At 36.1% G+C, this 248,211-nt stretch overlaps 5 protein-coding genes, 1 long non-coding RNA gene and 1 pseudogene across 18 annotated transcripts; 5 read left to right on the top strand and 2 right to left on the bottom strand.

Moving 5' to 3' along the window:
• Positions 1 to 1,576: 1,576 nt before the first annotated feature.
• Positions 1,577 to 4,497, top strand: LOC131530487 (uncharacterized). 4 transcript variants are annotated; one of them, XR_009268404.1, is made up of 11 exons: positions 1,577 to 1,699; positions 1,942 to 2,032; positions 2,192 to 2,347; positions 2,487 to 2,532; positions 2,706 to 2,723; positions 2,805 to 2,883; positions 2,976 to 3,072; positions 3,157 to 3,202; positions 3,308 to 3,406; positions 3,491 to 3,570; positions 3,785 to 4,497. It is a non-coding gene; the product is annotated as an uncharacterized LOC131530487 (long non-coding RNA). The 4 variants fall into 4 exon arrangements; XR_009268401.1 differs by lacking the exon at positions 1,577 to 1,699 and having other exon boundaries at positions 1,734 to 2,032; XR_009268403.1 differs by lacking the exon at positions 1,577 to 1,699 and having other exon boundaries at positions 1,734 to 2,032; positions 3,480 to 3,570.
• A 4,402-nt stretch (positions 4,498 to 8,899) lies between these two features.
• LOC131530478 (sialoadhesin-like) lies at positions 8,900 to 18,874 on the top strand (annotated as a pseudogene).
• Positions 18,875 to 33,703: 14,829 nt separating this feature from the next.
• Positions 33,704 to 45,234, bottom strand: LOC131530476 (Fc receptor-like protein 2). Of its 3 annotated transcripts, none has more exons than XR_009268398.1 (9): positions 45,204 to 45,234; positions 44,616 to 44,651; positions 40,971 to 41,447; positions 40,633 to 40,803; positions 39,487 to 39,768; positions 34,958 to 35,200; positions 34,752 to 34,865; positions 34,310 to 34,405; positions 33,704 to 33,960 (listed from the first exon to the last, which is right to left on the bottom strand). XR_009268398.1 is itself a non-coding variant. In XM_058760763.1 (9 exons), exons 1-9 carry the CDS (start codon positions 45,232 to 45,234, stop codon positions 34,371 to 34,373), a joined length of 1,317 nt encoding a protein of 438 aa, XP_058616746.1. In that variant the 3' UTR covers positions 33,704 to 34,370. The 3 variants fall into 3 exon arrangements, 2 of the variants coding, with proteins under 2 accessions (XP_058616746.1, XP_058616745.1); XM_058760763.1 differs by having other exon boundaries at positions 33,704 to 34,405; positions 40,971 to 41,102; positions 41,175 to 41,447; XM_058760762.1 differs by having other exon boundaries at positions 33,704 to 34,405.
• Positions 45,235 to 65,843: 20,609 nt separating this feature from the next.
• On the top strand, positions 65,844 to 74,734 carry LOC131530473 (leukocyte immunoglobulin-like receptor subfamily A member 3). Its single transcript, XM_058760754.1, is given in 14 exon segments — positions 65,844 to 65,880; positions 66,409 to 66,444; positions 66,902 to 67,174; positions 67,247 to 67,378; positions 67,558 to 67,728; positions 69,771 to 69,827; positions 69,830 to 70,048; positions 70,431 to 70,670; positions 70,748 to 70,861; positions 72,829 to 72,930; positions 73,255 to 73,311; positions 73,435 to 73,530; positions 73,888 to 73,947; positions 74,092 to 74,734. Coding segments are annotated over 14 exon segments (1,629 nt in total). The 5' UTR covers positions 65,844 to 65,849; the 3' UTR covers positions 74,133 to 74,734.
• An 8,554-nt stretch (positions 74,735 to 83,288) lies between these two features.
• terf2ip (telomeric repeat binding factor 2, interacting protein) lies at positions 83,289 to 88,217 on the top strand. 2 transcript variants are annotated; one of them, XM_058760810.1, is made up of 4 exons: positions 83,289 to 83,408; positions 84,289 to 85,207; positions 85,294 to 85,415; positions 86,983 to 88,216. In XM_058760810.1, the coding sequence occupies exons 2-4, from the start codon at positions 84,301 to 84,303 to the stop codon at positions 87,565 to 87,567; spliced, it is 1,614 nt and encodes a 537-aa protein (XP_058616793.1). In that variant the 5' UTR covers positions 83,289 to 83,408; positions 84,289 to 84,300; the 3' UTR covers positions 87,568 to 88,216. The 2 variants fall into 2 exon arrangements, with proteins under 2 accessions (XP_058616793.1, XP_058616792.1); XM_058760809.1 differs by lacking the exon at positions 83,289 to 83,408 and adding an exon at positions 83,478 to 83,691 and having other exon boundaries at positions 86,983 to 88,217.
• A 902-nt stretch (positions 88,218 to 89,119) lies between these two features.
• On the top strand, positions 89,120 to 222,776 carry LOC131531454 (E3 ubiquitin-protein ligase RNF123). 5 transcript variants are annotated; one of them, XM_058762226.1, is made up of 40 exons: positions 89,121 to 89,246; positions 89,894 to 89,979; positions 90,061 to 90,148; positions 93,969 to 94,048; positions 95,696 to 95,790; positions 96,285 to 96,339; positions 96,680 to 96,765; positions 98,025 to 98,111; positions 98,346 to 98,413; positions 98,552 to 98,677; positions 100,075 to 100,189; positions 100,308 to 100,412; positions 100,495 to 100,620; positions 100,711 to 100,803; positions 101,287 to 101,362; positions 102,931 to 103,046; positions 103,216 to 103,315; positions 103,398 to 103,459; positions 104,856 to 104,927; positions 105,514 to 105,634; positions 107,207 to 107,308; positions 114,411 to 114,511; positions 117,435 to 117,627; positions 118,435 to 118,530; positions 118,630 to 118,775; positions 125,649 to 125,732; positions 125,871 to 125,978; positions 127,442 to 127,619; positions 127,730 to 127,804; positions 130,078 to 130,165; positions 131,084 to 131,171; positions 131,938 to 132,022; positions 138,252 to 138,391; positions 142,486 to 142,674; positions 145,516 to 145,591; positions 147,123 to 147,207; positions 186,207 to 186,334; positions 201,293 to 201,387; positions 218,804 to 218,889; positions 220,216 to 222,776. In XM_058762226.1, the coding sequence occupies exons 2-40, from the start codon at positions 89,901 to 89,903 to the stop codon at positions 220,313 to 220,315; spliced, it is 3,993 nt and encodes a 1,330-aa protein (XP_058618209.1). In that variant the 5' UTR covers positions 89,121 to 89,246; positions 89,894 to 89,900; the 3' UTR covers positions 220,316 to 222,776. The 5 variants fall into 5 exon arrangements, with proteins under 5 accessions (XP_058618212.1, XP_058618213.1, XP_058618209.1 ...); XM_058762227.1 differs by having other exon boundaries at positions 89,132 to 89,246; positions 89,897 to 89,979; XM_058762228.1 differs by lacking the exon at positions 118,435 to 118,530 and having other exon boundaries at positions 220,216 to 222,768.
• amigo3 (adhesion molecule with Ig-like domain 3) lies at positions 160,102 to 175,490 on the bottom strand. Of its 3 annotated transcripts, XM_058762234.1 has the most exons (3): positions 174,417 to 175,488; positions 172,791 to 174,197; positions 160,102 to 163,784 (listed from the first exon to the last, which is right to left on the bottom strand). In XM_058762234.1, exons 2-3 carry the CDS (start codon positions 174,087 to 174,089, stop codon positions 163,707 to 163,709), a joined length of 1,377 nt encoding a protein of 458 aa, XP_058618217.1. In that variant the 5' UTR covers positions 174,090 to 174,197; positions 174,417 to 175,488; the 3' UTR covers positions 160,102 to 163,706. The 3 variants fall into 3 exon arrangements, with proteins under 3 accessions (XP_058618217.1, XP_058618215.1, XP_058618216.1); XM_058762232.1 differs by lacking the exon at positions 160,102 to 163,784 and having other exon boundaries at positions 171,530 to 174,197; positions 174,417 to 175,490; XM_058762233.1 differs by lacking the exon at positions 160,102 to 163,784 and having other exon boundaries at positions 171,530 to 174,192; positions 174,417 to 175,490.
• Positions 222,777 to 248,211: the final 25,435 nt, after the last annotated feature.

Here is a 248,211-nt window from a genome sequence, read left to right as displayed (position 1 = left end):
TTTTTTTCATTGCTTCACAAAATTTCTTATATAAATATACAAAAAAGAACCATACGAAGAGTGTTGGATTCTATTGTCGTTATTGCTGCTGAAAGGAAGATAAATATTTTATTTGAATTGTAAAGTTAATTGTAGCCAGGAAATAAGGCCCCAGCTTTAACATAGCAAGTATCGTTACTGGGGTTACAATTACATTAATATATTTGAGGTAAGCATATTCTGTAATTATTGCTCTTTTATTCCTATCTCTCCCTCCATTAATATTCAAAGACCCTACTCTTAAAATATCCATGAGAAGATATAAGAAGAGAAAAGAAAGAGACAGGAAAAGAAGAAAGCATTGCAAAGACACTCTTGCATCTCATTTCACAAGATTAGTTTGATTTACGTTTAACTGGGGTTTTCCCCTTTCTAAGTTTTGTAAGAATCTTCTTTAATCGAAACCTTTTTCGTTTACTCAGATTCTCTTCTCTTACCCTCCTATAGAACTGAGGATTCAAATCTCTTTACATCTGGAAAAAAATTCTTGACATCAGCAACCTTTCCAAATGTCTCATCCAAAGAGTAAACCTGATCACAACCTACCTGGGATATATCTGAAAAATCAGATAAAACACCATCCTCATCATCAACCTCATTCATCTCATCCTCACCTAATTTTCGTACCTTTTCTTTAGGTTCACATGAATTTACATTCTTGACATCACCTTGATTTTAAATTTTTCCAGAATCCGTTAATTCACATTCCCTGCTTGACAAGGTATTTTGTCCGGGACAAGCGTATGTTGCACTGAGTCGTGTGAGAACCCTCGATGGACTAATAATTAATAACTTCAAAGAGTCTGCCGTATATTGTAATTAGAAAATTTACTCTGCTATGAAAAACATGGTCCGACTTACTTTAGAAAATCACAGTGTCATAAAGACACCTGATAGGTTTACATAATGTACAGAGTCTTCGAACTCATGTTCAAGATATTCAAGTTCACGGACAGCTAATGAATGCAGATTGTATCTGTTTAACTGAAACTTGGCTAAAAGTTGAAGATGATGTGCAGATACCAGGATTTGTTTTTAAGAACAATCCGAGAGCTGAGTGTTATGACCAGAGCACTCCACTTTTCACTGATTTAAAATGACAAAGAGGTGGTGGAGTCGGAGTATTCTGTTGTGAAGGCATTCATTTTAACGCCATAAATCCAGAACCTTGCAACTTGGAATGTCTATACTTTGCAGTTCCACATATAAGTTTGAATATAGCTTTGCTGTGCAGGCCTAATTCATATCCACTTGACATGTTTCGACAAAATATGTTGCATGTTATTGATGAGCTCGGGAAACATTCAGGCAAGAAACTAATTATGGGAGACTTCAATGAGGACATCTGGACATCATCTACAGTTGGAACCTTAATGGAATTACATGGATACCGTCATCATGTGCAACATCCTACAACTGAAATAGGAACGCTGATAGACCATGTCTGTGTTAAAGATGCAGAAAACGTTTCAGTCGAAATCGTGCAAACCTATTACAGTTACCATTAGGCAGTACTGATACAGGCAGGCAGGGAATGATTGTGACGTACTGAAATGTTTATAACTGCATTCTCTTTTCTTTTCGGTACCCTTACTGTGCAATGTTCATTCTGAGATTCCAATGGGCATACAACTGGAGAACAAGTATATAACTTGAGACGGTATGTTCTTAAGACTATCTATATCTAAATAACTCTTATAATAATCCATCAGTTAAATCATCAGTTGAATCTGTACAGATGTTGCATGTTATCAATGAAGGTCTATCTGAAGGCAATCTGTTTTATTTTTGCAACACACTGAAATGAGAATTGCATCACTGTATTGTCTGTTCTGTTTTTGTGTCCATACCATGTGAACACTATCCTGAGATTCCAAGATTCACAGAGTCCTGTCATTCCAGCCTCAAATTCAAACCAGTCATCGTCGTTCACAATTCTACATCTCCCATAATTGCTTTTCTTTCTTGAGCTAATAAGTTTTATCCAGCCAAGGTAATTGTAGTATTTAATTTGTATTCAGCTTTATATGCTTAGATTATTTTTAAATTCTGTTTAATTTTCCTTACTTTTAAGAGATTTTTCTAGTTTTTAATTGACATCAAGTACAGTACATTACATTACTAAAGTATTTTGTTATTAATCTAATTTCAGTCATATCCTTAGCCATCCAAACAATACTGGATGCTTCCCAACATCGTAGGAAACATCCAAAAAGACTGCCTGCATCCATCCATCCAGTTGTCTCCTAATATCACAAATAAGTTAATATAACAACATAATAGTCAAGATTTACTAAAATACACAAAGGTAAGTTGACTCGGATGTGCCTGGTTACATAAAGATTTTCTGTTTGAAGTATAGTAAACTGTGTTAAAGGCATTGTTAAATTAATTATCTACATGCAAGTAACCACAAACACTTTCACCTACTAACAATATATTTTCAGGTTTATGCATCAAAACTCAATATCTACTGCCCCTTGCTCTCAAAAGGTGAGTGTGGAGACAGTGTCTACATTAATTGCTTTTACAACTTTTACAAAATAAAAACATTTTGCAACTAATGTTCCATGAATCTATTTTCATATTTCTGCAATACTCTACACTTGTAACTTCCTCCTTATCTATTATGATTCTCCGCTCCATGAACTGTTTTTAAAAAGAAGCACACAACCGATAAAAAGGTAACGCTTATTTCATAATTTCTGCAAAACTTCAACACTCTTCTTAAAGCATTAATTAATGTATTAACTATACACTTTCAGACTTGACACAATTTGGTATCCACTGGTGTTATTCTAAGATCCACAAACTCCTATAGAAATATCATCTACTGACAAAAAGGTAAGCTAAGAGTGTCTGCATTAATCACAAAATGTTTTTGTTTATTCCTTCACTTTTATCAAGCAGTTAATGTTCCATGAATGTATTTTCAGATTTCTGCAATATGCTACACTTGTGACTTCCTCATCCATTATATGATTCTCTGCTCCACAAAGCATTTTTATAAAGAAGCACACAACCAATAAAAAGGTAAATTGAATTGTGTAATGTCTGCAAAACTGTAAGTGACTCATTTTTCAAGCACTGTTTCACCTACTAACAATACATTTTCAGGTTTGTGCATCAAAACTCAATATCTACTGTCCACTACTCTCAAAAAGTGAGTGTAGAGACAGTTTCTACATTAGTTGCAAAATGTTTTTGTTTAATCCTTCAATTTTATCAAGCAGTTCATGTTCAATGATTTTTTTTTTTTTTTTTTCAGATTTCTGAAATGCCCTGAAGTCATAATGTCCTCCATATTCCCATATTGGCATTCTTTGCTCCATGAACTCCTATAAAGAAGCACACATCTGATATAAAGGTAAATTTAATAGTTAGCTTAACTTTTCAGACTTGATATGCTTCCCTTCAAGGATTAATTAACCCATGAACAGTACAATTTCAGATTTGTGCAACAACTCTGTAACTCCAGTCATAATCAGAGCTCCACAAACTACTGTGCAAATGTCAAATGCTGACAAAACAGTAAGCTAATAGTATATTCATTTGTTACAAACTGTTTAGTTAATTTTTGAATTTCATCAAGCAGTTGACACTTCATGCTTGCCCTTCTCAACTGTATTCAAGCTCACAACTTGTAAAAAAAGGCAGAATAAAATATCCTATATGCTAATTAATCAGAAGTTGATACTAATTTGATGACTTTAATTCATTGACTTTCTGCTTCTCTTTCTTACAGTGAAGACAAAACCATTGTCAACTATCAATTCAGAAATTGTCCCAACAAAACTTTTTAAACTGATGCAGGCAGTCAATAGTCAAATTTATGTCACAAATGAATACATAATCACAAAAGTAAAACAATTATATATAAAATATTGGATGGATGGCTTGTATTAAATTTTTGCCTATGTACAGTAAATTTAGATATGTGCCAGCCAAAGGAGGATGGCCTGCCCCTGCTGAGTCTGATCCTCTCAAGGTTTCTCCCTATACCACTCTGTCCATACTGCTCTCCTCTTCACTAATTTAGGGAATTTTTCCTTGCCACTGCCACCTTCTGGCTTGCTTACTGGGGTATTAAGGCACAATATTTTCAATGTAAACTGATTAAAGTCATTGTAAGGAATTTAGTAAATGAATTAAATGTACTTTTGTCCTTGCTGCCATGCACTTCCATTTACTGTCAATGTCCAGTTTGTTGAATTGACCTACATTAGAAATTCTATGTAGTATGTTAGTTTTGTTACCCACACAATTTGGATTCTTAAAAAAAAAAAATAGACCTCATCTGTGAGAGCACAATACTTATCACACTGTGTCATAGATGATACATGATAATGGACAAAAATCATTTAAAAGTAATTCATTTAACATACTATTATTCAAAATCTAAATGTACATTTTTATCTTTGCTTTCAGTTTATTGATTGTCGTACCATTAAACCTAGAATTGGGGGGAAATGGTTAAAATATTTATATTTAGTGTACACAACAGAATTAAAACATTGTGTATGACTTAAATGGTGATCCCACTTGAGTTTCTTGTGTGAAATTGAAAGTTATACTCAGTGTTACTCTGATACATGTAACAGACAAAAATTAAATGGTTTGCTAAAGTGTACAATGGCAGTAGCTGACCAACTGAATACACATTGGTATGTTTGTTTAAAACGATCAATTTAACAACAAAAATCATAAAGCATTTGCTGTATTGCTGCACAGATGAAGACACTTTACACGTTTTACTGTAATGTCACCCCACACAAGAATCAAACCTGTGACAGCACAGTTCTTATCACACTGTGCCACATGAAGTGTAGTTGCAGAATTATACGTGGGAAGGAACCCAGAATGAACAGAAGTTCAAATGAAAATGAACACAGCATGGATAAAAGCATTTATTTCTAATCCAGGAGCAATACAGATTTGTACAGTGCTGGTCTGGATAACAAATGAATCAAAACATCACAACATTACACACAATTTTATAAAGCTGCACCACACAGGATTTGAACCCACAACCTCCTGGTCACACACCTGTTACCAATCCTGTTGTGCCACTGGGGAGAGGAGTGTGCACACAGATGCTGAAGTTCAGAAGTTGAACTGAGAATCAAATCAAAGTACTTATTTGTACTTAACTGCACTGTCATATTTTTAATAGACTGAGATGAGATCATTCTTGGAAAGGCATAATTCTTGGAAAGGCATAATGCCTGCAACAGAAGCAACTTCTACGTCATTTGTTGCCACATTACCTTTTGTGGTCTGGGCATGCGTCACACTGAGTGGCAAACCCACAACATTTAACATGCTGGATCCGTTGTGTGACACATTGAGCTAGTCACTCATACTTGTTCACCAGCTTACTGAAGAGAGGTGTCATTGTGAGAATGAGCTCACAAAAGCGTGATTTAGCATTTTAGATTAGCATGCTAAGCTAAATTAATACTAATGTAGCTTACAGTTAATCTGATAGCTGAAGAGCCACATTAGAACAAATGGTAACCGGTTAGCAGAGGTGGACAGTAACAAAGTACATTTACTTGAGTACTGCACTTAAGTACACTTTTTGAGTATCTGTACTTTACTTGAGTATTATTTTTTCTGGAAACTTGCTACTTCAACTTCACTACATTTGAAAGACAAATGTCATACTTTTTACTCTATATAAGAGTATAGATTACTCTTACTTTATATCAAGATTCCCAGTTAGAAAGTCGTTTTATGTAGCATTTTTTAGAGTGTGTGCATTTTCAGATTCACTGAATCCTTTTTTTCTTACAGTATTTCTAAGCCTGCAGTTTTCCGCCTCGCTTTGAATGGATATTTGGCCGATTTGTTACGCAAATCTGGCAACCTCAGCACCTACTAACGTCTGCGCTACTGCGCAGCTAAAAGTGGTCTAAAAAGGCAAATAAGGTAATAAAAGATAATAATAGTGTGGTGTGATCATCTGTGTGTTCACCACATTGATTTTAAAGAGACAACTGTATGTGATGCCTTACGTAGGCCGAGCGTTACGATTAAAGATTATAGAAGATAAATGATCGGCATACGGTACATAAAAATTACCTACACCTTGATCTACTTGACAAAGAAAATGTATGGTTTTTATTCTGTGTGAACTCGCATGTGTATGTGTTAACTCATTAAAGCTCTTTTGAAAATGAACAATATTTTTACTATAGTAACTAGTTTAACTACGGTATTTGCAGTGAAATCACAGTATCCACAAATTTACTATTCTCTCACTATTGTAACCATAATTATGCTATTTGTAGTAAAACTACAGTAACCACAAGTTTAATATAGTTTCAATATAGTAACTATAGTTTAATATTTGTAGTTAAACTATGGCAATAAAAATGGTAGGCTAATATATCCGTCAAAAATTGCTGCTATTACCATATACAAAAAACCTTACTAATCAGGCCTACTGGTAAATTGCTGCTAAAAACTGGTCAAAGAAGTATATAAATCTGAACATTATTTTATTGTCAAAACATTCCACATAAATATATTTTTTTGCAAACAAATTATCAATAAGTAGGTTAAATGATCACACAGGTCAAAATGTTTTCACTTTTTTACAACTTTGGAATCTAAACTGGGAATCAATAACAATTGAAATCAATAAGCAGAAGCATAATCAGAATGGATCAAGTTTAAACAATACCTAAGCCTAGACACATGTTGTGAAGCTCATTTACTTCTGAGCATTTTATGAACACTGATCAGTTGATGGCAAAATTCAAAAAGACGGTTCTTTGGTGCAACAATGGCCATACTGAGAGAGTATGTTCCAGTTTTCTGAAAAGACTAAAGATTTGTTTTCTTTTCAATGTTTGCCTAAAATGAACCATATCATAGCCTTCAAAATCTCTTTGCAACTTTTAAACAAGTATTAAAATGAGTTCAATGTAGCTGTAGGAGTGTTAAATAAAAAATAAAGATGATTATCTTCATCCATTTCTATTGGTTTGGTAACATAAAAGTTCTTAATTCAAAAGATAATAACAAGCCAATCAGTGTATTCAGTAGGATGCATTAGTGGCATAAGGTATTGTAAATATACAACAATGTGACAATAAAACAATGCATTTACTTTTTACTTTTGATACTTAAGTACTTTTAAAAGCATGTACTTTCATACTTTTACTTAAGTAAAAACCTGTCTTTACAACTTTTACTTGTAGTGGAGGAGTATTTGACCAGTAGTATCTGTACTTTCACTCAAGTAATGAAGTTGTGTACATTGTCCGCCTCTGCTGGTTAGCATGCTAAACAATCAGCATGCTAAACTAACTAGCATAAATCAACAAGCACATGTACGGCCTATTTCGGAGAGGTATTTCTCAGGAACGGTAGTGAATATCAAAAATCTGTTCAGTCATTTCTGTGTGGCTCGGTCCAAAGATCGTATGATCAGATTTTGGACAAAATTTAACAAAATTTGTAGGAAGAGTAGCAATAAAACAGTTTTTCATTTACTTCAATATGGCTGACAGGTACATTCATGGAAAATAACAAATGAGACATCGTCAGAATTGGCATAACCCAGGAAACGAAACGACATAAAAATGACACATTTTGGACAATGTTTTCAAAAGTTATAAGTTTTTTTGAAAGAATCGTTATATCTCTGGAATACTAGGTGGCGCTGTCTTCAAACATCCGAGGTACCTCCAGGTCATGGTGTTGATTATCCCTACTCATTATTGTGCACATATGTCAAATGGTTCAAAAGATATTGCAATTTATGACAAATTTCTAAATGGCGGACACGTGGTTCAGCCAATCCTGGCATGACATCCTCTGATTCGGCATGACTCAAGGAATCCATAGACACATAGATTATAATATTCTGACTGACTGTTCAAAAGTTCTAAACGAAAATGTGAATTTTTGGTATCTCACGACCCATAGGTGGCACTGTTCCCAACTTTGGCATGGACCCTCAGATCATGGTGTTGATGAAGCATACCAAGTTTTGTTTCGATTGATCAAAGTTTGGCCGAGATACAGCCTCTGAACCCATTTTGGGTCAACTTTGTCAAGTTCACAACATCATAACTTTTGAAAAAAGATAAATAAAATAAATCAGTTCAGTCATGTCTGGGCAGCTCAGTCCAAAGATCATTTGAGCAAATTTTCAGAAGAATTGGATCAATTTTGAAGGAGTAGTAGCAAAAAGACCGAATACTGTACTTTTCAAAATGGCCGCTACTGTAATGGGTGGAGTCTTAATGTAAGCTATTGATTGTGATCAGCATGATGAGAGTACTCAGGTGTACTAAGTTTCATTTTTCTAGAATTAGGGGTTCAGGAGTTATTACCATTTCAATGTTGAATTTTTGAACTGGTGGTGGCGCTATAGAGTTAGTTCTAGAGACCCCAAAGTTGGTCAGATCACTAGTCATGACCATGACTTCAAGTCTGCCAAATTTCATCATTTTCCAATGTTCCCTTCATAGAGTTGCCATAGACTCCCATTGGACTAAAATAAAGAAAACATACAGATACAATAGGGGCTACAGCCCATTCTGGGCTTGGCCCCTAATTACAATAAACAGCCACCAAAATATTGTTATATTTCTCTTGTTCATTGAACACACCAGAATACAACTTTTCATAGCATATAAATCCTGTTCAATTTAATACTGAATGGGTCACGACAACATTTCTGTAGAAAACTTGCATGTTATTCAGAGTGACATTTTGTGAAAACATGTTACAAGATTATCATCATTATCAAAAGATCTGACTGATCAACATTATTCTGAAGATCTTACTGGAGATTTCAGGAAGTCTTGAGTCTTCAACACAGTCTGTGTCTTGAACTGTCTGTCATCATTCAGTCAGTATGGAGCTCAGTCAACTTCCTCTTGTGTTCTGTGAGTATTATTTTCTCTAAATGTATTTCAGTGGAATTGCTATTATATTATATAAATGATCAAGTGTTTTAGTGTTTCTAGATTTATGTATTTTCTTGCTGCTCTCAGAGTTTCAGACCCAGCTCTAGTCCATGATATCTGAGTGAAGGATGAGTTTGAGAGGAAGTGTGCAGTTAGTGCTGTTTGTGAAAGAGAAATGCACTCTGTTGTGTTGTAGATCAGTGTTTGTTCAGTCAGTCAGTTTTGTGATGTGTAATGCTGTTGAATCAGTTCTGTTGGTTTGTTTTGCAGTTATTGTCGCTGTTGTCGTAATATTCACTAGTACACAGTTAGTAAGAGTTTGTCTTTATTCTTCTGCTCGTGATCAGACTGTTTCCTTCAAGTTCCCAAAACAGTTCTCTGCTGTGACCAAATCTATAAAATACCAGTCAGATGTTTTCATGTTTATCTAGACACACATACAGTCCCTACACAATATCTTAATATTTGTTTTGTTCATCTTTATAATTATCAGCTCAATGTTCAAATTGTAATGAGTTTTTCTTCTTTGTATCTTTAGTGCTGATTTCAAACATCTACTCTCAACATACTGAAGGTGAGTCAATTTAATTCATATATTTTCATCATATATTTTCATATGAGTGATTCTGCAGTAACTGTTATAAACCAACTGAGAGTTGAGAGATTACTTACATTTCATTATGATTATAAATGCAAGTTGAATCATTCATGTGATAATTCTGAGGTGTGACAAGAAACACACACACACACACACACACACACACACACACACACAAAAACATCAGTCTATCAAGAATAGCTGATATATTTCTTACATTCTCTGTGAAATCAAAACAGTGAGAGGCGGGATCTTGTTGAAAAACTCATGTTTCTAAATTCCCAATGATTGTATATTGACAGATCTTTTATAAATGACTATAACAGCTATAGAGAACAACACTTCAGTCTCGTCTGATTTAGCGTGTGTTTTACAGTCAAGTAACTGTGTTCATGCAGTAAAAGCAGCACATTATTTTTATTGTGAATTGTTGTCATTGTACAGAAAGACCAAAACCCACAGTGACCATCAAACCTGCTCAACATGTATTCAGAGGAGAGACAGTCACTCTCAGATGTGACATATATGCTGAAGGAGTCTCTAGCTGGCAGTACAGCTGGTATAAAGACAGTTCAGGCAATGTTTTCAGTGAACTACAGGAACACACATTCAGTTCTGTTACTGAGTCTGACGCAGGTAAATACTCCTGTTATGGAGCAGAGAGAGAAGGATCACGAACATCACGCCGCAGTGATGAAGTTACACTGACAGTATCAGGTGAGTTTGATCATCTCTTCACATACACACACAAGTTTATCATGTTATTAATGAGTGATTTCTCAGCTTCAGATCCCAGAGCAGTTTTAAGTGTTTCTCCACAGACGTGGTTGACTGAAGGAGATCCAGTGACTCTGATCTGTGAGGTTAGCGGCTCCTCTACAGGCTGGACATTCAGCTGGTTCACTGATACTGGTTCATCAGGTAAGATATAATGTGCTTCATGTAGTAACATCTGAATAAACTGGTTTCATAAAAGAAATAGAGATTTAAAAATATTTAATCAATCTGAATACTCAATTTATAATGTATAAGACTCATGTAAAATGTCTGCTCATTTCTTTATTTTCATTTTCACTTTATACAGACTACAGCAGTCGTTATGATCTGCTCTCAGACAGCAGCAGAGGAGCAGGAGGAAACTACACTGTCAGTTCTGCTGCTCTAAATCACACAGGAGTTTATGTGTGCAGAGCAGAGAGAGGAGAACCAGCCTATAGCATATGGTACAGCGACACACAGTTAATATGGGTCACTGGTGAGTTCAAACTGAACAGAATGAGTGAGACACTCTGGAAATTTTCTTTGATCTTTTTAGATCTTGAAGTGTCTTTAGTGTTTTTATCCTGTCATAATATACGGCTACTTTTTAATGGTGTGAATGGAGAAAGATGCTTCTGCTGTCAGGTGTAGTTACTGCATCTACTAGCAGGTCCTAAATAAACCAAACTAACCAGCAACACCTTGATTCCTGGTTTAGCTGCAAAACTGTAAAACATTTCATTCTAATGGTGGAAAATTGTCATGAAAAACTTAAAGGGGTGGTTTACTGCTTTTTTTCTTTGCTTTATTGTGTTTATGGGGTGCAATATAACATGTTTTCGTGTTTCGTTTGTTAAAAAACGCCTTATTTTTCATATATTTCACCTTTTATTGTAAGCCGCTTTCTCCTCTGTCATTTGAACGACCGGTTGACTTCCTGATTCTGTGAAACCACTCCCTCAGAAACAGGCAATGAGCTCAGATTGGTTAGTTGGGCCGGTGTGTTGTGATTGGCTAAACTGCGTACTGCACATTACCTTCACGTGCGACAGCTGCATGTGCTGCGGTCAAATGTAAATAATGGTGTCAATATTGCCGTATCAGTTTGAGCCAGAATCAGACCCAGAAAGCAGTAATGAAGAGAGTCAAGCAGAACTTCCGCAAGCACGGCTCTTACAAAACGTTTCTGAATGAAGTTTGCTGTTGTGATTACATATAATTTTTTGAAGTTTGTACACGTTTGTCTTATACACACAAAATAGCATCGAACTAACTGGCCACTAACCAAACAGCGTTGGCTTGTGTTTACGTTCTTGATCAAATCGAAAAATTACGTCATAAAGTATACATGGAAAATACATTTACAAAATTAGTACATAATTACAAATTCGGGTCCAAAATGTTTGTACGCGTTTGTCATAGACACACGAAATAGCAATTAACTAACTGGCTAAAGCCAGCGTTGGCATTTGTTTACGTCTTTGATAAAACTAAAACATTGCATCTGAATTTATACATGCAAATACATTTAAAATTATGAAATCTTACTTACAGGTTGTGGCTCTACAACTGCTGCCTCTGTTTTTAAAGTTGGAACTGCTCCATGTTTTAGTAATAGTTTCTGTGTGAATCCATTGAACTCATGTAGATTCTGGAAGCTGTATTCCGTAAAAAGCACAGCACAGAGAGCTGAATTAGGATTGTAATTGTCAGGAACATAATCAAACACAAATTTTAACCATTGTTGACGAACTACAGCGTCCGTAGGAAGCCCGAACACAGAAGACCTGACAGCTGGGTGAAAATAACACCGTTTCGACGGCATGGCTACAACTCTCCACTATAACTCTTCCTCTTCGACACAGCCGCAGAACATGGCCTTGCCCCCTCTTTGGCATGTTCCGGAGGGAGGGGTTGATGCAAATTTATGGGTTTTTTACTTATGCAACCCTGATTTTTAAAAGACGATATCTCCGCTTACGTTGAACTTTCAGCGCAGCAACTTTGCAGATACTGTTCATGCACCAACAGCAACATTACACACTATTTAAAATGAAAAAAGTGAAATCGCAGTAAACCACCCCTTTAAATAGAACTCTTAAATAATCAAATAGGTGTATGTAATATAACATTTAATAAAGTGTTTTCATTATGAAATGTATTTGTAATATTTATGTCATTCAACACATCATCTTGATTCTAGGAGGCACTTTTCCAAAAACACAGGACACTCCATCAATGTGCACAAATTTTATACGATGGACCATATAAACACTTAACAATCATTTTACAGTTTGATTATTTGAATACTATTTGATTCACTCTGTACAGGCAAAGAAGAACTGAGTTGAGTCTGGTTTCTTCCAGGTTTTTTTTTTTTCTCCAATAGTAACAGCTTATGGAGGTTTTTGTTGGTTGTCACTGCTGTCTTTAGTTTGATTGCTGATGGCATAATGACAAATATATTAAGGTGTAACTTTGTTTATGAAGTTTTAAATAGAAATACTCAGTGTTGACTTATGGATTTTCAGTTATTAGAACTTAAATTGTTTCAAAGCAGCTTTTCAGAAAAATATTAAAGTTGAGTAAAGTGTTATATCAATAAAACTGTCTTGATTGATTTCTAAACTGTAGCTGTAATTGTCTTCTCAGGTGTTTCTCCTCCAGTCTCTCTGATCGTCAGACCCAGCAGAACTCAACACTTCACATCTGACTCTCTCTCTGAGCTGTGAGGACCAGAGTAACTCTACTGGATGGACAGTGAGAAAATACACAGACAGCTGGGGGCTGGAATATTGTTCATCATTACGTCGAAGATCACAAACAGGATCTACATGTACAATCAGAGACACCATCACACATGACACTGGAGTGTACTGGTGTGAGTCTGAATCTGGAGAGAAATATCATCCTGTTAATATCACTGTAAACCGTGAGTCTGTGTTTCTGTATTTATTCACTTCACAAAAGCCCTCATTTCATGTTTTGTATTTAAATAGCTGGATTGTGATCTCAGTTTAATCACACCAATCATATTCCTGAATGACAACAAATCTGCTAGACTATTAAACCTGTGACTATTAAACATTGCTCAACCTTTGTCAAGGAAAATAAAAATCTATATCCAGATTCATGCAGCTCTTAGCTGTGTCCGAAACCACTCCCATCCACTATATAGTGCACTATATCGGGTGTCAGCCATTTTGTAGTGTTGTCCGAATTCTGAGTGAACGACTTCATTCCCTACATTCGTTCACTACTTTTTACCCACAATGCATTCTAATTTCTCGCTGAAGCACTATTTCCCACAATCCAATGCAGAGAACCAACGAGCTGTTAGAGAGAGCGGGAGCGAGCGAGTTTGAATGAGAGATGCCGTTTAATTTACAAAAATGATGACGTTTAAAAATGTTCGTTGGTAGCGTATTCATTCTGATGTCAAATTAACGGTCGCCTGAGGGCGCTCTACGGCGTCATCTTATTTGAGTGCAAAAACACTGCTCGGGAGAGTTTCAAGATACTACAAACAATAAATACATAAAATTATTAACATGTGCTAATGTGAGTTTATTTTTGTTGACAACATTTTAATAGTAGCCTATTTAATGATTGACCATATAAGTGTAATGAGGCACACCAAGTACTCACATTCACTATTCTTGACTACGCCACTCCGATTTTATTTGGGTGGGAGATCCCAGACCATGTGAAAGGTTTTCCCCACACGGCTATTCAATTAAATGCATATCCTTAAGGCAAAATTACTATAAACACAGTTTCAAATTTTATTTTCCAAGTCATCAAGTAGTTTCACTTCAAAACTGGCTCGATTTACTCATGCAAGATGGAAATGCAAATAACGGCAGAGGGTAATATCACTCTCAAAGATGATAAAAGATGAAATTAACACCAAAAAAATTAATTAATACAATAAACCCAAAAACAAACTTCAATTTTCATAACTCAAAGCATGAAATGCCAAACCACAGCATACATGTGAGTGATGGTGAATATACTTCCTCCCTATATATATAGTTACAATGCATAAAGCTGCCAGTAATGGCCTAGTTGGCATGTAGAATAGACAGACCAGACAATAAACAATAGGCATGGGCCAACAACCAAAATGAAAATAAGCAAAACTAACAACTCACAAAAAATATAATTTCCAAGGCAGGGAAAACGGTGATCAATTGAGCTGGACCAAACAACTCTAAAGAAAAGAAAACAACATTAAACAAAACAATTTGTTAACCCATGTTATACAGTCCCACATTTTCAATCAGGGCAACTAATTTAATTTCAGTTTAGTGTGTACAAAGGGTATTCTAATCATTACACAATGAACGGCCTACTGTAGATCAACGATCACGTGCAGTATGCTGTGCTACTCGTTCAGCGTCAGCCACTCATCCAGCCCAAGATACCCAGCATGAGAATAAGACATCTACAATTGACTTCTCTACAAAAGAAAGTGCTACAAATTTCATACAATAAAAAGTTTCACTTTAACAATGAACCGATCGTTAACACTCACGTGAAATATGCAGTGTCGGTCATTCAATTGTAAATGTTTATAAATATTTACTAATCATTATTACCTTCATGAGCAGTCATTTTGATGGCAAAAAGTGTCGCAAATGACCAGAATTCACCCTATTTTCTCATCTTTACAAATCATTTATTAATCATTCGTTCATGTTTTTGCAGCACCCAATCTAAAGTGGAGACCATTCATCGTTTGTAAATTTTTATAACATTTACTAATTTTTTTGTATCTTTATTGGCACTGGACTTTTTGCTACTGTAACAACGTTTGTGTAGAGGGTGGTTAGTTAAGTTTAGTTAAATGCTTGGTAAAGACATGTCATGTCTTTGGGTGCGTAATTTGGGTGCAAAACATGTTTTATTACCTCAAGACTTATATTAGCATACTAAAAGTTGAAAGCGCTCCGAGCCACGGAAGAGATATTGTTTCTCGAGCGCTTTCTGTGAGTGCGATTCGAGACGGAGTGAAACACAGATGCGTTTCGTCCATTCTTTCAGCTTTTCCTTATTAATTTTGCAGTGTTCAAGTAAATGCTTGATTGTTTTGTGTGTATTTAACAGCTGCATCTGTTGAAGAGCAAGGAACTGTAATCTGATATTAATCTGTCGTGATGGTGAGAGAACTTCAGCTTCATCCTGGATTCTCTCAGTATCTCAGTTCAGACTGAACATGATTACTTACTGTAAAAGTCATGTTTTGAGAGAGACTCCTTTTGCCATCTCACAGTTGTTAAAGTCAACATGAACCAGCATCACAACTCTTTTTACTTCTGAGTGAAACAAGATATTCAACGAAAAAACATGTAGAGAAGAACTTGATTTGATCCACCAGGAATTAATTGGATTGTGTAAAAAAAAAAAAAAGAAAAATTGTTATATACGTAGTTTATTTTTTTCTGCTTTACCATCATAATTAGGGGTGTGCGATGTTGATAAAAAAGGTTATATCTCTATTTCCTGGGTGACCAAGTTGTGTATACAAGGTGTCGTATTGGACATACTAGATTAACTCATGAACATTTATTGATTGACAAAGAAGCACCAAAATGTCAATATCGCGGGACTCACTTGACAGTGAAACATGTGCTTTTGGTCTGTGCTCAATATTTAATGTCATGAGACGAAGGTTATTATCAGGACAAACTCTTAAGGACTTGTTTTAGATTATGGACCCAGAAAAACTTTCATAATTTATTTCAAAAGTAATTGTATGTACAAAACTTTGTAATTGCTTTATTTAATTTTTGTATTTTGTATCGTGTACTACTGTATTGTTATAATGTCACGGATGATATAAAGGATCCACGTGCAAAGGCAGTCAGTCAAAAACAGTCTTTAATGAAAACGCAAAACAAGGCAGTCTGTCGTACAATGACACAGAACTGGATGAGAACAAAACACAACTGAAGAAGGTCAGGCTCAGAGGACTCCCAACTTGGAGAGAGCTCGTGGGACTGGGCTCACTGGAAGCAGCAACAGGACACCGAGAAAACTTAGATGAACACAGCAAGACAAGACATGGTAAGACTCCTGACGGTATCCTGACATGAAGGGCAAAACAAGAGCATAAGCATGACACACACAATAATCCGACAGAGAGCCGCAAGCACAGCCACTGGAAATAGAGGCAATAATTAGAGCAGAGTGGAAACAGGTGTCACCGCCAAGCAGCGCGAGCGCTGATTGTGATGACAAACAGGTGGAGAAGAGAGCTAGAACGAGCATGGGCGTGCCTGAGTGTGTGAGTGTAAGATTGTGTAAGTATGTATGTATTTATGTGAGAGAGAGAGACAGAGAAGCAAACCCAGCTCATGACATATAATCTGTGTTTGCCATGAAACAGCCTGTGAAGCTGATGACAATAAACTTAAATCAATTCGAGCTCTATTTCCTGGGATTTTGTTGATAATTAGACAATATTTTGCTGAGTGTATGTTTGTGCTGGTACTGTGTCTGGTTTAGGTCTGTCATGGACAGCTGACTGTGATGGTTAGTTCACAGCAGTGACAGAAATGAACTTTTCCGTTTAAGGGAGATATTTGTCCCTTCATGCTTCATGAGTCAGTGAAAGTGTGGACTCTCGAGGCATGTTTTTGTTAGATTTTTCCAAACTGAGTGACATACGTATGGATAGGCATTTAAAAAAAATATTGTATTCGAATATTTGGGCTCATAAATTAATATTTGAATATTAGTTTATTTAAATTACGTTTAACGAGAAAGACATTATTTTTTAATTATCAAGTTTTTGTCACCATTTCTGAATAAGCTTATAATTAGGCATTATACACAGCCGTGCTCTACAACAACGTTATGTTATATCTCAAGGTTTTCTTTAGTTGAAAACGTGTAAATAACAACAACAAAAAAAAACAACCTTACTACAACTACAACAGTAAAGAATGTACAAACACTCGAGTCGGCCTGTGTTTATTGTGTTTATATTTTTTACATGTTGGTGTTAGTTTTTTTTTTAACATTGTTTAGGTACGATTTTAAAAACAAGGCTCATTTTGTCAAAACAATACACACACACAGACACGGGTATCAGAACATCTAAGATCTTTTGCAAAACAAAGCACTTCATTCAAAACTTTACAATAATTTAACAAAACCCAGTGTTGGTACACACATGGTTCATGCAGTCAGATTGTGTTTGAACCACTAGACACTCAGACACAGTCTTAAAGACTTGTAACATTTCTATTTTTTTATTTTATTTTTTATTTTTTTTTTGATATTGTTAAAGTACATGGATATACTGACCGAACACAACACATGAGACAAGTACTGCACATTCATGAAAATATTTATTTCTCACCACATTCTAAAATCCTTCATCATTGCAATTAGGCTGCATTTTGCACTGAAAATCAGAACATATTCAAAATACAATATAGTACATAAACTTTTGTGGAGATGGGGAAAAAACACCTTAGCATCATCTCTTTGTATAGCTGGATATGGCCACTTCATCCACATCAGTCAATGTCCTCCCTCGTAAGACAGCAAGGGAAGAATTTTCTCGAATGGTGAATCCATTCTTACACAGACTCTGCATCTATTAGGTCACAGGACTCCTCCAAAGCTTGAATGAGGAGAATAACATAGAGTCGGAGATCATAAAACTTCCACTGCCATGCAGAAGGGAAAAAGGAAAGGAAGGGAGAGTGTTGTGGGAGATGCTGGAATAATGGAACCAGATACCTAGTCTGTCCAATACTTAGGGTGAATCCCATTTCTCTGTCTTACCCCTTCCCCTACGTCTTACCCCTAGCCCTTGTCCCTCGAAACCGAGTGGTAAGCGCTAGGGGTGAAAACATACCCCTATGAAATGACACACCACTTGGTTACGGTTACGTCGTCATACACCGTCGCTAGCTGGTTGCTACGTCATCAGAGCCGACAAGTGTTGATCACGAACTTTGGATCGTTTTACAAACTTGTTAAAACTGTAGACATGCATGGAGTTCATTCAAGGCTAGTCTGCGGGACTGTTGTGCAAATCAGCAATGTAACGTTAGCGTCGCAAACTAGCGATTTTTTTAAAAACGTTTCAATTAAGAACATGGTTGCAAATATATATGTACAGGACTGTCTAGAGCACAAAACAAGACTGTCGTAATTTTTAAATAAATTATTTAAGCCGAAAATACTTGATTGTTGCCGGTTGCGCAGTGTGTTCTGGGTACCCCTCGGTTTCAAGTAAGCTCGCGAAAATGCTTGGTTTTAAGGGGTACCTACCCCTTCCCCTTAGCCCTACCCCTCGATCAAAACGAGAATTGGGATAGCCCTTACTCTCACGTGAACGCGCAAAACTAAGGGGAAGGGGTAAGACAGAGAAATGGGATTCACCCTTAGTCTGTCTAAACACGTGAGTATGTGATCTGTGTTGTAAGGAGCTATTTTGGCATGCCCCATTCTGCGTGATTGCAGCATATATTGTCATGTTGGTAACACTTTATTTTGATGGTCCCTTTTGAACATTCTGTTGACACTAAGTAATGTTGCAACTACATGTCAACTAACTCTCATAAGAGTATTAGTAGACTGTCTGCTTCATATCTGCTAACTCTTTATTGTGATGGTCTCCCAACAAACACTCTACTATAAGTATAACTTTGACTATAAGTAACTTTGCAAGAACGTGTCAACTTAATCTAACCCTAACCCTACCAGTCAACTAACACACTACTAACACTCTAATGAGAGTTAGTAGAAATGTAGGCGCAATGTTACTTATAGTCAACAGAATGTGTTAAAGGGACAATCAAAATAAAGTGAAATATCTCTGTGGCCAAAGATGTTTCTCCCTATTCCTCTTCCTCTTCCTGCAACACTGCCTTTCATTTCTGTTGAAGACAAAAATTCACCTGTTGCCTTTTTATAGTGCTTACACCTTGATTCTTGAGTTTACAGTTAAGCACCTAAGTGTCTGCACACCTGATGGCCGTGTTTGATCAATTGGTTCATATGCGTAGTATTTTGGAGAGATGTGCCTTAAAATGACAAAGAAGTGACATCGTGTTAGATTTCTGTGTCTAATGTAGAGAAGTGTGTTTAGTGTCTTGAAAAACAATGTGTGTAGTGTTTCGCAAAAAGTGTGAGGCTGAGAATGTGCAAATTTGGGATGAGGTTTTGCTCTTTGAGTGTCAAGTTTCACTAAATGTGTGTTGTTTTTCATTTTAGTGTGTAAGCAATTGTAAAAAAAAAGAAAAAAAACTGTAAGAAAAACAATAATATCCCCATGCTCGGGTGAAAGTTGGCTCCTCAGTCTGATAACAATAAAGGTTCTTGCACACTGAGTCCGAAATTTTCGCAGGCATTTTTTTCAGTTTTTTTGGATTTGTCATATTTTTTTATCAAAATGCTTGCTACAGTTGTGAAAATGCAGAAAATCGAACCTGATCTGAATGTTTTGTGTAAACATGATTGAAACAACATCAGGTCATATTTATTTTTTAACGTGCGAAAATTTGGGACTCAGTGTGCAATAACCTTAAGAATGACACAAAGATAACCGTGTGCTAAGCAAAGTTTCTTACAGCGCTTTGTGTTTTCTGTTTATAGGAAGCATGTTTCTCAAGATTATTTCGGTATCAGATAAGTTCTCTTCTCAGCTCACTCGGTCCATCAATGCAGTCGTGAATGCACTGATGGACAGCTGTCTTTCCTCAGTCGACTGGTGTTTGCATTTCACATGATTTCTCATCGTGGTGCTGATAGTATGATAAATACAGAGTTCTGGCATGAAACTCTAGATGGCGCTAATTCAATCTGACCTAATGACATCATTATCACATGGCACAGCTGATTGGTTCTCTCCTGTATCTGTAGCCAATGAGCTCATTGCTCAACCTTCAAATATATGACTAGTGCTTACTTTAGCACTTTGCAGTGTGCTTTAAAAACAGCCAAATCAGCATCTAAGATAAGTGAATGCTCTTCTAATCCATATCACTGTGTATATTGTGTGGTCTGCCTAATTGAATTAAAAAATGAGCAACCATAATCAAACTAAGTTTCATGTTAGCAGTTTGCATTGTATGCAGGAGCGAAATATTAAGCATATTAGCAGCAGCAATTTGCATCTGTGTTCATACAGCTGGAGCAAAACACAGTTTAGAGCATATGTAATCGCTGAAGACACGCCGATAGTAACAGACACGAACACGTTAAATGAAATAAGAATGTTTGTGTATGCATTTCTACTGGGGTTCGCTGTATACATTGGCATTATCTCAATGTTCATGTTCGTTATTTCTAAGGTGCATGTTTTCATTGTGATGAGTGTGTGGTTGATTTCAGCTGCACACAACATCAGAAGCAGCGTTTATCGCAGTCATATCAAAGATAGTGTTGTGGGAGAAGGGAAATAAGAGTTATCACTGAAGATCACTATCTACGGCTGTTGTAGTCCAGAGTGAAATGCATTATGGGTAGTATAGTTTGGAGAAATGTGTTTGTGTGACATGTGCTCTCGCTGTGCTGTGTAGTTCAGAAAACGGAGAAAAAACATTTATATTCTGCTTTTATTTCAGTTCATTCAGGTCAGTCCACCCAGGGGTTTTTGTGCACTGCAACTTTGACAACTTGTATCTGCACCAGAGAGTAAAATGAGAGTAAATGGTAACTTTGTCCGTCTCATCATTGCACAAACATGAATTAACGAGCTGTTACGCTGTCGCTGGGACTGATGAAGGACTGATGGAGTGGAGAACGTAGCAGTTATCAAATTGTTAAATTATGATGTTTCTTCAGGTGGATGCTGGCATCTTATCTGTCGGATTGCAACGTATATCAATTTTGTTAATTAACATTACACATAGTGCTCATCTAATTAGAGTTAAGCCAGTCGGCACGGTAGCCCAGGCTCACATAGTCATAGGCCACTAGTGTTACACACATAGATAGTAATACATGCGGTTCACATGGCTCTTCGGAGCAGCAGTAGTACATATGTCTTGGTGATAGATCTGATTGTTGGGGGGTGTTTTCTTCTTGTTTTGGCTTGTATTGTCCCCTCTATGTCTCCTGCTTTGATGGGGGGTTATTTCATGTATGTTATATTTTCAGCAGCAGTATTTCTTACATGCTCACAGCAGCATGTTGTGGATCTCGGCACTTGCTCTGCCGCAGCAGCAGCATAGCAGATCTATTCCGCCAAGACCAAATACATTAACATTGTCGTGTACATTACCATGCAAATCACTCCGAGAGTTGTCACGATAGAACTTAATTTCACTGATTAATTTGATCAAAAGTAATTCCATTTTGTCAGATCATTTGTAAGATCATTTTGATCAAAGTAATTACAAACTTCATGAAGCAGACGGCGACATTTTGAGATCAGATACTTACGTGCTGCTGTCTTCTGTATCTTTTGAAGAGGTTTGGTTCAGAGGTGTAAAGAGTACCTGAAAACCATACTTGAGTAAAAGTACAGATACCTTACAGTGAAAATTACTCCACTACACGTTACAAGTCACCAATTCCAAAACAACTTGAGTAAAAGTCTTAGAGTATCTGATTTTAACAGTATTTAATATTTTACTTATACTAAATATAGGCTCAAAGATGCACTAGTCAAAGAGACATGCCAGTCAAAAACTGTAATGTTGTGGAGAAGCTGGGTAAAACAGGCAGAGGCAAGGATCTATGTGCAGGGATTTAATGGAAAAACTATAACAAACAATAAGCCAAAAACCAAAGGGAACAAAGAACACAATGACGGGCAAACAGACAACCATTACATTCAACAACTCACAGAGAACTATAAAAACACTAGGGCTATATACTGTATACAGGAGGCTAACAAGCTGAACGAGACAAGATACAAACTGACTACAAACACCATGGGAGACAGGAAGTGACATACAAGTCCAAGACAAGGCACAGAGAACATGTAACATAAACAAGAAAGAGCTGATTTGTGAGGAGAGTAATCACGTTTATTATCTAAAACCAAAATAAAACTGAACATCTCTAAATTGCAAAAATAAATAAATAATAATAATAAAATAATAATAATAAAATAAAAATGAAAAAAATAAAATAAATTAAAAAGTCGAAGTCTTCTTGCACTGGATGTGCTGGTTTCGGCCTCATTGCCAGCTGCAGTCATGTCCTAAAACACCTGTGATTCACAACTACTTGCTAAGGAGCTCGCATTCACGTAAAGTAGCCTTGTTGACAAGTTTGTGTGAGCAAGGGGCAAAACGCACAAGATGTAGTACTTTCAGTGCCCTGTAGTTGGCGATATCACATCTTTTGTAGCAGAAATAAACTGCTGCAGAAAAGCTAGGTGCCATGCTAAATGTGGTGTAACTGCAACACTCAGTTCAAATGTAGTGGAGTAAAGAGTACAGATACTCATTCAAAAATGTAGTGAAGTAGAGAGTAAAAGTTGCTAATATCTTTGATACTCAGTAAAACTACAAAGTATCTGAAAATATACTCAAGTAGAGTAATTAGTTACATTTACTCCATTACTTTACACCTCTGGTTTGGTTGTACATGCTGGAAGTGCAGCCAGAAGAGCATTGACAAGATGACGAGATCCTGGATGAGGCGTTGTGCTGCATGTTCAGTTCGGAAGAGGCTGATCTTCCTGATTTTGTTCAGTGTAAACCTGCTTGAGTGCTGTCTTTGCAAAGTGGTCTTTGAAGGTCAGCTGGTCATCAAAGATTAACCCAAGATTTCTGGCTGATCTGGTTGGGATGATTATTGATGATTTTAGCTGGATGGTGAAGTTGTGCTGTATTGTTGGAGTGGCTGGAGAGACGAGAAGCTCTGTCTTCTCTAGATTGAGTTGTAGATGAAGGGTTTTCATGCCGAAATGTCCATCATGGAGTCTGAGATTTGTGTAGCTACTGTGGGGTCAACTGGTTGAAATTAAAAGTAGAGCTGTGTGTCTTTAGCATAGCAATGTTACTAATCGCTATCGTAAAGCAGTTCAGTCCTAATATAAGGCTCAGTATAGCAATGCATGCAGCTTCTGTGATGTTTGTTTGCTTCACAAATTATAACAACATGAATCCACACTGTAATCTATAAGCATGTACATTCCTCATTTCTTAATGTAAGTCTTCTCTTACTGCAGTCAATCAGGTTTTCATGTCAATTATTTTGCACTTTGGAACAAAATGTTTTTTCTTTTTTACAATTAGTATGCAGTTAAAAAGAAAACTATCAAATTTTAAACAGTTTTTGAGCTTGCATTTTTGTATCCACAGCCCAAGAATTAACATCCTGTGGTTCTGACTGGAGGGTGACAATGCTGCATAGTGTTCACATGGTGAGAACCGCTGCTTTTTTGGTGGCATTGATGGTTTGTGAACGCTACTGAACAGGAACACGTGTCAAATGCTGAACAGAGCTGTGAAACACCAGAATAGCATTAATAGTTCTGAGAAATATTAAAAAGTTATTTGTTAAATGTATGTGTTTTATGTATGTATTAAATTATGTTTTGTTTTTATGTTTGTGATATTTGGCTTTTATAATGAATAGTGTTTAAGCAACTGAGAAAAATTGTAATAAGAATAGACATGCCCATCCCTTATGGAAGCATATGTGTAGCAAAATTCAATTTGCAATGTAATATGCAAAATAGCAATGCAATATGTAAAATGGCAATGTATTTCTGTATTTCAATGTACATTTTCCCATTCATGTGTGCAACATTTAGTGCAAAATGAAAATTAAATTATATACCGTATTGTCCCGAATATAAGACGACCCTGATTATCAGACGACCCCCCTTTTTCCAGATGTACCTGTTGGAAAAAGGCTTTTTGAAAACCAAATCTTGTTTTTTTTTTTTTCTCTCTCTGTAAAACACATTTATTCATAAATTATTTTCATATTGCATATTTTTCCAATTCTAATTTTTGTTTTGAAATACTGGTAAAATGTACCAACAATGACATTGGAACATTTTGATATACCATTGAAATAACAGGTAGCCCAACTGAATTAAATAACAATTGGGCTATCCATCTCATAGCCTACCAAAATGTCATTATCAGTAGAAGTGAAATCTTATTGTAGTCTTCAAATCTGGGTACTGTCTTATGTTTTAAAATCACTTACAGAGGAAGTTTGGTCCCATCAGGCTAACATGACAGTCACGTGGGTGTATTATTGACGTCAAAGTCTAGACCCTGAATATAAGACGAACGCGTTTTTTTCAGATGTATGTCCAAGTAAAAAACATCGTTTTATATTTGGGTCAATACGGTAATTTAAATTTGCCATTTTCTACACTAGTTTTAATATGCAAATTATAAACATATTTTAAAGCTTTATAAGTTGCAAAATGAAAATGTATTACCCAAATTGATTAGATATGTTTAACATGTCCAAGCAAAAACTGTAGCAAATTTATCATTTAAATGCTGTTTTTCCTAAATGCATTTATACTTAGGGGTAGGACACTTGGGTTTGCATTTTCATCGTGAGACCGCCTGATAGTTGTAGCAAAATTCAAGAGTAGCCCCAGAGTGCACCCTGGAAGATGGGGCGGGGCGACACATTAAGGTGGGGCGACACGTTTTGCTCCGCCCACCTTCAATTTCATTGGTTTATAATACAGCAGAGCTTATTGGTGTAGACCCAAGCATGCGCATTCCTTGGTGTACAATTTTGTATTTAATTTGGGCATATTATATAAATATTATGTGCTAACTCTAGAATCATAGGCCTATCTTAATTATTATCTGTTTAATAACCATGGTAATTTTAGTCAGATGAAGTCATTGTTTACAAATAAACTCTTGATGAAAGCACCTCCAGATTCTTCAGGCCAGCACTTCATTCATATTTCCTTGAGGATCGGCAGGCCGCGGATCAGCACTAAATTGGGATTTCATACGCAAATTATGATAATTTAGTGTAGGCTATTTTAGACGCGCGATAGGTCAATATTCACCATTAACCAAACGCTTTTCACCTGCCTCAACATCTCTCACCGTTTACACTCGGATTGATGCACAGAAGCAAACAGACAGTGCTATTCTACACTTATTTACTGCCTTACCTTATTTTATTTCTCTTTTATTTTTAATCCGTAAAATAGCGCGTGTTCCGTGGCACCTGAACAGCAGATAGTTCCTCAGGAGCAGGGGCTCAAATGTAAAAAAAAAAAAAAGATTGGATGCATTAATATTTTACATTTTTGCAATAAGTCACTTATGGTCATCAAGCCTGTGTTTATTTGATCAAAATTTGAATATACTTTAAAATACATTTTATGTAATGCTGATTTATTAGCAATTTTGGGAACCTGTCATACTTTTTTCAGGATTCTTTGATGAATAAAAAGTTAAATAAGAACAGCATTAATTTAAAATATAACTTTTGTAACAATATACACTACCGTTCAAAAGCTTGCGGTCAGTATTTTTATTTTTTTAAGAAATTAGTTTTTTTTTCAGCAAGGATTTGTTAAATTGATAGAAACAGTGAAGATTGATATTGTTATAAAACATCTCTATTTTGAATAAATGCTGTTCTTTTAACTTTTTATTTATCAGTGAAAACCAAAAAAAGTGTCACAGGTTCCAAAATAAATAAGTAAAATTAAAATAAAAAGCAAAACATTAAGCAGCACAACTGTTTCCTGTTGATAATAAATCAGAATATTAGAATGATTTCTGAAGGATCATGCACTGAAGACTGGAGTAATGTTGATGAAAATTCAGCTTTGAATCTCAGAAATACATGATATTTTAAAGTATATAAAAATAGAAAGACATTCTTTTAAATTGTAATATTTCACAATATTACAGTTTTTCTGTATTTTTGATCAAATAAATGCAGGCTTAATGAACATAAGACACTTTCATAATGCTGCATAATTATCAAAAATGGTAATATAATAAAGTCCTTTATTCACCTTTTTGCCAGCCTACACTTCACATAATAGGCCTGTAGGTGGCACTTGGGCTTAAATAACTATGATAGTTTCATCAAATAGTAAACGGTGTAGAATATCATACATAAATATAAGTGAATTGAATAGTCCGATTACCATTATTGCGACTTTTGTTTTGTGCAGTGCTTTTGTAGTCATTCAGCATCTATTTTCTCAGCGATGTAATTTGATTTATAAAATGAGACAAACTGCAGATCCAGATCGCTCCACAAATAAACTCGTCTTTATTCGTTTTTAACAGCAGAATTAATATTTTTCCATTTCTGGACAAATATACATATAAACCGCAGTGCCGTGCTGCTCATATTTATCATGCAGAAAAATGCCCCTCCCCGCGCACAAAACGGGTTGCCTGTGGATGAGAGTCCAAAACAAGGACTGGTGGGAGATTGTCCTGCTCCACTTCACAGTTGCTGAGTGAAAGGAGAGTTTTATAATGACAGGACACGCATTTATACAACATTTTATTCAAAAGAATGACCCGCTCGTTCTGCACGTCATATGTCATTACGCTATTTCTACATCATTGCACATGCGCAGTCGTTTCAGTTTCGGTTTTCAATCCGATCGAGTGTTTACACGCACTCTCAATCGGATTAGAAAAGGAATAAACCACCCCCTTCAATCCGATCAAAATTTCATTCCGATCGAGCTCAATCGGATCGATTAAGGTGTTTACATGCAGCCTTTTCAGTCTGACTGAGCCGTTAATCCGATTACAAACTGATTATTTGGTTGCATGTAAACGTAGCCATTGTGTGTCATAATTCAGTTCAGTTCTTATCAAATGGTGTCAGTGCAGTCAAGTCAGTAATATTGCTGAATATTAGGTGTCTTCAACCAAGCAAGACAAAAGGCAACAGTGACAAGGAACCCAAACAAGACCCGGCTCAGTCAGGAAACAGTCTCGTCTGGCCAAACGAATGAACATTGTGTGATTATTCCAGGCTGCATCAGAAGTCAGATTGTGGATTGATATCATTCAAAATATTTCATCCAATTTCTTCTGCATGAAGTAATATCACGCCAGCAGGTGAAGCTGGTAAAAAGGGTCTGTGCAGAGGGCTTGTCTGGTTCTCGTAGTCTTTGCTGAGGATCTGTGCTGGGGCCATCAATGAGGTCTTCACAGGGATCTGTCATCTATCTGATATGGTCTCCGCTGACAGTCAGGGATGTGTTGAGGTCGTTCCTGGGTGCAGGTCCACCGTCTGGTCTGGATACCGACTGGATCAGCTGATTACTGTAACCTAAGGATAAGGGTGAGATACAGGTGCTGGTCATATAATTAGAATATCATCAAAAAGTTGATTTATTTCACTAATTCCATTCAAAAAGTGAAATTTGTATATTATATTCATTCATTACACACAGACTGATATATTTCAAATGTTTCTTTTAATTTTGATGATTAGAGCTTACAGCTCATGAAAGTCAAAAATCAGTATCTCAAAATATTAGAATATTACTTAAGACCGATACAAAAAAAGGATTTTTAGAAATCTTGGCCAACTGAAAAGTATGAAAATGAAAAGTATGAGCATGTACAGCACTCAATACTTAGTTGTGGCACTGCTCAGGTGTTATGAGAGCCCAGGTTGCTCTAATAGTGGCCTTCAGCTCATCTGCATTGTTGGGTCTGGTGTCTCTCATCTTCCTCTTGACAATACCCCATAGATTCTCTGTGGGATTCAGGTCAGGCGAGTTTTCTGGCCAATCAAGCACAGTAACACTATGGTCATTGAACCAGCTTTTGGTACCTTTGGCAGTGTGGGCAGGTGCCAAGTCCTGCTGGAAAATGAAATCAGCATCTCCATAAAGCTTGTCAACAGGAGGAAGCATGAAGTGCTCTAAAATTTCCTGGTAGATGGCTGCGTTGACTGTGGACTTCAGAAAACACAGTGGACCAACACCAGCAGATGACATGGCAGCCCAAATCATCACTGACTGTGGAAACTTCACACTGGACTTCAAGCAACATGGATTCTGTGCCTCTCCACTCTTCCTTCAGAATCTGGGACCTTGATTTCCAAATGAAATGTAAAATTTACTTTCATCTGAAAAGAGGACTTTGGACCACTGAGCAACAGTCCAGTTCTTTTTCTCCACAGCCCAGTTAAGATGCTTCTGACATTGTCTCTGGTTCAGAAGTGGCTTGGTAGCCCTTTTCCTGAAGACGTCTGAGCGTGGTGACTCTTGATGCACTGACTCCAGCTTCAATTCTCTCCTTGTGAAGCTCTCCCAAGTGTTTGAATCGGCTTTGCTTGACTGTATTCTCAAGCTTGCGGTCATCCCTGTTGCTTGTGCACCTTTTCCTACCCAAATTCTTCCTTCCAGTCAACTTTGCATTTAATATGCTTTCATACAGCACTCTGTAAACAGCCACACATTTCAGTAATGACCCTCTGTGACTTACTCTCTTTGTGGAGGGTGTCAATGTTCATCTTCTGGATCATTGCCAAGTCAGCAGTCTTCTCCATTATTGTGGTTTCAAAGAACAAGAGATACCCGGAATTTATACTGTAGGGATGGTCATTTATTCAAACTCAAATGTAAATATTCTAATATTTTGAGATAGTGATTTTTGACTTTCATGAGCTGTAAGCTCTAATCATCAAAATTAAAAGAAATAAACATTTGAAATATATCAGTCTGTGTGTAATGAATGAATATAATATACAAGTTTCACTTTTTGAATGGAATTAGTGAAATAAATCAACTTTTTGATGATATTCTAATTATATGACCAGCACCTGTATAAGCAACTAATATAAGCATTGATGTCATTCTTCTTACAAATTAACAAGTACATTAGATATTATGGGAAGTGTTACTGCTTACACTAATTGGTGCAGCATAAAGATCCTTTAAGGGATTTGAATTATAGAAATGTGATAGTGTGTCATGTGTATGGAAGGTTAAAGAGATGGTCTTTTAAACTCACAGAGTGTGTCTGCCTCCTGAAGTCCACCCTTCAGCTGGAGCCACCTCTTCATAGTCCCCTTGACCTCCATTTCAGCAGCATTAGCTTGAAAGTTTTTCCAAATTGCAGCCTTGAAATATGTATAAATATATATTGTAAGGTAATTATTAAATCTTAAGCATTAGTTTTTTACAATCATTAGGACCAGACCCAGAATTTGCACCTTATATGTTTGATGAATGTTCATGCAGCAGCTCAGAATTTCTGTAAAAAAGAATAAATGTCAGATTACATATATAGTGTTCAGATTAAACTTTTAAATTTGTTTGCTCATAATAATCCCCACCACAGTAAAATAAGTATGATTTTAATCACATCATAAGGCATATCTATGCTTCAAAAGTTTTTATTCACTCTAAAAACTGAACCTGCTCAAGTGCAGCAGACAGATTAGGCCTCCATTCAAGAACAAAAGATGATGCACTTACATTTTACAGCTCTCTCTTATGTATCTATAATGTTTTTCTCTGTCAGAGCTTCCCACACGGCAGTGTTACCACAAAATAAATATTATTATTAAATTCAGATTGCACATTGAATTGTCTTAGCAGGTGTAATGCTACAACAGCGTGTTCAGTTTGATTCACAAACAATGACTCATTTGAATGGTTAAGTGAATTAAATCAGACAGAGTCACTCGTATAGATGTTTATGGCGCCACCAGCGCAGTCCGACTCCTTAAATAGCAATCACTCGTTAAAAAAGACGAATCGAATGAATTCAAGCAAACAAAATAGAATTTAACTCATTAAAATTTAATTACCTGACATTATCGTGCACTGGATACAGCTTTTTTATATTAAAAAATTACATATTGTTTTCCTAAAGAGACCGCGCCTAACAGATAGGCCTACACATCAACACTCAATATATCCGGGGACCTAATGATTTTTCTGACGCTTTCCTACTAACAGAAACCATCTAAACACTCTTCGTGGCATTTAAACATCAAACAACACTAGATTGAGCATTAAATAAATTAAATAACTTTACAGGAGGCTCAGGAGGAGGACAGACACCTGGGAGGGGGCCGGCTGACAGAGACCAGGGAGGTGACAAAGGAGGGAGGAGACAGGAGGGATCCGGAGCAGGAGGAGCCCAGCAGGACCCAGGCCACAGCCATGATAGCCCACGGTGGAGCCGACGGAGGGAGGAGGCTGAGACGGAGAGCCGAAGAGCAAGGGCGACAGGGAGGATCCGGGGGTCCTAGGCGGAGCAGATGGTGCCGGCGGCCGACGCAGAGGCGTGGATACGAGAGGCCGCGGTGGAGCCGAAGCGACAGAGGAGAGAGGAGGAGCCGAGGGGATGAGGGGATGAAGGAGCCTGACGGAGCCGGAGGGACGAGGCGAAGCCGGAGGAGTGGAGTCCCGAGGTGCAGAATGGTCGACGCCAGACCAAGGCGGAGCCGGAGGGACGAGGGAGCCCGGCGGAGCTAGTGGACTACCGGGCCACGGTGGAGAGGAGGGAGCTAGGAGCCATGGTGGAGCCGATGGGTCAATGGGCCGAGGCGGAGTCCGGGCCTCGGAGGCTGGAGGCGGAGTCGAGGGAAACTCCGACCACGGCAACGCTGGAGAATGGTAGTCCCGCCGAGCTCGCACCGCATAGATGGTGGGCTGAGGGCGAGCAGAGGGGCTGCCAGATGACAGCGGTGGAGGAGGCAGGAGTGGGTGTGAGTGTGGGCATTTGAAAGCTTCCAGACCTCCAGGGCAGACCTCAGGAACAGGAGCCAACACTGGAGGGTAAATTGATTGCGCTGGTGCCTCCATGTCCTGCGATTTAGCTTCGACTCTCCGCACAAACTATTGGATGCAGGTTTAACGTTTAGACATTTTTATATGCTTGAACTGTTTTAGTATATCTATAGATTAGGCAAGTCGTGATGATTTGAGAAGGCTAAATTCCGCTGGCCGCTTGGTCGTTACTTTATGAAAGAAGAGACGGGCTCGAGTCGGACTCGGGCCGGTAATTTTGATGAGCTGTCGGACACGGGCCGGGCTAGGGCCTGAGCGTCTCAGGCCAGGGCCGGGCTAGGGCTTAAATTTGAGGCCCTTGCAGGGCTCTAACGGACACTGGGGGACGCTTACACGGAGCAGGCACAGGAGGGCGCTTTGGAAGCGCAGGCTCTGGAGGACGCCTACGGGGAGCAGGCACAGGAGCTTTCCGACCCTCGTGGTGGCACAATCCACGCGCCATACTCGGCTCACCCTCAGCCACGGTGCAGGGGGCGGAGCTCCTCTCCGCGCTCACACAGTCCGTGGTGATCTCTCCCAAGGTGGGCGTTGTTGCCGGCTCACGCACCTTGACTGACGTCATTAGTGGCTCCGGCTCCGCAGCGATCCTCAGCTCTGACGCTCCGTGCGGCGATGGTTCATCGGTCGCGGTGGGCTCTGACTCTCCGTCAGCGGTGGGCTCAGGCATGCGCTCCGCGTAGCGGGGAGATGGTGGGCTGGGCACTGGGTCGAGAGTGGCACTGGCGAGATTCTCCTGGGAACAGGCGGGGAACAGAGATCTGTTTCTCACCAGTGTCCACTCCACAAAGGTGGGGAAATTCGCTCGAGGGCCATCCTCGGATGACGGCGCTCTGTACGCGATGTTCAAACTGGCGTCGTAGAACGCACAGAGCGCGTCCTCCGGGTAGGTGGTGAGGCTTGCGAGGACCAGAAACAGTCTGGCGTGGCCCTCGAGCGATCTCTCCCCCTGCTCCAGCAGGAGGAGGAGATATTCCGGGTGAAGGAGGGGGTCCATAGGGAACACAACGGAAAGAAACACATTTGGAAAAAACGGTAAACAAAACAGAGGGTACAAACGGAGGTTTTTTTTTTTTTTTTTTTAGGTCGGTTTTTCTGTCACGCTCCAAGGGAACAAGGAAGCAAGGAACGAGGAGACACGGAGAATTCACAGAACGAGTCTTTAATAATCCAACAGGGAGTGTAGGAGACACGGGAAACACAAGGAATGACATTAAGAACCGACAAACACTAACTGAATGGACAAGAGCTTAAATACACAGGACAATCAGAGAGGAACAAGACACACCTGGAATAAATTAAACAATCAAAGGGAGACAGAAACTGGGTCACAGGGAACACATGGGGAGCAAAACACACACAAGACAGTCCACAACCCTGACACCTCGAGAGCCCACACTTTCACTGACTACGTTTACATGGACATCAGTAATCTAATTATTTACCTTATTCTGAATAAGACAATATTATGATTGAGGTGTTTACATGAGTTGCTTTTAGAACAATCCTTTCATGTTCCCGTTTTACATGTTATAGTACATAGATAGATTAATGGCACACGTCGTTATGTCACCACACCACACCATCCGACGTCCCTCCAGAATTTTCATCGTGATGATGCTATATAAAGGTTTGGGTGTTTAATTTTTAATTTTATGAAAGCTTCAAGTGCAGTTAATTATTTGTACGTGCATACAGACGACGGCGGTGTTAGCCGTCAAACGGTTGAACGCTGCCGTGTGTGTGTCCTGTCGCAAAATGCGGCGAAAAGTCCTACACGACGGTAACAATGTGATTAAGGTGTCTACATGTCTGTACTGCACTTCAATAATGCGACTAAAATAGGAATACTCCACATGTCTTAATTCGATTTGTGTTTAGTTCGATTATGACTTTAGCTGGATTAAGGTAATCAAAAATCGCTGTTTACATGGTAAACTCTTAATCGGAGTATTGTCTTAATCGTATTAAAATCGGAGTATTGATGTCCATGTAAACATATTCATTGTTACCGTCGTGCAGGACTTTTCGCCGCATTTTGCGACAGGACACACACAAGGCAGCTTTCAACCGTTTGACGGCAAATAAAAGAGCTTCAACACCGCCGTCGTCTGTATGCACGTACAAATAATTAACTGCACTTGAAGCGTTCATAAAATTAAAAATGAAACCCTCAAAACTGTATATGGCATCATAACGAAGATGAACTATATGTTTATACATGAAATTCTGGAGGAGACGTCGGATGGCGTCGCGTGGTGACGTAATGACGCATGCCATTAATCTATCTATGTACTATAACATGTAAAACGGGAACATGAAAGGATTATTCTAAAAGCAACTCATGTAAACACCTTAATCATAATATTGTCTTATTCAGAATAAGGTAAATAATTAGATTACTGATGTCCATGTAAACGTAGTCACTAATGAAGCATGAAGGGACAAATATCACCCTTAAATAGAAAAGTTCATTTCTGTCACTGCTGTGAACCAATCATCACACAAAATATGAGCCAGCTGTCCATGACAGGCCTAAACCAGACACAGTACCAGCACAAACATACACTCAGCAAAATATTGTCTAATTATCATCAACAAAATCCCAAGAAATAGAGCTTGATTTGATTTAAGTTTATTAACTTAATTTATTAAGTTTCATGGCAAACAAAGATTATAACAATACAGTAGTACAAAATACAAAAAATAAAAGCAATTATAAAACAATTTTGTATATAAATAAAATATTCTTTAAATTTACTTTTGAAAGAAATTGTAAAGGTTTTTCTGGGTCCATCTTTTAAAACAAGTCCTTAAGAGTTTGTCCTGATAATAACCTTCGTCTCATGACATTAAATATTGAGCACAGACCAAAAGCACATGTTTCACCGTCAAGTGAGTCCCGCTATATTGACATTTTGGTGCTTCTTCAGCAATCAATAAATGTTCATGAGTTAATCTAGTATGTCCAATACGACACCTTGTATACACAACTTGCTCACCCAGGACATAGAGATATAACCTTTTTTATCAATATTGCACACCCCTAATTATGATGGTAAAGCAGAAAAAAATAAACTATGTATATAACAAAATTTCTGATTGATCAAATCAAGTTCTTCTCTACACGTTTTCTCGTTGAATATCTTGTTTCACTCAGAAGTCAAAAGAGTTGAGATGCTGGTTCATGATGACTTTAAAAACTGTGAGATGGCAAAAGGAGTCTCTCTCAAAACGTGACTTTTACAGTAAGTAATCATGTTCAGTCTGAACTGAGATACTGAGAGAATCCAGGATGAAGCTGAAGTTTTCTCACCATCACGACAGATTAATATCAGATTACAGTTTCTTGCTCTTCAACAGATGCAACTGTTAAATACACACAAAACAATCAAGCAATTACTTGAACAGCCATGTATGCTTTTTTTTCACTATATGTTTATTGTTTCTATGAACTACCTACTATCATCTTTTAACTATATTTAAACCAATTTGACTAGAAAAGATAAAACAAAAAAACTCATGTCTTTTATCAGTGAAAAAAGAAGTGTATTTATAGAGTAAAAGATAAAGAGGAGGAGTGAGACTGATTTAATTGAACTGATTTGTATTACAAACCTTACAAACCCAAAGCATGACAAGCTACACAGTATTAATGATAATGATGACGTATTTGGAGTTTAACTGAATATAATATAATAAATCAGACATTTACCTCTCATCCTGCAGCATTTGAAAATCAGCACGACTGTCACTAGCAGATATGGAGAAACTGCCAGAACAGAACTGAGTGTGTGGAGGACAGAGATCTGAGATCCTGAATGAGACGCTGAAGAAGAGACACACAAACACTTTATCAAGCTCCATATCTGAACTAGAACATAAGAAGAAATAAACCAGCTCAGTTTCATTGACTCTCACCTGTGACTGAGATCCAGCTCTTGGGTGACTCTCCTCTCTCTCGGTGTTTGCAGGAGTAGAAACCCTCGTGTGACTTTGAGACAGTAGAGATGATCATCTCTGTAGTTTGACTCTGGATGAGTGACCCATCTTTATAGAAATCAGCTCTGAGGTTTGGTGAGGTTTTATTTTGATATAAACAGCGTAGAGTCAGAGTTTCTCCTTCAGTCACAGGATGAACAGGACTCTCCAGAATCACACCAACTACAGAAACAGAGCAAACATCAACTGACAAATAGTACGATTATAGTAAGAATGAATCAACAATGTGGAGACAACAACAACAATACTACTACTACTAATAATAATAATGTATTTTATTTAGAGGTGCCTCAAAACACTCAAGGACACTTTAATGACAATCATAAATTACAACACAGCAATACAATCAAAGCAACATCTATTTGTGGGGCATATAATAACAGTCTCTGTAATGTGAATGTGAAGTAATAGGAAAAGAGTACCCCCCTCCCCCCGCATGTTTTATTTTATTTTAGATAGTTCATTTTGATGGTTATGTATTCTAAATTCATGATGGGTTTAATATATAGAATCTGAGTTAAAAGCATTTTTGGTGCAAATGCATAAAATTGCTTCATCTGTTGTGATTAATGCTTAACAAAGCAGGTTGTTCTAGCGATCTAACTGTAGAGGGCGCTAGCAGAAGAAATGTGCAAGCGAGGATGAGGAACAAAGAAATAAGGCTGTGTGAAGTGATTGAACAGACTTAGAGTTGTGTGTGTGCTGCGAATAAGCGCTTCTGTGATGTATGCAGATAAAAGGAAACAAGATTAAAAACGAACCCATCAAACAACGCACGCCTGGAACTTCATTTATTTCGGCATGCAACATATTCAACATTAAGATAATCCATAAATTAAAATTAACAAGGAAAAACTCGTTTAAAAAGATGAGTTTTAAGATGTGATTTAAAGGTAAGAAGACATTCACTTTCACATTGTTGTGTAAAAGAGGATCAGAGACGAGGAGCAGCTGAATGCTCTGAACCTCACAGCGGTGAAATAAACAGGAGGAAGTACAAGAGAAACAGATGAGGAAGATCTTCTTACGGAACAAAACTAACTGGGAATATACTGCAAAATATAATGTGATATATTACATAATATATTTCCATATATTGGAAACTAGTGCTTATATTTTTCAATATACAGCAATGTATACACTGACAATATATGGCTATATATTGATATATACAAATATATTTAGAAATGAAGACAAAGATAAATCTAATGTTTATAGCAGGGTTTCTGCAGGATTTTTAAGCTCAAATTTAAGACTTTTTAAGACCTTTTTAAGACCTGCACAAATAAAATTAATACCATATGAGCAGGGTAGGGCAATGTCTATGGTAAACTATTAAACTGTAAAATGACTGTAAAAAGCATGATTTACAGTTCAGATATAAGTGTTCAAGAAAACAAAACGTTTTATAAAATGATACACTTCACATTTCAGCCTTTAAACCATTTTTTAAGAAAATGGATGAGTCAAAAATATTAATTACATTAATTTAAACAAGTATTAGCAATAAATTATTATATTAATTAAATAACATACAAACACATTTTACTGTTTAGATTTTTACAATGAATTATCTTCTTATTGACCTACCAGTTCACATTTACAGCTCTGCGTGTTTGCAAGGTAAAAACATGGGTCGATTTTCACATTGGTCTGAACAAAAAACCTAATGTTCCTGCAATACTGGAGGCTGCAGTTCTAGGACCCTATTTTTGGGACAGCTATCTACTCCAACAGAGGAGACCTGATTCAAACATTAAACAAACAAACAGATGCAAAGACTAGATCCATGGAAACTATTCATTTTTTTATCTCTCCATCTTATTTTTAATGTAAGAGCTAGCGTGAACCATTTGAGGGGGAGTCAGCAATCTCCATTTAGCCTTTTTAGCTGTGCAAAACAGTTCATTGTGATGCTGGCTGTTGTAAATTAGTATTTGTATTCAAATTATTTTACATTTATTGAAGTACTAATAATCACACCAATTTGTACCGCAAGTGTTTTACCATTTACTGCACTTTAAGTTTGTCATACATCAGACGTGAAGCGCTGCGGCTAATGAACTGAAGTCTCTTACAGACACAAGTCTTTCTTTCCAAGAAAACTGAATTTAAAACCAGAATATATAGAATATATTGAAATAAATTAGGTTAAATATTTCAAGAGGGTTACCAACGGGTATGTTTAGGGTTAGGAGTTGGTTAGGACAATAATTAAGTGTATACAATTAAACAACTACATAATTCCTTAAAAAATAATAATATACAGAATTGAATAGCAAATGCTATAAAATAGTATGAGCCACTAATATTTGGTCATTTAGCAGATGCTTTTATCCAAAGCGACTTATAAATGAGGACAATGGAAGCAATCAAAATCAACAAAAGAGCAATGATATGCAAGTGCTATAACAAGTCTCAGTTAGCTTAATGCAGTACACATAGCAAGGTTTTTTTTTTTTTTTTAAAGAATAGAATTAGAATAGAGAGTGCTAGAGTTAGAGGGTCAAATAAAGATGGAAGAGATGAGTCTTTAGCCGATTCTTGAAGATGGCTAAGTACTCAGCTGCTGGGATTGAGTTGGGCAGGTCATTCCACCAGGAAGGAACAGTTAATGTAAAAGTCTGTGAAAGTGATTTTGTGCCTCTTTGGGATGGTACAATAAAGCGACGTTCACTTGCAGAACGTAAGCTTCTAGAGGCACATAAGTCTGAAGTAATGAATTTAGGTAAAGGGGTGCAGAGCCAGTGGTCGTAGCTATTGGTAGCCAGTGCAAATTGATAAACAGAGGTGTGATGTTCTTCATTCTTTCTTACATTATTTTTGGCTCATTAAAAATTAATCTTGCTGCATGTTCTGGATTAATTGTAAAGGTTTGATAGAACTGGCTGGAAGACCTGACATAATACATACATACAAAAAATAAATAAATAAAATAATTTAAAAATATATATATATATATATATATATATAGGGTCCTAGAAATCCGGTTCTGAAACTACAGCCTCTGGTATTGCATGAATACACTACTCACAACAACAGCCTTATTGAACACGCACATTCATTCTCTGCCAGCAGGAGGCCCTTTCGAACGGTTTCCGCGGTAACAGCAGAACACAAAGCAGCACCGGACTTTGAAACGTGCTGCGCTCATATTTATTTATAGCTTTTTGAAGTTTAATTGTCACATTAAGCTGCATCGTGATTCTGGTCTGTACCCAAATTTAAGACCTCTTGAAATCATAATTAAGACTTTCTTGTACAATTTAAGACTTTTTAAGGACCCGCGGAAACCCTGTATAGTGTTTGAGTCTTTACTTTATTGTGTATATTCTGGGGGCTCGAGAAACAGTATCTCTTCCGCGGCTCGGAACGCTTTCAACTCGGTTTTTTTTCAGTAAGAGCAAGAGGAATATTCTGTTTAATGATACACAATAGTATACTAATATAAGTCTTGAGGTAATAAAACATGTTTTGCACCCAAATTACGATGTGTGACATGTCTTTACCAAGCATTTAACTACACTTAACTAACTTTACACAAACGTTGTTACAGTCGCTAAAAGTCCAGTGCCAATAAAGATACTAAAAAATGTGTAAATGTTTATAAACATTTCCAAATGATGAATAGTCTCCATGATGAATAGAAAATCGCCTTTAAAGTTGTCAAAATGAAGTTCTTAGCAATGCATATTACTAATCAAAAATGAAGTCTTTATACATTTACAGTAAGAAATTTACAAAATATCTTCATGGAACATGATCTTTACTTAATATCATAATGATTTTTGGCATAACATTTTTTTTTTGTCATTTTGACCCATACAATGTATTTTTGGCTATTGCTACAAATATACCCCAGCGACTTAAGTTTTGTGGTCCAGGGTCACATATATGAACTTTATAGACTGTGATTATGTATAATTATAATATATGTATAATTTCTGTTCAAATCATTTGTAGATTTTTAAAACGCATTGAAAGTTTAATGACATTTGTAAACATTAACTAATGATCAGTTAAGCATTATATAATGTTTGTTAATGATTTATTAATGAAAGTTATTATAAAGTGTTAATCAATACAACAACAACAACAATAATAATAATAATACATTTTCTCATGGGGTGATTTATGAATTGATTTATAAATTGGATTAATAAAATATGTAAACAAATAAACATTTATTTGTTTACATGACATGTCAGTAAATGACCAACAAGATCTGCATGAATCTGGATATGGATATGTATTTTATTTTTATTTTTTTATGACAAAGGTCAAAGTTTGAGCAATGCTTTAATAGTCACAGGTTTAATAGTCTAGCAGATTTGTTGTCATTCAGGAATACGATTAGTGTTAAACTGAGATCACAATCCAGCTATTTAAATACAAAACATGAAATGAGGGCTTTTGTGAAGTGAATAAATACAGAAACACAGACTCACGGTTTACAGTGATATTAACAGGATGATATTTCTCTCCAGATTCAGACTCACACCAGTACACTCCAGTGTCATGTGTGATGGTGTCTCTGATTGTACATGTAGATCCTGTTTGTGATCTTCGACGTAATGATGAACAATATTCCAGCCCCCAGCTGTCTGTGTATTTTCTCACTGTCCATCCAGTAGAGTTACTCTGGTCCTCACAGCTCAGAGAGAGAGAGTCAGATGTGAAGTGTTGAGTTCTGTTGGGTCTGACGATCAGAGAGACTGGAGGAGAAACACCTGAGAAGACAATTACAGCTACAGTTTAGAAATCAATCAAGACAGTTTTATTGATAAAACACTTCACACAACAATTACATGCATCTTTTCAGAAAATATTACAGTTCTAATATCTGATATCTAATATCACTGAGTATTTCTATTTAAAACTTCATAAACAAAAATGCACCTTAAAATATTTGTCACTATGCCATCAGCAATCAAACCAAAGACAGCTGTGACAACCAACAAAAACCTCCATAAACTGTTACTTTTGGAGAAAAAAAACCTTGGGAGAAACCAGACTCAACTCAGGGGTCAGTTCTTCTTTGCCTGTACAGTGTGAATCGAATAGTATTCAAATAATCAAACTGTAAAATGATTGTTAAGTGTTTATATGGTCCGTTGTATAAAATTTGTGCACATTGATGGAGTGTCCGGTGTTGTTGGAAAAGTGCCTCCTAGAATCAAGATGATGTGTTGAATGACATAAATATTACAAATACATTTCATAATGAAAACACTTTATGTGCTTTACATACACCTATTTGATTATTTCCCTAAAGTCCACTTATGTAACAGTTTTGTGCCACAAGAGTTCTATTTTAGTTTTTCATAACAATTTTCCACCATTAGAATTTAACGTTTACATTTTTGCAGCGAACCCAGGAATCAAGGTTTTGCTGGTTAGTTTGGTTTATTTAGGCCCTGCTAGTAGATGCAGTAACTACACCTGACAGCAGAAGCATCTTTCTCCATTCACACCATTAAAAAGTAGCTGTATATTATGAAATTATAAATTATAAAATTTAAAGACACTTTAAGATCTAAAAAGATCAAAGAAAATTTCCAGTGTCTCATTCATTCTGTTCAGTCTGAACTCACCAGTGACCCATATTAACTGTGTGTCGCTGTACCATGTGCTATAGGCTGGTTCTCCTCTCTTTGCTCTGCACAAATAAACTCCTGTGTGATTTAGAGCAGCAGAACTGACAGTGTAGTTTCCTCCAGCTCCTCTGCTGCTGTCTGAGAGCAGCTCAAAATGACATCTGCTGTCTGTATAAAGTGAAAATGAAAATGAAAATAAAGAAATGAGCAAACATTTTACATGAGTATTATAAATTATAAATTGAGCATTCAGATTGATTAAATATTTTTAATCTCTATTTATTTTATGAAACCAGTTTATTCAGATGTTATACAGGAAGCACACTATATCTTACCTGATAAGACAGTTACAGTGAACCAGCCGAATGTCCAGCCTGTAGAGGAGCCGCTAACCTCACAGATCAGAGTCACTGGATCTCCTTCAGTCAACCACGTCTGTGGAGAAACACTTAAAACTGCTCTGGGATCTGAAGATGAGAAATCACTCATTAATAACATGATAAACTTGTGTGTGTGTGTGAAGAGATGATCAAACTCACCTGATACTGTCAGTGTAACTTCATCACTGCGGCGTGATGTTCGTGATCCTTCTCTCTCTGCTCCATAACAGGAGTATTTACCTGCGTCAGACTCAGTAACAGAACTGAATGTGTGTTCCTGTCGTTCACTGAAAACATAGCCTGAACTGTCTTTATACCAGCTGTACTGCCAGCTAGTGACTCCTTCAGCATATATGTCACATCTGAGAGTGACTGTCTCTCCTCTGAATACACGTTGAGCAGGTTTGATGGTCACTGTGGGTTTTGGTGTTTCTGTACAATGACAACAATTCACAATAAAAATAATGTGCTGCTTTTACTGCATGAACACAGTTACTTGACTGTAAAACACACGCTAAATCAGACGAGACTGAAGTGTTGTTCTCTATAGCTGTTATAATCATTTATAATGTCTAACAGCTATAAATATGTAATATATATATATATATATATATGTCTTATAAAGTTTGAAACAAGATGGCGGCGCGGTCAGACGCAGCGGCTTCTCCGGGTCCCAAAGACGGTGCTTTTATGTCTTTTAATGTCGTCTGTGTGTCTCCAAACAATGTCAATTTACCGCTAATTCATCGGGAGATCACTCCGGGATACATCTATGATCGCCAAAGCCTTTTGGATATCGACAACACATACAAACACAAACTCTCGCTGGCGGCTACTGAGAAGCTACGAGGCCTTTGTTTACTGCTGGAGCCGGACCTCGAGACCGCGGCGTGAGAGAGGACGGAAGCGCAGTAAGCGTGGAGGTATACGAGCTAGGCTAAGGGCTAACCCCACAAGACCGGCTCTTCCAACACTCATGCTCTCAAACGTTCGCTCTCTGGAAAACAAACTGGACTTAATTCAACTCAGTCGGTCTACACAGCATGAGGCAAGGGATTGTTGTGTGTCTGTTTTCACTGAAACATGGCTAAACTACAACATCCTGGACTCCGCCATTCAGCTGCACGGGCTAACCTGCTACCGAGCGGACAGAGATTCATCACTGTCTGGTAAGACTCGCGGGGGTGACTTGTGTGTGTACGTCAACAAAAAATGGTGTAACAATGCTGTGGTAGTGACAAAATACTGTTCGTCGCTGGTGGAGTTTATGTTTGTGAAGTGTAGACCGTTCTTCCATTGTTATTGTCGCGGTCTACATTCCACACCCCCGTGTGCAAACGCTAAGGACGCGCTTCGTGAACTGTACAGTGCCATCAGCGAACAACAAACAAATAACCCCAACGGCTTTTTCATCATAGCCGGTGACTTCAACCACGCAAACTTAAAGACAGTTTTGCCAAAGTTCTACCAACATGTGAACTTTGCAACAAGGGTAAATAACACACTGGACTTTGTTTACACAACAGAAAAGAACGCATACAAAGCCGAACCCCGCCCCCACCTCGGGTACTCGGACCACATCTCTGTTATGCTAATCCCAGCATACAGACCACTTCTCAAACTTGCCAAACCGGTTCTAAAGCAGATCACGGTATGGCCAGAAAATGCTACCTCAACACTGCAGGACTGCTTCCAGGACACAGACTGGAACATGTTTAAAGAGGCGGCCACCTACAACAACCACACAGACCCGCAGGAGTACACTGAAACTGTGACTGCTTACATCCAAAAGTGCACTGATGATGTGACAGTCACCAAGACACATGACCACACGCGCCAACCAGAAGCCATGGATGACAGCAGAGGTTAGTGGGCTACTCAAGACCAGAGATGAAGCTTTCAGATCAGGAGATAAAGCAGCCCTCAAAACAGCAAGAGCCAATCTGTCCCGCAGAATCAAAAATGCAAAACGGCCTTATGCTCAAAAAATCAACAATCACTTCACAGACAGCAGAGACACACGGAGTCTGTGGCAAGCTATTCAGACCATCACAGACTACAAGCCCCTGCCACAGGCCTGTGATGATGACACATCCCTCCCAGATACACTCAACCACTTTTATTCATGGTTTGAAATGCAAATGACACACCTGCACAAAAACTGCCCACACCTCCCAACGACCAGGCGCTCTGTCTGTCTCCAGCCGACATAAGGAAGACCCTATCTAGGATCAACCCACGCAAGGCTGCGGGTCCTGAAAACATACCTGGATGTGTACTGAAAGACTGTGCTGTACAGCTGACAGATGTCCTAACAGATATCTTCAACACCTCGCTGAGCCAGGCAGTCGTCCCCACATGTCTCAAATCCACAACAATCATACCGGTACCAAAGAAATCACCTGTGTCCTGTCTAAATGACTACCGTCCCATAGCACTGACTCCAATCATGATGAAGTGCTTTGAGAGGTTAGTCATGCACAACATCAAAACCAGTCTCCCCAACACACTCGACCCGCTCCAGTTTGCATACCGTCCAAACCGCTCTACGGACGATGCAATTTCCTCCACCCTCCACCTGGCTCTTACCCACCTAGAAAACAAAGACTCTTATGTTAGAATGCTGTTCATTGACTTCAGCTCAGCATTCAACACAATAATCCCACAACAGCTCATAAATAAACTAAACCTGCTGGGCCTTAACAACTCCCTCTGTAATTGGATTCTGGACTTTCTAACTGGAAGACCTCAGTCAGTCCGTGTCGGCCACAACACCTCGAGCACTACCACACTGAGCACAGGTGCCCCACAAGGCTGTGTGCTCAGCCCGCTGCTCTTCACGCTGCTGACCAACGACTGCACTGCCAAGTCCAGCTCCAACCACATCATCAAGTTCGCTGATGACACAACAGTGGTAGGTCTCATCAGCAACAACGATGAAATGCACTACAGAGAGGAAGTGGCACAGCTGGCGAAATGGTGTGGCACTAACAACCTGTCCCTCAATGTGTGTATACAAATCCCACAAAAAGACTCAGTAATATATGTATGTTTACATGCTCATGCACTACAAATCATCCTGCGCTGTTCCCCAGCCATCTGCTGACTCACAATGTTTCTCTTTGCACATGTACAGTATTTATCTGAAGTATTCATATAGTTTGTATAGTTTGTATTTTTTAGTTTATGTATAGGTAAAACATTTTTTATATATAGTATATTTATAGTCAAAATCTATCAGTAGGATAGTTGTGTATAGGTTTATATTGTTTTACTTCATTGCTGTATGCCTGTATTTATGTAGCACTGTGGTCCTGTGGGGCATGACATTTCGTTCCACTGTATGCCCCCACATGTAGCGGAATGACAATAAAGCTCAACTTGACTTGACTTATAAAAGATCTGTCAAAATACAATCATTGGGAATTTATAAACATGAGTTGTGAAAGTATTTTAACAAGTTTACCAACAGAAGATCTCTCACTGTTTCGATTTTGATTTCACAGAGAATGTAAGAAATATTTCTGCTGTTACTGTAGATTTGATGAAAATGTGATGTTACTCATATGTGATGAAAATATATATATTAAATTGACTCACCTTCAGTATGTTGAGAGTAGATGTTTGAAATCAGCACTAAAACACAAGAAGAAAAACTCATTACAATTTGAACAATGAGCTGATAATTATAAAGATGAACAAATATTAAGATATTGTGTAGGGACTGTATGTGTGTCTAGATAAACATGAAAACATCTGACTGGTATTTTATAGATTTGGTCACAGCAGAGAACTGTTTTGGGAACTTGAAGGAAACAGTCTGATCACGAGCAGAAGAATAAAGACAAACTCTTACTAACTGTGTACTAGTGAATATTACGACAACAGCGACAATAACTGCAAAACAAACCAACAGAACTGATTCAACAGCATTACACATCACAAAACTGACTGACTGAACAAACACTGATCTACAACACAACAGAGTGCATTTCTCTTTCACAAACAGCACTAACTGCACACTTCCTCTCAAACTCATCCTTCACTCAGATATCATGGACTAGAGCTGGGTCTGAAACTCTGAGAGCAGTAAGAAAATACATAAATCTAGAAACACTAAAACACTTGATCATTTATATAATATAATAGCAATTCCACTGAAATAAATTTAGAGAAAACAATACTCACAGAACACAAGAGGAAGTTGACAGAGCTCCATACTGACTGAATGATGACAGACAGTTAAAGACACAGACTGAGTTAAAAACTCAAGACTTCCTGAAATCTCCAGTCAGATCTTCAAAATAATGCTGATCAGTCAGATCTTTTGATAATGTTGATAATCATGTAATGTGTTTTCACAAAATGTTATACTGACTAACATGCAAGTTTTCTACAGAAATGTTGTCGTGACCCATTCAGTAATACATTGAACAGGATTTATGTGCTCTTATGAAAAGTTGTATTCTGGTGTGTTCAATGAACAAGGGAAATGGAACAATATTTTGGCGGCTTTTTATTGTAATTGTGGTAATGATATTGTATGATAACTGTATTATGATAAAATATTTTATATATAAAATAAAGTTACAATAAAGTGTACAACTGCTGCTCTTCCCCCAATGGTTAGTGAGGTGGATCTGAAACTGAACAAACCAAACCACAACTATGAGCTCACATCTATCTTTAATGAGTCCTCTGGAGGTGAGCGAGAACCCAAATGCAGCTTTTATTAACCTTTTGAGCGGTACGGTCCTACATGTGGGATTTAGAACATTCGGTGATGTTGCATCCCTGCTAAAAAACAATAGAAGCCCAATAGAAAACATCACAGAAATTCTAATGGTTTCCATTAAAATACCATTATAAACCATTAGCTTTTTCGTTGGCTGGCGCTGAGCCAGAGAGAGACGTGCACTGCGATTGTCATATTATCACAACTATGCAGTGTTCTTAACCGCATAATGCATATTTTAGGTTTCAGACATTTAAATACACATAAGTACTAGTAAAACAATGCATTTAGAGCTTGTAAAATACACACAGATTTCTATGGAAGCAACAATAACAATCCATTCAAATTTAATTTGCCGATGTGTTTTATTCATATCAGATAAACAGTGTAACTCCCAGATAGCAAAATTTGTCTGTTCCACCTCTGGGCCACAACCTTGCTTAACTTCTGGCCCAATTCTGGCTTGGTCCCCGGCCCAAAACTGGCCCACACACTGAAAACCGACTCAAACAATCTCCTCTGGCCCAGATGCGGCCCACACCCTGTAAAATGACTCTTATTTATTGACGTGGCCCAGACACTTGAACAGTGAGTCAGGCTTTTACAGCCGTTACTTCCTCGTTCTCAAGAAAGATGGAGGGCTCAGGTCAATTCTGGATCTCAGGCATCTGAACTGCTCACTCATGAAACGGCCGTTCAAGATGCTGATTTTGAAACAGATCCTCAAGCAAGTATGCCCCGGGGACTGGTTTCTGTCTGTGGATCTGAAAAACGCTTACTTTCATATCCAAATAGCCCCAGACAGTTCAGCAGCTAGTGCCGTCATTCAAAAAAAAAATAAAACCCTGGGTGGATTTTTATCATTATAGGATGGATGTGTACACACACTTCCAACACAATTTTGAGCTGCTCTTAGGAATGGAGTTAAACTTTTTAAGCTAACTAGTGCCTTCATCACCAATTTCAACCTAGACCTACTCCAAGTTTTCAAAGTAAAAAAAAAAATTGCATAAGGATGTAATGTTAATACAAGTTAATACTCTTAGAAACAATAAAAATTATTGGAGACATTGAAGACATTTATATGTTTAAATGTGCGTAAAATTCAGTTCTGTTCAATCTGTTCAGAGATATTTATACATATTTGCTCAATCATAAACATGAATGTCACGTAGCATCACATTTATCATGCCACATACTAGCATTGTAGTAATTAGATCGTATTTTATTGTAATAAAGATATAAACAAAAGGTATAAATATTACAGCAAAACTATAGTTTATAATTATAATTGTGAACAATTATCCCAATTTCTAAGAACAAGCAAACTACAACAGATGTCTAAAACCTTGACCAGTTTTAAGCAGTTTTCAAATCTAAAGATTAGACTCACATAGAGGTATTTATAGCAATGTAATATTTTAGAGCTGAAAATAGCTATAGTACTTAACTTACCTTTTTGCAGCTTAAGTATTCCTCTTGAGAACTGTGCCCGCCGAAATCTCCTCAGGATTAACCGCCAAATCTTTCTCTCAGCGGCGGAGTTCCTTCATTCTAGCAGCAGCCGCCGGAGACAAAACCAGCTCGGGCCGAAGGTAGATACACACAACTACACCGAGTGTGGACCTGCCGCACGCACAACATCACTTCATAGCAGCAATCAAAAATTAAGAAATTATTTTGTATTTATCCCAATCAATAAACAACTGTTCATACCTGTAGACGCTAAAATAGTAGCTGCCATCTGTTGGCTAATTTCAGCTATTGCCTCCAGGCTTGCGTCGATGGAAATATTGTTGGGGACATCAGGGAATTCTGAGAGTATTACCTCACCAATCTAAAAGTAATAACAGAAAAGGGTGTTATATCATATAGAACATTTATCCTTACTGTCTGAATGAGTTTGTTCATTTGTGTTAAAAATATTTCTATACCTTCATAACAAAAATCCCACAACTACTTCCATCCTGCTGGTTTGTGTGGCTAATTTTCACTGGGCGCCATCTGATATTGCACCAATCTTTTCTGTCCAGAATGTTGTGGCGCATTTGGAAGAACCTCCTAAAAACAATTGCAAACATTTTCAGCATCTATATGTATAGCTTGATTAAATGCAATAAACAATGGAATTTAGAAGTACCTAAATCTTTTGCCTGCTGTCTTAGACTGTTCTTCCTCATTTGAACCAAAAGAGTCTATAACTGATACTTCTTTTGAAGCAGCATTTAGAAACTGAAAGTGAAAAATATATAAAACCAACATTACAATATATTATACTGTAAAAACTGGCACCCTGTAATGATACCTTATGACACACATTATTTTATGTAATCCTTATAATAATCCAGATGTAGCCAGATATACTCAGATTAATACAAGGTGTAGAGAAATATATATGGAAAGTGATTGAAAGACATTGAAAGAATTTAACAGGCAAACCATTTTTCTTTAATAATTATAATAACTATTATATTGCTGTCACGCGATAAAGAGACAGGATTCAGTAGCGGATGCAAAACAAACAGTTTATTGATTATCCCCAAAGACACACAAGCAGGGAGTCAGTGATAATCCTCGCTGATGAGCAGAGAAGTCTCTGTAGCGCAGGGATGCAATGGGCAGCTCACCGAGGACGGAATCCCAGGAAAGGATTGTGAAGACGAACCCGAAAGCCAGACACTGGAGCCACAGAGTGAGCGGGAGCGCGAGGACAAACATCAAGGATCTGACAAAACAGACGAGGTTAGCACATCTGATATAGCCCCGCCAACGAGCCACACCTGGGAATGATTAGCCCGTGGCGGTAATCAGACACACCCACTCCCACACACACACACACACACACACAGCACAGATGAGACCGTGATTCCATGAACCGTGACAGTACCCCTCCTACTAAGAGCGTCTCCTGGCGCTCTCCGCAGACCTTACCTGTTGATTGTAATCATCAATAAGTGAGTGATCCAATATGTCCCTGGCAGGAACCCAACTTCTCGCCTCCGGACCGTAACCCTCCCAGTCCACCAAGTACTGGAATCTGCGTCCCCTCCGTCTTGAGTCCAGAATACGATTCACCGATTAGGTAGGTTCCCCATCTACGAGACGCGGCGGTGGGGGAACCGGAGTAGGCGGATTAAGTCGTGAATGAAAGACTGGTTTAATTTTGGAAACATGGAAGACGGAATTAATTCTCCGGTGAAGCCGGAGGAAGTTTGAGGCGGACTGCCACTGGACTAAGAATCTTAGTGACAGAAAACGGGCCAATAAATTTAGGAGCAAGTTTATTACATACGGGGCGAAGCGGAATGTTCTTAATAGAAAGCCATACTCTTTGACCTACGATGTAGACGGGAGGCCTTGACCGGTGGCGATCGGCCTTGGCCTTGGTGCGTGCTCCCACCCGGAGAAGAGTCTCACAGGCTCTTTTCCAGGTGCGGCGACACCTCTGGACGAAGGCGTGAGCAGAGGGGACAGCGACTTCAGACTCCAGACTGGGAAAAATAGGTGGCTGGTAACCTAAGCTACATTCAAAAGGCTAGAGGCCCGTAGACGACACTGGTAACGAGTTATGAGCGTACTCAACCCACGAGAGTTGTTGACTCCAGGAAGTGGGATTCTGTGTGACTAAACACCGCAACACCCTCTCAAGATCCTGGTTAGCCCGCTCAGTCTGACCGTTGGTCTGAGGGTGAAACCCCAAAGACAGACTAACACTCGCCCCCAGCAAACGACAAAACTCTCTCCAAAATCTGGATACGAATTGGGGCCCCCTGTCAGAGACCACGTCTACCTGGAGGCCATGAATACGAAAGACGTGATCTATAAGGGTAACCACTGTCTCCTTGGCAGAGGGTAATTTGGGCAAGGGGATGAAATGAGCTGCCTTCGAGAACCGGTCCGCTACGGTCAAAACAACCGTATTGCCCTGGGAGGGGGGAAGGACAGTGACGAAATCGAGTGCGATGTGGGACCAGGGTCTTGAAGGGACCGACAGCGGTTGGAGTAGCCCCTCTGGTGGACGATTGGAAGTCTTACCCCGAGCACAGACTGAACAGGTCAAGACAAAATCCCGGACGTCGCGTGCCTTCTCTGGGTCCATGCGTGTTCCCTCGGACGAGATGATGTAACCCAAAAACGGAACCGACTGTGCATGAAACGTGCACTTCTCCACCTTGACAAAAAGCCCATTCTCGAGCAGCCTTTGGAGCACTCGTCTGACGTGCTGAACATGTTCCTGGAGAGAAGAAGAAAAAATCAATATGTCATCCAGGTAGACATATATGAACTGATCGACCATGTCTCTCAGCACGTCATTAACGAGCGCCTGGAAAACCGCAGGGGAGTTGGATAGCCCGAACGGCATGACAAGATATTCAAAATGCCCCCTGGGGGTATTAAAAGCGGTTTTCCATTCATCTCCCTCTTTTATGCGGACCAAATGATAAGCGTTGCGTAAGTCCAATTTAGTAAAAAGGGAGGCTCCCTGCAACCGCTCAAAAGCTGAAGATATCAATGGCAAAGGATAAGTATTCTTTACCGTGATGTTGTTCAAGCCTCGGTAGACAATGCAAGGTCGCAAGGAGCCATCCTTCTTCCCCACAAAAAAGAACACCGCCCCAGCTGGAGAAGAAGGGCGAATGAACCCGGCTGCCAGAGAATCAGAAATATATTTCTCCATGGCCCCCCTCTCTGGAACAGAAAGTGAGTATAACCTGCCCTTAGGCGGAGACGTACCTGGAACTAGGTCTACAGCACAGTCATAGGGACGGTGTGGAGGAAGAGAAGCAGCCCTGGACTTACTGAACACCTCCTTCAGGTCGTGGTACTCTGCGGGCACGTTTGACAGGTTCACCGCCTCATCCTGCAATGGAGAACAAGACACAGCGGAACATGCAGACACAAGACAAGAAGCATAACATGACTCGCTCCATGCGGACACAGAGTTCAGGCCCCAATCGACCCTGGGACTGTGTTTGGTGAGCCACGGATGGCCCAACACAACTGGTGCTAGGGGTGAGTCTGTGAGAAAAAAAAATAATCCTTTCAGTGTGATTGCCAGACGTGATGAGGGTAATGGGAGTGGTGGAGTGCGTAACAGATAATGGGAATCTGAAGGTGTTTGGCAAAAGAAAAATCCCAAAAAATTACCTTCAGCCCCTTTTACTGGACACTCGGCGAGAAAATGTCCAGCAGCTCCGCAGTAAATACATAGACCACACCTCCTGCGATGTTCTCTCTCCTCCCGGGAAAGCCGAGCTCTCCCCAGCTGCATGGGTTCGCCTCCTGGCGGATGACTGATCGCATCATCGGAGTTAGTAGGAGAATATTCGAAAAACGCGACGTCTCGCAGGTGACGACCTCGCTGACCACCTTGCTGAAGGCGAGAGTCCACGCGCAGTGCCAGATCTATGAGTCCGTCCAAATCAGGAGGTAACTCCAGCATGAATATTTCTCTTTGGATGCGATCAGCCAACCCATGCCGGAACATGTCCCACTGCGCCTCCTCGTTCCACTTACTCTCTGCTGCTAGAGTCCGAAATTCAATCGAATAACAGGAGACGGTCCTCTCTCCTTGCTGGAGGTCAGCTAATCGCCGAGCTGCCTCGCGGCCCGTCGCCGTGCGATCGAAGACTCTTCTCATCTCCTCCCGGAGGGCGTGGAACGAGGAACAACAGGGATGTTGGTTCTCCCACACCGCTGTTCCCCACAACGCTGCTTCCCCTGTCAGCAATGTCAACACCAAAGCCACCTTGGTCTCCTCCGTAGCAAACGTCAGAGGCTGGAGGGAAAAGAACATAGAGCATTTAGTTAGAAAGGCTCTGCAGAGATTTGGCTCGCCTCCGTACATCTCTGGCATGGGTAGTCGGGGTTCACGCTGACGAGCGATGTCTGCTGGAATCAGGGGAACAGGCGGTGGGGGTGGTGCAGCGGGTGCTCTTAAAAGTTGCAACTGGGTGGTGAGCTCGGACACCTGCGCTGCTACCGCTTGCACGGCACGCCCGGTAGCTACCATTTGCTCGTCCTGGCGATCCATATGAGCGTTGTTAGAGGTAAAAAGACCTTGCAGTTCTGAAACCTCCGCTGAATCCATAGTAGTGTTTGGTCAGATCCTTCTGTCACGCGATAAAGAGACAGGATTCAGTAGCGGATGCAAAACAAACAGTTTATTGATTATCCCCAAAGACACACAAGCAGGGAGTCAATGATAATCCTCGCTGATGAGCAGAGAAGTCTCTGTAGCGCAGGGATGCAATGGGCAGCTCACCGAGGACGAAATCCCAGGAAAGGATTGTGAAGACGAACCCGAAAGCCAGACACTGGAGCCACGGAGTGAGCGGGAGCGCGAGGACAAACATCAAGGATCTGACAAAACAGACGAGGTTAGCACATCTGATATAGCCCCACCAACGAGCCACACCTGGGAATGATTAGCCCGTGGCGGTAATCAGACACACCCACTCCCACACACACACACACACACACACACACAGCACAGATGAGACACAGCAATACACATTTAACTTTTTCAAAAACATTTACACAAAATATTAAAAATACATAATGTTCAAACATTAAGTTTTTTCATGCTAAAATTGTTGAAATGTACTAATGAAAAAGGGAAGCCTGTTATCAGGATGAAATTATTGTACTAACTACAACACTTACCACCAAGGTCCAGTGGGTTCCATGTACATTAAGTGCCCCAACTGCTGCATCATAATCATTCAATTTCAACTGTGCAAAAAAGTAATAAATGCAATTTAAACACAACATGTTATTTAATAAAAAGATATGAATAAATTAGGCAAATTCATTACCTTTGACATTAAATGTCTCTTTATGACCTCATCTTTTGCATTCATTATTACACCAGTTGTGTAATGATTAATGATCAGTACTTTTTTGCTGCCTCATGTCGAGTTTTCACCATCCAGAGGTAGTATTCAATGGTCTATATACAGTATAGCGGGTGAAACAAAAATTAATTAATACAATTAATAATAATAATTCATCAAGCCAACCTAATAAAAGTGAAATTAAAAGGGTTATTTAAAGATCTAAATTGGTAAATAATGAAAAATTTATATCTCAATAAATAATTTATCATATACATAATTTTTATATTACAGTATGACAACAAATGCCTTTTGAAAATATGTATGTTGCATTGTCTGCTGCTTAATATATTATTAAAATGACTACTGAAACTCAAACTAAATGATTCTCACTGCATATTACAACTTGAAATCATTCCAGTAAAAAAATGAAAACCTAAGGAAAGAATGATATGAGGTCTTTAAAGAATATTATAATGAATAGTGTTGTTGAGTTTCAATTTTGTACTGATTTGTACAATAGTATTTGCACAGAACATTTACATTGTTAAAGTAGTACCAAACAATACTATACATACATGTACATAGATGCATATGAATAACATGATTGTTATGATTGATGTTCATTATTTAACAAGTATTTTACTTAAAACATCTTACCTCTCCACATAACCATTGTTGAGGACAAAGTGTTTTGAAGTCTGTAACTCTTAAAACCATAGGGTTGTCTTCTTGACTCAAAGGCAGTGCAGCAATGACAGCTTCTTCGATGTCCGTCTCCCAGAGAGCAAGTGTCTAGAAGACAGTTTTATTTACATATATATATATATATATATATATATATATATATATATATATATATATATATATTGTTTTTTTTTTTTTTTTTCATTTATTTATTTATTTTTTTTCCCTGACAAGATAAAAAGATGACCTTTTCCTGGGGATCTTTGATTGCAGCTGTTTCTGACCATGTCTTTAGCTGCTTGGTGTTATGCAACTGTTGTACATCCTCCTTCCATATATCACATGCCATTGTTTGAATGCCTGTTGTAGAGGCTTTGACATCAGTGTCAGGTATGCCATTTCTATCAGAAGCGGAATTGTTTCTCCTTTTGTCTGCCTTTTTGTTTTTTTTTGTTTTTTGGGGACAGGCATGGTTACAGGGACACTATAATACTTGGACTTTCGGGGAGCAGTTACCCTTTTTGCCCACTGCTCTTCAGTTAGGTCTGTGGCTTCATTTTTTCTTTTAGCTTTTGAACGTTTGGATCCAGCCAACAGACCATGTCCAATTATGTGTTCACGGTAGCGTCCTTGTAAAGAAGAATGAAGTCTGCAGATAAAATCTGCTGGTCTCATTTTTCTTCTTCTTTGTAAGATGGAATTTTTCAAAATGCCAAACCAACATTCCACATGGCTATTTGTATCCCTGGTTTTGGCTTCTACCGTTGGTTCAGGTGGTTTTGTTGAGTCAGTGGCATACTTTGCCATGTTTCCAAGGAAAATGCCACTCCATAGTGGGAAAAGACCCAAGTAGTGCCCTGTGAGGAGATTGATAATCCCTTCACATTTGTACCCATTGTCATCCACACTGCTAGTCCTCTTTTCTTTTTCCAATACATCCATGGACTCCTACATGACTTTGAGAAACTCCAAGGTGAACTGGGATCGTCCAATGATTGTGTTTTTGGACATTTGAATATCATCTTCTGCAGGGATGCTTGCCTTGAGGAAAATGTCATCCTCAACATCTAAAGCAATTTGCTTTATGTAATTGTTGAGTTTGACAACTGCAGCTTCCACAGTTGGTTTATTTTTTTCAGCCAAAAAGACAAAGCACATCTGCAAAAAGATTGCCTTAGCCTGCTGAAGAGTTATGCTATTTTGCAAAAGTGCAAAGCAGAACACAGCAAAGTTGTGCAATCCTTTGTCTGTTGTATGTTTTCTGGCTGCATTCGAAAAGGTTTTTACCATGTGTGCAGCACAGATATGCATAACAGTGAACCTCATTACATCCTTCCGTTGAAGTTGGAAATGACAGATTTTGTGTGCCCTATCTAAGAACGTATCAACATTTTCTTTGTTGAACGATACGAGAACACTTTGGATCAGTGCCCAACTAAAATCTGTCTCAATGCGATGTACTTGGTCAGAGGTCAATTTGCTGACACTGTGCACAAATTTCAGCAGCCAGCTTGAAATATTTGGCACATTGTGTTCATTTGTCAACATCTCTGTTACTGGAAGAGGCGGTTTGTTTGAACCATCTCCTGGGAGAACAAGAGCATAATACAGCACTTTCTTAGCTTGATTTGGTATTTTGCTCACTATTCCTCCAGTCGCATCCAGATAGAGGGATGTGTTGTGATTGTCCTTCAGGTGTGACAGAAGGATTTCCATTCCCTGTTCTGTGTACATTTGCACCGCAAAAGGATCAACTTGCAAATGCTGCATGTACCCAGGGAAGTTGAAAAATCCTGTGTCACACTCTTTGAGTATTTTCTGAGTTATCATTAGTTCCATGACAACATTATCATGGAACCGGAGGCTCTTTTTAAATTCTGAGGATATGGTTTTTAGAACATTTTTTGTGAGGCATTTTGAAATGTTTCCAGCTATGAGCTCTGCAGTTGGAGTGGAACTCAGTTTTCTGTAGTAGAAATTTGAAATTCCATTTTTTAATGCCTTGACTATTTTGCCTCTGCGTGTGTAACTTGCCTACGAAATTTTAGTTCTTCTTTTGCATATCTGACACGCCCAAATTGGGTGACACAGAAGGTAATTTTTCTGTTGTGTTGTGGTGGCTCATTACAGGTAAATGCATATTTGGCCTTGCAATCAGAGAATGTGCACACAGCCTTTAACTTCATATATGGTCCATGTTTCCGACTGTGAAGACATCTAACTCTCTGGTATTTAAATGCAATTGGACACGATGGTTTTATTTTCTTGAACTGTTTGTAAATTATGTGAGTCCAAGGAGTTCTGAGTTTTAGTTGTCCTTCTTTAGGTGCTATTTTTCTCCAGTCTTTACTCGTGATGTGAATTTTGAATTTCTTTTTACCTGTTGTTGTTGGTCTACACTGGCTTTCTTTGTTTTGTTCTGTATTGTCTGGTACGTCCCTGGTGTCACCCTCATGCTCTACAAAGTCTTCATATGGATGAATTTCTTCAAAGCAGCAATCATGCTCATTGATTTCCTCAGCCATGTCATTGAATAGACAATCATGATCTGATTCTGTATTGTCTTCCTCATTCTTATCCAGGTGGTCAGTAAGTTAAAAAAAAAATTCGGAAACACGTAAAAACAGTTGACCGCACATTTTTTCGGTTACTGTGCCATACAACTGAAAGCCACTTTCGGTATTTAAGTGTGTCACTTCCAAAAAACTTTTTGGGCAACCTCACTCCATATGATGGAATTCCATGGTATCCTTTTCTCTAGATTAATCTCAGACTTTAAAAACTTTTCAACTAGTCTTTCAACCCCTCCACATTCACTCCAAAGGTCTGGAGCACCATGTTTTAGACCTATTTTTTTGCATGGTTTTACCATGCTGGTCTATATACCATGCTGATTAATCTAGCATGATATTTCTGAAAACAAACGTGCAGGATTTACTGTAATGAGGTATTCAGCAAGAATTGTTGTGATAGCCTGGGGTAAAAATATGAATAAAGCACGAAAAGCTGAAGCAATATGCCAATGTAATAACCATGCAGTCGCTCTATTCCACGTGTGATGGATCCCTGTGTCCTCTGAGGGAATTAATGCATGAAAAGAATTTGGTCTTTTTATTTTTAAAATTTGTTTTTTTTGTTTTTGTTTTTTAATGTGGAAAAATTGGTTAGCACTTCAGTAGCTGTGACATTTTTTATTTGTATTTTTTTGCATTTTGCACTTTGATGGTGGCCATTAAGAGTCACTGTCCTCTTTTGAAGTGCTGAACTACTGCCGGCATCGTTTTAATGTCATTATATTTAAAAAAAATATATATTATTGAAGCTTTTTTTTATCTAGTTGCAAATATTTATTTATAAAAAAGCCAATAGGATCAACTTAATTTATGCATATATTTTCAGAAAACAATAGCCTACATCAGTGCATTTGCACATAGGACAAAATGTTGAGCACAATTATTTCAATGCACCAGCAATTGATCATCATCATCATCTTCTTCTTCCTCTTGTACATTTTGATCTTTGCACCTTTTGCTTATTTATCGTGGCCTTAAAGAGTCGCTATATAGGCTATGTGTGTGTGTGTGTGTGTGTGGGTTAATTTTATTTTAACCTTCTATAATACAAAAAAAATATATAATTTAACTTCATGGTTCTTATAATGTCTTTATAATGATATGTATTTTTAAACATCTGTATAGAGTATATACATATATTGTTGTTTATTTAAATTATATTATTAGTTTTCAATATTATATTATTCCGTTTTTCTTTTCTTGATAATTATTATCCTGCAATGTATCTATAAAATTATAGTCTATAAATCCAGTCTCTATATCTTTAAAATATCTTTTTATTTATTTAACTATTTTCTTTCTTTTTTCTTCATCCTCTCCCTTTTTTATGTATTCACATTTCCTTGCTTTGCAGCCTGAAAAGAAGATTGACACTGTTTTTGTTTTGTTTATTCACTGTTTATTAAATTTATAACATCCAAGTGAAAGATATAGAACCAACTTGTCAGGAAAAAAAAAAAAACAATCACAAAGTTAGAAAAAATTTTTTTTTTTTTTACTTTTAATTACAGCTTTTAGTTTGTTGGGATATGCCTCTACGTCTATTTCAATATTTGCCCACTCTTCTTTGCAGAATTGCTCAGTTCAATTTAATTTTATGGTGACCATTTGTGGACTGCAGCCGTAAAATCATTCACAGATTTTCAATGGGATTTAAATCCTGTGTGATCAGTTTTGCTGTGTGCTTTTGGTCATTGTCATGTTGGATGGTAAATGAAATGTGAAATGTGACAGTTTTCACAGATCAGAATAGTGATGTTAGTGACCCAGGGAAGGGTCAGCTGACCCGTACTTACCTCAGAAAGTTTTCACAGATCAGAATAGTGATGTACATGACTCAGAGGAGGGTCAGCTGAACCAAATTTGTATATCTTTGAAAATATATTTTTACATTTTAAACACATTTAAAAAAAAAACATACAAAAAATGTAAAAAGAAAAATTGCTATATTTCCTTAAATAACATATATTTACCAAATATAAATATATAATAATAAATATATATTAAATATATAATATATAATTAATATATTTTTAAATTAAATTTTTGTATATTTTTGAAAATGTATTTTAAATACAGCATTTAAAAGCATTTGACAGTCCAACAAAATGCATTTTCTTGCCCCTGAAAAACCCATTCAGAAATATACTTTGGTATGTAAAGGTTGAAACTAAATATATTTATTTTATTAACAAAATATTTTTCATTGAGCTTCCTTGTTTGCAACATATATGTTTTTGGCTAAAAAAAATATAGACTAGGGTGAATTTGGGTAATCTGGGACACCTAAACTCCAGTGTGTTTATTTCCTGTTCTAATCAAATTTAGTCAACAGGACTTTTACTGTAGGTGTGTTCGACTTCATGCGGCGCCATGAAAACCGATCGGCGGCTGACTTGAAGCAGTGCATGCCGGTTAGAAAATTTGTCCGACTTGGGCCGTTTCTCAAACGGAAGGCTGCATCCTCCGGAGGTCACATTTGTAGGCTGCATACGTCATCAAGCCTGGTTTATTTCAGTTAACTAAGCATTACATTTGCGAGTCAAAAGCATATTACAACAATTTACACTTAACTAAGAATAATGGTCAAATTTATAACCATTAATATACTAAAATAAGATCTTCTTTGTGACGTATGCAGCCTACAAATGCGACCTCCGGAGGAGAAACGGCCTTGAACCAGTTCGCAAATACTCATGCATGGACTTTTAATGGTACAATTCACTTTTCATGCCGTTTTCATCTTATACATCATGTTTATAATGATGATTACAACTTTACTGTATTCCCTTTCTGGTTATTTCATTCATATTATTTATATAGGTGTTGTTTATAGGTTTATTTTGGTATTTCCTCTTCATACAGACCCTTTACAGTATTCAGCAGCACCTGAAATAAATATTGTTAAAAAACAACTCATATGTCAATCTGACAAAAGTTTTCATTTAATGTGGTCATAATAGTGTCCAACTTTACCTACTTGTGGTTAATAAACTGTTAACAATTTAAGCTGCACCTTCAACAGGACAACATTCTGGTTACTTTCATGGAGTTGGTATAAATCAAAACAGGAAGCCAACAGAATCAGGCTTTTCTTTAAATGAAAAATAATGGTGTTTTGTCTAAAATGTTAAAAAAAAAAAAAAAAAAAGGTATACCAGATATACCTATCTGGGAATAAGTTTATTATTAGATTAGTTTTATTATTTTGTAATTGCAGAAACACCCATGTAATTTATCAGACTGCTGAAGTTGTACATCCTGACATATGTTTATTTGATCTGTCTTCCAAAACTCTAGATATGCCTAAATATTTGACCTTAATTGACAGACTGCTGTAGCTATACACACCCCTTAAAGTTTGTTTAAACAAACTTAAATAAGTAAAACACTATGGCAATCACTGCTAATTGAAAGTTGAACCAAATTGGAAGTTGACCTAAAAGAGTAATTTCCTTAATTGGTAACTCTTAGTAATAATGAATAGAACAGGTGTGGGCTGTGGCCCCATGGTTCCTTTGGCTATATAAAGAATGTGCATTACCCTGTGCAATACCAAACAAAATGGATAATGTTATAATTCATGTGAAAGACATCAAAGGTAATATTGTTGCACTAACAGTTACCAAGGCAATTGCTGAAAGGATGAAAAGTGGTGAGTAAACTGCAGAACTGTGCAATAAGTCACCAATGATTTGAGCAAGTCTTCTAATAACTCTTTGCTTCTCCAGATCAAAAATTCCTTTCCTCTATCATGGAGAAAGTCACAGCCATAGAAACAAAACAAGGTACACATTTACTTGAGAGCACAATTACTTTTTATTATACAAGCACAAATATTTTTAAGTGACTGACCACATTTACAGCCTTACCTCTCCAAACAGCCCTCATCAGTTGCCTAGCTTCTACTGAAAATATCCCCCAATCTCCCATTACCTCCACTGGGTCCCCTGTACCCTTAAATCTCTGTGTTGTGAAACAGCCACCACCATCAACCAGCCAGTGCCATCTAACTACCACCAGGGTGCCTGTTCCACTTACCCCCAGTGCCAATGCCCCAGTGTCTGCCACTCCGCAACCAAGTGCAGCGAGTGGAAACCCTTCACAAGCCATTCAAACGTCATCCACCTCCATCCAGTCAGACAGTCATGAATCACAACAAGGTACTGCCTCCAAGGGTGTAAGGAAGATATGCTGTGTTAAATGGCGTTTTGTTTTCTTTTTTGTGGCATTTATATTTATGCCCTCTCTTCCCACAGAAATAGATCACAAAATAACATTATTACTACTGGACCTTACAAGAACTCATCAGCAACTGTACTTCAGAAACAAACCAGCTTTCTATTGAAAACTACAGAGGGCATTCTCACAGAAGGGGTACAACCTGTCAACAGAAAAAATTAGAAAAAAGTTAGCAAACATGTTAACAACTTACAAAAGAGTAAAGGACGGACGCCGTGCAACTGGGGAGGGGAAGAATGCCTGGGAGTACTATACAGTAAGTGTACGATGGAGTTGTTTTACATGACATGGGACATTTTCACTGTACACTGACATGCCTTTTTTCCCTATAGCAAATGGATGAGTTATTTGGGTCATCAGGGATTGGAACTGCACCACCTGGCACAATTTACTCTACACCTTTGTTTTGTGATGACTCATCCAAAACTAATCCAACAGCTTCATCTCTTCACCCTCAAGACCGGCCAGCAGGTGCTGCTGTGGATGAACAGCCTGGAACCTCAGCAATCCGAAACCCAACCAATCTCACCAACATGCAGAGACAAACACAATCCTCTCAGTTTCTGGAGGCATATGAAGTGCATGCAGAAAGAAGGACTACTGTGCTCGAGTCCCTGGTGAGGCCTGACTTTGAGAGATGGCGGCGACTAAAGGAGAGGCGTAGGTGCTCTTTTGAAAGGAAGCTGTTGACCAGCATGGGAACAATCGTGGAAGAGCTAAAAAAAATAAGCAAACAACAAGAGCAAATTATAAACTTGCTACAAAACCAACCTCAATAAAATGTCTTAAAGAAATAAACTTTGTATTTTGACTTTCTCTAAAGTGTCTATTGCAAATCTATTCCTTCCACAATTTTAACTGTGGGACTTTTGTTATGACTAAAAGCATCCAAGATAAAATTGTTATATTGTAGCATCTTCAAAGTTGCCACCCTTGACTAGAATTTACAAAATTGTTCCCTGGGCATTTGATCATCCAGTTGTTTTGAGGTAAACCGTATTGAAGGAATTCCCATCCATTCAGGGCTCTTATTGGCTGATTTTCTTTGCTTGCTTCATTATTTAGTCCAAGTCATCAATTTCAAATAGATTTTTAACTGAAATTTTAGTTTTCTAGTAATCAAAGTTGATATGTTGGAACAATTATATTTTTGATTAAAGTAAATTCAAACATTTAAGCATACAAAAAATGCTTTACTAAGTTTCAGTTCATGTAAAGGCTAATTTCTCAGTTTTTGGTGTGTTAGATCTGGTCACAAATGATGTCTCTATAATTGCTTGCAGTAGTGTTGTGGGGTTGCTGGGGAGGTGGTTCATCGTCATCACTATCATCTACTACAAAAACTTGGTCACCCGGCTCTAAACAAAGATTATGTAAAATGCAACATGCTGAGACTGCTGAAGTGATATCTGAAATGCTTTTTGGATTTTAGAATGCCAAATGCATGCTCAATGACCACACGAGCAGCACTGAGCTTCCTGTTAAAGCGCCGTTGCCTAGCTGTTAAATGGCCGTTGTCTCTATAAGGCCTCATAAGTTGAGGCAACAGAGGGTAGGCTGAATCCCCAATAATATGCATTCCCTGTGGAACAAGGGAATGAGGATCTTCTTCAAGAACACGTCCAACCTCTGCTAGCATCATGCCAACTCCCAGGGTGACTCACACTGATGTGACAAAAGCGCCGCTGACTGTCACAAAACCCAGTTAAATTTACTGAATAGAACTGTTTCCTATTCAAGTAGGCTAGGGGATTGTCACAATGGGGTCTCATTATAGGAATGTGACACCCATCCACTGCACATACAGTGTTGGGGAAGCCTGCTGCGTCAAACTCTAGCTTAGATGTCTGCAGCTTTTGGCCTCTGGGCCAGGAAATTTTGTGGGCCATGTGTGTATTAACAAGTGAACAAAAGTCATGGAGATGTTTGGAAATTGTGGATTTTGATGTATTGAATCTATCTGCCACGCCTCGATATGACTCCTGATTGGCCAATGTCCAAAGGCAGGCAAGAACACTGTTTGTGAGTGGCAGTTTGGTCTGTTGTACATTCATGTAATAAGGACCGAGGGTGGTAATGACATCCTGCAAGTTAAGAAATAGGTTATTGAGACAACTTGCTAATAATTTTAAAAGTTAAATGGCTTTATATTGTGTAGTACACACTTCCACCTGTTCCTTGGAAAGCCTGAAATGACCTTTAAATTCTGAGGGACTGTAGAGGGGGACCACATGCTCCACAAAATGCAGAATTTTCGGAACCATTCTAAGTAACAGAAAGAGGAATATACTCACTGAATACATGTAACTGAAGACATGTGTAGTATCAATGTTTCTGTTGAACTGGGATTGTAGTCAAATATTTAGGGTTTACAGGAGTGTTAAGAATTGTTTTTACTCCATTATTATCTCTTTGTGTAAACAGAATATAATTAATATAATTAATGTGTTTTAGTTTTTTTTCTTTCAAACATTTTTTTGTTGTCCCACATCATCAAATATGATTGAGAATGTGGGACAGCATGCTTTGGGTAATCTGGGACAGTCTTCAAATGGGGAAATATGCATTTAGGGACTTTATAAATCTAAAGACAAGGGCTAATATATGCCATAATGAGAAATGGGTGTTAATTCTGGAGGTTATAACATTAGCACAAGTTTACAGTAGGTAGCAGCTAGAGAGATGCTCCAGAGACGGAATCTGGGAAACATATTCCAATAGCAAGCAAAGGTATCAGGATGAAGTAAACCGTTAATTTCATTTCCCAAATTCCCAGTTAGTTTAGTATATCCAACGGGTCAAATCACTGAGCAGGAGGGGGATCTGCGCCCAGGCCAGTTCACAATGTTCTGTTCACAAACGCACGCACCCCCCACCCACACACCCACACACCCACACACCCACCTACCCACACACACACACACACACACACACACACACACACACACACACAGTCATTAAATCAGCTAAAATATGAAAATATCCATGGCCTTTAATTAACTCAATGAAATGTATTACAAAATGCAATGGCACCACAGCGTCAGGAAAAGAGATGGCAACAGAAAGAGCGAGGAAGAGAGAGAGAGAGAGAGAGAGAGAGGAAATAAGAGAAATACGAAGAAGCTAAATGAGAGTAGAATGAAGGGAGCTATTGGTGATATTGTGTTTGGCATGCATAAAGTATGGCAAATATAGGCTTTTTTTAGGCCTAATACATATGTCCCAGATTATAAAGTGACCTGTCCCAGATTATCAAATTCAGGCAGAATTGTTTTGGGGGGCACAAAAACACTTAATAGGTGTGGCATGTCTCCTCTGGGCATAATATATACATTATTTATTCTGGTGTGGTTAGAAAACATCTTAGGGATTTCAGAAAAGTCTAATGTGTTGATCTAATGTGTTAGATAGATATCGAAACAAATCGCAGAAGTCAAAATTGCAAAAAATGTCCCGAATTCACCCTATATATTTTTAGCATTATGGCCCATTATTCAATAGTGCCATATAACATTGTTATACAAGGAAAGGGGCCAGAGCAAAGAGAAACACTGCCACGAGATAAAATGTGATTGTGAAAGTTAAACGATAGCTAAAACAAAAATGTTTTATTCGTCTGCGTGTTTATTGGCAGTAGACGTAAACCTCGATTTCGGCCCAGAGGACACTGTCATATGAATTCACAAATCATGGAGAATGTCATACAGTATTATTTGCATGTCTATGACTATGACAGCGCACTGCGTATTTATAGCAAAAATAAATCTGAATATCGAACCGCAAACTATCTTTACTGCGGTCTTTCAGCCGAGATCTGCCCAGAGAGAAAAAGCCGTCTGTCAGCCAGAAGTGTTTTTGTAGAGTCGGCGCGGCTCTGGCCCATTATCTTCTCACCGACGTTGAGACTGAGGCGACAGTGCCGCATTTCAGCCAGAATCAGCCTGAGTGTGCTTGCTATCTGGGTCTCAACTGTCAAATACCGCTACAACTTGAATGGATGCTACTGATGCTACCTCTAATTAATTGGATATACAGCCATACATGCAAGTTCGTTATTTAATTGTAGACGCGCGGCAAACGCACTCAACGCGAGTCAGCGCTGCAGTGACCCGGGTCTCCATTCACCCTAGAACCGTCCCTGCCTAGAATCTGTATATCTAACATCACAGACATTCAAAAAGACAAACTAAGAACTTGACCTCTCAACATATTGCTGCGTCCCAATCCGCCTACTTATACTATGCCCTAAAAGTATGTACTCTTTTTGTGAAGAAAAAGTACGTACTTTGAGTATGTAGCAGAATAGTAGGCAGGCTTTGGGACATACTACTTCGTCGTAGCTGCATCTTTAACGGACGCTCTGTTGCTTAGTTACGTGCATCCTGTAACTGTTTAAACTGCCCTGTCAATCATCTTGTCACAGTTAACATCATCCACATTTCGTTTAATTTGATTTCCTTCCGTATTGGAGAGAAATAAAGAAGCACATCGTGGGTCTTTTATGCCGAGAACTCTGCTCATGTGTTGCATAATGATGCATTTCAAAGTTAATGACCAAACGTATCATTATAAAAGTTCACAGTGTTGCTGCAGATGAAATATAACGTGGATAACATGAAATAAATATTTTTTCATCAGGTTAGATATTGATTATTTATCACTCCCTTTCTCTACCTGTCCGTCGGTCGCACATATCCACCATGTTTGTAGTTGTTTAATCACTTTTTATGCGTGTTTGTAGTTCTGATCGAATCCTCGTCCACAGCGCAATGTGTTGTGGGCAATATTAGCCGTTAGAGTGCGCATCCATCTGCACTTCGAATTCTAACCAGAAGTAGTAGACCATCCAGGAATCTTTGGCATACTTTTTTAAACATAATATGATTTGGGACATACTATTTCTATTTTCGAATACTATTTAGTATGGATAGTATGCGAATTGGGACGCAGCAATAGTTATTATAGTGCTAGGGGCGGGGGCCAGGCTCGGTGGCTCCATTGCGTCATCGAGCCACTGTTTTAGCCCCACCCAATAAATCCTGAACACAGAATTGGTGAAAAACACAATTCAGTACCACATAGTTCAGAGTCTTTGTAATGTGTTTCAGCAATACATTTCTAACATTTGTAATGTGTTTAGAAACAATTCTCAGAATTTAGTTTACACAGACTTTAAAACTATATTCATCGCGGGGTATTTAGTGAAAATACAATTGAAACGTCATATATGTAAGTGTCAATGCATTTAAGAAAAATAAAAGACATTTAAATCATCATGATTGCACATAATTTCATCTCACAATGAAAATGGAAACCCAAGTGTCCTACTCCTAAGTCTAAATGCATTTAGGAAAAACGGCATTTAAATGATAATTTTGCTACAGTTTTTGCTTGGACATGTTAAACATATCTAATCAATTTGGGTAATACATTTTCATTTTGCAACTTATAAAGCTTTAAAATATGTTTTTAATATGCAGATTAAAACTAGTGTAGAAAATGACAAATTTAAATTATATAATTGAATTTTCATTTTACACTAAATGTTGCACATATGTATGTGAAAATGTAAATTTAAATACAGAAATAAATTGCCATTTTGCATATTACATTGCAAATTGAATTTTCTACACACATGCTTCCATACTGTAACACATGAGGTACATTTGTGTGTCTTTAATCTGTCACTATGTTTCTAAAGATCTGACCACAAGTTTCAGGAAGTCTTGAGTCTTTAACTGTCTGTCATCATTCAGTCAGTATGGAGCTCAGTCAACTTCCTCTTGTGTTCTGTGAGTATTATTTTCTCTAAATGTATTTCAGTGGAATTGCTATTATATTATATAAATGATCAAGTGTTTTAGTGTTTCTAGATTTATGTATTTTCTTACTGCTCTCAGAGTTTCAGACCCAGCTCTAGTCCATGATATCTGAGTGAAGGATGAGTTTGAGAGGAAGTGTGCAGTTAGTGCTGTTTGTGAAAGAGAAATGCACTCTGTTGTGTTGTAGATCAGTGTTTGTTCAGTTAGTCAGTTTTGTGATGTGTAATGCTGTTGAATCAGTTCTGTTGGTTTGTTTTGCAGTTATTGTCGCTGTTGTCGTAATATTCACTAGTACACAGTTAGTAAGAGTTTGTCTTTATTCTTCTGCTCGTGATCAGACTGTTTCCTTCAAGTTCCCAAAACAGTTCTCTGCTGTGACCAAATCTATAAAATACCAGTCAGATGTTTTCATGTTTATCTAGACACATATACAGTCCCTACACAATATCTTAATATTTGTTCATCTTTATAAGTTATGAGTTTCTCTTTGTGTTTTAGTGCTGATTTCAAACATCTACTCTCAACATACTGAAGGTGAGTCTCAATTTGATTCATATATTTTCATCACATATGAGTGATTCTACAGTAACTGTTACAAACCAACTGAGAGTTGAGAAATTACTTACATTTTACTGATTATAAATGCACCCTTTTAACAAGTTGAATTATTCATGTGACAATTCTGAGGTGTGACAAGAAACACAACATATATCAGTCTCTCAAAAACAGCAGAAATATATATGTCTTACATTCTCTGTGAAATCAAAATCGAAACAGTGAGAGATCTTCTGTTGGTAAACTTATTGAAAAACTCATGTTTCTAAATTCCCAATGATTGTATATTGACAGATCTTTTATAAATGACTATAACAGCTATAGAGAACAACACTTCAGTCTCGTCTGATTTAGCGTGTGTTTTACAGTCAAGTAACTGTGTTCATGCAGTAAAAGCAGCACATTATTTTTATTGTGAATTGTTGTCATTGTACAGAAACACCAAAACCCACAGTAACCATCAAACCTGATCAACATGTATTCAGAGGAGAGACAGTCACTCTCAGATGTGACATATATGCTGAAGGAGTCTCTAGCTGGCAGTACAGCTGGTATAAAGACAGTTCAGGCAATGTTTTCAGTGAACTACAGGAACACACATTCAGTTCTGTTACTGAGTCTGACGCAGGTAAATACTTCTGTTATGGAGCAGAGAGAGAAGGATCACGAACATCACGCAGCAGTGATGAAGTTACACTGACAGTATCAGGTGAGTTTGATCATCTCTTCACACACACACACAAGTTTATCATGTTATTAATGAGTGATTTCTCAGCTTCAGATCCCAGAGCAGTTTTAAGTGTTTCTCCACAGACGTGGTTGACTGAAGGAGATCCAGTGACTCTGATCTGTGAGGTTAACGGCTCCTCTACAGGCTGGACATTCAGCTGGTTCACTGATACTGGTTCATCAGGTAAGATATAATGTGCTTCAGTAACATCTGAATAAACTGGTTTCATAAAAATATTATATAGATTAATAATATTTAATCAATCTGAATACTCTGATTATATCAATAAAGGTCATTTATAAGACTCATGTAAAAATGTCTTCTCATTTCTTGAGGTAACTGCACTTTTTCACTTTATACAGACTACAGCAGTTGTTATGAGCTGCTCTCAGACAGCAGCAGAGGAGCTGGAGGAAACTACACTGTCAGTTCTGCTGCTCTAAATCACACAGGAGTTTATGTGTGCAGAGCAAAGAGAGGAGAACCAGCCTATAAAACACAGTACAGCAACACACAGTTAATATGTGTCACTGGTGAGTTCAGACTGAACAGAATGGATGAGATACTCTGAAATTTTCTTTGATCTTTTTAGAGCTTGATGTGTCTTGAAATTTTATCCTGTCATAATATACAGCTACTTTTTAATGGTGTGAATGGAGAAATATGCTTCTGCTGTCAGGTGTAGTTCATCACAAGCAGGGCCTAAATAGACCAACCTTACCGTAACCTTAATCCTCTCCGCGTCAGGAGGCGCATAAGGCCTGGACATTTTCTTTCCACTGCTTCCTGTCTTTGGCTGCTTGTCTGGCTCTTTCCCACGAAGGACACCCCTCTCCATCTCTTTCCTTTTCAGCAGTTCTATGCCATGTTGTTTTTGGCCGTCCTTTTCTTCTCCTTCCTTCTGGCCTCCAACCCAAGGCAATAGCACAGTCACTAGTTGGATGTTTCCTCAGAACATGTCCGATCCAGGTCCATCTTCTCCTCCTCACTTCATCTCACACTCTCTCAGTCTCAGCCAATTCCAGCACCCTCTCGTTGGTGACATGTTGTTGCCAGCGAATCCTGAGGATTCTTCTGAGGCACTTATTCTGGAAGGTATCCAGTTTTTTCTCCTCCCCTTTAGTCAGCTTCCAAGTTTCACACCCGTACAGTAGTGTAGATAATACCAAGGTCTTGAACAATGTCACCTTGGTCTTCCTGCCAATGTCTCTGGCATAAAATACTTTGGCCAGTTTGTGAAAAGCTGCACTGGCCAGAGCTATTCTCCTCTGTATGTCAACTGTGCCACCTCCGTCATGGGTCACGTTTGCACCTAGGTATGTGAAGCGCTCCACCTCCTCCACATCATTCTGCCTTACTCGCAGTGCATCTTCCTCCTTACTGTTCAACTTCATCAGCTTGCACTTCTGGACGTTCAGTTTGAGTCCTACCCTTCCTGCATTTTCTTCCAATCTTGTGGTCTTCATCTGCAGCTGGTTGAATGTCGGTGATAGTAGGGCTATGTCATCGGTGAAGTCTAGGTCCTCAAGTGCTGTGGTGAAGTTTCATCTTATGCCTGTCGTCTTGTTCTCCGCTGTCTGCCTCATGACGTGCAACAGCCTTGCTTGACTCCGGTGATCACTGGACACCATTCAGTTTTCTCTCCTTCGTCTATCACTGCGCACTGAAAGTCTTCGTATAGTGCTTTGACTCTAGCGATCAGTTTGCTTGGTATGCCATATTTCTTCATAATCATCCACAGGCTTCATCTGTCAATGGAATCAAATGCCTTTTCAAAGTCCACAAAGTGAACGTACAATATGATGTTCCACTCGTTGGCTTGTTCCGGGATGAAGATCTGATCAACAGTGCTCCTTCCTGCCCGAAATCCAGCTTGCTTTTTCTGGAGGCATCCATCAGCCCAATCCTGAATTCTTCTGATCAAAATCTTCCCAAGCACTTTGCTGGCTATCGGTAAGAGGGTCACCCCTCTCCAATTCCCGCAGTCTTGTAGGTTTCCTTTCTTTGGGATCTTGAAGATCAGTCCCTGTTTCCATTGGTCCACTGTTCCCTGTTTCCGTACTCTTTCCAGATACGGTCTGAAATTTGTTTCAGTTCTTTACAAGAGCCATCCAGATCTGCCTTAATCATCTCTACTGTGACTCGGTCTGTCTAAATACACCAAACTAACCAGAAAAACCTTGATTCCTGGGTTAGCTGCGAAAATGTTCAATTCTAATGGATGAAAATTGTCAAGAAAAACTAAAATATAACTTAACACAACTGGATTTCAGGGAGAATAATCTAAAGTTTATAATCTGACCTATTTAATAAATATGTTTTTTGTTGGTTGTCAGTTTGTTTGCTTGCTGATGGCATAATAACAAATATTTTAAGGTATACTTTTGTTTATGAAATTTTAAATAGAAATAATCAGTGATGACTTATGGATTGTGGACAGTGATGGATTTTCAGATATTAGAACTTGAATATTTTTCTGAAAATCTGCTTTGAAACAATGTAAGTTGAGTAAAGTGTTATATCAATAAAACTGTCTTGATTGATTTCTAAACTGTAGCTGTAATTGTCTTCTCAGGTGTTTCTCCTCCAGTCTCTCTGATCGTCAGACCCAACAGAACTCAACACTTCACATCTGACTCTCTCTGAGCTGTGAGGACCAGAGTAACTCTACTGGATGGACAGTGAGAAGATACACAGACAGCCGGCGGCTGGAAGATTGTTCATCATTACGTCGAGGATCACAAACAGGATCTACATGTACAATCAGAGACACCATCACACATGACACTGGAGTGTACTGGTGTGAGTCTGAATCTGGAGAGAACTATCATCCTGTTAATATCACTGTACACCGTGAGTCTGTGTTTCTGTATTTATTAATTTCACAAAACCCTAATTTCTTCATGTTTCAGATTTAAATAGTCAGATTGTGATCTCAATTCAGTCATCCACACAATCTTATTCCTAAATGACAATCTGTTAGACTATTAAACCATTGCTCAACCTTTGACTTCTGTCATAAAAAAAGAAAAAAAAAACATTTATTAAAAAAATTAAAAATTATTATTATTTATCCAGAATCGTGCCGCCCCTCGCAGAAAATGTATTATTATAATAATAATAATTATTATTATTATTTATTATTGTTGTTGTTGTTGTTGTTGTCACCACATTGCTGATTCATTCTTACTATAATCATACTATTTGTCAGTTGATGTTTGCTCTGTTTCTGTAGTTGATGTGATTCTGGAGAGTCCTGTTCATCCTGTGACTGAAGGAGAAACTCTGACTCTACGCTGTTTAGATCGACACACAACTCCACCAAACCTCAGAGCTGATTTCTATAAAGATGGGTCACTCATCCAGAATCAAACTACAGAGATGATCATCTCTACTGTCTCAAAGTCACACGAGGGTTTCTACTCCTGCAAACACCGAGAGAGAGAGTCACCCAAGAGCTGGATCTCAGTCACAGGTGAGACTATAAACACTATTGAAATGCTTCTGTATATTATACAGCACTAATATGACTGTAAAATGCATTCATCTCAGCTTCTGATGGCCTTGGTCTCGATCCTGTGATAGTTGGAGTGACTGCTGGACTGATCGTCATATTTTTGATCATTGTCTTCTTGGTCCTGCTGTGGCGCTACAGAAACAACAAAGGTTCATCTTCTGCCATATTAAAATTCAAAGACACTTTTGCAGACTCTGTTCCAGGCACGTGCAGAGGGGAAGCGGTGGGTGCTTGAGCACCTGCCCCTTTTCCCCTTGATGCCCAAATTGCCTTTTGTCAAGGCAATTATTTTTTATTTTTGGTAATTAAACACCCTTTGTGAAGGCCTGCCCAATCTAACTATTAGTAAAATTACTTAATAATAATTTAGCCTTTCACCTGACGATCTCCTCCGGGACGATTTCTCACATTCAGACACCTTTAGTAATTTAGGCCACTACCAGGATACCTTCAATAACGTCCTCGGCTGCCGGTAAGCGGAGTTCACAGCGGAGCGGTTTGCTTGTAAAAAACTTATATTATTGAAATATTATTATTTTATGAGATCATGCACAGCTGTTGTTTATATTGCTGGGTGTAGACTGTGGAAGCAAGGTTAGCTGAAGCAAAGGGCTACAATATTTTTGTTCAATGTTTTCCTAATGACAATTTTATGATTGGTTTATAAAGGCTACTACGAACACCCTTTTCCCATTTTTATCACAGAATAATTCAGGAAATATATTATATAGTTTTTCTATACTAAATGATATGTCAATCTGTACTGCATTTTTCATATAGTTTATTTATTTATTACCTGGAAAAACACACAAACCATATATTTTCGCAATCGTGTGTTTATTGTCTTCACGTTTCATCAGTAAAAACGTTTCTGCTCAGCTACAGCGATAGCTGAATGCAGTGCATTTGTCCATATTAAGGATTTCCTGCAGGTCATAAGTTTCTGCGCGAGAGCGCCCTCTGGCTTTGAGTATGAATGAAACATGCACTGCACAAGAGTGTTCAGCTCTCCTGATATTCACATCTCCTCGTTTTGGATACGAATAAAATGTCAGGTCATGTCTCTTTTAATTTAAATCTAGATTTAAATCTAGAAACCTCTATGAAAACAACTGCTCGAACCTGAATAAAGTGCGGGGGACGAATTTACATTTTATTAAAAATAATATTAAATATTACAAATGCAGCTAAGGTAGTTCTACACACAGCAATATAAACAAAGGTGCTTGTTTTCTTTCGTTCTTGCTGTTTAATTAAAAAGCGCGTCAAGGTGTCTTGTCTTTTATGTTATCTGACTAAAAACTATTCATACTTTGAACTATTATTATTACAGTATTTATTTTTTTAAAACGTAGAGTGCCTTAAAAATAATTATCGCAACACTGGTAAAACAGGCTTATACTGATGATCTCGTCCTCCAAATTATACTTATCAATCCTGTTTTTATAATCATTATCATTAAAAAAAAAAAAGAGAAGAAATTCAGAACAGGATTAGAATATAATTCTATTTTAAATAAAACAGGAATATTTTTTTTCTACTACAACAACAAAGTGTTTACAACAGCAAAACCACCATACCCTGTGAACTCAACAACAACAACAACAATACTAATAATACTATCATTCCAGAGTAATTAAGAGGTGCAAAAAATGTCTTTAACATTTAAACTTAAAATGGTCTTTTCTGTTCTGTTTTAATTTCTTTTTCAAACCTGCATCATGGCATTTGCTGCTGTATCAATATAGAAGCATCAATTTCGATACACATATCAGCGAGGAGCACAGCCCTATTAAAAGCCGTGTTCCATGTGCCCCTTTTATACTTCGAGCACCTGACCCTCCAAAGGTCCCTGCACGACCCTGCTCTGTTCCTAAAGCTGTGACCTGTTGACCTACAACAGCCTATGCTGGTTATCTGATCTTAGCCGGTCTAAAACTTGTATGTTGACTGATTTTGAAGGGTTTTTGGGTAGTTTTCTGCTGGGCAGGTACTACTCCAAATTAGCCATTTATATATGCATAAAGGAGATTAAGGTCAGTTTTTTTTTTTGTTTTGTTTTTTTGACCCCTTCATTCCCTCAATATATTTTCATGCACATGTTATGTTTGTCTAGGTGGAGGATCTCAGTCTCTCTCTCGTGTCAGTCAACATCAGAACAGCAGTCAGACATCAGAGCAGAACCAGAGTGAAGCGGGGAATAAAACACTCATGTCTGGTCAGTCTTTACACGTTAATCATAAATAAATAACAATACATCTTTACAAGCTGAGATTGAAGATACTTAGAAATTACTTCCAACTAACAAGACAGATATATATTCCCCTCTTCTAAAGTGTAATATGATATTTGTGTAACTGACATTTATATTTCAGTTAGATGTAGTTCAGTTGTATTTCATTATCAAAATATTTCAGTTGTAATTTATAATGTTAATAGCATATTACATATTTTGCTGAGTTTAGCTTTAAGTCAGTGTCAACATGAAAACAATATTTTTTTCTGTGGGCTTAAATTCATAAGATGCATTACTTTATTACAGGAACTGCTCATATTTATGATTCAGTTGATGCAACAATTAATAAAGACATAAGCACAGGTAACTAATGATATTACAGAAGGTAATTATGTCATGTTGATAATTTACTAAGGCAATAGTTATTTTCTACATGATCAAATTCATCTTTGTTTTCCATTTTACTGTGATATTTTCTCTTTTCAGTCACTGTAGATATTGTAAGTGGACTTACTGAAGTCACCTATGCTGAGATTGAACTCAAATCTACAGAGAAACAGAAGAAAAACAAAGAAAACAAAGGTGAACTGAAACAAAAGTTGATGCTCGTATGGTTTTATGATCATGACACTAGTGTTCAGCAGAGCTAAAGACCTCTGGGAGGAAAAGCCCCTTTGATTTTAATTTCTCCCTCAACACTAAATAGCAACAAACACCACCAGCTTTCTCCTAAACACTCGTTCTGAAATCAGTCTGATCCATAAAGTTCACTGCATGCAAATTACATTACGTTGATTTTGAGGTAATTTGGTCAAATTGTTTTAGAATAAATTATTATATTCTCTCTGTAGAAGCTTTAGAGATTGTATGAATGTAAAATGAATATTAGACACACAGTAAACAATAGTATTAACAATATTAACTCTTGGCATCTTTTAGGGAAAAGCAGTGAAAGTTCTGACACTGTTTACTCTAAACTGAACCTGGAGACCCATCAAGGTGAGAATCAAAGTAAAAACACATTCACAAGGAGCCACTGAAAACTGCATCTAGAAGCATCCTTAAGAATCTAAGGATAAAATGAAATATTCAAAAATTAAAATGTGCATTTTAGCATTTTTAACTCATTTACACATTTTTCAGCTGCTGGATCTAGTGATGTGACGTATGCTCAGATTAAATAAATGGCTGGAGGAGAAGCTTTCAATCCCAGGACGCTGATGAGTTTAGGCTGAGAAGTGCTGGAGAATGACCAGATCATCAATTCTTTATCATCTTTGTGATTCTGAACACTTCATGGCAATAGATTTATCAGTATTTAATGTCAGTGATTATCTTTTTAGCTCTGTTCTGTATTCTTAAAGGTATGACACATCATTACGTGGGAGAGAAAGACTGCTGACTGTAAAGCCTTTTTTACTGTTGTAAAAGTTTTGGTTCCTCTTTTGTTCTTCTTGATCTTAAATGTATTTGTAGCAGGGGTTTTATGGAAAAATCAGGGAATTTTAAAATTGTGATTTCCATGTCTGGAAAAATCATGGAAATGTTCTAGGTTGGAAAAAGTCATGTTATAAATGTATATAGTGAATGTTGAATTTTCTAGCTATTTTCAGCTCTAAAATATATCATTGCTATAAATACCTCTATGTGAGTCTAATCTTTAGATTTGAAAACTGCTTAAAACCGGTCAAAGGTTTTAGACATCTGTTGTAGTTTGCTTGTTCTTAGAAATTGGGATAATTGTTCACAATTATAATTATAAACTATAGTTTTGCTTTAATATTTATACCTTTTGTTTATATCTTTATTACAATAAAATACGATCTAATTACTATAATGCTAGTATGTGGCATGATAAATGTGATGCTACGTGATGTTTATGGTTGAGCAAATATGTATAAATATCTCTGAACAGATTGAACAGAACTGAATTTTACGCACATCTAAACACATAAATGTCTTCAATGTCTCCCATAATTTTTATTGTTTGTAAGAGTATGAACTTGCCAATATCCTTATGCAATTTTTTTTTTACTTGGAAAACTTGGAGTAGGTCTAGGTTGAAATTGGTGATGAAGGCACTAGTTAGCTTAAAAAGTTTAACTTTTTAACTAGCAGCTCAAAATTGTGTTGGAAGTGTGTGTACACATCCATCCTTTAATGATAAAAATCCACCCAGTGTTTTTTTTTTTTGAATGACGCCACTAGCTGCTGAACTGTCTGGGGCTATTTGGATATGAAAGTAAGCGTTTTTCAGATCCACAGACAGAAACCAGTCCCCGGGGCATACTTGCTTGAGGATCTGTTTCAAAATCAGCATCTTGAACGGCCGTTTCATGAGTGAGCAGTTCAGATGCCTGAGATCCAGAATTGACCTGAGCCCTGCATCTTTCTTGGGAACGAGGAAGTAACAGCTGTAAAAGCTTGACTCACTGTTCACTAGAGGAACCGATTCCACGGCAACTTTTGCCAACAGTGTTTGCACTTCGGACTGGAGAACATGAGCATTGTTGTCGAGTACTGAAGTCTGATTGATACCTCTGAAGCTAGGTGGCCTGCGAGCGAACTGAAGCGAGTAGCCTCATTCCATGGTTTTTAGAACCCAACTTGACACATCTGGGATTGCTTTCCAAGCCTGAAGCCGGATGGCAAGTGGTCTGAGTTTTTCGAGTGGCAGTTTGCCGCACAGGGCGAGGAACTGACATTTGTGGTAATGAGGAGAAGAAAATGCTCTTTTGAGTATGTGTGTCTGCTATCAAAGCAGTAGTTTACTTGGGTGCGCACTGAATGGCTTCCATCGCTCAGAGTTAAGCAGAGGGATGGAGAGCGAGCACAAGACTTCATCAAGGGAGTTCCAGCCTCAGCGAGAACTGACCCTCTCCTCTTCCTCTCGGCGTTTGGATCAGGACAGCTTCTGAGGCTCTGGGTCCAACGTTACTCTGGGGTGGGGACCTTGACACCTAGGAAATGGGTAGCGTTTCGCCATCCAGGGGTTCTACTGAAGCCCATGCTCAGACTTATGGTGGGGCTGAGGTGGTGCTGGCTTGGCAGGCTGTTGAGCTTTCTAGTGAATTGAAACAGCCACTGCAGCAGGAAGTGACACATTGCCTGCAAAGGCTTCTTTGCTGCTGTAAACCACTCCGCAAAACCATCCACAATAGGGGCAAACAGTCCCTTGGGAGAGACTGGCGAGTCTAGGAAGGTGACCTTGTCAGCGTCCCTGATCTCAAATTTAGCAAATTGAAGGCATCAGAACTCTGGTCTGGTGCGGAGAAGTTTGGCCTGAAACTCTTGGAGCACCACCATCGTGTGCAGCACTACCCAGCCTGGCCAGCCACTGAATAAGCCCTGTTCGCTGGGGCTGAGGTTGTCCTGCAGGGCTTAGTTGGGTGCGCTGCATGGACTTTTAACCCCAGTGCTGATGGAGGGCACAGATGTGCAGCGACTGAGCTGAGCTTGCTATAACCTTGTTCTTCAGCACCGTCAACAGTGGTAAGAACAGCAGAAGTGGAGGGGTTAACGTGCCGAATAGGGGGCGCACAATGTCCTGGTGAAATCCTCATGAACTGCCGAAAGGAGCGGGGCGGGCCCCTGGCGTCCCTTCAGGTATCACTGGTCAAGGAGGGCTCTTCCAGAGCTGGCCAAGTCAGGCCGAGATCCTCTACAGTGTGGCTCTTTGCCGGAACACACCCTCTCTTCTGCATCTGAAGCAGTCAATGACATGGTGTTATCCACGACAGCTTCCTCCTCAGACCAAAGGAAACCAATGCGCTCGCAGCCAGCGATGGGCATTGATCCTCATTTTTGAAGAACACAGGCGAGTCAAAGCATTGCTGGGAGAGTGAAGCACGCGGGACCTGTGCCGGCGTGAGTTCACTCGGGCCCGGTGTTTTAGCCCCGCTGCTCCGATGTTTCTTCCCTCTAGGGGAGAGAGGAAAGGGGAGAGCAGGCCAGGGAGGACTGCCTTTTGTGGAAGAAGGTGATCCACAAGCGAAGAAAGGTGAGACTCATGTTCTCGTAGTGAGAACATTCCGTCCCGGTGAGTGCAACCTCTGCGTGGGCTCTGCCCAGACAGGCAACACATTTACCATGCTCATCTGCACAACGGCACAACATTTACAACATCACTGTAGAAATTTGCTCCAGATGGCCTTAGGGGAAGGCGTCAGGCTTCTTCCGCTGCTGGGGCTTCTTCTCACGGCGGTGAGCAGGCTTAGCTTCTTTCTTCTTCTTCTTCGCAGAGTCAGCAAGGAGATGATCTTCGTTGCTAAAGGAGAAAAATTCTGATGAAATGGTGCTTAGAGCAGACTGATATCGCAGTCGGTTCCCCCCCTTTTGGCGGGATGAAGTGCCATTGGTTCGTGCAGTTACACGAACATGAACAAATCAGCTTTCAGCATCAGAGTAAACAGGAGTTTCCCCGTAAGTGTGTTAATGCAATGGGAGAGACTGTTCGAAAGGTTAAACCAGTGGTGTGATTTCCTGTTTGTCAAGTGACCAATCCAGTGGAAGACTTTACTCATGAAAAGATCTTTATGTAATGTGTGTTTTTATGAAGGTTTTTAACATATACACATTATCTACATTATTTGTTATTCATTATATATACATTTATTTTAAACAAGATGCTAGTAGAAATTATCATAATATAAAATATGTAAGAAAACCCAACCTTTATCCGTCAGGTGTGTGTTTATATTTAGTTAATCTGTGGAAAAGCACAGGTTGTGTTGGCATGACTTTGTCCAAACTTTTCACACCTCTGTATACTGAAAGACAACAGGAAACCATCATTTGGTGTTTATGTTTAATCTAAAATGCAAAATGTGGGAAAATGTACCTGTGCTTGACTAAGCTCCTGACATTCTTCTAGTGGCATGAAGTTTAACAGCGGTAAGTCTACATCTTGAAATTTTGAGCTTTCTCCAGAATAACTACATACTGAGGTTGATCGCCATGCTAACATTTTTACAGATGGAGCCGCAGTATTGTATGTTTAAAATGCAACAGTGTTAAATGAAAGGAACTCACCTATGACAAAAATGATTAAATCATTCATCAGACCAGTCAGGATAAGAATCCACCGTGGATTCTCTTAACCCTTGTGCGTTCTTCAGGGTCTTTTTGACCCGCAAATGAAGTTTGCTAAATTTAAAAAAAATGTTCTCTTTTTCCAAATGGCATGAGACTTTGTACGGTCGTCAACACTTTCCAGATCTACAAATAAAAAATAAAATTGGAATGATTTCTTGATTTTATGTTAGTGTGAAAAAAAAAGTTACACTCTAGAGACCCCAGGCAACAAAATGTAATTTTTTAACAAAATATATATATTTTTAAAACAAATGTAATTTTACTCTGTTTATTAATGTTTTTACTCCACATTTCTGTAGTTTTTGGAAGACTTATGAGATATTTTAAATTTATATAAATAAATTAAAATACATTTTTATATAGGTTTTTATACAAAAAACAGCTTTTTATGTAAAATTCACTTCATAAAAGACCCACATTTCTAACTTTCATTCATGGGGATAACATGGATCATTTCACATGGTTTAGTGTAAAATGTTTGCCCATATTTTGGAAATTACAGTTTCAAAAGTAAAAAATTATCATTTTTACCACTAGATGGCTGCAGAGCTCCACTATTTACTATTTGCTATTTGACCAACTGAAAGATATCTTTTCACAAGTTTTTTCAGTTGGATTCATATCTACATATTGTGAAATCACAATTATAACAATAAAAATGATTTTTGTCAAAGTTTTGCATTTTAGAACTGAAAAAATCAAATTTTCAATAATGTTACATTATGATTTGAATCAAACCTCAACAAGATGTTACAAAGAGAAAGGTTGGAGTCTTTAGAGTTTATCATTTATTTCAATCATCTGTTTTCATATAATTTTAAGTGTGTGTGTGCGTGTGTGTGTGCGTTCGTGTGCATTGTTGATGTGTCAGTGTCACCAATTTATTTTTGTGGTGGTTCTGCATTTTGGATTATTTTATTTGACAAATTATAAGAAAGCAGTTTTTATGGTCTCACAAATTTATTCGTGTGTGTGTGTGTGTGTGTGGCGCATTGTCGATGTGTCAGTGTCACCAATTTATTTTTGTGGTGGTTTTGCATTTTGGATTATTTTATTTGAAGAGACCCGCATAGAAAATGGACAAAATTCATCCTCAAAATCAGAAACAACACAGAACACACATGGACAGAAATGAAGTGTCACACTTCCAATATTGCAAAATGATCATGCTGTGAACACACATACAGTCACACACACAAACACAGAGGAATAAATTTGTGAGACTAAAAAAAACTGCTCTTTTATAATTTGTCAAATAAAATAATCCGAAATGCAGAGCCACCACAAAAATAAATTGGTGATACAGACACATCGACAATGCACGCACACGCAATCACCCCCCCCGCCCCACACACACACACACACACACTTTGAAAATTATATGAAACACAGATGATTGAAATAAATGATGAACTCTAAAGACTCCAACCTTTCTCTTTGTAACATCTTGTTCAGGTTTGATTCGAATCATAATGTAACATTATTGAAAATTTTTTTTTCAGTTCTAAAATGCAAAACTTTGACAAAAATCATTTTTATTGTTATAATTGTGATTTCACAATATGTAGATATGAATCCAACTGAAAAAACTTGTGAAAAGATATCTTTCAGTTGGTCAAATAGCAAATAGTAAATAGTGGAGCTCTGCAGCCATCTAGTGGTAAAATGATAATTTTACTTTTGAAACTGCAATTTCAAAATATGGACAAAATTTTACACTAAACCATGTCAAATGATCCATGTTATCCCCATGAATGAAAGTTAGAAATGTGGGTCTTTTATTAAGTGAAATTTACATAAAAGCTGTTTTTGTATAAAAACCTATATAAAATATATTTTTTAATTTATTTATATAAATTTAAAAAATATCATAAATCCTCCAAAAACTACACAAATGTGGAGTAAAACATTAATAAACAGAGTAAAATTACATTGGTTTAAAAAAAACCCAACTATCTTGCTACAAAATTACGTTTTGTTGCCTGGGGTCTCCAGAGACCCCAAAGACCATAAGTGCACAACCCAAAATGAAGACCGCACAAGGGTTAAATATACTTCACTATTGTATGATTCTGACTCTCATGTGTTGATTCTGTAACTGATTCATTCAGGATCAAGACGCTGAGAGGATCAAAATGCTGAAATTCACAAGCAAGTCACATAACTATTCCTTCAACAGTTCGTTCATTTGAAATCAATTCAAAAGCAATAATTTATTCAGAAATAAAACACCACTCTGAGGTACAACAACTAATTCTTTGTTCAGAACTATTTTTACTAATTAATTTAGACAAATAGACAGCTTATCCTGTCTAAAAACATACTGATAAAAAACAAAATGTATAACCTGAATGCACTGTAAGTCGCTTTGGATAAAAGCCTCTGCTAAATGCATAAATGTAAATGTAAATGTAAAATGCAATTACTCCATATAACTTATTTTTTTATTGTTTTATGTCGGCCAGAATGCTCAGGATCCTCCCACTACGTCATAATACTTTAAATACACTTCAGGCAAGTGATTCATCTTAACATTTACAACAGTGAGAGAAAGAGAGAACTGCCACTAAATCAGGGAATTTCTTGTTTCTATTATTATTTATTTATTTTTTAAGTTCTTACTCTTTCTTTCAAGCTGCCTTAAGGATGTTACTGGAAACCGTATCATTTTTATGTCATTTTGGTAGCAGTTAAATGAAAAACAGACAGAGCTGCGACAGAGCACCGTAGAAACAACAAATGCAGAATGTGTAGGATGTTATTTTTAGGAAGGCTTTGATCAATTCATTAAATCCAGGAATTCTCAAGGAAGATGTGAAAGGCGACATCTCTCTCAAACTCAAGAATCTTCAATATAATGTAAGTCTGAAAACTTCTGAGCATAGATTCGCTTTAGTTATGCTTCGTCCCTATACATCTCTTCCAGGGACACCTCTTCCTTCTTAAGTGACATTTTGTCATTTCAGACATTTAAATTTCAGCTTCATATTGTTTATTTAATGTTAAGATATTATTTACATTGATGCACCATGAAAAACAGGTATGCTTTAATGAATTCTGAGTCAAAAACTGTACATGGACGCAGATGGATTGAGACTGCTTAGATGTTTGATTGGTTATTTGTTTTCGTTAGCTAGCAGTTATAGCTAATATAACGCCTTAAAAATCTCTTAATTCCATTAGATAAAATGTATATATGTATGTATATATATATATATATATATATATAATGAAAAATATGAATATTTCATATTATATATGTATAATATGTTTTAGCAGTGTTTTTTGAGGTCAGATTTCCTCAAGTTCACAAATGTGTCCTTTGTGTAAGCAAGCGTACTTCACATTAATATATGAACATGAACTAGAACATGTACAAGATATTTTGTTTGATATAATGTTTTGCATGAAAATTGCTTTTGCTACATTTCTTAAAAACCGACAGCACTTGATTTGATATAATGATACATAATGCAAAGACACATTTTTATTAAAACTAGTGTCCAGATTCTTGCATATGTAGGAATTTATGCTAAACTAAAATATTATTTAATGCCTTTCATATCGACATTTATATGTCATGAATTTAAATATATTTGTAATCATACATTTTTAATGAAGTTGCAACTTAGTGCATTTAAAATAATATTAACTCATAAACCTTAGTTTACAGCTTTAGTAGGCTATGCTAGTCAAAATTAAAAGTCACAAAAGTACCTCTTTAAGTACATCTGTGACCCTTTTTTAAATATTCTTTTAAGACTTAAAATACACTACAAATGCAAATTCAATAGAATTAAGTACATGCCATATGAGATCCATTTATTGATTCGTTATTCATTTGTTTTACAGTGGCTGCTTCATCTGTGTTTTCCTGCAGCTGATTAACAGAGGTGAGCCTCACAGGTAAATGTCAAAGGTAAAGTACTTTTTTCTGTTTTTAAACATTCTTTCTTGCTTTCAGCATCTCTCGAGCTGACTATTGAGGGTGCTGTTGGAGGCTCTGTTGTCTTGCCTTGCTCTTTCACTGTCAATGAGCTTGAAAGTGAAAACATAACCGTACATTGGAGATACAACGACAGCCTAAATGTATATGACGTATTTAAAAACAGAGGAGTAATATCCAAACAAAACCAAGCATACAAGAACAGAGCTGAAACATTTCCGGCCCAGTGTGTGAGTGGCAACTTCACACTGATACTCAACGATCTTACATCTGCTGATTCAGGGATCTACTACTATAATAATATGTGTAAAGATTCATTAAATTTGTTATTAAAAAGACAGTATGAATGCCGAAATGGTGTATTTGTGCCAATGTCTAACTCACTTAAATTATACCTTTTATAAGGAAGTCATGTTTAATTTTCTCATTTGTTTTTCATTTTTATTTTAGTAGCAAAATCAACAGAGGACAAAGGAAACCAATCAATGGAAGAAAAGAAAAACCAAGGGCCACAAACAAGATGATTGTGATACTTTATATTCAGTTCTGTATTTGAGTGATGATATTGTATAACGCAATATTTTAGCATGTGCAGTGTTTTATGAGAATTTGCTTCAGCAGCTAAGTTTTTTCGTTTTTTTCGAATTATGTTGTTTGTTTCATAACTCTAAATTGATTAAAGAAACAAATCCTCACACAGTTATTATATTTTATAATTAAAGAAACAAATCTTCACACTGTCCAAACACCACAATATTTATTAATTATAGTCAGCGACATTTACTGTTGCTTGACTCAATATATGCAGTAGTATTAAAAATATAATTAACGTCACTGGTCTGATGGCAAAATTGATTATTAATTGTTTATTCATTAATAATTATAAAGATACTGCAACTGGTGATGCAAATGTTTTGTGAAATATGAAATATGATTCTGTTGACGAAAGGACTATTATAATATCCATGATAATATGCCGCACTACAGCAAGACTGCGAGTGTTATATATTAATTTTACGCAACAGTTCAATAATCAAGTATTTAACATTGTACTAATGTTTCAAACAAATATTTGCCTGCTTTGTATGTTTCCTTTCTGTTAATGAAAATAATAATTAAAAAAAAATACCTCTACATAACAACAACAATAATAATAAATATCGTTCTTATGATAAATAAAAAAATAGGTTGATAAAAATCGTTTGGTTTGTTTGGCACCTTTACTTTCACTCTTACAGTTTTCCCGCGCTGAGAAAGTGAGTATTTCCTTATCCGTCTTTTCCCAACATAAAAGTCCCGGCGCGCGCTCTCACAGGCGTCTCTTCCAGCAGACTCTAACGCAGAGACTCTTATTTTGAAATATTGTTTCTCATGTCTCACTCACAGCTCAGAGGATCTTCGGACGCGCTGCTAAACACAGGTAGTTTATATTTCCTTTCGTCAATATTTAGTTTCTCGACATGTAGCGACTTCATACAGTTAGCCCTTTGTATGTATCGATGTTGTTTGCTGCAAAGCGGATAAGCAGAGAAACTCTGTGACACGCACATTTCAAGTGCAATTCATAGTAATTTAGTAGATTCGCGCGTGCAAACAATTATTTGAATACACTGAGTTATGGCTATAGTTAAGTTTTACTTTATTAAAAATTCACGTGTTTTTAAGTAAGCGTAATGTCGGGTAATAAAAACAACGAGTCAAAGGTCTATCTATCTATCTATCTATCTATCTATCTATCTATCTATCTATCTATCTATCTGTTCAAAATATGAAACCAAGTTGCTTCTGTAAACAAATGCTAGAACTAGTTTGACTTTTCTTAGTGTAGTTCATCACATTAACTATGAACGTGATCCACCAACTTGTCAACCAGAAATCTTCACAAATACTGTAGTAATTTATTGTAAATACTAGTGTTTTTGAACCATACTATAGTAAAGTGTATTATACTGTATATATTATAGTATTTACAACACTTATGCTACAGCATACTGTAGTTTTAACTATAGTGAACTGATAAACTGTAATAAATACTGTAGTATACTTTAGTTTTTACTATAGTGTATTGTAGTATACTATAATATACCATAGAAAGCTTAGTACAGTTTTGTCGTAAAGTAATTTGTTTGTTATATTACCACAGCAACTATAGAATTACTGTAGTATGGTAAAAAACACTATAGTATTTTTCATGTGGGTATAGTCCTAATTTTGAATAATATATTTATTGTTTTATCATTTCCAACCAAATGAATGTCTTTAAGCTTTGATATGAAAACAACGTTCTCGTTTATCCCCAGATAACCTTCACCATGTCAAAGGAGGAGGTCCCTGATATTTCTCCTGTCTTATTCCTGGACGAAAGTGGACAATCAATGCGCTTCTATGTGAGGCCCGGTCCAACTAAAACACAACTTTATTCTCTGGTAACTAACGGAGGAGGTACTTTGTGTCGCAATCAAGAGCCAGGAGCCATTTTGCTGATCGATCCCGGGGACGCGACTACTGTGACGTCGAGCGCCGGACAAAAGTACATCTCTACAAAATACATCAGTGATTGTGTAGAGCAGAACCAGCAGTTGAATCTGGATGACTATGTGATTAGCGTGGGACCGTCTGTCCAGACGAGGATGGCAACCCGTCATCAGAGCAATGGGCGGTTGGGTTACTCGCCTGAAGACGACGCGGCCATCTTGAAGTTTATGGAAAAGCGTCAACATGAAGCCAAAGGCAACCTGGTTTGGAAAGAGATGGAGAAGCGGCACGTGACCAACCACAGCTGGCAGTCCATGAGGAATCGGTTTCTAAAGCACCTCCAGGATAGACTCGTGAAGAAAAGTCCCACGAAAAGAAAACCGCTTTGTTTTACGCAAAGCCCGTTGCGTAAGAAGAATGTCACCGAGAACGCAGAACCTGAGACTGATACCTTACAAAACTCTCCTCAAAAGTCCGTCGTTGTGCCGGATTCATCTGAAACGCAAATAGCCACAGAAAACGGTGTGTGTCTGGCGACTGTGAGGACCGACCCTCAGCCTTCTCCAGAGGGAGCCAGCTCTCCTCTAGACGTGGCTGATGCTGCAGGAGAGCCGCCGCAGGCCTCGAGCCACGACAGTCAGGACGAGTCTCCTGTCCCGGTCCAAGAACAAGAAACACCAGAGCCTGAGATGTCCAAAAGACCTAGATTAGATGAAGGATGTAATGGACAAGATGTTCCAGATGGTAATGTTGTTCATGGTTTTATTCATTGTGTTGTTCCTCAACTATTTCTGTCTGTAAACCTTCTCCACTTTTTTTTAAAAATTCAGGATCAAAGGAACTTTCAACTCCCAACAAAACACGACAAACTGTCTGCAAAACCGCCACGCCTGAATCTAGGAAACTTGGGATTCTTGCAAAAGCTGCAAGAGAATTTGAGGACTCAGATGTGGTAAGACTGAATAACATCAACCCTGACTAGATGTGTTGGGTCAATGACATGACACTCATTTATTGTGTGGACCTATTTATTTAAAAGTTCAAATACAGTTCAAATTTAATATTGCTCTGATGATAGATTTTACAGTAATTTAGGAATTTAATTTGTGTGTTTATATTTATACTTTTAAAATGCTATATATATATATATATATATATATATATATATATATATATATATATATATATATATATATATAAAAATATAGTGTGGCCAAAACCAATAAAAGAAGTAATTATTTCATAAAGAGAACCCTTGAAAACTCTGAAAATATCATAGGATTTGACCTTTTCTATGAGTCATAGTTAATTAGGTTTGTAAAATGTAATGTGGTACAACCTCACTGAGAAAGATGGTATTTATGAAATAATTAATAAAAAAAAAAATTATATTTTAAAATCTTTTTGAAAGCAATTATTAAGATGCATATTTTAGAAAAAAATAAAAATCATATGATTTTTTTTTTTTACCTGACGGTTGCACAACATGACTTCTTTAGAGTCTAGAGCAGTGGTTTTCAAACCCTGGGTCACGTCGCGAGACTTAAAAAATGTGTCGCCAGGATGATTTTAGGAAAACGTATGTAACCAAGTTCAAGACTCAGGAAAGAAGCAACTAAATAACATAAACAACAAAACGAAAGTAACCGGCGGCCGACTCGGGTCAGAATCAAATGTGTATTTGTGTTTGCGCTCTGTTTTTGCAGTGTTTTACATTGTAGCAAATCAGAGACATATCTGTTGATTTCTATAACGCAGTGGCCAATCAGAGGAGCTTTAGTGAGTCATTAAGGAAGCGCACTTTGTGCGCTTTCTTTGCTGTATATAGCCTATTCTCTCTTTAGTTTTTCATGCTGCTAAGAGAACCAATGTGGCGTACTTACAACAAACTTTCGGAAGTGACATCCGCATATTCTCTCGAAATCGCAATGACATTGTGATAATCATAACTATGAACTGGACAAAATATGATATGTCAGAATAGATGTGCATGAAGGCAAAGCACCTTAACTAGTTTCAGAAGCACCGACAGTGATTTGATTTTGTAACAGAGCATCCTTCCGGAGCTCTACGGTGGGACTCGAGATCAGTCTGTAGTGCAGTTGTCTTTCCTTCCTTCCTCCTTTTATTCTTTCTTTCTTTCTAATATATATAATATATGGGTCGCATCAATTTGAAAGAAAAAAATAGGGTCTCTCTGAAAAAAGTTTGAAAACCACTGGTCTAAACTAAAACATTTCTTGAAAATAGTATGAAAGTTTTTCAAAATCATATGAAACCAACTTGAATACATTTCTAAGATCTTCACATGTTTTTAACTAGATGTTAGTTTTCCATTTCATGGACTTTATGTCATTGACCCATTTGTTTTTAACTTAACTCTCCATTCGTTTTATAACTTAATCCTCCAAAATACATTTGTAAATGGATAGTTGTCGGGCATTTCAGCTTAGAAAACCATTGCCTTAGTTAAAAAGTCTCCCAAAATGCACTTCGCTGACTTGAATGTGTTTCCACAGATGGATGAAAGTGAAGAAGGCGAGGATCCATTTGAAGCACCAATCGCCAAGCCGTCAGATGCACAAGAAAGTTCAGCATCACCTGCAACATTAACTAAGGACCCAGAAACTCGAGCTGAGCTTAACCAAAACGGCCAGCAGGAAGCACCAGAAGCTCTTTGTCCCTCACCAGCACCTGAGGAAGAGCGTCCAGGTCCTAGTTCCACAGCTGTCCCTACGTCTTCATCCCACGTCTTCATCCTTGACTCCGAGTCACAGGACAAACGCGACAGCCAAACGAGAGGAACTCCAGAGGAAACTCCCTCCAAAGACTTGGTAGAACATGTCGAGAACTTGATGGAAAAGACCAAGAAAGATCTGGTCGAGGTGACCAAGGCCCTGTGGAAAGCCAGTGGTGACTTAAAAAGAGCTCAGGCGTATCTGTTAGATGGCTACGACCATGAGATTCACGGGCCTGTCTGGACCCATCTGGACGATGAGATCCTCCTGTTGGCTGATCCGTATGAACTTGAGCAGCTTCAATCCAAATATGGACAGGAGGAAGTGACCAGGAGAAGAGATTTCCTCACGGCTGGCATTAACTGAGAGGATTTGTTTGGTTCAATGGGTGTTTTCTGAAACCAGCAGCTCAACTAGACACAACTAGTTACCGTTTTCACACAATTTTGTATTCCTAGTTTGGTAAAATTCAGATTTATGTTGATACATTTCTAAAATAATTTTGCTAATCAGTACATTGATAAATGTGTATTAAAGTATTTTTCTAACTAATGGCGTATCACTGTGTCAAACACAATATTATCGAATGAGTGTTGCTTGGCATATTCACATTTACCACACACTTCTAAATGTCTTACACTTATAAATATTATTATAATTACTACAGGCTAAATCCATACCTTAAATATAACTTACAGAATTTTTAGATGTGAAAAAGATACTTTTAAACCTTAGTTTTTGCCAAATCTACGTTCGGCGATGTTTTGCAGGCAAAATCCAGTCAGTTTAATGGGAATCCAATCCACATGCTTTTTCCTTCACAGATTTTGCAAGCTGCTTGGTTATAACTGAATTTTGTTGAATGTATTTCATATACAGCTGCTACACTATTGACAATATATGAACCTTTTTGCCGGCGGAGTTTCGCTATTAATGCAGGTTTATTGCAGTTATGACACTTTAATATCTGAAGCGGTCAATTCTTATCATTCTAAAGTTTTAGATATGACCAAATGTCACAAGTTTCCATAACATTATATTGTGTATTTTAAATTAAATGTTTTTTTTTAAGGACTGAGGCGCAAATTATTAATGTCTACAATGTTTCTGAAGAGTCACGTGACAACTGTTACTTTTCTCAGCGCAGTTCACGGTGAACCAATCACTGCCTGGAACTATTGCCTAATTTAATCAAATGCAGAGTGAACAGATTAATATTAATAGATTTAACTCGATATAATTTCGTTTGAGGATTCGGCTTTTAGGCCTCTAGCGTCCTCTATAGAAATAAACACATAGGACAAAGTTATGCGAAAACATTTGCCGCCCAGTGGTCTTTTGTGGATTTTATGGTTCGCATTCGTTCATGTCTAAACGAATTTTGTCCTAAAACTCGCTCCATAGCCGTGAATCGTATGCTTTAAAAGAATTGGGCGGCACTTTTGCTTGCTAACAACTGTTTCTTACTAGTCACACAACTAAATTCCTGCAGAGGGCTCTTCATGGCTCATAATGCCGCTTCCCCTATTGAATCGTATTCAAATCTTTTTGTGTTTAAGGAGAATTTTGTTTATTGAATTGTATAAATATTTTAATCGGTTGATTCCAAATAGTGACACTTAACGTATAAATACAGATCCGCTTGGGCAAATGCTAAATGATGTTGTAAATTAAACGTCTCTGATTGGTCCATCCAAAAAAGCGATGAGAAAAGTCACATAAAACACGCCGTCTTCGAAATACTCGAAACAGCATTTAATTTACACATAAATAACGACATTAGAGAATATAAATGATGCTGAGATAAAAACAGATAGAGACAAGATAAAATTAGAAAATTAATATATAAACCCATCGTAACTGACCAATGAGAGACACCCTCCGGGCCACCAAGCCCCGCCCATTTTATCACACCAGTTCATTCACTGCCGTCCTACCGCTTTATTGTATTTCTATGCTTAAAGGCAGTGACTATAGACACATTTAAAGAGGAGAGCCCAACAACAAAATCTGCTGATCACAGATAAAAACAACACACCAAATCAGTGAGTACTGCAGGAGAAATTAACGGAACAATGAGCGTGAACGTCGCTTTATCTGTGATTGTTATATTTAAGGTGTTATCATAGCAGCTCTGGCTGTCATATGTGTTCAACACGGAGGCTGAAACACATTAAAAATTGTTATTCTTGCACATATGCTGGGCATTTTAAACCCCCGACAGTCATTAAATGATATTTTAAGTGGTTATAAACACATACATAATGTTGTTCATGCCGTTAAGCCGTTATGTTAGCGGAATAGTGGCTAAAGACAGTATGTTTATATTGTGTGTATGTTTGTATATGTTTGCTCAGACAGCAGTATGTAAACATTGAAACTACAAGTTATTTGCAGGTTTCATTGTTGTTTGAGACTGTTGTCAAAATAATTTCCAGTCTGCATTTTATTTATCTGTATTGCTATTAGACTAGTGACAACTTGAACTCCGAGTCCGTTAAAATATAAATAACCATCTCAAAAAACAGGCCTACCCTTAATATTTTTGGATTACTATGTTTTTGACACATTACTATGGTAGTGTCATCATGTAAATATCATGGCTTATAAATATGTTAAACATTTAGCCCTGTATTTGTAGCACTGTAACACTGTATCCTTTGAAGAAATGTATAATATAATTAATATCTAGTAGCAGTATGAGCTCAAAGGGTGGCACTGCCCTGTCCCGACGCAACTATCGCTTGGCATCCGACACAGACAAACCCAAAGTCACAGGTATGTCCTTATGAAGATGCTTTATTGAAGTAAACCCACTGCAAATGGAGTAATCATCAAATCTACATTAATTTTTTTTAGGTATTGTCAATGAGAAGTTATTGAGCGACTATCTGCATCATGTGTTTCCTGCCTCCAGTAAGCAGGGACCCGCATCAGCTGCGTACAGGTGAGTCGATTACCCACAATCCCTCCTTGTTTTGGGTCTTTTGCTTTGATCTATAGTTGATCTGTAGTGTTTATAATTTGTATGTACACATATTTCTTTGTTGGGGGGATTTTGCTTTGTATACACAAACATACACATCCCAGGTGAAAAACAAGTGCACTTCCATAACGTACTTAAAGTGCTCTATTTTCGCGTGCTAATTTTGTACTTAATATACTAAAAATTATTCTTTAGTATAAACTTAAGATCATCTAAGTGTACTCAACTGTGCTGTTTTGAGACACCGTGAATATGAACTAAAATGCACTTTTAACATACTATCTTTGTATTTAAAAAATTTATTTTTAAAGCACATGCACACACTACTGGTCAAAAGTTAATTGAAATAATTAAGATTTCTTAATGTTTTTGAAAGAAGTCTCTTCTGCTCACCAAGGCTGCATTTATTTGATCACAGTACAGTAAAACAGCAATGCTGTAAAATATTACAATTTACAATTTTTTTTTTCATGTGAATGTATAGTAAAACATAATTTATTCCTGTGATCAAAGCTGAATTTTCAGCATCATTACTCCAGTCTTCAGTGTCACATGATCCTTCAGAAGTAATTCTGATATGCTGCTCACTTATTCTCAAATATTATTGATGCTCAATTATTAGTAATGGCTCTTATTATTGTCAATGTTGAAATTATCACTATTTTCATGATAACTGTGATGATTTGTTTCCCCCCCTCAGGATTATTTAAGTTCAAAAGAACAGTATTTATTTGAAAATTTAATTAAATTTAATTATATTATTTATTTATTTACGTTTTTTAAATCTTACTTGAATGGTAGTGTATCACAGTTTCCACAAAAACAACAACAAAAAGTTCGCAAAACTGTTTTTCACAGCAAATTTGTTTTGATTATATGTGTAGTTAATATGTTGTAATTGTATATTTTGTGGTTTTTTTGTATATTTAGTTTTATTTAATGTTTTATTTAATAATCTTGTAATATTAATAACCGTTTTAGATCATTAGACATCAAATCCTCTGTAAATATTGGTTGCAAATTAAATTTTAAGCTCTCTCACATTTCAAGTCGTTTTAAGTGATTGCAAATGATGGTGTGTGAATGATTGAGTTGATTATGGTTTTTCCTCCATATATATCGACCATTTTGACCCATTTATGCAGAATTTAAATATTTAAAATGTCAGTTTATTAGTATTTTAGTGCTGTTATCCTTAAGTAGAGTCTTTTAACGTCACCTCTGTGTTCTTGTTTTAAATATACCTGACAATGGTATGAACTATCGTTACACCAAATGACATTTTAGTGGGTATCTTCTATAAATCACGGTAGAAATGTGCGATAATCGTTATGTTCTGCTTACAGGAAATACATTTAAACACAGGACACATTCTTACAATCAATCAATAAAATAAATTAATAAATAAAGCTGTCTTAAACTGTGAATTATTTTTTCATCTGAATGTTTTTGAAGCATGATTTGCTTCATGTTAATCAGGTGCAGCTGGTTATAAGAGGAGGGGCTTCTTATTCTAGAGAGCATCTGATTGGACAGAAATCTGTGCAGTGCAGGATGAGTCATCAGTATTTTTTACTCTGTTGAAGTATAACTTGATGATTGTGAAGAAATTAAGTTTGCTGCATTAGTGGTGTGTTGATGTGTTGTTAAGAGTGGAAGCTGCTGGTGTCGTTAGCCTCGTCCCGCTCTTGATCCCAGCCAGTGTCTGGTTACTGGAGCTGATCTATACATAGAGCATGATGGGACATGAGAGAAAGCTGACACTCACAGAGCAACATATCATCTCTAATGCTGGATTTCATGTCAGGCGTCATGATGGGCATCTGTCAGCACCGTATAAAACTAAACATCATTTATTCACAGATATTTTGCTTTATTTGACATTTGAATTCCAATTCCCATGTTTTCAATGTATTAATTACTTTATCAGGGTTCCCGCAGGTCCTTAAAAAGTCTTAAATTTACTTTATCAAATTTAAGGTCATAAAAAGTTTTAAATTGTACAAGAAAGTCTTAATTATGATTTAAAGAGGTCTTAAATTTGGGTACAGACCAGAATCGCAATACAGCTTAATGTGACGATTAAACTTCAAAAGGCTATGAATAAATATGAGTGCTGCAAGTTTCAAATTCCGGTGCTGCCCTGCTTTATGTACAGCGTTACCGGGGAAACAGTTCGAAAGCACCTCCTGCTGGCAGAGAATGAATGTGCGTGTTCAATAAGGCTGTTGTTGTGAGTAGGGTATTCCTGCAATACCGGAGGCTGTAGTTTCAGAACTGGATTTCTGAATTTTGTTTTTTAATTATTTTATTTTATTTATTTATTTTTTGTATGTATGTATTATGTCAGGTCTTCCAGCCAGTTCTATCAAACCTTTATAATTAATCCAGAACGCGGCAGCAAGACTAATTTTTAATGAGCCAAAAAGAAAGTAAGAGAGAATGAAGAACGTCACACCTCTCTCTATTCTAATTCTATTCTTTAAAAAAAAAAAAAAAAACTTGTCCCTTTTAGACACTAGCTTTTCTAATCTTTTTGTATTCTGTTTTCTTTTTATTTATTATACAATTAACAAAAGCAAAAAAAGGCCTCTAACACTAGCTTGCTCTATTCTTTTTCTATTCTATGTTTTCTTTTTATTTATTATATAATTAAAAAAAAAAAAATCTCTTGCTACGTGTACTGCGTTAGGCTAAATGAGACTTGTTATAGCACTTGCATATCATTGCTCTTTTGTTGATTTTGATTGCTTCCATTGTCCTCATTTATAAGTCGCTTTGGATAAAAGCATCTGCTAAATGACTAAATATTAGTGGCTCATACTATTTTGTAGCACTTGCTATTAAATTCTGTATATTATTATTTTTAAGGAATTATGTAGTTATTTAATTTTATACACTTAATTATTGTCCTAACAAACTCCTAACCCTAAACATACCCGTTGGTAACCCTCTTGAAATATTTAACCTAATTTATTTCAATATATTCAGTATATTCTGGTTTAAAATTCAGTTTTCTTGGAAAGAAGACATCTTCACATCTGATGTGCTGTTTGTTTGCATCTGTTTGTTTGATGTTTGAATCAGGTCTCCTCTGTTGGAATAGATGGTGCTGTCCCAAAAAATAGGGTCCTATGCAGTCATAGAACTGCAGCCTCCAGTATTGCAGGAACATTGGGTTGTTTTTGTTCAGACCAATGCAAAACTTGACCCATGTTTTTACCCTGCAAACACGCAGAGCTGTAAATGTGAACTGGTGGATTGATAAGGAGATAATTCATTATAAAAATATAAACAGTAAAATGTGTTTTTATGTTATTTAATTAATATAAAAATGTATTGATAATTGTTTAAATTAATAGAATAATTAATACTTTTGACTCATCCATTTTCTTAAAAAATGGTTTAAAGGCTGAAATGTGAAGAGTTTTTATGAAAAAACTCTTTGTTTTATGAAAACTTCTATCTGAACTGTAAATCATGCTTTTTACATTCATTTTACAGTTTACCATAGACATTGCCCTACCCTGCTCATATGGTATTCATTTTATTTGTGCAGGTCTTAAAAAAAGTCTTAAATTTGAGCTTAAAAATCTTGCAGCAACCCTGTTTATAAATTAAATGCGTTTTTTTTTTTTTCCTCTCATATTTCTAGTTAGATCAATCAGTCTAGTCTCTTCAGTGTGTGAGCTGACAAGCGGCGCTTCTCTGTTATGATGTTGTGATACGCGAGCGGTCATGTGCGGATCAGTTGAACCGGTGTCGTGTCTCGTCCCTGTAGAAAAACCCTGACGTTCCAGGATCTCGGAGCTCATCTGGAGAAGCTGCTGGCTGAAGATAATGTCACTGAGGAGAGCAGAGGTCAGACAGACACCGCTGGGCATCTCACAAATTACTGGAAAATGAAATGTATTTGCTGAAAAAAAAAAAAAAGTTATTTTATATAATATTTATTCATAATTCATCAATTATTATTGAAATCTACCCTCGCATATTTGTTTACTCATTCATTTATTTATGTGCTTATTTATGTTTATTTATTGATTTGATTATAGTGATGTTTTCAGCCATTTAATTTATTTCATATATGTGACCTCGGACCACAAAACCAGTCATAAGGATCCATTTTAAATAAATAAGCTTTCCATTGATGTATGGTTTGTTAGGATTAGGGCTGAACGATTTTAGAAAATAATCTAATTTTTTTTAACAATATTGCGATAGCGATTTAATACGCAATTATTTTTTTAAAGCTCTTTATGTTCTGTATTATTCAACAAAGACAAGCAGTAAATCATTGTATAGTATGAACAACAAAATATTAGATAGATTAAACATAAATGTTATTTTCTGTAGGCCAGGCCTATATGTTATGACGAAATTAGGTGATGCATGAATTGATATGAATGACTTTTTTAACAACTACAATCACAGTAGTATATTGACTGATTTGTTGAACTTCCAGCCTTGTAAGCATGTTAATAATTATGACAACATAAAGCACTGACAAATAAGCCTGGTTTAAACATTATTATAAAAGTCAGTAACAAATTACACAAACTAAAGTAGATTGCAGAAATATAAAAACAAATCTTGCTTTACTATACTCAATATTTAGGTAATAAATTACTTATAAAAAGTCACTGTAATAAACATAAAGTAAACTTTAGACTGACTTTAAATAAATAAATAAGAGATATATATAGCCTATATTATCTTAAGTTCGAAGTCTTAAAGAAATGCACCCTAACACTGTTTCTGCTCGATTAGTTTCCATGTGCTGTTTTGAAGTAGGCTACGTTCATGTATACGCTTTCAAACAATTGAATGCCCAATCGCGTTTTGACGGGGGTCCACCAGTAAAAATCGCATGCCGGGGGGTAAAATACACCTTTTTTTTGGAGGGGTTCCCCAGGTAAGAGTCACATTTCAGGGGCTAAATATCACGTTTTTGGAGGCAAACCGCGGACTTGGCAACACTGTAGCGTGCCAACTTGATGCTTCCTCTGAAGACTGCTTAGATGTGTTCGACTTGAAGCAGCGCTGCTAGACCGGTTGGTGTGTGTCATCAAAATGCAATTAATCATTCAGCCCTAGTTAGGATCGGACAATATTTGGCTGAGATACAACTATTTGAAAATATGGAATCTGAGGGTGCAAAAAAATCAAAATATTGAGAAAATCGCCTTTAAAGCTGTCCAAATGAAGTTCTTAGCAATGCATATTACTAATCAAAAATAAAGTTTTTATATATTTACAGTAGGAAATTTACAAAATATATTCATGGAACATGATATTTACTTAATGCCCTAATGATTTTTGGCATAAAAGAAAAATTAATAATTTTGACCCATACAGTGTATGTTTAGCTATTGCTACAAATATACCCCAGCGACTTAAGACTGGTTTTGTGCTCCAGGGTCACATATAATACTGTGTTTCCAATATATTCATTAATATATATTGAAATATTAATTTATTTGAAATTTCATGTCTTTTTCTATACAGATCAGATAGAAGGCTGCCTTGGACCTTCAACTGTTGTCCTGGATCACAGCAGTGGGTTTGAAGGGCTGTTATTTGTTGACGATGACCTTTTGGGGGTGAGCATTTGACATTATATAAATTTATTTTTAAATGTATTTTATTTAAATATTATTTATTTATATTTTATAAAATAAAATAAATTAATAAATACATTTAATAAAATTTAGTTAAATAAAATTGTATTTTATTTGAAAGAAAATTTAAAATAAATTATTTTATTTAAAATATATAAAATGCAATAACTTATTTAAAATAAAATAAAAAAAACTAATATTTAATTTTATTTAATTTGATTAATTGTACAACTGGCAGGTAAACTTCGAATTTAGTTCTGCTTTAAAATAATTCAAATTCAGGTCAGTTCACTATTAAATTGACTGGATGGTGAGAAGTCAATTTAATCAATCTGCATGATGAATCGTACACAATAACACCAGGAAAGTGTTTTATGAAATAATCGGGGCTAATTTTCACTGTGACTGTTGTGACAGGTGTGTTTTTTACTATTAAATGTGTTCCATTTTGTTCTTCCTCTCTTTTTGGATTGAAGGTCATCGGCCACAGTAACTTCAGCTCCATCAGAGCCACCACATGTGTTTACAAAGGTAACGTTTCAATAACTAAACTGTACCTTATAGTGAAGTGCAAATTAGTGCTGTCAAATGATTAATTGCATCCAAAATAAGTTTTTGTTTACATAATATATTTATGTGTTCTGTGTTTATTTATTATTTATTATTATGCATGTGTATGTATTTATATATACATAAGTATACACAGCACACACACGTATATTATGTAAACAAAAACTTTTATTTTGGATGCGATTAATCGTTTGACAGCACTAGTGCAAATTCTATGGTGTTCTTTGAAGTAAATGCAACCTAAATTACTACACTATGGTACCACTGCAGTACTGTTTTTAATTGTTTTTATTGGTTTTAGGGAAATGGGTCTATGAAGTTCTCATCTCATCTCAAGGCCTAATGCAAATCGGATGGTGCACATTGAACTGCAGATTCAACCAAGAGGTACAAGCCAGTAACTTCACAATTTAGAGGTCAATTCTGGAGTGCAGGGCCCGGTTGCATAAAGCACCTTAAGTGTAATTTTCCCTTAAGATCGCCCTTAAGTTTCCCTTACAATTAAGGGCGTTGCATAAAATATACCTTAAATGACACTTAAGGGTTTCTTTAGGTGAAACGTCATAAACCCTTAGAATTTCTCTTAAGTGTCCCTTAAAGCCCATTAAGTGTTGCATAAAGCCCCTTAACTGTCATTTTCCTAAGTATAACGTAAGGTATGGAAAATGTCACCTTAAATGTTACGCAGCGAGCAGATTCAATCCTAAAGTCTTCTACAAGACACAATCGGCCGCTTTATAACAGATTTAGGCATTTATTCACATTAATCAAATTACATACAACTAATAGCTCAAACGTGAGTGCGTCATGTAAGAACACATATATTTTATTCCTGTATTTTCCTACATATTACCTGGGAGATGACTTGGAAAAACACACATACAAAATATATTTTCGCAATCGTGTGTTTATTGTGTTTACATTTCTGCTTTTAGCTTAGCTGCAGCGATCGCTGCTGTATTCCATCATAAGATACTTCTATGTGTCCGGATTGGACTTTCAGCTCGACAGTGCCCTCCGGTTTCGAGTATGAATGAAACATACACTGCATAGGAGTGTTTAGCGCTTCATAATGTTCACATCACCTCGTTTTGGATACGAATAAAATGACTATCTTGTCCCTTTGCATTTAAATATAGATTTTTTCACATTAGTCCCTGAAAATGTTATGTTTCTGTGAAAACTTACACCACTATCTGCATTAACAAATAACGTGTCCATGGCAACAGTAGATTTTTTTAACGGCAAAACCTGGGTCGCTGTTGTGAAATACTTAACGGTTTCCCTTAACTAAGGGAATGGTTTAAGTGATTGTATGCAACACCCTCAAGTCATTCCCTTAGGTAAGGGGAAATCACACCTTAAGTGTCATACTTAAGGGAAAAACTTAAGGTGCTTTATGCAACCGGGCCCAGAGCCGTACAAATTGCATATTCACTCTAATAGTTAGCTAGGTCTCATGGGAAGCTGTCCAAGCCACAGAAATCACGTAGATTAATCTAGATTAGATGACGACTGTTCGTTCTGCTCTCAATCCTTTTTAAATCTCAGGTTTGACTTTGGTTTGTTATATAACAACTGAAATTGGTTTGTTCAAGTCGATTACTGACAGATACGATGTGCTTTGGTTCTGTGTTTGTGTTCAGGAAGGGGTCGGGGACACGCCGGACTCGTACGCTTACGACGGAAACAGAGTTCGCAAATGGAACGTGACAACCACCAACTACGGCAAGGTGAAAACGCAGCGCTTCGCACATTCAGGCTCAGTTTTATTTGACATTGACAGTTAAGTCGTAGTTTGTTTGTTTAAAGTCTCAGGCTGTGACGTAACATTCTTATAAAACACAATTCTGATTGGATGAGCCACATTTTTATGAAAGCATTATAAACCACTCAAGTCCATACGTAATAGTTTATTTTAACATGAAGCCTCTCATTATTGATTCTTTTCATTTCTTTTGCTTTAGTCCTGGGCTGCTGGTGATATCGTCAGCTGTTTGATAGATTTGGATGAGGGAAACATTACGTTCTGTCTGTAAGTATAGTTTTATTATCGGATGTACGTTATAGTTTGGTATGAAAGCATGAGAAACTGATGTAAGATTCGAATTAGTAGACATTAACGGAAATATCTGTAAACTGGTGTTAATAGCAGTATTTTTTTCTTTTTCAGTAATGGACAGTCTCTCGGTGTTGCGTTCAGCAATATTAAGACGGGGCCAGGCGTCGCATATTTCCCTGCAATCAGCCTTTCCTTCAAAGAATCTGTAGCCTTCAATTTCGGCAGCCGTCCTCTCAGATATCCTTAGCATTTTTATGCGTATACATACAGATTTTATGTAATGTGTATAATATACATTTTAATTTATTATAAAATGTACTATCATAAATTCATTAATTAGGTAGTAATTAGACGTACATATATTATACATTAGTTTTATTTATATTATTTATAAATAGTATTTATTATTTACATATTTATATATATATTATGCATACACACACACGCTTAATATTATTTAGGATTTTCAAGTACTTGCATTTAATTATATATTTTTATGTATGAATAATGTTATATGTTATATAGTATATTATAATAACTAATATATTGCATTTAATAAGACTTCCAAATACAGCAAAAACTCTCTCTCTCTCTCTCTCTCTATATATATATATATATATATATATATACACACATACAGTATATATAGTATAAAATAATGTAATTGCCTAATGTTTCCAAATACAGCTTGGAAACATTAGAAAAAAAAAATATATATATATATATATATATATATATATATATATATATATATATATATATATATATATATATATATATATATATATATATATATTAGGACTTCAGAATAAAAGAATATGTATATTTTAAATTTGTAATATTTCATTGTTTTATTTATTAATAATATAATTTAATATATTTATTATAAATACATTATATATGTTGATATAATAATACTTGTATTGAATAGTATTATATTTATTTCAAGTAAAACTTGATAACTCATTTATAAGACATTTGAATAAAAGTATACATATTTAAATTATACCATTTAAGTGATCTATTTTAATAATATAATCCAGTTTATTTTTAGAAATACATGATATATTTTTACATTTCATATAATATGTTTATTAAGTAGTAATGTAATATTCAATACAACTTGAAACTTGAAAATATATTTATAAGACGCCTGAATAAAAGTAGATACATATTTAAATTGTAACAAATTTAATTGTCATATACGGTAACACTTTAGTATAGGGATAAATTTTCACTTATTGCTTATTAGCATACCTGTTATTAAAATATTGGCTGTTTATTAGTACTTATAAAGCACATATTCTGCATGACCATATTCTACATCCCTAATCCTGCTCAATACCCACACTTAACGACTATCTTACTAACTATTAATAAGCAGCAAAATAGGATTTTATTGAGGCAAGAGTTATAGTTAATGGTTTGTTAACTGCGAGAATTGGACCTTAAAATAAAGCGTGACCAACATATTTATTAATAATATAATGTAATATATTTATTGGACATGCCAAAAAATATTTACACATTTAACATAATTCATGTTTTTAGGTATACCTACCATAAAAAACAAAACATGTGAAACCATAGACCAACCACAAACCCCTAAAACCCTTAACTCATCTGTTCCTCACGTATCCTGTGGAAGGTTACCTTCCTCTTCAAAGCCCACCAACCACTGACCTCATCAAAGCCAACAGGCTTCTGGGATACCTCAAGACAGTCCTGTCCACCTCCATCGACACACAGGTGCCTACAAAGACCTCATGCTGACTGTACAGTGTTCGCTTCAGAATAGAAGACAATGCAGTGTGGTGTATCAATATTTAAACTGATTGAGAAGTCGTTTGATTTTGTTTTTCGTCAGGAGGAAAAGCTTGTGGAGAGAGACAGCGGAACCTGGCAGATTCAAGGAGATCCCACCATCCTGGTCACCCTTGCACATATATTCAACCACTTTGCACCTCTCATGGTAAATCACTCAGAGTTTCTGTAAAACCATTGTCGTTGTTCCATAAACCATTTTATTTATGGCTAATGTGTTTGTTTGCTAGTGTAAAGTGTATTTAGTGGAGGATGTGCTGATGAACTTCCTGTTGAGTATATTGGAGGGTGGAGGATCTGTCGAAGAGCATCCACTTATACAACAGCTGCTGGACCTTTTCTGGCTTCTCATGGAGGTAAAATTCAATTGAAAGGCGTTTTCTGGATTGAGATTTGAGAAAATGTGTTTCGTTCTTCTGAGACTGGAATCTTTTCTCCTCCTGAAGGAGCACGAGGTGAGCGAGTGTCTGAAACAGCTGATGATGTCTCTGCTGAGAGCGTATCGTTTCTCTCCTATCATCCCTGATCTGGGCTTTCAGGTGAGAAGTCCAGTGATTGCTCTCATGCAAATCCATTTTTCAAGCTGTTGTAATGTAATGTTGAGGTTTATTGGTGCTGAGAACGATAGAACCGCTGACAGGAAGGAAAAAGGAAAACATTCTTTCCGAGGAGCCTAAAGGAGCATGCTGGGAACTCATACTTCAAAGCGTGTTCACGCATAGCATTTGTGTCTAATCGGAGGCAGAGAGGTGTTGATGTCCTCCTGGCCCATTGATGTTCATGGCAATTATCAGCAGGGACATGGGCTGTGTGCCCATCCCACTTGAAATAAATGTCTTGTTAAAATTAAAATGACTGAGGCACTTTGTTTCGAGCTTGCTGTAATTTGTTTGATGAGTTTGTTTGATGTCCACGGTGGTGAGAGGGAACTGGCAACATGTTGATCCAAATTATTACTGTGGCAGCCAGTGCTTAACAGATGGAAGCTTTACTGAAACCTGTTTTCTTTCTCTGTCCTCTAGATTCATTACCTTCGTCTGACCACAGCGATACTCCGGCATGAGAAGTCCAGGAAGTACCTGCTCAGCAATGTTCTATATCCTCTTAGTTATAACTTTCATAAGACACTTTACCTTTTGAAAATCACTTCAGAAAGGTAGAAATAAGAAATATATGCTTATTAAGAATACATTGTGGCCATTGCCTACTGAACTTCACTGTAGATCACATAGATGGATAGATAGATTAAATGAAATACAGTAGATGTTTCATACACATAAATTATGGACCTGTTCCAGTAAATTTGACAATCAGAGTGTGTCCAAGTACTTTATTATCTTTATTGTTATGAATAATAAATCTATTTATTTATTATGAAAATTTTGTAGGTAAGTAGATGGGTAGATATTTAGGTAGATGTAGGTAGGTAGACATTTTTAGTAGGTAGCTAGATTACAGATAGATAAATAGGTATCTATGTTGATAGGTAGATGGCAATATGTGTCTTTAGCTAGGTAGATGGATAGATATGTTGAAAGGTAGGTAGGTCAATAGATGATGGTATATATTTAGATAGATGGACATATATGTTTGCAGGTAGGTCGATATGTCATTAGATTATGGTATGCATTTAGATAGATAGATAGATAGGTCAATAGATTATGGTATATATATAGTTAGATAGATAAATAGGTCAATAGATGATGGTATATATTTAGATAGATGGACATATATGTTTGCAGGTAGGTCGATATGTCATTAGATTATGGTATGCATTTAGATAGATAGATAGGTCAATAGATTATGGTATATATATAGTTAGATAGATAAATAGGTCAATAGATGATGGTATATATTTAGATAGATGGACATATATGTTTGCAGGTAGGTCGATATGTCATTAGATTATGGTATACATTTAGATAGATAGATAGATAGATAGATAGATAGATAGATTATGGTATATATTTAGGGAGATGGATAGATAGGTCAATAGATTATGGTATATATTTAGGTAGATGATAGATATGTTGATAGCTAGGTAGATGGGTTAATAGATTATGGTGTATATTTAGGTAGATGGATAGACATGGTGATAGGTAGGTGTCAATAGATTTTGGTATATATTTAGGTAGATGGATAGATATGTTGCTAGGTAGGTAGATAGGGCAATAGATTATGGTGTATATTTAGGTAGTTGGATAGATATGTTGGTAGATTTATTTATTTTTTTAGATGGATTGATGGATATATATGTGATGTTGAGATTTAGGTGGTTGTATCAATATTTAGGTAGTTAGATTTATGAAAACATAGCTGGATATTTAGTAGATGGGTATATGAATATTTAGGTAAGTAGTTACAGTATGGGCATATAAGTAGTTAGATACATTTATGGATTTATTACAAAATATATAAAGTCTATACAAAATTTGAAAAAATACATAAAATAAAAAAATATATATAGATAGACATATATAAGTTTTGCACAACATATATTCAACAGTTGGTTACTACTTGAACTAGAAGCCAAATTTTGTCGTACAAGCATTTGATTAACTTCCCAGTAGTTTTCTCTGGTTTTGAGGAAGAACTGCCTAAACAGACAAGTTAGATGCATCGATCTTGGAGATTTGTATGTGTTTCGGTCCTTAACAGCATCACATTTGATGTGCTCCGGTCTGTGGTCTTCTTCTACATCAAGACCCCTCTGAGAGTGAAGGAGGCAGGACTGGAGGAGCTCATCCCGACCACCTGGTGGCCGACACGCTTCGACAAAGAGGTCAGAAACATCCGGACACACGGGCATGAATATGAATAGCATTATACACACAGGCTTCACAAAAGCTGAAACCTGAAATGATCTCGTCAATCAAACACTAATCTGAACTGAGCCCTGGTTGAAGCGACAGATGAATAATTCTCCGCTGTCTCTCCTGACGCGTGTCCAGGGCAAAGATGAGAGGGACACACGCGAGGAGACGGCCGAGGAGAGGCTGAGACGGCGAGCGTACGAGCGCGGCTGTCACAGACTGAAAAAGAGGATTGAGGGTATGTCACACACACAACATCAGATCTGCAAGCATATCTGTCACTGTGACACTCAGCTGAACCCATGTGTGTGTGTGTGTAGTTGTGGAGGAGCTGCAGGTTCAGATCCTGAGGTTAATGCTGAACAACAAAGACAAGGGAACGGTATGTTGATGCTTGTTTTCCACATGTCTGCTCGCACAGCTATGTTATATTTTATTATATTTATAAAATGTATAATACGGGAATGTCCGAGAATGACCCATTTAGAAAGGAAGACCCAGTCTGACCTACATGAAGGGACAGTGTTGTTATCATGAACTAAAACTATTATCATAGAATCATTTTGATAAGTTGAAATAAAGCTGAAAAAAAAAAAAATATTAGAGGAAAAAATTACATTTAAAAACTTAGAAATTAGTGCCTTTGGAAACTAACTTAAAATAAAGTACTATAATTACTAAAACTAAAACTGAAAAAAAAAAAAAAAAATTATAGCTAAATAGAGATCTTCTGAAAAAAATATATAACAGAAATAGAAAATATTCAGAAATATTCATAGAAATAATTATAAAAAACAAAATCTTATAAAAATCACAAAATCACTAAAGCTAAAATGAAACTGAAAACTGATAATATAAAATAAATGCTTATTCAAGATATTAAGAATTTCAACAGTATATAACACTGAAATTGGTGAAACCACAAAACTAGAAATATCTAGTTATTAAATTATTCTGGTTTATATAATAATTATTATTATATGAATTTTCTTCATAATATCTACTACCCTAAAACCTTTTTGGGATTTTTACATTTCAACTATGTTGTTTGGCCCAAATAATAATAATAATAATTATTATTATTATTATTATTATTATTTGTTTTTTTAAATGTATTTAATATTTTTTTATTTTATTTTTTTTTAATTAGTGATACATTTTTATTTATTATATTTGGGAGTTCACCATAAAAATAGCCTATATAACTAGTGCTACAGTGTATGTCTTCAAAAGCCATATAATGGTTTTGCGTGATTAACAGAATTTAAAGGGTTAGTTCACCCAAAAATAAAAATTCTGTCATTAATTACTCACCCTCGTGTCGTTCCAAACCCATAAGACCTTCATTTATCTTCAGAACACAAATTTCTGGGGTACTCTCCAAAATGGCAGAAGACGGTAACTCGGGGAGAAGAACTGCTGAATAAATTATGTTATTATTGTTTTCTTTGCGCACAAAAAGTATTCTCGCTGCTTTGTAAATTACGGTAGAACCCCTGATTTCACATGGACTATTTTACCGATGTCCTCACTACGTTTTTGTGCATTGTTCATGGTAATATCCTTGCTGTCTATGGAGGGTCAGAGAGATCTCGGATTCCATCAAAAATATCTGAATTTGTGTTCTGAAGATGAACAAAGGTAATTAATGACAGAATTTTCATTTTTGGGTGAACTATCCCTTTAACTGAGACTCCACAAATGATTGCCATCTACAGAAAGATTAATATTCAGTTACAACCTGTGTGCTGTATTTACCCGTGTCTCTCTTTTCACAGGGTGAAGCTTCTCGATACATTTTCCTGAACAAATTCCGCAAGTTCCTTCAAGAGAACGCCAGCAATAGAGGGGTAGGGCACACAGGACAGCTTTGGCCTCCTTCATACCTTGCAATTACTGTATATATGTTCCATATCTGCATAGTATCTAGATATTCTGTATCAGGATTTCATATTCTTTTACATGTGATAAATAGATCATAAGATCACAGTCTATTTCTGCAAAAGCAGAAGTAAAAGCTACAAACCCGCCACAGCATTTGGTAAGATTTAAAGAGCTCTTGCCACAGAAGGTCTTCCAATCAATGCTGCAAACAGGAAATTTCAGAAATATGTTACTTAATGTGTTTTGATGACTGTTACATCTGCCTTTTTTTTTTTTTATTAGTTCCCGTATCATATAAATTGGCAAACTGTGCTGACATAAAGGATGTAAAGACAAAAGAAGCTTGAGGATTTTATAATTCTCAATGCACGCGTTTTGGCACTGAATCTGATGTTCCCCATTTAAACTTCACAGCAGTAAATGAATATGACCATTTTCTGTAACAGGATTGTTATTGATGGGATTGTTTCAGTTAATTTGTAGTGATCAGGCTTTTTATTGGAGGGCTTGATGTTTGTCTCATGCTTCATTTGATGTGATTTGTGTGTTCAGAACCCCACAGTGTTGTGTCCTCCTGAGTACATGGTGTGTTTCTTACACCGGCTCATCACGGCCATCAGGAGCTACTGGGATGAAGGCAAGAGAAAAAGCCCAGGATCCATCAGCAGTGAAGGTACACATTTCTCATCTCATTATATATATATATATATATATATATATATATATATATATATATATATATATATATATATATGCAGTATCACACACAGAAGTGAGTACATCCCTCACATTTTTGTAAATATTTTATTATATCTTTTCATGTGATAACACTGAAGAAATGACACTTTGCTACAATGTAAAGTAGTGAGTGTACAGCTTGTATAACAGTGTAAATTTGCTGTCCCCTCAAAATAACTCAACCCACAGCCATTAATGTCTAAACCGCTGGCCACAAAAGTGAGTACACCCCTAAGTAAAAATGTCCACTTGTCTTTGTACTCCTCACCTGGTTGCCACCACACACGCTTGACACCATCTGAACCAAATAAGTTTATCTTGGTCTCATCAGACCACAGGACATGGTTCCAGTAATCCTTGCCCTTAGTCTGCTTGTCTTCAGCAAACTGTTTGTGGGCTTTCTTGAGCATCATCTTTAGAAGAGGCGTCCTTCTGGGACGACAGCCATGCAGACCAATTTGATGCAGTGTGCGCCGTATGGTCTGAGCACTGACAGGCTGACCCCCCCCACCCCTTCAACCTCTGCAGCAATTCTGGCAGCACTCATTACGTCTATTTCCCAAACACAACCTCTGGATGTGACGCTGAGCACGTGCGCTCAACTTCTTTGGTCGACCATGGCGAGGACTGTTCTGAGTGGAACCTGTCCTGTTAAACCGCTGTATGGTCTTGGCCACCGTGTTGCAGCTCAGTTTCAGGGTCTTGGCAATCTTCTTATAGCCTACGCCATCTTTATGTAGAGCAACAATTCTTTTTTTCAGATCCTCAGAGAGTTCTTTTCCATGAATAACCAATAAAAATTAATAAAATAAAAGGCTTTTACTTCAAGCACCGACTTTCAAAAACAACCTGTTTAACACAAAATATGTTTCTTCAAAAAAAATTCCACTATGTAATATTACAAATATTTTAAGGGAATAAAGTAAAAATATATTACAAACTTGCAACAGAAATTAAAAATCTTCCCCCGGAAAATAACTGAATAAGTTGAAGCACAAATTCAAATAATTTTAAGTTGCAGAAATTAAAACTCAAATAAAAACAAATTAAACCTAAATGGTTATATTTAAAAATATTATATAAAAAAAAAAAAATACATATAATTTAAGTCATTCAAAATGACTAAAAATGTAATTAAAAATGAAAAATAACAGCTAATTCAAAATGTTAATAAAACCCAAAAATACTAAAATAACTCTGCTTATTTATTTATTAGTGAGAACATCATTTAACATTTTTGATTATTATATCTGTGAAGACAAATTATAAAAAAAGGGTTCATAAAATAAAACACAATGAAAATATTAAATTGAATATTAAGAATATTTTTGTTAAATAAAAATAGATCTGAAATATAATAAAATACAAATAACAATAAAATAAAATATACAAATAAAAACCTGAAGTAAATGAATGTTAGAAATGTTGCCTTGGCAGTTAACCTAAAGTTAAGGCACTGCAATTATAATTGAATGTCATGTCATTGACCCATTTGTGTTCCCGTCAGACGCGTACGTCCCCCCTCAGCTGTTCTACAACGGGAAGGTGGATTACTTTGACCTTCAGCGCCTGGGAGGACTTCTCTCGCATCTGAAGAAAACGCTCAAAGGTTAGTAAAAAACACATGTAAAGTGCGTTTCAGAGTTTGGTCAAATAATATCCCAGCGTGCAGCTGCTCTAGACACCACCAGAGGGAGCAGAAGGTCAATTTGTTTTGAGTGTTACTCATACTGACAGCGGATACAATCCAGTCGGTTAAAACCTCTGAAGAAAAGAAATAAAGCTTTCCTGTATCAGGTTTGACAACAGCAAAAATACTTTTGTTTTTCTTGTTCATTTTGTTTATTTTCAGAAGCTCGCTTTAATGCTCGCAGACGTAATATTTGTTTTCTGCAGTTTTTTTTTAATCTTCCTAGACGTAAACAGAGCACTCTCATATTGATGTGCCTGTTATGCTCGTTTTGTTTGGTAACTCTTGAAATTTCACTATTGATCTTTTCAAAGCTGCCAGACGAATGGTTTAGATCGATCAACCTCCCAAATTAGTTTTAAATTGAGAGAGAATACGTAGTACACTTCCTGCAGGGTGTTTTCTTTTTCTTTTCTTTTTTTTTAGTTTCCGACTTCATTATTAACCTCAAAAACGTTGGTGGTCGTTACTTTGATTTGTGGCATCATTAAAATTTCTGAAATGATGGGATGAGATGGAAGCTGGCGGCATTCAGAAAGACTGGGATGCAGATGGATATTGATTTCCCTCAAGGCAGCAGTACATGCCGCAAAAATATTGACGAACAGCAGGGAACACGCTAAGAGTGAGAGAGAGAGGGAAGGAGGATGAAGGAAGTGCTTGAGAGTTGTGCCTTTGATGTAATGATATGTTTTTTTGTGGTTTGCGTTAGTTGATTTTGTTTGTCTGAGGTGTTTGTCAGGACTTTGCCAGGATTGACTGCAATTTCTGTGGTGAAGTTCAAATTTGTATATGGCCCAAAAAACATGAAGATCTCAATTTAGGTGTCAGAGAGCATGATGCTTGAACATAATAATTTACATTAAATATAGCATAGAAATGTTTAATGAATAGCAACATTTAATATAATCATATATAATATGAGAATTTGGGTAATCTTCAAGACTTCAAGACAAGGTAATCTCCAAAATTAAGATTTTTTTTAATGAAACCTGAGAGGTTTCTGTGCCTCAACTGAAAATTGTTTGTGGATTAAGCCATTCGATTCTTGTTTGTGGATTAAGCCATTCGATTCATATGGATTTGTTTTATGACGTCTTATTGGTTTTTGGCTCTCTTACTTTTAATTGGACCTGCAAGGTTTCATTCAAAATATCTTAATTTGTGTTTCGAAGAGTAAGCAAAGAAACCGAAGTAAATGATGATAGATTTATATTTTTGGGTGAACTTTCCCTTTAATTTAAATGAACCATCTAAACAAACCAATTTACAAAAATGAATTGGACTTTGGTTGATTTATTGTTGCAATTCGCACAGATATAAAGCTGTATCTGCAATACAATATTACATAAATCAGTAAAGTAGTGATCTTTGATGCTAATTTTCCAGAAAATGATATGAATCTGAGTCACATTTGCATCATTTCACAATCCCATTTCCCCATAGTATAGTTATCAATAAAAGTTTCAAAATAGTAAAAGAAATCTGACCTTTGACATACAATTTTCAATGTAATATGATTTGAGGCTCCCGTAATTTGGTGTATTATACTGGTGTATTATTCACATTATGAATCAGCCTGGTCCTATTCACCCATTGTGATTAAAATAAAAGGCATCTTCGACAATAGTGTTTGTATACGCTTGTTTCCATTAACAGGGAGCGGCGAGGCACGTCTTGTCATGTGTCACAACTCTGCTGTACCCAAGTTTGAATTTCATTAATTCTCACTCCATCTCCATTTCTTTTGTCTCCTAAAACACCCATCTTCCACCGGCGTTCCCGTTCTTTGGACTCGTTTGATTAAAAGCTGGTAATTACATTGCTCCTGTTCCTGCATGGTTTCCCCGCTGATTCTGCAGGAACGTCGTATTCTCCCTCTGGCGCCTGATTGAACTCTTTTGAGGCTTTGAGGAAACAATCAAAGCCATCCGAGAGTAAAACAAGACGGAAAGGATGAGTGAAGAATGGGATATACTCGTTGTATCCGTATTTTTTACTGTGTCTGTCAGCGACAGTGACTGTTGGTTTTTATCCGTTTATTTTGATTTTGTGTACAAAAAATTGAATCTTGTCATCTGGAATTTATCTTGACAATATTGATTTGCGTTTAGCAGCTGCTGCGGGCTTTTCCTCCTTGACATATATTACATAATTTGTCTTTTTTAATATTTATTGTTGATTTTGGCCATCAGACCTTGCAGTGTTTTTTTCCCACTCAATATGAAGCAGCCAGATCCACCATCTGCTCCTCATCTTATTCAGCACAGATTTTTTTAAAAGTGTTTTTTTAAGTAATGTTTTATTATTTATGCTTTATTAGTTGTTCTCACTGTAGAGTGCTGCATACATACAATATTGTGTTACTCCCTAAAAAGTAATTGCATTGGTTACTTTTTATGGAAAGTACTACTTCTGTTACTTTTGCATTACTTTTTCTTATTTGGCCTTGGCTTGCTTATTTTTGCTTATTTATATTAGTAAAAAAAGTTCTGGTGTTACTTGTTTGAAAACGCAACTCGGATATTTTCTTGTAAATTAAAAAGTAACGAGTTGCTTTACTAGTTATTTGAAATAAGTAATCTGATTACTTAACTCACGTTACTTGTAATGTGTTACCCCCAACACTGATAAATGTGTCCCAAAACCCAGAAACATATTTTGAACTTCTGGTTCCAACGTCCCAAAGTCAGTGGATGGGTTTTTGGTTAAATTGCGTGAAATAATGTCTGTGTTGAACACAAGATTAACATATTTTCACGCTTTATTTTGCAATATAACATGCAGTAATAAAAGCCCACTAAGAGATTTTTATATAAGCTTTTATTTGTCGCAGGTACAAAAAATGCGTACAGTACATGTATATTATTCTGGTGATAAAATTTTCATTGCGTACAGTACGCCGACTCTTACGTGCATGTACAAAAACCAAAGTATACTTTGGGCTTTAGGGTTCGTTTACACTAGAGCTGGGTAAAAAATATGGATTTCTCGATTTTATTCGATTCTCATTTTTACAAAATTATATTGATTCTTAAATCCCAAGAATCGATTAATCTAGTCTGTTTTCAGTTAACGAACATAATACCTCCTATCCAATAAATCACAATAAGCTTTGTGCTTTGTTACTTTTTATATTAAACAAGTTCTCATATTTCAAATTCTGTCCATTTTATTACAGTTTTCAAACAATAAATGCTGTTTTGGTGCTGTTTAATGTGGAGTGACAGATCGGTGTAGCGTCTCAGTTCAAGCACCAACGCAAAGCGCACATGAATTGATCATCGCTTATGCTTTAATAACTGTTTCAGCATGAAATAAACATGAATGAACGTCTGAAGGTACTGTATGGTAAAAGAAACAGAACAACTTACCGAAATCTGTATCCTGTCTCATGTAATCGCTCAATCAGTGTTTCAACCACACAAAGACATCAGTATAAAATCTTGTAAACAATATCATGTAATGTCAGATTTACCTCAGGAAAAAAATAAATAAGTAAAAATAATATTTGGTGACGATAAACCCGTTATTCAGCAAGAAAAAAAATAACTTTAGAAAGGAGCATTTTGCTAAATATATGCACCAAATCCATCAAGTTTTTTTGACAGCCACCATTCAAATGTTTAGATATATAAAAAAAAATAATAATAAATAAATAAAAAAACAATTGTAGTAGAAACACAATTATGTAATAGTAAATTTAGTATTGTAACTTCATAATTTATATAAAAATATCATTGAATTATATAAAAGTTTAATTGAGTGTAATTTAAGTCTTTGTATACAAATCAGTTCATTTTAACCTTAAATATTATAGTAACGTAGTACCAACTGACTCTCATCTATATTTTACAGCATTAGTTGAGACTTTTTTTTTTCCTTGAGAAAATTTGCCACATACTGTACCTAATATATTGAAAACAATTGATATTGAATTGAAATCGCAATCAAATCGCAAGCTTGTGAATCAAAATTTATTTGAATTGTGAAATTGGTGTCGAAACCCAGCCCTAGTTTACACAAGTGATGTACTAAAAATGGAAACGTTTTTACTTTGCGTTTTTGAAAAGTTTTGCATTGAGCCGAACGTTGTCACAACGATCCCCTTTCACACGGATTCACGAAAACAGCTAAAAACACTATTATCAATGCCAGGCCAGTAGATGGCGATGTTACTTTGTAAAGAAACGCTATGTCCATACGCAACATACCTATAGACTGAACACGTAATACACATACTCATTACGTCACTGATTTCACAAATTTGCGATTTTGTATTTTACACAGAGACGATAACGGTATCGGTTTCAAATACTTACACTTTGAAACATGATTTCAAAAGTTTGTGTTTTCAAGCCCTCCAAAATGCAAAATGAATTGCCAAAATGCATAAAACATTTACCGTTTTTAGTTGAAACGGTGTCACGTAAACACTGATAGACGTAGCCGTATCTAGAATCCAGACAATTATAGTCACTTGTAAGTGGACCAAAAGTAGCAACAACCCAGAACACCTTTACTTTTACCATCGACATTTACTTTCATCAATATCATCATCTCTTGGCTGTATAATGATTGCGCTTATTGATTGTGCAGTATTGATTTAGGTCAAGTTTAAAAGTAATTTCTGTCAGCTTTAAAATGATGATGATCATAATAATAATAATAATAAAATCCCACTGGCCAATTTGACATTTCTCCAGCAGATTTTTATTGAACTACACTAAAGCTCTTTCAACTTTTAACCCCAACCTTCACTAACCAGCATCAATTTGAGGTAAAACCGTGGTGCGCTTTCTCTGAACCTTTCTCCATAATGACTGCATCTAATGGCTTCATCAAGGTCATTACACGGCAAATCCTGATATTTTTACCCGTAGCATTCAAGTGGCAGCTGTACTCGGACCCGAGCCAGTTTATTTCCCTCACCAGCTGATTTTGGCACACTTGCCAAGTTGCTTACGGAGAATCGTGACTAAGTGCTCAAGTGACTCTTATTAACGTCGTCTGTGACTGGCTGGTGTACTTTCTGTTCCCAGTTTTGGCGGTGCAATATCTGTCAGATTTATAGACGTGACACTTTTGATGTTTACGGAGTCTGAGATTTATCAACGTCAACTGACAGACGGCCAGAGGTCATTCCCATAGGTGTAATGAAGACGCTATATCAGCCTGACACCAAATTAATGAAACCATATCTCTCGGGTCATCCACTCTGTCAGACTTCATCATCTACTTGGTCTTAGATTATGATTTTGTTTGAGATGTCGTAAAATAAATTATTAGATTTACTTATCAGGTTGTTTAGTGATCTCGATAATTGCATAATCATGTTCGCCTTATTTGCTGTAGCTCAGTTTACTCTAGGGAAAGGAAATTATAAAAGATTCAAGATTTTTGTTTGTCACATACAAGATATATAAATATACAACAAGCTGTGAAACGTAGGTCTAGCATACTTGGTAGACTGTGCAATAAAAGATAGAATACAAAGAAATGAATAGAATTCTCTTTTAAAAATAAATAAATTATTATTTTAAATATATTTATTGTTTATATTACATAACATTTACTAAAATAACATTAATTTTAAAATAACGTTATATAGTGTACATATATTATATAAATAATTAAAATAAATTATATAAAATACAAAATTAATATTATTTTAAATGATGTAATACTATAAAATACATTTTAAAATTACTTGAAATGCAATTATAATTTATATTGAAGTTAAATTAAATTAAGTTGAACATGCAATAAGTTAAAAATAGTAAAAAAATAAAATTAAAATAAAATAAAATTAAAATGTGTAAATTATTTTAAATTAATTCTAATTACATTTTACATTAATTAATAATAAATTAATTATAGACATTTAATATATCATTATATATGTATTATATATAATATAAATACATTTAAATATAAAATAATACATTTTTATTTTGTAAAATCTGCTCAAGGTGGTGAACATTCAATAAATGATAAAATAAATGTTAAATGATAAATAAATTATTCTAAATCTAATTATTATAATTCATCATTGCACTTGAATAATTTGTGTGTGTGTGTGAAATTAAAATTATTTTAAATTAATATAATTTATTTAAACAAGTATATTATATAATAAAATAATTTTATTATAAATATTTAATATAACATTTGTACATTTTTTTTTAAATACAGTTATACGGTCTTTTTGGTTGTTGTTGTTGTTGTTGTAAAGTGCTCAAAGCGATAAACATCCAGTTAATATTTTCTTGGAAAGTATAAAGTGAATTTATTTTTTTTTGTTTTAAAAATGGAAAAACAGAGAGTAACAATAGCGCCTATATTCACTCTTGGATGCATTAGGCCACTTTTACAATTTACTTCTTTTGGTGCAGTTTTGGGTTACTTTTCCCCCTAAACACAGAGATCTTCTTTAGACTTACTATAAGCTCACAGGGCAAAGGGTCACTTCAGTGCTTAACTTGCACCTTACAATAACAATTAATCAATGTGCATATACTGTACAACACTCGCTCAACTCTCAAGGCTGAGATTTACCCTTTTCTCTCTCTTTCTGTTCTTCCCGTGAATTACTTCCAAACTGCTTTTACTGCCCCATTTTTCTCACATTTACGCTTCTATTGGACAGCCGGCCTTGGGTAGCCTTGAAAATGTAGACCTTTGGAGTGAAGTGGAGCCCATATCTCTCCTAAAGCAGTTGTTATAAGCCCTCTGACGACTTGAAGCCAAGATTTTTTTTATTGCTCTTCTGTCCAGAAGAAGACAAATGTGCATTAATAAATAATAGACTGAAGTGTTCATAAAAACCTGTGAGCTTGTCGTCCTCTGAGATGACTTATAGAGTGTTGAAATCTGAGCCATATTCACTCCCAAAAGCCTTTTTTTTTGGTTTATTTTATAAAAGAAATCCAAATTCTACTCTTTCTACTGGCTAAATGAGTTAGTGTGGTGTTGTTTTGCATATTAAAGTTGCTAGTTTGACTGTTTTATTATATTTTAGATGACCTGGCCGCGAAGGCCAACATCATCATAGACCCGGCGGAGATCCAGGCCACATCCATGGACGATTTGGATGAAGATGAGGAGACTGGAGCTGCACAGGTACATTAATGCTGCCAATAATCATTTTCACAACATATTTGAAGTCATTATTATATGTAATTGTGGGGATAGATGACTATAAAAACATGTTAGTGGAGTATTCTGGGTTTAATACAAATTGAGCTATGTCTCTTCTGCTCATCAAGGCTGCAGAAAAAAATCTGTAATATTTTGAAATATTAGTACAATTTAAAATGACTGTTCTGTATTTGAATATATGTTAAAATGTCATTTATTCCTGTAATTTAAAGCTGAATTTTCAGCATCGTTACTCCAGTGTTCAGAGTCACATGATCCTTCAGAAATCATTCTAATATGCTGATTTATTGTAAATATTGGAAACATTTATGCTACTTAACATTTTATGCTCTTTTTATTTTTGTATAATTTAAATATAGGATCATTATATAATATCGTATAATATGTAATATAGGATCGATATTTTATACAATTTTAAAATATATATTATTACTTTGAATGTTATATTTTTATAATACCATGCATATTTCTATAGCACAACTAAACACAACTACAGTTGACCAGTATATGTATGTAATATGTTGTAAAAATAAGTTACATTTTATTTATGTATTTATTTATTTATTGTAAAGGTAAATTAGATATAAACAGGGCCTAATACTAACTTTTTACCACACCTGCCAATGGCCGGTGACGTGATCAAATTTACCGGCCAAAATATTTTTTTACCGGCCATGAAACTCTTTTTGCAAAAACAGGCAGTCATTACTACTACAATGACTAAACATATTTACAATGTTTTTAATTTGTCCTTTACTTTACTTACAAGAAAAATACAAACAGATTTATCGAATTATCTTTTTCAAAATGGCAAACAGAGCAGGCCATCGTGTTACGCCTGTTTCACACATACTCAGTTTGCAGTGCAAATGTGGTGCGTATTTGTTCCACACCCATGTTAACGGATTAGAGCAGGGCTATTCAATTAGCTTCATTTGAGGGTCATATAGAACTGAAAATTTAAAGGGGGCCAAGGAGGTGGGGTCGTCCAGATCTCTTTCTGGGGGGACCTATAAAATTTTAAATTAAATTTAAATCTAAAATATATAAAAGGTTAACATTAGTGCTTTCTGTCAATCGATAAAAAAAAAATCACAAAATAAACTTTTTTTTTGTCATTAATCATGATTAATCGCATATTTATATTGTCACATTGAACCTCCAAATAAATGTAGAAACAACATAAAGATAGTATATTTTAAATATGTTTTTAACGGCATAATTTTATTAAGTAGCCTATTATTAATGAAGTATTGATACCAAAACTGCTACTGCATGGTGTCTCTATTAAATGCATTTTCCCTCAAATTTACCTATTAATTATAGCCATTCAACATTACAGTATAATTGAAAGCCATTATTTTTAACATTTAATAGGCTCTGGAATATTAAGTGATTTTAAAACAATCTTCACATAAACTATAAATTGCATATGCATAAGATATACAGATTAATCTTTATTAATCAGCGACTAGAGCAGTTGAGTGATTTCTCTTTTTCTTTTTTTCCTTGATTTACATCAATGACAGACTTCAGCAGGTTTTACTTTAAACTTTACTTTCAGCAGGTCTCTTTAAAACCTGATGCACATGACGCAGATCTAACACGCATCCGATTTTCTCCAAGCTCTTTGCGGTCATTTAAGGCTTTATAACTCATTTAAGACTACGTTTACGAGGTAACTCGCCAAAACCACGTATTTTGACATAATTGTGTGTGTGTTTTCGTCCGTTGAAGCGCAGCTGGTGCGCTGTGTACTGCGGCTCGGTGTATGTGTACAGATGAACGTAGCCTACTTCACTGCACCGTTTGGCCGGCGTTACCCCAGGTATGTGTCGCCACATACTCGAGTTTTGAAGAATAAAGAAGGGAAAAGTTAATCTTCCAAAGTGAAGCAGCAACATCTTCTCAAGTAAAAGTTATTAGAACCGTGTCTAGGGACAAGCTGGCTATCACACTGCTCTGACCTTATCAGCCCGTTTGTATCATATTATTTGATTCGCTCTTGTTGCTTATGACAGAACAGCTAACCAATCATGAGCTCATCTTGGGAAAATATTATTTTATTCGCTTACGTCAGAAACAGTGAATCCCTTTTAAACCTGGCTGTTGTTCTCACTACATTGCATTGTTATATTTCACAAAGGTTTTACCCGCTAACTGGCGACTGACACTGTTACATTTACTCGCCAACGCCGATTTTTAGTCGCATTTGGCGCTTGGCGAGTATTAATTTTAGGCCCTGGATATATATATATATATATATATATATATAATATACTGTTAGTATTAATATTTAAACATTGTCTTATATTATTTATATTGAAATCGAATAATAATATAATACAAACTACTATTAATTTTATACATATAGAATTGCTAATTTTATTAATTGTATATTTTATGTGAATTTTATTATATTACTGTCATTTTTATATTTTTATAATACTTTAATATGTAAATAGCTGAATGCGAAATGTAAAAAACAAAACAATAGTTACTAACCTTTTTTTGTGTACATTCATTTAGTTATTACCTTGTTGCCATGGCAACATAATGCCTAAAACCCTGAAGTGACCCTTAAAAAAACTGACGAGAAGAACTTTCTAGTTCAAATAAAACAAATTGTAACAGAATAATTCTTCTTAAGTGCTTTCATAAAATTACGAGCTTCACATTTCTTTTACATTCTCCAAAAACTGGCCCCATTTACTTCCAATATGTGGTCCCATTTAGTTCCATTAGAAGTGACCTGATTTTGGCTGAATCTCATCGGGTCGTCCGGTGTCGAGCGCTTTGTTTAGTGGAGCTGGTCTAGTTTTGTTGGTGAGGAGGACGTTATGCTGAATGTCATGCAGCTGAAGATGAATGCTGTTGTGTGCAGAGACCGTCTGGCGCTGTGGCCATGGGTGGCGCTTTGGCCCGTCCCAGCTGGTTGAGTTCCCCGACGCTGGGCAGAGCCAACCGCTTCCTGAGCACCGCCGCCGTCAGCCTCATGACCCCTCGACGACCCCTCGCCCCGCCGGAGAAGGTGAAGGTCCGGACCCTTGCCGTGGAGCAGAGAACCGAAGAAGACAGTATGTTCAGCAGCTAACTTAGTTTTGCTGCTATTTTTAAATAATAATAATATTTTATATATATATATATATATATATATATATATATATATATATATTTCCCAGATTCCCAACACCACAAAAAAGTAATTTTGTTATTCATTATATTTTGCCCCCAGTTTGTTCCCAGTAAAATATCTAAATATCCATATTATCTGAAAACAAATCTTAATAAATTAGTTTGAAGCAAAATTTAGATATTAAGACATATCAGAGAGCGTGTCTTAAAACTAGTTTTTCTTATACAGCTAGCAAATTTTATTTTTAGCATAAATTGAACAAAATTGGGAATTTTATTCCTTTAAACAAGGAAGAAAATGCATATCATATGAAAGCAATATTATAGATATAGTATAAAATAATATTTTACTTCTCAGTTTATTCTCAATTTATTTGAAAGAAAATTCAAGATATTAAGTCTTTTAGAGAACGTCTTCTTGAATCAAGTTTGTTTCTTATGCTATTGGCAAATCGTTTTTTTTTTTTTTTTTCTTGTTCAAAATTTTTGTGCTTTAAATGATGTAAAAAATGCAAATCGTGGGAAAAAAATTAATACCTTGAAGATATATTTAATGCAAATAATTGTTTTACTTCTCATGTAAATTTATTACGATTTGTTTTCAAATAAATATATTAAATTAAATTTAAAATAAAATGTATGCAATTCAATATATAGTCAGAGAACATGAATGTTCCATCTCCAGTACAATATCTTTATATCTTAAGCAAATATGTGTTGTTTTAAGGATGTTTTGATATTTTTTACAGGACAGCATGACTTCAAAAAGCATGTTTGCAGTACATTACAATCTCAATCCACAGCTTCACAGGAAATCAGATGGAAACCAATTAGCTTAGCAATGAGTATCTCAAACAAGAAACACAAATTAATCTGTAACTGAACTCAAGAGGCATATGACGTGATTTTAACCTCTTTTCTTTCTCCCCCTCTGCCGTCTCCAGTCGAGGGAAGCCATGGTAACGATGGGCTGTTGCTGGGGCGACCGTTCGAAGAGCCTGACCAGCCAATCACAGAGAAGTCACTGCTGGAGATTCTGGACGGGGTTGTGATGATGTACAATCTGAGCGTTCATCAGCAGCTCAGCAAGGTACGGCTCTGAGAGACCTGCGGGACATGGGCCTGAGGTCCACGCTGCGTTACTGACGTCTGACCATGCTCTGCCTTCATGGCATTCAAAAGGGTTTGAGAGCATCACACATCAGTCACGTCTGAAGGTGAAAGTCTGTATATGAGGTTTAGGGCTTCATTATATAGTGCACTTCAAAATGCATTACATCTATCCTAATTGGGCGAAATTTTTTTGCTTATGTTTCACCTAATAATCAAAGGGAAAAAGGTATTTATTAATGCAAAATAATAAGATTATTACATTTTTAAATCCCTTCTACCACGCGCTCTCTGTTCTCTGCGGTGCCTCCTTCTAGCAACAATAATTGCAGCCATTTCAAGCGCAAAACAGTTTAAGATGCTTTTTTTGGGCGTTAAATAATGGTGAAATACCAGTAATTTGACGAGCGCAAACGTTAGTAAATCTCGTTGCACGATTCATTTGAATACTCTCCTCCCATAAATTTTGTGTCTGAAAGGGAAACTCCTACAAATGCATACTCAATAAGGTCAAGCGCAAAAATAACTGTCCACACCTTTTCTGCGCGCTAATTCGTCACTGCGCGTCTTTAGTAAATCCTGACAGTACTATTTTAATGCCAGTTTCTGTTCTTTACACCATGACAATAACCATTCGTTTAAAGCAAGAAGTCTACTGAACCTTTCTTGTCCTCGTTGATACGTGGGAAGCGGTCCGGACACGATGATCGTCGTCGCGGGCGATGTGCTGCGTACCGTCTCGATTCGTTGAAATCGGACAAAAAATAACTGAGCTACACCCGTTTGAACTCGACGAAGTCAGCAAAGTAACTTTTAAGAAAAAATCAAGTTAAAGTTTACTGAAGGTTCCAAAGCAAAATCACCCAGCAACATTACATTGTTTCCTCCACGTCCTTTCTTAATATTTATTACTATATTAATAATCACAATATAGCCATTTTTTATTAAAAAAACAAAAAAACAAATTAAATTAAAAATAAGATGAGAAGCAAGCGGAGAAAAGGTACTCCTCTCAGAAAACGTACAAATAAAGATAATATTAGATTAGTTTAATTACTATTTGAAGCATTGGGATCGCTAGACAAGGGCTTAATGAACTCATTTTTGTGTGAACGTCAAATTCGACCAAAATCGACATTTCTTTTTTACTTTTTTTGTCTGTAGCTCAAAATTATTCCGACTCATTTTGCTAGCATGGGTCACATATAGGAAGTGTTGTTTTCTGGCCAAATATTCAGTAAAAAGTACTTTTAGAGTATTATCTTTATTTTATTTTAGTATACAATGTTATATTTTATATTAATTTAATATGTAAATTAAATAATTGGAAATTTAAGTAAACAATTTATGTCTTTATTACAATAAAGTAAAATATATATTATATTGTTTTATATTATTGTCAACAGTCTTCAAATTCCTAAAAATAACTTTCATTATCTTTGTGCTAAATGTAAGTACTTTTTTTCCCTTTTGATTTGAAAGTTAAATTAATTGTATATTTCTTTGTAAGTGCCAAAATGTTCAGTCTTCATTTTGCTCTTGAGTTCCTTCAAGTTCACTTGATTTAGAGAAGGTCTCGTGTGCCAGCTCATCTCGACCGACCCACTCCACTGATAAACGCTGTTTGTGGTGAGTCACTGCTGGGTAAAACACAGACTCTGTCCTGCCAGCAGCCGTTGTAATGTTTTACTCTCTCAACAGCGAGGAGAAAGGAGTCAAACAGAAAAACTGCGCCACACTCAATGGTCGTGAAGTCTATATAATTCATGCTCTTCGTAAAGTGCTTTGCTCGGCAGAGTTCTGTAGCACATCAACCTTTGTCTCTCCGTGTGTGTCCTTACGCTTGAAGAAAAGGGATTTCAATCACGGAAAGTGATTGCTCTCTGTAGTAAAGAGATTCTGCCTCTCATTGTTGAATTCCAATGCATATCTAGTCTTTTTTTTTTTTTTGCTTTCTGTTGCAGTTTAGTTCATCCAAAAATGAAAGTCCTGTCATGATTTCCTCTTGTTCTCATCAAGTTTTGGCCGGTCCAGAAGAACATCTTTCTCCAATGACGGCCATTCAAAAACAGCCATGTATTATACACAATGGAATTCGAGTGTTATTACAGAGGAAAGATTTCCTGTGAAAAATGACTGAAATATTGTGTTTTTTCACATAAACCTATAGTATAGCTTCTGAAGACTTGTAAATATAGTGCATGAGTCATATGGGCTGCTTTTATGGTGCTTTTTAAATCTTTTTTTTTTTTTTTGGAGCTTGACATCTCCTTTTATTGTATGTCTCAATCTCTCCATTGAGAGTACTCTAAATGATGACACAATTTTTCATTTTAGGTGAACTTTTCCTTAAACATCGTCGTCTGGAGTCCTTTGTTTTATTCATAAGGTTTTAATTAATCCAACTGACACTTTTGTTTTAGAAAATGATTGTGAAGAGCCAATCAAATGCATTATTGAAATGGCTGAGAACTGACTGTCAGATTGTGAGCTCTGAGTAATTTATCAAACAAGCTGTCATTCATCAAAAGAAAAGTGTTACGTAACTATGGAAACGGTGCATCGTCTTGGCTCTATATGAATGGTATTACAACATCCAGCATGATGAAAATAATTTATTAGGGGAAAGGATAACAGTGTCATTGAAAAAGGAAAACAGTAGCATTCTAGCTCAATGTAACAGTCTAATGCCTGGGGATGGTGGGATAATTTATCAGTCATAAATATTGATCCTCATATTTTTGTTTCAGTGTCTTAATGCCAGAGTCCAATAATTCCCAATAATATATCTTCATACAAAGACTTATAAAATCATGATTATGCTTTAATGAGTATTTTAGTGTATACATAAACATTTCAAAATAATCAGTCATTAAAAAGACAAACACACACCAAAAAAAATCACAACTTCAGAAAATCATGACTGCTTAAAGTGCCCCTATTATGGATTTTTGAAAATGACCTTTCATGCAGTGTCTAATACAGCTCTAAGTGAATGAAAACATCCTGCAAAGTTTTAAATCTGAAAGTGCACCATGTATAAAGTTATTGTCTCTCAAAAGAAAGAGTCGACACTGAATCATTTAAACGAGTCGTTTTTAGAATGAATCCCATTCATGTTGATGTCACCATGAAACATTAGCATATTGCCCGCCCACTTGTTGGTCTTTTCGTGCTGGTCTGAATGAAAATACAAATTCATTCATTCTTTGCCACTATGTGCCACTTTTGGAGCAGTAAAAATAGCTGTTTCCCCGGTAACGCTGTACACAAATCAGCACTGCGCTCACAAACGCAGCTTTTATTATGATATGGAAATGATATTGATCAATCGGACCAATCACCACAGATTAGCGTCACACAAAGGAGGGGTTGGAAAAATGAATCATTGAGCGAATCGGGTGGGAGTTGTTGAGCAAATAAGGTAAAAATAAGTGCATATTATAAGACAATGAAAGTGTTTTTGACCTTGCATGCATGTCAACCTGTTGTTGGGGACTCCCAAAACCAAAATATGAACCTTTCATTACCCATAATAGGGGCACTTTAACTAAGTATTTTAGTTATCAAATACTTTTGATAACTAAACATTCAAATTTCAAAATAATCTGTCGTTAAAAAGAGCAAAACACACACACACGAAACAAAACAAAATAACAAACGAACAAAAACTAAATGGAACAGAGCAAATAAAACTAATGAAGCATAAAAAGCAATAAATAAATAACAAAACAGAACAGAACAGAACAAAAATAAAAAAGAATGAGAGAAAAACAGAACAAAGCATAAAAAAAAAAAAAAAAAACAACCAACCAAAACAAAAATAGATGAAAAAAAAACCCCGAAATGAAATAGAACAAAGCATAAAAAACAAAACAAAACGGAACAAAGAATAAAAATAGAAAAAAAGACATAAAAAAACAAAGCATAAAAAGAAAAGCAAAGCATGAAAAAACATTATCAATTTCTATTTAATGCATAGTACTGTATATTATACATATTGCCACATGCAGTTTTGGAGGAATCAAATGACTATTAGATTTTTTATATGTAATATCCACACATGAGTGAATTGTAACACATTGTTGCATTGATTGACACATGGTTGCATTTTTAATATATGCTTTAATTCACACATACATAATTTTAATCTCACACACAACAGTGAGTGTCTGACTGTTATTTTTACGATTTACTAATGCATAATATTTCAGTTCCTAAAAATGCTACCAGTCAACTGGTGAGTAACAACAATTTATTTCTTTGTCAAAGCCAAGATTTATTCTCATCTGGTCCTTGTCCGAGTGCTCATTCTTGACCCTGTTAATTAGTCATTTAGCAAATCGTTTTCATCCAAAGCGATTTGCATAATCTGTGTTCCAGGAATAACCTCAGGTTAAGTATCATTCTCACCCCTTGTGGGATTTGAACCTGCAACCTTTTGGTCACCAGCCAAAATCTTTAACCGCTAGACTGCAGCAGCAAGAGGAAAATTCTTCTTCAGTTTTCAGAAGTAATTAATCCCAAGGTTTCTTCCTCCAGGGAGTTTTTCAATGCCACTGCTGATTCGAATCACTGCACCAGTGGGGTTTGTGAGACACTTTTCTTTGTTTCTGTTTTAGAACAATATCCATTTGTGAAAAGTGCTCTACAAGTCAAATTTAATTAAACTTGAAATGGATGGCATGGTAAAAGGAAGCAGTTGTTGCTATTGATGTGATGCTTCGATGACGTACCGTGGCTTTGGAAACGAATTGAAAGTGGCTCAGTTCATGCTGTGATTTCTCTCCAGCGCTGTTGGATCCTGATGAGATTTTTGCTGTAGTCCGTCAAGCAAAACTGTCTGGTTTGACTTGCATGGACTTCATAAAGGTTTTGTTAATTGGCTTGACACAGTGGCGTCAGGAGACTTGTCCTTATTATTGATATGCAGAAGCGTTCAGCCACAGTGTGAAATGTCACCACCACACCACATCATTTCATTAAACTGTAATGCATTTTTTTATTTCCTCTGAGTTTGAGAAAACTGCATGACTGTAGTCTCAATATATAATCCAAGACTCATATTTTGGGAACTGCCTTAAGCAGTTTCTCAAGTGGAAATGAGCTGCATACTGATTTTTTTTTTCTTCATCCAAAACGCGAAACATATTCTACAGGTTTGTGAACTTAAAATCTTCAAGCTCAATTTATAACAACACAAATGCGTTTGGCATTTTTAGGATTGCCACAATGAGCGCTGTTGTTTAGCACAAACTGACTTCTATTCGTTTTCTGATCAACAAAATCAGGTTTACAAAAGAAGATCTAGATGCTGGATTTGATAAAAGTTTGCGGTCGTACGTCTTTAGTCAATTTATTCAAGAATTCAGACTGACACGGATAGTAGCCAGTAAAAGGGATATTTAAGCACACTAACTTAAGAGTAATCAGTTTTAACTGTGATTATTTGATTTGTGTATAAAGTCATATGTCATTTTATTGTCAAAATGGGCAGTTCTTGACTAGAATAAACTGCAAAATGGACCAGACTTCATGCTGATAGTCAAAAATCTGGCACAGTGAGACTAAATGAACCAGTGTTTTTTTTTTTTTTTTATTGTTAACTGAAACTATTGAAAACAAAGCCGAAATAAAAGTTAAATATAAATATTAAATGGAAAAACTGAAAAGAAATGCAACCTAGGCAATCAAATGAATTAAATAAATACATTTTAATGAAGTTGAAGTACTTAAGTTGCTAAAAGTAAAACTTAAAAATGAATGAAAGCTACATAGAAATATTTGTTACTAAAATGTTACTAAAATGACTAACATTTAAAATAATAATAAAAGTGAAATCAAAACATTAATAAATACTACAATAGTGTATATAAGTATTTCTAAAATAGCACTGAAATAAATATAAACGCACATGCTTCTAACTTCACAAGCTCAATTTTAGAAAAAAAAGCCGCAGTTCATAATCCAATACAGGTTTGCACATTCTCGTGATTGCCACAAGGGGCGCTAATGAGCATGAACATATAACAATAAGGAATATAAAACAATAAAGATTAATCAGTTTTAAAGAGGTGGTATTTATTTTATTTATTTGCTTGCTTGCTTGTAGAAATAGGAATCTCTGATACAAATTTGTTACTAAAATTAAAATGAAAACTTTAAATATAAAAGCAAATTCAAAACATTAATAAATACTACAATAGTATATAAATATTTCTAAAATAGCGCTGAAAGAAACAGAAACGCACATGATTTTAGTTACAAAAGCTCAATTTCAGAAAAAAAGACGCATTCCGTAATCCAATACAGCTATGTGCGTTCCACAAGGGGCGCTAATGAGCATTGACTGAAGACAACTACTGCTGCTGCCAGTTTTCTGTTTTATGTAAACTGTTGTCAGCTACATAAGTTTAGAAGAAAATCTTGTTTAAAAAAAAGTGAGACATTAAACATTTGAAGGGAACTCTATTGCCCCCTTGAGTATTGGAGATTATTTCAGCCACAATAATGATTTAAACTGAAATGGGGCATAGGATTCGCATATATGTTTGCATATACTTGATTGCATAACATAATTTTGTATGTTTCTGGTGGTAAAGCAACCTGTTTGGCTGTACCAGGAGGGCTTGTGCTCTCTTCAGTACTGAAACCATGTCTCCGCTCACAGGACAAGGTTACTGTGGTGATAATTTTCCCTTACTTCCAAAATTGGTGGCTATTTTGAACTCCAGCAGGATGGCTAGCGATTATGTTGCCGCTCGAGAACAAGGGCAATTTTCTGTACATGCTCACAGTGAAACACACAGAATCTGATGCTGTCTTCGTATTTCTGTTTGCATGTTTTCTGCAGATGGTGGTTGTATCGGATGATGTTCACGAGTACGCCGTCGCCCTAAAGGACACGGATGAAAAGATCGCCCGATGCCCGAGCAGAGTAAGACCACCGTATTGAAGTGCTATGTCGCATTTATATTCATAAAGTCTTAATTAAGAACACAATTAAGTATTCTTTAATTATAGTATATTATGTATTTAATTAGTATTCATATTCTTTTTTTTTTTTTTTCGTCAGAGGCCGGATATTTTAGAAGAGTTGCAGAAGAGCCAAAAAGTGTTTGCTGAAAAGCTGAACCACCTGAGTCGTAGGTTGGCCTGGATCAATGCCACCATCTACTCCAAGGTACTGTTGAAGGCGCTGGCCAAAAAACATAGGGTGAACCAACTGTCTCACTAATTTCAAGCAGTGTCATTTTTGTATCTGCAGCAAGGGATACAATTTTACGATGAAGAGCCCTGTGTGTGGTGGTCTGAAGACTTTCAGGGCTTTGAAATTACGATGTGCCCCATAAACTCCAGACATTTAAATTCAGCCTTGAAATGGCTTTTCAAAAGGGCATTTAGGAATAGGAAGTAGTATGTAAACTTGCAGTAAATGTCAATGCATTTATCACAGAACTCTCTGCAACTTTAAATGGGTTGTATGATAACCATGCGTTCATTCATTAAGCTGAAAAAATTACATAAATATAAATCAATAAAATTAATCAATTTTAAAAGGGTTCATATAATGATTTATTTTAATTGCTAAGCTGCAAAAATTGCAGAAATATAATATTCATTTATAGACATTTTTATAGATATTTATTTGTTTATTGATTGATAATTTGATAATTTATCATTAGTATTTTCAAGAAGTTATGTTTGTTAGTTTGTTTATTAAACTGAAAAATTTGCAGAAATATAAAGCAATAAAAACATTTTAAAAGGGTCATATGATTATTTATTTATTTATTTTCTAAGCTGCACAATTTGCAGAAATATAAAACCATAATTAAAACAATATCAATTAATCAGTTTTAAATGTTTTTTTTTACTATGAATTTGTAGAAATATAAAATAATAATATTTATTTATAAATATTTTATACATATTTTTTGTTTATTAATGACTTGATTAGGCTGAACGAATTGCTTTTTACAGAAAATAATAATGATTAGCCATTATTTATTGTTCCTTTATTTATTTATTTACTAAGCTGCAAAAAATCACAGAAATATAAAATAATAAAATTAATCAATTTTAAAAGTGTCATATGATATTTATTTTCTTCACTAAGCTGCAAGAATTGCAGAAATATAAGACAATAATTAAAACAATAGCAATTAATTAGTTGTAAATGTCTTTTTTACTAATTTAAAAAATGCAGAAATAATAACAACAACAACAACAATAATAATAATAATAATAAGCTTTAAAGGGGTCTTATTTATTTATTCATCTGGGAATAAAATTCAATATAATATTTTTACAAATAATAATTTTAGATTTTTAATGAATGATAATACATATTTCAGTTATTAAGTAATACATTAAAATGTTTCAGAAATGGTAAATGGCTATGCAGCAGCTTATAATAGATGTGCTTTACAGGTAAAGAGGATAGCCAGTCATAGCGGGGGTCATTTGTAAATAAAAGTCCCTAAATATACAGAAGCAATATTCAGAGGGGCGGAATTTTAATGGTGTAAAACTAAAATACAAAGTGCATTTCAAGGCGTTGCATGCAATTTCTAGATTCACAGCTCAGCTCAGATGGAAGCATGTGTATGCCCTGGTTTATTGAACTGATATCTGTGAGCGCAGGATAAGATGCTGGACGTGTACTGGCTCCTGCGGGTGTGTATCCGCACCATCGAGCACGCGGACAGCACGGGCTCCCTGTTCGCATTCATGCCCGAATTCTACCTCAACGTGGCCATGAACAGCTACAGCGCCCTCAAAAACTACTTCAGCCCCTCCAACTGCATGGAGGAGCTTCCAGGTCTCTCAGTTATTACTGGTCACAAGAGCTGCTAGTGAATATGTGAACTTTGATCTTGAGCAGTTGTTTGTGTCACACTCATGCTGTGGTGTGGTGTTTGTCTCTCTCAGGTTATGAGGACACGCTCACTCAGCTCGCAGCCATTCTCGCCAAACACTTCGCTGATCCACGCATCGTTGGCACCGGTAAGAACACTATAGCCCTTCATTTGCTTAAACTAATTCATAAACACAAATCTATAAATTCATAAACCTATCTATCTGTCCATCCATCAGTCCTACAGAGTATTTCTTTTTCCATCTATTTGTCAATCCATCCATCCTTTTTTCCACCTTTCTGTCCGGCCATCGAAGAGTCTATTTTTCCATCCATCCATCCATCCAACTGTCCATAAATCTGATCTCAATCTATTTTCCATCCATCCATCCATCCATCTACTTACTTTATTTTCCATCCATCCATCCATCTACTCCATCCATCCATCCATCCATCCATCTATCTCCATCTACTCCATCCATCCATCCATCTACTCACTTTATTTTTTATCCATCCATCATCCATCCATCTACTCACTTTATTTTCCATCCATCCATCCATCCGTCCATCTACTCACTTTATTTTTATCCATCCATCATCCATCCATCCATCCATCTACTCACTTTATTTTTTATCCATCCGTCACCCATCCTTCCTTCCTTCCTTGCTTCCTTCCTTCCATCCTTCCACCCATCCACCCGACAGTCTATTTTTCCATCCATCCATCCGTCCATCCATCTGTCCATAAATCTGATCTCAATCTATTTTCCATCCATTTTCCATTCATCCATACTTACAACAGTCTATTTTTTCTCTTTCCATTCACTCATCTGCCAATCCATCCATCCATGCATCCATCCATCCAAAAGACTGTTTATCCATCCATCTACTTACTTTATTTTCCATCCATCCGTCTCCATCTACTCCATCCATCCATCTACTCACTTTATTTTTCATCCATCCATCCATCCATCCGTCCATCTACTCACTTTATTTTTTATCCATCCATCATCCATCCATCTACTCACTTTTTTTATCCATCCGTCATCATCCTTCCTTCCTTCCTTGCTTCCTTCCTTCCATCCTTCCACCCATACACCTGACAGTCTATTTTTTCATTCATCCATCCATCCGTCCATCCATCTGTCCATACATCTGGTCTCAATCTATTTTCCATCCATTGTCCATTCATCCATACTTATAACAGTCTATTTTTTCTCTTTCCATTCACTCATCTGCCAATCCATCAAAAGACAGTTTCTCCATCCAGCTATCTCTCCATCTACTCCATCCATCCATGTACTCACTTTATTTCATCCATCTATCCCCTACTATCCATCCATCCGTATCCATCTACTCACTTTATTTTTAACCCATCCATCCATCCATCCATCCATATCCATCTACTCACTTTATTTTTAACCCATCCATCCATCCATCCATCCATCCGTATCCATCTACTCACTTTATTTTCCATCCATCCATCCCCAATATCCGTCCATCCTTCCATCTTACCTGCCTCTGTTAATATTCTGTTCCCATTAACTGCAGGAAAAGACTCAGAAAAAAGCAGGCGGCCCAAAAATACGTAGAATAATCAATTCGTTGGCTGTTTTAATGGGAATTCTTTAACCTAATATAGCCGTTGGCTTGTACCGTTCATCACTTCGCTTCATTTCTCACGTAAAGGTATAATTAAAAGCGTCCTCTCTCAGCTCTCAGGCAACTTGAAGTCATTTGTGTGATGAGTTGTAGCCGTAGTATTTTCTTAATCCTGTTTAAGGTTAGGGCTATGAAATACCCTCGACTCCTGAATCATGAGCAATGTGCTATGCAAATGAACAGATGTTATTAGACACGACCCATTTGTTTAAATTTAATTTCATAAGCAGGCTTTTCATTATGTTCGCACTCCGTTATGCTGATGTATTTAGATTTTCTTTGCATATTTATCTTGTTTTCTGTGGGCTCTTTTACCGAATACATCATTTTTAACAACAGTTGTTGCACAGTCTGTTTTTAATATGGATTAGTTTTACATTTGAACTAGCTTTTTATATCTGAATAGCTTTTCTTTTGTTGGCAATTCTAGTGGTTAAATAATTTTTTTTTTTACCTCTTTGTTTCGATCAAGGACTTTTTTCTTAACAAAATGAGACTGAGGTGTTAGAAAATCATTGAAGCTTCTTGTTTCATAACAAATTGGAAGTGAATGCTAATAGATATAACAATCATGCATGCAAATGCAAGAAATAAGCCCTTATTAAAGATGATGTGAATGGCTGTTTGCGGCCCACTTTATTTACGTAACATTTTTCAGAGTAAACCAGGACATGCAGAGTGGGGATTTCATTTATCAAGAATTAATTGAATCATAAAAGCATTGAACAATGTCTTCTTTCTACTTTATTTTCATCCACAGATATCAAAGATTCACTGATGCAGGCTTTAGCCAGTTACGTGTGTTACCCACAATCCCTTCGTGCCGTCGAGAGGATCCCAGAAGAACAGTAAGTGCTTAAGCCTGCGTTTGCATCAAAATACAGTGATTAATTAATGTTTTTTTTTGCTACTGCATTACTTGTTTCATCTCACGTTAGATCAGAAAGGTACTCTATGCACGTTTGCAAATGCTGATGTGAATGCTTTGCTAATACATTGTAAGCGTACAAAAAACAACTTTATGTTTTTGATGGTTTAGATTTATTTTGTTTATGATGGATTCGTTTTGTTGCGTTGTTTTTTCTGCTGATTTAGTTTTATTTTTTGTTTTATTTTTGATGACTTTTGTTTTGTCATGTTTTTGATGTTTTAGTTTTTTAAGGGTTTAGTTTTGCTTTTTTGTTTTGTTTTGTATTTTATGTTTTAAAGCTGCTTTTGCTTTTCGTCTTTGTTGTTGATGATTTGTTTGTTTTTTTGATGGCTTTATGTTTTTGATGGTTTGGTCTAGTTATGTTTTTTTTAGGGTTTAGATTTGTTTTGCTTTTCATAGTTTTGTTTTTGCTTTGGTGGTGGTGGTTTAGTTTTGCTTAGTTTTTTGTGTCTTTCATGGTTTAGTTTTGCCTTTTTGTTTTGTAATTGTTGGTTTAAATTAGTTTTTGTTTTGGTTTGGTTTAATTCAGCTTTTTGTTTAGTTTTTTATGGTTTTGTTTTGAAATTCTCATTATAGCAATTTGGTAACTTACAAATCATGCCCAATTATGAAAAACCTGTGCACAATTCCATAAAACCAGCCAATTAGAATGAATGTCATTTTTTAAAAATAAATGTCCTGCTGTTTTTGTCTGCAATTTGCATCAGACAACCTAATTTTCATATAATGTCTTATTTCTTTGGTTCGATATTTTATTTGTCTTTATTTGTGCATTGTTTTCAGTGTTTTTATTTTTTATTCTTTGTGTAATTATTTATGATGTAATATCTCCCAGGCGGATGGCTATGATGAGGAACTTACTGGCTCCATATGAACAGAGACCTTGGGCTCAAACCAACTGGATCCTGGTCCGTCTTTGGAGGGTACGCTGCATTTCTTTCACTGTCTTACACAATCCCCTCTCCACCCTTTCCACTCCTTTCTTTTTATCTTCGTCTTGCCTTTTCTCTCCCCCATTATGCCATTATATTCCAGCTCAGAATAGGTGCATTATATCAGGGCCATTGTGCAGCATATCTCCGCTGTTTCCATTTAACATTTATGAAATGGGCCTGACAAACCAGCTACTCCCATTTAGTTGTTTAACATTTATTCCGCTCTCAGTGCCAAAAAAGGGGAGATTTGTTTTCTCTTAGAGAAAACATTATTAGGTCTATTCATCCGTAATCGTATGATTATGTGTCTGTTCTTGATCATTTTTAGAGTTTCTTGGAGTGTTGTTCTGTTGTTGTTTTAATTTATGATAATAATAAAAAAAAAAAAATCCAGTTTGTAAATGAAGTGTCTCTTCACACAGAGCTGACGAACTTTAATATTTCACACATCGTTGGTCACAAAAGAGTAATTTGTTTCCTTCTTTTAGGCCTTAACACAGACAAAATGCAGCTAAATATGTTTACCACTTTTTTCTCTGTTCGCACTTTTTATTGTTAACCTCTCATTTTTAAACTTGGGTTAATGTGGTTTTGGGTTAGTGACAATTGCCTTCTACAACTAATTTATTTCTGACCAAACTGAACAACTAGCTCATGTTGTTATGGACAAAAGTGCATACATTTGAATGTGGTTGTTACTCATTCAGCTTTGCAGTCTGTACGTGGTTTTATATTTTATTCCTCCTGTCAACAGGGTTGTGGCTTTGGCTACAGGTACACACGTCTGCCTCATCTGCTGAAGACCAAACCGGAGGACGCAAACCTGCCCAGCCTGCAAAGTGAGTGACTGTCCTGTCTTCCTCCATCTTTATTTTCAGCCTATCTTCAAACTTTACTTTTTTTCTGAAAACTTTTTCTTTACTTTTCTGTACTTTCTGTTTTCCATTGAATTTATATTTGTTATATAATTTGGTAATGCTTTAAAATTATTTAAATGTTTTAGATTAAATAATTGTAATAGAATTAGAGCTCGTGATAGATTGAAATGTAATTAAATTATTGATATTATAGTATATAGCATATATCAGTAATGGAGATCATTCAAAGGCATCACACTGAACATGATGAAAAATGGCCTTAGAAGTGTTTTCTGACATGATCTATCTGATATAATGCTTTACTAATCAAAACCCAGAGTACACTAGACACAGATTTATATTTGCAATAGGCAGTCAAAGCACAGACTCTCAAGAGTCATTTATCATGATAACCACCTCATAAACAGTAATATTATGCATTAAAAAAGTTTTTCTGCTTGGCATTTTTCTTAGCAATTTCTTTGAATGCTGTCAGCATCTTAGAGCTTGTTTGTTTGTTTGTTAGATTGTTGCTAGATACACTGATTTTATACATTGACCAACCACAGTTTTTGTCACTAGTCAAGATTTATTAGTATAGCCTGTAGTAACAATAATTGTAGGAGTAAGTAAAGGATACACAGAAACATCAGAAAATGTTATTTGTCCACCTCAAAAGTAAATTTTATTTGAGGTTTGCCATTTTGCAACCTGTTACAAAACATTTTATAGTGTGTGAGCAGTTTAAAACTATGTATTTATTTATTTAAAACATGCAAATTCTAAATATTTTTTTAAATACTTTACGTTAAGTATTTATTTATTTACATTAAACATGCAAATTATAAATATTTTTAAATAAGACTTAAATAACAAATAAAATAAATAACATTTATTCAAAAATAAAAAAAATAAAATACAGGGTTGCAGATTTTGCCCAAATGAAGCCAATTCTCAGTAAAGGCTAGCTAGTTTGGGGCCAAATATTGGTTTGTAGTTATTGATGAATTTATATTTCCATAAAATAAATACTTAGAATTCCATAAATTAAAGAAACATAATATATATTTTTCATAATAATGTTTGTTGCAGGATTGAAAGATTGAGTTTGATGAATGCTGTCAACGCTGTTATAATATTGACATTACACAATTATGTAATGATATTGACATTATTTACTTCCTGTTGTGGTGTAAGGGTCCAAATGATGTAATTTCTGTCTGGGTATCACAATTATGGAATGTTCCATTTTTAATGGCGGGAAAATCATTCTGTAACAGAGTTGCACTGAAATTGCTTGAATACCATTTCAATAGATTGTTTACCGAAACTGCATGTAAAACTGAGTGAGCATCCATTTGAAATCAAATCATGTTTGTTCTTTGTTCCTGACCATGGATTCTACATCCCCACTGACGTTATTAGGAAGTCATGATCAATAATGTAGAACACTGTGTACAGATGCTGTTTTACTAGAGAGGTTTTGACATCAACCTGTTCTTCTGTGCGACTAAAAAGTCTTTGCTTCTAACTCATTAAAGTCGAACTTGGCACTTTCATGCGCACACACAGTCTCGGTGAGGACGTGACTATTCACTCGTCCGTTATTTCTTTCAGTAGCTTCAGATCAATACTTTTTAAGAGACCATCCATTAAGTCAAACCATCTGTTGCGTCAACCAGAGATGTTTCCCCTTATCAATTTACTTTAAAGCAGTACACTTTGAACTTAATCACTCACAGTTCACTGCCAGCCAATTTTTTTGAATACATAAAAGATCAGCTCAGTGTTTTGGGACCTTCCTAAGGGAAAAAACATGTGAACTGACGTCATAGTCAATATGAAACGTTCACAACCGATTTTTACTTCTATAATCTGATTTAATTAAATGGAAAACAGGATGTTCAATAAGTAACATGCACTTCAGGAGTCGATTTTATCTATCAAGAATTGATTGTCAATTTGCTTAACAGAAGTTTAATCAGGAGGCCAATGCTTTGCTGAGAGGAATAAATTGTAAAGTTGTCACTTTGTGAAGGGACACTTGTCTTGACACTTCAGCTTGTCTTGTACGTGATGCATGAATTCCCTCCCTGGTCTGATGAGTCTTGCCTCAATGCTAATTCCATCTTTTTTCCACTCTCATTTGCATGTCGTCCAGGGGATTTGTCAATTGCTAGTTTTCAAAGTAAGTTTGGTTCCCATTTGGTAGTTTTCACCTTTGGTTGACCCTTATTAAACACTTTCCTAATTGCTGGTCTGCTCCGATGTAGCCTGAATGACTGACGTGAGCGTAAAACTGGCTCACAGCAGACTGATTTGCGTTTAGGATTGTGTCCACATGACCATTTACCCACTCTTAAAATTAGTAATAGTGCTGTCTTGTACCATTCAGTTTTGCCCAAGTTTGCTCCTGTAGTCCCTTCTAGCCATGTCCTGTCCTTGCCAGTAGTTTGTTGTTTTTTTTCCCTCAGTGATTGTGCCAATTACAATGTGATTAATGTGTCACCTCTGTGTCCTACTCTAGATTATTAGTTAATTATGCTGCTCAAATGTTGGCTGCAGACCAAATTCAAATATTCATCAGAATCCACATTTTGTACTTGGTTAAAAAATGCATTGGTAATAGTTAAGAAGTCCTGCAAAAATGTACCATGGAACTGTTTCCACTGGAATAGCATAGTTAACTAGTTGTTAATTCAGTGATCTGGTTGGAGTAGTTCCCTTTTGGGCAGATTGTTATTGAATAACAACCTAAATTAAAGGTTCTCAACTCGAGGCCCGCAAGGTCTTCTTTCTTGACTTGATCAAACTCACTGAACTGTAACTTTTAGGGCTGGGACGATAAATCGATGCAGAATCGATTCCTGGATGCATCGCGATTCCTCTGGAATCTATTCTGAGCTTAGTTTTGAACAGCAGATGGCGCTGCATGCATTAGAAACAGCCGTACTCTGCTTGTTTCCAAATCTTTACCTAAAATTATCATTCATAAAATTCGGTTGAAGCGAATTACAAGGGTGTTCACAGTGGGCTGTGTTTACATTAATCTCGCGTCGTAAAAGCATTCTGAGCCGAGGTGAAATTACAGATTCAGCCGAACGCACAAGCACTCTTCAGAACGCTTCTTCATGAGCATTTGAGTTTGCGGATAAAAACTAGATTAGAGCGCTATCTGCTGTTAAAATCTAAGCTCACAATCGATTCCAGAGGAATCGCGATGCATTCGAAAAATCTCAGAATCGATCCAGGAATCTATTTTGCATCAATTTATCGTCCCAGCCCTAGTAACTTTCTAGTAATCCTGATGAACTTTATTAGTTGAAGTGTGTTTGATTTAGGGTTGGAGCTAAACTCCAAGTCGACTACTTTTATGATGGTTCTTGATCTTTTTTGAAGCCTGAAACTTCCAATCAACAATTGTTATTGCATGGAAAAGAGCGACCAGGATATTCTGCAAAATTGATCCTTTTTTGTTTCTTGGAAGAAAAATCAATGCAGGTTTAGAGTGACATGAAGGTGAATGAATCTTTTAAAGGTGTTCCTATCCATTTTGTTTATCGGATCCTACCTTAAAGCAATTTAAAATGGAATTGACTCTGCAGTAACCGAGTGATTGCTTGCCTCTAAAAGCCTGGAGTTCTGAAACGTGTGCTTCATGCAATAGCTGCCTGCTACCTGGTCTCTCTTATGGCTTTTCATTCTATGTTTATTCCTCGCTTATTGCCCTCCAACCCTTATTTTCCAAGCAGCCACTTACACAGACTTCATCTAATTAAACATAAAGGTTGCATCTCTATCCGAGACCTGCACCTCAGTGTCTAATGATTAGCTTTATTTAGAGCTTTATTGCCATTGCTTGCTCTTGCTTTTAACACTGTGCTCCAAGGCTTTTAGCGTGTTTGCGATCGCTGTGCTTTTCCAGATAAGGTATTAAATTACCCAGTGTCCTCTTTGTGCACATATAATGAGAGAGAGTGCCCTTTCTGTGTTCTCCGGACATGGTCAGATAGCAGTAATACAACGGCTAGGGGGTGGGTGCAATGGTTTCCCATCAGCCCTCTGTTTTGTTGTTTCATTATTTTGTTATTTGGTGTCATCATTCTGTTCACATGCAATGTTCAGATCTGATTGTTTCCCCTCTCGTACATCCATGCCGGTCTGGTATTTGCCATTTCGTCTTATTATTGAATAATTAGGGCTGTGGGATCAATGAAAAAGATGGATTTTTCATGGAAACATGGTTTTTAGGAATTCTTTTGGGATCCAAGGGTTATATTATGGCTAGACGGACAGGCGTTTTGTAATACTGATTGTGATTGAATGACTGTCTTTACTCACATCAACGCTGCCCAGACTCTTCGATCGCCTCTCTTCAGAGAAAAGTGCAATCACGATCCCTGTTGAGCAGCGGTGATGAGGCATACCTGAAGTTAATACTGCCTTTAAATGCAGAGCATACCTCTCCACAAGAGACCAATCTCTTCCCCAGTGCATGCACAATGTTTTCCCCGTAGCAATCCAATGGCACCAAAAGTAAAGTCACCTTACGCACTTTCCAAAGCAAAGATACATGTCGCAAATGGCCAACCGAGAGGACGGCTGTGTGATGAGGTGTAGCTGAAGTTAATATTGACTTGTCACTGCCACCTTTAAATGCAGAGCAAGAACCCCTCAAGCCTGATCTTGTCAGCATTGTCCCCAATGCTGGAAGGTAGTGGGGAGGGAATTCCTTGACACCAAAAGTAGAGTGTTTTCTGAGACACAGCTACGCTTTGCTGCTGACCGACCAAGAAGAAGGCTGTGTGATGAGGTGTAGCTGAAGTTAATATCACTACTTCCCTTAAATGCAGAGCATGCCTCTCCTCAAGAGACTGGTCTCAACTGTGCATGGAATTGTCCCAATAGGTTCAAGAAAGGAGTATGCAGGGAATCCCAAACTACAAGAGGTAGAACTCACTTTGCCGTGGCCCCGGGGAAGCCAGGTTGTCAGACTGTCAGAAGAAATGTGCAAAAATTGTACCTTGTACCTAAAATGCTTTGTCGCTGGGGTAGAACCCTCAGGTACACCTTGTACCTGTACCTTATTTAAGAGTGCATATATAAGGTACAGAGGAGTGCCTTTGAGGGTACTGCCCCAATAACGAGCACAGTTTTTTTTCTGAGGATGTATGAAAGCCGCCAGCCTTCGGATTCCAGATTTCAAGGGAGAGTCTGTAGACCACTGGATCCTGCCTGTGCCTGAACCTTTATTAACACCTCCGGACCTTCACAGTTCAGTTATTAAAGGGATAGTTCACCCAAAAATGAAAATTTTGTCATTAATTACTCACCCTCATGTCATTCCAAATCCATAAGACCTTCGTTCATCTTCGGAACACAAGTTGAGAGAAGTCCTAGAGCTTTCTGGCCTTCCATAGACAGCAACACAACTACCATGTTCAAGGCCCAGAAAGGTCGTTAGGACATCGTTAAAATAGCCCATGTGACATCAGTGGTTCAACCATAATTGTAATTAAGAAATTGTTCAATAAAGTCGTTATTTTTGTTTTCTTTGCGCACAAAGTATTCTAGTAGCTTCATAACATTACGGTTGAACCACTGATTAACATGGACTATTCTAACGATGTCCTTACTACCTTTCTGGGCATTGAACATGGTAGTTGCGTTGCTGTTTATGCAGGGTCAGAAAGCTCTCAGATTTCATCAAAAATATCTTAATTTGTGTTCAGAAGATGAATGAAGGTATTATGGGTTTGGAACGATATGAGGGTGAGTAATTAATGACAGAATTTTCATTTTTTGGTGAAATATCCCTTTAAAATCTCATTTCAGTTCAACCAGTTGATGCACTTGATTCCCCCTTTTTAATATTTGAAAATAATTTCAAATGAACATCTGTTCAGACCTCTTTATTCGTCTTTGCTCAGCCTGCCACATGATGTAAGTAATGTCTGGTTTTATAACTTACCAAGAATCAGACTTAGAACACTGTGTATTCTAAACTATAGAAAAGGTTGGTTTGATCATTGTGGGTACATTTTCTTGTTCACAATTGATCTTATTCAGAGAAAGAAAGATGTGACCTAAAGTATTTGTGAAGTGTCTACTTGTGAAGTAATTTTTGTTATAGTCATGATAAAAAAATAAAAAAATAAAAAATAAATCATAGACATGCTGAATGAATATGCTTTTCTCTGATTGGCTACAGAGCCCTGTCCATCACTTCTGCTGCAGAGACACATGGCTGAACTCCTTAGTCAAGACAAAGACATGGCTGCCAGTTTCCTCAATAGCGTCTTAAATCAGCTCAACTGGGCCTTCTCCGAATTCATCGGCATGATACAGGAGGTAAGGAACTTATGCCTTTCATACCAGACAAACAGAAAGTCTCACCTCAAAATCAGGCAGAAGTTGAAGCTTCAACACACTGAAGCAAACAGAGCAAAGTTTTAAAAGTACTATAGAGCTAGAGTAAAAGTTTTTTCCTTAACTAAAACTTAAATGGAACTCTACTTGTTTAAATCTGTTGGAGATTGTTTTCTCCGCCCCACTGATTAGCCCTGTAATACTGTAGCTTTCCACTAACTCAATCAGAGCCTGTAAATTATTCACAGTGACTATGTAATCATGACTGCCACTTGATATTTGAACTGAATTACCATCATCTTGCATTTTCAGTGTAAAATGAATCTTTGCGTAGTTCAAGTTACTTAGTCTTTAAAATATTCATTCGATGTGTTTGATTGTATCGATAAGAAGTGCCTAATAACAAGACTTCTGCAACTTTTGAAGAAAATGGAAGTGGTGCTTGCCCATGCAAACATCAACACCACAATGCTAGTGTGATGCTAATGTGTTTTAAGCATTTGCTAGGCACTTTTTTAGGTGTTCTGGATGGCTAAGGGGTTGTTAGAACTTTGTAGTTGGTTCCTGTGGTGTTCCAGAGTGATTCTAGAGTGTTGCTAGGCAGTTGTTTGAGTGTTCTAGGGGGTTGCTAAGGCATTGCTAATGTGTTCTGACTGGTTGTTGGTGTGTTGATTGGCAGTGGAGTTTTATTAGGTGTTATTAGGCCCTATCCCAAATGGAATGCGTCGTGCACTTTCGGTCTTGCGGACTTACAATGGCGCTGGCATGTCTGTTAAGTCCACGAGACCGTGTGTTGGCAATTACTGTTAAGTAAGTAAACATCATATCGTTAAAGTAATAGAATACCTTTCTTCAACAAGCCACATGATTTGACGTATCATTCAGGTTCATAGCGTAAATACAGACAATGTATAATGTATATTAATTGATGTATAACGAAAGGACGAAACTTAACATGACTTGAAACTAGAGCTGTCAAAATTAGTGTTAACGCATTTGATTAATTTTTCCTTTTTAACGGCATTTAAAATATTTAACGTAGTTAATGCAGGGGCGGGGCTTGGGTTGGCCACCCCACTCACAACTTCGCCTTCTGTTTCTTTTTTTATTTACAAAAATTGCATTTATTTAGATGCTCAGAACGTCTTTACGACCACACCAAACGTGAGACGTTTTAGCGTGGAATGGTACAGGTGACAAGGAGCTTCTGGAGAACATCAGTGAACTGCGGTCAGATGAGATGTTGTCAGGAGATATGTCAGTAATTTATTATACCACCCAGGCCCGGCACCAGAGGGGGGGCCAGGGGGCTTTGCCCTCCCTCCAGACCGAGCGGGACGGCCAGACTTCAGTTTAGCATGTATAATAGTCTAATTCATGGTGTAAAATAGTCTAACTGATTGCTTTTAGATGGAAAAGCTGCCCATAACTCCTGGTCTAGGATCGGTTTTCTTCGTAATAATAGTAGCATAACGAAATAGATTTGGCAAACAAACCAGTGTATCTGTCCTTCTGCTTTGGAAAGAGTCAAATGATTTTACAATGCATTTTCGCAGAGGAGAGCAAAGTAGCCAATCACAGACATGTTTGTTGATTTCTACAACGCAGTGGCCAATCAGAGGTGTTTAGGTTGGAGTCCACACATTTTGTCCAGCGCTGAATTCTATCATGCTCGTAACTTAATTAAAAAAAAAGTTAAAAGTTTCATTGTGTGGTCACATTCATTGGTTAAAATGGAACTTTGTTAGATCATGATGAATGAGTGACAGTTCTTAATAAATTTAAAGGGAGCGCTCTTTGCATGCTGTATACAATAATATATTCAGAATTTAAATAAAACTTGTGTTTTTCATGCTTGACAAGTGGTCACGTACGACACAGAGATAGCTAACTACTACACTATATAGATGAAGATAATAATTTCAGAAGCACAGAGTGATGTGATTCTGGTCCAAACGAAGGATTTAGGTAAGGAAACGGTTATTAATTATTTGTATTGGCTGCCTCACCAAATCATGCAGCTGCTTGCTTTTCTGTTTAATTTAAGTGTTTTTGTGAACGTATATGCTTTGATAACAAATAATTGTAACATTTTACAATAAGGTTCCATTAGTTAATGTTAGTTAATGTATTCAAGTGTATTAAAGTGTTTAATTATTGTAAAGTGTTACCCAAATAATGCATTTTGAGCGTTTACTTGAAACCAACCGTTTCAGTCATAAAAAAGATGCCACCAAACAAATATATATATATATATATATATATATATATATATATATATACTGTTTTTATGTTGTTTGTCCATTAATTTGAAGATTGCATGTGAAATTATTGCAATATAAAAGTATATTTAAAAACTTTAATGCTAGGTGAGATTAATCATAATTAATCACGATTAATTTCAGAAAAAAATGTGCAATTTAATTAGTTAACATTTTTTAATTGATTGACAGCACTACTTTCTTTTGCTGCCTTTCAAGCACTGGTATTTCCTTCAGGAAATGCAAATGTAGTTTACCTTGAGCTCAATTCACCCCGTTAACAACTTCATTCAGCCGCACACTAATTTGATCATTTGGACACCATGGAAACAACCTTTTGGGAAGAGTAGCGCGCCCGCCCCTCCCGTGGTAGGGTCATTACTAAACACAGGATTTGGAGTCTCAGGGGAAGATGCAGAAGAAAGCAAATCCTCCCTGATCTATAATGGTGGGGAATTAAACCTCAAACGTAAAAGCACTTTCTCACCAGGCTTTCTCCTCTACTCTTAAATCAATGACTTTCAAGAGAGCCGAATCACTGAAATTCTGCTTATTGCTGATTGGACTCTGATTCATATGCTGCTTTGCCTGGAGGTTTGGCTGGCTCTTAGGAGCGCCTTTCATCTGAGATGATCCACGAATTAGGAGCCACTGGTCTCCAGGGGAGTTTGTGATATGTTTACGGCCTCAGTTTCAGTGAGTGCTAAACTGAAATGGAGGGTAAATGTAGAAAAGTCTCAGAGAATGTCTAAGCATCAAGACTCTAGTGCACTAAATACTAATGTTTTATACCTAAAGAACTGAACGGTAAAATTATAATTTTTTTCTGCTATTAGGCCTGGGCGATTAAAATGTTATCTGTATTTATCGATGGTACACCTTCATCAATTACGATAGAAAAATTCTCTGTGTTGCGCACGATAGCAGTGCATTATTTTGCACTTCTGTGGCCTCAGGAGACAAGCCAAAAGTTTTCTTAAAGGGAGAGTTCACCCAAAAAATTAAAATTCCATCATTAATTACTCACCCTCGTGTCATCCCAAACCCGTAAGGGCTTCATTCATCTTCAGAACACAAATTAATATATTTTTGATAAAATCCCTGCATAGACAGCAACACAACTGCAATGTTCCCAGGTCCAGAAACGTAGCAAGGACATCAGTAAAATAGTCCATGTGACATCAGGGGTTCAACTGTAATTTTACGAAGCTACGAGAATACTTTTTGTGCGTAAGAAAAAAAACAACTTTATTCAACAGTTCTTCTCCTTGTCATCCTGTCTGCAGCGGCGTGCCGCCAATGTGGAGAGTATCACGACGCATGCGCTTTCCTCCGCTTCGTGCAAACGACGCTTGCGCATGACGCTGCTGCTTACGTTAACATGCACATGCATACAATGCGGTGCGTACAGTGGTTAAATTTAAACCCTTTTTTCTGTTGCTCTTTGATTATCGATACCAAATGATATTAAACATTGTATCGTGATACATTTTTAGCTATATCACCCAACCCTACTTGCTATGCAATTACTGAGTCATTCTGAGTGGTCCTTGGCATTTTGCCATACAGTTATTAGGGTGTTCTGGGTGGTATCGGGTTGGTTGCTGGGGTATTCTGGCTCCTTTGCCTTATTCATAAAAGCTCACGGCCTTATCTATTGCTGTAACTCTAATATGAATATGAATAAGTTGACTGTCATTGGGTATTACTTTACCTAATTCTGTGCAACAAGACATACAGCCTCGTATTGGCAGTTTCATAACATCTCTTTTGACCTTCCTGTGTCTTTTCATGTCTTAATTTCTTTCCTGTCAGATCCAACAGGCAGCTGAGCGGCCTGAGAGGAATTTCGTGGACACGCGGCAATTAAAGGTGTGTGCGACCTGTTTTGACCTCTCTGTCAGTCTGTTGCGGGTTCTGGAGATGACCATCACTCTAGTGCCGGAAATATTCCTGGACTGGACCCGCCCCTCCGCCGAGCTGTTGCTACGACGATTGGCTCAGGTGAGCGTGATTGACAGCTGGGATGTGTTCTGAAAATGTTGTTCTAAAAACTTTCAAAACATGCCAGTGCAAAGTGAATAAAATGAAATTTATTTTATGCTCACCATTAACATTTTTCTAAAGCGGTTTCATGCAGTACGCTGATTTAATTATCCTGTTTGAAGCAATTTGCTTTTAAACATTTCTGTTTATTTTCTCAGACTCTTGCAGTGCACAGATTTCTGACTTTTTCGAAACCTAAATTATTAACAACACTGAGAAAATGTATGAACCTGCCTCAAAAGAAGGTCATAACATGAAAAAACTTATTTCATCTTTGAAAGAAGAGGATAGTGTAGTATGTAGACATACATAGTAGTCTACTGTCTGTGCAGACAATATGTCAGAACCTTCCTCTACAGTCCTGCATTATTTTATTACGTCCCATTGTATTATTATTATTATTATTATTATTAGTTTTTGTTTGTTTAATAAATTAAAACTACAACTGGGATTTTTTTTTTTTGGACCATTTTTGCATTGTACCTGATTTGCATTTATTCTTTTTATAAATTGGGTGCTTCAGAAATAGCCATTGTGTGAAAAACAAGACTATCAATGGACGCAATTTGTTCTTTGTGAATCCCCCAAAATGTTATTAAATTGGAGAATGTAGCCAATTTAATGCATAAGGTATTACAGCTCAGCAGTGCAAAGAATCTGTATTGGATGGAAGCTAATGGTTGGGGTTTATTGATCCATAAATGAAGTCATTTTGTCAAACCATAAAAGTTCTTACAAGGGTGACGGAGGGGAGGGCAGTCGTTAGAAAAAAGGATGAAAGCTATTTGATGCTTTTCACCTCTATAGGTTTTTTTCTATAGGTTTGTTTATGGATCATGTGTATGGTGCTTTCCACAAATAGGGTACACTTTAGCCTCCTATTACTTAAAACCATTAAATGCACAAATCTCATATTATTCATTTATTTATGTATGTATTTATTTCTTTTTCTGACACTGACTGAAAAAAAAACTAAAATAATGTTTTCTTAATTTGACTGCACTTGTTCAACTATTCAATTTATTTAAAAAAAATATATCAAAAATAAATAATCTTTTTATTTATAGGAAATTATAATTTTATCAATTACTAAAATGTAACGATGTAACAAATTATATAGGTTTGTAAAATATTGTTTTGTTTTGACAGTTCAGCTTAGGCTAATTCTGCAGTTTTATCAACCCTGTTACCCATTCTTGCGTAGTGTTTTTTTAATTTTTATTATTATTCAAAGTTTTTATTTTTATATATGTTTTAATCTTACTGCAAAGAAATAATTACAAAAATCACAAAAAAATTTGGGTTTTAAACTATATTCAAAAGTTGGTAACGGGGTTGAAACATTTTTTGCACACAATATAAAAACAGAACGCATTTGATAATTAATTACTTTTATTAATTGTCCTTACGTCCTGAAGTTAATTATCATTTAACATTTTGCTATTTCCAGAAGGTTACGTACCTCCTTTTTCATTTTCAGATGCTATTTTGCACTCTATTCATGGAAAGTGCCATGCAAATGAGGAGCGAATAGGCTACTGCATGCTTTCAAGGCCTCAATTACGGAGGAGAAGGCTTTGAAAATGTGCTCTCTGGTGGGTTTTTCTCACAGCACTTACGTGGGCTCTATTCCCAGCGGAGCGTCCATTCACCTGCGGCTTGTAATCAGGCTTTAACTGAAACACACCTGTGAGCACAGCAGGACTCCACACATCCTTGAGGAGCAGAACCTCCACCTCATGCATTGCATACTTATCCATTTACATTGTTTCCTGTCCCTGAAGGATTTATCCTATCTTTGAATACAATTACATGCGATGCGCTATAGTAAACGGCAATAATTGGCACCTGACAGCGTGGTACCTCTGAATTAAATTCTTGGGCTTATGATGCTGAGTCCAAGTGGCATGCTAAAGGAGCGAAGGGAATAATTATTGCAGTCTGGTCACTTTGATTTATGGCCAGATGTGTTTGATTTGCTTACTGAAACCCTTTCAGACTGGAGCAGGTGACATCTGTTCATGTTAAAAAAAACCCGCTCCCCTCAAAAAAAAAAAAAAAAAAAGTGATATTTTCATATATACTTACCATCATTTTGTACCTATGTTTTTTTTCTTTTCTGTAGAACACAAAATAAGATTTTTATTTATTTATTTTTTTTTCCTTTTTTTTTTTCTCCATTCAGTAAAAAGTCATTGGGGTCCATTGTTTTGTTATTTTGGACCACATTGACTATTATTATATGGACATTCTTCAAAATATCTTGTTTTGTGTTCTGCAGAAGAAAGCAAGCAGTCCAGCTTTGCAAAAAGTTTAGTTTTTTGTTTGTTATATAATGTTACGTTTTTTTACTTGTTTTGATTTGATTTTGGTTTGATTTTGTTTTGCTTTCCCTTGTCTGTTTTTCTTTGGAGTATTTGTTTTGTTTTGCTTTGTGGTTTGTAATATAGTGTTAAGTGTTTGTTTTGGTTTTTGTTTTATGTTTTGTTTTGTTTTTGACTTGCTTTTTGTTTTTTATTTTTATTTTTCTTGTTTGTAATGTGTTTTTTTGGGTTGTGTTTGTTTTGTATTTTCTTTGCTTTCCTTTGTTTTATGTTTTTGATTTTGTTTTGCTTGGCTTTGGTTTCGTTTGTTTGTAATATAATGTTATGTTTTTGTTTTGCTTTGTTGTTTCTGCCTTGTTTTGTGTTTTTTTTTTGGTCTTTCTTTAACATTTCCTTTAATTAGAATAACATTCTCATCTCTGGTTTATGTGTTTTAAGTTCAGGTTTGACATTTGTATTTTATTGTCTTTTGCAGCTCCTGAACCAGGTGTTAAATCGAGTCACGGCAGAAAGAAACCTCTTTGACAGGGTGGTCAACTTGCGCCTCCCAGGTAATTCTCATCAATTCCCTTCTTATGCAAAAATATTCTTGAATGCAAATAGAAGCATTGAACATGAACTGCATGCTTTAGTACACACTTGAGGATGCACTTGAATGCGATTATATTTCTGAAATGCTTAGTGTGCTGTGCTGAATTTAAACCTCTCAGGTATTTCGGTTCGTCCTTGATCACGTCCCCCGTGAGCTGAAATATGGCTTGTTGTAACCTAACATTTGACTTTTCACATGTTCCTTTTATAGCACCTTGTTTCAAGTCCCAGAACAAATAAAAAGTAATTTGATATGCATTTTGCGACGTTTTTGACATTACCTCTGAAACCCTTTCTGAAGTTTGGAAAGTCAGTCTGTACACTCAGGGAATGATATGAGAAGAATAGGTCAAGAGATTACATGGCGAGTTAGTATGAAAACGTAATCCAATTCAGGAGGATACTGAGGCTGTCATCAGGCCAATTTTTCAGCCTTGACATTGCAGAATGATAGATTCATAATGAATGAGTTTGGGTCATGTTGTTAGCCTGAACTTCACCCCTAGAAGGGCACACAGAATAGCCTGACTTTCAGCGCTTTTTAAAGTTGATATTAGGTGACATATTGTGGCCCAGGTCTCTTTGGTCTCAGATTCTGTGACCTTCAATTCCACTCGAGTGCTGTTTAGTGGCTTTAGTAGATTTAGTTTATTCACCACTTGATGAGTTTTCCCAGCCGTATTTATTTTTTATCATTTTTGGGGGGTATTTGATGGTCCGTCAGTGAAATTCGGAGAAAATTGGTTATGAAAGCATTATGGTGTCCTTGGAAAAAAGTCAAACGAAGCAGCATTACGCAAACTATGTTTATTTCCAACAGGACTACTGTTTGAACTCCATTGACCGGTGTTTCAGAAAAAACTGCTTTGCAGAAAGAAAATAATCTAAATCTGAATTAATTTAAATAGGCATTTTTGGAGAATAAATTTCTTCCTAACTAAATAACAAAATTACGTCATGCAGACCCTTATTTTACTTAACCTAATAATTTTAATAACTTAACCCACCAAAAACGTTTTTTTGTTCATACCAGTGTATACATTTGTCAGAAATATATAAATTAGTGCTGGGCAACGATTAATCGCGATTAATCATTGCCCAGCACTAATATAAATATATAATTTTCCATTATAAAATATTTTAAATAATTGTAAATGTGCTCAAATAAAAATGGAAAATAATTTCGTGTTGTGTTATATTATATAAAATATAAATGTGTATTTATATTAATTAAACATCTCATTTTCATAAATGCTTATTTTAGACATTGTAATATTACATACTTATATTTATTATATGTAATATTAATAAAAATAATAGTAGTACTGTAACTATAGTATATATTTATTTACAGTCACAGTAGCTGTATATCATGTATTCTAAAACAACAACAGCAACAAAAAACAACAAAAACAGATTTATATTTATTATAAAATAAAAATAAGTCATTTTCTGAACCACTAATAAAAACATGTTTTATTTTGTTCGTAGGCCTGGAGAGTGTTGATCACTACCCCATCCTAGTGGCTGTTACAGGGATATTGGTGCGCATTCTGGTCGACTCCGATAAACAAGGGTGAGTTTATGGCTTTGCGTTTCATTATTTTCCTCTGTATATAATGGGATTTCCACATTTATGCGTGTTGCCGGGTTGAATTACTGATGTAGACTGAGAAAATGTGCATTAAGTTAATATACGGTCACACCTCCCAGCACTGCGTCGTAGTTTCACACAAACCAAGCTTCTGTTTTATTTGATTCTATCTGGATCCAGTCAGTGGGACTCCACAACTTGTGTTTCTGGTTCAAGAGGCGTTTCCTTTTCAAACTGCACATTTGTTCTGAGGAAATGGGCACACGGCGGAGGTTTGTGTGTGTTGGCATGAGTGCCGTGTGACTTTGGCCTGAGCTTCAGGAGCAATCGACAGTTAATTGCATGCTCTGCTGCCTGAGGGGAGTCTGACAGCCGCTGCGTCCCTGTTGTGTGTCTGTGGGCCGAGAAGAGGGTCAGAGCAACAGGATTCAGGACAGAACCTGTCCTGTGGGGAGGTGAAATCTAATAACGAGCTCCTGTTGAAAGAAATGAGACTTCTGAGAGGGCAAAGAAAGGACAAAAGGGGACTCCAATTCATCACCATCGCTCCAGCTCTCGGGAGTATTTTTTTGTGGCATTTGAAATTTTGTTTCGACTATGAGCTTTAGCTTATATTATTTTGTGCTTCGTCTATAGCATTTTTTCAAGACATTTGCAAACAAAATGTACACTACAATACAAACTTTATTAACTAACTTATTACTTTTAATCAGCAAGGCCACATTAAATTGGTCAAACGTGGCAGTAAAGACATTAATAATGTTACACAATTTTACAACTTCAAATAAATGCTGTTCTTTTAAAAAATATTTTTGTGTGAATGTGCGTCCAAACTCTGTTGTGGACAAAAAAATAACAAAAAAATTGTCTTAAATTTTTTGTCTTAAATTAAAAACAGGTATGTGATTTACTTCATGGCACACAGAAATGTGTGTCATAATGTATTTAGTTATTTATTTAAATTCAATTCAATATTTACAGTGACAGGGTTGAAATAATATAGCACTGTAGGTTTAGTATTAGTGATAAATAATTATTTAGCAATTTTTTTGAATTTATGATGTTCTCATACTAGCTCTTATACTTTGGGTCTGAGATGGGAAAATATTAAAACAAAACAATAAAAATTAAAATACAATAAAATACAAATTAAAGCTAGGTATTAAAACATGGCAGTATTTCCTGAGAATGAGCAATATACTTTCTCATTGCTTTCAGAAAGCATAGTGAATAGTGTTAGAACCCATATTGGGACATAGTCTGCGTTTTCTTATCCGTATTTAAAGAAAGAAAAAAAAAAAGTATGGCATATCCTTTCAAAATACATCTCTTTCAGATTTCTTTTTTTTTTTTAATACGCAGCTTTGATATTTTGTCTGGGTGATGAAATAATGAAATCTACCAGGCATATGACTGGCCTTCAAGGGCACTTCTGAGGATATTTAAAGGATATAGCTGGAATGTGAAGCTGTCAGTAGAAATGGGCAGTGGACAGGCTTTTGTTGCCGTTGCTCTTGAACTCTCCAAACCTGTGATCAGTGTTGACTCTCAGAATAGTGCCGAAGCTGCTTTGACCTTCCAAGATGCACAAATGGGTTCGGAAATGCATCTCTGGAAGAATAATGAATCATTTCTGAGATCTGATTCCTGGAGAACCCTGATAGACGGCTCTCGATCGTCGAAGGCATGTGAATTAGTGTGAGCGTTGAGCAGATGTTTAACACTTCACAGGCTTGAGAAGGAAGGGTAGTGTAGAAACATCTGTTTAATGTGTGTGAATTCAGAATGAGTCGATGCTTTCGAGATAACAAGAGAAATACAGTGTAGACAGATAAATCTAAGATATATCGCACAGAATTTAAATGGTTTCCGGCAATAACGTCAAACAGCATCCAGTAAAACTTGAGTGTGGGTTTACTGTTATATAATTTACAGTAAAATCATGCCACTGATTTCTTGTTTTGATATAGCTGTTGAATTTTGAGGGACTGCCGCTGATCTTGTTCATTATTCTATGTGCAGTTGATTTAGTAGCTCGATTTCTTTTGAGATGAACTGTTAGATTTGAGAATTAAGGTGGAGTTTATTTGTAAGATGATGCTCATGAGGCATTTGCTTTATTTGAATTGCTCACAACATTTAAACACATTGCAGTTTGCAGTGCAATACAGTTAAATTTACATTTGTTTAATTTTCTTTGTTTTTGTTCAATTTTTTTGCTTTGTTTTGTGTTTTTGTTTTGCCTTATTTGTTTTGTGTTTTTTTTTTTTTCCTTTTTGCTTTGCTGTTTTGTTTGGCCTTTTTTGTTTTTGGGAAATTTTTGTTTTGTTTTGTTTTGTTTGTTCCCTTTTTTGCTTTGTTTTATGGTTTTGTTTAGATTTGCTTCGTTAAGTTCTGTTTTGGGTTTGTTTTTGGTTGGTTCAGTAATTAATTGGTTAATGAATTTATTTATTTATTAGTAATACTTATACATATTTTTTAGTTATTTATTAGTTAAGTTTAGTAATGTTTCATAATTATGATAAGTTGTAAGGTGTTTATAATTTTGTTGTGTATCAAGTCAAGTCTATTCACTTGTCTTGATTACATATATATGCATATGCATTTCTCACTTTGCTTGTATGGAAACATTTAATTGCCCAATTATTGATTGATTATTATTTCATGTAATATTTAAACATTTTCTGTTATATCCCTCCTTAATTTTATTTGTTAGTGAATTATGTAATATGAATCAGATCTTCAGGATCTACTGAGCTGCTTTGCAGTTTTTCTGTTGTTGCCCACAGCAACTGCACCAATTACCCAGAATGCTGTGGTGCTCTCTTATCTTCTCAAGATGGCCTATCTTCTCTCTCCACATGCTGCGATAAGACCTGACCTTTTTCTTTGAATGTCACCAGCCTTCTTCTACTTGTTTTATAAGGTCTTATAAGGTCTTTTTATAAGGTCGCACTAAGTCTGTACATGCACTGGACACAGACATTGAGTTTGTCAGGTCACTTCTGTTTACAGGTGAACACGAGAGATTGTGTCTTGAGAAGATGACCTTTATGCACTTGAAAAAAACGCAACACCTCAGGTAAAAGCTAAGGCGAAAAACAACCATCCTCACTGCTTTCTGTGAGCGTTTAGAAGTGTGCAGCGTGTCTGGTGGTTTTCATTTTACTTGTTCTCGACACGCTAATGGTTTGTTCTGACTTGAAAGCCAGACAGTTCCTTGATAATCCAGTTTGTTGGTAGAGATCATATGTTCAGATATATTGCATTACTATTTGCATCGTTTTATGGCCTTGCAACTTCACTTTTAGTTTGATTTATGCAAGAAAACTAGGTTTGGGAACAGTTGTGACAAATGATTGAGGAATTTTTGAATCAGTTTAATGACTCGCTTGTTGGGTTTTTCATGCATTCACTGAACTGCCTTTCATTTTTAATTAATTATTTGTAAAGAAAGAATATTATTTTTACAAAAATATTATTTTTGATTGATGTATTTACAGTATGTCAATTATTGTTTTACCCGTTATTATTATTGTTTTTATTTGGACCAATTATTGTCTGAACTAAGACTGTTGAGTAAAATTACTTACCTTTTCCAACCCTTTTTTGTTTACTTTGTATTGTTTTGTTGCTTCGTTTTTTTCTGTTTTTCTTTTAGTTTTTTTTAAATTTTTTTGTTGCATTGTCGTGTTTTTTTGTTTGTTTTGTTTTGTTTTGTTGCTTTGTTTTTTCCCACTTTTATTGCATTGTTTTGTTGCTTTGTTTTGTTGTTGTTACATTTGTTTTTGTTTTGTTTCTTTGCTTTTTTGTTTTTTGTGCCTTTTTGCTTTTTGTTACGTTTTGTTTTGTTGCTTTTTGTTTTTAGTTGCATTGTTTTGCTGCTTAGTTTTTTTTTTTTTTTTGCATTGTTTTGTTGGAATTAAGGACTGTCAAGTAATATTCCTTACCTTTCCCATCCCTTGTTTTTTTCTTTTGTTTTTCCTTTTTTTTTGCTTTATTTATTTTTTGTTTTTTGTTATGACTCATCACAAAAGAGGTCAGAAAAACTACATGTATAATATTTACTAAAGAATAAAATGTTATTTGTAATTGTTTTAGATTGGATGTTATTTTTAAACCTAAAAATCTAAAGGGTAGAAAATTGCCTCTGAAACACACCTCTGCTATCATCAGATGGTAAATGGGGAGCAAACTGAACTGCTGCTATATTTGGCATACTATATCCGGCACAAATTCGCTAATGAGAAAATAATTGGTGTGACACCTGGCACCTTCCCTTTTCCTGACTTCCTTCAGAAATCTACACTTGCTCTGGGTGTGGGGCTGTTGTCATGGTACTTTATTCTATCCTATTGAAACATTCAACGTAAAAATGTGGACTGAGCTAATTTACTTCATTTGTATGCATGTCTTGCATGTTTTGATATGCAAGTGTGCAATTTGTAGGGTTTTTTATTTTTTTATTTTTTTGGTCCACAGATTTGATTTCAAGCATAGAACATCAAGCTTGAAATTAAAAGCAACCATTCGGAATGACTTAAGGTTACTTGTCCCTGAACATTATGCATTTTATTTAGTGTGGAGTTCTCTGCAGCTTGAGTTGCATTATAATTTGCAGTGTTTGATTCACGAACTAAAAGCTTTACTTTTATATTTTGTATTTCCTCATGGTGCCATCTCTCTAAAGATCGGATAATGCCAGAGGAAAACTTTTTATTGGTTGTGTCACTTTTCAGATGTTGACAAGCAATAAGCCACATGAGGCTGTGCATTAGTGATTTTATTATGTGTACGAGTCTCTCTGTTATATCTATTATGATATTTTGCTAGCTAACAAATTAACTGATGCTCTTACACTCTTGCATTTGTAGCAATAAGACAAATCTAGTGTTCCTCTGGGAGTGAATGTCATCAGATTAACTAGTATAATTAAATATTTCAGTTATACAATTAACAATGGACGTTGTTTTGATTGCGATTTTCTGCTAGACACTCTCAATTTAACATCAGTGTAATGGAGTGACCATTAAATGCATGACTGTATGGCAAATGGGAAACACATGTTAGATCTTGTGTATAACAGTGCCAGGTTTGGCACAGTCTAGCCTTGATGCTCTCAATATGAGCCTTTACAGTGAGGTCAGTTCTCTTAGCAACTGGGATCCTTAATTCATGTCCAATTAGCTTTTCACATCTCCTGTCAACTTCCCCAGACTGCCTGCAATTCTCCACAGGAATCAAAGAGCTTTGTGGGACCTCTGCCAAGTTCCTCGGGTGTGGTTGATACAGCCATCCTATAGCTTTTAGTGTACAAACCACATTGAGCCTCACCAACAAACAAACCTATATGGCTTATAGGTGTATTGAAAAATGTCCTTTGTGCATACACTGAAAGTCAATGGACTCCAACATTGGACCTCCTGAGGGGTTAAAGTTGTTCTCCAGTTCTGCTCATCATCTTGGAGTTAAAAGTGAAGAAAATTATGGTCGATGATGACATTTCTATCTTGTTCATAGAAAAGAATTGCGCTAATGAGCTCCTCATTGTATCCTGTTCTCTTGAGGTCATAAATCATCCCAGGGCACTTAACTTAAAGAGTAAGGGGTGTTACCTTGATTTCGACCTTGGTCTTTGGGATAAATGTCCCCCGAAGGTCCATTAAGACCCTTCTTAATGATCTCCCCAATGTGAATTACTTCTCTGAGATCATCTTCTGTCCACTCCCATGTAGCATAATGGTGATGGACTGCTGCAGTATTGTTCAGAGGTGGAGGTCAGTGGAAGTTCTTCAATAAAGGCTAAACTGCTACCATTTTCTAAAAGTTCTGTGGTTGTGCCATAGTAACATCATAATAACAAAACCATGGTAAATATTTATGTTTTTGGTGTCACGTCTAACACTGAAAATTAATTTTCTTCAGAAAGCATGGTGTAAAGGTAAGAATGCATTTTTTATTTTTTTGCATTGAAAAACATGAGGCGCTAGCTTTGAAATGGAAAGAATCAAGCTCTCAAGAAGCTTTTTATTAGATTTATTTTTTTTATTTTTTATATATAGAACAGTTAGTGCTTTGCGTGAACAATTATGTGTTTTGGCTTTGTCAGTGTCCGTGCACACGATGTGGATTAAGTTACAAGAAGCTAACATGTCAGAAGTGTGACACTTCATTATGACCAAAAATCATGCTAGAGTGATATGTGAAATTTGTTTGGCTAAAATATCACACGGCGTCACGTTAAAGAATTTCACCACCTGTTAATGCGACACCCTGAACAGTAGACCAAGTTCAATCACCAGTTACCAAAATTAAATTACCAAAACTTTGTTTTGGTTTGTTTCGGTTAAAAAATAAAATAAAATAAAAAATTGCATAATATCAGTTTATATTGTGACTGATTATGTAAATATTCTTAGAAATATTGATGCATTATTGTGAGAAAGAAGAATTATGCAATATTGATATCTGATTTTAACATACTTTGTCAAACGTTAGCCATCGCTCAGTTAGCCTAAATGGTAGTAAAAGCAACAAATATAATATATTTTTATTTTAAAAGTAGATGCCATGAACACTGTATCATGTATGGAAGCCTGTAATTTGTAATTGCGTAATTTGGACTTATCTTGTAAATGCGAGATATAAATTTAGAATTCTGATTTTTTTTCTCGCAAATCTGTTTACATTATCATAATTCCATTTTTTTTTTTTATTCATCCACGACACTTTCTCAAAATTCTGACTCTTCTTCTTAGAATTTCAAGTTTGTATCTCATATCTTGGTTAACATTTTTGCAATTTTTACTTTTTTGGACTTTGCAATTCAGAATTGTGATATATAAATCCATAATAACAAGAAAAAAAATCTGAATTGTGAGGTAAATAGTTATAATTATTTTTTATCCAGTGGCAGAAACAAGCTTCCATAGTATTGTAGGAGACACAATGGTCAAATATGTCTGTCTAGCGCATGTTCACATTTTGTACAAATTCAATTCATAAGAAGCACAGGAGAATGCAAAAACATGCTAAATTATTAGCCTGTTTATATACCATCCTACATGCTAGTCCAAGTTGCTTCAGAGAACATCATGATATCACTGTGATATATATCCAAAAACCTTGGTGTTCGCATGATACTAGCATGGTATTGTATCCCAAAAAACACTATGGTACTTTTTAAGCATGAAATCCTACACCATTAATCGAGCTACTAATATAATGAAATACCCATAAACTGATGCTAATGTTCAGCCTGAAAATAAAGCACATGACAGAAAAAAAGATATTAGCATCATTTCATATAGTATAGTCTTTGTGTGGCGACTGTGTTTGTTTTGACAGTCTCACATTGAGGACGAATTCGTTAGCGGCTCATTCATATGCGGGGCTTGATGAAGCGGAGCCAAAAGTGTGTCATTTTGCCACTTTTTAATTAGCCCATTTCTCCTTTAGCCCACTGACAAAAGCTAAGAGAAGACAAAGCAAAGCAGCATTAACGCTGGCGTCACCCTCCATTAACTGAAGTGTCAGACATGTTCTTCTCTGCAGCTGGCGCTACAGAAGAAACAAAGCCAAAAAGGTTTTCCTTAGACAACGTTAGTGGTTTAGTTAGTTACTTAGGATGTTTGTTATTTGAGAAGATAATGAACCAAATGGCTATATTGATTTTTGTTTAACAAAGTTTGATAGACTGTACAGAATGTGATGTATATGTCAGAATTAATGATACAACAAAATAATGGCAAAAAAAAAGGTCTGATAGCTAATGAATCAATGGCTGTATCAGTCTTTTATCAAAGTGTGATACACTGTACAGAATGTGATTATACTGTGGCAAACAAATAAAATCGTCTGAAATTAAATGAAACAAAAAGCTATATCAATCTTCGTTTAACAAAATGTGATTGTATGTCAGGATTAGTGATACAATGAAACTGCGACAAATGAAAAAAGAAAATTCTGAAAATTAATTAAATTAAATGCTATATCAATTTCTGTTTAACAAATTTTGATAGACTGTACAGAATGTGACGTTTATGTCAGAATTCATGATGTAACGCAATTACGTCAAATGAAAAAAAAAAATTAAATAAAAAAAATGAATCCGAAAACTATTGTTACAAATGGCTGTATCTATCTTTGTTTGCAGAATGTGATGTGTATGTCAGGATTAGCGATGCATTGAAATTACGACAAATTAAAAAAAAATTAAAAAAAATGTCAAAAAGCTAATGAAACAAAAGGCTATATTAACCTTATTTTAACAAAGTAAGATACACTGTACAGAGTGTCATACATATGTCAGAGTTGGTGATGCGACGAAATTACAACAACTGGAAATTAGTTCGAAATGGCAAAATAATTAATATTTACAGATACTAGTCCATATCGCGATTTGATTTAAGTGAATAATTCATCCAAACTTTGACACATTCCGTGTTAAACTGTAAATTCCGTTTTTATAACTGGATTCCACGATTCCGCCCGTGTTTTCTGCATCGCGGAACTTGGGTTTTAAAAAAACCTGGTACTGTGACATTTTCATTTTTTTAGTACCAACTTGGTACCGAAGTACTGGGTCTTTTGACAACACTAATGTCAATAATGTGGAAGCATTTCATTGTGATCAAAAATTATGCTAAAGTAGCGAGATGTAACATTTATTTTTGGTTTCAGTTTTTACGGTTAAATGAAAATTTCAGTTACGTTAAAAATAAATTGGTGCATTACTAGTCATGTTCAGTCATGATAAATCACAATATCATTTTTGATTGTGATTTAAATGGTTAACATTTATACACAATCGCCTACCTGAAATATTTACACAATATTGTGAGGAATGAGAAACTCGATAAACCAGTATCTGATTTTAATGTACTTCGCCATGTGTTAGTCATTGCTAAGTTAGCTTAACTGCTAGTTTCTGCCTTTACATTGGTTACTTTTATCTGGTAAATATAGTGTCATTAAAGATTTTTAAAAGAACCGGTGCGTTAGCGGTTAGCAAACATGCTACTATACAGTTAGCTATAGCGTTACTTTAGGTTAGCAGTGTTCCAATCATCAATTCCTGTTCTAGTGTAATTTACTCTTAAAAAGTGGCAAAAATAATATTTAAACCACTTGGTAAAAGCAATCGAAAACATTTATAATTAATTAGCAAATGGTGGCTTAAAACAACATATACATGATGAATCAGTATTTTTTAGGTAGATGAATCAGTATTTAACATTTCTTTAAGCTCAATTGTGAAGGTTCTCTTGGAGAACTGTGGAGTTTGACCGGCGTAAAACAACAGTGAGCTGCAGCGTCAGTGTGATGCATTCATTCTGATAGCGCATACATACGCCTCCCTAATCTCTTGTGGAAGAAAAAATCAATTTAGATAATTTCCTTCCATTATTGTTGGCTAAAAGGCATCAGATACAGCTTGCAGTGCTGTACTAATTAGATTGTGACACAGTGTAATTGGCTTTAGCAGCTTTAGGGGAAGGAATGGACTGTGAGGAGGAGGGGAACATTTCACCCTCACTGTCTTTTCAACACCCCGAGCAGGACGTGCTGATAACCTCCTGACCACCGATTCAGTCACTGCCGATTGTTCTCCCTGTCTAATGAATCACACTAACAGAAAGTACCATGGTATTTCTTTTACTTAGTCTCAGAGTTTTGGCATGCTATCATGGTAATACCATCCTTTTTGGACGTGTACCATAGTATTGCCTTGTTTCTGGATGTGCCATGATAAAGAATGCTTTTTGGGTATGTTACAATGGTAAATCCTTGCTTTCGGTACATGTACAGTGATTATACAATGCTTTGAATTTACCATGATAATCAATTTTTCTTAGACATGGTACCATGGTAAATCGATGCTTTATGAACATATACAATAATTGTACCATGCTTTTTGGATTTACCATAAGACAATGATTTTAGACATTGTACCATGCTAAATTCATGCTTTTTGAACATGATTATACCATGTTTTTTGGATTCATGTACAATATACTTTTTTTTTTTTTTTGATTTACCATGATAATACAATGTTTTTTATATATGGTACACGTACCACAGTAAATCCATGCTTTATAAACATATTGTCACGACTTGCACTGTGAGGAGCGAGAAACGAGGAGCAAGGAACGTGGAGACGCAGGAGAATTCACTAGAACAATCTTTATTCATCCAACACGGGGTAGACCAGAATCACACACGGAGCACATGACATCCCTTGGGGAGTTGGGGTGGGCGCTCTGGAGGCCTCAAGGGACAGGGGACTCGGGAGGCCATGGCGGGTCAGGGGACTCGAGAGGCCACTTGAGGCTGCTCTGGAGGAGTGGACACTTGAGGGCGCTGTCGAGGAGTTGGCACTGGAGGGCGCTCTGGAGGCGCAGGATTTTCCCGCGAATGGCGGACTTGTGTGAGCCGGGAAGGGCGGCGGGCTTGAGATTGCCGCGGACGGCAGACTTGCATGAGTCGCGAACGCCGGCGGGCTTGAGATTGCTGCGGACGGCGGGCTTGAGATTGCCGCGGACGGAGGGCTTGAGAGAGCCGTGGATGGTGGCGTTGAGTTACCTGCGGACGGCGGGCTTGTTCTGGCTCGGGCCCGGACACTTCCCAGACACCGGAAGATCCCTTCTCTCCAACTCAGTCCTGTGGTATCTGGGAGGTCCACGGGGAGATGGTAATTGGCCCCGAGTCAGAACAGATGATTGATGGCCGCGTCGTCCAGCGCCATCCCTGCGGCGAGCCTGCAGAATTCCCCGGCGTACTCATAGAAGGGGAGATCTCTGCGGGATAGGGCGAGGAAACGAGTGGTGACTTCCATAGCCGCGGGAGAGAAAACAGGAAACAAAAAACTTTCAAAACTGAAAATAACCACGGGAGAGAGAGAGTGCCACTTGCTTTCGGTTTGGTTCCGCTGTTCTGACACGACTTGCACTGTGAGGAGCGAGAAACGAGGAGCAAGGAACGTGGAGACGCAGGAGAATTCACTAGAACAATCTTTATTCATCCAACACGGGTAGACCAGAATCACACACGGAGCACATGACATCCCTTGGGAGTTGGGGTGGGCGCTCTGGAGGCCTCAAGGGACAGGGGACTCGGGAGGCCATGGCGGGTCAGGGGACTCGAGAGGCCACTTGAGGCTGCTCTGGAGGAGTGGACACTTGAGGGCGCTGTCGAGGAGTTGGCACTGGAGGGCGCTCTGGAGGCGCAGGATTTTCCCGCGAATGGCGGACTTGTGTGAGCCGGAAGGGCGGCGGGCTTGAGATTGCCGCGACGGCAGACTTGCATGAGTCGCGAACGCCGCGGGCTTGAGATTGCTGCGGACGGCGGGCTTGAGATTGCCGCGGACGGAGGGCTTGAGAGAGCCGTGGATGGTGGCGTTGAGTTACCTGCGGACGGCGGGCTTGTTCTGGCTCGGGCCCGGACACTTCCCAGACACCGGAAGATCCCTTCTCTCCAACTCAGTCCTGTGGTATCTGGGAGGTCCACGGGGAGATGGTAATTGGCCCCGAGTCAGAACAGATGATTGATGGCCGCGTCGTCCAGCGCCATCCCTGCGGCGAGCCTGCAGAATTCCCCGGCGTACTCATAGAAGGGGAGATCTCTGCGGGATAGGGCGAGGAAACGAGTGGTGACTTCCATAGCCGCGGGAGAGAAAACAGGAAACAAAAAACTTTCAAAACTGAAAATAACCACGGGAGAGAGAGAGTGCCACTTGCTTTCGGTTTGGTTCCGCTGTTCTGACACAACTTGCACTGTGAGGAGCGAGGAACGAGGAGCAAGGAACGTGGAGACGCAGGAGAATTCACTAGAACAATCTTTATTCATCCAACACGGGGTAGACCGGAATCACACACAGAGCACATGACGTATAACAGCGGACAGCAAACAAGGGGCAGAACACACTATAGACAGAACTAACAAGGGGAAAACGAGACACACCTGGAAACAGATTAGACACGGCTGGCACTAAATGAACAGAATGGGGACAGGTACAGGAAAACCTAAATAAGGACATATAAACACTGAGAACACGTGGAAACACGGGGACACGGGGACAAAAGTCTGACACATATACCCTGATTATACCATGTTTATTTGAATTTACCATGTTAATACAATATTTTTGTATTTACCATGATTATATATATATATATATATATATATATATATATATATATATATATATATATATATATATATATATATATATATATATATATTATTTACCTTGATAAAACAGTGTTTTTTATAAATGATACAACGGTAAATCCATGCTTTATGAACACATACAGTGGTTATACCATGTTTTTGATTTACCATGATAAAACATTATACCTCGGTAAATTCATGCTTTTTCAACATACAGTGATTATACCATGTTTTTGGATTTACCATATTAATACAATGTTTTTTGGGGATTTACCATGATAATAAAATGTTTGTCGACATGGTACTACAGTAAATCCATGCTAGAACATATACACTGATTATACCATATTTTTTTTTATTAACCATGGTAATACAATATTTGGGGGGGGGTTACCATAGTAATGCAATTTATTTATTTATTTTTTGGATTTGCCATGATAATACAGTGTTTTTATACCATAGTAATGCAATTTATTTATTTATTTTTTGGATTTACCATGATAATACAGTGTTTTTATACATGGTAATCCGAAAACCATAGTAAATACATGCTTTATGAACATACACAATTATACCATGTTTGTTGCCATGATAATACAATGTTGTTGTTTTTTTGTTGTTTTTTATTTATTTATTTATTTTTTTTGTATATATATTTTGTACCATGGTAAATCCATACTTTTTGAACATAAAGTGTTTACACCATGTTTTTTTTTTTTTTTTTTGTTGATGTGCTATGATAATAGTTCTATTATGTAAATGAAATGTTTACTATGCTAATCATTCAGTACATTTGCATTAATTTATGCTGCTTTCATATTAATTAATTTCATATTTTGTATGGATCATTTTAACAAAAGGAATAATAGCTTACTTGTTATTTGAGTTAACATACAGTTTTCAGGCAGTAAATTGCTAATTAGTTTGTCAACTATAAATACGTTGCCACCATTTATAACCTAAAATGTTATTAGATATGATGCCAACAGCGTGATGAGCGGCTTCTGACTTCACTTTATTTCAGAATATGAGTCACAACGGTCGGTCCTAATATTCCTGCTTTCAGAAGATCATTTACATTAATTCCTCAAAAGCCAGCACATAATTCAAAGCAGCTTCAGATCTTTAAACAATCCCATCAGTTTGACGGCGCAGAGCTCAGAAGTTCTGCTGGGCTCAACTGATTCATCTGAAAAGCTTTTAATGTTAACGGTTTCAATCCAATCCTTCAGCATTGATTACATTTCAAATGGACTCGTATATCACGGTTAATTTCAGACGTTGGAAATTTTGCATTGCTAACAAATCTGTCATCCATAAAGCCATTTAAAAAATAAAAAATAAATGATAAAATATGACTCCCGATTAAAATAAAATGTGATTATTTACACTATTTTGTGACCGCTATAATTGAGGTGAGGAGTTTTAGCTTACTGTTTTGCTTTATTACATTCTGAAGCCTCTGGCAGCAAGTCATAAAATAGCTGTGATGGTTTAGCTGAGGATTTGGGCCACGTCATTTTTCTTGACTGCCGCAGTTGTTAATTCTTACCGTGTTTGATGCAGTTTTCAGGATTGATCTGTACTGTAGTGACAATTCATCAGCATTGATTCTTCCTGCTGTCACAAACACTCTTCTTTAGTGCCGGATGATTGTGCGACTTGAGACATCTGCAGCCACATCGACCCTCCCTGATACACACCCTGCTTCACATTCAACCTCACGCTCTGCCTCTGAATTTGAACATCTTCATTTACTATTCATTATTTTCTTCATCTTATTATTAATTCATGCATTAAAACAACACATATTATTGAATTTTTATTCAAATTTAATATATAGATTTTACATTTTATATATAAATGTTTGTTATCAAATTTAATGTACTCTATATATAAATATCTCTTTACTGTAAATGTCACATGGTCCTTTAAAAATCATTCTAATATGCCGATTATTGCTCAGTTACTAATAATGGTTCTTATTATTAATGTTTAAAACACTTTGCTTCTTAATACTTCTGTGGAAACCCTTACATATATTTTAGGACCCTTTTATAAACAGAACGTTGAAAAGAACAGCATTTATTTTAATCAAACAACTTTTGCAACATTATAAATGTTTTTACTATTATTTTTGGTTAATTTAACATGCCATTGCTGAATACATTTATTTATTTATTTATTTATTTTTGTTGTATTTTGTGTTGTTTGTTGTTTAGTTTTGTTGTTGTGTTGTTTTTTTATGTTGTGTTTTGTTATTTTGTTTTGTTTTGTTTTGTTGTGTTGTTTTTTGTTGTTATTTTGTTATGTTGTGTTTTGTTTTGTTTTGTTTTGTTTAGTGGTGCATTACATTTTCCACAAAATATTAAGTAGCGAAAACTGTTTTCAGCATTGATAATAATAAATGTTTCTTGAGAATCAAATCAGAATTATTTCTGAAGGATCAAGTGACACTGAAGACTGGAGTAATGATGCTGAAAATACAGCTTTGATAACAGGAATAAATTACCTTTTACAATATACTGCAGTAGAAAACTGTTATTTTAAATTGTAATAATGTTTCACAAAAATAAAATTTTAATCTAAAAATAGATTAAAAAAATATGAAAAAGAAATATAAAATATATTCAGAAAAGAAGAAGGAGGGAAAAAAAACGGTAGGCTATTGGTGTTGAGCCTCAAACAGTCTCAAACTGACAAGTATCGAGTCAGACATCAAAGCTTTGACATGAGCAGTGCAGTATCTTCAGCCGTCGTATTAGGTATGTGCACTGACTCAGGTTCAGAAATCCTTCAGGATAGTTTCAGCGCCTTTCACATCATTTGTACTCAGATTCATGCAGAAGTGTTTCTAGTGAAAGCAAGTGATGCATTGCAGTGTGACAAAACTAGATCAGTGCCGTTTGAATCAATGATGTTGTCTACACTACTAGTAGTTGTGTGGACAGCTTCATTGATTATGATGGGAGTGGTGACCTAGTTTTGCCACTGGCTTCCAGTGTTTTACCAGCCAAAAATTTAATGTGTAAAATAGATATTTAGAAATTGTTATTCTTTTCTTTGTGCAGAGCCTATGTTGTAAATGTAACATCTGCTTATTTATTCTATATGTTGGCACCATATTGTTCTTTCATTAATTAATTAGTTTATTCTTTGGTTCATCTGTCTATTATTATTCATTCATCCATTAATTATGCTTATTCATTTATGTTATTTTGATATTTAAAGTTATGAAGAGTGGGGGATATCTTAACCAGATATTTACAGTGTGACACTGAAAATCAAAAGTTTTACTGTTGTACTATACATTTTAATACTCTGTTTTTGATTTTACAGTATATTCTTATTCTTACCATATTGAATGGTTCAAAATAGTGAAAGTGTGGCCCTGTGTTATTTTAAGTGTCATTGAGATACTATTAGAATTTTTATTCATATTTAAAGTGAGCAATGTTGCTTTCTTAACTTGCTAAAATAAGGGAAACCTGTTATTTTCTGTATTTATTAAATGTTTGTTGTCAACATTTGTTTCAAATATTAGATTTATTTTTTACTTCATGGTTTTAGTTTTAGTTAACTGTAATAACCCTGATATGACCTATTGAAAACTTAAGTAAAAGAGTTCACACTTTATATCACAGAAAAACGCATTTTAGCAATATTATTTTCTAATATTGTGCAGCACTGGTTGAGCGCTATACTAAGAAAACAGCTTGTTAGCTGCACATTTTGTTGTTATTTAATTTGTCTTCAGGTATCAAAGTCTGGCCTTTCATATCTATGCAAAAGTCTTTAATGACTTGTGCATGTAAATATTGAATAAGACAAACTGTGGGTTTGATTTTCTGTATTTAAGACATTTTATTTATTATTTTTTTCCCACCTTGCCTTATTTCAAGTCTTAAGTCAGTGCCATGCTGTCATGTCATTCCCACAATGCATCATTACAAATCACATTCACAGTCAGAATACCATTTTAGCATTCCAGGCAGAGGGAGGGATTCATATTTTGTCATTTAGTCTACATCGGTCTCATTCATTATTGCTTTAAACAGGAAATAAGGAAAGATTGATGTGGCATTTACAAACATGATTTTCCAACCAGAAGTTGTAAACATCATTGTCTTTCATTGAATTATCACCATTGTTTTCGTTCCCTTGCTGATACACAGTGCGTGGGCAGTGTTTTCAGGAAAAGTCTGGTGAATTACAAAGAAATATTATTGTGAGACTGTGAAGTTGTATGGCTTCTTGCAGTGAAAAGGAGGTTACGGCCCGAGGTGTGTTTGTCATCTTATCTGCAGAGATTATTGTGGAAATGCATGAGTGGTCCATATGTCAGGAGCAAGAGGCTGCTGTGTGACCGCTGGTCTGGATTGACACATCTTAAGAGAAGAATAGAAAGACGAGAGAATCAGAATGGAGAGTGAAAAACAGGGACAAGCAATCTATTCAGGATTTTCTCAATATTGTGCCTCTGACATTTGATACGTTCTACAGAAAGCCTGACGATGGGATTTCTCTTTGTGGATTTGTGCAATTATTAAAACAATAGTTCACCTAAGAATGAAAAATCCATATGGCTTCCTTTGTTGAACACAAAAGATAATTTTAGGAGAATGTTCATGCTCCTGTTTTCCAGTGAATGTGACTTTTGTATATAGAGAACCTTGCAGTAAATTATTGTTAGATTAAAAATAAATATTATAAATAATTGTATAACTTACAATAGTAAAAAGCAGTAAAAAATTGTTGTAAAGAAGTTTTTGTAAGTAAAACTGTCTCCCTACAACATACTCCCTAAAAAGTAAACAATGTTTTTTTTTTTTTTTTAGTGAAATACTTACATTTCTGTCTTTTTTTGTAGACAAAACTATCATATTTAATTACAAAAAAAAAAAAAAAACTGCAAGTAACACATTAAATTAAACATTAAAACATTTGAAGTAGAAAGGCTGAAATAGTTAGCAATAGTATTAAATGGTACCTTTCTTTAAAAACATACTCCAATAATCTTTGCTTTTACAACTTTGCAAAAATCTCTTTGTCTCTTTAAAAAGAGCAGCTTGGACTTTCTACAAAATTTCTTCTTCTGTGTTCCACAGATGAAAGAAAATCCTTTATTGCACTTTCCTTTAAAGTTCATCCCATGTCTCATTACATTGGCATCTGTCTCACCAAGGACATTTCAACACAAAGCATCACATCCCTGTCGCTCCGTCATGCATTTGCATGTGTGTATTTGTGCCCATCTGACCGGCTCTGGCAGGAACGACGGAGCCTTTCTCACTCGTTTGAAACCGTGTCGAGATGACCGTCCTTTGAGGTGTGATGGCCAGTGTCCGTGTGAGCATTTGCTTTCAATGTGTATCTAAACTCTTAAAAATAAAGGGTTTTCGAAGTGATGCTATAGATGGACAAGTTTTGGTTCCTCAAAGAACCTTCTTAAAAGAACCATTTTTTCTTAGTGTAAAGGACCTTTTTCCACCATAAAGAACATTTTGTTTAATGAAAAGGTTCCATAGATATTAAAGGTTCTTCATGGAACCATTAATGCCAGTAAAGAACCTTATCCTATTCCCCATATTCAACATCAAAGAGCAAGACTGAGCCAGTGGTACAATTTTGGACATTTATATCCATGATAGACCAAATACGATATACATCATGGAATAGAGGTGGTGAATTGATTTGAAGCATTAGTTATAATGTTTTATGGAAAATATTGAGGAAGAACAGCAGGCAGGGCTGCTGCCAGAAAGAAAATGGGTGAATAAATTCCTCTGGAATCCGAACCCTTTATTTGGCACAGCGATTTTCACTCACTGTTCAATTCTGAACCTCGAATCACTCAACTCACAGTTTACAAGCCTGTCAAAGCTGCAAGAACAAGTGTCACCTTCTCACAAGCTCTGCGGTGACTCATGGACGCATGCAGTCATGGAAGTGCAGAATATTAGCTTTGCTTTTTCCCTGTAGTGCTTAAAAATAAGTAATCTCGACACTGTGGGGTGTTATTAGACGGTTATGGTGATAATAAATGAGTGTTTTTGTAATAGGCTGAGGTGGCAGTGTTCTGCAATGATTCGCTGCTCTGTGAGACTCCACACCACAGGTGGTCGACGTTCCCCATCCGTAAATACTGGCTTAGTGCAGCCGTTACGAAAGCAGGCAAATGGAGCTCTCGCTTTGCAGAATTGCTCCCTAGTCGAAGTGTTTTCGGAGGGAAAAAAGGTGTTTTAATGTAATTAAAGTTCTCTTCAAACCATTTCATGAAGTCCTGTTTTAAAAGGGGGTATGTCATAAAAACAACCCCCCAAAACAATCCTAATTTAGTTTTAAATGACCACACTGAAATTAGTATTTGGTCTAGGATTGGTTGTCCAATATATTGGTTATCGATTTTAATATATAAAAAGCCATCAGCCAAAATTTTCATATTGACTTTTTTTCTCAGAATTGTGATATGAATTCTCAATTGCAAGTTATAAAGTCAGAACTATGAGATACAAACTTGCAATTGCGAGTTTAAAAGTCATAATTGTGAGTTATCTCACATTTCTCACAATTGCGAGTTTGTATCCCGCAATTCTGACTTTTTCACGCAATTCTAACTTTTTCCCTCAAAATTGTGAAAAATAAACTCGCAATTGCATGTTAAGTCAGAATTGCATGTTATCTCACAATTCTCTTTATTCTCACAATTGCAAGTTTGTATCTCGCAATTCTGACTTTTTCACGCAATTCTAACTTTTTCCCTCAAAATTGTGAAAAATAAACTCGCAATTGCATGTTAAGTCAGAATTGCAAGATATAAACTTTCAATTCTGAGAAAAAAAGTCATAAATGTGAGATATAAACTTTCAATTCTGATAAAAAGTCAGAATTGTGAGTTTATATCTGCCAATTCTGACTTTTTTTCTCAGAATTGCAACTTTATTTCTAAGAATTGTTTATATCTTTCGATTCTGGCTTTCTCAGAATTGTGAGTTTAAATCTCGCAATTCAGTTTTTTTTTTGTTTTTTTTGTTTTTTGCAGTTGCGAGTTTATATCGCCTAATACTGACTTTATAAACTCACAGTTGCGAGTTATATCGCACAATTCTGAGAATAAAAGTCAGAACTGTGAGATGTAAACTTGCAATTGCAAGAAAAAAGGCAGAATTGTGAGAGAAAAAGTTGTAATTACCTTCCATAATTTTCATAGTACTATGAACTCAAAAGCCTCATCGAAATTCTTTATTGCACCTGTTTTTGTTGTTGTTGTTCGCTTCCTGATAATTCCACCCAGAATCATGTGCATCTGTTCCACCTTGTATTCTGTAGACTTCCTTTCTCACCCTTTCCCTGTGAAACTGAACTGACATGCACATGTTTCTGAGGTGTTTCTCTGTTCAAAACACTGTGGAAGCGAGTTTCCTGTTGTGAACGAAATCTCAGCCTGCAGTGCATCAGAAAGGTTTTTTCCAAGCTTCTGTTGTGCTGTTTGGCTACAGTGCTGCTCCGTGAATCTTTGCAGAATCATTCATCAGATGTTTATAATATTTTGTCTCTCATGAGATTTACTTTCCATTGTGATATCTGTACTAATATGGTGAAAGTCTTTGAACATGATGTTTAATTGGTTGTCTGCTCTGTACAGCGCTAATAGCAGTAAGTCATCATAAGCATGCTCTGGACAGCTTCATCAAATACCAGTGGAGCGGCTAACTGCAGACTCAGAGTGCTCATTAACAATGCCTGCTAATTAACTTAAGCGGACTCCAGGCTCAGAGTTCATGTCTAAACATCCTGTTAGGTTTAGAGAGTGAAAAAGGATATGCTCGCACACACATCTAACAGGGGAAGTCCTTAATGATAGCGCTATCGATACCCAGAGCTAAACCAGTTTAAATGCTTAAGAAGATGAAAAAAAATACTACAAACACTGGCCAGTCCCTGTTTCGCTGTATTGCAATTTTTATTGCTGGTGCCAAATTATTCTGCAGTTTTCTGTGAGAATCGTAATGGTTCATTTCATTGTATGTGTATGTGTTTCAATAGTAATGTGCATTTGAGAAGGCTGACCTTGGTGTTACTTTGACCTGGTCCCTGACGCCCAGTACTTTCCACATTCTCCAATGTGGTTTGATTTTCAATTTAAATGAATCTAGGCCAAGGACGTAATTCCAATCTCCCATTAAGAAGACACGATTCTATTAAGCTTTATTTCTTTCTTTCTTTCTCTCTTTCTTTTGTGATAATGGAAGTCAAGCAAGATTTTCAGTAAATAAGAGCTTAAATTTCAGCCTATTATATGGTTTTAAAATACTTAGTATAGTACACAAGTTGGATGGACCTATTTTAAGATATTTATGGTATTTTTTCCCTCTTTTTTTACTTTTGTCATATGCCTAAGAGCAGCATAAACATTCTGCTAAACATCTCGTTTTGTGTTCCATAGAATATGACTATATTGGCTGTATATAAATTTTACTTTAACTCATTTGAAAGTATGTTGTTCTTGTAAAGCTACGGTCACATTTACCATCGTTTACCATTGCAAATTTTCACGGGCCAAATCCAGTCATTTCAGTAGGAATTGCAACATAGTATTTGCTATTTTGACCAACATAAAGCTGTTTGATTTGAAAGTGATTTTCTCATTTAACAAAAAAAAAAAAAAATCACTAATTTAACCACATCTTCACTGTGCAACTAATAGAAAAAAAAGATGCACAATGAAACGGCAATGTTTAAGTGAGGTGGCTCTAAATTATGTATTATATATTTGATGCATATTTTATGAATGGGGTTTAATTGGTATTTTAATGTTTTCAATATTTTTTTTATTTTTTTTTTTAAACTGTGTAATATGCTAACAGAACAAGGGGGAGAAAACACACTGCAACAAAACTGCTTGTTTTCTTAAGGTAGAGTTAATCACAGCTTTACTTTCACCCTCGCAGTTCCCAGAATGAAAGAACAACCGCAGTGACGGATTCATCTCAGATGTAGATTACACCTAAATCTGTCCAGACAGTGTTTGTAGGAGGCCAATCTCGGCTCTTTATTGGTCTGGTGTGCTTGCAAGGTTCATCAGAACTGTAAATATTCTTGATTGATGAGCGCTTTAAATTTGTTTGCTGGTAATCGAAGGACTGTTGTCGTGCTGTGATGAAATACCTATGAAATGGATGGGCCAGAACAGCAGGAAATGAAAGATGTTGTAAAGGAGGGTCATTTATCTGTCGTTCTTCACAGGGATCTGCTTTTCAAACCTAAACCAAAGCAATCATTTTCTGAATTTGTATAAAATTCATTATTTTTAATGTAAAATACCTTAAACGTATTTGCATTGCAGAACGCAAATGCATTTTTTGTAAATTGTTTTTGATTATGATGATGGTTTGCCATTCGTCATGATTGCTAAGGTTACACCTCAGACACAGTAGTTATATAAGCTGTTTCATTCTCTCAAATGCATTTTTTTATTACGCTTCCAGTTCCGCTTAAAGCGTCCAGGAATAGAGTCAAGCTAATCAATTACACATTCCTCATTTATATGTTCACAGGCTGTTGGGTAAAACTGTTGGATTTGTCCTGCTGAGCTTTAATGGTGGAAATCTTGCAGAAAAGCCAGGAGCTGATGTGACTGCATTATGAGAGACTAAACCAGTGTTTATTTTCAGTGTAGTGCTGATTAAGGCCTTTCTGCAATAAATTGTCTGAAAGAAGTGTATTAAAAAGAAAAGATCAATTTTTACTTTATAACTAAGCTGTGATAGACAGTTTGCACCAAGTGCAATGCGACTAACAGAAGCAAAATTATATAATGCCAAATGCACTATATATATATATATATATATATATATATATATATATATATATATATATATACACTAAAATTACCCTATGCTTTATGGACTTCCCTTCACTTTGTGTGCATTAAAGATGTTTTGCACCTTAACTTATTTATACAGTTAAACATCTTTGCATAATCCCATGCATTTATTTTGTTTCATTTTACAATTTTGTGTTCATTTACTTCTTAAAATTTTAATTTGGTGTAAAAGGACTTTTTACTAAAAACCTTTTATATTGTATCAAGATATAGTCTGTTTCCAACATGTGCCAATGTGGACCAATAAACTACGTATCATATAGCAGCAATGGTAAAGAGAAAATATTATGGAACCCTTTAATGCTCGAGGCTCAAACAAAAGCCCATATTGGTCTTCCCACACAGACATCTGAAGCTCAGTATGGTGCACGAGGAAGAACATTTTTAGACTAGCATTACAGCTCAGCAGATGTTATGACAATAGGATTTCCCTTTACGCATTCACCTGCAATATAGAATGATGTCTTGGCTTTTGGTTGATAAGTCCATACTGTGAATATGTGTGGTGAAAACTTATAGAAAGAATATTGTGTTTTAGATTATATTGCGTGCCTTTTTTTATGCTACTTTACATATCATTATCACTGTTAACATAGATTCATCATAAATGTAAGATTTTAGTAATACACTATGTATTGTATGGGTATCGTCTTGCAATCTTATTTTCCTAATGATGGACTATTTACAGTACACACGCATGTACATGAATCTGATATCGAAAAAGCCCTCTTACACACAAACCTTGGGTTTCAGTTAGCCCCAGTCTCATATGAGGTTTCTGTCACAGTTTTGACATTGTTCTTTGACAGTATTGATCCTGTGTGATAAATAAAACACTAATGAGGTGGACCACACACAGCTCAGAGGCAGCAACTGCACCCCGCTGCATAAAGTCCCTTTAACAGGAGCTTTATACAGCTTGAAAAGACACGTGCCCAGTAGAACATGCATTCAGGGTGGTGACGATTATGGAATCTGGTATATTTGAGCATCTGGATATTGTAAGACATTCCAAGTCTTTGAATTTTTTTGCGTTAGGGAATGTGGGGTAAGATGTGCCAGTGTGGCAAATTATGTAGATTTTTGGTCATGTAAATATTTATTTAGAAATGGGCTGTCAGATGCAGGTGATTTAAGAAATGCATATTAGAAAATTTAGTTTTATTCCTAAAATGTATATAAATTCCCATTGTATGAAACCTTGTCAAATTGTCTAGCTAGAGATTAGCCATGAATCATTGATGCTTTAGGGTAAAAAAAAAACCTAACCCTAACCCTAAATCCAGAAAATGTTGTTACAAAACATTAAAAAATGTAAAAATATTATTAATTAAAAATGGTTTGCTATATTAAAATATTATGAATATTACATCTCTCAATATAAAATGTTGTATACAAAAACGTTTTGAGATATTACAGTGTATTATTTATTAAAATGTGAATATTTTGCAGCAAACTAGACTAAAATACTTAAGAATATGGGATTGTGGATTATTTTTTTCTGATTTAATTTATTTACTTATACAGTATTTACTCATCCTCAGTTTGTTCCAAACCTTTGTGACTTTCTTTTTCTGCTAAACCTTGAAAAAATATAGTTTGAAGAATTTTGGTAACCTAACTGCTTTGTACCGTTGGTATCATTTCTCAAAATATCTTCATTGTTGTTCCACATAAGAAAGCCATACAGATTTGGAATGAAGTGAGGGTGGGTAAATGATGGCAGAATTTTCATTTTTAGGTGAACTATTCCTGTAAATAAAAAGTGGCACATCTTACCCCACTCTCTTCTACACCAGAGCCTAGGTGGAAACTATGCATGCCTTGGATGTCAAAATGTGTGTCCATGCAGATATGGTTAAAATTGTGGCACAAAACAGTGAGGTGATGATGATGATGGTAATGATGATTGTGGTTTTAGTGACAGCAGTACAGTTTTGGATGGAACACACTCATTAATATGCAGTTATTCTGGGGAAGATGGGCTTCGGCTCAAGGGTAATGTATTATTGTAAAATCTCACTTTACCCATATGTTTTAACTTGTGGGTCACGGCATATCTCCAGACCATCACACAAACTTGATTAATCAGAATCTCACCCTTGTCTGGGCCTGAGGTTCCAGAGATAAAAAGAGTATTAGTGGTTTGTGCTGCAACTTCATTGGTCAGTAAAACTTTTGCGTGCCATTGTCAACCAAATATGGACATTTTTGTATGCTATTGTCCAAAGCAGCCATGACATTCACAAACATTTAGGTTTGATCGCAGATATATCTCACAACTTCTGTCATGATCTAATTGGCAGCAGCTTTTGATGATATGTTCTTACGTACAGTTGCACACACATTTAAATTTTATTCTGGAATAGAAAAGTAGGAATGCTAGGACACACATTCTGTAGTTTGAATGTTCACCTTTGCCATAAAGACTTTAGTTAAGAATAAGAAGGCAGACATTTACCTCTGGGGTCGAAGCAAAAGGATTTATTAAGAAGCTGACAAAGTAGGGATTTGTGGAAGGGGAGGGGTGGGTGGCAAGGGGAAACATGGAATGCTTAGGGAGAGGGGAAAAGTACTTTTTCACAGATTCCATTTCATTAAAATTCATCCATTTCAATTTATAATCATACTAAGGATGAGATGTGACCTCTGTGTGAGACATTCATTTGGATAGATTAGGAGCATCACTTTGCACAACTGCAAGTCGATTTCTTTAAAACAACAATCTCCACTTTTATAGATGCATTTTCTCTTGCCCAAACTCTTGCATTTGCAAAGTGGGCATGACCCCTTGAAAATGAATTACTGCTGCTAACTACTCACCGAATTGCCAATCTGAAACACAGGGATACAAATGACATCTAAAAAACATTCTAGTTATATTCTAGTATATAAAAAACTAGAAATTCAGTATGCACTTGTCATTCTCCTTCATGTCATTCATGCTATTTCTAGAGTAGAGTAGGGTTTATGCAGTATTCATTGGGTTATAGGCTCTAGACAAGGCATTCATAGCTATGAATCTATCAAGGCTCAAGCAGTGGTAAAGGGAAAGCTTTTTACCCCTCTCAGATTTTGAATTTTCAAACCAATTTGTTCCTCTCATACCGTCGTGGCTCAGTCAAGCCTTAAAGCTGATTCTTGGGAGTGCTTGGCTCCATCTTTTTGCCTTTTTGTTTTTATATCTTTCTTTTCTCAGATTGTATCTGCTCTGTCCTGCTCTCTGCTTTGGGCTTGCAGAGCCCTCTCCCTGATCTGTCCTGAGTAGCTGTGCAGTTGCAGACTGACACGTTGAAGGACCCACATGCTCGTTTGAGCAGGTCATTGGGATGGCAGTAAGCAGCCGCTATGGCACAATAGTGGTATCTGAGAAGACGGAAGTGACAGAGTCAGCATCGCTCCGTGTTACTGCCAGCTTGGGATACTCAAGGGCCAGTACTGCCCGCAGCTTCCCATTCTGTGCCTCCTTGATGGGTTCCAGAAAGACCACATGCTTGTTGTTACTGACCTTGCGGCCGGGGCCCTCCGTGGTGGCAGGTGGCGTGGGTGTCAGGATAGACGACTGGGCACTGCATTCGTTCGCAAGGTTCGGCGTTGCTGGTAGAGGCTGTTTGCGACACCAGCAGCGACAGGGTGTCAAGAAGAGGTACATAAGGACCAAAATCAGGCTGACAACGCAGCCCAGAAGGGTTGTAAAGCCAGTGTTGAAGGGCTCCCCTTCTTGACGGCGGATATGCACGGTTACATTAACTTCAAGAGAATCGTTGCTTGACTCTTGATGGTTTTGAACCATGCACAAGTACACCCCAGAGTCGTTTATCTGTAGTGCCAAGATTTCCAAAGAACCATTTGAATACATTCGCAGTGTATTGTTACTAAAAGGAGGAGCAATGTATCCGTAACGATGGGATACCCACGAATAGTTGAGATGCTTTCCCTTTAATGATGTTATACAATCTAACATCACTGAGTCCCCAGCGTATGCCTCCATACTAACTTTCTTCACTGGAGGTTTTATTTTGCAATTCTCAAAGTATCGTACATGCTTGAGAAAACGCACCATGGCACGTTGCTCACCGTAAATCAAGCACGTATGCTCCTCCCAAAAATCTGTCACTGAGGTAAAACCTCTGTACTCCCATTGTTTAAACAGGCTGTACATGGAGCAGTCACAGATTAGGCTATTGTTGTGCAGGAACAACACTTTCTGTATATTTTCCTTTAGAGCTTCAATGTCTTTGACAGGAAGGTTGGGCATACGGTTCGAACTTAGATCCAGAGTCGTGAGATTGGCATGTTCTTGAATAGAAAAGAAGGGGAAATCTGTCAGTCTGTTATGGCTTAGGTAGGCTTTTTGGAGGTTGCTCAAACCACTCAGGGCTTTGCTTTCTACCCTCACTATGTGGTTGTTGTAAAGGAGTAACTCCTTGATTCCTACTAACTCTTGAAAGTAGTGTTCTTCTATAATGTTCAGTTGATTGGAGGAAAGGTCCAGATGGCGTATGTTGCTTGTATTCCGGAAGGTTCCAGGAGTGAGTCTGCTCAGCTGATTGTGGGCTAACCGTACTGTGTCAAGATTGGGCAGACCAGCGAAGCAACCCTCCTCAAGACGTTCTAAGCAGTTGTGATTGAAGTCCAGAGTTGCGACCATTACGGGCAACTCTGCCGGGACTTGGTCGAGGCCAAGATTGGTGCAGCTCAGGATATCGGATGCAATCAGGCAGCCAGAAGGGAGATTGGCTCTGACTAGCTGCAGCAGAAAAGAGCTCAGCATTAGGGGTGCGGCCACACCCTGAGCACACAGCATTGTGCCGTCAGGATGCTTTGCTTGGGAATCAGAGCAGCCAGTTTCACCGGGGTAGAGGTCCACTCTCTGTTTGAGTCAAAGCTGTCGTCTTGGCTAGGTGTTTCTATCCTTAAAAATTGGATTGCAAGACAAGGAGAACAAGAAGACATCGGTTATTTAATACAGTGGATATCTTGCTCAATAATTATTTGTCCACTTGGCACTGTTCTGTCAGCCCAAGGCATGACAGTGCATCAATGCTATTATTGACTATTATTATTTAATCAACTTGCTTACAACTTACAAAATTCTAATCTTAGAAGTTGAAGACGATAAGATTATCTTTACCTTAAGGTTGCCAACAGTTACTCCAAATATCCCGCCTCATAACTCTTGTTTGAATTTCGAATGCTGCCCCAGATTTTTAGTCCATTCTCAAGTAGAGAGAGTTGGTCATTCAAGTCATGAAAGGGAAAGCAATTGTTTTTGTCCCGTCCTCAAGGCTGAGCCCAGCCTTCTGTGCACCATCCTTTTAACAGTTGGTGTTGTTTTGCAGTCCTGACATCTGAGACGGAACAGAAGAAGTCTTAAATCAAGAGTCAGCTCGCTGCCGCAGGCTGGAGGATGTTTTTGAGAAAGTCAGCATCCTGTCCAGTTCAGTTAGTATAATCTTGCCCTCAGCTAAACAGCAGGCACACAAAGTGTCACATGTGCACTGGTCCACAAAAACAGTCCACAGTACAATCAATCTGATGTTTGTTTTAGCCAGAAGATACAGACATGGCGCAGTTGTTTGTCAGTGTTGCTCCAGAACCAGAAGAAAGTAGTCCTTAAATTTTAGACATAACATTTTGTCTGCTCATTTTGTTCAAATGACAAAGGACATCTAGGGCTACTAACTCTTGGTGACTTTTGAGCTTCCAGTGTCCACGTGGCATCTGGAGAAACTGGTGAAAAGATTTAAGCACAAAGAAAGATCATGATCTTTTTGGTACCGCTTTTAGATCCTGGTCTCTTATCAACATTTTTCCTCCTCAGCATCCATCCTTTTTTTTTCTCTCTTTCCTCCGATTTGCTCTCTGAATTTTACAGGTCTTCCTCCTTTTCCTCTCTGTCGCTCTCTCGCAGAGATTGAGTGTGTACTACACTTCCTCTCCGTCTCTCTCTCTCTCTCTATCTTTCTCTTCTCTATGCGCTCTATAAACAGACAGGCATGGAGTTTCGGAGGAGGGGCGCTCTGGAGGGGGGTTCTTCTGAGTGCTGATTGGTCGAAGTCGGAGATTATGAAAGGGAAGTATTTGCCAGAGCCTCCCCTGGTGGTGCTGTTTTTTTCCCATCCCTTGTGATCCTCCAATTATGCATTTGCCTTTACTGATACCTCTTACACAGCTTTTGTTTACTCTCTCTAGCTTTAATATATCATTGACCTGTGTTAATGTGGATCTGAATGAGCCTTAATTGCTTGGATTAAAATTCATTCATTTGAATTGTGAAAAGTGATGATTTATAGATGATTTCTGCTTAGTGCATATGATGTTTATATCATTTATTTTCGAAAGCTATTTGTGATTAGCTAATAATTTAAAGGGAAAGCGTCTAATTTCTAACTAGCAGTACTTTCCATTTGCTTTCCTGTTGCTTTTCCACTGTCCTGTAAAGTAGAGCCAAAAATGGAAGTAAAATCATTGCAAACATAATCCATATGATTTAGCTGTATACTTGTCCTATAGCAGTGTTCTGAAGTCATGTATTTGGATCAAAAATAGCCATCATGTTGTGCCAGGTTTTATGTCAGTGACACCGAAAGCGGTTCTTGCATGTCTCGTAACTGAACGCAATTCACAAAGTTTGAATATCCTGTTCATTGTGTATTCATTATGCTTGAGTGCACACTATAAACCTGACATTACTCATCCTCATGAATTAAAGATAGTGGGTGTATCTGTGTCCTTGAATTTTTTATTTATTTATTTATTTTCTGCGCCTGTAGAATCTTTATGTATGAATAAACATCTTTATCTTGCTTATAGCACACATTTTCTTTATGTATATGTGTGTCGTATTGCTTGTGTAAGCTGTCTCTGCCCCTCGGTTATAGTTGCACAGGCTTTGACTACTGTCAGCCTGTGTTATCCTCTGAAACCACTGCTGTGGGCCACTGCCAAAGGTCTTCAAGTAGTCCTACACGCACACACTCTCTCACAATCCTCTGGGTCCCTCTAATACACAACCCATTACTTCTCATCATCTTTGCCAGTTTTATATCTATAACTGATTGTCGAGGCTTGCGTTTTCGACAGGTTTCTTGTCACTCGTCCTCAGGCTAAATATTTCACGTTTAGCAAAGACTGAGACTAAGCTTCTCACTGTCAAAAGTTCCCCAATATAACATTGTTCTGGAAAATTGGTTTCCTGGCTTTAAGCTTGCTCACTTTTCAAAAACAATACTCTGGAAGTGAAGGAAACATGCAGGAAGACAGGAAGAGGAACCCAAAGGTTAATAGCTTAGTCTCTCCTGTATATGTTTCCAGACAACCATCAATTTCAGCCGGAAGTTGTTCTGAACCTTTTGATAACTTTGACCCAAGAACCAGCGACGCGTCTAACTGCTTATTATGGCATCCCTGCTGACGTCTTCACCGCGGTCTCTTCAGCATGACATATCCATCTGCTTACAGAAACACCTTAGAAAGCACTTTCAAACTGCTGCGAGCACCATAAAGTTTTAGACGACCCCAGAGTGTTACTCTTCCCAAGAGTGTTCTGAGGGTGGGCATGGTGATACCATTTATCGCCCTTTGACAGTTAGTTAATATTTTTTGAAGATAAGAGGTGATAAAATATGACTCATGGGAAACGGGATGGCTTCTGACTTCTTGTTTGATGGAAGCAGCCCTCAGTGGTTGATAGATGCGGTACAAGGTGTTTTTGTCATGGTAAAAGACATCAGGGGTCTGCTGATGTATTCAAGACAGACAGACATTTGGTTCTCAATGGCTGGGTAGTCGATCATTGAGGACAAACAAAGTGATGTGGCATGAATGTGTCCCAGAAATGCCTTGTTTTGTAGGGAAAGGGAGTATTGCGGCTAAGAAGTTCCCACTTACGAGTTTGGAAATCGCAATTATGATTTGACGTGTTCATTCCGACACATCATTGTTCTGCTCTACTAAAGAATAACTTTGAAGTTGTATGTATTTAAGTACCATGTACTTTATCATGTATTTTAAGTACCTAGCACAATAGCGATAATGGCATGCTGTGGGATACCGATGGTTTTAACCACCCTTCATTGTTTTCCACATAATTCTGTGGTAATTACTCACATTGGCGCTTGTTCTTAAATCATAAGTCTTTTTCCAGCAGTCTAAAGAATTCCAGAGAATAACTAGTTTTTTTTTCACCTCGAGTCAACCAGGACAAAACATCAAGAGGCATCTTTGGACTTGGGAAATATCACTTCATCTGCACGTCTCTTTTGATCTCCGGCAATTAGATGGGATGTTTCCTTATTGTCGAGACGCTGCGTGAATTCGGCTCGATTTGCAATCTAAGATGGTTTTCAGAGCGTGCAAAAAACCGAACTGCAGCCAGACAATTCATAAACACAAAAAGAAAATTGAGGCAGGCTGTTGTGCCTTACTCTACAAATGTCCAAGACAGACTTCATGCAGAGAAACAAACCGAAGGAGAAAGATTTGAAACGTTGCCTCTAAATTGCCTCTTTTGTTGTCTGCTTTCTCATTCCTAAAAGCGTAATAAAACATTGAGTTCATGCACCATTTTATAGTTATATGAATGCCTGTTTTGTGCAGTGTCCCTTGTTTGTGTGGATGTATGTAGCATCTCAAGAATCACAAGGTTCTTTTAGAATGCATTCAGATCAGTGTCACAGGTCATCGGTTCTATACACTGAATCGAGTATATTATTCATATACAACGAAAATGAAAAGCCATGAATAAAGAATATGTGGGTCGGAGACATGTCCTAGCGGGTACTGCACATGCTCTGACATGTTTCTTGGTAGTCTCAGCCTCAGACGCCTACAGTCTGTTCACTGACCATCTCAAACATATTGCTCACAAGAATGCAAGGGCTTCTAAAATAATCTGTTTCAATCTGATTGGCTTGATTACACATCTTTTAGGATGGATGTAACGGTCTGCCTGGAAACCAATCTGTTTACAAAATGATACAGTGCTTTTTCAGTGAGTGCTTTTGACTAAGTACTAATTACTGATTTACAAGGTATCAAATCATATTTTCACCAGATTTTTTCCATTTACAGATTGAAGAATGGCTAATAATACTGTAGGTTACATTTTGTTCTCTAGTGATTGTATGTTTCATTTTTCTCTCAATTGCAAAACTACTAATATTACTACTACTACTAATAAAACGATAGATTTATCACTGTATAATGACAAATATTTAAGCTTATGCAGTATTGTATTAATTTGTCCTACTTTTTCATTATTTGTTGAAAAACACTACACTTTCCCTTTCATTTTCACCCTTTAGTCTGTATACAGCCATACGGGCCCTTTCACCCAAGGGCCCCTTGTAAGCTCTGCGACCAGCTCTAATTATCTAACAGCATGCCAAGTGTAGTTTGAGTGGATGTGGGCATGTTTTTGAAGGATGTGAGGGAATCGTGAGCCATGTGTGTAGTGATGGTAGCTGTTCCAAAAGCCTCCCCCACGCTCATCTGTCAGCCCCGCTGTGCTTGGGAGAGGCAGGATTGAAGTAGAGTCTCAGAGAGGGGCCGGTGAGTCAGTGTCTGTCTGTTGGGGGCCACAGACGCCACAAATAGCCTCTCCTGTTTACAGGCTTGTGCTCTCGGAGAGACACCTGCTGTCATACTGGGATGTTTTACAACCCGATTCCAATTCTTTTAATAGGTCAATATATTTTTCTATAGAAATAAATACTACCACCCAAATATATTTATTTACTTATCTTGGAAGGCCTAAGGGTGAGTAAATTAACAGCATTTTTTATTTATTTATTTATTTATTTTTTAACTTATCCTTTGTGACTGATGCATTTAGTGTTTGTACACTAATTTGTTTAGACAAGCTATGTTTCTAAATTTCTGACATGTTGTATATCAGTACTGGTTCTACTGTTTTGGATTACTCCTCAGCACATCTGTTTTCGCAAACATAGAACTCAAACAGTAGTTCAAAGCATCGGAACAAAGCTATTTGTGTTGGCAGGAGTGATAATAAACGAAATAGCTTGCAATGTTGTGTCTGAAATGTCACTTAAGAGATGAAACGTCTTGTTTATAGAACAGTTCAGGGGTTTCAGTCACTAGTAGATGTCTTTGATCTAGTGCTGTTACTAAGTGACATATAGTGAGTCATTTACACACAGTAAAGTAAACATTGACTCACCCACTTTTTGACTAATCGGTAGAAAAATGAGCAGCTGTGAAGTCCTAGAACAGACTAAAAGCATTTAAATAATGGCTTTAAATCAGTTAAAACCAATTAAATTACATTTATTAGCAGTGTATTGTGGCATCAACTAGTTTTATCAAAACTCACTGTGGTTGGTGGTCTCTCCTTCTCTAAATGGGTGGCTCAGTACTGTAAAGTGTTATGTAAATAAACATGTTGTGACTTTACTGGAGTACCGATTGCGGAGCTACATATACAGCAAACATATCCACATCACTATGATCAGGTGCTTCCTTATCTGCTGTTTTCTCACCACTGTCATGTTTGTTGTGTGTTTATTTAGTTAATGAAAGGAATGTGTGCAGCCCATATTTATACATTATCTAAGCCAGTGGTTTTCAAACCTGTCCTGGAGGACCCCCTGTCCTGCACATTTTGTATGTCTCCCTAATCAGACACAACCAATTTAGTTTTTGCAGTTTCTACTAACAAGCTGACAAGTGGAATCAGGTGTGTTAGATGAGGGAGGCATACAAAATGTGCAGAGCTGGGGGTACTCCAGGACAGGTTTGAAAACACCTGATCTAAGCCAGTGGTTTTCAATTCCAGTCCTGGGAACCCCCTGCTCTGCACATTTTGCATGTCTGTCTTATTTAACACATCTGACTGAAATCATCGTCTTGTTAGGGGAGAGAGCCATGAACTGAACTAACGAGCTGATGATCTCAATCAGGTGTGTTAAATAAGGGAGACATGCAAAATGTGCAGAGCAAGAGGTCCCCAGGACTGGAATTGAGAACCACTGATCTAAGCGACGCTCTCAGCAGCGTCAGGATGTTCACTAACAGTAAAGCGCTTCTTGCATATATCAAACTTTTCACACCTAACCGAAGAACAAAAAAGAACTTTGCCAAGATTACATCAGGGCCTTTAAACATGCCAACATTTTTTTGTTTGTAGTTTTATAAAGCTCTCCAACACTTCTGGTTTGGCTTCGTTTTCCACTTCTTTGAATTGCAGCTGGGAGGGCTGAATTGCATTACAGTGCCACACTGGTCAAACCTTGTTATTGCAGGCCTGAAATTGGGTCATATGTAGTCTCACGTAGCCAGACCTTCAGACTGACGGCTGAAGGTCTGGGAACTGTGGTCGCTTTGAATGGTCAAAGCCTGCCTAAGAGGCCATATGATATGACTGACAGGTAAAGCAACCAAACACATTTCATTTTGTTCCGGGTCACGTTTCGGGGCGTGTAAATGTCACCACAATAACAGACCAGTGTGTAAAACTCTTGGACATATTTTAAAGATTCTATGCCGCAAACTTAAAAATTTTCACATACTTTTACACATATGTTTAGTTGATCCTGACAAGCGCTTGTTATCAGTTGTAAACTTGTCGGATTTCTTCTTTCGTGAGGGGGTTTGGCACCACGGCATTTTTGTTTCCAGGCGGAACGTTAAAGAACGCGACACACACGTCTCCCGGAAATCCTGTATAATTCAACCAACCCCATGATGACTTCGAAACTCCTAAAGTGTTTCCAGATACGTGTGCCATATGCATCAGACGTTTAGCCAATGTTCCATGGACGTGACGTCTGAGGCTGAGACTAGGTCATATGAGATTAAATGACTATTCGACAACAACAATATCTGTTGCCATTTTTTTTTTTTTTAATGTCAACTCATCATTTTAGTCCTAATGCATAACTAAAACTACTGCATTTCTTGAAAAACGTCTTTATTTTATTGAAACCATACTTTTTACCTGTCGTTACTTGTGCACAAATACCACCATTACATTTTTCAAAGCAAAAACAATGTACACTTTTTATTTTTTTTGTTATTTATGTGTCTATGTTCATTTTTGTGATGAGAAAAAAAGGAAAGATGAGTGTTTGAAAGGCCGTGAGTTTAAGACTGCCCGCACTGCCAGCAGGAGGGTTGACAGGTGTGGGTTGTGTGGGCACTGATCTTGTGTGTGATTTCATTTGTTTACTAGACCTCTGTTGTTTGAGCGTTGTTGCCCGTCCAGCCCTGTCATTCTGCATGTGTACTGTATTGCTAACTTAGCATGACAGCCAGCCGTGTCTTGTAAACACGGCAGCCAGCTGGGTGTATTTGTATGCGGGCACAAACATATTTGCTCAAGTGTTTGTCTCCCACTACAGGCATCCTAAAGGTTTGCTTTTGTGTCTGTACATCTGCAAAGGATTTAGTTTCACCATTTCTAGAGCTCCATATCTGCCGAAACAACCAAGAATTTAGAGCATAGGGGAGAGTGGGGTAAAGTCTGTCTGTAAAGTGAGAAAATATGTGCACATTATTATATTATAATATATATTAAAAAGTGGCACAGCCTTCCCCACTCTCCCTGATTGACAACAATTCCAGATTTTCTGGAAAAAATACATGTTTTGTCTCTTTTGTTTTGTTCTTTGATTTGCTTTTGTTTGGGTTTTGGATTGTATTAAGGTGGTGGGGGTTGTGGTTAGCTTGACCTGGGGCCTGTACCATGAAGCTGGTTTAGCTGGCTAGCCAGCTAAGTTTCAGTTTAGTTTGTGCCAACTCTGGGTTTTAGGTACCATGAAAGTGGTTTGGCTTTTAGCAGTGTTCATTGCCATAGTAACTTATGCTCCACAGCTAACCTGCTACGGGGCAGGTTATGTTCTGGTTTAGAGAGCTCAAACCGAAATTTGACCAATCAGCTTCAAGCAAAGTGACGCAAAAAAGCCACTCCTCCAGTTTCTCTTAATCCAAATTAAAGGACGCTACATAGTAATTTACATTTTTAAAGATAAAATCATCTGATTTTTTTTTTTAGAGATGATTATTTTTTATAATTATTTTATATTATTTATATAATTATTATACCCTTAATTCATTACACAAGCCAGCTTAGTTTAATAGTAATTATAAAGATTTTATTTAAAATCAATGTAAACATATAGATAATATGCAATATAAATAAGTTTTAGAATCAATAGCTTTAAGCATGACTACATATGAGCTTAGATTTTAAGTGTTTTTATACCTATAAACATTATCAACTCTATAAACTAACTTTACAACTTTTACTTGCACTTATATGGTAAGATGTTTTCTTTAAGTTTTCCTCATTCATGGATAGATCATTTCATGATCATGCTGTGTAAATGTGTTTAAATTCTTCATATTGTTCAATCTTTTAATCTTCACACTGACTCTCTCACAAGAAGTGAATCACAGTTTTAAGGCATGTGATTGGCTGCTCATTACTGATGTCACACTACCAACAAAGCCGGATTGGACTGGTTTGGTTTTGTCAACTCAAAACTAATCCTGTAACCCTGAATTTGTTCAGCTACCATCATGGTACAGGCCCCTGGTTTTGTGTTTTTGTTTGACTTTGTTTTTATTTATTTATTTTTAAGTTTTGTTTTGGCTTGAACTGGTTTTGTTTTTATTTTGTGTCTTTGTCTGGGTTTGATTAGCATTTTGTTTTGACATTTTTGTGTTTGTTTGAATTTATTTATTTATTTATTTCCTTTGGTTGGTTGGTTGGTTTGTTTTGGTTTAATTTTGTGTTCTGTTTTTGGTTGGGATTTGCTGTGCTTGGCTTGGCTTTGTATAAAGTTTTCGGTAACACTTTACAATAAGATTCATTAGTTAACATTAGTTAACAACATTAGTAAACATGAACTAAGAATGAGCAATACTTCTACAGCATTTATTAATCTTAGTTAATGTTAATTTCAGCATTTACTAATGCATTATTAAACGTTAAATCATTAATGAAAGTTGTGTTTGTAAACATTAATGCATTGTGAATTAACATGAATAAACAATGAACAACTGTATTTTCATTAACTAACATTAACAAAGATTAATAAATAGTGTAATAAATGCATCATTGTTCATTGTTGGTTCATGTTAGTTAATACATTAACTAATGTTAACAAATGACAACTTATTGTAAAGTGTTACCAAGTTTTCTTTGTGTTTTTGTTTCGTGTTTGGGTTTTGTTTGACTTTTTTTGTTTTGTGTTGTTTATTTTTTGTTCAATTTATTTAGTTTTGTTTTAGTTGTGTTTTGTTGTGTCTCATTTCTCATTTCTAAATCAGTTTTTCAATGTTAGGACAAGAATGTCTGCAGTCTCTACTGATCTCTACAACCAAATACTATAGAATACTCAGGACTGCGCATGCACATTGGCTGGTCTAGCCTGAGAAATACGCTTTTTTAACGTTATTTGAGCAAAATAAACAACATTTATGATACAGTTGTTGTCAGATTTCATTGGTGATTTCAAATCACCAATGCTGCACTTGCATTCCAGAGAGGCATTTCAAAGATGGCCACAGAGTGGCATGACTTGCCTTAAAGGGACTTTGCTACAACCCTCTACTGTCCTGCAGACTTCAGTTCCAACACTGCTCCAACACACCTGCCTGTAATTATCAAGTAACCCTGAACAACCTTGATAATCTGGTTCAAGTGTGTTTATTTGGGGTTGGAGCTGAAATTCACAGGACGGTAGCTCTCCAGCAGCAGGGTTGGAGACCTTTGTTCTAGTATTCTGAAAATATTTTGTACTTCCTATCATTTATTTAGATCTGACTCAGTAGCACATCTTTATTCCCTCAAAGACTCTCCAGCGTTACTCTATGCTCTGTTTCTTTTTCTGTCTCTTGTCTATGTTCCTGTAGATGCTGCTCACTTTCAGACCGATCATTTTACCCACATAAGCAACAGAAGGGAAGAAACTCCATAGTGCATTATTAAAGGAAGTAATTTTTCCTTTGCTTGCATCATGAGGGATTGTATGTGAGTGGGTGTATGCGGTCGGAAAAACACACATGAAAGATTGATCAGTGAGGGTTAGATGTACACAGCAGGTGCGCTGGGGTGGCGGGAAAGCTCTGCTTGGGTTTTAATGCACAGCCGTTAGGGCTGAAACTCCATAAATCATATGCCAGTGGTGCATGTTTTTCTTTTTTCTTTTTCTGTGGGATATGGACAAAGCAACAGGATTTCAGTTTGAATCCTTGGACTGTTTGCAGGAGTCTGGCAAGTGTTGTATAGATCAACTCAACGTCTTGTCTCCAACTAATGTGTCCAGATGTGCAAATAAGGTTTATTTCCCTCTGAAGAAGCAAGACGTGTTTACTTGCTGGAAGTGTGTTGACCTTGTCACATGAGTTGTGTGTGACAGGAACAGCTCTGTTCTCTTACAACCTGACAGCTGCGCTCCAATTAACAATGTCTGCGAGTCTGTCCCTCTCTCTGTCATTTTCAGTGGTGTTTACTAAGTCAAGCTTCACGTTTACTACATAGGGTTAGATATTTATTAAAAAATGTCCCTCCATCAGAGCCTTACGTTTTAGGTTCGACTGACCCTTGATTCGTAGCAGGGATGCATGTAAGGAGGAATAGCGTGTGATATAACAAGTGCCGATGACAGTGCTGGATGTCAGCAAGTTTTGCTGCGTTTTCACTGTGGTTGTCATGAGTGGCATATTCTGCTATAGAGCAGCAATTTTCCCTCCTGCACAACTATCGTCTGTCTATACTTAAGAATACTTACAAATGTAGCCCCACTGGCAGTTTTGTCTTTTTAGAAACGGAACAGGGAGGGGACAGTGAGAACTAGGAAGAGAAAAAAACAAACAAACAATAGAAACTTATATTAACTTATATTATAGTATACTTAAACTTATGCTATATAAATATATATATATATATATATATATATATATATATATATATATATATATATATTAGGGCTGTCAGTCGATTATAATTTTTAATCTAATTAATTACATGATGTGTCGATTAATTATTCTAATTAATCACAAATTACATTAGGCTGAGAAAATAACCCCAAAAGATCATTTAAAATTTTTGTGTTAAATGAGAAAGTATTAAGTAGACTTTACAAATAGTAGCTTTAGAAAGAAATGTTTTGTTTGATTCAACATAAAATTTATTACACACAAATTTTAGGCTACAACGGCCCAACAAACTATGGAACTTTTTTTTTTTTTTTTTTTTTTTTTTCATGAAAGTAATTGGTAACCAAAACAGCTTTGTTAACAACAGTCTTCAAAATACCTTTTTTATGTTCCACAAAAGAAAGTAAGTCATTCAGGTTTGAGTAAATTACATAATTTTAAATGTATGGGTGAACTATCCCTAATGTGTGATATCGCTTCTCATGAAATATAAAGATGAGACAAAAACTCATACAGGAGCATTTTTGACCCAATATTTTGAAATTTAGGGCATAACTGCATTAATGGAGTTGTTTCTCTGCATCATATTTGTCAACAGTCAACTGTGTGAAATGTAAGATGACGTACAGGTCTGGGGGCAGGGCCAGTGAGTTAACTGTGTTAAAGTATTTTGAATCACATAATTTTTTCGTAACACATTAATTAAGTTAACTTGTTAACTGACATTCATTCATTCATGTGTCATTCCAACCCAAAACGTTCTTATGCATAAAGCAAAAAACTCTTTTTACACTGTGTCTGTAGTGTTTTGGAAAAAAATGTATTTGAATTTTATTAGGTCATAAATTGATGTCAGTTGCCCACATATTCAATGGCCCATCCCTGGACAGCATCTTAATAGTGTCACTGCTTGAGGCATTTTTTTAGAGTCAGTGCACATTATACTTTAGCAACTACATAGCAATACCCTGCTAACCACCCACAACAACCTGAACCTCATTCTTCTGTCTTGCAGGATCTTAAGGGCTGCGTCTGTGCTGCTGTCGGATCCTTGCTTCCAGCTTCGCTCCATCCAGTACCTGCTTGGAGAAGGAGATGTAGGAGCTGCCAGCGCTGACCGCAAACACTTCTCTCTGCACGCATGTAAGCCGGGACTAAACATGTGCCCTTATACACATCCTGCTGCATAATCAGCGGGATGTTAAATTTAGTTTTGTATTTGTCGCATTGCATACTTTGATACACAACGTTTTATGGTCTAAATATACTCCTATTTCTTAGAATAGCCTTCCATATCCAGTGACGTGAAAGTGATTGTGTTCTTAAAATATCTCCTGGTCCGCCAATTCACTCAGCTCTGATTTCGAACACTAAGATCAAATTCATGCACTGACTGAGATGCGTTATAATTATAATCTGCCATAACTGGCCTCTACATACAATAAATGATATATTTCCTCTTAGCAGGTGAAATTTAAATGAACAATTTTAACAAAAACCAAAAAACACACACTTTATTATATATACTTTAGTTTTGTATATACATACTAATATACAGTTTTTATTTATTTATTTTTCTGTATTTATTTTATATTATTTAAAAAATATATATATTATTAGCATTTTGTGCACATATTACTTACATATGCATTATATTACTTTAGTTGATATAAATATTTTTTATTGTTTCATCATTTTATTTTATTTTTTTATTGTCAGATTGTAGATCTCAAATTACACTAATTATAATTATGGTTTACAGTAATTTGATAATTAATAATGCTGTTAATCACATATCAGTGTTTGGTGAGAAAATCCTTAAATGAAGATCATTTAAATGTCCTAAAAGAAGAAAACTGAAGACATTTAAATCTTTCAATGTTTATTTTTTTTAATTATTTATTTATTTTTTTAAACCGGTCAGAGAGCTTGATTGTTTAATTTTCAAATCATTTATTCTTTAAATTAAAATTATGCCATTTTTATAATTTTATAAAAACTACAGTATATATAATGAAGTGCATAAAAAAAGTATCGTAAGCATTTTTGTGCATATATTATGTTAATTTATCTTTGTTGATATAAACATTCTTTTTTTTTTTTAATAATCTGCATTTATGTATCCATGAAACTGACATCAGGAAATCCCCTCCCAACTGGATTGCAGTGCGAATCGATTCGTCCAGCACTGAAGCTCGGGTCTGCTCTAACTGTACAGACCCTCCAACCTAATCCACCGCCACCGCTTTACTGTAAAAGGCTTTGATTAATTATTTACACTAAGTGGATGCATTTCCATCTCCACTGTGCCCACACTTCTAAACTGCTCTGCTTGAAGAGAGAGTCGGGCATAACAACCAGCTCTTTAGGCATTCAAGAACAACACTGAGAGTTTGTTTACAGTATTTGAAAGGAGAGCCTTTCTGATGCTCTATAACACACTTTAAAAACTTTACAAGAGTTTTGAGTCTCTTAGTGTATGCTTGTGTACTTGCTGTTTGGCTCTCTTTTGGCACTGGATATCAATTAGTAGTGGGGAAAAAGATTCATAGGTGCATTGCGATTTCTTTCTCAAACGATTCTGGAATGATTTCCAATTTATAATAATTTGATAATTTAAATAAATGATTAATAATTGATTATTTCAATGAAAAACAATCGTACTCCATTACGGCTTTTAGGTAGCTCAAATGATCTATTTATCTATTGTCAAAATTAACACATGCAATTAATTTATTCAGTTTAACATGTTAAAAATATTTAACACATTTAATACCTGAGGAGGAGCTAGGTTTGACCACCCTACTTACAACTAGGGTTGCAAAAAGGTGGAAAATTTCCAGTAAATTTAGGAAAAATTCCAGAAATTTTGGAAACTTTCCAGGATTTTTTTTGGAATCTTCCAGGGATTTTTGGAATGTTTCCGGAAATGTTCCACCCCTTTGCAACCCTACTTACAACTGCTGCTTCTGTGTATTTTATTTTATTTTTTCTTGACATGAAATGTGTTTATTTAGACACAGAACATCTTTACGACCACATCAAACAGGAGACTTTTCAGATGCGCACTCCACTTCGCCTCAGCGAAAGGCGGTTTTCAGGCCATATGTCAATAAAAAAACTACTTTCCTGTCCTGTCAGCAACTATACTGTGCTCGTAACGTGTGTTCTTCAATTGCATGCACAAATAGAGTCAGGCACGCTGTAGCCTGGATCACTTGATATTAAAGCTCAAATGAAACTACGAGCATGCGTGTGAGATCCATGTCACATTCAGCAGTGGTAGCTCTTAAAGTAATAGCAGCCAAATAACCTAATAACCCAGCTGCTGTGATGTCTGCTAATTAAAGAACAAAAGAAAAAAAGAGGAAATCAGTAACTTTTGTAGCTTTAAGGATTCATCTATATTTAATTTAGAATTTATTGTTTGGTAACTTAGAGACATCAGTAGTATTGGTATCAGTGATACTCGCCTTCAATCATTAAAAATGCTATTAAACAAATATTAAAATATATATTCTTATTATGTGTCTACATTAATTTGAAAAATCTTCTATTAAAAAAGATATTTATTAAAAAACCTTAATGTTATGTGTGATTTAATTAATTTCAGAAAAAAAATAATTGATTAATTACTTCATGGAACTCAGGGAGCATAACATTTAATTCATTTTATTTATTTGCAATAATATAGTAATACAAAGTAATACATTGCAATGTTTACCTTTTTGTAAAAAAAATAATAATAATAATAAAAAATGCTAAAACGACTAGCTGGGAAAGTTTTTGAATGTTGATGTACTGTTCGGACTGAAATTTCAGCAAAATTTTGTAGTCAATTGTTAATAGTGTAGTGATGTATCTTTCAAACCTAGAAGCTTTCTGTTAGCCAGTTTGCGTTACCAATGTGATCCTTTTGCAAAATGTTTCGCCCACACACAAAATTCCCAATCGCATGAATTTCTATTGAAATGACTGGATTTTGCTCACGAAAATTTGAAACAAAATGAAAAATCATGAAAACATTTACGCTGTTACTGAGAACTTTTCACTTGTCAGGCGATGAGAATCAGTTTGGAATCATTCCTTGATTCTTTGAATCAAATGAATCGCTAGCAAATGAGAAATCAGATTTCCAAGTTTCCACACTCAGGTTGATTTTGGTCTCTGTTGTCGTCCATGTTATTCTCAAACTCTTCGTTCAGCCTGGTTTTCCTCACACTACCCGTTCCGCTCAGCTCTGCTGGACAGTATGGTGTGAATCTCCAGGCTCGCGAGGAAGAAGCTGGTCTCTCTGGTAGTCATGGAGACCAAGGGTCGCCATGGACACCACGTCCGGCCTCAGTTCCTGTCTGTCTCTGCTTTCACAGACGCCCCGCTCCTCCCCACCTCCTCTGTTTTCCACCACTGAACTGGGTCATTGCTATCAGACTCCATTCCTGAGATCCGATTGGTTGGGAATTGTCCTTGGGCCTTTTTCAACCTGTTGCTTGAAGACTCAAGGGACACGTTACGGGCCCGCCAACATCTGAACCGAGTTGAGCAGTGTGGCATGGTTTACTCAAGCAAACAGGGACACTCTGAGCCTCGGGACTTGTTTTTAGGAATCATCATTGGATGTAATTGGGTTACACATTTGTGTCTTTGTCGAGGTTCCAGGCTAAAACGAGAGAGACAGTGTTCAGAATGGCTACTACTATGATACTTGTGCCATTTTAGAAGTATAATGGTTGATAATGTAATAGCAATTTCTGTAATTTAATCAGACATGTTTTAGAGTCAGATAAGCATCAGAAATCGTTGAATACTTTGCAAATAGTGACTGAGAGGAATGTGAATCTTTGGAGTGACAGTGAATCAATTCCATTCATTGGGTTTTGATTTGATTTAGTCATTTATAGGTCAATGCCAAGCTGCTTTCTGTTGATCAACATGATTAACCCGTTGCGAAATCTGCTTGGAGAAATATTTTCAATCAGTCGATTCCAGATTACATGGATTTGGGAAATTATTGGATTTCGCCTGTGAAAGTTTGGGGGAAATCCAGTTGAGAATAAATTTGGAATCAGATACTTTGAATCACGTGAATGATGTCAATACTCACCCTCAGGCCATCCGAGTTCTAGATGAGTTTGTTTCTTCATCATATTTGGAGAAATGTAGCATTACGTCATTTGTTCGCCAATGGATCCTCTGCAGTGAATGAATGCCGTCAGAATGAGAGTCCAAACAGCTGATAAAAACATCACAATAATCTGCACCACTCCAGTCCATCAGTTAACATCTTGTGAAGTGAAAAACTATGTGTTTGTAGTAAACAAATACATCAAAACGTTTTTAACTTCATACTGTTGCTTCTGACTAAAATACGAGTCCATAATAACACTTTCTCCAACGTAAAAATCATCTTGTCTGAATCAGGTGAGAAATATGCATAGATGAAACACTGTTTATAGTTCAAAACAGTCCAAACTTGCTCTAAACAAATATGTAGGTGGATTTTGATGTGAGAGGACAACAGAAGATTGACTTTTTCACTAGGGGAATTGTTATTATGGATTACAGACTCTTATTTTGGCCAGAAGTGATTTTGTTGAGGTTATAAATGTCTTAATGATGGTTTTGTTTCTTACAAACACAGTTTTTCGCTTCACAAGATATTAACTGATGGACTGGAGTGGTGTGGGTTACTTGTGGATTATTTTGATGTTTTTATCAGCTGTTTGGTCTCTCTTCCTGACGGCACCCATTCACTACAGAGGATCCATTGGTGAGCAAATCTTTTCCCTTGAAGAAACAAATTTTCAGTTTTTGGATGAACTTGGTTGAACTATTACTTTAAGATTTAAATACATTTTTACAACAGTGTAATAGGATATAAATAAAAAAAAATAAATAAATAAATAAACTATAAATATATTTTCAATTAAAATAAAGTTTGCAGAAAAACATGTTTTGTTTGAAACTTTTCAATTAAAGAAAGGGGGGAAAAATGAAGAAACACCTGGAATATATCTTAATAAACTGTCAGTTTGCCATGGCAAAAATGGCAACATCTGCTGATACTAATTCCATCTTGAGATATAGTAGAATTTATAATAATAGTATTTCATACAATATGTTAACACAATATGTTATAATGAGGATATATAATGCGACACCATTCTTATACTGAATTATACCTAAAACACTGCATACTCTGAACATGAAGTATGCAGTAAGAAATCCCCTATTATTTCTTTCTGGAGTCACTGAAGGAAAAAGTTAGTTTCTCATGCTGTTTCACTTCTCTTCTCAAATCTCTCCTTCTGTTATTTCACAACTTTCTTCATTTTTATGTGTACTTTCTCCCTCAGCTCATTACAAAACTGCAAACGAAGGGCAGGTGCTGCCTGAGCAGCATTAATTAGTATGTGGAAATATGTCCACCGCTTCATTATTTCTTGTCTCTGCCAATATCAGATGTTGTGTTATTAAATCAAAACTGCTACACTCCCTCATGCTAGCAATGTCACATCTAAGAAGTGCTTCTGTCTTTATTTTATGGATCATTATTAATGCACTTGGCCAAACTTTCTGTCGGTAGCAAGTCCAAGTCTGCAGGGTGTTTCAAATGTGAAAAACACTGATCTGTGAGCAGAATGTTATTTATTTTTATCGTAGCATATTGTGTGTGAAGTTTAATGGAAGAATTAGTGAAGTAGAAGTTGGCATGTTGATACTGGCATCGTTCCCTGAGCCACTGCTGATATTGTTAATGTGCTGTTTATTCCCCTGGTCTTGGAAAGCAATTTTGTAAAGAAAATGTACCTCTTTTTTTAGATATTTTTTAGGGTTGTCAGTCCATTAACATTTTTAATCTAATTAAATATATGATTTGATTCAACATTTAAAAAAAAAAAAAAAAAAAAAAGTTTCTTGAATTATCTTCTTTTATGTCCCATAGTTCATTAGGCTGTTGTAGCCTAAACATTTATGTGTAATATTTTTTTTTTTTCCTTCATACAATGGAAGTCATTGGTAACCAAAACAGCTTTGTTACCAGCAGTCTTCGAAATACCTTCTTTTATGTTCTACATTCGGATTTGAGTAAATTATGACTTTTTTGTTTTGTTTTTGGGTGAACTATCCCAAAGTATCCCCCCCTCCACCAATGAAATTATATTCTAAATAAGAAACTGAAACTGTCAACAGGTGGCGGTAAATGTCTTTGAGTCATTCATTCATTTGATTTGTTCAAACGGCTGATTCATTCAGGAATACAGTAAACAGCTCACTTTATGAATGGGCCTTTGAATCATTGATTCACCCGATTCGTTCAAAATGCGGATTCATTCAGAAACTAAACAACTCTGTGTTGCTCGCTGGGTTGCTTGACTTTATAGGCAATATTTTTGTGTGCAAAACTGAGCAAAAACTGACTATATTGTGTTTAAAATATAACAGTATTAACGTATTTACTAAACTGTTGTAAAAACACATTTGCACTTGTTATATTTGGGACAAACAGCACTCGTGTGATAGGCTATTGCTCTCACTGCTGGTGTGATGCTGCTTATCATATAATATAATTATGAGACAAACTCATACTCATTTTGACCCAATATCTTGAGGGCATAGCTGCATTTATGAAGTTGTTGCCCTGCTTCATATTTGTCAACAGTCAACTGTATTAAATATAAGATGACATACAGGTCTGGGGGCGGGACCAGTGTGTTAACTGCGATTTAAATATTTTAATTGCGTTAATTAATTTGTTATGAAAAAAATAAGTTAACGTGTTAAACTGACAGCCCTATTTATTTATTTATTTTTTTAAATGAGTACAGTTAAATCATTAAATATGTTACAATACAATGAAAAAAAAAATACATAATCATTTATTTATTATAATTGTTACGCCCCATGGCTCGAAAAGGACACAACAAAGTGTGAATAATATACAAAATTTATTAACAAAAGAGAACTATACAGAAAAAAACAATATAACATGAAGTAGTCAGGAATCAGTGGTGTAAAGTTAAGTGAATGCATGAAAATGTAATGGACTGTAGTAATGTTGGATGTATAAAGTAAAACCAAGCTGAACCAAAACCAAACGAAACCAGGTCCAAAGTGCAGACGCAGGTGTCCTCGATGAACCCATCAGAGAGCAATCAGCTGAGAGGCGGAGCAAACACACAATTCAACCCAGGGATGAGCACATAACACATGGGTCGTCACAATAATATTTATATAATATTTTAAAATGTATATGATTGTTTGTTTATATAATAATTTAATTTATATAATTATTAGCATATTATTATGAAAGGCCGAACAGGAAATAATCATATAAATTCTGAATATATAAAGGTAAATCAGAATATAAAGAAGTAAATGAGAATATATAGTTATAAATCTGAATATGTAAATGTAAATCAGAATATAAAGAAGTAAACAAGAATATATAGTTATAAATCAAAATATATAACCATAAATCATATATATAATTCCACACAGAGAGAGGGAGTTATTTATTCGTTTATATATTTATTTATAAATGTACTGCATAATACTTATACATTTTGGAATTTAATTTATATGTAAATTTATATTATAAAAATGATCAAATATATTAAATAAACAATATAATATATTTTTATATTATTAAAAAAATTCATTTTACAGTGGTAGAATTCAGAATCAAATCTGAAAGTCATGTTAAAAAAGAAAGCTCAGTCCAGCGTGCAGCCGCTGTCATTCTCAGATCGCCTGGAGGACCGAAGGACTACCATGTACTGTACACAAAGCTACAGCAGCCATATATAATGAATGAGTGCTGGAGGCAGCGCAGATTCATTGTGTCGGCGTACAGAAATACATTTATACCAAATAAATCAGAGGAGCAGATAGAGTAATGAGGAAAGGTGGGCCGTAGGTGGTCCACATTAGCACTTCAAATGGTATGTCTATCGCCAAGCGCTCGAGCTGACCTGTGCGGGATCTAATGACAGGTCAAAATACCACAGCCTTCCTTAAACCAGCGCAGCACGACTGTCCCGTCTCATTATCCCAGCGCCTCTGAAGGAGCTTTCAAAGTGATGCTAATGGCCATAATGACATTAAGCTGTGTTCCTATCACAAAGCTGCCTGTTTGGATGGGATGTGGCATTGATCCGGCTGCGCGGCTTTTGACATGGATCCTCCAGGGCGAGTCGAAGGACTAATTAATGTCTAGATGGTGTGGGAAAGATTCCCGGCGCTCCTCTGAAGGACTGCGCTGCGTGTGGGAGGCTCGTGGAGAGTTACTTGTGTGGTCCAAGCCATTCTTAAAACATTTAAGAGTTGTTTTAGACAAAATTCTATCATTCTTTTTACTCGCCTTCATTGCGTCCCAAACTCATTGGCCTTCTTTCTATTGTGAGAAAAAAAGAAGATAAATTTGGAGAATGTTGGCGCTTCTTTTTATAATGGGAACTTGTACCAATAGTGTTTTGAAGTGTACCAAGTTAGAATTACTCCTTTATATTTTTAGAAACTAATAGTAAAATATTAAACTTATAATTGTGTTATATATTAAAATAAATTTTTTTAATGTAATTATGTATAGTTATATTTTATTACAATTAATTTTTATATGTAAGCAAAATGTACATTATAAATGCTCCCAGTAAATCTGATCGAATTGAGTCGAAAGCTTTGTGAATATGAACCAAATTGATTCATAATGAATCAGTACCAGACCTTTTTATTTTATTTTTTATTTCCCCTTAGTTTTTGTAGGTTAATGTCCCCAGTTGACATTCTTTTTTTTTTTTTAGAACATTCTCTTTATATATTTTTATATATTGATTAGTATTCGATTAAAATATAAAACATTAAATAAACTCCTGTTTTAAATAAATATATTTTGAAAATAATTCAAATAAAAAAAAAAAAAATATATATATATATATATATATATATATATATATATATATATATATTTATTTATTTATTTATTTATTTATTTATTTATTTATTTATTTTATTTTTAATTTGAATTGCTTATAATATTATTTTAGGTTTTCACAGCAAGGACATTTTTTTTTTGTTTGCTTTTGTTAAATGAACACTCCGTTATTTTCAAAAATAGTGGACTGTTCCTTTAATACCGTTTTAACTTAACGTGAAATAATAATTAAAAATATGATAAAAATAATAAAATGTATCAAAACATATATAATTGTATAATGGAATTATATAATAATTGATTTTTAATATACATAAATTACATCTAAAATTTATTTTAATAAATACTAAAAATAGATTATAATAATTTATTAATGCATAAATAATATTTAAATACTAAAAATAACTTCTATTTTAAATAAATATTTAATTGTTTTAAATTCATATAGTATAGTAAAATCTAATATAATATATTATTTAATTGTGATGTTATTTTATGTTATTGTTTAATTTATTATTTAATTAATGCCAGTTATATAATGTATATAAGCACAATGGACATTAGAAATGCACCCGATGAATCTGAAATAAATGGAATTGAATTGAAAGCCAGTGAACATAAATCAAATTGAATGACATAAAATCATTTAAAATATTTTAAAGTATTTTAATAAACAAATAAATTATATAAGATGAATTCACTAATTATGTATAATTAAATTTAATTGGAATTTATTTTATTAAAGCACCCAGTGAATCTGAATTGAATATAATTTCATTGAAATCGAATAAAACTAAATCAAATTAAAGTTGAAAAAATACATTTTTCTTTCTTTTTTCTTTTTCTTCATTTTCTTAAAAAATATATTTTATGTGTTACTTAATTAAATTTTTTTTTTTTTAATGGGTCAAGAATCAAACTGAATCTAAACAAATCCGTAATTGCCCTTTTTTAATTAATTTCTGGGATGTGATAGCTTCATTGCCCATTTATTTAATTAATCTATATTTATTTATTTCTAAAGAGTAGGCATGGGGGCACTATGTGGGCGAGCAAGTAATGACAGAATGTTCATATTTGGATGAACAATTAATTGAAGCTCTGGCAAGCTGAGTTTGTGTGAGATTCGCCTGTTGATTGATGCGTTTTGATCTGTGTTAATGATGTGCTTTCAAACCTGGAAGGGTTTCCCAGTGATAAAGGCCAAAAGTTTCATTAACACGGCTCATAAATATTCCATGTAAATATCAGTGCGACGTTCATAATGTTCAGGTGTAATGGGTGCTCTGCAGCAGATGCTGATTTAGAGGCTCTCCAGACTCTAACCCAAGGAAACGCTGATCGACCCGTTTGCTGCTAGACGTGATAGCCGTCATCAGAACAATCTGCTAGAGCTTCTGGATGGGTGCCGTGAATTATTGGCAAAGCACATGCTTTAGACGTCATAAAACACAGAGGACTCGAATCTCGCCAATTAAGAAAAATCAGACTCTCTTGTTCTACTTGAGCAGCGTGAGCTGAAGCTGAACAGTGAATGAACGCCGTTAAACTCGAGCGCTTTTCTAGCATCCTGACAGCTTGCAAGTTACATGCTAGTTATTGTATTACTGTGTGAAAACATGAATAATGAATAACTAAAGCATAATATTCATAATATTGTATTTATAATAGTGTTCTGTTTGTACTATTATTTTAGGTTTTCACAACAACGAAAAAGCTGTTAAAAGCTGATACCTTTTTAAATTAACGTGAAATGTTCTTTCTGGTCCTCGAATCTGATTGGCTGGTAAGAGTGTGATATTAGAGTCCAACAGAATCCAACAGTCATTTCACCATTTGTATCACTCCACTTGCCGAAGTTGCCGTATTTCTCACAGCAAGTGTCTTGGCGAAATCCACTATAATTTAAAAATAATACTGTTTTGTGTCACAGAATGTAGTTTTAAGAGCATTTTAGGTGAGAATGTACTTGTTTGGACTTGAAATATGCAGTTTTTAATAAAGAGAACGTCTATTTGAAAATTTGCTTTGACGTTTTCGGAGACGCAAGCTCCAGGACGTCAGCAGTCGTTCAGCGCTCATAAACCCGCGGAGAGAGCGCCTTACCTCGGCCAGATCTTCTGGAATTTACCGCTGGCTCTGGTGCCTCTATATACTTTTATATTGAAAAAGACAGAAACTTTTTACTTTTAACAACAGCTTGTAAGATGCAACTAACAAATGCACTGAGCAGCGCTGTCATCAGAAATCACCCTAAACAGATGAAAGGATAGTACGAGCCTATCTAACAAAACTAATGTATTATTGTGCATATGAAATTGAGCTGAAGAATGAATGCTGTATCGGATGCAGGTAATCACACTCGTGCAGTCCATCTCTCTCATAATAGTCTACTACACATAATACACTGCTTTTAATATAGTAATACAATAAGCTTTTAATGAAGCAACTCAACGTTCCTTCGTTACTAGTTCTAAAGTGACGTTTTGGAATTAGTAACGGAGGCTTGGGTTCAACTGTTAAACTGTCAAATTTAGGTTTGAATCTGTGGCGGAAGGAAGTAGTTCTGCACAAAAGAGGGCTTTTAAAGACAATCCGTTGTTGTTTCTCATGTATTTACACACTCGTGCTGTCGACCTTTTGTATAAACGCAATATTACACTTGTAGACATGAGATATGGCTGTATATTGGCACACTGTACTTCCCTATGGCCAAAACACAGCCATGCCGATATACAGCCATATCTCACATCTACTTGTGTGTATATATTAGTGCTGTCAAAATTAGTACATTTTTTTTTAATTTTAATGTGTTAAAAATATTTTACGCAATTAACGCAGGGGTGGGGCTACAGTTGGCCACCCCAATAAAAACTGATGCTTCTGTCTCTTTTTTCTTGACAAGAACCATCGTTTATTTAAACGCAGAACGTCTTTATAACCACTTCAAACAGGGGACGTGCGCTCCACTTCGCCTCAGCACCAGGCGCAATGTCAAACGAGTGCGGAAACAGTACTGTGCTCATAGCGCATGCTCTGCACCGGCGCGCGCTGCAGCCTGTATCGCGAAAGAATCTACAAGCATGCAGATCTACAGGGCACAGATAAATATGACATTTTTTATAATGAGTTTATGTGAAGGTTTAATTAGAAGTTATTTTAAGTAGTCTAATAAATGTTAAAATGAATAGCTCTCAATTATACTGTAATGTTGAATGGCTAATCAATGGTAATCAAACACACAGTATATATGACATGGTATTATACAGTATATTAATATTTTTGTTAAATTATAACCATTAAAAAAAAAAAAAAGCTATATAAAAATTAGAACGCTCTTTAAGAGCACAAACAAAATTGGTCACTGTAAAATATAATATAATAAAATATTCAGAATATACAGTTACTTTTGAATGGCTGTCAGTAGAGAAAGAACTAGGAAGCATGTAAGTGTGGCATCTGTCAGCAGTTGTTAAAGGGGTCATATGATGTTGCTAAAAAGAACATTATTTTGTGTATTTGGTGTAATGCAATGTGTTTATGCGGTTTAAGGTTCAAAAAACACATTATTTTCCACATAGTCAGGAAATAGTCCTCTGTAAAATGTGCTGCACACACTCGAATATTTGGGTTGAACTGTTCTGGAACAGTGTTGTAAATACAACTTAACCACTGATTTCTAGTTGTGTCTCTTTTGGAAGCCCAAACAAAGTAGTTTCACTTTCACAACTAAACACAGCGTCTCCAGGACATGGCGGCGGCGGCAACAACAATACTACAGCGAGAATAAAAGTCCCGCCCTCTTTCGATGCGTATACGTTTGGGCGGTGTTTTGCAAATCTCCCCACACCATGACGTAGACATGTGGGGGTGTGTTTGAATGAGCCGTTTTAGTGAGGCGTGGCCGAGTCTTAACTTTATAAATAATATCTCTTTAGTTTTGAGACTTTAGTCTTTGCAACTTCTGGGATCTTATCTATGCACAAACAGCTTGTAACACTCCAAAGAGAAAGGGAAATTTGAAATCACATCATATGACCCCTTTAACTGAAGCATGCAATCCAGCTAAACCTTGCCACCTTGTTTTCACCTGCTGTGTGATTCTACCTACATTTTAACACCAGAACTGTGGCATCAGACGCCGTAACATAGTGCTTTTCCACTTCGTCTTCCACTTGCAATCAAGATGCCGGCTGTCATCGCTGTTCATCAGTCCAAAACATTGAACGGAGCAGCGATGATTGGCAATGTCAGGACCAATTTTGGCAGTTGCAGACTAGACGAGCATGAAATTGCTGCGGGGAAAGTAAAAGCTGAAGGAAAAACGAGCCTCCCAGACCTGTGGCACTCACAACGAGAGTCTAAAATTATCAAGCTGATCCCAATGCATTCATGATGAGCCTAGCTAATGAGTGGAGGGTGATGGGAGAGGGTCTTTCACACAGTTCCCCTCCAGCAATTAAACCCAATGAGTGATAGATGAAAAAATGACGTAAATGCAATTAGAAAGTCTTTTCTTTGGCATTGATCTTTTTTGATTGTGCCAGTCAGAGCTGCTGAACGGGACTTTGAGTGGCAGTCGTAACTGCTGCCTCCTTTTACATGCATATGAGTGAAGTGCATCATTTCTGATCTTTTTTATTATATAATAATTATTTTATTATACAAATGTGCATTAAAATTGCTTTAAATTAGTTAAATTTTCTCTAAATATTCTCTAAAATATGCTCTTTAAATATTCTCTAAAAAGGCTTCAAAACTACAATGGAAACATATGTATTGAATAAAGTCCTATATGTGCCTGTGGACCACAAAACTAGTCATAAGGGTCAATTTTTGGAAATTGAGATGTATACATCATCTGAATATATATCATCTGATGTGAATTATACATCAGATGATTAAATAGGCTGTCCATTGAAGTATACTGACCAAGATACGACTATTTGAAAATCTGGAATCTGAGGGTGCAAAAAAATTAAAATATTGAGAAAATCGCCTTTAAAGTTGTCCGAATGAAGTCTTTAGCAATGCATATTACTAATCAAAAACTTACAGTAGGAAATTTACAAAAAATCTTCATGGAACATGATCTTTACTTAATATCCTATAATGATTTTTGGCATAAAAGAAAAATCGGTTACACTTTATTTCGATAGTCCACTTTAGACATTCTACTAACTATAAGTAACTTTGTAACTACATGTCAATTAATTCTCATTAATTTGCAACTACATGTACATACTACTATCGAAATAAAGTGTTACCGAAAAATCGATAATTTTGACCCATACAATAAATTCTTTATACCCCTACTTATGACTGGTTTTGTGGTCCAGGGTCACATATGTGCATAAAAAAATGCCACATTGCTTTTGAAATTCTAATTTATGTCGTATACAAATATATAAAACTGAAGCATCAATGCTATAAAATATTATATTGAAATAGTGTTTTGATTATAATGTTATTTCAGGAGCTCAGGTTTTCGCAACAGACAAATTGTATTTTTTATTAAAAGTTGATTAATATAAATTGGAGAATTAGTAAAAAAATAATAATAATATATAGTAAAATGCATTTTAGAATAAATTTAATAATTACACTCGTATATAATAAATTTAAAAACAATTGTAAAATAAATGTAGTTTAATCATTTTCAGTGTATTTTTATGCAAATCTTACGTTATTGCATATAAAACGCTGGACCAAATAAAAATGTTACTGAAAAAAAAAATTAGCTTGATGTGAATAAATGTTCTTATTCTTTAAAAAGACTCAAAAACTAAATTTCAAACACATTTATTTTCCTAGACGTGCATTTAAAAAGTCACTGCTTTATGACAATTATTTTGAACACATGGGATGAAAACACTGCTTTTTAAAGTAAAAAATGAGTTTTTTGAAAAAAATACTTTTTTTCTGTCAAAACATGTTATGTGTTCATTTATATTTTGTATAAATGGATGGATCGCAGGAAGGATGCATATGGATGACTACTGCCAGCTAAGAATCACGTTCTACACTGACGTTGGAAATCCGGTCCATGTTTAGTTACGGTGTTTGCATCCTCATTGTGGAAATCTCACCAATGAGCAATTCCTCAAATGTACCATGTGTCAGTACGGTGTGTAAAGTCTGACATTTGTTGTGTTTGTTTTGCGTAGATACTGACTACATCAGCACGGAGGAAGAGCAGAAGGTAGAACAGATGCTAACTTTCCTCACGGAGGAGTCCAAGCAGGCAGCTGCCAGCACAGCGGTGAGTACAGCTTCCCACACAGGTTCAGCAAACTACAACCTGCCTCTCCATCGTACCATGACTACAGTCAAAATCTGCCACTGACGGACAGCAATATGGTGTCTGCTGCCTCATGAACCGTTAAAATGAAGTGGTCTGCTTACAACTTACACAAATTCTGCCAAAAGTAACATTTTATATTTTAAAATATAAATAGTCCAGTATTATGTATGCTCACACAAATAAAACATGCTTAATCTGCTTCTGCAAACCTTAATAAGTGTAGTAGTGCATGTAGGTCTTCACGTGACTTTTTTTTTTTATTATTTCAGTCCAAAATAACAGATATTCTAAACAATTCCAGTGATATTTGCAGTATTTTTGTGTCTAATCATCATTATGTAGATATATAATAAGTGTTTGTGACCATAGGAGAATGGTCATATAGAACGTCCGGCAGAAAAAATAATGTGCCGCGCACACGCAAAAATGAGTAGAGAAAGCCATTTGATTAAATTCTAGTAAAAGAGAGTGAATTGCAATGCTCGGGTAAACCGCTATAGAGTTGATGTCGCTATAGAGTTAGAACCGATGAATGCGGTTTACAGATTTCACAGAAAGAGAATGATGTGCGCCAAATGAGTCGCTGTAGAAACCGAATACTTGAATGATTGTGGACGAAATAGCTCAAATCGTGAGCCAACGCAATGACATGTGAAATAAAATGTCCTCATGTATTAAAGAAGGGTGGCTTGAGCGGAGGATGGGCACAGAACGGTAACAAAACTCCGAGATATTTACAGTCACACACAGGTGTGTTGTGCAAACTGTACTTCATAGCAATGTTTACATAGCTATATAAGAATTCACGCTCATGGTTTTTGAAAAAAAAAAAATTGCTTACAGTTCTCAGATTAAATGCTTCAGTTTGTATTCTATTCTTGTCTAGTCTAGTCTACCAGTTTAAATGCTTCAGTTTGTTTTAATATTATATTATATTGTGTTAGGCCTATATTATAAGCCTAATACATAACAGACCTTGTTTTTCACAAAAGAATATCTCATGCTCATCAAGGCTGTATTTATTTGACCAAAATACAGGGGGAAAAAAATAATAATAATAAAATGTAATTTATTCCTGTGAAGCAAAGCTGAATTTTCAGCATCATTACTCCAGTCTTCAGTGTCACATGATCAGAAATCATTGAAATGTGCTGATTTATTATCAGTGTTGAAACTGTTGTGCTGCTTAATATTTTTTTTGGAACCTGTGATACTTTTTTTTTTTTTTTTGATTCTTTGATGAATAAAAAGTTAAAAGAACAGCATTTATTTAAAATAAAAACAAATTCAAACAATATAAGTCAATATATGTTTTTATCCATTTAACGCATCCTTGCTGAATAAAAGTATCAATTTCTTAAAAAAAAAAAGAAAAAGAAAAAAAATTATTGACCCCAAACTTTTGAATAGTAGTGTATATTGTAACACATAATTTCTATTTTGAATAAACACTGTTCTTTTTAACTTTTAATTTATCAAAGAATCCAACATAGAATAACTGTTTGCAACATTGATTATAAATCAGCATATTAGAATGAGTTCTGAAGGATCATGTGACACTGAAGACTGGAGTATTGATTCACAAGAGTAAATAATATTTTAAAGTACTGTACTGTACTTTAAAATACTGTACAGGTCTGGTATAAAGAATGTTTTTGCTCAGGTGGCTGACATGTCCGCCCAATAGAGAAAAGTTCTGACATATTTATGTTTAATTTTTTGTTATTGCTGAATAGTGTTGAACTTTCTTCTCCAGCGTCATATTCTTCATGCAATTAGTTTGAGCTGTGTCCTTTACTGTACAGACATTAATTTACATTTCCTTAAGCCAGAGGCGTATTCATTTCACTTTTGGTGTGAAAGGACTTTTACATTTGTAAAAGAAGAACTTTTTTATATTAAAAACAAACAAGCAAGCCCTGCCCAGATTTAAAAAGCAACTCAAAATGAATGTAATATATTACTTTCCCTAAAATGTAACTAAGTAGTGTAATTAATTACTTTTTTAGGGAGTAACGCAATATTGTAATGCATTACTTTTAAAAGTAACTTTGTTAGTTTGTTAGACAACAAAGCTTATGCAAAACTTTTGTGAGAGAATGCCAAGTTTCTTGGGAAAAAACAGTATTTCAGTGAGAGAATGCAAGTTACTTGGGGGAACATAACACTTTCTTGCGAGAAAATGCAAAGTTTCTCAGGAGAACAATACTTTTGTGAGAGAACAAAGTTTCTCGGGGGAATGCAGTACTTTTGGGGAAAGCAAAACTTTTGCAGGAGAACGCCCAATTTCTGTCAAAAACAGTATTGTCATACGAGAACAACCTTAATTGGGTGAATGCATTACTTTTGGGAGAACACAATAGCTTTTTTTTTTTTTTTTTGAGAAAACACAAAGTTTCTCAGGAGAACGCAGTACTTGTACGAGAAAGTGCAACATTTCTTGAGGGAACAATAATTGGGAGAACGCAACTCTTTTGCGAGAGAATGCAGATATTTTTGCGAGGGAACAACGTTTCTCAGGAGAACGCAATACTTTTGCAGGAGAATGCAAATGTGATGTGAGAGAATGCAGAAGCGTTAAAATAGCTTTTTCCTCGCATCTAGTAATTTTTCACCATTTCCTCATAGGGGCTCCGTAATTCATGCAACAAATTACATAAGAATGGTTTTACGAGCAATCGCATAAATTCGCCCTGCTGTTTTTTCCTAATGTGTCAAGCTGTTGTGTACCTGATTGTCATTCAGCAAATGACACACAAAAAATCAACAACTTTTCAGTGTTCAGTAAAGCATGGTTTTGAAAATTAAATGCAACCTAGGAACTTACAACGTATTGAACCAGCTGTCCTTTAAAAGCCTTTTTTTTTTTTTTTTTTTATTGACAAAAATGAAGCGATTCATTCATCAATGGTATCATCTTTGAAAAAAGAGCTTTTAACAGTATGACGGTGGGTGGCAATAAAAGCCTGTTGGTGATTTTCTGAAGTGGAATCACAAAGTTCCTTGAGGTTTCCGTGGCATGACGTTAATGTTATGGCCTGCCCATTCAGATCTTTCCATAGCCGCTACTCTGATCTAGCCCCATCCACCGCAGCATTAGACAGCAGAAAGTGAAGCTCTTCCCCCGAGAGCTTCTCCTCTGCAGAGAAATATGATCGTCCATTCCCATCTCCCACAATGCAGCAGCAGCAGAATCAGCAGACCCACCTCAGCACAGAGCAGCCAATTCAATTTAAACAGATAATTCTCCTCTGCGTTAAATTGAGTTGTGCAGTCTGCTGCATTGCAACAGCACAAGAAATAAGCATGTTTATTTTCTATAATAGCCATATAACATTTTGATAATCATGTTAAAATAGGATATATTAGTAAATATGGGCAGCTGGCATGACGTATAATTCTACCAAGGACATTTGTTTTCTTGTGTAGTTTAATTTAGCTGGACAGCCAACATTTATTTATTTACTCAACTCACACACACAAACAAATAGTTTTTGTTGTTTTGCATTTTGTTTTGCTTTGTTTTACTTTTTGCTTGCTTTTTTGATTTTTGTTTGTCATGTTGTCAACATTTATTTCAAACTATTTTTGTTTGTTTAATTGATTGTTGTTTTACTTGTTGCTTGCTTTTTTGTTTGATTGTTTGTCATGTTGTGTGAATGTTTATTAGAATTTGAAAATACTTTGAAGATACTTTGATACATACATTTTCTCTTTTAAATTCATATATACTGTATTTTAAGGCAACATTACATATAAAAACAAAATCTTGTCTTCATATCAGCTGCTCCCCTACTTGTATAACAATGAGAAATGATGAGGAATATAGGAAATAGCCTGTCGGTATTGCAGCAGTCGCTTTTAATTTGCACCACAAAGTGTAAATTTTCACATTTTACCTCCGAGATTAACGTGTTGATTTCACTGTTTACTTCTAAAACTGTCTCTTGTCATTTATTTTCCTGGAGCAGACTGCAGCGTGTCTGACACTATATTTTCAGTCAGAACAGCATCATTTGAATGATATTCCAAAACATATTTGCGCTTCAGAGAATCGCTGCCATAATTATCATCAGTTTTCTGTCATTACACTACGGATTGAGAATTGCGCCAAATTACAGATGCAATCATGAGGTAGTTAAGCTACAGATAAATCAACAATTTATTCACATTTGGTAAATCTTTTGAGATATTCGGATAATTTTCTGGTAAATATGTATTCAGTTTCTTTTTATGCTTGATCTACTATTTTTTTTTTTTTTTTTTTCGCCAGTACTTTTATAAAGTACCTTTATAAATTAACATAATGTAAATTTATAGAGATAAAATCAAATCAACCACATTTATTTTAAGAACTATTCTAAATTTAATACATAATTTCAGCCTCTTACGTGGCTTTAGAGTTTAACTGAAGCTGACAACATACAGTATTTTCCAATAAACGCACTCACCGGATCATCTGGTGGTAGATGCACATGCAAACCCATTTATGAATGCAAATCACATTGGTTAAATCACGTCTGGTTAACGCTGAGGGAACAGAACAGTGTGGTTTTACGTATTTATCATCTGGCCACAATTTAAACAAAAAAATAAGGAGATTTTCTTGTTGCGTTATGATATGCCTTGTGGCAACATGATTTGTTTTCATGTCACAATGCAGAACTTTAATAAACAGAAATATTATTGCTATTGTTCCCCTTGAGGTTTTGAGTGATGAACTGTAGCTAATGCAATATTGGTGGAACCCACCATGTGTTTTGGTGGGTTATTTTATGGGTCATTACTATTTATTGCTATAATAATCCTACTTACTCATATTCCACCCTTGATTAAAAGTGAATACATTGCATCTCTATAGATCAACCTTTTTTTATTTGTGACTATGGCTTCTGTGTAGATGTTCAGCTGTTGCCACCTTCAGTTATTTCGATGTACGGTCAGTTTGATTTGTTGTGGGTGAGGAAACAATGATTGAACTCTTGAATTCACTTATTATAATAGCAGAGACGACACAATGTAATATTGCTTCAAGTCTTCGGTGTCACATGATCCTTTAGAAATCATTTTAATATGCAGATTTGCTGCTCAAGACACATTATTATTATCATTATCAATGTTAAAAACAGGTGTCCTGCTTTCAAACAAAACATCTTTCTCTACAATAATTGACACTTTTTTTGTTATGTTTACTATAGCAATATATTCTTATTTAATACAATACTATATATTATTACATTTTAAATGTGACTGAAGTGTTTGTATACAGTTTTTGGGCAGTTATAATTAATAATTATGAAAATATTTTAGACCATAATAGTGTAAAACTTTACAAAAAGGCTCAGTTGGCTAATATTAGTTTTCATTTTCTGACAATATGCAATATTTTTTACAGCATTTATTAATGTTGGTCAATGCCAGATTTCTGCATAAATATATGTTTAACATTGCAAGTTGAATAAATCAACATTTTTTATGAACTAACAACTTGAATTAACAATTAACGGTATATTTGTGAATTAACATGAACCTATATTATAAATGTACACAACTTTTGTTCACTGATACTCAATGCATGAACTTTTCTAGAGTGAAAGCTACTATATCAAACAAGAAAAAATAATATGTAGAGCAGGTTTTGATTTAAATTTAAATTGACAGGATTATGAAAAGTAAGTGTGTTTCATAATAAAAGCTTGTTATTTATGGGCAGGGTTTATAAATAAAAGGGCTTATGATTAATGATTACGAACAAGAACATTGTGCTTGAAACTTTGCGTAGAGTATGTCTTGATCCTTAAGCATCTTTGCCAGAACAGAAGCTCGTCCTATCATTAGCTCATTGAGCAAATGTATTCGTGCGGGTGTTTCCACACTCACTGATATTTGTTTACGTTTCTCTGCCAAGTGCACCTTGCCTCTGACGTCCAGGGTAACAAAGTGTGCGGCCTGTCTTTTGTGCCGCAAAAATTTGATCCGTGTGTGTGTGTGTTGGGCTCTCCACACATTCTCTGTAAAGTGGTGTCTGATTACCAGTCGTTTTTTTCTAGCCATGAGCAGCTCTTGCCTCCAACCAAGTGAGCAAAGCTCTCATCTGCACTTAGTGATGATCATTAACAGCCCCTCTGTATTTGTTCCTCTTTTCTCATTGTTAAACGAGTCGAAACATAGAACATCTCCAAGACTTGGTTATGTGCTTGTGAGCTTGGTTGGTTGTAACATGCTCCAGTGTAGTGTTGTTTTAGTATTATGTCCATACTATTATAGTAATTACTAATATTTTATAATAGTGTGTGTTTATATTTCCACTAATTTAAGTTTAAAAAAAGTTATATTATTTAAAGTTATTTTTCATTTAGTATTCACATTGATTTCGGCTTTCAAAATAATTTTTTTTTTTTTTTTTTTTTTGCTCTTAGTTATCAATAACAACACTGCCCCCCCAAAAAAAGGCATTGGTTTGTTTGATAACACACCAGAGGGAATTTTTTAGGAATAGTGTTATAGTGGTGCTAACACGGCCAAAAATATTGTGCTAAACAATGCAGGTTCTGTTCTAAATGCTAAATTGCGGAGAATCCGGCAGATTACCACAATCTGAAATACTTGAATTGAACTAGGGCTTTTTGAAATGCTGAAACTGTGCTTGAATGAACCATTCGACTGCTTTATTATTACACTCTTTTGCTTATTGTTTGATAAATTACTTTTGGCATGATTACATAAAATATACAAAAACAACAGATTCTGTTTGCTTTTCACAGGTAGGCATATCAAAAGAAATAGCACTGACTATTATAAAATATTTTTCACCTGGATAAACTAAATTGTGGGTAACAAAGGAAAGAAATGTTCACTGAAAAAAAAAAAAAAAAGTAGTTAAATTTTGCAACTAGTTGGAAATGGAAGAACTAATCAGTGGTTTTGCAAAAGTTTGCGAAACTTGCGCGAAGTCTTCGATAGACACTCGGATATATGTTTTTGCACTGAAACCATTTTTGCAAGTAGTTTGCCTGGAAACAAAATCATGTTTAAAAGATACCAGGTTGATACAACGTGCTCTTTCGAGAAAGAACTAATCACTGGATTTGCTAAAGTTTGCGAAACACTTTAGACATTATTTTTAAGGCAACCATAGCAGTTTTACATAGCGACATTTTCTCAAGCAATTGTTTAAACAGGTTGTGTGCTCATTGCATGCTCCAATCGATCATAGGAAGCCAACAGGATGCAAATTGAAATTTAAAATGAAAACGTATAAGGAAACAAAGCTACAATACTGAATAAGTAAATGTGAGATGTTGATTACCTAGGGTTAGTTACTATACCAGAGTAAAGTACAAATAGTGTGAAACATTCACATTTTGTAGAAATCTAGTTATAGTTTCTTATTTCCTTGCAGCTGTTTGTATAATGACTGTATTTCTGTGGTGCTAGTGGCAGCCCAGCATATTTTCAGGAAGAAAAACATGTCAGTATTCAGCCAAATTGTCATTGAAAAACCAAGTTTGCTCTCTATATTCTCTGTAGTTACTGTGGTTGCCTGACCAGAGGTCACTTTTCTAAGATACTTGAAGTGCTTTGAAGTTCCCAGACTTATTTCCTCTCTGAGCCTTGTCCTAGATTTCAGCTTTCATGAAGACATGAGCTTAGGAAATCAGTTTGCTCAAAAAAAAATAAATAAATAAAAAACAAACTAATGATACAGCAGAGTGGAAGAGGAATAATACAGTTTTCTGAATCTGCTGGCTTTCGGTTGGGAAATCAACACCTACACGTTTTTGACAAATCTCCATCTGTGCGACTCACCGCAGTGTAATCCATTTCTCCACGGACAAGACGTTTAGGTGAACGCCAGTATTCCTGCAAGAAACATAGTTATTTTCACTTCAGGAAAAATGAAGTTTGATTACTCAGGATGGAGTTGTAGCATTTTTTGACAGCGCTTCGAGCTAATTCTCCTCAGGAAAGCTCGCTGCAATTACCTGGCGCTCTTTCTGGGCACTTTAGCTGTGAAGAGAGCTACAATTTTCACTCCCACAGCAAAAGTACGGCCTCTTCTCTCCGCGACTCTCCAGCCGGCTTTAAAGTGAGCTGAGATTGACATTTCTTGGTGACCTGAAAGTCCAGAGAGGAATTCTTTATTTATTTTCAAGAAGCTGCCAGCCTGGCTGTTACGTAAGGTGATGAATGAAAATGATGAGACTGGACAGAAGCAGGGTTAGTGTTGTATATTAAAGATAAAAATAAGATGAAAACTATTGACACATTAGTTAAAAGTAGCATTTTCATAAACTAATTCAATTAATTAACATAAACAGAAAAAATAACAAAAATTTGTGGTAAAAAAAAAATGAAATAATATAATGATAAAATGCTAAATATGTAATAAAAAAAGTCTTCAGTGATGGTTGTTAACACAAATTGCATCTTCATAATGACAAATGACTATAGTGTGGGAGTTGTTTTTCAATAAACAAACAAAGTACACACACATATATACAGTATGTCAAACTTCTTTTTTTTTTTTTTTACAAGTGTTTAGTTTAAATTGATCTCCAGTAAACTTTGTAATGAAGCACAAATATTCAAATACCAGTGTTGTTTTTGAAAATTACTGAAAATTACTGAAAATTAAATAATTTAAAAGTTTGTATTTTTAAAATGTTTTAATTGAAATAAAGCTGTAATATATATGAAAAACTTAGAAATGTTGCCAGTGGTTCAGTGGCAATTAACTGAAATAATGAGTTTGAAGTATATTTAAATGATTAAAACTAAAATTGAAATAAAAATAATTTATTCCAGTTGAATAAAACTATTTATTTTAGTTTATATTATAATTAAAGCTTGTGAATTGAAATATAAAAATGACAAAAACACATAATAATATTGCTAAAACTTAAAGTTAAATTTAAATTAAATAAGTATACTTAAAATTATAAATTTCCCCAAAATAATACTTTATAATGGATATAATGAAGCACAATTACTCAAGTACCAGTGTTGTTATTAACTAGAACTGAAAGTTAAAGGGGTCATATGATGTTGCTAAAAAGAACATTATTTTGTGTATTTGGTGTAATGCAATGTGTTTATGTGGTTTAAGGTTCAAAAAACACATTATTTTACACATACTGTACATTATTGTTGCTCCTCTATGCCCCGTCTTTCTGAAATGCGTCGATTTTTACAAAGCTCAACGTTCTGAGAAGCAATGTGTGCTCTGATTGGCCAGCTATCCAGTGCGTTGTGATTGGCCGAATACCTCAAGCGTGTGACGGAAATGTTACGTCCCTTACCATGTTGTGATGCGATGAGACTAAAACAATAAAACCCGCTATAAATGAGGCATTTGTTGCATTCAGAGAGGGCAGAATTCATAGTGTTCACATTGTAGGCTACTCTTTCCCAGGTTCAGAAAACAGTCCTCCGTAAAATGCGCTGCACACACTCTAATATTTGCGTTGTACTGTTCTGGAACAGTGTTGTAAATATAACTTAACCACTTATTTCTAGTTGTGTCCTCGTATGGAAGCCAACGAAACGCAGCGTCTCTAGGACATGGTGCCAGCGGCAGCAACAATACTACAGCGAGTGTTATGGTGATGGTCATAACAATACTACAGCAAGTGTCAGATGGGTGAGTTCTTATCTGAAGGATAGGAAGTAGGTGGTGGATATTGGAGGAACAATGTCTCAACCACAATGTATAGAATGTGGGGTCCCTCAAGGGAGTGTTTTGGGTCCACTTTTTTTCCTTATATATATAAATGACCTTAAGTCTGTATGTTCATGTGAACTTTTTTATATGCAGATGATTCAGCGTTATTGGTTTCACATAAAGATAAGAACATAGTTGAAAGAACCCTCGGTGTAGAACTATCAAATGTCAGTAGGTGGATGTCAGATAATAGACTATCGCTTCACTTCGGGAAAACGGAAGCCATACTGTTTGGGTCAAAAATAAGATTGAAAAGATCTCCTGGCTTTAAGGTTTTAGTTGGAGATAATGAGATCAATGTAAAGGAATCAGTTAGTTACCTTGGTTGTTTGTTGGATTGCCACTTGTCGGGAGTGGGCCAAGCGCAAAAGGTTATTACCAAGGTAAATCAAAGAGTACGTTTCTTGGCCAGAATCTCAAGGTTTCTGGACAAGAAAGCGATGTTAACTCTGGCAAGTGCTTTAATTCAACCTTATTTTGACTATGCATGTTGCTCTTGGTGTAATGGTGTCTTAAAGCACCTGAAACATAGGCTTCAGACTGCTCAAAATGGGGTTATAAGGCTTATTTTGAACCTCCCCATGAGATCTCATCTTGATATTTCTCATTTTGAGACTATTGGGTGGCTAAAAGTAGAAGATCGAGTCTCTCAGATTCACCTGTGCATGGTACATAGGACTGTGCATGGGGTTGTCCCCAAATATTTGATCAATTATTTTAATAGAGTGAGAGATGTTTACAGCTACTCCACAAGGTGCAGCCTTACTGATTTTATACTTCCTAGAGTTAAGAGTTATTTAGGTAAAGAGTCCTTTTTGTATGTAGCAACAAGCTTGTGGAACAGGTTGCCAGGAAATCTAAAAATGATTAGAAGTTTAGGAGGTTTTAAGAAGGCACTGAGAAAATGGCTCAGATGCCAATCTTAGTATGATAATGTTGTTTAAATTGTTTTGTTTTTGATAGATCTATTTAATATATATATATATATATATATATATATATATATATATATATATATATATATGGATGTGATAACTGATGCTTTATCTGTTGTCTTTTGTTTTTGCTCTGTCCCTCCCACCTAACCCCCCACCCCTATGGGACCACAATGGAAATAAGCCCTTGGCTTTATTGTGTTATCCTTGACCTTGTTTTTGTATGTTTTAATGTATGGTACAATTGTATGGTGTATCGTATTTATTTATTTATTTTTCAACAAAAGGGTCAAATAAAATCAATCAATCAATCAATGGTTTTATGCAAATCTTCCCACACAGTGACGTAGACATGTGGGGGCGTGTTTGAATGAGCCGTTTTAGGAAGGCTTAGACGACTCTTACTGTTATAAAGAATATCTCTTTGGATTTGAGACTTTATTCTTAGCTGGACTTGAAAACATATCTGTATGACTGCTTGTCTTTCCACACTTGACCTATTTTCAGTGCTTCTATCATTGAATCTGTGTGAGTATCTGTGTTGATACGACTGACTGTTCAAGATGTTTTTATAGTTGACAGAAAAGTACTGACACATCTGGCCCAAAAAATGTTTTGTTGTTGCCTACGCAATAATTAGACCCCTCGCTTAAACCAGTTTCAGGATCTCATCGGTATTATGAAAAGGTAGAGACAGCAATCTGCTTGGACATGAATAATTCAGCATTTTTTGTCTGGAATGTCTTTGTTTTACCATTCATCTTTTAGTACAGCCCTAAATCTTAAATGTGCTTCTCTATGAAATATGATGTGATGTATTGATATGAAGCATCTGTAAACAGACCTATAAATTACTATGAATCGCCACTCTGTCTGCTCCAGAATTGTATGTTGCATACATGAAAGTACACTGTGTTCTTGCTTGGAGAAAAAAAAGGTAAAAAAAAAAAAAAAGGAGTACAACAGCAAATGGTCAGGAAGCATCAGCGTTCAATTCTGTTTTAAATAGCAGCCCGGCACATGTTGATAGGGGCCCGTCAAAATATAAAGGTCATTTGTCAGCACTCTTGGGCGACTTGCCTCTCCCGCGGCGGGATGCCCTGCGGTTACATCTTCTACTGATGCAGCAGCTGAGATGGGAAATGTACATATTGCTGATTCAGCCCCACTTCTGCAGCCCTCATACATTGCAATGAAACAACAAAATACATTCTTAATAATAATAATAATAAAAAGTGTTGTCAATATTATTTTAAAACACCATTGAGCAGACTAAAATCAATACATTATTTAAAAATAAATGAATGAAATATTTTAATAAAATACATCCATACATGCATCATTCCTGATATAATATAAATATAAATATAAAAAATTATTGTTGTGTTTTTTAATAATAATATCAATGCAACGCTGATCGCATGTCTAAATAAAACATTAGAAAATAAGTTAAATGTAAATTAATAAATTATTCAACATTCTGGGAAAACATATGGAGGGCCAAATTACTCAAAATAAAATGATTGAATATACATTTCAACACGCTGTTAAATATATAAATTCTTAACAGAAAAGAAAAGAAAGTAGATGTGACATCCACGAAAGAAAGAAACTGGATGGATAAATGGATGTCATAGATGTCACAGACTCAATACTACTGAAAATCTCACACAGAATCTTCATAAGGCGGTTTGGAACATTTTAACTATTTTCATAAGAAATAAACAACAGATTCTAGACATTGTTATTAATTATTTTTATAGTGCCATGCAGTCCTGTAACCTGTGTTTTCACTGAAAACCGATTTTTCAGCGGATCGCTACATCAGATGATAGTCTCATTTACATGAAAGTAATGGTGTTCCGTATGGCAACCAGCAGGCTTTGTATTTCAGGTCTTAGGGCAACATATCTAATCATACATAGAGTGCTGAACGGTACAGTACAGCGTCTTGCCTCCTCAGCACATTGGCTCTGACTGGAGAGGGATATATGACCCGAGGCAATGAATGGATTGAGCCATCAGCTCATGTTGATCTCTGCTGGTTATAATTCCAAAAACCATTTACTGTAGCAATACAGCTTTATAGGCAGCATTCACAACGACACAAAACCTTTTTTACAGGACAATTCATTTTTAAAGGTGAAATCTATACACATGGACAGTAATCAGTGAATATTATTCCAAAATATTTATATCTACTGTATATAAAATATAATATGAAATATAAAAACTGTATTTTGAAAATATCCTAAAATCACCCTGGCCCTCAAGTGTTACTCAGTGTCTGTGATCCTCGTTCTGATTGGTGGATTTCACTTCAGAATTGTGGGTAGTGTAGTACTAATGTATCTGAAATTCTGCTGCTGGAAATTGAAGTTTCCATTTTGTCTGATGTCACCAAGGCTTCTTTGTCACAACTGAATCAATTGAATTTGGTTTGATCAAACTCATCACAAGTCCTTCGTTGTTGTTGTTTTTTTCTTCTTTTTTCTCTCTCTCCGAATATCCAGTTTTACTTGGATTTGGATTACATTACAGAAGTAAATTAGGTTGTGAATTCAGTTTCTTGTAGACTTTAGCCTCATAGAAATCACTCTCAAATCAAGCAGCTTTTTTGTCGGTCAACGCGTCAAATTTGCATGACCAACTTAAACATGAGATAAATCTGCATGGGGAAATATTTCGCTCTCAATTGAAACTCTTGGATTAGTAGTGAAAGCGACAGTAAATGTAAACACACCAGGACTTATAGGACTAATTCACCAAAAAGGGAAAATTTGCTGATTATTTACTGAATATTTAGTTGGAGAAATGTAGCATTACATCACTTGCTCACCAATTGATCCTCTGCAGTGAATGGGTGCCGTCAGAATGAGACAAGCTCGTCATTTTAGCTGGAAGCAGTGGTTTGAAGTTAAAGGAACACTCCACTTTTTTTGGAAATAGGCTCATTCTCCAACTCCCCCAGAGTTAATAAGTTGAGTTTTACCGTTTTTGAATGCATTCAGCCGATCTCCGGGTCTGGCGATAGCACTTTTAGCATAGCTTAGCATAGATCATTGAATCCGATTAGACCAGTAGCATCACGTTCAAAAATGACCAAAGAGTTTCGATATTTGTCCTATTTAAAACTTGACTCTTCTGTAGTTATATCGTGTACTAAGACTGGCGGAAAATGAAAAGTTGCGATTTTCTAGGCTGATATGATTAGGAACTATACTCTCATTCCAGCGTAATAATCAAGGAACTTTGCTGCCGTACCATGGCCGAAGCAGGCGCAGTGATATTACGCAGCGCCTGAAAGTAGTCCCCAGCTAGGTAAATAGTTATAATATAATATAAACTCTTTGGTCATTTTTGAACGCGATGCTACTGGTCTAATCGGATTCAATGATTTATGCTAAGCTATGCTAAAAGTGCTATCGCCAGACCCGGAGATCGGCTGAATGGATTCAAAAACGGTAAAACTCAACTTATTAACTCTGGGGGAGTTGGAGAATGAGCCTATTTCCAAAAAAAGTGTTCCTTTAAAAACGTCTTAATGATGGATTTGTTTCTTACAAGACTTCACAAGACATTAATTGATGGACTGGAGTGGTGTGGATTACTTGTGGATTATTGTGATGTTTTTATCAGCTGTTTGGACTCTCATTCTGACGGCACCCATTCACTGCAGAGGATCCATTGGTGAGCAAGTGATGTAATGTAACATTTCTCCAAATCTGATTAAAAAACATACTCATATACAACTTGGATGACCTGAGGGGGAGTAAATTGTCAGCAAATTTAAATTTTTGGATGAGCTATTCCTTTAAAGTCGCACAGTCCCAGTCTTGACGTTGACTGATTTCTCTGTTAGTTTGCGCTCACTGATTAGAGTAACCATATGAATTGAGTAAAGCACCCAACGTTTTTATCAGGTCGCCATGAACCAGAGTGAACTGGGCCAGTCAAGGTCACTGTCTGCCCCTGCAAATTACCTTGGGATAGTGGATATCTTCCCTCATTACTCAGACACAAGATCTGAAGGTAATAGCTCAGAAGAGACAGACTTAGCACGGAGTGAATGAGATTTTAAGGGGCTTGTATTTCCTTCATCTCAGCTTAGAGACCAAACAGAAACCCAATCATTCCCCTTGGAACAAAGTTTGACTTTAAGAATGGAAGGACATTGGGGCACAAAAACAAAAGGCCCCGTTCAAGTCAAAGAACCGCATGAAAAACTGATAAAGAACCCGATAGCCCAGCTATCTGGGTAACTTGAGTATATATTGATGGTTTATTCTCCAAAATTGCTTGCGTCAATGCAGTGCCCTTTAAAATTAACTGAAGGGCTGCTTTTTGCCTCACATTCTGTTTTTAATCAGTGTAGATGGAGCAGACAGTTAAAGTATTCATATTAAAAGGATCTCAATAACTTTAGCTTGTCCTCTGAACCCTTCGCTTCATTACGTACAGGTCGGTCAAGGACTGTCCGTCTACAACATGCAATCATTGTAGAGGCCTCACGGAGTTGTGGAAGGAAGGTTTGAGTACTTGAATAACAAACTGTTTGACTATTATTATTATTATTATTTCAAAACGGTTAAATAATGGCTTTAATAATTGATCTGGCCAGTATATTGGTCTATCACCAATTCAAAATGAAACTGTTATTAGGATTTGGGCGAATAAAAAAAATGCATGCATTAGCATGAAAATATAAGGTTGTTATATTCTGCGGTGTATGGAGTGAGGCTGATTGGCAAGGATGGAGGCCTGGCTGCTCTTCTGTCACTGCAGGCTTTCATCCATACTCCCCATGAAATCAGTACAAAGAACTCAATTAACACTTGCAGCTATGTTCCCTCCCTTCCCAGCTGAGGAAAGCCTTGGGATGAAAGCGTGGAGATTACGGGAGTCTCGGGTGACTCAGACTGAAGGATGGAAGGAGAATATTCATCAGCATTTGCTGTGGCTGCTTTAGGAATTCGGTCTCTTGGAAATCAGGAGACCAACTGACAGCAGGAACTGTAGATATTTGGATTAGATACAAATCTGTTTGTTTAATTGCTTGCTGAAGACCTAGTAATGCCCCAGCAACCACATAACAAACAAACAACCACCACCCAGAAGAACAGGTTTTGCCCAGAAAACCACCATTTAACTACTTTTCAAAAAGTCTTAATTCATATAGGGCGCCACTCAAACACAGTAACGTCCTAGGAAAAATAGATAAATAAAAATAGATGTTTAAGAAATATAATTTCATGGATTCAGATTTGATTTTTGTTTTACATAATATATTTAATTATCAATTGAATCTTCTATTCCTCAATGTTATATTGAGTAAAAGTGAGTACGTCGGGGTCACCAAAAGTGAATATGCATCTTCTGACGTCTTTGTACACGTGTTCTAGTTTGTTGACATTTCTGAGGACTGTTCTCCCCGTTCTGAATTTATTATCTTGTGCGTTGTCCCCTTGGGATGCGTGCAGAATGTTCTTTGCAGCTTTTTTGAAATGTCATGTATGTAGAATATGTGACTGCTTTAGTGTGCAGTGTCCTACATATGCATAAGTAAATAGCATATGAATAGAGAATAAAAATAGAATCTATTTGCCTACCTAACCTATATCACGTTATATATCAAAGTTATCAGTTTCACTTCATTATTTTTTTTTATGTCTGTAAAGCTGTTTTTGGTGTTATAATATGTGTGTATGTTATTTTTTTTTTTTTTTAAATGTATGTTTTAGGATTTTTTCAGTGAATGGGGATCACTGACAAAATGGCAAAAAAAAAAACAATTTAATCATCATTAAAGTGGCTCATGTGGTTTTGAAATGTCAAATATTGTGAAATGTCAAAATTTGAAATGCCTAATTTTTTTTAAGGACAAATAAAAGGCTTAATGTCTTTTTTGCGGCAAAGAAATTCATGGGTTTTAGAAACGGATATGACAGAATTAAAATTTTTGAGTGAACTATTCATTTAACATGCTGTACTCTCTCCTGCCTTGACTGAGTAATAATAAGATTTACATATTAATGAGATGTTTGTATACTAATGAAGCTCCATCAGCCTGTTTTAAGGGGTCAGGGGTCAAGCTCTGTTCTCTTGCTGCTAATTACAAAAAGTACATGCTGCACAGGTGAAAATCTGTTTCTTTGAGTATGTATTAAGAAATAAAATGAGGTCTTCTGTAGCTTAAGAAATTCTCAATAAGTCCAGTGATGCATACTTCAAAAATATCATAAGTTGGCGTTTTTTGACATTAGGGGATCCAGACGTCCCAGTTCCAGTCCCAGACATTTAGTTCACTAAAAAGTGTTTAGCTGTTAGGTTCACTGACTTAAAATGAATTAGAATAAGAACAGTGTGTATTTTTTTTGCTTAGTTTGTACATGATGATAAAAATGAGTCATTTAATAAATTATTTGAAAAAGAAATATTCGCTAATTTAGCTGTGATAGAACAACGGTGAAAAAGGGACAAAAAGTTCCATGGTGTGAACTTGTCCAAACTACCATTTAAAATTTTGCATCATGCACTATGCAAATTTATTTGATGCGGTCTCTCTAATATATAGTTGGTTTGCTGAATATGATGACATTGCTGAGAAGGAAAAACAGTGTCTTTGATAAAACTTTCTTTCTGGAACATCTTTCAGAAAGTCAATACACAATGTATCTGCTTCTTAAGTAATTGAATCAGTCTTTTTCTTTTACAGCCGACCAGCGAGGACGATCTCTGCCCGATCTGCTATGCACACTCCATATCAGCCATCTTCAAGCCCTGCTCCCACAAATCCTGCAAGTGAGTTGCTGCCAACATCCTATCAACAGCTCAGTTCTTCCATTCACTCTTCCATTTAAGAGATTAACACCATGCCGTTAAAGGCTTCAATGACCATTACTTATATATAGCATAAACACTGCCTGAAATACTAAGGACATGTTTCCACTGTTGCGACACAGTAATTCCACTGGCAGTGCTGGGTAAATTACTTAAAAATTACAGTCCATTACTGATTACAAATTACATTATGGAAATTTTAGTTTGTATTGTAATCTATTAGATTACACACATTGAGTAATTTATTCTGATTACTTTTGGATTACTTTCAGATTACATTTGGCATAACATGTAACATTACATTATGCCAGGGTTTAACAAACTGGGGTTCGTGAGTGAACTGCAGAGGGCTTGTTGATAAAAAGCTAATAATTAATTAAATCATAATGTCAAATTAAACTAATCAAAACGAATCAACCCACTTTAAAATAAAAACTATCAAAATAAATATGAGAACGGTAAAAATATAAATATTTGAATTGTTTACCATCATGTCATGTGAACATTAACAAACAATATACTTAAAATCTTAAAAAGGTTGTGTGGCCACTCCATTTTCTGACTGATGTGTGCACTTTCATAAATCTGTAAGACTTTCCAAATGTATGCACTAGTTTTTTTTTTAAATAAAGATGAATAATGTACTACCATTGTGTGAATATGTAATCATGCAATCCATAAAAAGTGTAATCTGATTATGAGCACTTTAAAATGTAATATAACCTAACTACAAGTACTAAATCCAGCAGGCACAGGACGTCATGTTGACGTTGGACATCAGACAAACGTTGCATTTTGGTTGAGAATGAAAATCGGGTTGACGTCAGTATTTGATGGAAATTTGATGTTGACTTAATGTTGGATTTTGGTTACACAACCAGCTGATGTCGGTTTTGGACATCAAATTAACATTGACATTAGACGTTGTATTGACATTGAATTTTGGTCACCCAACATCGCAACCGAAATTTAACCAAATATTAAAATTTTTTAACGTTGTGTGCCTGCTGGGTAACTTGTATTACATGTAATCAGTTACTACCCAGTACTGTCCACTGTTAATGCTGTGGTCTCAGCACTGCATTGAAGTTGTCGCAATACTATTTGTATCAAAACTGTGCTCTCAATCAAATCAATTTTCTTGGCAGTTTTTGAATCGCTTGATGTATATCGTGAAGCGCAGCACAGATAACTCACAATGTGACGTGACTCAGCACTCTTTAAGTGATTAAATGTCACTGACGGACCGATCTCTCGCTCCCTCACTCACTTTGTCTTTTATTTCAGGGCCTGTATCAATCAGCACTTGATGAATAACAAGGACTGCTTCTTCTGCAAGGCCACTATCACTGGAGTGGAAGATTACACCAAACCAGCCAGCTCTTAGTGCGCACTTCACACACACACACACACACACACACATTTGGTGTTCAAAAATCCACATTATGTACACTTTCCCCAAAGACTTCACTTCAAAAACACACATATTCAGGTTGGACTCTTTGTTTCTACTCAGTCCATGTATGGTCACCATCCCGCCACTGTTGGTTCTGCCAGCATTGCCCATCTGCACTGGCGTATCATAACATTTTGTCCTCTGACGAATGGAACAAGGCCTTGCAAGGCAATAGCTCTTCCCAGGTGTCTTTGTGATGAATGGATGAGATCCTGTTTAGAGCCACATGCTCATGGTGCTTCTGAAGGAGCAGCTGAAAAGCTGAATGTGGAAGATCTGCTGATAGTGATGGAGAGTGTCTCGCCACAGTCTTAATCGCTTCTCATTTTGTCCCGGCTTGTTTTCTCATCTGATTTCTGATTTCATCTCCTCTCTGCTCATTTCCATTCTATCCTTTTATCTTATCTATTTCAGTCTTCTCTTTTTTTCTCATGTTGTCATCTCACCTTGTCTCTTCTCGTCTCATTCTTGTCTCTTCTATTATCTTCTCACCTAATTTTCACCTCATTCTTGTCTTTTCTATTCTCTTCTCATCTCATTCTTGTCTCTTCTCATCTCATTCTTGTCTCTTCTCTTCTCATACTTGTCTCTTCTCATCTCATTCTTGTCTCTTCTCTTCTCATACTTGTCTCTTCTCATCTCATTCTTGTGTCTTCTTTTCTTGTCTTATTCTTGTCTCTTCTCGTCTCATTCTTGTCTCTTCTGTTTTCATACATGTCTCTTCTATTATCTTCTCACCTAATTCTCATCTCATTCTTGTCTTTTCTATTCTATTCTCTTCTCATCTCATTCTTGTCTCTTCTCTTTTTGTCTCATTCTCGCCTCATTCTTGTCTCATCTCTTCTCACAAACTCTGGTTATATTATCATATCAGGAAGTCAGATTTAAACTCAGTACTAGTGAACAGTTTTTCATATCACTCTCTGTATTTGCTAATGTTTTTATACTCAATAATGACAGCCATAGTTGACATAGATGACAACAAGTAGTGTCACACTAAGCAGAACCTACAATCACTTTGGATTGTTGTACATGATTTTCTACATTAAAAAAAAGAAACACATCTACATAAAGCTGTTACACTCGCCTGTCATATAACATGTAATAAATGTCTTTTATTACAGATTTATAAAGCATCATACAAGATAAAAAAGGCGGTTTCGGGACATGGACAGTTTACACAGAGACGTAAATGCAATGTGAGACAGTGATAACAATTCCTGTTTGAGAGAAATCCTTTGATTTCCCACCAACACTTGTTCGTTCTGCTCTCCGCTACATTTCTCCATTCGGACGGCTTTCACATTTGATCTGTCGTTATAATGGTGTGGTGTTCGTGAATGTTCTCAAACAAGCCTCAGCTTTCTTCATACCCAGATCTTTCCTTCAGTCTGTTCCATTAGGAGTGCCTAGACTGCTGTTTTTGTTACAGAACACCAACAGACATCTAGATTTAAGTGCTTTGCTGTTGTGTGCATGGGGTTATCTTTCCCAGAATCCTTTGCTAATGGATTATGTTACACTCAGGCTCTGCCTGCACTCAGAATCCATTGCCTTGCCACAGTTCCCTTAAAAGGATATTCAGCCATTGTCAACTGCAATTTTCTACACCAAATAAAAGTCTAGTGGTGTGGCCCAGTTTTAAAACCCACAAAAAAATTAGATGGAGTAAGCCAAGACTGGAGGTGGACCGCAGCTTTGACTGTCACAATACAGTACGCAATTAACAACTTGTACAGAATCCATCATATGCTTCTTACTAATGCACACAGACTGTTTATTTAACACGCAGACAATTTGCTACGACCGATAAACCACTGAACTTCCAAACACTGTATAAAACTGATAATAAGTATGAATTATCAAAACCAAAAGAGTATTTGGGTCACTACTTCTCTCATTTGGACTGTTAAAGCATTGCTCACAGTTTGGTGTAATGTTGTTTTTAAAAAGGGGGTGCATGATATGAATGTAGGACCCCCCTCTATAGTTTACTTAAAGTGTGTGTGCGCGTTTGCGGTGAGTGTGTGCCGATGACTTTAATTTAAGGGTTTCCACTCTCAGGCATCTGCTATTGTTGTCAAAGGGAATTTTAGATAAGTTAAGCAATATTTAAAGGACTGTTGATGTTTTTTTAATTTTTTTTTCTTCTTTTTATTATTTTGTTTAGAAAGAGAGGACATGGCAATTTTTGGTTCTTTCACTTTTGTGAGAGTGTACATGTATTGATGTATTATTAGCATTAAATTATTTATCCTAAATGCTGTCTGGTGTGCTTACTTTGTAGGCACTTTCCAATGTATATATTGGCTTACTAACGTATTTAATTAACATATATTTAAACATATCCCACATTCATTCAACCCTGTTACTGGATGATTTCCTCCCTGTTTAAAGAAAATGGAAATTGGACTATTTCCACATCATGGTGAAAGGCAAGTATAATCTAATTTTGTTTTCTCAATTTGCAAGTGTTCTAGATACAAAAAATAAAATAAAATTGGAGAATAAACAATTTTCACTCAGAAATTGCTAGTAAGTTTTACAAACTATTATAAAGAAATGGTAAGTTATATTTAATGTAAAACATTGGTGTAGAAAAACTGAAATAGTATTTCTTGTAAAAATGTACTCAAATAACTTTGTAAAAATGATTTTTCAAAGCTGTAAATAGTGTAGTTGACCTCATTCATTGAGCTCAACCATTCAGCCCTGTTACCAATGTTATTGTAAGAAAAATTGTTAAACATAATGGGTTTTGTTCACCTAAAATAATTAACAATTAGCATTTTAATTAAAATCTGCAACTGCGTTCCTTACAACCCTGTTACTCATTTGGACATATTTTTTATTTAAATGCACCAGTTAACTTTGGATTTCATTATTCACATTTCATAACTGCAATGAATATTTATATATACACACATATATATATATATATATATATATATATAAAACTAAAAATTTGCATTTTGCTTTTATAAATTATGTATAAATTAAACAGGTAACAGGGATGAAAAGTTTGCAAAGTATTATCAAATATATTTTATATTAAACATTTACAGTATAAATATAGAATGAAAATGAAAATCACTTTGGGTTTATATATTAATGTAATATTTTGTTTGGCTTTCTAAGATTGAGGATCTTAATGTATACAATGTATAAATTAATTTTGTTTAATTTATACATAATTTATAAAAGCAAAAATGTTTAGTTTTAAGACATTTTCTATGTAAATGAACAATTTAACTCTGAATTTCATTATTATTTTATCCAATATTTATATTAATTGAAGTTGTTTGCTAGAAAATAAAAAAGCCAATCAAGGTTTTTTACTATTCAAATATGTGTCCAAAATATGGGTAACAGGGTTGAAAAGTTGCAAAACACTTATAAAAATCAATTTTTGTATTTAAATGCAGCATTTAACCCTTAATCCTAAATTCAATTATTATTTAATCCGATATTTATATTAATTAAGTTGATTGCTAGAAAACAAAACCAAGCCAATCAAGCTTTTATACTATTCAAATAGATACAAAATATGGGTAACAGGGTTGAAAAATGTCAAACTCTTAGAAAAAAAAAAATCTGTTATGTTACAAATGTATAATTATAGAATGAAAATAAAACTCAGTTTGGGTTAATATATGAATATAGTATTTTGTTTGACCGCCTGAGATTAACAAACAACGTTGTTTCAGTTATACATTGTTGAAAATAAGAACTTCAAAGAATTTCAATCCCTATTTTGAACCTTATTTGTCTCTACAACATCTTTCTACCATGATCAGAGAGTTGTTAACATAATTTGGTGTGTGTAATTGTGTGGGGACTAATTTATAATACTTTCTTTCATTAGATTATACTCGTCTCAAACATTACAGAGATCTAGCATCGCTGTGTCAGACAGTACTACATTTAATTTTAATGACAGCAACCTTGGCAATGCACAGTAGCTGGTGGCCAAAACATTCCTGCTGTCTGTTCCAAAACAGGTTTTGCCAATTCAATGCAGTAAATAAGAGATGGTGTTTGTATCCCAAGGAGGACGCTGCGCTCTTTTGAACTAGTCTTTCTTTCTGACCCAGCTCCCAGCATCCTTCACTCTAGTTCTCTCTCTCTGGCATAAAGTTGGTACAACATTGTATATTAAAATAAATGTCAGCGCCAGGCAGCTATGAAATTATCGTCCTACCTTGGACTCATTGAGCTGTAATTGATAATGTTTTTGGTGTGAAAGACTCTTTGATTATAGTGGGTGGACAGTAATGAAGGATCGATTGTAAAAGCCTCCTGTTATGTTGGCTTCACTGGGCCGCGTCGCCTTCGCCCCAGAGGTCTTGAATTTAAAAAACGGTGATTTAACAGCTTACTTGCGTACACCTTGCAACAAGGTTTGTAAAAGATAAAACCAATAAGCCAAATTAAAGGATGTTCTCTTTTTAAAGCACAAAAAGATTCAATTTTCAGGTTGTTTCAATATCCGACATGATTCTGATTGTATGTGATTTAGTATATGAAATTTGCTTCTAGCACATATTAATTCTATATTTAAATGGATGGAAGATAACATATCAATGTATTGAGAACATCTAAAGTTTTTTTTTTTTTATCCCCCACACACATATGAAGAACATGAATGACGCATTTATACAGAACATAAATGTGTTACTTATTGTAAATTGTCAGTATTTTATGTGCTGCCAGCTTTAGAGTCATGCAGTGACGTAGGTTTTATGAATTCACACTGAAATGATACCAAATCATGCCAAATGTAAGCATTTTACATACAATCAAAATTAAAGCAGTAAAATGTGTTCATATTGTATGTTTTAGTGTTGCATCTAAAATTTTAACCTTCATTTAGATGCATACAACATTGATTTTGTAAGTTTAAATTTCAGCATTTGTTACTTTTACAGTAACAGTATTGTATGCTTTAGTGTTCAGTGCCATATTTTAATTGTATTTTTACTGTACAATTTATGGTAATAAATAGTGTTTCCATGTCAACACATTATGTTCAAACAACTTTTGAAATGTGCTATATGTTGATATTGTAAGTTTTCGTGTCGGCATAAAAAAACTCGATGCTTAATGTGCTGTATGAACAATTCTAGCGACATAAAATATGTTCATATTGTGAGTGTCTGCACATAAAACCTTTTTATGTATGAACAATTTTAGACACATACGGTATAATAGTGTATTTTAATATTGTAGTTGTCAGTGTCAGTACCTACTTTGGAAATTTACAATATGTTGATATTTTATGTTTTAGTTTCAGCATTTAATAAACCCTTTTAAGTACGCACAGCTTAAAAGACGTACATTATGTTGATATTTTACTTTTTAGTGTTGGCATTTAAAACCTTAACACTTTTACATATGAACGAAGTTAGAGACATACCATTGACAGTTTAAAGGTAAAATGCCTTAATGATGGATTTGTTTCTTACAAACACACAGCTTTTGGCTTTGAGATGTTAATTGATGGACTGGAGTGGTGTGGATTATTGTGATGTTTTTATCAGCTGTTTGGACTCTCATTCTGACGGCACCCATCCATTGGTGAACAAGTGATGCAATGCTACATTTCTCCAAATCTGATGAAGAAACAAACTCATCTACATCGTGGATTTCCTTAGGGTGAATACATTTTCAGAAAATTTTCATTTTGAACAACTTTTCCTCATACACTGCTAACTTGTGTTTCATTGTCAACATTTTATGTTTGAACCATGATTGTTTATGATTGTGATTTCAGTGTCCAAATGTATACAGTATCGAAACTGTCTCTTTGTAGACTTTTTGTAGCAAAAGCTATGCATACGAATATCATCATATCATCTTTTTTTATGCCTTAATGAAGTCAAGACCTGGATGACAAAAAACTCCTTACAATTGAATGAAAATAAAACTGAAGTGCTTCTACTGGGCCCTGCTGCTACAAACAACTCCATTAAAACACAGTTTGGTTTTCTAAGTAATAACCTTCACAATCATGCAAAAATCTTGGAGTTCATTTTGATCCTCTTCTCCAATTTGATAAGCATATAAATGCAGTTGTAAGGAGTAGCTTTTTTCATCTCAGATCAGTGGCTAAGGTGAAAAACCTTCTTTCTTGTCATGACCTTGAAATAGTAATTCATGCACTAATTTCCTCTCCTTTGGATTACTGTAACTCTTTATACATTGGCCTACCTCAATTTACACTGTCACGATTACAGATGGTTCAAAATGCAGCAGCCAGATTCTTAACAGGAACTAAAAAAAGGGATCATATCACCCCTGTCCTTGCCTCATTGCACTGGCTCCCTATAAAGTTTAGAGTCGATTTTAAGATCCTTTTTTTTTGCATACAAGGCATTGCATAATTCTGCCCCGGATTATATTTGTGCTCTCATTAAGCCATATACAGCCTCTAGGTCTTTAAGATCTAGTGATCATTTACTTTTATCTGTCCCCCATTCACGTTGTAAAACAAAAGGTGATCGAGCTTTCTCGGTAGTGGCCCCAAAGCTGTGGAACAGTCTACCTTTCAACATCAGATCTTCTCCATCATTGGATGCTTTTAAATCTAGCTTAAAGACTTATTTTTACTCTTTAGCATTTGAGTGATGTTGTGTAGGTACTTTGAATAGTTTAATTGGAGTTTTATGAAATTACACTTTAATTGTTTTTTGATACTTGTTTTTCCTGTTGTCTCCCCTTCCTTTTTCTTTTAAATTGTTATTTTTATTGTAAAGCACTTTGGATCAACTACAGTTGTGTTAAACTTGTGCTCTATAAATTAAATTTACCTTACCTTACCTTACGAATGAAATCACCCTGCAACATCAGTGTGTTTTTTTTTTTCTTTTTATGAGAGATAGATATAATATTTGAAGATTTAACCCTTTTAACCTGCAGCATGAGGTGGGGAGAAAAGAGCAGGGTCTTGAATCCGCGGGTGGGATGAAGTGGAGCGTCTTCCCTCACCGCACACAGTTCTGCAGCTTTTCATGATTGATCTACTGCCTAGAACCTGAACCCCGGGCCGGCAGGGTGCCGGGGGGCTTATAGATCGCCTTCAAAAATAGCCTGTCCGGAGGGGAGGAGGACGGGATAAAGGGTGGAGAGAGAGTCTGGCAACGAGAGAATCCTCCCTCTCCAGGCAGGCCACCGATAGCACCCCGGGTGTATTTATAGATGAACGACAGCAAACCTGAACCTGGATCAATACGCTCTGGGACGTTACACGATCTGACCGCTGCAGGGCCTGCAACCTTGCTGAGAGTACGGGCCCCTGGGACACAAAACAGGGAAAAACCTCAGGGACTATTGGAGAAAAAAAAAAAAAGTCAAGGTGAATGGATGAGAGAAATCCAAGAAATAAATTTTATTTATTTATTTTTTTTTTTTTGGCAGATATACATTATTTTTATTTGCATTTACATTTTTGCAGTGCAAAATGGAAGATTATTGTAAGTGAATTGTTCCCATTCTGTATACTGATTGGTCAGTTTCAGTGTTAGGATTAAGGGTTCTTTGGAAATGTAATAGTTACACTACACTTGTAATCTGTAACCTATTTCAATTACTTTATTAAAGTAATGTAACTGAGTACATTTTTGATTACTTATCTAATCAGTTAATCAACTCTCAGACAGGTTGTAGCCTAAAGCTTTCAGCAGCAATGTGGATTGAGATAATTGGCAGACGTGGTGTGCCGCAAATTCAAACAAGAGAACCAATCAAAAGCACCAAAATAGCACTGCTTTACTAAACAGCCTTTAAATGGCAGGAGGCATTCTGCACATCAAAAACAGGCAAAGCAACAAATCATTATTCAAGATATCCTAGCTTTTTATACAGAAAATATTCAAATGTAAACTGTAATTTAATTACACTTTCTTTTTTTACTCTGCAACTAAAGGATTACAGTTGCACTGTACACTTTATTTTAATGTGTCCTTGTTAACACGTTACATTTACTTACTATTATAATAACAACAAATGATGCATATTTTCAGGCATGTAACCCTAAACCAAACCCTAACCGTATAGTAAGTACATGTAGTTAATTAATATTACTCAGTATTTAAATGTATAATTGCACTTTAACAAGGACACCTTAAAATAAAGTGTAACCTTACTTTGTACCTAAGGAAGGTGATCACTCTTGACTAGAGAGTTACAAAGCACACAATTCATTCACAATTAACAATATACTTATACAATCATGTAATCAATAAATGGTGATTTACTAATTGTTTTCGGTCACAAGAATATCGTGATCTTGTAAAAATATCTACATGTCCTCAAAACAAGATTACCCTGTAAAAAAACAAAATACAATTTATTCAAGATGCTGTTATTTCATTAGCAGGTTTGTCCAGATTTGTCCTATGTTTCTATCATGTTTGCCAAATTTATAATATTTAATACAGCGTAATTTATCTCTTGACCAATATACTGTAAGTCTGGGCTCAGTTTCAAGCAGATCTCAGCCTTGAGGCTCCAATTTGTGTGTTAAATTGGGCAATGCTTCTCTCTAGAGGTAAAGGTAAGAAGTGCATCCCTTATCTTTATCATTATGGTTAATTTAATTATACTGCAATCTATGAACGAATTAGGTTAGGCAGGTCTGTCACGATTCCAAGGCCCAGAACAACCTTTTTTTTTAAAAATTGATCTATTTAGACGAGATTAAAAGTAGTACAAAACCCACTATCTAATATGCGTAGTATTTGCCTCATAAAACTAAAGGCAACATTTATGCTGATAGACATACAGTGAGGAAAATAAGTATTTGAACACCCTGCTATTTTGCAAGTTCTCCCACTTAGAAATCATGGAGGGGTCTGAAATTGTCATCGTAGGTGCATGTCCACTGTGAGAGACATAATCTAAAAAAAAATCCAGAAATCACAATGTATGATTTTTAACTATTTATTTGTATGATACAGCTGCAAATAAGTATTTGAACACCTGTCTATCAGCTAGAATTCTGACCCTCAAAGACCTGTTAGTCTGCCTTTAAAATGTCCACCTCCACTCCATTTATTATCCTAAATTAGATGCACCTGTTTGAGGTCGTTAGCTGCATAAAGACACCTGTCCACCCCATACAATCAGTAAGAATCCAACTACTAACATGGCTAAGACCAAAGAGCTGTCCAAAGACACTAGAGACAAAATTGTACACCTCCACAAGGCTGGAAAGGGCTACGGGAAATTGCCAAGCAGCTTGGTGAAAAAGGTCCACTGTTGGAGCAATCATTAGAAAATGGAAGAAGCTAAACATGACTGTCAATCTCCTCGGACTGGGGCTCCATGCAAGATCTCACCTCGTGGGGTCTCAATGATCCTAAGAAAGGTGAGAAATCAGCCCAGAACTACACGGGAGGAGCTGGTCAATGACCTGAAAAGAGCTGGGACCACCGCTTCCAAGGTTACTGTTGGTAATACACTAAGACGCCATGGTTTGAAATCATGCATGGCACGGAAGGTTCCCCTGCTTAAACCAGCACATGTCCAGGCCCGACTTAAGTTTGCCAATGACCATTTGGATGATCCAGAGGAGTCATGGGAGAAAGTCATGTGGTCAGATGAGACCAAAATAGAACTTTTGGTCATAATTCCACTAAACGTGTTTGGAGGAAGAAGAATGATGAGTACCATCCCAAGAACACCATCCCTACTGTGAAGCATGGGGTGGTAGCATCATGCTTTGGGGGTGTTTTTCTGCACATGGGACAGGGCGACTGCACTGTATTAAGGAGAGGATGACCGGGGCCATGTATTGCGAGATTTTGGGGAACAACCTCCTTCCCTCAGTTAGAGCATTGAAGATGGGTCGAGGCTGGGTCTTCCAACATGACAATGACCAAGCACACAGCCAGGATAACCAAGGAGTGGCTCTGTAAGAAGCATATCAAGGTTCTGGCGTGGCCTAGCCAGTCTCCAGACCTAAACCCAATAGAGAATCTTTGAGGGAGCTCAAACTCCGTGTTTCTCAGCGACAGGCCAGAAACCTGACTGATCTAGAGAAGATCTGTGTGGAGGAGTGGGCCAAAATCCCTCCTGCAGTGTGTGCAAACCTGGTGAAAACTACAGGAAACGTTTGACTTCTGTAATTGCAAACAAAGGCTACTGTACCAAATATTAACATTGATTTTCTCAGGTGTTCAAATACTTATTTGCAGCTGTATCATACAAATAAATAGTTAAAAAATCATACATTGTGATTTCTGGATTTTTGTTTTTAGATTATGTCTCTCACAGTGGACATGCACCTACGATGACAATTTCAGACCCCTCCATGATTTCTAAGTGGGAGAACTTGCAAAATAGCAGGGTGTTCAAATACTTATTTTCCTCACTGTATGTATTAAATCCATCAATTGCAACCAGATGCACATGTACCTCAGCACACGATTCTCAATCACGGTGAGGATCAACAAATGTTAAATCAGTAAAAAATATAAACTTGAGAGCTAACTGACAGTGACAAAAGCAGCAGCAGCATAAATTAAGCCAGTAAAATGTAAAACAATGATATTTATTTGAATAGTAATTAACATAAAATGTTTTCAAGCTGCAATGCATGTTGGGAACTTGTGCAAAATCGTTCAATGTGAAATTGTTTGTTCAGATGACTCAATTTGAAAAGTTGGGAGAACATTTGGATACTTGAGTATCTAAGTATGGTAAACAAAACTTTTGCTAGCGACATGTTTTGAGTATTTTTGTTCAGTTCACACAAAGAATTGAACTTACTGCTACTAAAAATTCTTTCCGTGTTAGTAGAACTTTTAGAAAGTTGGATTTTTTATTTTAATTTTTTTTTTTTTACAATGTACATATGAAGTTTATTTGCAAAAACAGATAACTAATTAAAAAAAAAAAAAAATTAATTATCATGTATTTTTATTGTGTTAGTTAGCTGTATTGTTTAGTTATTTTTTACCTATTCAAAATAACCCAACTGCAGTTTGATTGAGATGAATTGGAATTCAGAATGAAAAAAAAAAAAAACATGATTTTTGAAAATTGTTAAAAACGGAGTTATCTGTTTGTGCAAATGAACTCTTCAACATTTTACAGTGAATGTTTTTTTTTTTAACAGTGTAAATGACCTGATAACATCTACCTCGATGTATAAAGCAACAAAGAAAGTCTAATTCTGCTTAAAAAAACAAAAAACACATGCATAATAGCGTGGTATATAAATAGGTAAGATTCAGTGCCATGGGTTTTCCAAACGGTTTTATTTAATGAATCTGGCTCTTTACTGCCCTCTGCTGTCAAATAAGGTGAGTCTCACTAAAATAATGTTTTAGCGGGCCTATTAGAATCATTCTGTTCAGACTCAATATTTTTATTAAAATCAGCATAAATTAAAAGAAGTACAAAACCCATAAACATAAATGCTTTTAATTTAAATATACTTTTCATGTATTTCATTTATTTTCATACATGCATAACATGAATGGAAATTTGGGGAGAAGTCTGCTTAATTGTCATGAAAATAAAATGTAATAACCATAACCAATATCATATTATTTATGCAAGATATAATTTATTATGTTGAATTATGGGAAATGGAGATTCATGATTGAACTCAAGCAAGGCTTCTAAAATGCACAACAAACTTAATAGGCTGTAATATAAATGATCCTATTCTTACCCATTTTTATAAAATCATATTTCTGACATGGTTCTGTAGACTGTCACTGCTGCATGTAGGATAATAAGTGAAAGTGCTCAGTATGGAGTCTCCAGTAGATAAATAATCAGCGCTGTCCGTGGTGCTGAAGAAACTCATTAAACTCATGCAGAGAGAGTTTTACACTGATGTTTCTGCGCTGCCCAAAATTTCACCAGCATGCTTCAAAAGCTCTGTTAATCTCAGATAATTGTTAAAAGACCTTCACCGTTAAATTACATTATATGCGTAATAAATGAATAAATAAACTAAAACATGACTTGGACTTAAAAAAAAAAAATCATTGGTAAATTTCAGACAAATTTACTTTTTTCTTCTTCTCCTCAAATTTCAATAGGAAATATGTCAATGTCAAGTCATATTAGAGGTGATAAGTGCTCAGTGAGAGTTCATGCACTGCATCTGATATTTAGATATTTTAATGGAATGACAGAACTGACATTTATTTCTAAATTTTAGTCATCTTTGCAAAACTCATTTCTGAACGAAGCCAGCCCAAGAGCGATAAAGATGATAAAACTCTCTAATCAAGATTGACTGCAAATTGCAAACATAAACAGAGTATAAATGATAAAACCACTGTATTACAAGGTCTGAATTTAAAGTTTTTCCCTCCCCATTTTGCATTTTGGCTGCATCTTAGCATTATTATTATTATTATTTTTTTTAAGTTAAAAAGTTTTATTTCCAAGGATAAATGACCTTAATAACAGTTGAATATTTATTGATGTTGTAACAGATATAAATGTCTGTGCTGAATTGACCTTTTTCTAGTTCAGCTCAACTTTTCAACCCTGTTACCAATGTTATTGTAAGAAAAGTGTTCATTTTTACAACTTTAAAAATGAAAAAAAAAAAAAAAAGCTTAATAAATGTATTAATGTATTATTTATTATTTAGAAAAGTAAGTAAATATATTCTATTCAGTGCTGGATGTTTAATAAACAGTTATATCAACAATAAAAAAATAAAAAATAAATAAAAATATTGAAATTAATAATTATTAAAATCATTCATCAATACAATTAACTGTTTGTATTTCTGTATTCATATAGTTGCATATATTTTCTTCTATAAATAAAACACTCATTTACATACAGGTACAGATATGCACATACAGGCATGTAAAGGATAACACACACACACACACACACACACATACATATATGTATATATATATATATTTCAAGTAAAGTGGGTAACATAATCAGATTACTTTTTTCAAGTAACTAAATTTAGTTACTTTTTCAAATAAGTAATGCTAGTTACTCCTCATGTTGAGAGAAACCAGGAGTGAGGTGCAGAGGCAAGTCCTTCAGCCGGAGGCTTATTAATTTCACTTTTGGTTTGAAAGGGTCTTTACAGTTGCCAAAAATATTTCTTTTGGGTTTTTTGTTATTAAAAATAAATAAGCAAGACCAAACCAAGTGACACAAAGTAACCCAAAAGTAGTGTAATGCATTACTTTCCATAAAAAGTAACTAAGTAACACAATTAGTAACTTATTAGGGAGTAACACAATGTACTGCATTACTTTTATATACTGTATATACTTGAAAGATTTCATGTTTGTCTTTTAAGTAATGAGCTCAAACTGAAGCGGTGAAGAAGAGTTCCAGCTCTAGGCCATCATGAGTGATTTTTCTCTTTTATGTGTCTTTTATGGGAGGGATTATGGCTGTAGGAGATGATAAGTCACTTTATTGCTTTCCACTTCACAGATAATAAGAGATGAGTTGAATATGATCAGTCTTCAGAGAGCAGAAGCAAGACGAAAAAACTGCAAGCGTTTGGTTTAGATGAAGTTTCTGCAAAACCTTCTAGGTAACACTAACATGAATCGGTAATATCACAAAGGTTAATTATGAAAAATTATACAACATAACAGTTCGTTATGAATACCTTTCACTGTGTTCCTCACATTCTTCTTTTCTTCTATGTGTTTTGTTCCACAATGTGGATTAGAAAGCCTCCTCTGAACACTAGCTGACAGATGTTAGTTTACTAATGTCAAAACATGCTATCGATTGACTTCGCTTACAGTGAGATCTTTATCTGAGCTGAATATTGACAGATCCTCGTCATTTTCACCTGTACAGCATGACAGATATTCAATCGGCACAGAGGAAGATTGTAGCGTTAATGCAGTGACTCTGCACTGCATTATGGGTGGAGTGAATGAGAATGAATGGAATGGTGTCCAAAGTGTGGATATGAAGTGCCACATGACTGATGTTCATGACACTCTTGTGAATCTCCTCCGTAAGCCTCCTGAGAGTCACGTTTCAGCTGACTTTAGGGCGCAGCACCGGCATCCTTCACAGAGAAGGCAATCCCAGCATGCACTGTGGCAAGCTCTGGACATGCATATGCATATGAACATCTTCATCTTGATAATGTCAGATAACTTTGATAGAAAGGTATGTAATGGATTACAATCAACCAAATGTTATTTAGCTGTTAAATTTAAGTACACAATTAGATACCAATTTAGGTCAATCAGTTACCAAGCAGTGCTCAATTTTGTTGAGTCTGTGGTGTAAAAATATTGCATTAGCAATTAAAGAAAAAAACACTTAAGCAAAACATGGTCAGGTCAAAGCGTCTGAATAATTTTTAGTTCCAAATGTTTTATCAATTTTACTGGTAGTCCACTGAATGACTATAGTATCTTGCACCCACCAGTAAAAGAAATAAATCAATAATGTCTGGTGTCTGAATAATTTTTGGTTTGACTGTGTGTGTTTGTGTGTGTGTGTCTATATATATATATATATATATATATATATGATTGAAATTTCAGATTATAATTTCATATATTATGTATTAACCAATTAAATGTATTATAAGAAGGAATGTAGATTAAATATATATTTAATTCAATGCTGAAAATTATTAACAAGAATTGTTATATCAATAATTAAAATTTAAATAATATTTAAAACTAAATTACATTAAATACATTAATAAACATTTATTTTAAAAATAAAAATTTAGTAAGAAGCTTGTCAATAAACAGAAGAAACTGAAACAAATATTAAGCTGAATCAAATATTATAAATTCTGAAAAAAAAAAAAAGTTTATTGATGTATTTATAATTACATTTTTTAATTTATAATTACAATTACAAATTTGACTATATATTTGAATATATAAAACTTTTATTTACTATTTAGTATTATTTGTTTGTTTATGTTAACCAATTAATTTAAATAAACCACCCAAACGGAACTGATTCACTATTACAAACGGTTTGATCCTAAAAAAATACAGTAGTTAAATGAATCTCTCATAGTTCGCCGCTACTAACTGAGATAAATAATCCACATGGACACTAATTTATGTGTGAAATCTCAGTTTTGGTTTCATGAGTTCATCTTTTCTTCTCAGCACTTTCTTTTCTCGGTTCCACTGGAATCTCAGCTCATCCTACAATGACCCACAAGATACATGTTGACATCCCACTGCTGGTAAAAGCCTCGGCCAGCCAATCACAGGCCGACACGGCTACAGCTCCAATGTTCTGCCTCACGGAGCGAGACGCCGTCTCTTTCCAGACGGGCCCGAGCCGCTGGGAAGCTGCAGTATTGGTGGCTTCCCTCCATGAAATGTAATGGATAGAGGCTTGAAGACTTCATGCTCTCTGAGCGAAGGCGTTGTGTGTGGCAATATCCTGCCTGGACACCCGGCTGACCCTGTTGACGGCTGAATGAAGGTGGTTTCTGAGGGGCTGATATGAGTCTGAGCGGGTGACAGAAGCCTGAGACTGTGGACGGGTTTGCATCTGGACAGTGTGGAAGTGTCATTATTGCTCGCACATGAAGTTAAGATACTGTAGAAGCGATGTACCAGGTCTCAAATTAGTGGTATTGTTACGCCTACATATTAAAAACCATAAGTTTTGGTACTTAACTATGACAAGCATGATGCATTAAATCATGCGGCTTGTGAAAGAGATGTATTCATTTATTTTATTTATTTTTATTTTTTTTAATTTAATTAAAAAATGTATTTATTTATTTATTTTATTTTTTTCATTTTATTTAAAATATTTTTCCTTGCAGATGGCTGCATATGGAAGTTTATTTTGATATGCTTGATGTTTCAAAGGTATTTTGTCTCACATAACTGTACATAAATAAACATGAAGCCTATATGATTATATGCTTAATTATTGTTTATTTATATATCATTATGGTATTTTTTACCATAAATACATGTACAGAAATGTATCTAAGATAAACAGACAATAAATACTAATACAACAAACTGGAAACCTTTTACATTGTAATTTGTTTACACACACACACACACACACACACATACATACATACATACATACATATATATATATATTTTTTTTTTACCATTTTATTACTCCTGGTCAGAGTTTCAACCAATCAATCAATCAATCAATCAGTAAATAAATATTGGTTTACATATAAATAAACTTTAAAAATGATGACTATGTTTTTATAGTTCTGTTCTAAAATATTTAAATATAAAAATCAATAATTTAATGTTCATTAGTAATATTTATTTGTAATACTGAAAATACTTAAAAAGAGTTATCAAAATATATCAAAATAAAATATTAACATTAATAATAAATTTCCACTAAATAAATAGCCAAGTAATTCAATATTTGTGTGTGTGAACAGTGAATAGTTACAGCAATAATACAATATTAAAATTAACAAATAGACAATATAATATAGCCTATTTAACTATGTTATAATAAATATAGTTAATTAAATACTAAAATAATTAATAAAAACTGTCAGATCAGTAATACAATTTTAAAGTTACTCTAATAGACTCTAAATAAATTAATAATAATAAAAAAACAACTAAATAATAAATATGTTTCACTATGTTTAGTGGTGCAACGCTGAAATATTTTGAGCTGCATAGCGGTAGAGTTTAACACATGTAAGAGTCTCTCACATCTCCTTTCACAAAATGAAACTGTAGTTTTACAGTCTGAAATCAACTATTCTGATTTCCCCGGGTCAGCTCGCGGTCGTATCGTACTCTCCATCTGTTGCTGTAAACAAGATGAAAAATTGAGCCTCAGGTGCTTTTCAAAAAGAAACCAATCAGAAAGCCTTCAAGAAATACAGCGAGGGCTCGTTTGCCAGGATCCCAGCGTCCTGATAGCTCGTGAATATGATAGAGCTGCCGAGAAACTCGACAAGACACCGCATGCATCAGATATCAGGGCGTGTTTTCCTTGCTCTTCACCTCTGCAGATGGCGCTAGTGCTTCACCGCAGCGCCTCGGACCTCCTGCTGAGAGAAAGGCTATCATCCGGAGGATCCGGGGACGTTCAGTCAGGTAGCGCTCAGGTTGAGCTGTCAGCGGGGCTTTGATGGTGGAAGTGAGCTGGGAAGCGATGTTTTCTTAAAGCTGCAGATGAATTTGATCCTGCTTATGCGCGCTGAGTGGGAGGAAGAGACTCCAGCACTGCAGAGCTGTTTGTTTACTTTCAGCATCTGAGAGGATCTGCTGATGTACCACAAATACTGTCACTCAGGATCCATCTTAGATAGATAGATAGATAGATATGAACCACCATAGTCCTGTTTTAACAATATTAATTAAATAATAATGCAAAAAATGAAAAAAACAAACAAAAAAAAAACTAAACTTAGAAGTAATATTTTCATAGAAATTATTTTATAAAATTAAAAAAGCAAGTTAAAATGAAAAGAAATCATAATAATAATAATAATAATAAAAGAAGTAGCTACAAGAATATGCATTGAAGAAGACTCAGTACTGTTTTGATTCTATCTTTATATTCATATCTTATTCTGAAGCAAGGCACCTGGAGATTTGTTTCAAAGACGCTTTCTGAAGAGATGAAAACAGGTGAGTATCTTTCAATTTACGTTTGACATTGTGTGAAAGCTTTGTGATACGGAGGTCTTCTTTGTCTGTTGTACAAAGGACAAGGACTTTGAAAACTTCCAAAAAATAAAAAATAAAATAAAAAAACCTTCTTCCAAACAACTGTATATTTGAAAAGCAATGTTGGGACTCTTAATAAAGCTTTCAAGGACGCTGAAAGGAAGGGCAGTTTACTGGATTCCTCGTATTCATCAAATCTTACTGGAATAAATCATATTTTCACACGTTTTGCAGAATTGAGCAAACAGGCAATGACATTCAATCTAAATAAATACATAAAGTTATATTCTTTTTTCATAAACACATTTCTTATTTCATCTCCGGCTGTCACAGTTATCTTACTTCTGTCACAAGTACACTTTACTTCTGATAAAACCTTACTGGTAGAATTGCACATTTTTAAAATATATAGAACCTTAATCAGTAATTCCCCAAAATAAATACCGAAATGACTAATAGATATTTCACTATTTGTTCGGATTGTAATCATTTTTAACATAATTCATATTTTATGGAGGAATTTAAGAAAATTTGGATATGGGACAAGTATGTATATATGTATATATGTGGCATAAAAGGTCTATGTATGTATGTTTCAAAGTCTTTCCAGTAATTTTAATGTGACCTTCATAAAAAGACAATTATGAGGGATGGAATTAAGTTTAAAAATATATAGAAACTTTAGATTAATATATAGATCTGTATTTTCAAGCAATAAGCTGTTTAGATTTTAAGATTGAAAATGTAGGTCTAGGACAAGAGTTAAATAATAAAAATCTATAAATAAGGTGTGATAAATTATGTCATAAAAAGTAATGTGACCTTCCTACAGTACAGCAAAACAAACAAACAAACAAATAAATATGTTAGCTTTAATAATAATCAACCCCTGGGACATGGAAGTTGCTGAAGAAACACCTGAAAATAAATATTTAGGCCCTTTGAAGTGAAATTTGAAGTTGTCAGTCATGACTGAATATATTACAGCTTATTATCTGCAGAAAACACCCATCATGGGACTGCAGGGTGTTGAAGCGCGGTGCAGGCGGGTGTTATCGGTGCGGATGATGAATGGCTGCACTCTGTTGAGCTGACATATGCGCGGTGTGGCAGATGGGACCCGGGTCAGTCGGCGGAAGACGCGGCTGGACAGAGAGCACGTCCTTCCGCTCACGGCTAAATACGACACGCAACATATTTGCTGTCATCGTGTGGCCCGCGGTATTAGCAAATGCCACTGTATGCTAACGCTAAAAGAGGCCACACACTCTCGAACACTTGTAGTGTTTCAAATACCTAAACATCCCACTTGATCTCATGATGAAAACGTACCTGTGGGAACTTTTTCACAAGACACCAAATACGTAGCGCTATGTACATTTCGTGACATATTTGATGCGAAATGTCCCCTGAGTGGTGCTAAAGAGTGTTTGTTTGCCCCGGAACAGTTGAACGTACATATGGTACGTATTATGTGACGTTGGGTCACCGCAGTTCTGACTTAAAATGTCCATTGAGTGGTGCTATATCTCGAATGCTCCCTGATGTTTTAAAATAATGTACCATCTGCACTACACCTAAACTTAGTAAAAACATAAAAACACAATCGCAAGCATGCCGTTATTGCTTGTATTTCGATCTCTCATCTTTGAGTTCTTTCATGGTGAGCCATGTTTTTCACAGGATTCGTACCCTAGGATTCCACATCCTAAATCCAATTCCGTGCCAGCTGAGCTATCGAGCAAGCTTTTTATGTCTGGAAAGCGTACGAAAATGATTACAAGTTCTCGCTGTTTTATCGCCTCTAGTGTTCATTTCTGGAAACTGCAGTGATATGTTGTTATTGGTACGTATTTGGCATCTTGCGAAAAAGTTCCTACAGGTACGTTTCGTTTTTTGAGATCAGGTAGTAAACATTATTTAATACACCCAAACCTTAAGATTAGCCAATCAGAACAGAGATCATTTACATATAGGAGTCTTAAAGGTACAGCAGCATTATAAGTGTTACGAAAAACAGTTTTTTTTTGTTTGTTTTTTTTGGTGCAGAAAGCTTCAATTAAAAATTACAAGTGCATTTTGGGAGAAAACAAATGGAGTTGTTATTACTTTTTGCATTTAGTTGCGTCAGAATTACATACATTGAGTATATTCTTTGGCTAGATGGTTTTTAAATGGAAGTGCTTGAGTATATAAAGATTTTATTTCGTCCATGTCATTATGATGGTTCGCAATGCAATTTAAGAAGAAAATCTAATTTGTTTACCCTCTTAAAACTGCTGAGATGGACTGCACCATCCTGCTATTGGATCCCATATAATTATTACGGCTTGTATATTAGTATCGAATTATATTTTCCATATTTTCACAAGCAGGTTTATGACAATCAATTAAGAATAATAACAATAGTGTTTCTGTTGAGACAGTGCAGTGGCATCGCCGCCTTTGAAAGCCAATAGATCACCACACCATTACGATATTTGCAATTTTCCCCTTAATGCTAAATCAATATTCACACATGAGCAGCCACACTTACATACTAAGATGCATTATGCAGGTAAACACAATAAATTCTAGGTTATTCGAAACAGACCATTTTTGGAGAACACAAGCTCAAGCAATTTGAGCCCCTTGTCAGGCGCAGCATTAAATCTAATGTTTTATTTTCAGGCATATTTCCATCTCTCAGAGGCTAATGACTACAGACCGTCTTCACGTATCTATTCTGTGCCATAAACATTTCAAAGGAAGAACAAGCTTATCTTACCTCACTGGCAAACAGCTCTTATTCGAAAGGTGCATTATTTAGTAATTTGGTGCAGATTTAAAAAGTTTCATACATTAGGAAATCCCATTTGGCATATATAAAGTCAGTTATGACCTAACAAATTCAGTTGTTCATGTCATTTAATGACTTTTTGTCTCAATTTCAATTTTTGGTTTTATAATGAAATTTGCATAATACTCTGATATATCACGCTAATTAACGTCAATATATGGCAGTGCAGCGTTTACAGTTTGTTGTATCTGTAAGAATGTAAAGAACAGTGATTCTAATGCTAACTAATTACTAAATGCCCCTTTAATTAGAATGTTTAACATTTTAATATTTAATATCGTATACCATTCTGCTTCTAAAGTAAATGTATTATGTTTTGATAGGAATGTTGAGTAAGAAAATTGTTTTTTTTGCAGCACAGAGCTGTCAACCTTTACAAAGCACCATAAAGATATCATAAAATGTAATGCTTTCTGCTACATTCAATCTATTCTGAAGTTATAAGATAGCTTTGTGTGAGAAACAGATTGCAGTTTAATTTGTTATCCACTGATAATTCAGGGAGATGTTAATGACTGAATCAATGAGTCAGTGAGTCATGAACCAGATTGCAAACAAATCATTCAGAGTAGTTTTGGGAACTATGATTTATCAAAAAGATGTAACAACACATAAAAAGTTTACAATTGATTGGTTTTTAAGTTTAGAAGACACTTTGAGTTGAATAGACAACATTTATGGTGCTTTTTAGGCATTTTGAAACTTTATAGCTCCGGAAAAAAAGTGAGTCCCAATGAGGAACGATATGAGGATAAGTAAATGAGCTTCAGTAAAATAAAAAGGTAATTCTCAAAAAAATAAAATAAAATAAAATAATAATAATAATCACAGTTAGGCCATATAAGATATAGATGAGTTTGTTTCTTCATCAGATTTAGAGAAATGTAGCATTGCATCACTTGCTCACTAATGGATCCTCTGCAGTGAATGGGTGCCATCAGAATGAGAGTCCAAACAGCTGATAAAAACATCACAATAATCCACAAGTAATCCACACCAGTCCAGTACATCAATTAACATTGTGTGAAGTGAAAAGCTGTGTCTGTAAGAAACAAATCTTCCATGAAATTGCTTTATTAATAATATTATTGTGATGTTTTTAATCAGCTTGTCACAAATCCGGTTCATGGTCTTCCGTCCACTCACCATCAGAGGTCGCCCTTCCTTCATATTGACTCTCGCACCACACAGACTGTTCTAGTGTTAGCTGTAATACGGAACCTGTTTCTTGTTTTCTTGTTTTCTTGTCTTCTTGTCTGTGTTCCCTGTATTTACCTGTCTCACCGTTCGGACTCTGTTTATGCCCTGCCTGGATTATTTCTGTGTACCTGGACTATCTCTCTGCCTTGCCCTTTGGATATTGTTCGCGCCTTGCCTGGATTATTGCTCACGTTTTGGATTACCTCTCTTGTCTAGCCCTCTATATACCTGTTTGCCAGTTGTTCGACCCTGCTTGTATTTTGACCTTGTTTCTAAATAAAGCTTGCACTTGGATCCGCACGTCTCACGTCTCATCAGCCCCGTTACAGAATACTCGGCCATACAAGGATCCAGCAGCTTTTTCAACGAACATTTGTCAGGTATGGACACCACAAGAATTTTCTCGCTTATTTTATGGATTATGCTTTGTTGACTGTTGGCTCTTTGTTCACTGTGGGTTTTGCGGAGGAAGAACGTGACTAAAATGGTGGCTGCACCAGAGCGCGCTCACATAATGGTGGCTACAGCAGAGCTAACTCACAAAATGGCGGCCAGAACAACATCCCGTCTTGTCATTGCTGCCAATCACAAATCCAGTCAAGTCACAGTTGATTGTCATGAATCAAGTCAAATCAAAGTCGATCATCATGAGTCCCGTCTCTTCACTTCACAGCTGACCTTCCAGAGTCTCTTCACGCCTCCGCTGATCTTCCAGAGTCTCTTGACGTCACCGCTGACCATCCAGAACCACGTCACGCTGCAGTTGATCAGCCAGAGTCCTGTTATGGTGTTACAGTCCCTTGTATGGTGGTGGCACCCAGCAATGTTCTCTTAGCCTGTCGAGTTGTGGTAGAGAAGACTGTTACCGTTGTAGATCTTCGAGAGTTGGCGGCGACTGCTGCAGAACCTCCGGAGGTTTCAGTGGTATCCACTTACCAACTCTTGTATTGCTCTGTCACGGCCATGGAGGCCGTCAACGAATCCTTGTCCTGTCCGGTCACGGCTATGAAGGTCGTCTGTGAACTCTCGCTCTGTCCTGTCACGGCTAAGGAGTAGAGCCCTGCATTTCGGCCCGGGCCCGACGGGCCCTGACTTTTTTACGTCCCTAGGGCTAGGCTTCTGGCCAATTTTCACGTCATAGTTCAGACGCGGGCCGGGCCTCGGGCCTGTTTTAGGCTTCTCCTTATTTTTATATTTTGGACATCCATCAATTAGTGATGGAAAAAATAGCCGTGCTAGTGGAAACAACACGAGACTGTGCTGCCGCGACTGAGAGTGGCTCGACGGTGATCAGTGTCCAGCAGCAGCAGCAGCGAGTGCGGTCAGCACAGCTGAAGAGTTCTGCATTCAAATACAGGCAATAAAGCTTGCCGTAAAGCCCCAGCAAAAGTAATTACCATGAATGTGTCTGGGGGAAATAGTAAGGAGATATTTGAATTATTTACTAATAAACTAGTGTTTTCTATGTCAGTGTCGCAAAGATGAAGATGATGATCCTGATTCACCATCTCCTCATTAGACGTGCCTTTAGAGAGAAGTGCATCTTCACGGATTATGATTATAATGAAAGAGTTTTTATTTTCGATTTGATTTATTTCGTTAAGTAGTAATTTAAAACTTTCTATATATACTGTATATTTATCATGTCTGTGATGCATATATTCGCTGACTTTCGGTTCATTTTTGTGAAGTGCTCCTGTTCAAGATGAGACGGCAGAAAGCGCATCGTTTATTTTATAAAAGCACAACATTTTGTTGATATTGTGAGTGCACACAAATAAAAGTAGACCCTTTACAGTTCCGAATGATTTATTACTCTTATAAACAAAAATTATTTTAAGTTGTTTCCATAAAAAAAAAATGCAATTGATTGCGCTGGTGCCTCCATGTCCTGCGCTTTAGCTTCCACTCTCCACACAAACTATTGGATGCAGCGCACATTCATCTAGGTTTAACGTTTAAACATTGTTATATGCTTGAACTGTTTCAGTATATAGATTTTATTTTAGGCAAGTCGTGATGATTTGAGAAGACTAAATTCATCAAACATAAGCTATGATCAGCCTGCCGGTCTGCCGCTGGCTGTCTGGTCATTACTTTAAGAAAGAAAAAACTTATTTAATGAACAAAAAATTGCCCCGAAAGTTTTTCTAAATGAACTTAATAAAAAAATGAAACAAAATATAATCACTTTGCCATTACATACAAAACTGAACTATTTTAACATTTTTAAAACCGTTTTGGGAGAAGAAAAAAAAAAAAAGACAGGCTCGGGTTGGACTCAGGCTGGTAATTCTGATAAGCTCTCGGACACGGGCCAGGCTAGGGCCTGAGTGTCTCCTAAAATTCCTAAATTTGAGACCCGTGCAGGGCTCTACTAAGGAGGCCGTCTGTGAATTCTCGCCCTGTCCTGTCACGGCTAAGAAGGCCGTCTGTGAGCTCTCGTCCTGTCCTGTCACGGCTATGGAGGCCGTCTGTGAACTCTTTGCCTGTCCTGTCGCAGCCAGAAGGGCTGCCCCTGAACTCTTGTCCTGTCACGGCTATGGAGGCCATCTGCGAATCCTCGTCTTGTCCTGTCGCAGCCAGAAGGGCTGTCCCTGAACTCACGTCCTGTCCTGTCATTCTAAGGAGGCCATCTGTGAATCCTCGTCCCATCCTGTCGTGGCTACAGAGGCCACTTATGAACTTTTTGTCTTGTTCTGAACCGGCTGAGGAGGCCATCTCTGAACTCTCGCCCGGTGCTGAATCAGCCATGGTGGCTGATTTTTAGCTGTCCATCTGGTTAGTCTCATTAAATGTATCTGGTTCTGAACTGTCTGTCCTGCCCGTTTCCGTCAAGGAATCCAAACTTGAGTTTTCTGTCTGTCTCAATGCTGTTGTTGAGTATGAATTTTAACTATCTGTTGGTCCCGATTTAAGCATTGTGTCTGATGTTGAACCATGTTAACCAGTTCTTCTGCTCAGATCTGGAGATCTTATGCTCTGCCGTGAAGATCTTCCGCTACGCCCTGGTGGGCTCCTGCTCCGTCTGCACCGCCCTGGTGAGCTCCTGCTCTGTCTGCTCTGCTGTGGAGGTCTTCTGCCCCGTCTGCTCTGCCCTGGTGGTCTCCTGTTTCCTTGTGGGCTCCTGTCCCTTCTGCTCTGCCCTGGTGGGCTCTAGTCCCGTCTGCTCCGCCTTGGTGCCCTGCTCTGCCGGCTTTGCCTCAGTTCCAGGTCTCTTCACTTCCTCACGGACCTGGCCCTCTGTCCCTCCCCTTGTTCTGCCTCCACTCCACCGCGGAAGGGGGGGTTGGGGCTCTGTCATGAATCCGGTTCATGGTCTTCCGTCCACTCACCGTCAGAGGTCGCCCTTCCTTCATATTGACTCTCGCACCACACAGACTGTTCTAGTGTTAGCTGTAATATGGAACCTGTTTCTTGTTTTCTTGTCTTGTCTGTGTTCCCTGTATTTACCTGTCTCACCGTTCGGACTCTGTTTATGCCCTGCCTGGATTATTTCTGTGTACCTGGACTATCTCTCTGCCTTGCCCTTTGGATATTGTTCGCACCTTGCCTGGATTATTGCTCACATTTCGGATTACCTCTCTTGTCTAGCCCTCTATATACCTGTTTGCCAGTTGTTCGACCCTGCTTGTATTTTTACCTTGTTTCTAAATAAAGCTTGCACTTGGATCCACATGTCTCACATCTCATCAGCCCCGTTACACAGCTGTTTAGACTCTCATTCTGATGGCACCCATTCACTGGATCCACTCAGGATCCACTGGTCCAATAATCCATTCTCCAAATCTGTTCCCAAGAAGAAGAAACCAACTCCTCTACAATTTGGGAGACCTGAAGATGAATAAATGTTCAGCAAATTTAAATTTTTATCAGCTGTTTGGACTCTTATTCTGACGGCACCCATTCACTGCAGAGGATCCATTGCTGAGCAAGTAATGTAATGCTACATTTCTCCAAATCTGATGAAGAAACAAACTCGTCTACGACCTGAGGGTGAGTGAATACATTTTTTTGTGAACTATTCCTTTAAGTTCCAAGGTGGTTCTGTACCTTGATTCTTGATACATGTCTAAAAAAAATCAGCTCCATTTTTTTATTCGAGTCTGACTTTGAGCAAAAATTCTACATGCTGCGTGAATGTGTTGCAACATCGTAAGAGCATTGACTTTGACTTCACATCAGAGCAGTGAACACCAGTGTCCAGACGTTCCTTTGAGCCCCGGATTCATTTCCATAGCGCTCTGGATTAATTTCCATCGCGCTCAGCCACGTGGAGAAGGCGCCCCAGCTGAGAAACAGATGACTCATGCTCTTAACAGGTGCTCAGACACTCAGCAGGCCTCATGCTTCAGGGGATCAAAGCATGGCTGCAGAAACTGCAAGCCCCTGTAATTGCGTACAATGAGCTGGCGAGTCGGGCGGTCCAGGTGCTATTTGAACAGGTGCATTTGCATGTCACAATACAGATGGCAAAGGCCTTCACAGCCTTGATCACAATTCGAGCACAATTTACCCACACCAAGCTGCCACTGTTCTCCAGACCTGCGTCGTTTGCCAGCGTAAATAGAACGAACGATGCCAGACACTCTTTTGCTAGCCCGTGCCTTTTTTTTCTTCCTGGACAGCACATGTCTAATGTCACATGTTCCCTTGATGGAAAAAAACCACTTTAAACCAGCATAAGGTGGATAGCTGGTCTGTTTTGCTAGTTTTATGTGTGTGTGTATTTCTATATTTAGTTATTTATTTATAATGTTCACTTTAGTTTTAGATTTTACATGCATTGAGAAACTGTTTGTTGGCTTCAGTTTTTTTTTTTTTTTTTTTTAGATTTTTTTTAAAATTATATATTCTCTTTTTTAACTTGTATTTCAAGTAGATTCAGTATTATAAAGAATAATACATTTTATTTTTCTTGTATTCTTTCTTTCTTTCTTTCTTATTTATTTTTAATAGCTGGATGTTCCCAAACTTTTTTTTAAGAGATTTTAGCTTCTGTGGACAATTCAGCCCAAATTAATCGGAGAATGATAAAATGTCTTAAAGGATCATTCATTTTTATATCAAGTTTAGATGTGACTTTTCACAAAAGTAAAATAATTTGCTGTCAGAAAATGTTTTAAAACAATAACCAGATTCCTGTACATTTTATGCAAATTTTGTGATACAGCATAAAACACAGAGAATGAAATTAAATAAATAATAAATAATTAATACATTTAGTAAATGCTGTTGCTTGGAGTTTTATTTTTAAATATACTATATATCAAAACCTGGAACTAAAAATGTTATTTTATTTAGTTTTAGTTTTGGAGCCATGAAAATATTTTCAGTTTTATTTATTTATTTCAGTTTTATTTTCACATTCAGGTTTTTCATTTTAGATTTAGTTAAATGCAATAACCTTGATCTCGACAAATTTCAAGTCGAATCCTTTAAAAAAACAAACATTCCTAAAAGAAGTTCCTCTCATCTGGGAGTTTACCTCCTAAACCTTTAAAGGTTTCTCGTTCTTTTGCTGAGGGCCACATTTTAAACTTTAATGTGCAACTTTAAGAAAATAGAATTCAGTTATTTATTTATGATGGGGTCAGTTGTCCTCTGGCATTACTTTCCCCGGTCCTTCTTCTTGCAGGCATGGCTGCTCATGAGTGGCCTCAGAGAATTCCCACGGGTCGCTGGCCATAGGACTGGAACCAAATATAAAAGACACCTCTCAGGTCAAAGTGACATCTCCAGTCCTTCAGTACAGGGTCATGCAGTTCAGCTTGGGAGCACGATAAGGGAACGTCTGCTTTCCCTTCCAGAGTGTCATAGATAAAGAAAGGGGGAAGTATTCTATGATTTTTTTGAATTGTCATTTTTTGTCAATATTTTCCTCAATCCCAAAGCACATAGTCAAAATCATCATCAGTGACGTTCTTATCATGCTTCACAATAAATGTATTTTCTCGCAGCTTTAGAATTGAGCTGTAAAATCACTCTCAGCAGCGGGTTCATAGCAAACCGATCTGTTCGGTTACATCAAAGTGCAAATTTCTCTCATAGATCCCTCGATAATAAAGGTCTGGGGCGCTGAGGCTCAGCGATATGCCTGGAGAAACAGAGATAGATTGTTATTGAGTCCTCCCGCATTGATTTCACGTACGAGG

Source organism: Onychostoma macrolepis, chromosome 22 (genome assembly GCF_012432095.1).
Source record: "Onychostoma macrolepis isolate SWU-2019 chromosome 22, ASM1243209v1, whole genome shotgun sequence".
Taxonomy (NCBI): Eukaryota; Metazoa; Chordata; class Actinopteri; order Cypriniformes; family Cyprinidae; genus Onychostoma; species Onychostoma macrolepis.
This window is presented reverse-complemented; position numbering and strand designations above follow the sequence as displayed.

Bases quoted from the DNA above. Each gene is read 5' to 3' on its own strand.
- amigo3 (XM_058762232.1), bottom strand. From the start codon at position 174,089: ATGCTGTGTGCTCAGGGTGTGGCCGCACCCCTAATGCTGAGCTCTTTT.
- LOC131531454 (XM_058762226.1), top strand. From the start codon at position 89,901: ATGAGCTCAAAGGGTGGCACTGCCCTGTCCCGACGCAACTATCGCTTG. The intron at 103,460-104,855 runs GTATGTTGATGC...CTCTTTTCACAG, and splicing joins ACAACAAAGACAAGGGAACG to GGTGAAGCTTCTCGATACAT. The intron at 125,979-127,441 runs GTACTGTTGAAG...CTGTGAGCGCAG, and splicing joins ATGCCACCATCTACTCCAAG to GATAAGATGCTGGACGTGTA.
- terf2ip (XM_058760809.1), top strand. From the start codon at position 83,662: ATGTCGGGTAATAAAAACAACGAGTCAAAG. The intron at 83,692-84,288 runs GTCTATCTATCT...GTTTATCCCCAG, and splicing joins ATAAAAACAACGAGTCAAAG to ATAACCTTCACCATGTCAAA. The intron at 85,416-86,982 runs GTAAGACTGAAT...GTGTTTCCACAG, and splicing joins AATTTGAGGACTCAGATGTG to ATGGATGAAAGTGAAGAAGG.
- LOC131530476 (XM_058760762.1), bottom strand. From the start codon at position 45,234: ATGGAGCTCTGTCAACTTCCTCTTGTGTTCT. The intron at 34,866-34,957 runs GTGAGAGTCAAT...TCTCTTCTTCAG, and splicing joins GAGCTGGATCTCAGTCACAG to CGTCTCATTCAGGATCTCAG. The intron at 34,406-34,751 runs GTAAATGTCTGA...TGTATTTAACAG, and splicing joins CAAATGCTGCAGGATGAGAG to TTGCATCTGTTGAAGAGCAA.